This window comes from Eumetopias jubatus, unplaced genomic scaffold (genome assembly GCF_037043125.1).
Source record: "Eumetopias jubatus isolate StellerSeaLion01/CBP00866 unplaced genomic scaffold, mEumJub1_p1.0 scaffold_7, whole genome shotgun sequence".
NCBI lineage: Eukaryota > Metazoa > Chordata > Mammalia > Carnivora > Otariidae > Eumetopias > Eumetopias jubatus.
Window position 1 is genome coordinate 3,579,302 of NW_028274813.1, and position 286,382 is coordinate 3,865,683.

General features: G+C 48.8%; 3 protein-coding genes across 11 annotated transcripts; 1 reads left to right on the forward strand and 2 right to left on the reverse strand.

Annotated features, from left to right (window-relative positions):
* Positions 1-6,633: 6,633 nt before the first annotated feature.
* Positions 6,634-10,851, forward strand: LOC148163848 (uncharacterized). Its single transcript, XM_088024986.1, has 3 exons — positions 6,634-6,744; positions 7,448-7,498; positions 10,128-10,851. The coding sequence occupies exons 1-3, from the start codon at positions 6,634-6,636 to the stop codon at positions 10,659-10,661; spliced, it is 696 nt and encodes a 231-aa protein (XP_087881112.1). The 3' UTR covers positions 10,662-10,851.
* Positions 10,852-12,790: 1,939 nt separating this feature from the next.
* DYNC1H1 (dynein cytoplasmic 1 heavy chain 1) lies at positions 12,791-82,245 on the reverse strand. Of its 2 annotated transcripts, none has more exons than XM_028099764.2 (78): positions 81,877-82,245; positions 73,715-73,802; positions 71,577-71,750; positions 71,090-71,345; positions 70,562-70,748; positions 68,965-69,236; positions 68,646-68,873; positions 62,263-63,339; positions 61,401-61,580; positions 59,812-59,961; positions 57,639-57,785; positions 54,087-54,227; positions 53,351-53,527; positions 53,112-53,222; positions 52,901-53,020; positions 52,128-52,367; positions 50,171-50,326; positions 49,923-50,036; positions 49,382-49,492; positions 49,094-49,303; positions 48,773-48,919; positions 48,399-48,565; positions 48,127-48,300; positions 47,347-47,512; positions 47,077-47,265; positions 46,790-46,984; positions 45,888-46,170; positions 45,559-45,659; positions 44,878-45,037; positions 43,611-43,854; positions 43,261-43,444; positions 42,567-42,779; positions 41,598-41,836; positions 41,257-41,413; positions 38,861-39,088; positions 38,115-38,345; positions 37,719-37,859; positions 37,226-37,459; positions 36,928-37,134; positions 36,728-36,849; positions 36,078-36,243; positions 35,312-35,475; positions 32,476-32,605; positions 30,770-30,903; positions 29,949-30,063; positions 29,687-29,848; positions 29,388-29,602; positions 29,081-29,285; positions 27,929-28,102; positions 27,701-27,820; positions 27,404-27,524; positions 26,150-26,345; positions 25,570-25,687; positions 25,267-25,482; positions 24,429-24,641; positions 24,168-24,295; positions 22,534-22,687; positions 21,943-22,089; positions 21,697-21,847; positions 21,287-21,540; positions 21,068-21,202; positions 20,884-20,978; positions 20,542-20,716; positions 20,306-20,378; positions 19,468-19,628; positions 19,124-19,235; positions 18,961-19,021; positions 18,746-18,869; positions 18,488-18,601; positions 17,488-17,658; positions 17,077-17,294; positions 16,875-16,978; positions 15,107-15,318; positions 14,651-14,804; positions 13,954-14,096; positions 13,619-13,787; positions 13,276-13,403; positions 12,791-13,143 (listed from the first exon to the last, which is right to left on the reverse strand). In XM_028099764.2, the coding sequence occupies exons 1-78, from the start codon at positions 82,130-82,132 to the stop codon at positions 13,015-13,017; spliced, it is 13,938 nt and encodes a 4,645-aa protein (XP_027955565.1). In that variant the 5' UTR covers positions 82,133-82,245; the 3' UTR covers positions 12,791-13,014. The 2 variants fall into 2 exon arrangements, with proteins under 2 accessions (XP_027955565.1, XP_027955554.1); XM_028099753.2 differs by having other exon boundaries at positions 20,306-20,381.
* Positions 82,246-111,771: 29,526 nt separating this feature from the next.
* On the reverse strand, positions 111,772-230,935 carry PPP2R5C (protein phosphatase 2 regulatory subunit B'gamma). 8 transcript variants are annotated; one of them, XM_028099679.2, is made up of 17 exons: positions 230,840-230,935; positions 229,864-229,929; positions 217,499-217,661; positions 156,686-156,885; positions 142,508-142,618; positions 141,369-141,461; positions 141,152-141,282; positions 135,963-136,022; positions 134,098-134,206; positions 133,207-133,260; positions 128,203-128,373; positions 127,063-127,190; positions 125,276-125,377; positions 123,759-123,831; positions 119,814-119,930; positions 116,632-116,704; positions 114,364-114,450 (listed from the first exon to the last, which is right to left on the reverse strand). In XM_028099679.2, the coding sequence occupies exons 1-16, from the start codon at positions 230,864-230,866 to the stop codon at positions 116,657-116,659; spliced, it is 1,653 nt and encodes a 550-aa protein (XP_027955480.1). In that variant the 5' UTR covers positions 230,867-230,935; the 3' UTR covers positions 114,364-114,450; positions 116,632-116,656. The 8 variants fall into 8 exon arrangements, with proteins under 8 accessions (XP_027955479.1, XP_027955482.1, XP_027955498.1 ...); XM_088024447.1 differs by lacking the exon at positions 114,364-114,450 and adding an exon at positions 116,933-116,970 and having other exon boundaries at positions 116,645-116,704; XM_028099678.2 differs by lacking the exon at positions 116,632-116,704 and having other exon boundaries at positions 111,772-114,450.
* Between the last annotated feature and the right edge of the window lie 55,447 nt (positions 230,936-286,382).

The window sequence follows — 286,382 nt, forward strand, 5'->3', positions numbered from 1 at the left end:
AAAGTTAACACTGGGGGAGAAAAAGAAAAACACTTTTGTGATTTGTGCACCAGAGTACAGACCCTAATTACCCCCCAAGAACTTTATCATATAAAGGGTGGAACCCATTTATTTGGAGCCATCCATTCTTGTTCTACCTACGGGTAGGAAAAGGGGATAATTTTCAGTCTCTGACTTCACTTTAGACTATTACACTTGAATGAGTATTTCCTGGGCACTGACCCTGGCCCAGGGACTCGGGTATGAGTTGATGAAGCTGTCCCTAAAAGGAGTGTGTCTAAAGGACATAGAGTGTGTGCATGTTGGTACAGGGGTGTTTATCCTCGGAAGTGTGACCCTCAACGGCTTCCTGCTCTCCCAGGCTCCTGGGCCAGGAAAGGAGTTCAGATATTTGAAGTCTGGACCAGATCTTAGTTTCTTTCAAGGTAGAGCATCCCGTGAGATGACAGACCATGTTGCCACCGCCTATCTCCACTCAAATAAAGCCAATCCTCTTAGAAACCACTTTTGGGGATGAGGAGTTTGAGAACTCTTTCAGAACAAATTTTATTGCGAGGAAAGTGTGCCTGTTCTTGAACTAGAACAGTTGAGATTGATGAATATTAAGAGAGAGCTTTTTTTAAATTATTTATTTATTTGACAGAGAGAGAGAGGGAGAGCGTGCGCAAGCAGGGGGAACGGCAGAGGGAGAAGCAGACTCCCCCGGAGCAGGGAGCCTGATGCGGGGCTCGATCCCAGGACCCTGGGATCATGACCTGAGCTGAAGGCAGCCGCTTAACTGACTGAGCCCCCCGGGCACCCCTAAGAGAGAACTTTTTTTTTATTGAGAACATTCTTTTAAAGGATTTTGTTAGAGCACACAAGAGCCGGGGGGAGGGGCAGAGGGAGAAGGAGAAGCAGACTCCCCGCTGAGCTCAGTTCCCAGGACCCCAGGATCATGACCTGAGCCGAAGGCATACATTTAACTGACTGAACCACCCAGGCGCCCCAAGAGAGAACTTTTTAAACATGTTTTTCCTTTAAAGCAGAAATGCAAAATTGACTTAAGTACGGAGATCAGTTAACTTAGAGCAAACCCGTTCTGAATTCTGATGTCCGTGGGGGGAAGGGGGCAAGGCAGCTCACCATATTTTTCTCCCTTTTTTTTTTTTAAAGATTTTATTTATTTATTTGAGAGAGAGAATGAGAGATAGAGAGCACGAGAGGGAAGAGGGTCAGAGGGAGAAGCAGACTCCCCGCTGAGCAGGGAGCCCGATGCGGGACTCGATCCCGGGACTCCAGGATCATGACCTGAGCCGAAGGCAGTCGCCTAACCAACTGAGCCACCCAGGCGCCCCAATTTTTCTCCCTTTTGTCTAGATCTTGAGAGTAGACTTGCTAAGATCCTCTTTGTCAAAAGATCTTTTTGCTTGTGCTCTGTTCCTCCTTCCTGCTGAACAGCGTCTCTCACCAAGGCTCCCCTCTTGGAAGCTGGCTTTCGGGACTTCACCTTCACTTTCCATTGGCAGCCCCCCACTCCTGGATGCTCCCGGATTCCAGGTAGGCACCTTCAGATGCACCTCCATTCAGCTGGGGAGCTGGCTTGTTCCCCCCCCCGCCCCAGGGCGACTCTTCCTGGGCATGGTTCCAGGGCTAGAATGACAGAGGGCTGGGGCAGGTCCCAGGGAGCTGGAAACTAAGGGTAAGGAGTCTTGGGCCTGGAGAAGAGAGAAAGTCACCCCGGTCTCTGTGGCTCTGGACCGTTTGGGGAAGGAATTGGCCCATCATCTTTTTCCTCTTCTTCCCCTGTTGGCAGGGATTTCACTTTATGATCTGGAAAAAAAAAAAAAAGTGTTGCTATTTCTTATCCAGTGTTTTCTTTTTTTTTTAAAGATTTTATTTAGGGACGCCTGGGTGGCTCAGTCAGTTAAGCGGCTGCCTTCGGCTCAGGTCATGATCCCAGGGTCCTGGGATCGAGCCCCTCATCGGGCTCCCTGCTCAGCGGGAAGCCTGCTTCTCCCTCTGCCTCTGCCCCTCTGCCCACTTGTGTGCTCTCTCTCTTTCAAATAAATAAATAAATAAATCTTTAAAAGAAAGATTTTATTTATTCATTTGCGAGAGAGACAGAGAGAGCACAAGCATGGGGAGAGGGAGAAGCAGACTCCCTGCTGAGCAGGGAGCCCGATGCAGGGCTCAATCCCAGGACCCCGGGATCATGACCTGAGCCGAAGGCAGACGCTTAACCATCTGAGCCACCCAGGCGCCCTTATCCAGTGTTTCCTTAAAGCACCCAAACAATCTATTTACAAAGGGAAAATGTTAAAGCTTTGTTAGGGAAATTGGTCAGATGTTCAACTTGTAACAAATGTCAAATTACCACATTGGCTCTTTGCCCGTCTGGCAGTTGGCCCCTGGAATCTGGTTTCTGGCTTGGGGTAGGGAGGAAGGCCTTAGTGCGCAGTGGAGATGAGGTGGAAGATGCAAACACAAGGGCACATCTCAGGGTGGGGGATGCATTTGGCTTGGGATGTAGTGGGTGAGGGGGTCTGTGGAATGCACACGTGCATCCTGGAAAAAGCTATTGAGCATCGACTTCGTGCTCAGTGCTGGGCCAGGCTTTGGGGACACAGCTGTGGATAGAGAAGCCAAAAGCCCAGGCGATGGAGTGAGTCCCTTGAAAGGGGCTGCGGATCCCAGAGATAGAGCAGTTAGGACCCAGAGATCACTGGAGCGTGCTGAGGACCAGGGAGAAAAATGCAGCGGGCGGGGTACTGTGCACCTGTGTGGGAAACGGCAGTATGAGGTGGGAGGGTGGCCTTAGTGTAAAGACAGGTTTGATGTGAGTAACAGACCGGCCATGGTGGGCAAGGGAGGCTCCGCCCTTGAGGTGGGGCCCCCAGCTCTGGAGGGGTGGGTGGGCAGAGGAGGGACGACGACAGGGAGGCAGGGTGCTGATGGGGTACAGTACGGCGCCAGCTAAGCTCTAACCGCATTGCTCTGGGTAGCGGAAGTGGGGCGAGGCGGCGGGATTCTGGGCTCCCCTGGAAGGTAGGGTCAACAGTGGCTGATCAACTGGATGTGGAGTTTGGAAGAAGGGGAGTTGGGGTGATGTGAAGACTTTTTTTAGCTTGAGCAACAAGATTCGTGGGATGGCCCTGCGCCGGCCCTGGAGGGCTGTAGTGGGCAGGTCTGGGGAAGATCAGCCGTCTGACCTTGGACAAGTCAAGTTGGAAGAACCTGTTAGAGACCCCAGGGGAGGTCAGGAAGCAGGACGCAGAGGTGTGGAGCTGGGAGCTGGAAACCAGAGTCACCAGAGGCCGGGGGGGGGGGGGCGGCGGCGGTCTTGGGGCCAGGTGATGTGGGTACAGGGCGCGTGCTTGTGTGTGCATGTGGTGTGAGTGTGTAGCTGGGCAGATGCTGGGTGGGCTGTGCACTCAGGGTAAGAGCTTAACAGACTGGACCCGCTTGAAGGAGAGATCTGGTGGCTCTCAGGGCAGAGGTGGTGACTTCTAAGCTCTTCATTAGGAAAATTTCAAACATGCAGCGTGAGGGGATGGGCTAACATTCTCCCAGCTTCGTGGCAAGAAGGCCTTTTCGGACCGAGCCCAGCACCCTCCCCTGGAATCCTGAGCTTCTGTCCTGGAGCTGGGGAGGGGGGCAAGCAGGTGCAGCCTGAGCTGGCGGGGAGGGGGGAGGTTCTATGCCTTGCATCTTGGGTGCAAATAGTTGACGAGATAGAGCCCTGCCGCTCCAGGTGTAAATGTTTGTGGACAGGAAGTAGGAAGAAGTCTGTGTGTGGATCCGCCCAGCAGGTCCTGGGGCCCCACAGGGTGGCCCATGGTGGGGTCTGGGGAACCTCGTGTTTACTGTATTTTGTTTAATAGTTTTTTATTTTATCTATCTATCTATCTATCTATCTATCTATCTATCTATCTATTTATTTGACAGACACAGTGAGAGAGGGAACACAAGCAGGGGGAGTGGGAGAGGGAAAGGAAGTTTCCCATGGAGCAGGGAGCCCGATGCGGGGCTCGATCCCAGGACCCTGGGATCATGACCTGAGCCGAAGGCAGACACTTAACGACTGAGCCACCCAGGTGCCCCTAAGAGTTGTTTTTTAACCACATGCATAAAATACCTTTTTATTAAAAAGTATATAAGAGGGGCACCTGAGTGGCTCAGTTAAATGTCTGACTCTTGATTTTGGCTCAGGTCATGATCTCAGGGTCACGGGATCCCATGCTCAGCGGGGAGTCTGCTTCTCCCTCTGACCCTCTTCCCTCTCGTGCTGTCTCTCATTCTCTCTTTCTCAAATAAATAAATAAAATCTTTAAAAAAAAAAAGTATTTAAGGGGCTCCTGGGTGGCTCAGATGGTTAAGCATCTGCCTTCGGCTCAGGTCATGATCGCAGGGTCCTGGGATCGAGCCCCGCATCGGGCTCCCTGCTCACGGGGAGCCTGCTTCTCCCTCTCCCTCTGCAGCTCCCCCTGCTCATGCACTCCTTCTCTCTCTCTCTGTGTGTCAAATAAATAAATAAAAGAAATAATAAAATAAAAAAAGAAAAGAAACCTTTAACCTGTGCCAACCACCTGCTCTAGAAAATGTGGGGTTGGCCCTGGCCCTGACCCGGGCCCATACGTCCGGCAGGGAAAGTGAGGAGAATATAGGGGTCAGATTCCTCTCCTTGTTATAATTTCACTTTTGGGGGACTTTTATCTGAACTTGGCCTAGAGAGATTACTAAGAAACTCACAGGATGTATTCCTTTGGAGATCAAAATTAAGTTGGTTTGGACATGTCATGGAGCATAGGAGCCGGCCGAACAAGTTCCAGCCGAAAGTGGAACAAAATAATGTAGTATATATTTATTAATATTTTATTTTTTAAACTACTCTCTACACCCAGCACGGTGCTTGAACACACAACCCCGAGATCAAGAGTCTCACGCCCTACTGGCCGAGCCAGCCAGGAGCCCCCCCCACAAATCATATATTTATTATAACTCAAGTATAAAATAGATGTGAGTCCACCCTGATACAAGTGAATGATTGGCTAAATCAGTAAATAGGGAGAAAAGTCTCCCAGGCCGAGGGATTGCCGAACACGCTCCCTGTCCGGGCGCTCAGTGTAAACCTCCCCCCTTGAGTGTGGGCCGCACCGCAAGACGGCTTCCAAGGAGGAGCGGGTGGGCCGGGCAGGGAAAAGGTCACCTGTGACCCTTCACGGCGATCCCCTTGTGTTGAGAAGGGCACGTCCCCTGTGTGGGCGTGCTCCCCAAATCCATCGCCCTAGTGTGTTCATAAGAAAATCATCAGACCAATCCCGATGGTCCTCAGGACTGTCAAGGTCAGTGAAAGCCGGGAAAGCCTGGGAAACTGTTATAGCCCAGAGGAGCCTGAGCAGACTTGGCAGCTACATGGAAGGTGGGGTCTTGGATAGGATCCTGGGGCAGAAAAAGACCCTTGGTGAAAACTAATGAAATCTGAATGAAGTCAATACTGAAAAAAATGTTTTGGTTTTTGCTGGGAACCTTTCTAGCCTTTAAAATGCTGATGTGTATTGTGCTTTGGGGTCTGGTTTATACCCTTTCGTATTTCTCTGCCCTTTGCCTGGAACCGGTGTTCCACGGAGCCCAGTTTGGGAAAGCGGGGTTGACAGCAGTGGGGAGGTGGGCAGTGTTTATGACTGACGTCTCCCCTCGGGGCCTGGCGCATTCCTTCCCACAAGGATTCTTGAGGAAAGCAGGTGACATGAAAGTCCACAGAGGTAGGTTCACGGTCTCACGTTCTGGGTGTTTTTGTTTTGTTTTTTAAGAGTGGATGGTCTCTCTCCTTTGGGTGCATATTTTTTTTGGGGGGGAAGGGGTGCATATTTTAAATTTTTTTTTTTTTTAAAGATTCTATTTAGTTATTTGACAGCGAGAGACACAACGAGAGAGGGAACACAAGCAGGGGGAGTGGGAGAGGGGGAAGCAGGCTTCCCGTGGAGCAGGGAGCCCGATGCGGGGCTCGATCCCAGGACCCTGGGACCATGACCCGAGCCGAAGGCAGACGCTTAACCAACTGAGCCGCCCAGGCGCCCTGCATGTTGCTTTTTTTTTTTTAAACCTCATACTTGGTGGGGGGGGCGGGGAAGCCTCCTGTGTTTCTGTCCCTTTGGGGGAGTGAGTCAGTCCCCATCCTGGGCTCACATGCTTCATCTGTTAGAATAAAGGGAGAGGACACTTGAGCTGGGTGGGTGGGTTCCAGTCTGGAACTTTCAGGCTCAATGAATGTGTGACCTTCCCACTGAGCTGGTGTACGACGGAGCTTCTGGATGTACAGGGCTTTTCCCACGCTGACGTAATGCTCGCGGGCTGGACTCCCACGCTGCCCGGGGGGGTAACGAAAACATTTTTTGAGAACCCCGGAGATTGGTGTAGGTGAGGTAGAACCCGCAAGACAAGCCTGGGGCACGTAGCTCTGACTTGGACAAACGCATCCCGCGGGCCGGTGGCCAGCCAGCTCCCAGAGACGCCCTCCCCCCCCCGCCCCCCGCCCCCCGCCCTGGGGGGCTGCCCCTCCCCCACCCCAGCCACCCACGACCTGTGCTTTGTCCCCGTGAACTTGATGTTTTTCAGTGAAGTGAAAAGTTCATCATACCCGGCCCCCCAGCCATGGCAGGCCTGAGGCACGGCCGACCCGCCTGCATCCGGGCAGCGTTCAGCTCTGCCAGCGCCGGGGCTGGCTTCCGGAAGAGGCAGAGAACCACACTCCATTGCTTCAAGGTGCTCCCCCCGGGCCGCCCCTTGCCCTCCTGGTGGCGCCGGGGCGGGCAGGGCAGGGAGACCCTGAGAGTCCCAGACCAGGCATCCTGGCTCTGGGCCCGCACCCCTCCCTGGAAATAGTAATCTCAGTAGTTCTTGGCAAAATCTTTATGGGGCTTTCTTCCCGTCAAGTAGACATGTTCAAATTCCTGTCTTTTGATCAAGAAAAAAGAGCTGCTTTCCCCCAGCAGCCTGGGATTGGTGGGGAGGGTTCTAGGACATCTGATACCAGCTCCGGGTTCTTGGAGGGCCCCCTAGCAAGGCCTGGCCGTTGTCTGGCCTCAGCCGCTGTAAAGGAAGGGGTTAGGATGGATGATCTAGGATCTTCCGTGATCTTCTGGCTTTGGGTTTAGAACGAGTGCAGGGTTCCCCATCCCCGATGTGAAGGGGATCACATCCAGCTGCCAAATCTGCCTCCTTGCCGCATTCCTGGTTCTACTTTTCCTAATCATGGTGGCCAGGTTTGCATTTTAGTCCCTCAAACCAAGGAGGTGCTTCTTGCCCACCCCCAAGGGCTGCCATCCTCTGAGGGTCCCGCTGCGTGGCGGGAACTGCTAGAGTGGGTTCCCTCGGTCCCTGGCCTTTGGACACGGAGCGGCTGTCTGCCTGCCTGCCTTTCTAGAAAGGATTATTTAGCCTTTTTTTTTTTTTTTAACTTTCCCAGGCCAATCACAAAAAGAACCACATGGACTTAATTGAAGGTATCTGGAGAGAGGTACGTGACAAAATGAACCAGCCACCACTCTCCTCCTTTAGGGGTGGCGGATTCATCCCCGAATCCAAGTCCCCAGAACCAGCCAGGGGCCAACCTTGGAAGCAGGGCCTTTCCAAGGAGAGTGGTTTGGGGCCTGCTGTCTTTGCTCTTTTCTGCGGGGAAAGACTGGAGTTACTGTATTTTAGAAGAGGCTTCACTTTGATATTTAAATTGATTTTTCCTCTTTCAGAAAACATTTTTTTAAAGATTTTATTTGGGAGAGAGAGAGAAAGCACGCGCTGGGGAAGTGGGAGAGGGAGAAGCAGACTCCCCGCTGAGCTGGGAGCCCAATGAGGGGCACGATCCCTGGACCCTGGGACCATGACCTGAACCCAAGGCAGCCACTTAACCGACTGAGCCACCCAGGCGCCTCTCAGATTTTTAATTTTTATGTATTTATTTATTTATTTTAAACATTTTTTAAAAAAGATTTTATTTATTTATTTGAGAGAGAGAGTGCACGAGAGGGGGGAGGGTCAGAGGGAGAAGCAGACTCCCCGCTGAGCAGGGAGCCCGACACGGGACTCGATCCCGGGACTCCGGGATCATGACCTGAGCCGAAGGCAGTCGCTTAACCGACTGAGCCACCCAGGCGCCCCGCAGATTTTTTTAAATAAGAAAAAGACTCAAAGTTGTTTGCCTGGAAGACTGACAAGACCATAAGTTTGCAATCATTTAATCTCAAAATTAATTTATTATTTTTTAAAGAATCCATTTTATTTTTTAAAAAGACTTACTCATTTTTAGAGAGAGAGTGTGTGTGCGCGCGCACACAAGCGGGTGGGGGGGCAGGGAGAGAGTCTCAAGCAGACTCCCCGCTGAGCACAGAGCTCGCATGAGGCTCGATCTCACGACCCTGAGATCATGATCTGAGCTGAAATCAAGAGTCAGATGCTCACCTAACTGAGCCTCCCAGGCGCCCCAAAAGATTTTATTTTTAAGTCATCTCTACACCCAGTGTGGGGCTTGAACTCCCGACCCCAAGATCAAGAGCCTAGGCTCCCCACAGTGAGCTGGCCAGTGGCTCCTCAACATTAACTGCAGTCCAAATTGAAATCAAGAACCCGGGTGTAGTTAACACCTGGTCTCGCGGAGTTTTGAGACCCTGGGTAAGGTTCTAACCCCAACCATTGTGGCGGGTGAACGCCTGTCCTGCCGGGCCTCTCTCGGTCTACAAAGACTGACACTTGGTTTATTTGCAGGGTGAGCCCCTTGCCCTCCCCTACACGCACCCCTAGTCTGGGCCTCGAGGCCTCGTGGGGCTGCTGACTGCTGTGCAGTGGGGTCACACGGTCCTGGCTCCGTGAATTCCAACAATTCTGCCGGTTTCTGAATCTGAAATATTAGAGTTGCCTTCAGATTATGGTGTGAAACTATTTTTCATTTTTACCTTTTTTTGGGGGGCCATACGTAACTGTGTTGTCTGCCCACGGAAGGAATGAGCACCCCCGGCAGGTTTTCACTGCCCACGTGAGGTGCGCTGGGCTCCCTGCACTGGCTCAGCCCTGGGCCCTTTCGGCCTGTGGCTGTATGAGGCGTGAAGCCCGGTCATCCCTGCCCGCTGGGGCCCCCACATCCCTGGAGGCCAACCCGACAGGTTCCCGGTCTTCTCGGGGCCCTTAGCGAATCTGGGAGGAGGTCTGAACCTGGGACTGGAAGTTGGTGGGGTGCAGCTCCCCGCAGTTAGCACAGGAAGGGACAGCGGTCGTTTGCGGGGACTCAGACGTCCCTGGAGACCTTTGCTGCCAGAGCCGCTCAGTCAAGAGCACCAACGCAGGAAGGGGAAAAGCTGAAGTAAGAGCTAGGAAATCCGGGTACAAGGTCAGGGGCGAGGGGCCACGGGACTCGAGGTCCAGAAAGCTCCACGGGCCCCTCGGCCAGTGGTCACAGAGGTAAGAGGCTGCCGTGGAGGATGGGCTGTACCACCTGCGCCTGGTGCTCAGACAAGGGGCACAGCCCACGGGCACCTTTGAAAACCGTGAACCCTGCACCTAAAAGCTCAGTTCAGCCTCTGCGGGCCGCTGGGGCAGCTGTGTGTGGGGGTGGCGTGCAGTGAGGGGCACGTTTGTGCACAGCCGGTCAGGGAGGGGTGGGGCGAGCCAGGAGCCGGATGTTGGGAGGAAGTGAGCTCAGCCTCCGCAGTGGTGGGCCGGGCGGTGTGGACCCAGCTCTGGGACGAGGGCTTTAAGTGATGGGACCCAGATTGGGCCCCCAGTGATGGCAGACCCTTGGGCTTTTTGGTTGTGAGGGGGTATTTGTCTAATGCATTTTAAAAAATATTTATTTATTGGGGGGTTAGGGTTAGGGAGGTTAGGGAAGGGAGAGGGAGACAAGCCGACTCTGCTCTGAGTGCGGAGCCCGTCGCGGGGCTCGATCCCATGACCCTGAGATCACAACTGGAACTGAAACCACGAGTGGGGCGCTCAACTGACTGTGCCCCCAGATGCCACCTGTCTGAGGCATTTGCAAGGCAGGTCCGCGGAGTTTGCCAACATCAGTGATGGAAGAAGTAATTTGCTCGTGTGAGGAGTGTGTTGTACTTTATCCTGGTAGAAATTGCTAACTGGCTCAGGAATGGTTTTGCGCTCAGTTTTTAGATCCTTTCGATGGCGATTCAGAAGATCCCCCCGGTTGTCCAGTCTCCAGCTTCAGCGACTGTTCTCCTCCGGGTGCCGCCAACGGTACTGTGCCTTCCCACGCCCTCAGGTGCGGGAGTCCGGGAGAAGTTGGCTTAGAAGACCCTCTGTCATCAAAAGCCCCAGACCCCCTCCTGAAAGCTGCCAGCTGGGGCCCCACATCCCCAGAGGCCAGCGACGTGGATATGCAGCCCGCCGAGGCCAGCAGCCCTGAGGCCCGAGGGCGGGCAGCCAGGCGCTCTGGGTCGCCGGAGGACTGGAGGATGACGGAGGACCGGTGGCCCAGGGCAGCCGGCCCCGTCGTCCCGGCCGCGGGGCCCCCGGAGCCTGGCAGACACGCGCAGGGCCGAGCCAGAGCGGCACGGCCGCCCGCCAGACTCGGGAGTGAGAAGGACAAGGGCCCCAAGCTCACCCTCTCCAAGAGGAAACTGGAACTTTTACTTGCAGAGCCTGAGAAAAACAAGAGAAAGAAGCAGTATGTGGCCTAGACCAAGGTGAGCAGTTAGCTCAGGAGGGGGCGCTAACGCCCCGAGAGGAGCCCCTTGGCCAAAGCTAACGCTGATGGACTTGGTTCCATGAAACACTTGCCCTTTTCGGGTCTTAAATAATGAACACCTGGGGGCCCACCAGCATTACTTAAAAATGGGTTTCCGGGCGCCTGGGTGGCTCAGGTGGTTAAGCGACTGCCTTCGGCTCAGGTCATGATCCTGGGGTCCCGGGATCGAGTCCCGCATCGGGCTCCCTGCTCGGCGGGGAGTCTGCTTCTCCCTCTGACCCTCCCCCCTCTCATGTGCTCTCTCTCTCTCTCAAGTAAATAAATAAAATCTAAAAAAAGAAAAAAGGGGTTTCCAGCTGAGGAAAGGTCCTGTGTGGCTCTCATGGAGCCCACCTCCCCTGAATCCGAGAATTTACTTTTACTGAATATTTATGTTTCCATAGAATTAGTGTTTTTTTTTTTTTAAATCTTGACTCCTGGTGCCCATTGTTGTCCACCCTACCTGGATGTTTGCTCTGGGGGTGGGAGTGGGGTAGCGGGGCAGCGGGGGGCGGCGGGGGGGGGGGCGTGTCCGATTCTCGGTGAATTGCTCTGTCCCCCGCCCCCGCATCTTGAGAAGCCACCCTGCACGATGTCCCTATTTCCATTCCTCTGTCACTGTCCGTACAAGGTGAGGATTTTCTGAGGAGTTGGTTTTGGCTCTGTTGACAGGATCATGGTCTTGATGTGCTGATAGTTAAAAACAATGGGGTGGTGGTGGTGGCTCTTACCCTTTTCCCAGTTGCCGGGGGTTTGCTCACTGGGCCTTTTGCTCCCTAGCAGGCATGAACTGAGCACAAGTCTGGTGCCAGCGCTGGGTGACCGCTGCCCCCTCGCCCCACGACCGCGCTGTTCCCAAGTGCCAATAAAGGGGAAGCCTGCCGGAGGACAAGAGCTGCTCCTTCCTCCTGGTGGGCGGGGCGCGGGGGTGGGGTGGGGAGCGGGCCCGGGTGCCGGTGTTCTCTTCACGCCCTGGGGGCCCCCTGGCCCGTCTGCTGGCTCTGCCCACTGAGGATGAGGACGACTATGGCCACTGTCCGGCCTGCCCCCACAACAGCATGGTGAATGGGTGGCCCCAGAGGTGGGGGGTCCCTTAGGCCCCATGGGCTGAGCTTCATGTGGGGGCGAGGCTCCCTGGAGCCAGGCACTGATTCACGTGGGGCTTTAGGAGGTAGCAAGTAGGTGACTCAGGCGTGCCTGTGGGGTGGACGTGGAAGCCCTTGACCGGGGGAGCTTCCCTCCCAGACCTGGGGGGGGCGGCCTGCCCCCACCCCCCTGGCAAGGTGCTGGATGTCCAGTAGCTGCAGCGGCTTCTGCTCACTCCCCCGTTCAGGAACCTGCTCTGCATTCTCCCCCCTCCCCCATGGCATCCTTCCTCCTGTGCTCGGGAACCCTCACCTGTACTTGGGCACGGCAAGCAGGCGGGACAGATGCCCATGGCGGCCTTCTGTGGGTTCTCCTCCTCCTCCTTCCTCAGGCCTGGTCCCAGCTCTCAGAGCCTACAGCCCCATTTAGGAATCTCGCTGCAGAAAAGCTAAGAATCCTTATTGGCTCTGAGAAAAACATTTAGATTACTGACAGAACATTCCAGAACTGCGTGCGGAGGCGGCGGACTCTGGCTCCCAGGCCTTGGGGACGTTTGGAACCTCGTGGCTCCTCAGAAGTGGTTGGGGTGTGGGCAGGGGCGGGGGCTTAAGCCCCCCCCCCCAGGCCTAGATCATCACTTGGCTGGGGGGCGGGGCGCAGCTGCAGGAAGAACGGGTTTTCACCACGGGGTCTATGCTAAGGCCGGGCCGGCGGCTGATTAACCACAGGGGCTGCTGCCACAAGGCAAAGACCAGACACCTGTTTTCTCAGGGAGACCACACGCATCACGTCGAGTGTGAACAGCCGGCGGTCAGCAGCTGCCACCCTGGGATGTGGGGGACATGGGACGGGCGGCCACCGGGGCCAGGCCCTCCGCGCAAAGGTGCACGCGCTGCCCGGTCAGGGCCCGGGGCTCGTTTCCGTGGGGGTAGCGCCCCCGGGCCCAGAGTTTCGGCGCCGGGAGGGGAGCGGAGACAGAAGAGGCAGGAGGCCGGGTCGTGCTTAGTGTTTTATTCCCCGAACACGCTGTGCTACGGACGCTCCTGAGGCACCTCGCGGAGTCCTTCCAGCTTTCACCACCCCGGCCGGCAGCCTGCCTTCCGCTTCCTCCGACCGCACACCGACAACTCTGACAAGTCCGCTTCTTCCCACCAGTTGAACGATGAAGAGACATTAAATAGAGTTACGACTAGAGACAGGGGAGTCAGGGGAGTCGAGCTTCACTCCGTGCAGAGGACGGCGACGCCGCGCTCGTAGAAGCTGCGCGGGTCCTCCTTGGTGGCGATCTCGAAGTCGACCGTGAAGATGAGGTCTGCCCGGGTGAAGTTCAGGTAGACGGGCAAGGTCACCTAGAGGAGAGGACAGGGGCTCGCCGCTGGCTCAGGCAGAGACGGACAGTGGCCCTGGCGCCAGGCTGCACGCAGGGAAGGGGGCGGGCCCACGGCACCCGCCGACCCCAGACGGCGGAAGGGGCCACTTACCACGTTAGCCTTTCTCTCGGCGTTGGTCTGCTTGACCCAGCGCAGCTGCGTCAGAGGAAGAACCGTGGAGATGGCGTGGGACAGCGATAGCTTGTTGTTACTGCACGTGGCCCCCTGAAGCTTCAGCCCTGCCGGAAGAAGTCAGGCCCCGTCACTAGTGGCAACGGCTGTGCGACTGTGCCGCAGTGCACGGCTCTGGCGTGCTGCCACCCGTCACCTCAGACACACCTGACCGGGAGTGCCGCTGGAAGGGCCACCAGGACCACCCGTGAGAAGGCCCGGGTGCAGGGACCGGGAGCCTTAGGGAGCAGCCCAGACAGAGTGGCTGAGGACCCTAACTCACCCGTGACCCCAAAGCTGCAGGCATCGAGAGTGGCGCTCTGGGAGGTGGTGACGTTGACTTCCAGGCAGAGCTCCTCCAGGGACCAGCTGTTGGCCTGGGCCACATACTGCCTGGTGGCGGTGATGTACGCCTCGGGGACAAACAGGCCGCCCAGACACACGTGGATGTTCTGTGGGAAGCAGCGCCCCCCCCGCCACGGTGAGGAGCGAGCACCACCCCTTCTCTTGGGTCATGCTGGGGTCTGGGCTAGTCCCCTGAGCTCCCGGGTGCTGCCCCTCCCCTGCCCAGACAGCTGCGACCCCTCCTCCAGGCTCCCGAGGAGCGGCCTACACCACCTTCAGCTCCTTAGCACCACCGGCCGCAGCCGCCTGGGAGATGTTCTGTAGCTGCTTGACCCTCTCGCTGAAGTCGGACACCCACTGGATGACGGTCATGCCCGCGGGCACGGTGTAGTGGGACCAGCTCCGAGGCAAGATGCCTGCAAGCAAGGTGACCCCAGGCAGCGTCAGTTCTGACCACTCCCAGGCGCACACGGGTCAGTGTGCGGCGCTCGCGGCTTCTCTGCTCCGCCCGCCTCCCTCCCTGACCACACCTCGCAGGTCCCGGATGGGCCGCCTCCAGCTCTGCATCTGCTCCGTCCAGCGTAACTGGGGGCGGGGTGGGATGTCTGGAGGACCACACTCACCCCCAAAGGAACGCCTCAGCGGCTAACTCCCCTCACACAACAGCTGTGCCTCACCCCAATTCAGGCTCTTGGGGTGGATCGGAGGCCCCTGGGGGCTCTCTCTACTTTTAGACTCAAGCACCCCCCTTTTTAATGTGCTGCCCGCTCCCCTAAAAATTGTAAAGATTTAATAAACGTTCAGGGAATCGGCAAATAAAACTTCTCGGGCCCTTCTGGGCCCGGTCCCCGGGGAAGGGCCCACGGCTGCTCTCAGAGGGACGTGGGCGCAGAAGGGATGGGCTGACCCCGCAGAGCAGCGGCCACGTGCCCCCCGCGCAGTAAGGGGGCGCACATGGGAGGGCCAGTACCTTTCACCAGCTCATTTATAAGGGTACGCAGGTAGTTGGTCTGTTTCTTCTTCCCTTCACACACTTGGACGACATCTGCCAGGTCCTGGCGAACGTCCTGAAGTAACTTAGCTCCCATCTTCACTTCTCTCTCAAAGAACCTGAACAGAGGATCCTACGATCGTCCAAGAGACGAGAAGGCCCGAGTCAAGAGGAGGCTTTAGAAAGAGCCCCTCCTCCAGCGGGACCTCACAGCCCCCCGGCCTGAGGCTCCCGGCTTTCTCCCGCGCTCGCTCTGGGAACCCTGCCCGAAGAGGAGGAATGGTGGCTGCCGCCGCTTCCTTGGAGACCCCCCCGCCCCCCGCGAGGGGCCTGCCCTCGTGCCGGAGCCCGGGCACAGACGCCCGCCGGCTGGGACTGCCCCGAGCCCGCCAGGACCGTGCACACCCGGGGGCCGCCCGGCCTGCTCCCGGCCACCTTGATGTTCTCCACCGTCCGCTTGAGGTGGCTCAGCGTGTGTGGGATGAGATGCAGCCAGTTGGACGCGGTGGTGTGCAGGGTCCGCATCCAGGCGGGGCGCCCATCCGACGTGGAGTCGGCCCTGGCCTTCTTCTCGGCCTCGGCGTAGGCCAGGTCGTCCTCGTCCTCCAGCAGCTGCATCTTCAGCATCTTGCTGATCATGTCCCCGCCTGCAGCCAAGCCCACCAGCAGCGCGGGGAGGGGCGGGGCAGGAGGGCAGAGGAGAGAGGACGTGAGTGTACAGGCCACGTAATGTGGCACTTGCATGGTTCCACGGGGTGGGGGTGGGGGTGGGGGCGGGACGTGTTTCTGCGGCACAGCAAACACCAGGCCAGAGAGTGAGGTGGCAAATACAGAGGAAGACCATGACCCGATGGGGGCGGCTGGGACTGAGCCAGCAGCCTGCGCGCAGAGACGAGCGCGAGGCTGCCCGGAGACTCCACACTCCCGCGCCTGTGCGGCGGTTATCGGGCTGGGCTCTGGGGTGGGCCAGGCTCCCGCCAGGGAGACCACGGCGCTGTTAACTCCCTGGGTCCTGGGCCAGCCCACCGCTCTGCCTCAAACACCGACCCCTGCCTTGTGCAAGCCTGACCTCATCCTGGCCCTCGCCCGGTCCGGGAGTGCTGGAGGTCCAGTCCCCGAGCAGCACTGGAGGCTGGACCGGCGAGGACAGGCCCGTGTTGTCTCAAATGTCAGGGCCTCCCGAGGCGGGGCAGCCATCAGCCCAGGCCTTCACGGATGCTCTAAGAGGGGAGGGGGGCGTGACGTCTGGGGGCTCATCGGTATCGAGCGGCCCGATGCAGGCAGCTAGCTGCTATTAGAACAGAGCGAGGGACAAATCCTACACACCATTCCCCTGTCGTGGGGGCCAACTTGGGGTCACAGCAGGTGCCACCACTGTTAAGACGCTACAGGATCTCAGTACAGGCTTTTGTACAAGAGCGCGCTCCCGCCCAGCCCCGGACCCGCCGGAGCCTGCCCTGCATCTAGACCTCAAACACAACGGCCGGTAGCCCAGCCTCTTGTTTTGGTGGCCTAGGGGACGATGGCCACCTCACAGAGGGGGCTGGTCTGGCATGCGGTCCAGGTTGTCCTCAGAGAGCAAGCGCCGTAACCAGGGCTTCTCATGCAGAGCTGAAGGGAGGGCCTGAAGGGAACTGTCCTATCAAGCAGCTGCGTGATTTTGGGCGAATCTGGCTCCCATAACGAAGAGCCTGGGTCAGATGAGTGGTGTGCAAGTTCGCGGACGCAGCCGCCACCACGAGCGCCTGTTGGCCCCGGCCTTGGACTCAGGAGGTCTGAGGCCGAATCTGCGTTTATAGGAAGTTCCAAGAAGGCTGATGCCGCTGGGCTGGGGACCACACTCTGAAAACCACTGCATTAGATAGTTCTTGAATAGTCTTAAAAAAAAAAGCATGAGGAAAAACAAAAATTCTAAGAAATATTCTAATAAAAACTAACAGTTTTAAAACCTCATGTAATACCAGGTACCTTTCACTTCTTTAAGGAGAAAGAAATGATATCTGAATGTACGCTGAAAACCGACTTGTAATTTTCAGACCTCAATGACCTGAGCCTAGACTGTGGAAGAGATGCCAACCGGAACCAACTGTTTTCTTTTCCTGACTCCACCCCACCCTGAGGAGAGGCAGAGTCAGGAGCGGAAGAGCCAGCGGGGGGCGGGGGGAGGGGGGGCTCCCAGGGGCTGGGTGCGCGGAGTACCCACCCTGGGTGGTGAGCAGGACTCTTTCGGCGTTGTTGGGCAGGCCCAGCCAGGAGGGCGTCTGGGTGTCGGGGAGCAGCTCCACCCACTGGACAAACTCCTCTCTCCTGGAAAACCAGCACATTTGGAAATGCCATTCTGCCCGACACGGTTAAGTGCCTGGTGTGGCAAAGGTCTAGGTCACGGGAGGCAAGCTCATTCGTACCTGATGCCATCCGGCATCTGAATGTCTTTGTGCCCATCGACCTTGCAGGCCAGCTTAAATTCACTATCAAAACTCTTTGTTGTGAACAGACGCTCCAGGAAAGTGTTGAGCAGACGCTGGTCGAACTCATTGTCCACTCGTCCGCCATAGATGGACTGGGCCATCAAGGTCTTCAGTGCAGACCACGGGATCTTATCTGGCGAGATGTTCTGCCTCCCCTGTGTGAGGAAGGCTGGGTTTTGTGGCGGCAGGTCGGGGGGGGGGGCACTTGCACAGCCTGGCTCTCCATCTTGGGGAGGGGGCAGGTTTCTTTCTTACCCCCACATCAAACAGGACTCACCCCTGTCTGCCACACCCATGAACGCTTCTGAGTGCTCCCCTCCCATCTCTGACACGGCAGCCCGCACTTGCCTTTGCCGTGTCATCCAGCCACGTGTCCACCGTGTCACAGGCCGAGCGCAGGTCAGATTCCCCAAATTCATACTTCTTCGACCAGCCCAGGGGTGCGTATCGTAAGCGTTCTTGGATGATCGCGTGGAACCAGGCCAGCAGGAAGTACAAGCGAGCGCGCTCGTTGGGAGACTGGTGAGGAAAGTTATCAAGGATGGCGTCCCCAGAAAGCAGCACCCTTTCTAGCTAAGACAATAGTGTGACTCCTCTGCCAAAGTTTTATGAAGAGCCTCCAGGGGCGCCCAGGTGGCTCAGTTGGCTAAGCATCTGCCTTCGGCTCGGATGGAGCCCCGCATCAGGCTCCCTGCTTCTCCCTCTGCTCCCCACCCCCTGCTCGTGTGCACACGTGCTCTCTCTCAATAAATAAAATCTTTAAAAAACAAAACAAAACAAAAAAAGCTTTCCACCCTGAACCACGAACATCAGCACTTCTGATGTGGCACATTAAGACCAGTGCTACTGCCAGAAATTAAGTGCCAGTTTTCCTATTAATAAAGATATATTACAACGACACCATGGAGATCAATTATTCAGCCACAAAGAATGAAACAGAAAACAGATTTTCTGAACTTGTCAGCAAAGGTGGATAATGGCACAAAATAAAATTGTACTTAAGGATCCCTCTCTTCCTGCCCATGAGCCTTGGGGGACCATGCTTGGGAGCACGGGACTGCCAGACATCTCCCCAGATACAAATCCGGGCTCTGGCTAGAGAGAGATGCGGGTGGTGTCTGCTGACCTGGGAGCCTGCCTGTCACACCCCTGCAACCAAACACCGTGTGCGTATGTCTTCCAACTATTCTCACAAAGGGAATTTTGGCTACAGTTAAGTAAAATTTCCAGTGCAATTAGCCATTCCGGTGTTTCTGGGAAGGGTGGAGACCTGCTTCTGAATTCAGTGATGGGACTGGGTGTCTTGGACTTGTCCAGATAAAGTGTGCCAGGAGAAAGCAATGTGTACCTTGCATATCCGCGACACAGGGATGCTGCTGAACGTCCTCAGCATGTTGGCCTTCACCCCCGGGGGCGGCTCAAACACGAAGATGCGGCCCGCTCGGAGCAGATTCACGGGCACCTGAGGAGAACAGGGCTCCTGTCACTGCTCTGGTTCGCTGTGTGCTTCAGCTCAACTACACACGCACGCACGCACGCGCACACAGAATTTTAGGACAGAGAGGCCACACGAGCCCTCCCAGCAGCACGCCCACCAGGCGCGCACCTTGGGGTTAATCTCCATGGTCAGAAAGAGCCGAAAGCAGGCGTGCGGCTGCAGGGAGTGCAGCTTCTTCTCCAGCTGCATCAGCCACCCGGGGGCCAGGTGGACGTTCTTCAGCATCACCCACCTGCATGGGCAAAGCGAGAGCCACAGCCACACTTCAGGTTTCTGGTCGGAATTCTTGGGAACTAAGGCGTTCTGAAACAAAACTGGCCTACCTGCCCGACTTCACGGCTGTATTTATTGCTTTATCTGCTTGGTTGAAGCCTTCTGCAGAGCCTGGTGCCAGAAAACTCAGTGTCAGAAGGGCAGGCCTGGACCTCAGGGTCCACCATGATTTCCAAGGGGCTTCAGCCCGTAAAACTGATCAAGCACACTTACCGATTGCAATCGAAGTGATCTGCGTGTTCTGTTCAGCAGCAAGGTCTTCGACGTGCCCACTGGCATCATACCCAGGCACAGAGCACATTAGGACAGGCGTATTAGGCTTGACCTACAGAGGCAGAGGTCGGAACTGAGAGAGCACCCCGTCAGACGGCGTACATCTGTCGCGGGGAGAGCCCCGTGCCAGGCCTCGGGAAGGCTCGCCCTGGCCCTGAGGTGTGGGCGCTGTGGGCCTGACCAGGTTGGGAGTCCGTGGCGGGCACATGGCCTCATGAGGAGACAGTGGCGAGGCACTGGAGTAGGCGAGGCGTACCTGAGCCTGCAGGGGGCTAGAGCCGTACCTCAGTGTCCACAATGTGGGTCAGGTCGAGCGGCTGCTCCATGATGGACATGAAGGACTCGCCGAGGTTTGTGGAAACAAACATGTGGGCCATGGCTAGCAGGCGGTCGGGGCGGAAAGCCTGAATCAAGAGCAGCCGGTGGATGGCCTGCCCGATGGGTGCTGAAAGAAGGCACATGAAGGGTTGGGGGTGGGCACAGCACAGGCTCCAAGCTGCCCCCGCTGGGACTGGTCTCGCTACAAGCCCCTGCTTGACAAATGCTCAGTGTGCAAGACTCAGCTCAAATGACACCTCAGAAATCATGCTGCCGCTCCTGGCCCTCTCCACCCCAAGGAGAACTGCAACCACCTCCTGTCTTCAGTGAACCCTCTGGACACACTCGTGACAGTGCCGACCGCGTGGGCCTCTTCGTGGACACCGTGGCGGTTACCAGTTTTCAATGACTCCACGGACACCCACTCGTCGCAGGCACCTAAAGGTTCTCAGCAGTGTCTAGGGAAGAAGCTAGCAATTGCCAGCCCCACCCCTGCTGAGCTGCAGCCGCGCTGGAGCGCCGCCCCTCCCCACCTGAGCTGGCCAGCACAGGGCCTCGCGGGGCTACTCGCCCAACGAGCCGATCTCTCCCTTGACGCTGGGCCAGGGCCTTCCTATCTAGGCCTCTTTTGGTCTTCAAGCCTGAGTGGAACAGGAATGAGGACCTCAAGTTTAACACGGAGACACTTATTTCAGGAACTGGTGACTTTTTTGGAAGCATCCCTTCACTCAAGCAGCAAAACCCAATTTTACATTTGGGTCCAGAATGAAAACACAGGGGAGGCCCTGGCGCACGCAGGCTTACTGGAGGGGGCTTCTTCACTCCAGAGGTACGGGACCGTCTGCTCCGGGGAACTGCTGTCCAACCAGATGCCAAACTGCTGTGGAGACAAGAGAGAAAGCGTTGCCGTGGAGCAAAGCCCGTTTTTGTAGGCGGAGAAATTGAGATGAATGGATCAGATGGCGGACGTGAGTGCGACACACACAATCCCTCACCGCCAATTTCCTGGGAAGAGGCGGTGAAGTGTTCAGAACACTCACCTCGTCGGCCTGAACCTTTGCAATCAGGTCTTTGAATGCAGGGAGACAGCTCAACCTCACAACCGCCTCGGCCTGCTCCACAGTCAGGCCCTGGATCTTGGGCGTCGAGCCAGCACTCAGGACGATCTCCTTCCCTCTCAAGAAGTGCTGGAATTCGGCATCGTAGGTGGGCTCCCTGGGAAGGGGGTAACGGGTTAGCATGGGTCTCTGATTCACTTCTGCTGTCACTAAAAGAGCAGTAATAGGAAAGATTTTATTGCCTTTCTTTAAGCCCCCATTCCATGCTACCAGGTGAGCCCCATGCTCTGTCGGGGCAAGTGCAGCAGGGCGGGCCGACCTTACCCAATGGTGCCCTTCAGTTTGATTCTGGCCAGCAGCATGGCAAAGGTGATGTGGTCCTGGTGCAGCATGCCCCTGGCCACCCGGTTAAATGCCACCTGGAGACGAGAGTGGGCAACCTTGCTGTCCCCCGACAATGACCTCCCATCTTCCCTCCCCGGAGACAGCCAAGCGCTGGGCACTCTACCTGGAAGAGATCCTTCGTTATAATGGAGAGGCGCTGCGTGTGGTCGGTGATGCCCTTGAGGTTCGGGTTCTCATACAGGACGTTGTGATAAATGTCCAGGAAAAACTGGAGGGAGTACTGGTACAGGAAGTGGATCTAGAAGCGAGTGGGTGACGGCAGTTAGGCAGGAGGGCGCAGAACACGGCGCACCGTCCCACAGCGGGGAGCTCCCACGGTCACCTGCTTCAGGGACTCCATGGTGAAGTAGATGCTGCTGCAGGCGGTGGACAGCGGCAGGTACTGCTGGGACACAGTCTCCACCTCCTGCATGACGATGTCTGTCTCCTCCACCTTCCTCGTCACCTCGGCGGCCTCTCTCTTGAGGTTCTCCAGAGTTGTGATGATGGTGTCGTCGTCCAGGATGCGCCCCTTCACCTCGTTCAGAGCTTGCAGCAGGGACTTCTCCAGCTGACGCAGCCGGAGCTGGAATTCCCCTGAAACGATCGGAACACCCTGAGTGCACCAGTACCTATGCTCTTCCAGAAGGAAAGTTCTCCCGAGTGTCTGAATACACCTGACGTGTTCCAGGCCCTTCCAAGTTCACCCCCAACCTGCTCCAAAACTCCCGAAGCAGAGACCCAGAAACACACCTTGAAGTTTAAGAAGGTCCGAGCGCTTTTCATCCACATCCGGCCTTTCCGCTTTCAGGACTTCATTCAGACACTGGCTCTGTAAACTGCTACGGGTGACCGTGAAGTTGACAAATGTGACCCGGGAACACAAGTCTGGTGGGAACTCCACCTGCCAAAAGGAGTAACAGAACCGTCTGCTTTGTCACCTGAGCTGTGACACCGAGTGCCGCCACAGCCACCTATCTGAGGTGCTTTGTTCCTTACAGTTGGATCTCGGGTGGACAGGAAGATGACAAATGACGGTGATAAGTCTATGTCCTGGTCGCCAAGGGTGATCAGCACTCTCCCCCCCGTTCGCCGAACTTCGCGGTTCAGTACCGGATTCAACACGGGATCGTAGCTCTCTACATCCTATGGATTACACAGCAACTTTAATGGTCAGGGTTCCACAGGATTTATTTTCACCCGAATAATGGTGCATTGACATTGACCTCCTGCTCCAGATAAATACACCTCAGAAACCACCTAGCCACGGAGACCTACACTGTCCAGTACGACGGTAGCCATGAGCCACCTGTGGCCACTTCATTAACAGATTCACTTCCTCAGTCACCCTGGCCACACACCCGTCCACCACACTGGGTAGCACAAATCAGAGAATATTTCCATCAGTGCAGAAAGTTCCAGTGGATCGTGAAGATCGAGACAAAACACTGTTTTGTTGGACTTACTTTTCATAGAACAATCGCAAATCTTTATCTCCTTTGACATCAAACGAGTATGAAGTTCAAAAACTACCACTGTTTGGATCACAGACTTCAGTTTTATATCGCATCAACTGTTTGCTGCACACACCTGCACCAGAAGGGGGTTCCCAAACCTCAGCGCGCTCTCCAGGTTCTTCCGGAAGGCGTCATCCAGGAAGCTGGTGCGCGTGATCTTGCGGTCCTTGTACTCATTCATGATGAATTCTGTGGCCTGGCCAGAGGGGTCGATGATCAGCGGGTACCTGAAGGTGAGGGGACATTAGAGCAAGTTCAGGGAGCCCCGGCAAAGACAATGGGAAGGCTGTCCCCACCATTTCAGCACAGTCTCCAGAGTCTCCCACAAAGACAAATGGGACAAAGGCTTGATGCTAAAAGCCGTCTTTTTGAAGCGCTTCTGAAGGAGCTAACAAAGTCACAGACTCCCTGGAGCAGGCAGAGAGGGTTTAAACCACCAGGGACCCTGACGAATGGCAGACACAACTTCGTCCTTACAAGGAGCCTGGGAGAAGGTACCGTTAGCATGTCTGTTTTACGAATGAGGAAGATGGGGCACTAAGAGGCTACAGCAATGGGTCCAGGATCATGTGGCCAATTAAAAAATGTTTTAAAAACATGTACTGCACATACATGTTTGCACAAAATTCAGAAGCTATGAAAGGGCATCCGGTGGGAAGAACGGCCCCCTTCCCCTATTTCTGGTCACCAGTTTCTGGTGTGTCTACTCGGAGAAGGTCCAGGCGTTTATACACACACATGTGGGCGTGGGTACGTGTGTCTGTGGGCAGTACACCTGCACTCATGTGGGCCTGCCCGCCTTGTTCACTGCCTGCTGGAGCTGCCCTTTGCATGCACACTGCAGGAGTAGCCTGGCTGGCAAAGGCCCCAGCCTCCCACTATGGAGATGCACAGCGCCCGAGGTGCTGTCAGTCTGTTAGTCATGCTCTGTCCTTACATTTGTCATTTGTCACGTGTGCCACGCTACTGTTGGATCAGCACCTAGGAGTGTGCGTACTTCTCATTTAGAGGAATCCAGCCCAGCACAGACCATACGGGTGGATCAATATTCTCACCAGTACCATCTAGCAAGACACGGAGCCACTGGTGGGGCCTGAGGGGTTGCTCACAAAATCAAATGACACCTGCAAAAGTCTTCATCCTCTATTGTCCGTGGGACAGTGACACACTTCAAGGGCTCAAGGATTTCAAGATACTGAGATAAAGTCAGAAACACCCAGGATGTCTGGGTTTGAGAGCTGCCGCGTAGAGGGCCAGGGGCCCTGTACGTGGGGTGGGCCCCGAGGACCCCCACCCCAAGCCAGTGTCGAGCCTGCCCTCCCTGCAGTCATTCCTCACTTCTTACTCTGGCTTCTTAAGCCACAAACCAGGTACCAGTTTCCCTTTCAACTCTTTTTAACTAAGTATTTTCAGTCATTATAATATTTTGAGAGAATCTGTTCTATTGTTCACCCCAATACACGGCCCTGCCAATCTGCCCTGAAAGGTTACACAAGGAAGGCTCACAGCACAACAGTTCAGATGGTCAGGAAGTGAGGCTGAGGACCGTGTGTACCCCACCATCAGAGATGGGCGCCCAGCCTACCTGCGCTGCTTGCTCACTGCCACATTTCTATTCAGCTCCTCAAAGATGTGTTTTCAAAAAACAAAAACGGGCCCACCGCACGTAAGAACTTCCAAGCCGCTCTCTCTCCGCTTAGTATGTACCTGTTGAACCGCTTCAGCATGATGGCGTTCTCTGTGCACAGGTCATCCGCAGGTAAGGAGCTGGCTTGCCAGCGAAGACGCTCGTCGGCGTTGGAGAGGTACTCGGTCCGCGCGATGTCTGTGCGGAACTAAAAGGGGAGCGCAGTTACCCCCCTCTTCAAAATGACAGGTGCCCGGTTTGCAAGCCAGGATGGAACAGGTGACTGGACACCAGTTTGGCTCACACGTTTAACGCCCGTGGAACCTGCTCTGGCCCGTTACCTGGATGTTGGCTTGCTGTAAGTGGTGGGACCAGGTGGTGAACAAGTTCTGGCGCATCTGCTGGTCAAAGTAACCCGCGTAGGCAATGAATGCTGCCGACAAGAGGCAGTCCCCAGCGATGGTGGACATCTGGTTTTTGAAAGTCTCACTTGTTTTTTCCCATCGTTCACGTTCAGCAGACAAACTCTTCAGAAGAGCAGTGCTCCGGTTTACCTAAAGGGAAGATCAAACAGGATTTATACTGACAAGTGAAAATCTGTCCCCCCACAGGGCTCTGGGCGGGCTAGAGACAGAAATACGCTCCAGTTGTTCACAGTCTCGGAGGAGAGGGGAGCCAGCTCCTCCATGACGGAGGACAACACAGGTCTCAGAACCTCAGCAGGGCACGAGGGGGTGTAGAGAAGCAGGAGTCAGCCTTGAGATGTACATGGGAGTGGAGACTGGGCAGGAAGAGTGCCCGAGGTAGAGGGTTGGCCAGAGGAAAGAAACACTGCTGGTGGGAGAGGAGAATATTCTGGGAATTCAGGAGTATGGGCACGGTGATGCACACAGCAGTGCATGTGAGACAGAGAGACAACCAGGCCTTCGGTGGCCCCGCTGAAATTGAGGTGGGCGAGGACACAGGCTGGGGGCTGGCGTGGGGAGGGGGCTCCCTAGCCTCAGATCACCCCCTGGTATCCACCTGTCTTAGTTAATGCCGGTCAGTAACTACCCAGGGAAGCCGGCAGGACCTCTCAGACACCCCAGAGCTAGCTGGCCGAGATGAACGTGGGGCGTGCACACGGGCAGAGCGAGCTAAGGGAGTCGGCAGAAAGGCATGGCCTGGCGACAGTCTTACTTTCGCTTCCACAGCGGCCAGGTCCGCCTTGATGGCCTGGGCCTCCGAGATGAGGACAGCGTACTCCTCCTTGTAACGGGCGATGCTGGCCTCCAGGTCCCGGATCATCTGCTCCACCTCGTTGGCCTTCTGCTGGTTGTCCTTGGCATCGTCCTCCAGCTTCTGCAGCTCATTGCGCAGGGGCTCCACCCGCTTTAACATGTCGGCGTAGTTAAGCTGAGGGGGACAAATGGTAGTTACTCTTCACAAGCGACCGGACGGGCTGTGGCTTTCCGCACAGGAGCCCGGGGCCACACCGGCTACCTGTGCGATCGCCCACTTCACCATGGGCCCACAGGCCAGGGACGCCCGGTTCACGATCTCGTAGTTGTAGCTTGGGTTGGACATGTAGTTTTTCTTCATCTTCTCCCTGATGGCATCGCTGCAAAAGAGGAAACGTAGCTCTAAGTTCGTGTAGGGTGAATGTAGCGTTTTTAGGAAACCGAAACGTAAAGGCCAGTTCCCATCTGCTGCCCCTGTGACCAGACCCGCCTGTGTTCTGGGTGACAGTGGCGCTGCCGCCAGGAAGGCCTCGGACCCTCCTGCCCTGACCCTCCCCTGATGGGAGGCAGTGTCCAGCACCAGCTCTGCGGGGGAGGTGCTCGCTACGTGGCGATGGCGCAGGACTTGGCTCACAGGGGCTAAGGAATCGGAAAGCTAGTGCCGGGAATGGGAGGAAGAAATCGGACTACTCCTTTGAGGGAAACGGCTTGGAAGGTATGTGTGCCCTAACGTAACAGACGCCACCTTCTGGCATACGCCCAGCCACAGTGACACGGCCACGCCATAGCAGGGCCACCTCCCAACACCTGGGCACGGTCTTCTGCTTCCTGGCAACACTTACCTGATCTCCTCCGCAGAGAAGTTGACGATGGTGGGGATGAAGTTCTCCCTCATGATGATGGAGCGGATCTGCTTCCAGTCCGTGGTGCTCTCCCCCAGCAGCAGGCAGATGGACTCGAGTGCCAGCTTCACGGCCGCAGGAGGGTTGGCCATGGACCGCACCTCCACCAGGTGCTGCTTCTTTATCGACTTCACGGCTGAGCACAGCGGCAGCAGAAGAGGTGGGGGTGGGAGGGGGACAGAGGAAGCGCAGTGAGGGGCCGCCGCACACCAGAGCCGTGGCTCTGACGAGGTGGGGGGCGGTCACTGCTTGGAAGGTCCCAGCAAACGAGACTTCGTCTTTAAACTTAAACTAGAATAGTAGGAGTAACCGACCTTTTAAGTAAATACGAAGACCTCACTTTACTAACAAGCCCACACTGAACATTCCATAAACAGCAGAATGCTGCCTTCTGCAATCTCACAGGCCCCCATTAACTCCTTCACCTCCAGAAAGACTTAAAACGATTCAGGTATTTTAATCATGTACGTGTCTTCCACAATTTAAACAAAAATGTTTTCAGTCTGCCTGGAAACTGTCTGCCTGGCTGGGTGAATACAGTTCTAAAGGGATGGCCGATGCCTTCTACAAGCTAAAACACAGTTATCTGGCCTGAACTTTTATGAAAACAGTTTTTCAGTGGTTACTTGGCAGTGAGAACTACATGAAGTTCTCATTTAATCTGACTCTCAAGGAAAATCTATAGTTCGGACGGTGTCTGTCAATTCCCCCTATGGTGTAATAGGAAGACTTCATGTGTGGAACAAACACCGTGGGGCCGGGAGGGAGCACAGGGGAGGGGCGGGCCCGGGGCGGGGGCGGGGAGCGCCTGCTACAGCATCTAAGTCAGTAGTCACTGGCCCGGCCGGAGCACGCTCGGACAACCACGAGACCACAAACACTGCACGCTTTATGGCACTTCTGCTGATGTTCAAATCAGGGATTCCTAAGAGCATGTTCATGTAATTATCACCAGATTTTTTTTAAAAACCCATGTATTCACATAAACTTTATTTTGTCAATTGTCTCTCACGAGAAGGGTTCTACTCTGGTGAAAACAGTGTAGCGTTGTAAGAACTTTGCTTTATGAGACAAAGACAGTCTTCAGTGTTTAGGAAAGCCTTGAGATATCGACCAGGCTCAGTCCCCACCTTCCACAGCACCGTGGATGGAGGGCACCCTTTCTAGAAAGCCAGATCGGACAGGACCGCGTACCGTTCTGGGCCTCGATGACAGCAGGCTCCACTTTGTCCAAATCTTCTTTGACACTCATTTGTTTGTCTGCGATCACTTCCTGCTGCTTATGCAGCTGTTCCTGAATTTCTTGGCTCATCACCTAGAAAGGAAGAAGGGCTCGGCTGTGAGTACTGGTTACTTTGCTGAGTGACTCCTGAACACTCCCTACCCCACCCAGACACCCCCATCCCAACCTGTCAAACCCCGAAGCCCACCAGACTAGACTTCCTACGCTCCCGAGACTGCCCAGCAGGCCAGGGCTCCTGAGACACGTACCTTCTTCTTCTCCGCCTCCTGCTGGTCTTTTACCATCTTCTTCAGCTTGTCATTGGCGGCCGCGTTCTTCACCTCCAGCTCTTGGCTCTTGATCCTCAAGTCACGCCGCAGCTCCTCCACCTGAGGGACAGACGCCACGTTAGGAAAACAGAATCACGCAGAAATCACCTGGAAAGGGTCCTCACGTCAGCCCCCTGCCTGTAAGGGAAGCGAAGCCCTGGGATGTACCTGGTCAACCGTTTCTTTGATCTTTCTGAGTCCGACATTCAAATGCATCTGCTGTTCCTCCAGCTCGCTCCGCTTCTCGTGGAACAGGTTGGCGTAATGGTTAATGAAGTCCAAGTAGTGGCGAGGCGTGATGGCCATCGTTCTGCCCCCGCGCTTTGCTAGCCGAGCATTAGCCTTTTAGAAAATAGTTCAATCTTTTCACTCTCCAGAACATTCTCTGTGACTTCACCTCAAAAAGCTACTGCTCTGCCATGTGACACGGTGGCATGGACTCAGCCCCCAGGAGTCACACTTGAGCTGGGGTCTCAGCTCAGCCTCCTGTAAGATCCCAGGGAGCCCCTGAGACCCCTAAGCTCTCTCCTTAAACATCTCTACGACACAGAGGTGACCTCGGCGACTGCACCCGTGTACTCCGTGTGAATCGGCTCCACAACTGGGGGTACTGTGCGCCGTGCCTCCTCTGCTTCTGCTTATTTTCCACGGACACTGAAGTAAGAGACAACAGCAGGAAGAGGGCGCGAGGGCACAGCTCTGTGTGACCGGCTGCTCTGGGCCCTCAGACTAAAGCAGGGCAACGGGACACGAGACCAGTGAGGGAAGCCAGCGCCGGGCCACACTCCGGAGGAAACGGGGGCAGCCTGCAGGTGCGGCAGGGGTGGCAGGGCAGGGGTCAATGGGACACCCACAAAGGTTCAGAGTGATTTTCACAAAGCCTTTCAGATAGGAGCCGACTGGACTCTTCCATGACAAGGAGTCTAAAGCAAGGGTCAGCAACCCTGGCCGCCACTGATGTTCCTGCAAATGAAGCGCTAGCGGCACACGGCCCTACCGACCCTCCTGGTCCACAAAGCCCAAGGCATTAGCTAACTGGCCTTCTACAGTAAAAGCACGCTGACCCCTGGTGCAGAATGGAGAACCAGGGCCCACACACCCACACGGGCAGGGAGATAAGAAAAGCAGAGAAGAACGCTTTACAGAGGCAGACACCAGAGAGAAGCGAAGGTCAGTGACCCCACAAGGTGCAGGCTGGTAACGAGGAGGATGTGCCCCCGACAGAGGTAAAAACGGGCCATGGCGTCACGTCTACTACCACGTCCCCCCAGCTCTCGTCTTCATCGGTTTACTCTTCTGCGGCCTGGACACCGAACCCACCTGGTGGAGAGTCTGATGAACAAACACACAGCTGTTTACGATAGCTTCGCGGTGTGACGGCGGCTGTGGCAGTTTGTCATACACGACAGGCATGTAATCGGGCACGATGTAGTTGGGCTTCTCCAGGTCCATTTTACTTGTGAATTCTTTGCCCACTTGATACAGTGCTTCCGTGGACCAGTCCCCAAACCAGTTCAACACACACCTGAGAAAGACACCCACGTCTCACACAGCCCCCAAGAGCAGGGCCTGCCCCTTGGGGAGAAACCGGCTCCCATGACCCGGAGCTGAGCAGACCCCGGCGTACCTGTTGAAAAGTGCTGGGGAAGTGGCTGCGCGGTCCTTGAGCCCCTCTGACGACGGGTTCATGGTGAAGACCACGTGGAGGTTGCGGATGACCTGGCTGGTGAACCATTTGTACAGCTCCTCATGTGAGTCCAGCATCAAGCCCTCCTTCTGGGCCCCCTCTTTACACTGGGTCATCAGGGTGGCATACTCGTCCCCTTCGAAGAGGCCAGGAACCTAGTGAATGAGAGAGCACGACTACTGGCTGGTTCTGGTGACCTGCCGCCACGCATACGCAACAGCATGCCATGTGGCACTTACCTCCCCGTTGGCCAGAAGCGTATTCATTCGCTCCAGGAATCCAGAATCCAATACGTTGGATTCATCCATGATAAATGCAATCTTTTCATTCTTACAGCCAGAACGCCTCAACACGGTCCGAAGGTCTTCATCAAAGTCTTCCCCGGTGTACTTCCTGTGCACCTACAGAAGGAGTTGACAGGTTAGGTCCGTTCTCACTCAAGGAGCCGCGTGCATGCATCAGGAATCCACTGCTGGGTTTAAAAGTGTCGACCAGACCCACCTTAATCTGGTACACGCTCAAACCATTCATCCAGGCCACAAAACGGGACAGGGTGGTTTTTCCCGCTCCACTGACACCAATCAGAAGCAAGTGGCCCTGAGGCTGGCGGAATATTCTGAAACATTATCAGAAAAAGATACAATTCAAGACTTTTATGATCTGTTCCCCTTTCAACACTCAGGTCCTAAACTTTCTCAGGAGTTAATCTACAACATTTTTAATGTGTTTTAACTTCAATCTGTAGGTTAAACAGTTGTTGAGCAATCGCTATTTGCCAGGTCTAGGGGGATGCAAATATCAGTAGGATGCGGTCCCGTCCTCCAGAAGCTCAGATGGCAGGAGGCAGACAGACCCAATTCTTTTTTTTTTTTTTTAAAGATTTTATTTTTTTATTTGACAGAGAAAGACACAGCGAGAGAGCGAACACAAGCAGGGGGAGTGGGGGAGGGAGAAGCAGGCTTCTCCTGAGTAGGGAGCCCGATGCAGGACTCCCTCCCAGGACCCTGGGACCATGACCTGAGCCGAAGGCAGATGCTTAACGACTGAGCCACCCCGGCGCCCCAGACAGACCCAATTCTAATAGAGCTTTCAATCGTGGTAGGAACAGACTGCTAGCAGGACCTGAGTAAGTGCCGAGCAGCAGGCAAGTATGGGACAGAGAAGCTGGACTGAGAAGGACGGGGGGGCGGGGAGGGGAAAGGGGGGTTGTTTGGTGGAGAGGCGGGGTGGAGGTGAGGTGGGGGAAGGTGGGGAGGCCTGGCAGGATCCTACATTAACAGTAGCTTAGGCCAGTGGTGAGGCTGTAACAACAAAAAGCCCACCGGTCGATCCTGAGCACGTGGTCTAACACTTCATTAAACAGGACCAGAGGGACATCAAGTTCTTCTTCATAGAAGACTTTCAGCCGAGCTTTGACGTAATCTCTCAATTCTTCCTGGTCTACAGGGATGTAATCCTGTAGAAAAAAAGGTAAGACCCAAATTACTAAGAAATCATCTTTGTTATTACGCCAGTTATATTTCCATATACTCAGGGGCGCCTGGCTGGCTCAGCCGGTAGAGCATGAGACTCTCGATCTTAGGGTTGTGAGTTCATTCAAGCCCCATGTTGGGTGTATAGATTGTTTAAAAAATAAAATCTTAAAAAAAAATGCAACAAAAGAAGGTATTTACAACATAGCAACAAAAATATACGTTAACTAGGACTGGATCTAAAACCATGGAAAATTTTTGTAGAGAAAACTGAACTTCACTAAAAAGACCTTACAGAAGGACCTAAAAAAAATGAAGACAAAGACCATGACCATGCAGAGAAAAGCAAACTACTGTAAAAATGTCAGTTCCATCCAAACTGACAGGGAAAGCCAATGTAATCCTGGCCTCAATCTCAAGGGTGGACAGGGGTGGTGGTTTTAGTATAACTGGACAAGCCAATTCTAATTTCATTTGGAAGAGGAGAGGGCCAAGGATGGTCAGAGTCCCTAAAGAAGCAGCAGGTGTGAAGGCCTACTCATCAGACTTTACCATCGCTCTCAGGGCCCTGCAATCTGAGCTCAGGAAGGGACAAATAATCAACAGAACAGGACAGAGCCTCTGAAACAGACCCTTGCATGCGGGGAGCCCATGACGACAGAGAGACGCTGCCCAGTAAGGGATTATCCAACCAACAGTGCTGGGTCCTATGTTGGGACAATGGACATCCCTCAGGAAAAACTGGAAACGGACCTGTAGCTCACTCCACATACACACACAATTATAAATGGATTATGGGTTAAATGACAGAGCTTTAACAATATTGGTTCTTCAAAAGACACAACAGAGACAGTGACAGATGAACCACTGGAAGAAGATGGTGCCTATAAATGAGCAGAAAATTCTAGCAGCACCAAACAAACCTATCTTGCTATTTCTTGCTTCCGTGAGGCCCTCTTTAAGACCCAACGCCAGGGTCTGCTCCACCAAGATCTCTCCCCAGACGGAGCCGTTTCCACCTGTCTCCCCTGTTGGACTGTGAGCTCCCTACAGGAAGACTTTACTCATCCCTGTGTCTGCACTTCCTACTGAATGAAATGCATACTGAAACTACAACTTACTAAAACATCCTACTTCTCTGGAAAAAGGACAGCTCATAGCTATTCTGGGAACGTCAACTTTGTTTAGTACAAAGTATATGAAACGTTTTCATGCAAGTTATTCATAATTAGCTCATTTTTATAGCGTGAGGAAAGTGAAAGCAAAGGGAAAGTCTCCTTTCACTGCAAACGTGTGGAAGCCGTGACCCCTGCTGGCTGGAGCGGCACGGCTCTTGTAGCGGCCACTTCACGGGAGTAGGAAACACACGGCAGGCAACCAGCCCCAGCCGCATTCCTGGGACTGTTTGCCCCACATTATCAGCAAATGTGTAGTGCATCATGCCTATACCCAAATCTCCACTCACAGGGTGCTTCAGGAAAAAGCTATTTTTGATTAGAAGAGAATTCTAACTAAAAGGACAAAAAGAAGTATTTCTGAAATGACGTATCTGTTACCTTTGACAACCAGTTGCTGTACAAGATGGGCCGGCTCATCGCCTTCTCTTTGTCTATGTTGGGGAAGTGCTTCAGAGCAACCATATCGATGTTCTCGTCCGTCCAGCGCCTCTCCTCGTCCTCCACGAGTCTGTTGGAAGAAGAGTGGCATGCCTATCAGTCCAGAGGCCGTGGTGTGAAAACACCAGGTTTTATTGGTGCTGTGGGCCACTCCAAGGGCTAGAATTAGCCCTTACCAGAAATTTTCATTTTCTACAAATGGAAAAACTTAAGAATCTGAACTCCAGACAGCTTAAACAATCCAAAATTTTGACATTAAATATAAAACCCCTCAAAACTATGGAACCACTACATTTAAAAAAATTCCTCTAGGAGTGCCGGGCTGGCTCAGTTGGTAGAGCGTGCGACTCGATCTCGGGGTCTTAAGTGCAAGCCCCATGCTGGGTATACAGATTACTTAAAAAACAAAAGCAGAAACAAATAGAAGTAAAAAAAAATTCCTCCTCTAAGAATGACTGATCACACTGATTTTTAAAATAACAACAGGAGGGACGCCTGAGTGGTGGTCGGTTGGGCGTCTGCCTTTGGCTCAGGTCATGATCCCAAGGTCCTGGGATCGAGTCCCTCGTCAGGCTCCTTGCTCAGCAGGGAGTCTGCTTCTCCCTCTGCCTCTCCCACCAGCTCGTGCTGTCTCTCTCTCAAATAAATAAAATCTTAAAAAAATAAGATAAAACATGACTAGTTTCTCAGCTTGCTTAGTATAAAGTTCCCAATATCACGGGGGCAGTAAGAGAACAAAAGAATGGGAACTGTGACAAGCACAGCGTTGGAGACACAGGGCTTATAAAGAAAACCATGAAGCAAGCAGGTGAGACCGGACCTGTCCTTGTGGATTATTAGGGGGGAGGGCAGGCACAGGCCCCTCCTGAGAAGCTGACTCCGTGATACAGTTAGCAGGCCACCAGGTGCAGGTCTAGTGAAGGCAGGGCATATGGTTACTGCAGCCAGTCAGAATTTACAAGCAACACTGCCATTGCTACATTTTAACGAAAACAAAATTTTGTCTCTGGTATTTTGGGAAATCTGCGAAAATCATAGCTCAAACTTTTTCATTATTAAAAAAGAGAGTATTAGAGGTTTTTTCGTTTTTGTTTTAACAAAAAAACCTAGGGGTGCCTGGGTGGCTCAGCCGTGAAGCGTCTGCCTTCGGCTCGGGTCATGGTCCCAGGGTCCTGGGATCGAGCCCCGTATCAGGCTCCCTGCTCAGCGGGAAGTCTGCTTCTCCCTCTCCCACGCCCCCGCTTGTGTTCCCTCTCTCGCTGTGTCTCTCTCTGTCAAATAAAAGAAACAAAATCTAAATAAATAAATAAATAAACCTAGCATGTTCCTTGCTCCACCTTGCTTTGCTCATCTGGGACACTGGGCTCTTGGTCAGGGCAGCTGTGTGGAACTCAAGGACTCCAGGAGCCTGATTTGAAAGCCAGAGATCTATATAACAAAGCAAAATTCTGAGACTCCTTGAAAGCATGGATGAGAAAAGCTGCCTGGAGGCCGGACTCACTGGTCTAGAGGTGTAGCTGCCAAACACCTAAGTACTTCTCAGTCTAGAGGGAATCATCCACCTTGGGTTCTCCTCGGGGAGTAACCATTAACTAATTGCTACCAATCACGTATATCTAGGACGGTGAGTGGTCAGAGGGACTGTGTCCTCTGCATACGGCCACCTCACACCCCGGGAGTGAGGGGACCTGCCCTGCCATTAAAGGCCTGCCCTCCTGCACTGTTCTGAGTAACCCAGGTCACAGGCAGATCATTCCCCCTAATAATTTGGGTGGGAAACTGTGGTGGTAAATCAATTAAGATTTACTGCTTAGAATAGAGTCAAAGCAACACAAATTTAACTTTTCCTCACACCAGCCTAAAATGAGCCTAAAAGTCTATGCAGGCTAAAATACATAAAATTAAAAATACAAGAAAAAAATGACAGGGCAGGAGCTAGGAAAATTAAGAATTTATTGTCAAACAAAGATCGTACTGAACCATAAAGAATGCAAGAAGTTGGTTCTGGCTAATAAAATGTCAGTAACTTTCAAGATTCCTCAAGAGGTAAAGATCCAACTTTTCACTCTGGCATTTCCTGTGACTCGAACCACAAAACTTTCCACGATCCACACTGATCACTCCGGTCATGAGCAGCTTTCCCTAAGTACTGGTGACTTCACCAGAAAAACTCAGAAGCTAGAAGGCAACTCCTGAGACAAGTGGCCAACAGGTAAAGAGAAAACTGAAATCCCAAGGACGGAGCTGCAAACCCTCCGATGAGAGTAAAGATCGAGGGTGAGGAGCGGGGGTTACGGAAACGCTATGCCACGTAGTTGTTAGAAGGCATTCAATCATGGTGTTTTGTTTTGTTTTGTTTTAAGTACTTTCCATACCCAACATGGGGCTCGAAGTCATGACCCTGAGGTCAAGAGTCGAATGCTCCACCAACTAAGCCAGCCAACGGCCCCCAGAAGGCATTCAAATTCTCGAGACCTCTAGCTTTGACAAGGTTATGCGGTACCCACTTGACGGTTGTAGAGGTTATTGGAAGTGCCCTGTCCCATGCCACTCAGTAAGCAGCAGAGGGCAGTCCCTGCACCCTGAGACCCATCAACGCTTGGGGGTGGCTGTGCTCAGTGCCCAGACACAAGTCCACTCTCACCCCCTCCACCCCCTTTCACCACCAGCAGAGCCTGGCTCAAACTGGGCAGGGCAGCCTTGCATACACCCTAACTTGGAGGGTGGTAAGCATCTGAGTAGGGGACTATGAAGCTAACCGCAGCCTCGGCTTTACCTGTCTTGGAAGAGACGGAGGGCTTCATGTGCCCAAATCCGAATAAGGCCTTCCACGGGCAGAGTCTCCAGAGGTCTCAGGGCCTCGAAGATCCCTCGTACCCACCTTGTCATCTCACGGGGTGAGTAGATATAGTGGGGTTGTGTGTCCTGAGTGAATCTCTCCTGCGGGTTCAGAAAAGTGGAGGTATGTGTAAATATCTTAAGACATGAAAAGTCAGTAAAAGGTCAAATGCTGTATAACGTTTTTATATTGAAAATGAACTACCTAGGCCCTGAAATATTTAAGGATGAATTAGTAATGTTGGAACAACTGGACAACTACCCAGAACAAAGTTTGATCGAAGTTGCTCATTTTTACATTGAAATTAATTATATTTAAAAGAAAGTACAAAAAATTCTTCCAAAAATACTTTAAAAAAGGTAATTCCTAAGTTCAGGGAAAGCATGATTTCAAAAGCAGAAATAAAGAGAAAAAAAGACACTCGACATTAAAAATTCTGCAGAGAAAGTTGCAGTTCTACAAAATTAAAAGCCAACTAAATACTAGGAAAAACATTTGCAACATGGGACAGGCAAGTGCTCATAAAGCACTAGGAGCATGATGCTGTCCCCACAGGCAGATGGGCAGCTCTCTCATGCGCCCTCGGGAAGGCTTCCCCAAGACTGGCAAGTCACAATCGTGAGAACCACGTCTCTTTTTCACTAAAGCTCAATCTTTTAACAGTGTTCTTCAGTTACTAGAGGAGCAGAGAAGCCCTGAGTACCTGAGACATGGTGTAGAACTCCACCATCGCGGCCGTGAGCGGCTCCGCGTACGTGCGCAGGGATGGGATGAGCCTCAGCATGGCCCGGTTGAAGGTGCCGTAGATCTGTGTCAGGGAGGCGGGTCCCGGGTAATCCACATACACAACAGGCACGTGACGCAAGAATCTGTGTGAGGACAGCTGGCTCAGCCACTCAAGGGAAGGAGCGGTGCGCCTGAGTGGTCAGTGGCCCCGTCTCGGGCCCACCCCCGGGGCTGCTTCCCCATCTATCCATGCAGGCTTCATGTCACAGTTAACACAGAGATTACACACAAACCGCTCAGGCCTGGCTCTGACACATAACAGCAGATGCAAAAAAACTTGAAAAAGAGCCAAGCAAAGATGGGAAATGGGAAAATGATTCAGGCGTATTCTACCCCATCTTGGCCCTAGGCGGTGGTTAGCTCATTACTACTCAAGAGTCAGTGCTTTTATTTTCAAGTGTGTTTTCCTAGGACTGCAGCACAGCGAAAGGAGCCCAGGGGCCACCCTATGATAAGCAGGATTTTGTTACTTTTTTATAATTACAATCAGATTTTCATTGTGCTACATCTAAAACAATCCTGGAACAGGTGTGTGTGAGGCCAGCGCAGTCTACAAAGCTGTGTTACCTGTGAGAGAGGGGCTTTCTTCCAGGATCGGTGGGTGGATTACAAGCCCCAACAAACTGGATTCTCTCCAGCTTCACCCATGTTTGATCTGAGGTTCGGTAAAAGCCTCCGTGCTCCACCATCTGAGGGCAAGTAGGAGCGTTAGCACATCAGGAGCAAATGTGAACAAGGGCAGTGGGGACTTGTGGATATACACAAACCTGTCTGATGAAGGATATCACCCTCTGTGTCCCATATTTATCCATGTCCGGCAAGTTGATCTCATCACAGAATAGTACCAGCCACTTTCCAAGTTGAACAGGAGCCAAAACAACCCCATTAGGTGTGCGTCTGTACTCACAGTAGTGGTCAAAAGTCTTCAGCAGGAGCTCTGGGGTAGTAGCACTTGAGAAGTTAAGACCCACAACCTTCAGACAGGGAGAAACAAACGAAGGACTGTAAGGCCCATCCCGCATTCGAGCACTGAAAGGCCTGCTGCCCACATCCCAGCCTCTTTACCTCCATGTCAGGCAAGGCCCGGAGGGCGCTGAAGAGTGTCATGGTCTTGCCAGACCCCGGGGGGCCGCACAAGACCAGTGGCTTGTGCTCGGCCAGCCAGGTGTACAAGAGGGCTTCGTGGCGGACAGTGTCCAGAGTCGGCACGACAACATCGGGGGCTGCCACCTTGTGTGTCTCCACTTCAATCTGAGGCACCTTGGCCTGCCACGGCGACCACTCTCCGCTGATGGACACCTACATCCAGAGAAGGGGCGCAGCTCACTCGAGGACCCCCACACCTCCTCACTTAGAGACTTGCTTGCTTTCACACAAATCACAACTAGCACCTTCACATCTACTTTCCTTTTATACCACATAAAACAAAGGTCAGAATCCCTTTATGAAACAGAAGGAGTAAGCCAAGCACATGGTGAGGTGGCTCCAGGAGGGGTTAAACCAACGTGGCAAGATCAAGGGGAAGAAGGCCACGCCCCCCCCCACCCCCCGCACTTACTTCGTAATCGATGATGGGTATGTTGGGTGCAGCGGGCAGTGGCACTGTTGTGATTCTTCGGATGTATTCACCCAGCTCTGCTCTCATTTTCAGCCGACTGTCTCCAGACAAGGACCAGAGTATGGCATAAACCAGATACCGCTATTGAATGAGGAAACAAAATAAAATTTCAACAATAAAGACATTTATGGCGATGTTAACCTTGAAGAGAGTGGTTCTCAGCGTTCTTGGATCATGGACTCTCCCGCATCTTTCTTGGCCCCCATGAAAGCCTGACCCCGTGCCCAGGAAAGAGAACACACCCAAGCGGGCATACAGTTTCGGGAGGCTCACAGAGGTCATGCGTGCACGGCCCTGGTGGAGCCCTGCTCTCCCGTGATGCATGCAACCCCTGACCTGAATGTAGCGCTCCAGCTGCTCGATCTGCATGGGGAAGTCGGGGTGGTTGGCGTTGTACTGGGCCACGTTCCGGCAGGCCTGGTGCAGCATGGAGAAGAGCGAGCCCAGGCAGCGGAGGCGGGTCAGGTCCATGATGTGCTCCAGCTTGAAGGCATGCTCCAGGGCCTTGGTGACCAGGCCGTTGGAGGTGAAATACGGCTGCATGATTGTGGCTGCATCCCTCTGGATCTGCAAGAGGCAGTAAATGATACTTAACTATTATTTCAGAAAGCCCAGAGACTTTCATGTATTCTCACTTAAGCCCAGCAGAGGTTCATGTGACCTGCAAAGAAAATATTTTTTGGATAAGCTTCAGTGACCAATCGTTATTCCTTTATCTTGGTAGTTCCCAAAAATCAAACTCCTGGGAACACTGGCTTTCACTGTTGAAATGGAAAAAGGCAGTGTTTCATCAATTCACAGAGAAAAGTCAGATAACTGAAAGAATTCTCTACATTTTCCCCCAACATGTCTTCACTTGGGCAGCTGAGACCGCTTCCTGAGGAGCGGTTTAAGACAGCACTGATGACGCACAGCTCCCTTGAGTGCCCTGCTTCCACAGCGACCAGCCGGGAAGGAGGACGTGGCTCCCTTGGCTTCCAGAGCCTCGGGGGCGGCACGCTCCGTGCCAGCGCACGTGAAGCCCTGGCCCTCCCGCAGGTCGACCTGTGGCCGCACCGGGCAGGGCGCCGACGGCCTCGCACCTGCAGCATCGGGGACGCGGCCTCCTCCCCCTCGTCCTCCTTGCCCTTGCGCCGGCGCTGGGCCTCGTCCTCTCCCTCGTCCAGGGGGATGCTGCGCAGCCTGGCCAGGAAGTTGTTGAAGATCATGTCTGTGCTGAGCACATCCTCACTAAACCAGACCATGCCGCAGCGTGACACCGTGGCCAGCGTGGCGTATTTCAAGTCCTGCACTTCGAACATTATTCGCACCTTGAAAGAAAATACAGAGCATATTTAATGGCGCGGGTTTGGCAGAAACACAGATGTTAAAATAATTTTACCTACACACATGTTGAAAGGTCAATTAAAATTTTCTGCACTTAGTTTAAAAGTGAAAACGTCTATGACTGTCTTCACTACAACATCCACCAGCTGCTCTCCACAAAAATCTGGGTAGGAGGGGCGCCTGGGGGGGCTCGGTCAGTCGAGCGTACGACCCTTGGTCTCGGCTCAGGCCATGAGCTCAGGGTCGTGAGATCAAGCCCCACATCCAGCTCCACGCTCAGCCGGGAGTCTGCTTCAGATTATCTCTCCCTCTGCCTCTGCCCTCCGTTTGCACGCATGAGTTCATGTACGCTCTCTAAAATAAATCTTTTTTTTTTTTTTTTTAAGATTTTATTTATTTGACAGAGAGAGACACAGCGAGTGGGAGAGGGAGCGGAGTTCCCTCACAAGCACGCGGAGTGGGAGAGGGAGAAGCAGACTCCCTGTGGAGCAGGGAGCCCGGTGAGGGGCTCGATCCTAGGACCCTGGGATCATGACCTGAGCCACCCAGGCACCCCTACAATAAATAAACCTTAAAAAAAAAAAAAGAATCTGGGTAGGAAACGTGTGTGCTGGGAGAAAAGCAGGTGAGCCCTCGAGATAAGCTCTCGGTGGAGAGAAGAAACAGCTCCCTCGGAGGGGGCGTCCTCAGCAGATGTGCACCAGCCTTACCCCAGGCCGGGTGTGGCTGCCATACCCCCTGCCTGAACCCACGAACCCTCACACGGATCCCCTGAGGCAGGCACGTCAGTGACTCTTGTTTCACAAACGGGGCTGGGTACCTGGCTCGGGTCCCACTGCTGGTAAATGGGGCCGAGATTCAAACCAGGTGGTCTGATTCCCGAGCCTTAACCTCAGGGCTAGCCTACCTCACAGGAGAGCAATCTCTTTCCAACAATGGTTAGGATCTACTGGATAACAAGCCATAACAGAAAGACCCGACAAGTCAATCAAGACACAAGTCCAAGTGCACATTTCCTGAGCGGCACTAGGCATCCCTGGCTTGGTTTCTGACGTGATGACAACCACCACTGCTGGCCCAAAGGTTCACATTCACCAGCTGCTCATGCAAAATGATTCCTCCTTTGTCTCACGCCCACCTCTGGCCCCTCGGCGATTCCCACCAGCACGAACTTTAAATTACCGAAACTCAGCAGCCCCTGTGCTGCCGACTGCTCTGGCGCACACCCTGGGCTACCGCTCAGCTCCCACTCTGCTCTCTGCGATTACTCTGCACCCAACAGCAAGAGGGATCTGATCCAGACACTCCCATGGCTCCTGACTCACCCAGTGGGCGAGTGCCAGTCCTCACAGTGACCCCAGCCCAACCTGACTGGCCCCCTTCCTCCCTGGTCTCACCTGCCTTTTCTCCCCTTGCTCCTTGCACCTCTGACCAAGCCCCCTGTTCTCTGCCCCTTCACCTGGAACTGGAATGCCTGGAGGCCCACAGACTGGCTCCCTCACTGCCTCAATCACTACAAACACTTCTCGGTGATGCCTCCACATCGCCCTTCCTGACTGTGCGTCCTCCAGATCTCGCCAACACCCACCACTCACTTCCAGCTCATCTTTTCCTTACCACTTAACACTGTTTCCCTTGTTTTTCTGTCGTCCGTATCAGACTGCGTGCCCCAGGACAGCAGGGGTTTGATCTGGGTTTTTTCCCGCTGGACCTTCAGTAGACTGCAAATCCTTGCCAGGCCCACCCATGTTTCCTTATCTATCTGGTGGTGTGTCCAGGACCTGCACCAAAAGCTCATTTCTAAGGGATAGCCTTGAAAGCTTCCATATCTAAAATACTAATTTTGCCACTTCCCAGATATTCAATAACTTCAGAAATCCTAACAACAACCCCATAATGTTCAGTTAAAAGTGTTAATTAGGAATTTTGGAGCATGCTTAACATTCAGCAAATAGCAGAAAGTTATTAGTCCTATGGAAATACTTCTCACTTGCCACAGCAATAGAAAAATCTAGTACAAGGAACTCCCCATCAACTCTGAAAACTAGTTACACAGCTGACTGCTACTACAGAACCTGGAGCCTCATCTCCAGAGCGGCACTCTGCTAGCACACAGAATATCCGGTTTGACACCCCAAAGAAGGACACTTACATTGGGTGGAAGGCTGAGGCGCTCGCCATTTGGCAGAGTCAGAAGCTTGTTGTCGTCCAGCACCGAGTTCAAGTTCTCCACCCACTCGGGGTCCACGTCACCGTCAAACACAATCCACTGGCGCTTCTGTAGCTCACCCCTCACGTTGTCTATGATCCTGGTTTCGAAAGGTTTTGAAATAGCTATTGACCAACTTGAGATTCTAACATTAGAAATGCTTACCCTACACAGTTCTGCAGTGACATTTTAACTCATTTAGTTTTGGCTAAAAAAGTAACATGCACCATTAATATAAGGACAGAGCACCCAGGTCCCACTTGCTGGAATCGAGGTGAACTCACTTTCTGAGGACATGTGTGAACAGCCCATCTGTCCATTCCCTGGTGTTGGGGTCCAGGGTTCCATAAAGGTGGTCTTTGCTGATGGCCTTGGGGTCAATGATGTGGGCCACGCCCTCCACGCCCTCGAGCCTCTCCAAAGCCTTTAGGAGCACGCGCCAAGCCATGCTCTTCCCGCTTCCCGAGGGCCCCACCATCATCAGGCCATGGTTGATCTGGGTGATCTGATAGAGCTGGAGGACCTGCCGGGCCAAAGAGACCACATCATAACCAGTCCAGAGAAAGAACAAGAAGGTTCTCCAGCCCCTCCTCATGGCAGCAGACACAAGAGAGGTGCTCTGAATTCCTAAAGGCAAGTACTACCTAGAACTTTTAAAGTTACATGGGCCACATCTACAAAAAATATTTCAGGAAGAGTTTTAACTAAGCCATGGGGAGTTCTTTGGCTGGGAGCCAGCAGAACAGGGGATGCCTACCAAGCTGCCTCAAAAGAGGCACATAAGATCCCCTTTAAAGAGGTGGAGACTCCATGGATGAGCCATTTATGCGACCCGGTCCAGTACTGCTCAGGCTCAGCATGCAGCCATGTGACAGTACGCTTCTTAGTCTCCCAGAGAAAGGAAAGGAAAGAAGCCAACACAGAATATAAACCACGCGCTGATTAGCAGGTTTATGTTGTTAACCTATGATACTGGAAAGACCTGTAGTAGAACTTGTACTGGCATAAATACTTTCCATAACAATCATGTGTCAGTCAGCATTTTCAGAGAATGAACTACACCAGATAGAGGAAATTTTCAAGTAAAATGTTATGTCTTTAAGTTAAGAAGAAAGCCTTGGGTCGAATTTCCATACAGCAGATGCCGTGCCTCCCTGGCCCTCATGGTCCGAGTTCTCTCCGACATGGCTCCTTCCCGGGGCCCACGGCTGCCGTGACCGCACAGAGCAGCTAGCAGGGCCAACCCTGGTTACCTTCTCAACCCACATCCCGCCGACTTCTTCTCCGTCTCCGTACGTCAGGTACATCTCCTGGCACACTTTCTTCAGCTCTTCTCGAAGCGCAGTCATTTCGCCCCGGTGGTACTGGACCCCGGGGAACACATCTGACAGGAGGCTGAAGAGCAGCGGGATGTCTTCTGCCACCAGCTTGGGCACCATAGTCTCACAGACGCTCTGGATCAGAATCTAAAGGTGAGAAGAGAGACTAGCTCTGGGCAGGGGTTGGAGGTTGGTGGAGGGAGCCCGCCTCGCACGGCTACTGCCGTATCCCCAGAAGGTACGTAAGAAAGACGCGGCTGTTAGTGACTCAGTTCACTGTGCAAATATAGCGTCTTCTACCCATCCATCCCAGGACGTGTGAATCGCAACGGGGACTTTCAAGCCATGGTTTAGATGTTAAAAACGCCAATTTAAATATTAGTGTTTAGGGGTCTCTGGATCACTCAGTCAGTTAAGCCTCTGACTCTTGGTTTTGGCTCAGATCATGATCTGGACCCTGGGACCAAGCCCCACGTCAGGCTCCACGCTCAGTGGGGAGTCTGCTTCTCTGCCCCCCTCTCTCCTCTGCCCCTCCCCCTGCTCACGTGCACTCTTTCTCAAATAAATAAATCTTTAAAAAAAAATTAGTGTTTAAGGTGTGAGTGATTAAAAGAACATGTGTACAAACCTCTTGTTCAGGTAAATTTTCTGCAATTTCTCCTTCATCAACTGCTTCCCCTCGTTCTTCTTTCTCCCTCTTTATCTTCTGAATTCTCTCTCTCTTCACATTTCCTGCACTTACCAACACACTCTTCAAAGCTCGGAGACCAAAGTCATAATGGCTTTGAGAAGAGAGCTGCTCATCACATAGTCTGAAAGAGAAAGGGTTTGCCTTACAACAGTACACTCCAAGCAGCCAGAGAGTCAAGAAATCAGACACAGACACTTGGCAAGCTGTGCCATGATTAGAGATGAACCTTAGGTGGCACATCTCACACATGCTAGGCACACGGTCAGGGATAACTCTGGGGCACTCACTTGAAGAATGGGACGATTTTGTTGGCGAGGACCTCAGCAGTGCGGAAGCCCTGCGAGTATAGCATGACCTGGGCGATGAGCTGCCGGTCAGGCTTGGTCATGGCCAAGCTCCGGAATAGCTTCTTGAGGTTGTCGGGAAGGTTGGACCTGCCTGCATAGCCAGGGTTCATGGTGATGAAGATGGCCATGTCTGGGCTCACCTTCACTTGCTTGTTGAGCAGCTCACAAGTAATAGGGGCGGAGGCTGGAAATCAGAGACTGGTGTTAAGATTCGAAATGTTCAAAACCAGGGTAAAATCTCCCTAAAATCACAAAGCACCCGTTTTCCCACTAGCCTCTAAAGCCCAAAGTCCAGGGCTGCAGGGGAGCCGCTCTCTGGCCCTCCTACTGGCATGTCACCCTGCCTGGGCAGACCTAGCTGTGCACACCTCACCTACATGAAAGCCACCTGAACATGGAACAAAGTCACGAGAGGCAGGAAGCGCATACTCTGCGCATTATTGTGTGTCACAAGGTCAATGTAAGGATAGAAATGCAGGCCAACAGTAGTTGCAGAGATAAAAAATCAATCCACGTGACACAACTGAGTGGCTCAGACCCTGAGGACTGCCTTTTCCTGGGATCAACCACCACCACCCACACTTGACCCCTTTACTCAGTACAGAACCCCGAGCACACAGTGCTTTCTCTGACACCCCTTTTGTTTCACCGAGAGCTCTGCCAGTCCTTCGGTAAGACAAGTTCCTATTATTGCAGAACGAAAGCAACACCAAAAGTTAACTGTGCGTGTGAACAGTCAGCCACCAGTGCCTTACTTCCTCCAGCACCCGCCCTGCCCCCACTAGGTGCACCTGGCCTTGTACGGAACAAAGCAGGGGAAGGCGCCCTTGGAGGCTCTCAGAACAGGTCCTCCTATAGTGACAGAGGGGGCATCCCCAACGCCCCCTGGAAGAAGGCTGGCTCTGTGGGCATGCAGGGAGGAGGGGGGCCCACAATGGCCCGACACTTGCTGTAGGCAGATGCCGTGGGAGGGAGCAGAGGGACTCTTGTCCCCCCGGGGAAGGACAGCCAGGGTGTGGACTGCTCTGGCCTGAGCAGCACTGACTGCCCACACTGTAACATCCCAGGTCTCACCACCCTGTCTGTAGCAAGTCAGTCCTGGGATCGATATTCAGTTCTAATTTAAGGTGGCAAAACGGAACCCAGCCCACATGGGCTTTCCCTCCATAGTTGCTAAGTAACTCGCAAAGAAAAAGGGAAGTCTCACTCTTGTCACAGTTGGGGTTGGAGTGCTCGCGCAGGGCTTCCTGAATGCACTGCACCTGCTGCGACACGGCCGATAGCATCCGCTCCTCCAGGCGGTTGAACTCGTCAAAGCAGCCCCACGCGCCCACCTGGCAGAGCCCCACAAAGATCCGTCCCATCGCCTGAAACCAGAGCAAAGAAAGTGTCTCAGGGCTGCCTCTGTGGCCTTGATGCTGGCCCGGGCCCTCCATCTGCTGCCCCCGTCAGCTGGCTATGGAGGAGACACGAGGCTGACACGGGAGGCACGGGGCCCAGAGCCCGCACAGGGCAGGTCCATCCCGGACCACAGTGACTGTCAGCGTACGCTTGCACCTCTCCCCTTCCTGTGCCAAAAAAATCCCAATGAGAAAGCTGTTCTTTCTACTCTATCACCTTTTGTTGACTAAGAGAATGTTGTTTGTTACGGTTGTTTATTCCCAGACACAGGCAGTAACCATTTCTTCCAGGAACATGCAGCTCAAGTCAATGCCAGAGCACATACACTGGATCCCTCACTCAGAGTCACACCGCCCCCAGTCCTCAGCAGGGTGGATGGGTCACGCCGAGCTGGGAGGCCAGCAGCCTAGAGAGTGGCCCGGGCGTGGCCCTCCCCAGCTGTCCTCTCAGGCCATTAGGTTTTAGGTGGATTCAGAAAGCTTCTCACCTGGAAATCAAAGGTTTCGTCGCAGTTGAAAACTAAAACAAAGCGTCCAAGTTGATGGCCAAGAGCTTTGACCGACTCTGTCTTCCCAGTCCCGGCCGGCCCTGTCATTTGAAGAAACATGACTGAGTACTTGAGTCCATGGGGAAGGATCTTCAGCTTTATACAATTCATTTACAAATTCAAAGGAGATGTAATAACTGCAAACATATCTAAGATTCTAAAATGTACCGGCTATGTAATTAAAAAATATGTTTAAAATCACTAGTCTAATCCTTACAAATTATGCTTACTCTTGGACTCCATCTGTCCAGGTCTGTGGAGTAACTTACCAAATGGGGACCCCCCCAGCCTGGCCTCTAAGGCTTGAGTCATGGTCAGATAGCAGCGGTCGGTGAGGGGGGTCTGCACCAGCTTGTCCTGGACGCCCAGGTACTCAAAGCCATAGTTAAATTTGGCATTTGCCATTTGGATTGACAGCTGCTGTAGCACATCAGTTTGCTTAGGATCAAAGTAAAAGCGCATCTGGCTGAGCCATTCGAAAGATTTGGCATTGTCAATCTTGCTTTTGATCAAGGACCGTGTCACATCCCTCTGGTGAACCAGCTCTGTAATCTGAACAAAGAGTTAGTTTAAGAGTTTATCATAAACTGGAGAAGTACAGTGCCTTTCCTGGGGATGGGATCATTTAGTAGACTTTTGAGATGCAAGATCCAGTTACAGTGACATTCAAAATGCCAATTCATTTTTAAAACAACAGAACTCTTATTCACATAATGAAATTACACAGAATCAAGAGCTGCAGCAAAACCAAACAACCGACAAACAAAACTAACTTTAAGTGAAAACTCTGCAACTAGCAGGACACGCGTCTCCGTCCTCACAGCCTGGGCCCTGCAGGCTGGGCGCAGCACAGGCACTGGCTCACCCAGGCCTCCCAGCGCCACCCCCTGGGCGCTGCTTTGGGAAGGGATGAGGAGCAAGAGCGGAAAACCCTGATCTAAGTTTAACACTTTATTTACTAGGATGTGTACATGAAGCTCCCTGCTCTGGCACGGTCCCCTGTCAACAGGAACAGAGAGCAAATACCCTCCACCCCCCCCAGACTACATCAATTCGCCACCTCCTTTTCTCCCTAACACCAGAGTATATTCCAAGCACGATTTCCTTTAACTGCTTGACCTGAAGGCACAAGAGCCTGACCGTTGAGGAATGAGTCAGGCACGGCACTAACCAAGTGCTCCAGCTTCCGTCTCCGCAGTGGCGGCTGCTCCATGAGGACGGAGTCGGCCAACACGTTGAGGGTGACCTCCACGTTGCTCAGCACAGAGTGCAGGGGCGCCGCATCACCGCTTCCCCCGATGCTGCTCAGAGCGGTCTCCACATTTTCAGACCAGGCGATCTGGGCTGAGAGAACCACAAGCTGGGCCTGAACGACACAAGACACAAGAGCCAAAGGATCGTTTCGGACACCAGCTGGTGCATCCACCTTCATGCTGGCCCACTTCTGCTACACATTACCTGGTACTTATCAATCCAAGTGATGTACGTATTTGGGTCAATTGAAGTTGCTTTACCAAAAATCTCAACTTCTGTAACAGACTCAGCAAGAAGTTTAGCCAGTGTGACTCTCATCTCCTTTTCTACCAGCGTGAGCCACTCGTTGATTTTGGGATGTTCGGTAATTGACACGGGAGTTTTAAACATAACCTGAAATAAATACAATTTAAGAATGAAGATGTGCTAAGATAGGAGAGAAGCATTCTTAGTTACAATCATACATTCAACTACCTCCTCTCCTTCACGGGATGAAATGCCCAAGACAACAGAGTTATCCTCGTTCAGGATGATGCTCGAAACTCCAGCAAACATTTTCTTGAAATGCTTCTGTAACTTAGCTACATTCTTACTGTTTCCAATAATTTCAAGCAAATCTTCATCACCCACAAAATAGAACCTAAAATTAAAAGAGCATCCAAGTTGCTAAAATGTTATACATACGTAAGTAGTCAATTAACACATAACTTCAAATTGTGGGAAGGGAAGCTGGATTTGGATGGTGGTGGACAATCTCCAGTCTGAACAGAAATCACATCCAAATTTCTTCCAGCCCTCAGCAGAAGATACACTGTTTATCTAACAAGCTACTGAAAAGGAATTCCATGGGTTTCATGTCATTCACCTTACTTCATGGACTTATTATTTATTTATTTTTTTTTTTTTCATGGACTTATTTTTTAAAAGCCTGTTCGATTTACAGTAAGCTAACTATTCAGAAAGGAAGAAATGCCACTTGGAAAATAATCAGAGCTAAATTTTTAAGAGGTGTGAGCTGCCTGGAAGGGTGGATACTAGTTTCAGTGAAGCTTCATAAACAAATGCAAGGAAGAAAATGAAGCTTATTCATTATAATTAGGAATAAACGCACGAAAAGGGAATAACACTCATTAAATGGATTCTCGGTAACAAAACTCTTGATGTCAAAGTGACCAACATGCAGACCCAGAAGGGAGAGCAGAGGGCTCTTGAAATTGAACTTCACTTCTGTGCAAGTCAGAGCAAGCATATTACCTGGGGAAAGATGATCGCTCTCTTTCCAGGTATTCTCCCAATGCTTTCTGGATCTTTCCCAGCAGGTCTGCCAACCTCTCCAGAGACCTCTGTACCCCCTGGATGTTCAGAACATCCATAACAAGGGGAGACTTGGATACTTTCTTCATCAGAGCCAAAAACTCCGTGCTGATACTACAAATCAAATTGAAACCATTGTTAGCTTTTATGTGGAGAGTGGTTACCAGCACATCTACGACTCGGCACTCCTGTCCCCTGGCTAGAGGTCGTACCTCTGGAACCGCTGGGTTTCCACTGGCAGCAGGTGCTTGATATCTGCACTGCCCGTGAAGATGCCTTCCAGGTAGACCCACCGCCTCTGCACATCGATCCACACGTCAAAGAGAGCCATGATCCGATTCAGCTTGTCTTCCCAGCTCAGGGCATCTTCTTCGAAAACCTAGTGGATAGATGGAAAGCAGAGCCCAGCTGCTAAAGTTTTCACTCATAGATATGCCAAAGCTTACTAAAAAAATACAGATTATGTCAACTTATTTGACTCACACTTTAAAAAACAGGCTTTTGGTAACTGCCAGTCAAAAGATATTACAGAGAAAGTACAGAAGAACGCTCGATAAGAGAGGGAAGGCTTCCCCAACAATGGTACCTTGTAATACGGAGACAGCTTCATGGCCGAGACGCTGTTGATGTGCTCTTTGACCTTGTTGAAGAGGTCATCCCAGCCTCGGATCAAGCGACACTTGTTCTGATAGTTAACCAAGTCTAACTCGTAAGTATTCCATACCTCTCTTATCTGAAATAAAACCAAAAGGAGGGATGTTATCAATATGTGGGCCTTCACCAGCTGTACAAGCGAGCAAGTGTTATGGGGACAAATGGACCACAGATGCAGCTGCTTTTCACACAGCGCAAACCTACATCACAGCTGGAAATGTGACATAAAAAGGGCTATTGGTCTATTACTCACCTGCTTCAAAAATTCTTCCAAAGCCATCTCCCCTTGTGCTACAAGTAGCACATCCTTGACAATAGCTTCATTTTTCTGCAAGTCAACATCCCAGATCTGACCAAGGGTTAGCTCAGAAACAACCCAATTAACATGAAGCCTTTTCATCAACTGCTTCCAGTGGCGATCTTTCAGTGCCTCGGATTTCAGTTCAATCACCAGCATGTTTATCTGTGGAGAGAGTAAGCAATATTACCTGTGCAGCTGTGTCACTAACGGACACCCAGGACCCCAGCACTGGCTCACTACCTTCAGGTAACCTTTCAGAAGCCTCTGGACAAACTCATAGGACGCATACTGCCGCAATCGGGCAGGGAAGTTTTTCAGCTGGTTTAGGAGGCCGTCTAAATTTTGTCGAAGCTGTTGAGAGAAACACAAGGTGATATTTAGTTTGCCAGTACTTCCTTTAAATGGCAAAATATCTTTAAAAATGCTTTTAAGGGGTGAAGTAGTCAGTTAAGCGTCCAACTCTTGATTTCGGCTCAGGTCAGTGTCTCAGGGTCGTCAGATCGAGCCCCAAGTCAGGCTCCGTGCTGACCTGCGAGTCTGCTTCTCTCCTTCTCTCCTTCTCCCTTTCCCTCTGCCCCTCCCCCTGCTCCATCTTTCTCTCTCAAATAAGTAAATCTTTTTTAAAAAATGGTTCTAAAGCACGTTTTACATCAGTCCAAATACTGTAAATGACCATCCTGTGACATTCTGTGAACTCACAGCAGATTGCAAAGCTTCTAAGTGAAGTCTACAACTCTCAACATATGATGGTATACACAACATCTGCTTTAACTAGGTATACCTTTCGAGGCTGGACGGAAACCCACGGCTGCTCCTTCATCTGATCAATCTGCTCCCAGACCTTGGAAAGTTCTGACCAAACACCTTTAAGATCCTGTAGTTCTTCTAAGGCCACCTGTGATTACAACAGTGGAGCAGTGAGCCTCTGGATGCAGAAACCACTGCAGGTCTAGCAGGGCCCTTGAGATGGCCCTGGTCAAGGGCAGAACCAGGACGAGAAGCCACACCCATATCTCCTGCAGTCCGTACCTGGACGCGCTCTTCACTGCCGCTGAGAAGTCCTGTGTCTGTCAATTCCAGTGCCTCCTTGGCCTTCGCACACTTCTCTCGGTCATCCTTCAGCCTGCCAAACTTTCCTTCATATATGGTGAGAGCCTGAAGCGCCTCCTCTGGGCGAAGATTGCCCTGCAAGCAGTCAAAGTGCAGAATTGCAGAGCTAGGTCTCAGGACAGATGAATGCTTGGGCCCCGAAATGGTGGGGAGAGCCTGCGGGAAGTCTGGAAATTTGTGATTCCTTAAACATGTCTCCAAATACGTACATCTTCAGGAAGATGTACACTTATGATTCGTGTACATTACTGAATATAACTTTTACTTCTGTATTTGACATAAACAAAACACGAATAAGAAAAGTGGAGCACCGGGGTGCCCGGCTGGCTCAGTCAGAAGAACGTGCAACTCTTGATCTCAGGGTTGTGAATTCGGGCCCTAAAATGAGTGTAGAGATTACTTAAATAAGTATTTTAAAAAAGAAAGAAAAAAAGAAACAAAGAAAGGTAGAGCATCTTTCCATGTAGGCACTGTCTCACTAAGTGCCCTGGGAGGCTGGAAGAGAAGAGTCAGGACAGACGGGGGCCTGGAGCAGGCCACTCCTGATCCGAGGGCACATGGCTCTCGGGGGCTGCCAGCCATGCCCTTCCTGAGGTACACAGCTATTACATCAGTGACGGAGAGAAGGGTGAGAAATCAAGTAGTCCTCGGTGAACTGGCCTCTAGTTGAGCATTAAACTATGATTTGCTGACTCTTTAATAACCTGAGAATGACTACATAAAATATCATTGAGAATTTAACACATTACTAGCAAAAAATGGCAATAAAAAATATTCAAATTTTGGTGAACAGAATCTTGCCTACTGAGGAATACACACTCCCCTGCTACAGCTAGCATTCTGCAAAAGCTACAGTACTGGCATTTGTGAAAGCAAAGATCTTCTTAAAATAGGGGCCCTCGAACCAGAATTAAACATGAAGTAGGAACTTTAGGACCAACGGCACAGACAGGGCTGAGGCAGGACCCAGCTCTACAGAGCAGGTGGGAAGACAGATCTGCCGCCAGGCCTGCTATGGAACACTGACACCCCAAACCAGAAAACCAGGTCAACAGTCGGAGCACCCTAACCATCTGCCCCCCTTCTTTCCTGTCTATACTTGGTTTATATGTCTAAACAAATCAGACTGAATTCTGCCCCAGGAAACCAGGGATGCAGTTCCGTACGTGCTTGAGCCCTGCACGCACTGTCGCCTCTGCTTGAACGCACCCCCCCTTCCCCGCCATCTGCGTGACTTGCCACTCAGATGCCACCCTCCCTGCAAGGCAGCACCCACCGACACCCCTTGTCCACCTGGCCCTCACCCAACCCCACGGCACCGATCCCCATCCGACTCAAACACAGGTTTTCCTTGCTTGTTTTTCACCGGTTTCTCCCACTGGAGTGTCCCTCCTGTTCACTGCCCTATCCCCATGGCCCAGAACACAGTCGGTGCTCAATAAGTACCTGAATGAACTAAAAGGACTGAGGGTGGCAGGTGCTGGGTACAGAAGTAACTACCACTATCTACCACGACAGGGATGGCAGGGCCTGCCTCCCACAGCCGAGAGCAAGGCAGTGGCAATGTGAGGCTCGGTCTGTGTCTGAGAAATTAAATTCTAACTTTTCAGTATGCCTAAGTAAGAAGATAACTTAAGAACAGAAAAGCTGTAATTTTTAAAACCACCTGACTTAAATGATCGTCATGAGGGGTTCTGGGTAAAATGAGCTCTAAGTTGGTTTTTACTTTTCAAATATACGTCATGCAAGTGTTGTCTTAATTACAAAAAGGAAAGTCCTCATTATTGGAGTGCTAAGCCAGAGCAAAGCCTTCAGTGTGGGAGAAAGGACACCAAACGGCACTGTGGGTTCCGGAGAGGCTGTGGGCGCGGCTCACCGTGACGGGCTTGGTTTTCTCCCAGTCTGCCAGCAGGTCTGTGGTGCGGCTCTCCACCGCCCGGTCCTCCTGCACGATCTTCATCTGCAGGTTTGCCACCTGCTGCTGGATGGCAGAGTCCTTCCGCCGCATGATGTCGTTGAAGGCCCCCCACTCGCCCTCTATGTTGTCGATGTAGAGCCAGGAGGGCGGGAACTGGAACCTCTGCTTTTCCAGCAAGCGCTGACCATTGCGGTAGAGCTTTGAGAGTAAAAAACACAGGTTTGTTTTCTTTCACAATAGAAACTATTGTCAGATTCCCACATAAAAGGAAGACCCTCCGCGGCTCTAGAACACACAACATCGGTATGTTTGCTCTTCTCCAGAAGCCTTCCACCCGGAGAGCGCAGTGCCTGGGAGGCAGCAGGCCCTGAGCCGGCGACGGCTGGCGCGTCCCCAAACCCGACTGCGCCCGAGCGGCCTGGGGAGAATGGAGAGCGTGCTGCTGCTGCGCTTCACCCCCCTTCCAAGTCACAAAAACAAGTGCACGTGTGACTCACCAATCAACAGCTAACGTACAAGATTCAGAAGGTAAGACACAGCTGTTCTCAAACTTCGATGCACTTAGGAATCACCTGCAGAGCTGTTTAAAGGGCAGACCCCCAGGACGCCGGGTCTGCACTGGAACCAGCTCAGCAGGTGGGTACGAGTGAGACAGCGTGCAGACTGTACGGACCTAACTCGAAGTGCCCAGAGAGCTGATGATGAGAATCTCAACGATTCACGGAGCTCACCTCAACTTGTTTTTCAAACTGTTTTATCTTTCGTTTCAAAGACTGCACGTAGGTAATAAAGGTCACTGCATCGGAGGTGCTGGCCGTGTCCACCGAGTGCTGCTCCAACTCCTGGCGGGACTGTTCAGAGAGCACAGAATGTTAACACGGAGCCAAGGTTTACCTCGTTACCTACCAGACTCGTTAGGCCGCCAGGATCCTGCCTCCTCACCTTGGAGATCTGGGAATGGAATTCTGTCATGTTTGAGCCGAGCATCTGCCCAAACTTGCTGAGAACCTCCTTATGCCAAGAGTCGTACTTCAAGTTCACCTTAGACTGAACCTGCAGGTGAAGGAGCCCATGACAACAGGCCATCAGTTCCTTTGCGCTTCGGCCGCACCCTCATCCCACACAGATGCCGCCTGGAGAGCCAGCCACCTCCACCGCTTCGACAACACAGGAGAGCTCACCTTGCCGTAATCTATAACCACTGGCCCAAACTCTTTCTTGGTTTCTGCGTTATCAAAAGTGCCTCTGGCCTTCCTTATTTGAACCAGGAGAGCCTGCCATTTGTTGAGATCTTCCCCCAGTCTGTTGTAGATGTTTTCAGCTTGCATGTCCCACAGGCACTGATACTGAAGCCAGACCTGCAAATGAAGAGCGCAGTCAAGTAGCACAGCTGGACCTTTCACTCTGTAGAACATTCATACATATTAGGTTCATATTTCATTAAAAAGACTCACTTTCTTTCAATGTTGTTAGAAAAATTCACTTCAAATCCTCAGAATTTTCGTATTAAAAAAGAATAAAATTTACTGCTCTCTGAAATGAGTTAATATCCCATAAGATTTTTTCTACTGTTCACCATTCGTTTTAATTAACAAGTGTTGGGCGCCTGGGTGGCTCAGTCATTAAGCATCTGCCTTCAGCTCAGGTTGTGATCCCAGGGTCCTGGGATCGAGCCTCGCATCGGGCTCCCCGCTCTGTGGGAAGCCTGCTTCTCCCTCTCCCACTGCCCCTGCTTGTGTCTCTCTTTGTCAAATAAATAAATAAATAAAATCTTAAAAAAAAAAATTAAGTGTTATCTAGCGTATCATATTATATAGGTATTACATAGATTTTAGCACCCATGTTCATCAGACCACATACTCACTACATCTAAAATAGACTCTATAGCATATCTGAATGACACACGGAGCTTCTCACCTTGACGTACTGCTCGACCTCAGTCACGATGCCCATGACCGCAGAGTAGGACTCTTCCAGGGCAACAGGGCCATCAGGCATCCGAGTTAAAGCATTCCGGTAGAATTTCTCTTCCTCAGTTAGTTCGTAATGCACGCCCACCTAAGGAAGCAGAGCCGAAAGGAACACAAATAGTGTGTATAAAAATGTTCACCTCTTGGGGTGCCTAGGTGGCTCAGGTGGTTAAGCGTCTGCCTTCGGCTCAGCTCAGGACATGATCTCCAGGTCCTGGGATCAAGCCCCATGTCAGGCTCCCAGCTCAGCAGGGCGTTTGCTTCTCCCTCTCCCTCTGCCTTTCCCCCTGCTTGTACTCTGTCTCTCTCTCAAATGAATAAATAAAATCTTAAAAAAAAAAAAAAAGTTCATCTCAGAGCCACCTTTCACTAAGGAAAAACTTGCCATAAAAATGGCATTGAAGGAATAACATCCACTTACCCCAGCCACAAAAAAATCAGAGGCCTACTCATACTTCACTCTTCAAACAATAAAGGGAACATCAGATCACCCACAAGCTAGAAAATGCAGCATCACTATGTAAAACAGTTATAGAGCCCCCAAGCCCTTGGAGCAGACAGCATGGCCCTCGGGAGCAGAGCCCCTGGAGACCTGAGCCTCTCCCATGGGAGCAGAACACCGAAGGCAGCATCTAAAGGACTAAGACTACCGTGATGACATAATTACACAAGCTTGGAAGACAGAAGTGATGACCAGTCATTGTTTCAATGATCTGAGTGCGGGCTACGTGCAAGGCACTGTTCTAGGCACAAGAAACAGCCAGACAAAAATCTCCGCTCACATGGACTCACATCCTGTGGGAGGAGAGACAGGGAAAAGCAAACTATACAGAATGTCAGTGGGTGAGAAGTACTATGGAGACAAAATAGGAAAGAGGAAGGCTAGGGGATGGGGGAGGTCAGGGAAGGCCCCACTGAGCAGGATCAGGAGAGGGAGGGAGTGGGCCATGTCAGTATGTCGCCACCACAGGTTCCAAGCAGAGAAGTCAGCAAGTGCAAAGGCCCAGGGGCAAGAGCCTGCCTGCCATGTCTGAGCAGAGTGAGAGACCAGGATGGCCGGAGCAGAGTCAGTGAGTGGGATGCAGGCGCTCAAGTCAGGCCACAAACAGTGTATGATGTGGGGCCCAGCACTCTGCCTTGGGATGTGGGCTTTCATGGGGAGTGGCATGGGAAGCCATCAGTGAGCTCTGGGAAGAGCAGTGTCAGGACCGACAAGAAATCTAAATCTTACTCTGCTGCTGTGTTGAAAACAGATTTTAAGGGGCACCTGGGTGGCTCAGATGGTTGGGTATGTGCCTTTGGCTCGGGTCATGATCTCCAGGCCCTGGGATCAAGCCCTGCATCAGGCTCCTCGCTGGCTCAGTGGGGAGCCTGCTTCTCCCTCTCCCTCTGCCTCTCCCCCTGTTTGTGCTCTTTCTCCCTCAAGTGAATAAATGAAATCTTAAAAAAAAAAAAAAAAAAAATTTTAAGGGGGCAAAAGCAGACACAAAGACCTGTCAGGAGGAACTTAAGAATCCAGTGAGGGATGGTACCTTGGACCGGTGGTATCAATGGATATGGGCAAAAAAGATCAAGGTTAATTCTGAAGACAGAGACAGTGGGAGGCCAGGGTGACAGCTCAACTTAGTCCTGAGCAGGTTGAAGGTGAGGAAAGGAAAGACTGGGAATGGCAGCAAGTCTGAGGGAGGGGGCCGGAGGCGCGTTCAGTGTGATGGGCAAATCAGTCTGGTAGAGATGCCCAGGAGCCAGCAGGAGAGAGAGGTCTGGAGGTCAAGATAAAGGCTGTGCTGACATATGAGCACAGTACGGCTGGCATTTAGTAAACGGACTGGGTGGGACAGAGTTCTGGGGCAGAGAGCACATGGAGACACGTAGAGGCTGGACGAAGGAGAGCCAAAGCGGAGCCAGCAGAGGAGACTGGCCAGTGAGGTGGGAGGAAAACCAGGAGAGCCAAGTGGAACAGGTGTATCCAGCATGAGGGGGTGCGCACCCGTTCCATCCTGCCACTGCCACTTCTCAAGGGCTGAGAAGCCCGCCACAGCGACAGGGAAAGGCCGGTGACCCCGACACCTGAGGGGACCTAGAGCAGGTGTGCAGACAGTCCTCCATGTTTTTACCAAAGGGAGCCAAGAAGTAAGATGGCTAGAGGGTGACAGGGGTCAGGTTTATTGGCTGACAGGAGCCTCAGAGCAAGGGCATGGGGCCCAGCACAAGAGGGGCTGGCTTCAGTTCCATCAGATATGGAGACAAAGAGGACAGCCACGCAAACAGAAACATGGCTGGTTACAAACAGAACGTGACAAGAAATACCCTGCAGTCTGCACAGACTCTGCCCAGAGCGGAAGGAACCAGGATTCACAGCTCGGTTCTGATTAGCTGGTCATTGCCAAGTTTTGGGCTAATCACTGTCAAGATTGTGAGTCTATAGGTGGCTGCTTCTACAAAAAAAATCTGAGGACTCAGCCCATGCTGCATATATTCAAAACTAAGACTTTCTAGAAGAGCCTGTCATAACAGAGATTGTGGAGATCGGCTTATTTGAACTAATATTCCTTAGAGGCCAGGAAGTAAACAGTCTTTTGAGTTTTCCTTTTGCTCCAGAAGCACATTATTAAGAGTATATCTGGGATTTGTTTTAAAATAATCTGGTGGTGGTGGGGGGGCAGAAATAGAAATTTAAATTGGCTACATGATAATAAACAAGGCAGGTTGGTGTGAGCTCATGGGATTCCCTCCAGTTTCATGTATATTTGCAAACTAATATAATAAAGTGGGGGCAGGGAGGAACAGGAATTAAAATTCCCAGCGAAGTTCATGGAGGGAATTTCTAAGAGACTATTGAGATCAGAACTGCAGAGGCAACTATTTGGAAAGATAGCCATAGGAGAACCGTCAGGTCACACAAGGCTTCTTCTAGCTTTCCCTTAAAATGCTGGGCCATGGAGCGCCTGGGTGCCTCAGTCGGTTAAGCATCTGCCTTCAGCTCAGGTCATGATCCCAGGGTCCTGGGATCAAGTCCCGCATCGGACTCCCTGCTCAGCAAGGAGTCTGCTTCTTTCTCTGCCTGCTGCTTCACCCTGCTCGTGATCTCTCCCTCTCTTTCTGACAAATAAATCAATAAAATTAAAAAAAGAATGCTGAGCCACAAATCTGCAGTTTGAGAAGACATACAAGAGCTCACTTAAAGAAGTGTGATGGAGGGCCACCTGGGTGGCTCAGTTGGTTAAGAGTCTGCCTTCGGCTCAGGTCATGATCCCAGAGTCCTGGGATCGAGCCCCGCATAGGGCTCCCTGCTCGGCCAGAAGCCTGCTTCTCCCCCTCCCACTCCCCCTGCTTGTGTTCCCTCTCACGCTCTCTCTCTCTCTCTCTCTCTCTCTGTCAATTAAATAAATAAAATCTTTAAAAAAAAAAAAAAAGAAGCATGATGGAGAGGTGGTGCCACAGAACCCCGGGGAGGCCTGGTCCGAGGGTCCATGGTGCAAGTGCCTGGAAGGCTCACCTGGTACCTCTGACTCTGGATCCTAGGAAGAGACAGCACAACCATCTTCCAGGCAAACATTTCCTGATACAGCTTGTACCTGCACTCTTCAATTGGCGGATTCAAATAGATGACCTGATTGGTTATTCTTAGCTCATGAACAATATTCTGTAAAAGAAAGATTTCACTTCTTACTCAGCAATCAGTTTCAATAAAATGACTTTTATGTATTTGTGATGTCAGAATCAGTATTCATGAGAAGTGTGATCATTTCTAACACCTAAGTATGACTCTAATGTACTAATAAGTTGGTGAATGCCCACAGGAGCCATTTTCAATTAAATGGTACTGAACATACGTGTACATGACGTGTATTGCTCAGTAATCATCTCGAATAAAATGAGGTGCTATGAATGCTGAAATTTGCAAGTGGGTAAAAAGTATACAAATCATAGCTTTTTTTTTTTTTCTGGTAGTACAAAGCATTAGAATCATTTCAGAGAAATGTTCTTGATATAAAAGCTTTTTCCAAAGTAAAAAAAAAAATGGTTTTGATGCATAACACTTTCTTCCTCTAAATTTTATTAACCTACTTGAGTCTGAACCATGAATTTGTTACTTTATTAGAGAACGTGCTCTTCTTTATTTCATGCGTTTGGCCTGCCCTCTCTAAAGGGTTCTAAAAAGTCAGAGGGTAGGCACTGCTTAGGTTCCTCCTGGGTCCCCCGTGCCTCAGTGAACACACAACAGGTGCTCAACGGAGCACCATCTGATTTAATGTGCATGGTGATCTCTGGACACAATGACCTCGGGACCCGAGAACCCTGTGCCACTGATGCAGGGACTGAGGCTGGCGTTAGCCATCAGACACGTGCCACAAGGAGGCACGTGTGCCAAGTCGAGGAGAGGTTCTGCCACCTGTCAGTGCTTGCTTTAAGCTAAGCAAGAATTCTGACTCCATCTCCACCAGATAACTGCTTTAGCTTAGACATACTCATTTGCTTTTCTGCATCTCTGTATTTTTAAAAAGTACCCTCTAGGGATAAATATATGTAATATTCAAAAGTGAAAACATTTTTCAAGCATTAAAAGAAAAAAATGAGAAGGTAACACTTGGGGAGACAAAAAACAGCCAATTGTTTCTCCCACATAAAAGTTTTTACCTTTCGTTCTTTTAGGCTTCTGTTTTGTAAGACATTTTTATTGGTAAATTTAACACAAACCATGTAACGCAAATGCATGGCTTACTAAACTACTATATGGTAGACACCTTGTAACCAACACCCACACTAGTAGACACGACCTATTTGCACAGCCTGAACTAACACAATTTTCTAGAAGGCTTGCTGGGCTCCAGCTGGCCACTCCTTCACTCAAATGGGAAATCGGTGGCTTAGCGACAAAGACTGCTGTCCAGTGTGGTGACCACTGTGCTAGTCGTTCATCCACGAGACTCTGAGATTTTGTGAGAACAGTGACATTTTAGTGTCAAAGTCTACACTTTTCCTTGTACAGATTACATTTAGTTCTTGAAATGATTTCTTGCACGTATGCTTAGAAGGCAGAGTATTTTTTTCAGTGTAGAATTTTTCTAAAATTTCCCACTTTTAAAAAAACGTCTGTTTTTGAAGTTATTTTAGACTTACAGGAGAGTTGCAAAGAAAGTATGAAGAGGTTTCCCATACCCTTCACCAGCGCCCTCTAGTGTTACCATCTAACGTGGTACAATTACCAAAATGAAGAAATCAACACTGAGGGCAACACTAGTAACTTAAGTACTGACTTCAGTCAGATTTCCCAGGCCCCCACAGCACACACAGTCGTCACATCTCCTTAATCCCTTCCAACCTGGATATTTTCTCAGTTTTTCCTTGTCTTTCATGACTTTGACACTCTTGAAGAGTACCGGTCAGGTGTTCTGTGGGGAATGTCTGATCTTTTCTCATGGTTAGAATGAGTCTGGGAGATGTGGGGACAAAGACCAAGGGGAAAGCGGTCCTGTCACCACATCGCACACATTGCCCCGGTAAAACAATGTGCATAAGACAGCACTGGTGGATGCTGACTGGTCACCTGGGTGAGGTGCTGTCTGTCAGGTTTCTTCACTGTTAAGTGGCTTTCTCATTGGTACTTTTCAAGGGGAGAATCCTTTGTTTGATTTACTAGCAAATTGGATGCCATAGGAAATACTCACTTTAATCTTTGGCTCTCCACCAGGCTTGTGACTAACTTGAGGTGCGTCTGTATCCATGTCAACTTCTGCTTTATCTTCTGCTTGTCCAAGAAGCACCTGGGTCCAAGCTCTCAGGCCAGCTTGTAGGCGAACGCCCAATATTCTTTCAATCTACAGAGAAGTAGGATCAAAGAACAGTGTTCCTTCCAAAAGTTAGCTTAACAAGCACGTCAGATAGGAAGTCAACGCTTCAGGTCAAGGACGACAGTTGCTACCACAGCCTTCAGCCTACCCTGGTTCCCTACCTCACTCCGTCGCTCTCCCAGACTCAGAGAACCTGACCTCCATCTGGGTGCTAACCCAATCACCAACCCTCCGACTTGTAAGGGACAAGGAGACGGACCCAGACACAGTCACGGTCTCGCTGTTTGGCCAACATACTAGAAAATTTACAAAACAGAAGCATTTTCCTGGCAGCCTCAGAGATAGTCTAACAATCTACAATTTGGGGGATAAACCATTATCTTTTTGGTAAAACTGAGATATAAGTGACATATAACATATTAACTTGAGGTATATGACATAGTGATTCCGTATTTGTAGGTACTACAGAACAATCGCCAGGTAAGACTAGTTAACACCTGTCAGCACACACAGGTGCCCACTTTAACAAGAAGAGTCTTCTCTCTGATATGGAATGAGACAAGTGAATGTCTCACGAATAGGACATCTGTATGTCTTTGTGCAGTCTGTCCATCCTGGGAATGCTGTAAAGGCAGCTGTGGCAAACCCCGAGACTTTCAGTAGATTCGGAAGAGCGGGGTTTGTTAACTTTCCCTGGTAGTGTCCCATGTGTGGATACACTGCACCTTTGTGGGTCACAGGCTTTCTCTTCCTTTCTCCCTAAATGGGTAGCTAAGGTGCTTCAGAGCTCCCCACTGAGCCGCTCTGCCATGAAATATCCCACTTCCTGGGGCTCTCCACGAATGCTGACATCCATCACCGAGAAAGCCACGTGGGTGGTAAGTATGTTTTAAACAGAAGCACAGGTGCACACACATACTTCCCCTCCCCGCACACCTCTAAAGGGGTGAGCCCCAATCCTCTACACCAGGAGCAAGACGTATTTGGTTGCCAAGCATTGCTTTTAATTATTATTATTACTTTTAAGGAAGCTCTTGGCCCAACATGGGGCTTGAACTCACAACCTGGAGGTCAAGAGTCCTGTGCTCTACTGACTGAGCCAGCCAGGTGCCCCAAGCATTTCTTTTTCAACTGGGTGGTAGAGAGGGGGCAGTGTGTCAGAGAAGGAGGCCAGGGAGAACCTCCTACGTTACTGGGTGAGCAGCGAGGGCAGGCAGGAGGTTGTCGGATATTCTGGAAATAAAAAGAATCCCCCCACCTCACCACCTGCAACTCGGAACAGACAGGAGCGTTGCTAGTACCACACAGCTCAGCTCCACCGTTAGCTAAATGGGGTTTCTCGAGAGGAAACTGGACTATTGCTGATAACGTCTATGGGAAAATGCTTTCCAGTGACAAACTAATAAGCTTCTAAAATAGGATCAACAGTAGAAAACTGAAAAGCACCGTAACCACCCATCCCTCACCTCCATGTCAAGCTTGTTGACCCAGATGGGCAGGTTGGAGTAAGAGTGCAGATTCAAGTCATCCACGGCCTTCTGGACTCTGTTCAAGATCTCGGAGAAGGTCTTGTGGTCATACATGCAAGTCTCCAGGGAACGGACCTCCAGGTCTATTTTTTCTTCAATGATTAGCAGGTCATCCACCTAAAGGAAAGCGTATTTAATATTTAAAACACCACTCACTAGTATCCTTTATTTTTATGTATATTCTTCTCGATTAATGTATGTTTAAGGTAAAGGAGTTCTTCCATGAGTAGCCAGTTAACACTTAGCCCCACGCCTGTGTTCTCACAGAGGGAAGGGAAACCTCTGATTGAGAAGTCTGGGAGCAGGAAACGGATGTGCCTTGTCTGTGGGATGTGCCTTCTCTGTCGCTGAGCGCCAGACGTACACCCTCACTCGGACCCGCTCCCAGCAGCAGGCTCGGGGCCAGGAGGCTTACCACTGTCCAGCTGCGCTAGGGTCTGAGGGGGCGGCCAACAGCAAGGGCCAGGGCCAGGGCCACGGCTACAGATCTAGAGCTCTGTTGTCCGTGCAGCTCTATCAGTAATAAAGCTCTCATTTCACTTGGTCAGACTACTGTGTCCTTCACCTCTCCATTAAACTCAGGCTGTTACTTAACGGTCTTCCCAGAGCCCCACCACCATCCAACAGCCCAGTAAGTAGAAGGGCTTCTCCCCTTCGGCTCACACGGCCCAATGCTCTACCTGTCAGGAACTCCTCCTATGGGAGAACTACCGTGTTAACTGAGTGAGCTATTGCCGCATTTAGTTCATTCCCATGACCCTGTGGGGGTGGGGGTGGGGGGTAGTAAATTACAACACACCTTTTCTTGGAAGTTGAAGACGGTCTCCGCCAAGCGCTGCACGTATGGGTCGAGTTTGTAGGATTCCCATACCAGTGCAATGCCCTCTGCGATCAGAGCCTGCACTTCCTTTTTCAAGCCGGCCACCAAGAGGGAAATGGTGTTCCGCTCCTCCACCTTCTCACAGGTCCGTTCGTAGGTGCGCACGCTCTCGATCAGCGAGATGGCAAATGGGTACAGCTGGTTTGCTTGGTGAGCCTTGTTCACGATCGCCAGTGGGACTCGGAAACCAAGCCACTTGAGGTTTCGAACTTCTTTGGAAAGTGTGATGATCTCTGGAAGGAAGTTAACTTTCAGCTTCAGGACGTTTCCGGTTCGGCCCCGGACGCGAGTGCTCTCGATGGTGAAGATGCGCCCCGAGACACCGAGGTTGCGCTGCTGCACCTTCCGGGCCCAGTCGTCGAAGATCTCCTGAGTGTTGAGCTTCATGCGGAAGCTGTCCCCATCCTGCTTCAGCTTCTGGCCCTCCACGTGGTTCTCCCAGCCCTTGCCCAGCACGTCCTCCACACGTTTCATGTACGCACTCAGCTGGCGGTCGATCTGCTTCGCCCAGATGATGGAGCCTGACACTGGGGGCAGGTCGCGCACGTGGCTCATCTTACACGCCTGACTCTGTGGGTACTGGACCTTGAACTTGTCATGCAGAGACTCGATGTCATCTTTCACACGCTGGATCAGCTGGGTCTGGTACTCACGGATGGCCCCACGGATGTGAGGCCTCACGAACAGTGCGTTGAACCGGGAGAAGATTCTGAACATCTCGTTAGCGTTCTTGGCAGTGCCAAGCTGGTCCCTAAGGCGAGCGGTGATCCGGGTCTCCACCCTGTCGATTCGCTCGTCGTATCTCTTCATGGCGGCCTCCCAAGCTTCCGTGCCTTCCTTGGAGACGTCTAGCCCATCCACTTCCTTGACGTTCTCGTACGCAAGGTTGACCTCCTCAATAGCATTAGCGTCCGCGGCATCAAAGAGAACCTCCGCTACTTTCATGTCCTGAGGCTCGGGGACCTCTCCTTGATTCTGCTGGGCGACCGCTGTGACCTGAAAGAGGAGCATTAGTGACCAAAACGGTGACTGCACGAAGACTGTTGTTCCGTCGGACACCAGGAGCACACAACCGCACAACACAGTCCGAGCTGTAGGTTTTCAACTCTTAGCCAAACATTTTATAACCACAACGCAACAAAGCTGTGAGAAATACGAAAGAGTATATTCTAACTCTGCATGCAAAGATCTTCTGACGATGTAGTTTTAGTTCTTAAGCTAAAATAACATGTTAAAACCTGGGTTTTGGGTACTTGCCTCTTCAAAGTTTTGTCTACAATTAAAACTGCATTGGAAAGCTCAGTAATTCACAGGAGCACTACATATAAACTCAGCATCCAATGTAAACAGCCTTCCTTTTTGACTTATAAAACTTTAATTAATTATAATCCCTGGGTAAATGCCATGGCAGAGGGACAGAGAAAGGCTAGAAGAATTCCCCCGTTCAGTTCCCTGAAGCTCCCAGAGAGCAGAGCAGAGCCTGAGCTTTACCTCAGGAACTGTCAGACTTCCACACACATCTCCTGCCCACCCTCCCGCAGAATTATAAAGCCGGGGGCGGGGCTTCATCTGGGTCCACAGATGTCTTGGATGAAATTCAGATGGTCTGGGAACTTGCTTGGAGATCATCATCATTATTTTCACTAACTCCTAACTAAAATTCAGCATTTCCTACAACTATGAATGCACACAACAGTTACCAATAGTTGTTTGAGGTTCCACAGCTTTGTCACCAAAAAATACTTCATCGAATTACATTTGTACATACCTTTTTTTTTAAAAAAAGATTTGAGAGAGAAAGCGAGCACAAGCACGAGTGAGTTCGTAAGTTGGGGGAGGGAGAGAGGGAGAGAGAGACAAGCAGACTCCCACTGAGTGGGGAGCCCGAGGTGGGGCTCAATCCCAGGATCTTGAGATCATGACCTGAGCCGGAGTGAAGAGTCACTCGGCTCAGCCAACCTAGCCACCCAGGTGCCCCACATTGGAACAAATCTTAAGATCTTGCTTATGCTCATTATTACTTCAAAATTATGGTATTAATATGGCCCATCACTAGATCTTGCTATTTTATGTGTTCACGGAGAAGCACATAGATTACTAGATCACAATTTAGATAAATGTTTCTTTGTAAAAATTGTTTCTTTTATGCACTAAAAACATTCGGAGTACTCCTGGTGCTGGTAGTATGAGGGCAAAAACTGAACAAAATGATTAAAAATAGCTTTTTCAGGACAATGGAAAACAACCAAAGGCAGCCAACAACCTCCGATGTGTTTTCTCATGACAAAGTGCTACCAAATCATGTCTCTAAAAAAAAAATAAAACACGGCGCCTGGATGGCTCAGTTGGTTGAGCGGCTGCCTTCGGCTCAGGTCATGATCCCAGGGTTCTGGGATCTAGTCCCGCGTCGGGCTCCCTGCTCAGCGGGGAGTCTTCTTCTCCCTCTCCCTCTCCCCCCTGCTCATTCTCTCTCAAGTAAATAAAATAAAATAAAAATAAATTTAAAAAAACAAAAGAGGGGCGCCTGGGTGGCTCAGTCAGTTAAGTGTCTTGATTTCAGCTCAGGTCATGATCTCAGGGTTGTGAGATCAAGCCCTGTGTTGGCCTCCATGCTGGCCATGGAGCCTGCTTAAGATCCTCCCTTCTCCCTCTTCCTCTGTCCCCCCACCTAGCCTCCTCTTCCTCTCTTAAAAAAAAAAAAAAGTGCTACCAAATCAGTTAAATAAACAGTTAGTTGTTGGCCTTCTTGCCTGGAGGTGCTCCCATCCCCCAGCTCAGGCAGTGAAAACCTACGGCTTTGCTGGCAGGAGCATTCTGAAAATGGGAGAGCCCGAGAAGGGCTGAGGTAATAAACTACACATACACACACACACACACACACACACACAGGAGGCCCCAGGGAGCCCTACAGGAATGAAAAGTCTGGGCAGATTTACAACTTACTGTCAAGTGAGAGTTTTATATCCAGTGAAACTATCATTCCGATACGAAAGTGAAATTATTTTTCCTGATAAACACAAAATGGGGGCATGTGTTGCTGGCAGGCCTATGAAACAAGAAATACTATAGAAATTCCTTTAAACTACAGGGAAGAGACACCAGACAGTAGGTCAGATCCACAGGAAGGGATGAAGAGAACCGGGCAATGTTAATATGTGGACAAACGTAAAAGATTATATATACTATTTTTCTTTCTTCTCCTAATTTTTCTAAAATGAATGTGACCATTTAAAACAAAATTCACAACCCTGTATTGTTGGGTTTGCAGCATGTAAAGATGTAATACACGTGACAGAGAGGTAACAGAGCTATGTGGCAGGAGGTCCCTGCAGTTTACTGGATTTAGTATCGAGTCCACCGTGATAAATTGAAGATGCATACTGTACTCCCTAGAGTATCGCTAGGAAAGAAAATTCAGAGAAACACAGCTACAAGTGTACAGAGGGATTAAGATGATGTGACGAAGTAAGACGAGCGGAGGCAGCAGAGAACTAGTGGAGCAACGAGTGAGATGAGCAGGAAACAGTTGAAGGACAGTCTGAATCCAACCACCTCGACAGTTACGTTCCGTGGGAATGAATACTCCAACAAACACCTTCTGAGAACGTACGCATGCACGCGTAAGTGCATCATAAAGTTTACTGATATAAAGGGTATGTACTGCAAGATTTACAAATAAAAAGAAACTATACAATAATTTTTTAAAAATACGGATTAGGAGGGGCGCCTGGGTGGCTCAGTTGGTTGAGCGACTGCCTTCGGCTCAGGTCATGATCCTGGAGTCCCGGGATCGAGTCCCACATCGGGTTCCCTGCTCAGCAGGGAGTCTGCTTCTCCCTCTGACCCTCTTCCCTCTCGTGCTCTCTCTCTCTCATTCTCTCTCTCTCAAATAAATAAAATCTTTAAAAAAATAAAAAAATAAAAATAAAAATAAAAATACAGATTAGGAGAAGAGGTCCGTGGGAAAAAAGGGTTAAGAAACCCGAGGCTGGAAGGAATCCGCACTGGACTCCGACCTCCCACAGATCAAGGGCTAACATTTGAAGCCAGCACACACACATGCATGCCTGCATGCATCCATCAGTGAGCACAGCGCAAAGAGAGGCTGAGGATTCATTACTAACAATCTACTACAAACAGTGGGCACTCCTACGCAGTGAATGAAGCTTCCCTGCACGGCATGATTTCTAGACTGGACACCCCCCAACATTTTACTACAAAAATTTTTAAACTATAGGAATGTGGAAAGGATTACAGACTGAACACCCATATGTCCCCACCTAGAGTCTATATTTAACACTTGCTATATATTGGCTTTGTCATAGATCTATTCATTTATAGATCCCCCATTCATATACAGTTGACCCTTGAATAATGTTTGAACTACGCATTCACTTATACACAGGTTTTTTTTTATCCAGTACAGTAAATGTATTTTCTTTTTGTTATGACCTTCTCGGTAACATTTTTTTCCTCTAGCTTACTTCACTGTAAGAATAGAGTGTCTAACATATATAACATACAAAATATGTTAATCAACTCTTTATGTTATCAGTAAGGCTTCTGCTGAATAGTAGGCTATTGTTTTTTTTTTTTTTTAAAGATTTTATTTATTTATTTGAGAGAGAGGGAGAGAGCATGAGAGCAGGGTGAGGAGCAGAGGGAGGTGTCTTTTTTTTTTTTTTAAGATTTTATTTTTAAGTAATCTCTATACCTAAGGTGGGGCTTGGACTCACAACCCCGAGATCAAGAGTCACATGCTCCACTGACTGAGCCAGGTGCCCCAGTAGTTAAGTTTTTAGAGTCAAAAGTTACATACAGATTTCCAACTATGCAGGGAGCCGGCACCCTTAACCCCCATGTTGTTCAAGGGTCAACTGTATATCAGTCCACCTGTTTTTTCTGGACTGGATTTTTTTTTTTTTTAAGGATTTTATTTATTTATTTGACAGAGACACAGCGAGAGAGGGAACACAAGCAGGGGGAGTGGGAGAGGGAGAAGCAGGCTTCCCGCAGAGCAGGGAGCCTGATGCGGGGCTCGATCCCAGGACCCTGGGATCATGACCTGAGCCGAAGGCAGACGTTTAACCGACTGAGCCACCCAGGCGCCACTGGACTGGATTTTTTTTTTTTTTTAAGATTTTATTTAGTTGACACAGAGAGAGATAGTGAGAGAGAGAGAGAGAGAGCGCACAAGTAGGGTGAGCAGCAGGCAGAGGGAGAGGGAGAAGCAGGCTCTCTGCTAAGCAGGGAGCCCGATGCGGGACTTGATCCTGAGTCGAAGGCAGCCACTTAACCAACTGAGCCACCCAGGCGCCCCTGGACTGGATTTTTTAAAGGAAAAAAAATCACTGGTGGAGAAAAAAAGACAGGTAAATTAAGAAGAAAAAAATCATGTACAAAGAAAAGGAATCATTTAATTCTTTTAATAAATCTCAGATATATGCAATTATGAATGAGGAATCTGGGAAAAAGGTTAAAAACATGTCCAAGTTACACAGCTCGTTAAACAATGAAATTAGGATTTAAAACCCAGGAAGTTTGGGGGCGCCCGGGTGGCTCAGTCGGTTAAGCGGCTGCCTTTGGCTCAGGTCATGATCCCAGGGTCCTGGGATCGAGCCCTACATCAGACTCCCTGCTCGGTGGTAAGTCTGCTTCTCCCTCTCCCTCTGCTGCTCCCCCTGCTTGTACTCTGTCTCTCAAATAAGTAAATAAAATCTTAAAAAAAATTTAAAAAGATAGATAAATAAATAAAACCCAGGAAGTCTGGCTCTAGGGTCCATGCACTTTTGGGGGAGGGATGAATGGATGGAGATTTGGATTGAAAATACAGAATCACGGGGCGCCTGGGTGGCTCAGTCGTTAAGCGTCTGCCTTCGGCTCAGGTCATGGTCCCAGGGTCCTGGGATCGAGCCCCACATCGGGCTCCCTGCTCCGCGGGAAGCCTGCTTCTCCCTCTCCCACTCCCCCTGCTTGTGTTTCCTCTCTCACTGTGTCTCTCTCTGTCAAATAAATAAAAAAATAAAATAAAATAAAATAAAATAAAATAATAAAATAAAATAAAATAAAAAAATAAAATAAAATAAAATAAATAAAATAAAATAAAAAATAAAATAAAATAAAATAAAATAAAATAAAATAAATACAGAATCTATATCGTAGAAAGGACAGTGAAAGGATGCAAATGGAACTCAAGAGTCATTCAGTGCAAAACAGAAGTAAGTAGTTCACGTGCATTCTAAGAAAAAGAGAGCAGGGTATAAAAACAACCCATGTACGTATTTTAAAAATGTGATGCATACCTGTGGCCTCAGGACCCTGACAATGACCGCTCTCAGCTGTTCGTGCTGGCGTCGAAATTTTCTCATCTGATCAAGGCGGGCCTGGAGCTTCCTGTGAGCAGGATTGATTCGCCACACCATCTTCAGATTTTCTTCCCTTTTTCTTTTGACAATGTCTCTCAATAACACCTGAAGCTTCTCATATTCATCATCCCAAGTCTGAAAGACTTCAAAGCATGCGACCATAACCTAGGATATAATTTATGAAAGGAAGCTTATTATTACAGCATGTTTACATCTCCGTGCCCTGAGATTGGTTTTCTGATATATTAAAACTTACTTTTTCAAATTCTTCATAAGCAACATGCATCAATTTTCTGGTGCCCAATACTTTGAGTAACTGAGAACTCAAGTCTCTTGAAATTGCCTCCACCAAACGCAGTGCCCTCTGAATGGGATATTTTGTGTTTCGGATCTTTCTCAAATGGGTGAAAATTGCAACAAGTGCCTGCCTTATTTTGTCCAGCTCAGTGGCAGACAGCAAATCATTCAGAGGAAAATCTTTCATTAGAGGATTGTAGTCATTCACAGTTTCCAAAGCCTGTTTTAGACCTAAATTAACAGAGAAACAGTTAATGGTTTTCATATAAAGTAATACAGGTATAATGTTATAGGCCAACCATACCTTCATTAGGAAAAAGTAATACAACTAAGAGGATACTGCTTATAGCCTAACACTGGGTAAATAAACTGAAATACAGCTTCAAACGGAACATTCTGTTGTTGCAGAAGAGTCAGTGACACAGAAACTATTTATGATATTTGAAAAAAAGGAACATGTTATTAACAGGATGATCCTCTGTTAATTAACGGACAGTCTCGTTGCTTTTTTAAGAATATCAGTCAACTCACACATGCTCTAAAGGCTGTGGGTGACGGACCCATGGATTTCACTGCTTTCTATACCATCTAAATGTTCTACGAATAACATTAAATTTAGAAAAACTACAATGTTATCATCTTTAGGAACACTAAAATATAAATGGTACACCCGTGGCTCATGTGAGCTGAGTGTGTTATGGACACAGAATCCCAGAAGCACCTGGGTCTCGTCTACTTTCTGACTCCTCTAGCAGAAGATTAAAAAAAAAGAAGAAGAAGAAAGAAAAAAGAAGTATTAGGAAAGAAATAAAAAGTCTCAGAGGTATTTAAAAAGAAAATTTCAAGGCATGCCTTTCAGCATTAGTGAATGCCCAGGTAACATGTGCAATGTGATCCATGTAACTAGAAGATTTCTACCTGGGACTTCCGCTAACATTTAAAATGTGGGTAGCATGCTTTTTTTTTGGAGGGGTAGGAAAAGAACATGACCAGTATTGCAGCCCCGATTCCTTGCTCTAATATTCTCTGGTGGGCAGAGCTGTAGAGAAATGCCTGACCATGCCTGGTCATCCAAACCCTGGAGTGCCCAGCGTGTGCTAATACAACATCACTCACACTGCTGTGCATACAGAAAACTAAATTTATCTTGACCACTTTCAGAACAGGGAGAAAGGCAGAGAATGGGGAAACGGGGACAGGTAAAAGAGGAAGAGAAAGCACTGTCCAGCTCTCCTTCCACAGTCCTGTGGGCAAATAACTTCTGCTTAATGTCAACTGTCTTCCTGCTTGGATTGTCAAAAGCACACTTGACTTTATACTAAAAAAGTATTGTCTACTCAAGGAACCAAATAACTGAGAAACAGGAGGGAAACTCCCAGGACTCTCTACTCAGGCCTAGAAACTGGCTTATGTTCTCAAAACTCCAGAAGGAGAAGCAAGGTATGTGGGAAAATCATGTGATGGTCCATCTACCGACTTTCACTGAAATTATCTGTAAGATCTCACAAAAGTCAGATCCATAACTTACTGATCACATTATTAGTTCCAGTTTTTACCTGTGTCTGTGTCAAAACTGACAGTGGCATGGAAACGCTTGCCATGTTTCAAGATATCCAGAGTAAGGAGAACTTCTGGGCTCTCTCGTTTCTCCTGTATACGGTATAGCGCACGTTCCAAGTTTAACCAAAAACTAATTTCCTGCAAGGCTGTTCCTGAGGCAGGGTCTCGATCAAGTTTGGTCACCTTTAAGGATAGATAATATTCAAGAGTATTCACTATTTAAATAAAGGTAGAAAAGTATCATTAACTAAGCACATGCATTACAACCTAATTTTTATATTTCAGGTAGATTTCCTTCCCTGTCAACTATAATTGGTTTAATAAGTGAAAGCAAAGGTATAAGACAGCTGGGATCAACACTCTCTCAGGGTTAAAATTTGAACAACCGCACGCTGTCCCAGGACCCACAGAGAGTTGCTAACATCATCGGACACGTCACCTCATTGACAAAAACTTAGACCAGTTTCTCAGAGACACTGAAGAGCAAAGTACTTTATACAACACATTCAATACCATGCTCTTACTTTTTGAATTTCTCGGATCCAGCGGTTAACTCCTGATTGTAACTGATTGAGAAAAGTTGGGTCTTCAACCTTATCTCCAAAGTCTGTAACTTTTGGCTTTTCTCCACGTTCGTAACACTGTTTTGCAACATTTGTAATAATGGGATGAATTGGCAGGCTGATCTCTGGAATTTCAATATTCTGCTGCAAGTGAAGGAGCCCCATTTCAAGTTCTGCAATCTTTTTTTCAACTGAAGGAGCCATTTTATCACCATCCCTAAAAAGGTTAACAAACACTTCAAACTTTAGTGTGCTGCTGGTCTCCAAAAGATCCTATTATTTTACATCTGTCAAACAATAATAATATACATCCTATTGATGCAACAGATTTATATGGTTTACTAGCTTTGCCCTCCCGATTCCCAAATTTCACATTATCTTTCATGGTGTCTTGTGAACACTAAGTGAAATAGGACATTCAAACCAACAAAGGAAAAATGGTTTTTACCTGTCTGCCTTGCCAGACTCTCTGATATAGGACTTAAAAAAAGGAGCCACCGCATTGCTAATGAAAGAATGCAAGGTTTCATATGGTGAGTCTTCACTGAGCGTGAGGACTCGGAGCTGAGAAGACACTGGTTTGTCTGCATCAATTACTGGAGTGCGTTTAATGAATGCCAAGCTAAAAGAAAGCAAAAGAACAAATTAGAACAAAGAGCCTCATTCCTAATCAGTTTTAGTAACTGTTGCCCTGTGTGTTGCCCACAAATTAAAAATTCATTTGAATGAATTAATTTAAAAGTCATACTAAGAACACGTTAAAGAGTTGCTTTTCTAATAGGGAAACACACTGCTTACCTTTCTTTACTCAGGTGAGAACTGAATCAAGGTTAAGGTTTTGGCATGTGACCATGAAACCAGGCAAGTTAATTTGTCTAATATATGGGTTAAGTTCACAATCTTGGCCTCACTCAAACAAACCTCCCTAGGAACTGCAAGTTACAAGCCATGATGTACTTAAATCTGATCTTATGCTAGTTTGTACCATTCCTTAATGGCCCTAAGTCACACACCGGCTTTAATAAACAACAGTCACCCCCAGGTTAAAGTGGCAAGAGGATATTCCAGCCGCGCCCCCCCCCCCAAGCCTGGCTTGAATCAACTCTTCCAGTTTTATCTCCTGCTATGTACCCGTTTCCCCACCCAAGACACAACTTAAAATGATGTCCCATTCTCTAAATGTGATGTGCCATTGTGTCTTTGTTTAAGAAATCTACATCTGCTGAAATTCCAAGTAACCTTCAAAACCCAATTCTGGCATAATCTCTTCCATGGGGCCTTCCCTAACCAGAATCACTCTCTCCAATCTCTATGCTTCATGCTATTCTGCGCCTCTAAGATTTTGCCAAGTATACACAGTTAGTTGTGTATCTGCAGAGCTTTCTCCCCAAAGACCACAAACTTCTTGGGAACCAAGTTTTATTTCTCTGCATACCTACTGCCATATCTTACACATAACAGGTGCTCAAAGATGATTGAATTAATAGTTCAAAAAAATTAGTATTTTAATTTTCCATTCCCAGGCCAGTACTTTACACATAATACTTTGTTACTCTAAAAAGTCACTGAAGCCTCCTGATGTGACACACTGAGAAGGAAAAGTCGTAATAGCATCCCTGCCAAAAATGCAGACAATCTAATCACCACTGGTGTGTACTTCTCAAACATGTCAATGTCATGAAAGACACAGAATTAGATTCTGGATCAAGGGAGAATTACTGTAAGGGACATTACTAAGACAATCTGAGTGTGCACACAGTACATAAAGAGTAGAGTTGTACCAGTATTTCCTGGATTTAAAAATTGTATCAAGGCTATGAATAGAAGTGTCCTTGTTCTTAGGAAATACATGGAAGTATTTAGGGGTAAAGGGGCAGGTTGCCTATAACTAACTCTCAAATGGTTCAAGAAAAAAAGCGATAATGCAAATGTGGCTATGTTAACAACAGCTATCTGATATCAACTGTATAGAATTCATGCAACTCTTTTGTAGGACTGAAATTATTTAAAATAAAAAGTTTTAAAAAGCCAATGCAGTATACAATAAACATTTACATATTTAAATTTGGATATGTCTACTGGAGTGTAAACTGACACCACTTTTCTAGAAGGTGGGAAAAATCTGGTAACATGCGTTAAAGACTTTAACGACACATTGCATCTGAACCAGTAATGCTTTCTTTACGGATTTATACTAAAAAGAATGAGATCTCTACCTAAGAATCTTTGCTAGGTTTTTAATAATTATTTACAATAAAGAAAATTCAGATATAATCTGAGAATTACTATTATACATGTTAAGTACATTTTGGCTCAAACCTAAAATGGATGCCATGACATAGCAATTAAAATAAATAATATTTTAGAATTTATACTGACTTGGAAATCCTCTGAATTTCAACACATGAAATCAAAGGTGATTCAATACATGAATTTAATATATGAATTAATTTAATTTAAATTCAATTCATGAATTTAAACAGCAGAAATCTTGAGTTTTCTTAATGTCTGTCTGAGTCAATTAAGATCTACATTCAATTCTCACAAACTTATAATCTGAGGTAACATTATATTCACACTACTCACCTATTGGACTTAACTCCGTAATGAATGTCTATGTTGATATTATAGGAAATGAATTCTTTTTCCTCTTCTCCTTCATCACCAACATCCTCTACAAATTGTAATGAATATGGTATCAAATTCATGTCAATATCAGCTGCTCACCCTACCCCCAACCTGACATTTAAACCCACACATGACTTGGCTCTACCTATTTTTCCCTTCCTACCCATTTTTTTTCTGACTCCTGGCCCAGGCACTTTGCTGTGTGATCCTGGGCAAGGCAGTTAACTTCTCTGCACCTCTATTTCTTTTTCTGTAAGTCGGGAGGCACTGGCCTGCCGGGGGTGTTGGAAGCACTAGAGCAGGGTCTGGCCCTGCGAGGAGGTGTTCCCTACACCAGTGCTCACCACCCGCTCTGGGCAGTCTCATCCCTCGTACTCCCAACACAGAAGGCACTTTCCACTTCCCACTCTGGGTATTCTGCTCAGGTGTTTATTCAACTCTCACTATGGACAGGCATTTTACTAAGTACTTTAGGTCTATCACACATCTAACACTCACAACACCACTCTGGGGGTTGGCATGACTATTTTTACCCATGTTTCCCAAGTAAGAAATCTAAGTAAACTGCCCCCAAACATGGGTCTGGAAAGAGACAAAGTGAGAATTCAGAAGTCTATGATTCCAAACCCAGGGTCCGCCCCAGCCCTTATCAAGCGCCCCTGCCAAGTGCAAACACCCATCAAGAAAATCGTCATCAACAAACATCCACAGGGTCACCGAGAGGCATTCACCTAGCCTTCCCCTCTGCTCTCATACCACTTTTCAGGGCCTGCTCTGGGGTCGATTTATGAATGCATCTTCCTCCCCAAAGGTGAGCTCCTGCAAGGCAGGGACCATGCTGGATTCCACACAGCAGCAAACACCATGCAGAGTAGTCATTTTAAAAAGCTGACTGGAATTCAATAATAAGATAGCTCAAGATGCATGTGAACAAAATTTCTTCTTCTTTTTTTTTAAGTAGGCTCCAGGCTAAGCATGGAGCCCAATGCAGGGCTTGAATTCATGACCCTGAGCTCAAGACCAGAGCTGAGATCAAGAGTCAGATGCTTAACTGACTGAGCCACCCAGAGGCCCCTGAACAAAATTTCTAAATCATTAAAAAAACCACAATTGAGAAATTTAAAATTTGTAAGAAGGGGAAATAATCCAAACCTGTAGATCAGTACTGATCCACCAGATGCATAAATGCTCCAGCTGAATTATCTTTGCAATGATGTATCGTTATGGAATATCTGCACTGACAAAAATTTCTACCCAAGGATTAACATGGTATGTGTGGTTCGCCTTCACTTTTAAATCATGATGTAGGAGCGACGGCTGCAGATTTGGTGAAGTAATCTTGGGAAAGTCATTTTTCTTCCTCTGGATTTCAAATTCATGAATGGAAAATGGGCAGCAGAGTCGGGGGATTGGTGGAAGAGGTGAAAGAGATTAAGAGTACATTCACGATAAACAGTAATGTACAGAAGAGCTGACTCACTGTATTGTATACCTGAAACTAGTGTAACACTGTATGTTAACTATACTAGAATTAAAATTTAAAAAAAAAGTAAATACAAGGGGCAGCAGAGGAAGGGGTAGGATATTAAATTAGGTGGTCTATAAAGTTTCTTTAAGCACCAACTATGAAAATCTGGGTATACAGAGTCTGAGCAAAAGCTATTTACTTCACTAGCTTTAAGATGAGACAAATACAAAGTTTACATTAAAAGATAAAAAGTATTAGTATATCTGTCAAGACAATAACTCTTCCAAAATACTGTTTTTAGTAATAATTTTAGGAAATGAGAGGAGGTGGCCAAGTATTCTAGTGTGCCAGGTACTTCCTAGATGTTTTTTAAAAATGACTAACTTAAAACAAACAAACAAAAAACAACTAAACAAATCAATTGGGTTTTCTAACTACCAAAATGTGGATAAACCACAAGACAGATCACAATGCCTGAAACCAACCACACATAGGACTGCAATCTCTAAAATGCAAGCACATGAACAGAACATAAAGAAATACTCCCAAACTAAAATAGTTGTCAGGTTGGTAGGATTATGAAGTATTTTCTCCCTCAACTTTCCAAACTCTGTTCTATGAATTATATAAAATATGTGTCATCAAAATAGCATCCAAACAGTATTTTAAAAAGTAACATTTTATAATCATTAAAGGAAATTACTGACAAAACTAAAAGCATGGTATGTTAACTTCGAATCATTTCTTCCTCTGAGACAAAATTCACCATCTATATAAATAAAATCACATAGAAAACATGCCAACTGGATGCAGCATCCAGCCATGCTGCCTGCACTTCTTCATGCAAACAGGGTTAAAGGAACCGGGCACCAGGCCATGAGATGAGTCAGGGCTCTGCTCTGTCTCAGCCCTGCTGGGAACGCCCAGCTCCCAGCTCCGCACCAGGAATACTGCAATGCAGCAGAACGCTGCCTGAGCTCGGGAAACACCCAAAGACACAATCCTCAGACAAGGATATCCAATAGGTATCCTCTACCACTTTGTTAAAACCCTAATTTCTTTTGATGATAGTATTTATGGAAGTTACAGAATACATTTCCCATTAGTTTTTTAATGCTTATTCTCCATAAAAAGAGATCAAATGAAATCTGAGTATGTCTGATTCCTAGTAGAAAGAACTTGTCATTGTTTTATAAACTGCCATCAAATAATTTAACCTTTTTGCCCCCCTATAAATTATTACATCTTCCAAATAATAATAGTGTGACATTTTACTTCTGCAGAACCATTTTTTTAACTGTTCAGAGGAGGCAAGACACTTGATAGTTAATTCTTAATAACAAAGAAGCTATTAATCCTGCTATATTTAGAAGCTTATAGCTAACACAATCTGCATATTTTATCAGGCAATGCGGTTTTCAGTCAAGTCTGAATCCCTTTCCTTCTGCTGCTGACATTACTGGGTTACTGGTTAATACATAACGGCCCACTAGTGCACTGCCCGTTAATACCTTCCGAGAATCAAAGTACCGGTAGAGAAAGTGTGGAGCCGCCTCGCCAGGTCCTCTGCTGCGAGCCACACTGATACACATTTAGTGACCTGGGGACATTTCTTTGGTTAACTTCTGAGAGTTGATTGAATTTCTAGAGATGTTTAAAATGTCACTTAGTACCAATCTGTGTAAATTTCTATTTAAAGACCAGCTGAATGTATTTCAAACCCAGAGTGATTTGCATCACTACACCGTGAATTAGGTGAGCATTACATCTCACTTAGTGAAACAAAACAGATGTGCATCCAATTACCTTAAGACCCGGACTTCCTCCCCCAGGGAGGCCGGGGGGCTTTCACCAAGTGTGGTGAACATGAACGGGAAGAGGGGGCCAGCAAACTGGTAAAGGAGGCCACCCAGCACCAGCTCCCCGCCTCCTTGGTCTTTCCCTCACTGCCCCCCCGCCGCCCCATTCTTTCCCAGCCTCACGGCAAGTGTCTTCTCCATCCAGCAAAGGCAGCCAGCGGCTCTCTCTGGCCCACACAAACTACCACAGTCCTTGTTACACGTTCCTGGTTCTCCTCTTTGATCCTCTTTTCCTCTTAAAATCCAAAACACATGAGCGCCACGCTATCTCGGTTGATCACTATCATAGATGTTCTCCCCCTTTTCTCTCACATGTTTGCATCTGGTGCTTTTTCCTGTCACCCCGACGCCCATCACCCCTTTGTCCTCTTTCTGGGGGGCTGTGACTTCTTTGCCACAACCACTCCCTGCTCTGGCACGAGGCTCAGGGCATGGTGAGAAAGTCTGAGTTTTCTCGTCAACCTGAAGACTTCCATTCATAATACCGTTAGCAACGGGAAGGGAGGGTTAAAGCCCCCATAATACGCTACAACGCTGGCAAGCAATTTCCCTCCATCTTTACTTTGTTAAAAACAGTGATGACGGTTTTCCCTTTGCTGCCCATAAATGTCACTTGTTATGCTACACTGCATATTCAAACCCAGCGAGCTGCAGACTGGTCTGTCCTACGAAGGGTGCAGGGCCCTGCCTACGGTGTGACAGCATAGCACAGTAGGAACCCAGGCTGAGGGACTGCTGGCCTAAGGCGTCCAGGCAGTGCGGTGTCACGGAGAAGTCTTCCTGTGAATTTATTAACCATTTTACTAACCATTTTGGGGAAAAAGCAAAGGCCAGAAATGTGTACTTTTTAGTCATCATTTCTTCATCCTTTAGGGAAATTAAGTCCTCAGAAAAATAATTTTTAAAATCCCCATTAAACCTTCCACACGGCTGTATCTCTAAGAAGTTAAGGACTGTAAAAAGTTCTAACTTTCTTTCACATTCTAGTCCCTAGCCATCTCTGCACTAATGAAGAGGAGGTAAAACCCCCTAAATTATATATTTTAGGAAAAACTAGAATCCCAAGCTTAGAATAAGTATTGACTAAAGGCAGCCATTATTTTCAGTCTTAAAGACTAAGTACTAGGGCTAAGACACCCAAATGTAAACAAAAACAAAAACCCACAGCACCCGATCCCAGCCTGGTCACTAATAAGCTAGAGCCCTCCTGGAACCTCCAGTTTCACCAGCTGCAAGCTGGAGCATCTCTTACCTGCTCCTACCTTTACCACCCAACCAAAAATGCACCTCAGGTAAAAACTGCTACAGGACGTCATTAAAACTGTAAAATGCCTAATGAGCAATGAGCACCTATCTGGCTGTAATTTTATTTTATTTTTTAAAGAGTTTATTTATTTATTTGACAGAGAGAGACAAAGCGAGAGAGGGAACACAAGCAGGTGGAGTGGGAGAGGGAGAAGCAGGCTTCCCGAGGAGCAGGGAGCCCGACGCGAGGCTTGATCCCAGGACCCTGGGATCATGACCTGAGCCGAAGGCAGACACTTAACAACTGAGCCACCCAGGCGCCCCTGGTTGTAATTTTAGAAGAACACTATGAAGAAAACAATTTTCTACAGGCCAGAAATTACAGGAAAGAGATTTCTCTTTTTCAGATCAGAGGAGCTAACATTCCTCTGCCCACCAACTCTCCAATCCTTTAGTATCAAAATAAACCACTAAATTCACAATCTTTATTCTACACTTTAAGGAATACTGTACTTTAACAGAAAGTTTACAGTTAGCTGGAGTGGTTAAAAAAATATATATCTTCAGGGGCGCCTGGGTGGTTCAGTCGTTCTTCGCATCTGCCTTTGGCTCGGGTCATGATCCCAGGGTCCTGGGATCGAGCCCCACATTGGGCTCCTGCTCAGCAGAAAGCCTGCTTCTCCCTCTCCCACTTCCCCTGCTTGTGTTCCTGCTCTCAAACTCTTTGTGTGTGTGTGTGTGTGTGTGTGTGTATGTATGTATGTATGTATGTGTGTGTGTGTGTGTGTGTGTGTACACATATATATATCTTCAGGTAAAAATGCTTCTATATTCAATTACAAGTGTTTGGAAAATTCTTTCCATAGAAAGTGGGGGAGGATAAAATAAAAGCAATCTCCTTTGTTCACGAAATTATGACTTCTTTCTTGTTAACAATCTTTACTCAGTTTAAACAATTTAGATTTGTTTTCCACATTATACGGCAAGTCTACCTTCTTACTGTAACTAGCTACTGGATGTTCACATTTGATTAAATGTGCAAAAGCCAAAGTTAACTCAAAAATCACCCAGAAGAAAACCCTCCTATCAAGTGACCTGGGTCTGTACTTAGGTCTAATTAAATTATGCTAGTTTAGTCAGGATGCTAATAAGACTGATGGAACCATACAGTCTTTCTTTAAATTTTTTAAGTGAAAAATAAATTACAGACAGGCTGAATTGCTAGAAATACTTTTTTATTTTTTAAATACAGAATGAGGTAGGATTTCAATTTTAGACACTCTCATTCCTTCGTCAATGTTCAAAAGTGCAAGTCATTATGGAGCCAAGACCTGGATGCTTGGACATTTGCTTTGCTGAAATAAGAAAACGTACCATCAAGAAAACAGATGATTTGCACTAAAAAGCATACTACAGAAATAGGGCTTCCCCCTAATAATTTTAGCTAAGTTCAGTTCTAATGTTTGAGAAAAGTCAATTATTGATGAGCAGTCTAAAAGCAAAAACAAAACTTACAATTTTTTTTCCATAAAAAGAAACGGAGATCCAAGGTAGAAATCACCGATTTTAATACATAAACTGTGCAATGAAAATATGATCAAGAATTAGCCAAGTTCAAACTACTCAAAATACAGTAACAGAGATTAAGATATATTTTAACAAAATAATGCACACTCATTGAAAAATAACTAGAAAGACAGATTCCAAAATGCTGACACTGGTTATAGCTAGGTCAAAGGATTCCACGTGATTTTTTTCTTTACCTGTATACTTTTAAATTTTCTATCATGACTAAATACATTCTCTTTCTGAAAGAGTAGGTGGGTTAAAAAAAATTTTTTTAACACTAATGGTTTCCATGCTGGAAAACATAACCCCAAACATAACAGAAAACCCTAAGCAACATTAATAGCCTAAATATGTCTGAATGGCTCATTTGCTTTGAACATTCCGTGTGAGTCTAAGAAAAATATTCTTTCGCACACTCTGACCTTCTCACCCTCTCACAGAAAGAGGCTACAATGAAGCATCTCCTGAAATGGCCTTTGAAAGAAACAAACTATCAGAAAGAAACAAACTATCAGAAAGAAACGTGGGAGGGGAGGGTTGAGACAGACAGTATAAATCCCCTTATTGACAGAACCGCACAGCTTTTTTGTGATTATAAGAAGCTCGATGGCAAATATTTTCAGACAATGACCAATCCCTTAGTTCTAAGGTTAAAATGTCCTTGGACATCACCCCTGGGTTTCCAGATGGACGGTGCCACACCCATTCTGTGCTGTCAGATACGCTCACCATCAACTACCAAGTGGTCCTAGAGTCCAGAAACTCTCCCTGAAGACAAGCTCAGTTCTCAAGATGAATCTAGCCTTGCTTTGGGAAGGTCACTATTTGAGGAGACTGCTAGAATATGCAAACCTTTTGCTCGCTCTCCCCAAGTAGATGCCTAACCCGAGTCTCTCTCTCTTTTTTATTTTTATTTATTTAAAAAAATTCTGTCAACTAGGGAGGTCTGGGTGGCTCAGTCGGTTAAGCGTCTGCCTTCGGCTCAGGTCATGATTCCAGGGTCCTGGGATTGAGCCCCACATCGGGCTCCCTGGTCAGTGGGGAGCCTGCTTCTCCCTCTGCCTGCTGCTCCCCCAGCTTGTGCGTGCGCTCTCTCTCCCTGACAAATAAATAAAATCTTAAAAAACTAATCTGTAAACTAGATTCAAATATCACAGGGTCACCATTAGGATCATCTAAGTATTACACAAATATAAGGGTATGATTAGTGAAACCCAGCAGTGTACTGGACACTGAGATGCTGAGTCTGGTCCAGGAAGCAGGATTAGCCGGTGACTTTGGGCGAGTCCTTTCACCTCAGCCTGTTTGCTCGCGCGTGAAATACGGCAATACACCCAGACAGCAAGGACGCTGTGAGGACCAAGAGGCAGACCGGGGAGCGCACATCCACCTAGAACAGGGATGCTCTGCTCGCGGCCCGGGCCGGCCCTTGTCATTCTCTGAGCCTCAGCTTCTGGGTCTGCACAGGGCAGGACCAGGACGCCCGTCCGCCAGGGCTCCCCCCCAGCTCGGACCCCTACACCCAGGCTGCGCACAGCTCCGCGGGTCTGCCCCTGACACATCCCTCCCGAGGACGGCCCGGCCTGGCCACAAATCGAAACCGAAAAGCTCATGTGACATTGGAGGCCGGAATGCAGCCTCCGCCCGCGCTCAGCCCGGGAGACGCTGTCTCCACCCAACTCGGCCATCTTGAGGCCCGAGCAAACAAAGCGATCCCATTGTTTTGGGTGACGGCAAGACAGGGACACCCGCTCTTCGTTCCCCGAGACCCGGAAGGGGGCACCCCCGGGGCTCTGGCCTGGCAGGGGGTGTGGCGCCGGCGTCGCCGGGCGGCCCCGGGGACCCATACCGCAGGGCATCTGCAGCCCGGAGGCCGCTCCGGTCCTAGCGTCCTAGCGTCCGGGCCCCCCGCGCCCCCGGCCCCCAGCCCTCCGAACCCGGCCGCCCGGAGCCCCAACGCCCGGCCCCCGGCCCCGCACCTTTGAGCGTGGAGCGCTCCACCAGGACCGTGTGGACCTGGGGGTCCGACAGGAACTTGCGCATCTGCTCCAGGGCGCTCTTCTCCTCCAGCGCCGCCTCAAGCGCAGCCGGCGCCTCGCCGCCATCCTCCAGCAGCAGCGGCACCAGCTTGCGCAGGTGCTTCTGCAGTACCGACACGTCGGCCACGTTCTGTACGGCCGACACCTCCAGGCCGGCCGAGCCGTCCTCGCCGCCACCGCCGCCCGGCTCCGACATGGCGCTGCGCTGGGGACCCGCAGGGAGCCCTGGGCAGGCGGCCGCGGCTCCGCACGAGAGCGAGCGCCGAGCGGAGGAACGAGAGAAACGAGCACCTGAAGCTGACCGTCCGCTAACCGCGGCAGACTGAAGGGAGCGGGCGCCGGCTCCGCCCTAAAGGCCGCCGCCCGCCAGCCCGCCCCGCCCCGCCCCGCCCCGCCCGGCGCCCGGCGCCCGGCGCCCGCCGCTTCAGCCACTAGCGCCCGCTCGCCGCCGCGGCGTCACGACGTTGCGCATGCGCGCGTGCGGGCCCCCGGGGACGCCGCCGCGCTGCCTTCTGGGATCTGTAGTCCCAGCGCTGGGCGGGCCCCCGCGTTTCCCCGCGTTTCGCAGCGCAAACCCTAAAGGTGGGAACTTGACTGGGCGCGTGGGCGGTGTAGGGTGGTCGGGGACTACAGCTGTCTTGTTCGCTGCTGTGGCCGAACAGCACAGAGCCTGAGACACTCCATGAATATTGAATGAATGAATGAATGGTGTTAGTGAGGAGAGCTAACGTTTATTTTTTGGAGCAGTTAGCGCGTGACCGACATTGCTCTAAGCATTTAACCGGTATTATTGCGATGAACGAATGAATGACTACAGTGTGTTGAGTGCTAAAAGATAGTCGTGACATCTGTGTTATCAGATATACACGTGAAGAGTGAGAACGTTTTTCAGAGGGGCAGGACATGAGGGGCGTGCCACATTGCTAGTCTGGAAAGAGGGGAGGTTGGGAAGGGGACAGTCCCAGCAGAGGAACTAGCTTTTACAAAGACAGAGGGGCCTGAAAGTTGCGGCTGGAGCTCTGACTGCAGAGGCCGTGTCAGGTAAAGCCAGGAGATGACACCCAACTGAACGGTGGGATAAAGCCAAGTTGTTGTAGGTGCTGGCTGCTAATGACGAAGTAATTCCCCCTGGGATGCTATGATGACCTAGTGGGAGACCTAGGTGAGAGCATCTATCTAGAACAGTGATGCTCTGCTAGTAGCGGGGGTTGGCACTGTCATTCCATGGGCCTCAGCATCTGGGGCTGCACAAGGCAGGGGCTGAGATGCCTGCCGACTAAAGCTCCTCCCAGCTGCCATCCACCTGGATCTCCTCCCTTACGCTGAGACGACATAAGGGTGGGAGTCCAGGCTGTCCACATTCTTGGTTTAGAGGTGACAGTTTCTTTTAAGGAGCATGAATTGGCCTTTGAAAATTCAAACTCATAACTTGCTTCTTTAAATTGGGTGGAGGAATGGAAGCCAAAGGCGTTATTTTTATATCAAAGTGCACAGTCACAGAGCTGAGTCCTGATTGGTAGGATGGTGATGGGATGATTTGATTCTCCCAAATCATCTTTGGAAAACTGGGAAACATACAATATGCCTATCCTTGCTCAATTACCCAGTGCCAAGGCCCAGGGGCTGCTGGAACACGGAAACTAATCAGATGATTCTTGCCTTTAAGGAGGAGCTCATGGAAGAGGGGACAGATTAATACCCCATCCTCCTGCCCTCCATCAGTTCACCCTCATGTGATATGCCCAAAACAGATCTAAATAACCTTCCAGGAAAAAAAAAATAAAGCAACGGCAATGAGTTTGTGTTGTGATCACAATGGTAATGAATAATAACACCACCAACAGCTAACACTGAATGCTCACTCAGCGCTAAGCACTCTGCTGAGCACCCCCCACCTCCGTCATGTCCTTTGGTGTAGGAACAGGGATGAAGAGGGAAATCTTTTAGGTGCAGGTTAGTGAACTCTGAATTGACCACACACCATCTGAGACCCAGAAACCCAGCAGCGACCTGGCAGATGGAGAGAGGCCGCTTGTAGCCTGCACCATGAGTCAGCACCGTTCAGGACGGCCCAGGAGATGCAGCCACTTGGGCATCCAAGAGACTCTGCAACCTGGCCCTGAGCCACAGCAGCAGAGGGGCCGGCTTTGGTTTTGCAGCTCTGTATGATAGGCTCAAAATTAAAAGTGTTATTTCTAAGAGGATGGAAATCGAAAAAATCTGAACAATCTACAAGGATTCATACGTTGACCCAAAGTGCTTGCATTTCTGTCTTATAAAGATGTTTGCTGTGTTCAACACCTAAGAATGGTCAATGTTGATTGACTGCTCACTGTACCCAGGTGCTAAGCACTCTAAATTTCTTATTCCCTGGCTGGCTAGACTTCCCTGGGGCTGCAAGGGGAGATCTCCTGTGAGATGCCCCTTTGGGCTCCGGGCTCAGGACTCTGCCCACCCCCCCCATCGTCCTCCAAGCTGCCCCTGGGGGGAGTGGGGGGGCGGCCTTCACCCAAACCAGGCCTCTCCCACCCCTTGCTCCTTTAGGCATCTCAGCTTTCCCCTGTCCACAGTAGAAGGGGCTTCAATTGGCAGGGGGCAGCACGGGATGTGGGGGAGGTGCGTGTTGGAAAGAGAATTCGTTCCAAGGTAATGGGGGATGATAGTGGCTGCTAGGCGGCTTGTATTTTTATCAGATATCGGTGAACTGTCCACACAGAGGAGATCGCGTCCATTCCCCACCCCTCTCTTTAAGGTACTGCACTGGATGACTCTTCAAGTCCGAGCTGGGGGCTCAGTACCATCCCCACCCTGCCTCTCAGTCTCCAGACCCCGGGGTGGCACCGAGCCCCTGGACAGAAGCCTGGCTGGCCCTGCACCTTCAGGCTCTGCGCCTGGGATCGCCCCTCCTCTCCCTCCGTATACCATACTGGACTTGCCCATTCATTCATTCATTCATTCAATCAATCTTTAATCCCAAGGGCTCATTCCCTGAGGAATGCAGCGGGGCCCAGCCCAACGCTGGTGCTTGGTTAACTTAGGCTGTGGGACGAACGTCAGGGAACCGTGTGCTGGCGGTCGCAGCAGCCTCCGCCGGTCCACAGGGCACATTTTGGATTTTGACCTTCCAGCTGCTTCAAGCCAGGCGGGCCCCGCCGTTCGGCTGCCCGCGCGGACTGGCCCTGCTCTTCGCTCACGGGGGAGGGGTGCTTTCCGATGAGCTCGTCTCGGGACCCACCCCCTTTCCGTCCCGGTTCGGTCCAGGGGGCCTCAGGGTGAGGCTGGAGCCAGGTCGGGTTCCTGGAGGCTGCGAGTAGCGCTGGGCGTGGCCGGGGGGAGCGTAGGGGCAGCGCCCCAACTGAGCAGAACGGTCTCTTGGCGCCCCCTAGTGACACGGAGGAGGACACGCGCGAGCCCCGGGCCATCGCGCGCCAGGAGGCCCCTCCCCAGCCCGTGGCGCTCCCGTTCCCAAGGTCACCCAGATCCCTTGCCCGTGGCCCCAGGGCGAGTAATGGGAGTGACCAGAGGGGAATGCCAGCCTGTGGCCCGGCCTGCATCCCACCACTCACTGGGGAGGTTAGAGAAGTTTGTGTCTAAGGACAGACAATTACGGGTCACTCCTGCCCACAGGCCCTCGGAGAGCCCTGCTGCTGCCCTGGGTGCTCCTGTCTGGAGGTACCCTGCCCCTTCTCTCACCTAAGAACAACCTGTGTCCCGCACCAAGGCCACGGCTCCCTGCGCGCACTGGGCCCCATCCTTTCTCATGGACATCACCTCTGAATTCTCCCCTGCCTCCCAGATGTTTTCCTCTCCCTCCTGGATCCTTCCCTGCGGTGCCCAACCTGCTCGAATGCATCCCTTCTTTAAAAGGAAAGAAAACCCTGCCATATTGCCTGCCTGCTCCTCTCCATCTCTTTGCTGCCTTTTTCAGCAAAGTGTCTTGAAAATGATTGTGGGTGGGGACAGCCACGCACCCTATCTTGAACATAATGATCAGGCACTACCCCACATCCCTGGGCAAGTGCTCATGTCCAAGTCACCGTGGCCTCCACGTGGCCAAATCCAGTGATCAGTCCTCAGTTCTCATCTTGCTGGATTGCTGGGTGGCTTGACAGGGCAGGGCCCTATCCCCTTTCAGTGTTTCCTTCACCTGGCCCTCCTCAAGCCACCCCCCCACCTCCTTTGCTGGACCCCCCTCCTCTTCCCTACCCCTAAAGTTTGGCCCAATGCACAGTCTTCAGCCCGCTTTTGTGTTCTAACCACACTGCCCAGGTGACCTCCTCTGGCCCCATGATATTCAACACACATCTATATACACTGATATCTCCCGACCTTAGGGGCTACATTCTGCTGCTGTTGAGTGGAGTGTTCCAGGATATGCCAATTAGGCCAAGTTGGTTAAAAGTGTTATTCAGGTCTTCTAAATCCTTACTGATTTTCTATCTACTTGTTCTATGCTTTCTTTTTTTTTTTTTTTTTAAGATTTTGTTTATTCATTTGACAGAGAAAGAGAGTACGAGCAGAGTACAAGCAGGGGGAATGGCAGGCAGAGGGAAAGGAGGCAGAGGGAGAGGGGGAGGGAGAGGGGGAAGCAGGGCTCCCCGCTGAGCCAGGACCCTGAGATCATGACCTGAGCTGAAGGCAGGTTAACCGACTGAACCTTAACCGACTGAGCCACCCAGGTGCCCCTGTTCTATGAATTCTTTTTTTTTTAATTTTTTGTTTAAAGATTTTATTTATTTATTCATGAGAGACAGAGAGAGAGAGAGAGAGGCAGAGGGAGAAGCAGGCTCCCAAGGAGCAGGGAGCCCGATGCGGGACCTGATCCCAGGACCCTGGGATCATGACCCAAGCTGAAGGCAGACGCTTAACCATCTGAGCCACCCAGGCACCCCTGTTCTATGAATTCTTGAGAGAGGTGTTGAAATGCCGGATTACAATTGTGCACTTGTCTTGCTCCTGTGCTTCTGTCCATTTTTGCTTCATGAATTTGAAACTCTGCGATGACACGCATAAACATACGGCGTTATTGTGTCCTTTTCATGAATTGACCCCTTTATCATGTTGAAATGTCCCTCTATTCCTAGTGGTGTTATTTGCCCTACAATTTACTTTGATTTTGGCATAGCCACTCTGGCTTTCCTTGGATCAGTGTTGGAGCGGTCTATCGTTTCCCGCTCTTTATTTTTAACTTACTGGGGCCTTTGTATTTAAAGTGGATTTCTTACAGGCAGCGCATAGTTGGTTTTTGCTTTTTAAAAATTCTATCTGACAACCTACTGGCCCTCACCTGGGCTGCTTGAGAGCTGCCTGCAGGCCCAAGGGGAACGGTCTCTATAAACATAGGCCAGAGTGATCAGTTCTCTGTGGCTTCACATCCCTCTTAGACAGAGAATGGTCCTTGGCTTGCCCACTCGGACCCCGAGTGATCTGGTCCTTGGCTTGCCCACTCGGACCCTGAGTGGTCTGGTCCTTGGCTTGCCCACTCGGACCCTGAGTGGTCTGGTCCTTGGCTTGCCCACTCGGACCCTGAGTGGTCTGGTCCTTGGCTTGCCTCCAAACCCATTACTCCCTCTGTCCACCTTGACATGCTGACTTATTGTCCCTAGTGACAGCAAGATGCCTCAGCCCGAGGGTCTTTCCCTTGTTCTAGAATGCTCTCCCTCCAGAGTCCTAAAGGGTTCACTCCTTCTCTTCATCAGCCCTCTGCTCAAGTGTGACCCTCTAGAGGGGACCTCAACCAACTTCCCCACCATTCTCCCCTTTATTTATCACTTTATTGTCTTCAGAGCATGTTTCTCTGCACAATACATAATCTGTGCTTCTCACTCGTGGTCTGTGCCCCCGACTAGAACGTGACCCCATGAGATCAAGGACTTTCTCTTGGTAATGGCAAATCTTAGTGTGTCTGTGCTTGGAACTGCATCTTGCTTGCTATGGGTGTGGAATAAATCTTGGGGTGTGAGTAAATAAATAGAGGCCTTTTGTTTTCTCCAGGTGAATTACAAGGTGATTCTAAAAGACTAGAACTAAAAAAAAAAAAAGTATTACTCAGCAAGTAAGTTACAAACGCATCAAAGCATAATTGTAAAGAAATTGTCACAGCTTATTTCTGTAATATTATAAACATGCACTAACTGCCCAGTGTGTCACACCCACACGTCAATCCCTGGTCTAATTCAGTCCTTTGCAGTTTCTCTCCGTTCATGATCAAAACGGCAGCCATAATGCATTCCTTCATTTCCTCAAGACTGTGAGAAGAGGGGGCACAAATACAAAGTTTTCAGTGAATCCTCATGAAGAGTCCTTGCTGGGATATCTGGGGACTTGGGAGGTCTGTCCTCCAAAAGGCATGTTCAAGTCCTACCCCCTGGTACTTGTGAATGGGACGATGCCACAGAACCAGCCACTTGGAAGTGGTTAAGGTGGTAGATTTCAGCCTCGGGACATGGTCCTTCCAGATTCAGCCTCGCCAGGCTCCTCTGGCTGCTCGCATCCCCGCCCCTCTGCAGCCCTCTGGGCCCCCACTGCTGGTGCATCCGAGTGTGACCTCCAGGGTTAACACTTCCTGCTCCTCGCCGCTCTCACCTTGCTGGCCAAGTCCCGGCTTCACGGATGCACTTGTGCAAAATAGCAAATGTATTCATCACGGAAGGCGGTGCAGCTACCGACTGCTGGCTGCGTGGGAACTGAGTAACGTGCGTGGTGACCGGTGACACATGGATTTCGAGAGAAGCGCCAGATGGTCACTGATGATGACACATGGCTGTGATGTAGGTAGTGATTTGCAGGCTGGAGAGCTCACCGCAGTTTGTACCCGGTGCAGTTACTGTTAATACACAGGGTGACAGGTACTGGAACTGTGCAATTGGGGGACTGTTATTTTACTATACTGTGTTAATGAAAATTTGTGCATATTGGAACCGTGCAGAGCAGGGACTGCCTATATTGAAATCTGCTTCCCCACCCCATCTTGCTTTTCCTTCTCTTTATTCAAGGAGCAGCCGGATGTGGGGCCCGTTTCTCCAGGACCGAAGCAGAAGGTGCCTATGGGTCTTTTGGACTTTGTTTTTTTCCAAAAGCCCAAGCCCTTAGGAGAACAAAGGGGGAATGGAGGAGGGATGGCTGAAGTGATGTCTCCCTTGTGGGCAAGGTGTCCTGGAGAAGCAGGGTCGACAAAGCATCTTGGACCACAGGGAGATTCCCCTGGTCTGGGGCGAGGAGAGGCAGGTGAGGGGGTTCTGGGCCTGCTGCCTCCAGTCCCCAGAGAGCAAAGGAAGAGAGGTGTGGCACCCAGGTGACAGGACCCCAGGCAGGCTGGGCAAAGGGGCCCACAGCGGGGCTGGAGGGCTGGGACCAGGGGGCTGCCACGATCAGTGTGGACAGCTAACCCGGGGCAGCAGGCTCCCCCACAGGGCCCTATCCCTGAAGGAGTCCTGACTTAGGAAGGGGGCAGAACTCCAAAACTGGTGCCCATGCAATCGGGGAATGAGGTCTTGGGTCAGAAATGAGGCGGTTACAGAAAATGGAGTCAGTGGGCTTGCCCACACCCCCGAGTCTGTGGCTGGAGACTCAGGCCTGGGATGACTGCGCAGTGGCACCACTTCGAGGAGCTGGCTCGTCTGAACGGCTACATTCACAGCACTAGCGAGGCAGGTTATTACCACTGCAGTTTGAGGATGTGGAGGTAGCAGGTTCAGAGCAGAAGTAATTGCTTCCGGTCTCATCGGTAACAAGAGGTGGAGCAGGGGTTCAAACTCAGATACTGCCCGTGCCTAGAGACTTTTACCCACCAGAAGGGCGTGGGCTGGGTACTGGTCTGTCATTTTCCCAGTCCCCAGTGCAGCATGGTGCAAACCGTGATCTCAGAGGGTGCTCAGCGATCCCTGAAAAACAGGGGATGCTGTCACGCTGCTGGGACGGAGTACAAGCCAGAGGCGGCCTGACCCCTAGTGGCTAGTCGGTGTAATTGCGGGTCTCAGCCCGTGATGCTCCCAAAGGCGAGGGCTCCGGGTCCTGGTCCTCCTCTCAACGCCCCCCACCCCCGCCCCCCCGCCCAGGGTTCTGCAGCTGCCTGCTGCCCTAGCCAACTCTCCCCTCCCTGCCAGGCAGGGCAGTGCTGGGCCAGAAACTGAATAGGCTCTGGTGGATATTTATTCAATTTCATTTAATTCCATAAGATCTGGGGCGCCTGGGGGGCTCAGTTGGTTGAGTGTCTGCCTTCGGCTTCGGTCATGACCCCACAGTCCTGGGATTGAGCCCCGCATTAGGCTCTCTGCTCTCTCTCCCTCTCTCTCTCTCAAATAAACAAAATCTGTTTAAAAAGTTCCATAAGATATTTCATTCCAGGACTGCGGGATGGGCAGAGGCTGAATCTCCTTCCCTCTTGCTGAGGGAAGCCTATTGCTGGCCTAAAGCAACCACACGTCCATCCAAAAAAGCTGCTCAGGTTATGCATACAAGTGTTTACTTGGAAGAAAAAGAACCTCTTAGAATGTAAACATTTTACAGAGACAACCCAAAATTTCCAGCAGAGTGCCCTGGGTCGGGTGAGGTGCAAAGCACAGGACACAGCATCCTGTTAGGTTAGGACTTTGTTTGATTCAGTGAAATGGTCACTTTCACCATGGGGGTAGGGGAACACGTCTACGTTTTTATTGACAAGACAAAGCCCTTCTTCAGTCTCAAAGGGATAAGACATAAAATAAAATGGTTTATCAGAAAATGTTATAATTTTCTTTATTACGATCTCCTGGCACTGCCCGTCAAACCTTTACGTTTTTTTTTTAAAGATTTTATTTATTTGACAGAGAGAGAGAGAGAGAGAGAGAGAGAGAGTGCACAAGCAGGGGGAACAAGAGAGGGAGAAGCAGGCTCCCCGCTGAGCAGGGAGCCCGGCATGAGGCTGGATCCCAGGACCCCGGGATAATGACCCAAGCCGAAGGCAGATGCTTAACCAACCGAGTCACTCCCTCTTTTTAAGTTTGTTATCAGTTGGTGTTTCTCTATATTGAACACTCTAGTGTTTATTTTTTAAGATTTAATTTTTAAGTAAACTCTACACTCAATGTGAGGCTTGAACTCATGAAACTGAGATCAAGAGTCGCATGCTTTACTGACTGAGCCAGTCAGGCGTCCCTAGTATTTATTTTCTAAGTTGAGCGAGTAGAGGACCCCGCAGGTAAGACATCGAACCTCCTGCACTTCCATTCCTCACCTACAGTGAAGACAAAAAAAAAAAAAAAAAAAAAGCCAGACCCCGTGCTTAGAAGCACGCTGCCCAGCCTGGTATAGACAGCCGTGCACAGCCTGGGGCTGTCAGTGTTTTTTTGTTTTGTTTTGTTTTGTTTTTGTTTGCTTTTTAAAGTAGGCCCCTTGCCCAACGTGGGGCTTGAACTCACAACCGTAGGATCAAGAGTCACATGCTCTAGCGACTGAGCCACCAGGTGCCCCTATCAATGAGTCTTGTATTAAAAATGGGCGGCTGGGGTCAAATAAGTTCAGGAATCACTGGGTTAGACAAAGCTTAACCAGTTTCTTCATGACGGGGCTTTTCAGAGCCTCTTAAACGTCCTTCGAATCTTTGGAGGAAGGGGAAGGTGCGACATTTCCCAAGTTACTTGGCTATGGGGCTCTTTTAGGGGGGAACATCAAAGCTCGGCTCCTGGGGGGCTAGAGATCTATGGTGATACTTGGAGAACACTACCCTAGAACACAGAGCCGTGTGTTTAATAAACATGGCCATTACTGCGGGGGGGGGGGTGTTGTTTTTGTTTTTTTCTTAAGAAGGCGACTAGCTCCTCCTCTTGCTCATCCTCATTTTGACCAGGAGTATTCTGCATCCATACACCAGCCTCAACTCCTGGCCTGTCAAAGGACACATCTCTGTTACGAAGATGGTTTTGGAGGAGTTCGGGCTGCTTTGCTGGCCCTGCAGTGAGGGGTGAGCAAGGCCTGGCTCTGATAGGATCCTGGCACTGCCACCACCGGCTCGTGACCTTGGGTGAGTCCCTTAACCTCTCTGTGCTAAGTTCCCCTTCTTTAAATGAGGCTAATGAGCATACCGGCCCTGGGGCTGTGTGAGGAGCAAATGAGATCAAGTGGTAAAGCTACCAGCACAGTGAGTGATCAATCACAGGCAGCCCTACTAATGGTATTATTATTAATAACAGTAATGGTGACGGTGCTGATCCCAGGTCTGTGGAGGAAACTTACTAGAACATAAGAGCTCCAAGGGGCAGTTTCATTTTGTTTTGAAATAGACAGCTTTCCTTTGTTGAAGAGCAAAGAGCAGAAATCTTGTTTAGTATACATGCTGCCAAAGGGAGTACCAGAAATCTTGTTTAAATTGCATCTTAAGGGGCGCCTGGGTGGCTCGGCAGGTTAAGCATCTGCCTTTGGCTCGGGTCATGGTCCCAGGCTCCTGGGATGGAGTCCTACATCGGGCCCTCTGCTCAGCGGGGAGCCTGCTTCTCCCTCTCCCTCTGCCTGCAGCTCTGCCTGCTTGTGCTCTGTCAAATAAATAAATAAATCTTCAAAAAAAATTGCATCTTAATTTCTTTGCTTAAAAAAAAAAAGTGTGGTGAAAAATACATAAAACGCCCCGTGATTTTAGCCATGTTGAAGTGTGCAATTAGGGGCATTAAGGATATTTGTAAATCTGCAGCCACCACCACCGCCCATGTCCAGGATGTGTTCATCATCCCAAAGAGAAATTTGCTACCCATTAAACCGTAACTCCCCGCCACCCCCAACCCGAGGGGCGGTTCTGACAAAGGACACTCTGGAGGGTGAAGCTCCCCCCTCAGTGTCCTGCCTCATGCAAGGACCCTGCGCCCCACTCAGCTGTCACCTGTCGAGCAGAACTCCAAAACGCAGCCCCAAGCGGCAGCCCCATCCCCTGCGTTTACTCAGACTTAAAGCCAAGGCAAAGGTAAGCAGTTATGTGCTGCTTTAACCTCCTCTCTCAAAATGGCGCCTTCCGAAAAAAGTGAGGTGGACAACTACACGTGATGGGATCCTGGCCCAGGAAAATTAAGGAAAAAGTAAGAAAATCTGAACTATGGACTCTACTTAATAATAATGTATCAAGGGGCGTCTGGGTGGCTCAGTCAGTTGATTCTGACTCTTGATTTCAGCTCAAGTCGTGTTCTCAGGGTCATGAGATCGAGCCCCGGGTCGGGCTCTGTGCTCAGTGGGGAGTCCGCTTGGGGTTCTCTAAATAAATAAATCTTTAAAAAAAAACGTATCGGGGCGCCTGGGTGGCTCAGTCGTTAAGCCTCTGCCTTCCGCTCAGGTCATGTTCCCAGGGTCCTGGGGTCGAGTCCCGCATCAGGCTCCCTGCTCCGTGGGAGGCCTGCTTCTCCCTCTCCCACTCCCCCTGCTTGTGTTCCTGCTCTTGCTATCTCTGTCAAATAAATAAAATCCTAAAAATAAATAAATAAATAAAAATGTATCAAGGGGCACCTGGTGGTCAGTTGGTTAAGCGCTGCCTTCAGCTCAGGTTGTGATCCCAGCATCCTGGGATTGAGCCCCACGTTGGGCTCTTTGCTTGGCAAGGAGCCTACTTCTCCCTCTCTCATTGCCCCTGCCCTGCTTGTGCTCTCTCTCCCTCTCTCTAATGAATAAATAATCTTTAAAAAAAACTTAAAACTTAAAAAAATAAAAATAAAAAATGTATCAATATTGTTTCCCCAATTGTAGCAAATGTACCAGACCAATGTGTTACTAGTAAGGCAAACTGTGTGTGTGTGTCTGTGTGAGAGGGGGCATAAGAGCACCCTGTACTCTCAATTTTTCTGTAAATCTAACATTGTTTCAAAAAAAAAAAAAAGTCTATTAAAACAGAGAAAGTGACGGAGTGCCTGGATGGCTCAGTCAGTTAAGTGTCTTGGCTCAGGTCATGATCTGAAGCCCGCTTCTCCCTCTCCCACTCCCCCTACCTGTGTTCCCTCTCTCTGTGTCTCTGTCAAATAAATAAAATCTTAAAGAACAAAAACAGAGAAAGTGAGGCAAAGGATGTTGTGATGACCGCCCTGCCAGTGAGCCCCGCTTCTTGAGGACCAGATGTCCTAATGGGGCTGGCGGGCGACTCTGGGACTGGGGAAAGGCGGTGAGGTGGCCATGCTCAGTCTGTCCAGCTGCAGGCCCCTCCCTGTGCTGTGAAAATCGCATCTCCAGGCCTGTGGCTCCAGCACCCTAATCATGCTCCCAGACCACAAGCCTTTTGAGACCTGGAGTGCCAGACTTTCCAGATACGGGGGTTGATGCTGGAAAGAGAGTCCTATTTCAGGGCTGGGGACATGAGTGACAGGTGGGGCCCTCAGGACAGGGCCTGAGTCCCTTCTGGAGGGTCAGCATAGGCCTCCTGCAACCTCTGGCCTGAACCGTCACCAGGGAGCCTCTGAGAGCACAGGTCTGGGCACTGTTAGAGCGCACTACATAGAGATTTCACTCTCACTGGCCACCCTACGTGGCAGCCTCAGAACTCAAGAGACCTGGGCCATACACCATATGGAGGAAGATGGGACCACTGCACAGCCTCGAGTGGGGATCAGGGATGGGAGACTCAAGGGGAAGAGAGCTGCTGCCCCGTCCTGGGCAAAGACAGAGATGCCAGTGTGGTTGGGAACAGAGCGCATACTGCCCTCTGACCTCTGGGCGGGACCGGGAGGGGGGGGCGCTAGTAGCCAGCTTGGTAAGGACAGCAAAGCAGCTCCTGCCGGGGGTGGGGGCTGTCTTAAAACCCCACAATAGCCGTATTTCACTAGGTTACAATTCCAAGTCCTTTTCGTAGCCACCTGTTACCTCTTTGACCATCACCTACCCTCAAACCCCCACTCACTCCGCTGAGGAGCCCACCCACCTCAGGTCCCTTGCACGTGCTGTGCCCTCTGCCAGGATGCTCTTCCCTGACTTCTTTCCAAGTCCCCTTCTCAGTAAGGCCTTCCCTGCCCCTTATACACATGTTCTCACCTCCTAGATGCTTCGACGGTTTTGTTTTTTCCCCCCCAGTAGATCGCATCACTTCTAACACAGTATGAATGTTATCTTGTTTATGGGTCTCTCTCCTGCACTAGAAGGTAAGTTCTGGAAGGGCAAGGATTTCTACTTTTTTTTTTTTTTAAGATTTTATTTATCTATTTGACAGAGAGAGACACAGTGAAAGAGGGAACACAAGCAGAGGGAGTGGGGGAGGGAGAAGCATGCTCCCCGCCGAGCAGGGAGCCTGACGCGGGGCTCGATCCCAGGACCCTGGGATCATGACCTGAACTGAAGGCAGACGCTTAACGACTGAGCCACCCAGGTGCCCTCTACCTCTTTTGCTTCTCTACCTCTTTTGCTTAATGCTAGATCCCTAGCACCTAGAGAAGTGCCTGGGAGCAGCAGATGTTTTGATAGGTACTTGCTGAATTGAATGAATTAAGCTGCAGGTGATTCTCTTGGGGCCTTGCGTATTCTCCCCGCCCCCCCCCCCCCCTTCGACTTCGGGCTTCTAGGCTCCTCACTCCCACTGCTTCTCCTCTTTTCCCGGCTCTGCCCGAGCCCCTCCTGTCCCTCGTATACTGGGCTCAAGACACCAGGCAGTTCTGCCCCAATCAGGAAGGGAGCCTGGGAAGCAGCTGGCTCCAACCTCCAGGGTCACCAGTACCTTGAGCAAAAAGCAGTGGGTAAAGGGAGTGTCGTAAGGGTTTGGGTGACTCCAAATGGCATGGAGGGGGGTGCTCCTCTTGGCTCACCCACCCTCGCTTCTCAGGGTGCAAGAGCTACCTGGCTGACGGTCGGCAGGTTGGTTAGGCTGATGCCTGGGTTCAACCCTGGCTCCCCCACTTCCAGGCTGGGACGCCTCAGTAAAGTCTCTCCCCGTCTATGGGCCTCAGGAGCACTACTGCCCACTCACTGCTGCCGTAAAGACTTAGTAACGTTAAGGGGCGCCTGGGTGGCTCAGTGGGTTAAGCGTCTGCCTTCGGCTCAGGTCATGATCGCAGGGTCCTGGGCTCGAGCCCCGCATCGGGCTCCTGGGACGTGACCCGATTTAACCAACCTGGAACTACCTGGTCAGCGTTTAGTGAAGTAGTCTGCCGCACAGATCCCTGTCTTTCCCCAGAGGAGGGGGACGTCGCCTGGAACAATCCACTCTTTGCTAGGAACTTCCTTTTTTTGGCCCACTTCAGTCGACAGAAGCCTTCCATTTCCTACAGCCCCCTCAGAGCTCCTTCCTACTTGCTGGATGGGAGGCTGCCCGGTTCAGGAATTGTTGAATAAAGCGCATCCCGTTTTCAAACGCACTCAGACGTGTCTTGACAGTACGACAAGGCAAGCCGAGCGGTCCGCCACACCGCCCTGGGCTGAAGCGGGCCACGGCCACGGCTCCGCTCTGCTCCACACCCTGACGCGCGGTCAGCCTTCTGAGACCGGCGGCTCCGGCCTCCCGGCCCTCGCCCTGCTTCACACGGCGGCGCGCGTCCACGCCGCCCCACGCAGGCCCAGTAGACGGGCTCTTCATTTAGCAAGTGGCCGACCGGCCTACCTAGGCCCGGTGCAGTGGCCGGCTCCGGCGGGAGGCGCCCTAGCTCCGCCGTCCCCAATTCCGGGGCCGGGGCCGCGGCTCCAGCCCCGCTCCCGCCGCGGACCAGCCAAGAACGCCGCCGCCGCGCTCAGGTGCCCGAGAGGCGGCGCGATCACGTGCCCCAGAAGCCCGCCCGGGTCACGTGATCTCAGGGCCCAATCCCTGCGGCCGGAACGGGGAGGCCTTGGGATTGGCCCATCCCAGCCAGGGGGCGGGGAAGCCTTGCGGCCGCTCCCCGCCCACATGTTACCCGCGTGAATCTCGCTCGCTCGCGAGATCTGGCGTCGGGCTGCGGCCTGCAACGCCCCCGGCTCCGCGGGCGGTAGCGGGGTGTAGCGTTGTAGGGTGGCCCTCGCGTGCCGCTTGCGTCACTTTTCTGAGGCGGCGTTGAGATTAGACCACTTCTCGCCCCGGAACCTTTGCTCGCCTCCGCACTCTGTCCCGTTTCTGGAGAATGGGACAAATGTCTTAACGTGGACCCAGGGGCCGCCCGCCGCTCTCCCTTCCCTGCCTCCGACACCTTGTCTCCGCGGCCCACCGTGAAGCCCGGGCTCCTTGCTCACGTCCGTCGTGGCCGGGCTTGCGCTCCGAGCACGCATGCGATTTTTATCGTTCCAGCTGGACTAGGGACACTTAAGCCACGGTCCTTGCTGGGGCTCCTGGGCGCTAGGGCCTCGGGCTGTGAGCCCCTGCAGACTACGTGCAGGATAGGCCGTGTTGGTGCTCCGGTCGCTTGGGGGTGGGGTGGCTTGCGTCGGACTGCGATGCCGAGAACCCTCGGAGGAATGGCTCCGCACGGCACCAACTGCGTCTGCCGCAGATACTGGAAGGTGCTTGAGATCGGAGAGGACATCCCGACCCTATTTCTCCCGATAACCCTCTGCAAACACCCCAATCTAGTCCCCCAGGAATGCTTGCTATCACCTGCACACAATTTTGACGGCACTCCTCGCCGCTCGGGTCACGTTCTTTCCTCTGCCGGAACGTTTGTTCTTTCATTTGTCCGTCAAACACTGAGCCGATGACCTGGCTGGGGCAGGTGTGGAACACAGCACCAGACGCGGGAGACACAGGGGGGAATGAGACAGGCCCAGGCACCGTTATTATGGAGCTCATGGTCTGTTCGGGGAGGCGGTGGAGTTGGAGATGAGGGAGGTGCTGTGAGCGCCTGACTGAGCGAGCACCAGAAAGATCTGAGACTGAGGGATGAAATAGCTAATAATCGAGTCAGGGTGAGAGCAGGGAATAGGGTCAGAAGGCTCATCATGGGTAAGATTCGGCTTGTCATTGGAGGAGAGTTGAGAAGGTAGCAAAACCAGCGTTTTGATCCTTGGAGGCTTGTTAAGCAGAGTGCAAACTGATCAGGTTGATGGGGTTTTAGAACATGGGTGAGGTTCGGTGGGGTGGAGTCCGGAGCCGACGACCAAGAAAGAATTCTTGAGATGACTTTGGTGCAAAATGGTGGTTTATTAAAGCAGGGGGACAGGGCCCATGGGCAGAAAGGCGCTGCCCCGGGGTCTTGAGGAGTGGCTGATTATATACTTGGGGATTGGGGGAGGTACGGAAAAGGGAGGTTTCAAAAGGATTTTTGTATGTTAAAGACTCACAGAGGATACCAGAGCCCTTGCCATTGTCAAGTGAAGGTTGCCCTTCCTTCTAGTAAGGCCTTAACAGTAAGATAGTTGGGAGCTTCCTAGAGGAACATTACACTTGGCCCGCTTCAGGTATCTGTCAATGGGCTGTAGATTATAAGGACATTTATTGTTATCTACATTTCCCTTCTGGAAGCTAGACAATTGATTGAAATGCTTTGTTCTTGTAAATTGCTAAGGCTTTTGTAAACTGAGGGAGACTCCTATCTTGCAGGATTGTGATCTCTGTAAGTTAACTATTTGTTTTTTTTCCTTTAGGGCAGCCAGGAGAGCCTGAGGAATGTCACAGAGATCCCAAGGCCGGGGGGGGGGGGGGGGGGGGGCGGAGGGGGTTGTGGGGTGTCAGCTTCTGCCTGTCCTCAGCTAGCCTCCTGCCCCCTCATCAAGGTGAGTGTTTTTGGAAGATCCCTCTGACTGCAGCCAGAGCCAGATGGCTGTTCATGTGAGGCATGTGAGGGCAGGAGGGAGTTGGGCAGGCAGGAAAGGAAACAGCAAAAGCTGGAGTAGAAATCTGAACCCTTTGGGGAAACTTTCTGGGCCTCAGTTTGTCCATTTGTAATGTGTGGGAGTTGTACTCCATCTCTAAGTTGTACTCCACCTCTGACTCAAATTCAGCACTCCAGGTAGATGAGAATTTATACGTGATTAGAGCGGGGAGAGAGAGATAATGTGAAGGAAGGGAGATGGGAGAGAGTGAGACAGAGAGAGCAAAGGGGACATGGCAGAGCAGGGTTTCAAGGGCAGAGCAGGACCCAGAGGCCTGCCCAGGTCAGAGAGCCATCCCTAGATGCAGACCCTCAGTTGTACTGCTGTGTGACCTTGGGCAGTTCACCCAGCTCCCTAGGCCTCAGGTTCTGCCTAATTCGGGGACACCAGTAGTACTAAAGCTAGGTGACACTGTCTTTGGGCCTTAGGGGGTCCCACAGGATGCTGTAACTCTGAAAAAAATATGCATTGACTTCTATACATATAAAATAATTTCTGGAAAGATACACAAGTTGGTGACATGGTTTGCCTCATGGGAGTTGAAATGGGTGGCTGGCTGGTGTTGTGGGGCGAGGGCGCAGAGCTTTGGAAGCGAACTTTCTTTAACTGTTGTTCTTTTTTGAACAATATGGCAAGTCAGAGAGAGATGTCAGAACTTCATGTCTCTGCACTGGTCATAACTGGGTACACACCAGACTTGAAGGCAGAGGGAGGATTAGGAAGGGCATGCTCTGCATTCCAGGACACCTAAGTTCTAACTGCCACCAACACACACTGGGTTTTAGTTGCTTTGCCATAAATCTGGGGACCAGTGAGGGCTTTATAGAGGGCAAAGCAAGATCTTAGGACCCCACTGGCCTGCATTTGGATTCTGATTCTATCTTTGACTAGTGAGTTTGGGTGAATCACATAATCTCTCAGAACCTCAGTGTTCTCATCTGAAAAATGAGGATTGATTAACAACACCAGCTGTGTGCAAAGGGACAGCCCAGCGTGTTGTCAGTGCTCCCGAAGTGCTGTTTCCATGTTTCCCCTCTCTCAGCTCTGAAGAGCCCATGACTGGCAGGCTGGAGGAATGTAACCAACTAGTTAGTGTTTGTTCTTCTCATCCCACAGAGTTTAATTTCATTAAAAGTCCTTTAGAATATGTGATGCTGGGAGCGCATGTCAAGGAGCACAGAGCTTCAGTTTACAGAACAATCAGAGAAGGGATTATGTAAAAATAGCTGAGCAGGTGGAGGCTCAAAGCAGGCATTCCATATGCTGGGAGAGTGGCGGTGAGATCGCTGGTGGCGGGTCTCCTGTCCCTGGTGGTGAGAAGGGCGATTACAAGCCAGCATCACAGCCTAGTAGTAGTCTGGACCTGGCTGTTTATGGATGCTGCACTGAGGCATTAGACACGATTTTTTAAAAAGGTAATGTATGTTTGTAAAATCAGTGCAAATATTCCAGAAGACTCCAGAAAGACAGAAGTCCTTGGAATACTCATCTGGTTTCTTCACATACTAGCGTTATATATATATATAGTCTAGGATATTTGGTATATATTACATTTTAAGATATTATGGGTATATATGTGTATGCACATAATCTGATTCTATGCACACTGTTTTGGAACTTTCTTGTTTCATCCAAACATATATCTTGGATAATTGTTACGTGAGAACATTTCATGCTCAAATTATTCTCGATTTGAACACCGAGAGCCCCTACAAACTGGCTCCTGTGCACGTTTAACATTCTTCTTTAACAAATTCCTTCCTTGAGCACATCCTAGTTCTGGCAGGGCATTTGCAGGATAGTTGTATCATGTGTGGAATTACGGTCTTGTTTTTGTTCTTGTTTGGAGATTAAGTATGGATTAAGGAGAAGCATGTGGGTGCCGTGTGGACATGGGGTGGACTTGTGATGGTTAATTTTCTGTGTGAACTTGGCTGGGCCATGGTGCCCAGATGTATGGTCAAAACTTCTTCTGGATGTTTCAGTGAGGGTGTTTTTAGACGAGATTAACATTTAAATTGGTGGACTTTGAGTTAAGCAGATTGCCTTCCGCGATGTGGGTGGGCCTCATCCAATCAGTTGAAGGCCTAAACAGACCAAAGTCTGACCTTTCCCCCAAAAAGAGGGAATTCTGCCAGCAGATGGCCTTCAGACTTAAACTGCAGCACTGGCTCTTCCCTGGATCTCTAGCATGCCAACCTACCCTGCAGATTTTGGATTTGCCGCCCTGCATAATCACATGAGCCAATTCCTTAAAATCTGTCCATCCATCCATCCCTCCCTCCCTCCCTCCCTCCATCCATCCTATTGGTTCTGTATCTCTGGAAAACCTTGATTAATACAGCACTGTTCTTTTCTTAAGGGGAGGTTGTTCAAAAACTTTTTTTCAGTAACTGCTGGTTTAGACTTTCTATCTTGTCTGGGGTCAGTTTGGGTTATATTTTCCTTGAAAATTATCCATTTCAAATGGGTTTCAAATTTATTTACAACTGTTGTGCAAAGTAGTCTCATGATTTTTAAAAATGTCTTCTGTATTAATGGTTTTTTTCTTTTGTCATTATTTATTTTGTATATTTAGGGGTTGACCCATGCCATAAAAAAAAAAAAAAACAAAAAAAAACTGGCTAGGGCGCCTGGGTGGCTCAGTTGGTTAAGCGACTGCCTTCGGCTCAGGTCATGATCCCGGAGTCCCGGGATCGAGTCCCACATCAGGCTCCCTGCTCAGCAAAGGAGCCTGCTTCTCCCTCTGACCCTACCCCCTCTCATGTACTCTCTCTCTCTCATTCTCGCTCTCTCAAATAAATGAATAAATCTTAAAAAAAAAAACTGGCTAGTGATTCGTTTATTTGTTGATTTTTTTTTTAAGTAATTTATCAGTTTTAGTTTTTTCTGGTTTCAAACTTATTTCACTAAATTTCTACCTTTTTTCTTTCTTAATTCCTAGTTTTTGTTTTTTAAAAATTCTTTTCAAAATTAATTTCTTTTTTTAACAGACTTTATTTATTTGAGATAGAGAGAGGGAACACAAGCAGGGGGAGGGGCAGAGGGAAAAGCAGGCTCCCCGCTGAGCAGGGAGCCCAATGTGGGGCTCAATCCCAGGACACCAGGATCATGACCTGAGCTGAAGGCAGATGCTTAACTGACTGAGCCACCCAGGTGTCCCTCAAAATTAATTTCTTTTTCTGAATGAATTCTTGCTTTTGGAATGATCAGAATATTTTAGTTGTACACTCTACTTTCTTTTCAGACCAACCTTTGGTGTGCCATTAGGTCACTGGACACAATATTAGTTTTTATTATTAAAAAAAAATTTTTTTTTTTTTTTTACTTATTTGACAGAGAGAGACACAGTGAGAGAAGGAACACAAGCAGGGGGAGTGGGAGAGGGAGAAGCAGGCTGAAGGCAGGTTTATTGGGACATAGTTTAAATATGGCAAGATCTGCACCTTAAAGTATACTGTTCTGTGAGTTGTGACAAACATAGACAGCTGCGTAGTCACCACTACAATTCAGATGCTGAGTTTCCCCATCACCCCAAAAAAGCTGCCTTGTGCCCTCCTGTGGTGGCTCCTCCCCTGCCCCAGCTCCCGGCACCCACTCAACAGATTTCTAGAGCTCCCCTGGCCCTAAAGATCATATGAAAAGGAATCAAACGTCATGTAGCCTTTTGTATCTAAATTGTTTCACTTAGAATAAAGTTTTTGAGAATCATCCATACTGAATGTATCAGTGCTTCATTCAATTTTTGTAATTGCTGAGGAGTATTCCATTGTATGGATATCATCAACCTGTTTATCCAAGAAATGGATAAACATTGTTTATCCATCCACAGTTGACGGGTACTTTGTGTTTCAATTTTTGGCAATTAAAACTAAATGTGCGAGGCGCCTGGGTGGCTCAGTTGGTTGAGCGTCCGACTCGTGGGTCTCAGCTCAGGTCTTGATCTCAGGGTTGTGAGTTCAAGCTCCACTTTGAGCTCCACGCTGGGCATGGAGCCTACTTAAAAGAAAAAAAGAAAAAAAGCAAAGCTGCTAATAAACATTCTAAGACTTAAAGAAATACGTTTTCAACTCTATTGGGTAAACACTTTTTTTCCTGGCATTTAGGAAGGCTTGGAAGCGGAATAACTGGGTCATATGGTGAGTGGAAGGTGTATGTTTAATTCTGAAAGAAACTAGCAGATTGATTTCCAAAGTGGCCACACCATTCTGCATTCCCACCAGCAATGAAGGAGAGCTCCTGTTGCACCACCCTCTTAACATTTGATGTTGTCAGGTTTTTAATTATAGTCATTCACGTTGCTGTGTAGCAGTAGGTTATAATGATTTTAATTTACATTTCCCTAATAACTAATGATGTTGGACACCCTTTTAGTTTCTGCTTTTAAAAATATTGCCTTGTTCTTTTGCAGTTTTAAAAAAAATTTTTTTTTTAAGATTTTATTTGAGAGAGACAGTGAGAGAGAGCACAAGCAGGGGGAGCGTCAGAGGGAGAGGGAGAAGCAGGCTCCCCGTTGAGTAGGGAGCCCAATGCGAGGCTCAATCCCAGTACCCTGGGATAATGACCTGAGCTGAAGGCAGACGCTTTAACTGAACCACCCAGGTGCCCCGCTTTAAATTTTTAAAAAAGATTTATTTATTTTAGGGGCACCTGGGTGGCTCAGTCGTTAAGTGTCTGCCTTTGGCTCGGGTCGTGATCCCGGGGTCCTAGGATCGAGCCCTGCATCGGGCTCCCTGCTCAGTGGGAAGCCTGCTTCTCCCTCTCCCACTCCCCCTGCTTGTGTTCCCTGTCTCGCTGTCTCTGTCTGTCAAATAAATAAATGAAATCTTAAAACAAAAGATTTATTTCTTTTAGAGAGAGCAGGGGGAGGGGCAGAGGGAGAGGGAGAGAAGCAGACTTCCCGATGAATGCAGAGCCCAACATGGGGCTTGATCTCATGACCCTGAGGTCACGATCTGAGCTGATATCAAGAGTCAAACCCTTAACCAACTGAGCCACCCAGGTTCCCCTTTTTGCAGCTTTTTATGTTGGACATTTAAGTTATTTAAAAATTTTTGATATGGATTTTGAATGCTATGAATTTACTTCTGAGTACAATGTTGGCTGCATCCCATAGATTCTGATATGCCATGGCTTTGTTACTATTATTTTTAGAAATGCTCCATCTTGGGGCGCCTGGGTGGCTCAGTCATTGGGCATCTGCCTTTGGCTCAGGTCGTGATCCTGGGGTCCTGGGATCGAGCCCCATGTCGGGCTCTCTGCTTGGCGGGAAGCCTGCTTCTCCCTCTCCTGCTCCCCTGCTTGTGTTCCTTCTCTCACTGTCTCTCTCTCTGTCAAATAAATAAATAAAATCTAAAAAAAGAAATGCTGCATCAGATTTATATTTCTCTCTTAGAGTTATTTAGTCGCTTAAAAATATCTAGGTGTAAAGACTTTTGAGGAAATTTTGTTCTTAATTTCCAGTTTTGTCACATGGTAATCAGAGTGGTGTATTATTCTGTTTGGAATTTCAGATTTTTGTGGCTTAGTATGTGATCAGTTTTCATAAACGTTGCAGGTGAACTTGAAAAGCAGTGTTTTCTGGTTTAAGGACTACAGTTTAGGGGCGCCTAAACTTTTTTTAAAAAATATTTATTTGATAGAGAGAGCACACAAGCAGGGGGAAGGGCAGAGGGAGAGGGAGAAGCAGGCTCCCCACTGAGGAGGGAGCCTGATGCGGGGCTCAATCCCAGCACCCTGGGATCATGATCTGAGCCGGAGGCAGATGCTTAACCGACTGAGCCACGCAGATACCCCTCAATAAATAAAATCTTTTTAAAAAGTTAATAAAACTAGAGTTTAATGTCCATCTGCACTATCCACCTTGTTATTATTTAGATCTACTTTGCTTCTTTTTTTGCCTCACTTGGTCTTGGGAATGCTCAGCACATGTCCAGACACCCCAGTCCAAGCAGCAGTGGGGACTTTACACCCATAGGGGGTTCTGTGCCTTTGAGCCACTCCTCGTTCTCCTGCCTGAGACCCCCACCCCCAGCCCACATTCCACTTGAGGGACTTAAGTGTCACGTGCCACCTCGAATCTTATCGACCCCCCTGCGCAGAATTCTTTCATACCTTCTCGCTGCCTATAGGCTGAAGTCCAAATTCCTTAAAAGAAATGGTGAGCTTCAGTGACCCAGCCCTGCAGAAAGCTGCAGCCTCATTTCATGGCCAATCTCCCTGGCCACTCTGGTGACAGCCTAGCTCCAGCAAAACTTCATGCCTCCCCCATCCACGGATCTTTGTATGTGTCCCTTTGCTTGGAACATCCCTCACTTTCATGGGGGGAACCCATGGGAAGGCCCTGTAGCCCTGTCCGCTCCCTGTTGTGATACTCACGGCTGAGCCTGATTTGTTGGGCTGCCCTGGTTACGCAGAAGTAAGGATGTCTGTGTTGCTCATCAGCACCATCATGTTGAGCATGCAAATGTTGCAATGAGCAAGTATCCTTTCCCCCATGGCTCTTCCTGCTGCACGCACATGGTCAGTCCCTGGTGTGTGTCCCAGCCCTGTGCCCCCTCACCCATTTAACCCAGTGAGTAAAGGACCTTGTTAAGCAGGGATGAAGCTGAGCACTGGGGACACAATGAAAAAGCCCCCGACGTCCCGGTCTACTGGCAGAGGCCTTTAACTAAGGAACAAATGTAATTACAGATTGTATCAGGGCTCGGAAGGAAATGGGGAGTTCCCCATTTTGACAGGGTGGTCAGAGAAGGCGTCTCTCAAGAGAAAACACTAATGTTTACACATGCAGGATAGAAAGAAGACAGCCAAGCTTCTCTGGGGGTGGGGTGGGCAATGATGGCCTTGTGCAAAGGCCCTGAGGTGGGAAAGAGGTGAGAAAGGCCAGTGATGGAACACGTGAGACGTGGGCCAGAGGTGGCTCAGATCAGAGAGATCCTGGAGCCCGCAGGAAGGAGTTCAGGCTTCATTTGAGTGCCATGTGAAGCCACTCAAGGGTTTTAAACAAGAGGGTGACGTGATCGCTGTTTTGAGGTGCTCCGGAGAGCGGGCTCTCACGCTGGCAAGGGAAGGGCGGGAGCCAAGCTGGGGCGGGGAAGGTAGAGAGATGTGTCCTGGCGGAGGGAAGACTCCAGGCCGGGTTTCTGGCATGGCCGCAGGTGTGGGACTGTGCCACCACCAGATGAAGACGGCTGCAGGGCAGGGCTGGCGAGGGCAGGGCTGGCGGGGGCAGGCAGGTGTGGCCGGTCCTGCCGGCTCTGACTCTGGGTGCCACGGGTGTCAAGACTGTCCCAGGCACCCTGATGCCCCAGTGTCCACAGGCCCAGACATCTGTTGATTGGAATTCTTCTGTCCTCATTTAGGTCCAATCTTCACTCTGGGAGGCTGGATTTGATTTTGATTTTTTTTTTTTTTTTTGTACTCAAGTTTTATAAGGTCAACTGGTGGAAAATATGGGCACTTTTTTTTTTTTTAAAGATAGAAAATGTGTGGCTATAGATGACAGAGCATTTCTGGTCCATCCTGCACAACAGATTGAAGGTGATTCCAAAGGCTTTTTCCAAGTGTTCTGAGAAACTCAGGTTTGGATAATGGGAAAATTTTTCTATTCAGGAAATATCTGAATTTTTACTTAGTAAAGTAAAAATGTTCCCATAAGAGGCTCACTATCTATCTCAAATAAATCTCTTGAATATGCAATTCCTAGAGACATTAAAAAAAAAATCCACAACCTAGAAAGAATGCAGTGGCAGGGAGCATAAAGGACTGCCCATAAATACACAACTCTGAGGTCCTATTAAACACGTCCAACCCGGGGCACCTGGGTGGCTCAGGCAGTTGAGCATCCACCTCTTGATTTCGGCTCAGGTCACGATCTCAGGGTCGTGAGATCGAGCCCCGAGCCCCACATCGAGCTCCGTACTCAGCAGGGAGTCTGCTTGAGATTCTCTCTCCCTCTGCCTCTGCCCCTCTCCCTGTTCGTGCTCTCACTCTCTCTCAAATAAAATCTTAAAAAAGACCCTCAAAAACCCCCATGTCCAACCTGCTGGGTTGTAGCACTCACTAGTTAGGGGCTTTTCTTTCTCTGAGTCTACTTCATTTTCTGTGGAACAAGGCCTTCGAAGTAGACCAGGGTTTCTAGAATTCCGGATGTCATAGGTCAGGAGGCAGATCACTACTGTCATATTCTTTACACTTTCTCAGGGGAGGGGGACACAGTATTGCCAACTGCTTTCAAGCATGGAATTACAAAAAACACTCCTATTTACGTTTGCCACTTCATGAGGATATAGTTTAGTGCCCAAAGTGGAGGAAAAGCATGTCTGATAAAGGATAATGCTTTGATACCATCCATTTTCTGAAGGGCCGGCCTCCGTTGGCCATTTCTCAGACCTTGGTGAGAACGTGGAGGCACTTTGTCGTGCTCAGCACTGGTGTGCAGACTGGTGGTGGGGACCCGAGACTGGTCCACAGAGATCTGAAACCGGTCCCAGCGTCACTTAGCTGGAGACCGGGTCTCAGCTCGGTGCCATGTCGGCCCCAGGAGCTGGGAGATGCGGGTTCTGTCCGGGCTCTGCTCTACGCTGCCTGAGCCTCTGGGGCCCTGGGGCCCCTCACCGATGACGTGCTTACTGGGACCTGAAGTCGTGCCAATCTCCAGGCCGGAGAAAACGCTAGTAGAGAGGATGTCAGTGACTGTTAGTTGACTGCATTTTAGTTGGGGGCGGCGGGGGGGGGCCCATGGTGTTCATTATGCTGTGAACGAACGAATGAATGAATGAATGGGGTTTCTTTTGCTTGGGGTTCCTGCCTTCTGCAGACCTTGCCTGGGCTCTGACTTTGCTAGGTACTCGGAGCCAGAGGAGCAACGAACGTGCCTGAAACCGAGGTATGCTTCACGGGAAGCATACCGTATTTATTTGACTTTGATGTTGAATACGAGTCACCTCCGAGCCACTTCAAGGTGCGGAGTGGTTTTCCCCCAGAGCCGCTGAGAGCGGCCCTTATATTTCCGGGTCTGTTCTTTTTCTACCAGGGGGTTGGCAGCCCTGTCTCCGAATCCTCTCCCTTCTCCCACGGGTTAACTGGTCCGTCCTCTGGCTGTCCGCCCGTGGCTGCGCCGTGGGGAGAGCGGAGTCCGAGGCCCCAGGGGGCCGGCCGGCTCCTGGCTGCGCCCTGTCCCCACTTCTAGCTGCCTGTTTGCCGAGGACCGCCGTGCGGCCAAGGGCTCCTGGCAGGCCGCCCCGAAGCCCTGGGAAGGTCCTGCCAGATGAGGATCTTTGTCTCGCTGGGGCCCTGTCGGGATCCGGGGTGCGGTTGTGGGCTGCAAGGTGGCAGCCCAGCGTTTGGAATCCCATGTAAGTGTGACTGGCCCCCCTGAAGCCCCGGACAGCCGGGCGCAGGCACGCGGAGCTGCTAGCAGGACGAGCGGCCTCCGGGCCTAGCCTCTCCTGCCGGCCCTGCCCGACGCGGCTTTTCCTCTTGCTGACTTGAACCTGCGTCCTTGGTGGTCATAAAGGGTGACCAAGAGTACAGCAGTTTTGCTTCCTTCTGGGCCCTTCTGGAGAGTTACTGCACCCGTGGTGGTCGCAGGGATGTCCCCCGTGGGAGAGCAGCCCTTCGGCCGTCACTCTCTGCACCACCAGGCCCCCCGCAGCCTCTGCCTTTCATGCTGGTTGACCCAGACCCCGCTCGCTCGCGTGCTTGGGCTTCACTCCCGTGTCACTCCACGTGGCAGGCTTTTTATTCTGGTCTTTTTGAAACTCGCGAGGACACAGTTCTGGAAGAAGCAACCTCTGGCTCTCCTAGCAAAACCTTTCACCACAGACTCATCTGGATCTTGACGACATCGAACACAAGAAAACAATTCATCGAATGGTAGGACTTTAATTAGAGACGTTATTTACTTTTCAGCTCAAGCGCAGCCCGTGAATGTGGCCTTGGGGGGTCAGCCGGATTTTGCGGGCTCAGCGGCGCCTAACGTCCTGGCTTGCGAGAGGCCCCAGCCTCAGGATCCATTCTTGCTCAGGAGGTGACCCTGCCCTGGTCTCCAAGCCTCGGGCAGCACGCTTACTCTGGGCCAACTTCATGATCCAGGAGCCCATTTTCAGTGCGGTCTAAACACACTCTCCTTAAGTGTGTGGGGAACGGGATCCCCGATGCCCTCTGTTCCTCTGCCTTGTGTTGGCAGTGGCACGTGGGGCTCGAAGGAAAGGGGCAGTCCCTGGCCACGAGGTGCCCTTAAATCTACACGATGCATTCTGGAGACAGCGATGAAGGCGCTGATGAGCTGACCGCACCTGAGTGAGGTGGACAGGGAACCTTAGGCCGACCCCTCAGTGCTACGCTGTAGTGCCTGGGTCCACCCAGCGCCTCCGGGAATCCAAACCCCGACTCTGTGCGTGGTGCCGGCGTGAGCAGGCCAGCGGGTGTGTGTGCGCGTGTGGGAGAGAGACAGGCAGAGACCGAGCACCTCTCTTAGATGCTGCACAGAAGCGATTTCCTGAACGTGCCCGACTCCGGGGGTTGCTTGAAGCTCCATGGGCTTCCCGCGGCTGAGAGGCCCACTCCTCCACCGCCCGCTCTTCCTCCCCCGGCACATCGGAGTGTTCACCCAAGTGTCTCTCACCGGCTGTTCTTCCTACAGGAACCGAGGAGGCTTTCTTTGGGGTCACTAAGCGAGGAGGTGGAGGTTAACTAAACTTACTGCGCTCATTTCACAAGACCGTACGTGAGTCATTACACGGTGCCCCTGGGACTGACACAGAGCTGCGTGCCAGTTGCATCTCAGTAAAACTGGAAAAAAAAAGATGGGTCAGAAAACTCTTGTGATTGACTAGTCATCAGTTATGCATCATCCTATAAAAGGAACCACAGAGCTGCGATCAGCTCCAGCTTAAATTTACTGAGCTGTTTCTAAATGCCCCACAGGAGTAAACCAGGCCACATTTTCCCTGAACCGGGTGTGACCAGAAGAGAGATGAATTAGAGGGCGTCTGGGTGGCTCAGGTGGTTAAGTGTCTGCCTTTAGCTCAGGTCATGACCTTGGGGTCCTGAGATCGAGCCCCAGGTCAGGTTCCCTGCTTAGCGGGGAGCCTGCTTCTCTCTCTCTCTCTTTCCCTCTGCCCCTCCCCCCTGCTCATGAGCTCTCTCTCTCAAATAAAAATCTTAAAAAAAAGATGAATTTAGAGATTCTTTCCTCCACTACCGCAAAGTGGTGTGGAATCTACGTAATGCTTTTGTGAAGAGCACAGAGACACGAGACTGCAGGCCAGAGTGGGGAAACGCTCAGCCCTGAGCCGTCTGGGGGCACCGCTCTGCCTCTACCCCTCCCATTTCCTTCTCTAAAAAAGTTAATCTTAGTGGATTTCAAATTTTTGGATCGTGGAATCTACTTCCCTCACACCCCCGAAATGAAATTTTATGTAAAACCACGTATATTAAACAAAGAGGAGCTGAGGTTCTGATACATTTGCGGGTTCACACAGTAACATGATGAAGGTACGGAGGGCAGAAGCTAACGAGCTGGTGGTCTCCAGGGGGCTGAAAGCTGGTAGAACGTGCCTGAGTTGGCGTAAACTATCACAAACCTTAAGCTTATGTAAGAACGGTGGCTTCTAAGTGCGTGTGAAGGCCGCGGGACTGGATGGTCGCCGGGTTCCTCCAGCTCTAGAAGTGAAGTGCACGGTCAGAAGCGCTCCCGTGTGTGCAGCACCCCCCCCACCCCTGTGCCCCCGGCCCCGCAGGACCCAGGTGTTCCTCCGGTGTGACGTCGTGGTGAGGGGAGGGACTCTGGGGCCACACTGCCTGGGCTGAAACCTGGCGCCACTCAGTACTTATGTGCCCTTGGGCAAGTGACTTGACCTCTGCGTGCCCCTGTCCTCCCGTCAACGAGGGTAAGAGCGGCAGACGCTTCGGCGGGTCGTGAGCCTCCCGCAGCCCCTGGCCTGCGGCGCTGGTTCTCACGGAAGGCGACACACAGCGGGTTCCGCCTGCCAGCCTGAACTGGGAGCAGCGCGAAGCTGGGCTCTGGGCTCGTGGCGTGCGTCCATCCCGAGTTCTCTCCGGGGTTCCCGAGCCACGGATGCGACCGGACACGGCAGCTTCCCCGATTCCAAGACGGGAGGCAAGGGACGGCTGGTCCGAGGACCCGGCCAGTTCCTAGCTGCCCCACATTTAGGGTGTCCTCTGACCAGCGCACCTGCCCCTGCGTGAACGGGGGTGCGTGCGGCTCTGCAAACTTCCCCACGGAGTTACCACGGGCGCGGCCTCCGCCACAAGCCCCAGCTCCAGAGCGATGTCTCCTGCACTCTTGTCCAGAAGGGCGTCACGAGGCCATCGGACAGAGGGGAACGGAGGTGCACAGGTGACCCCCCGCCTGCTGGAATGTTGATCCAGCGCGGCCAAGGAGATGGGTGGTTTGTGGAAATGACTCGAGGAGGAGATGCCTTGATTCTCGGCCTACTCTGCGGACTTTTCACTCACAGCATCAGGCTGAGGTTCCCCATGAAGAAGCGGGGAGGGGTCAGCTGAGACCCCGGATTCAGATTCCCACTGATTCTACTCTGTTGGCAAGACATTAATTGCTTTTCAAGAATCATTTCAAGCATCACGATTCGGGCTCAGATAATTCCATTTCTATAATTGTGCTCTGACTCACATTTGCCTCCTCAAAGACGAGAGGGGGTGGAGAAAGGCACCTCTACTTTTCTCCCCGAGGGAGGTGAACCACGAGCTCACGGAACAAGCTGGGGAAGCTGGGCGGAGGCCTCCGCTCCCCACCTCCCGGCCGTGTCCCTGGCGTGGCTGCCCTCGCCCGAAGGGAAGCCTGCTAACCACCAGGCCCAGCTGGCCTGACACCATGGCTAAATTTAGTTTCATGATGAGCAGTAAAATTCACATGTTCTTTATTTAGTCCATATAATACACCATTTTTAGAGTTTTTTTTTTAAAATTGGATAAAAGAGCATATTAAATGGCACGTGTATGAAGTTTTCTCTTCATAAACAATGTCAGAACAAAAAGTTTTGAGAATTACAAAATGTTAAAAAATATGTAGGTACTTAACATTTCACTAAAGCGTAAAGTTACAGATATCTTCTAAAGAAAAATAATTGTGCCACTTACCTATTTTTGCTGTTTCTATGAACTTTTTTTATTCTGTACATAGGACATTTTGTACAAAATATGAAGTCTACATTTTTATTACTTATTACCATAAAACAAAGATACAATGTATGTACAATATTAAAAGGAAGCCATACTAAAGCCACACTAAAAAGACACTCGGAATAGTGACATTTCTGATGTACAGATACATTTTGGAAAGAGTGAAGATGCAGAACGCAGAACTTTATGAAGAAAAACAGTCACCGGTTTATTTTCAATGTAGTACTTTTGAAATCAGTTTGGTACAGAATAAACAGTGTATCTATATAATAATATATAAGTTGAACAATTAGCACAGGGAATCTGAGTACTAACTAGGAAAACTTTAATAGGCCAAAATATTAAATAATAGTCTTGTCAAAGAAAATTAGTCTCTCTCAAAACTCCCCCCCCCCTTTTTGGTGAATGTTTGTCTTCAATAAAGAGCGGAAATAAAACCTAGACAAGAAGGTGTTCTTACAGGTTGAGCTTTATACAATCACCCAAATCATGGATATTTTGCTTTTTACCTAGGGCAGAAGAGAGTCTTCCCAGAACCCTCTCTCACACACATACTGAACATCCAAAATCAAGGATATTTGAGAATCTATCAGCTAAAGACGGAAGTTCAAACAATGGTATATCAAAATACATAAGACGCTGCTTTATACAATAAAAAGCACCCTTTTTCCCTCAAAAGGAGAAGGCATCTAAACTTTTTTTAAATTATAAATTTCATAATGGTAAAATGGATAGATAACTTGTCAAGTTTCTCAGGAAGTGTTTCTTCTTGCAAAGTGGCCTTTCCCACTTTTAGCTGGGGCAAGCTTTTCAGTTAGTACTTGGCTCCTAACCCAGAACCCCTCCCCCCCTTCCATGATCTTCCTCTAGGGACAGAAGGAAATCAACATCACGGGTGGGCTAAGTGACACCGGGGGCAGCAGGTACCACGGCCACGCAGGGAACCAGGTCTGCTTCCCAGTGTTTCCGTGGACACCCAAGACCTCGATTAAAATACAGATCCTAAAAGAAGCCACGTTTTATCTTTTTATGCATCAAGACGTTTAACATGAACTGAATAAAATCTTATGCCAGAGACAAAAGAAACCAGAGTCACTTGTTTAGAAGAGCAGGACGCATCTCAAACGGCTCTCAAGCGGGGTAAAGAAGTCAAAACACGGGCCACCCTGAGAGAAATACGGAGCAGACCAAGCACTAAGTGTAAAGGTGTTTCTCCTCGTGCTATTCCATTCCTAACAAAAAGCTCAACACATGCAAGGAAGTCCGTGAAATCTAATAGCAGCATTTGAAGACCGAGGGGAACTTAGACGCTGTATTTTCCTCATGAGGTGTTTGTAATGTGTGCTCTGTTGACCTGGACGCGGTTCCCGGTAAGCCCTCGCGCCACTGCCGCCCGCTGAGGCCTGGGGACCATGTCCCGGCAGTGAGGGGACGTCAGGGTGGCGCCCCGCACGCACCGTGGCATTTTTGTTACTTTACGCCCAGAGGCAGCTGCAGCTCGCGTCCGGCCAAGATGTGGCCTGACTCAAGATGATCTCGTTCTAACCTTCTATAAAATGTAGAAAATGGATTCTCAGAGATGATAACTTTATTAGTTCAAGAGCCTTGTGAAAGGGCAACAATGTTTAGAGAAAATAAAAGTCTGCAAACAAACAAAACATGGGACACATCATTTGAAAATTCCAATTGCGGCCAAGGTAGACAGACAGAGCTCTGTTTTAAAATAAGTTTCTCCTATGAGCTTAACTCCTGGGGTCGCTGGTGCTGGACCCCCGGCTTAGAAATATGGCTTTAACTATACACAGAAGAAGTGACACATCATAGATGTCACTAATCAAAGGAAAGAGATACCATCAGCAAACACAGCGGCTGAGGATTGTCATGTCACTTTTCCCAGTAAGTTATGTTAGAACGGGGACAGCAAAGAACCATCTCAATGAGATAAAAAGAAAGGAAAAAGAGAAAGAGAGGAGGGGGGGCGGAGAGAGAGAGAGAGAGAGAGAGAGAGAGAGAGGGAAGCTACTGGCATAACAATCACGGAGAAACAATGGAAAAGGTTTGTAAAGTCTTCAAAAATATGTAATAAACTTTTTTGAAAGTGTTCCTTTGATTTGAAGAACATTGATAGTATCATAGAACCACTTATTTTTAAATGATCACGAATTCCGGTTGGGCAGGACATGAAGATGATGACCAGGGTGCTCTCCTTAGCTCTGATTTTGGGAAGTAGTCTTACGGGGGCTGTGCCGGGGCTGAGCCCACCGGCTGGGGACGTGGCCAGTGGCCCTCGGCTCTGCCAACCCATCTGAGAGGCCACCATTGTTTGAACTCCTAATCTCGCGCTGAGGCAGACGTGCATTATTGCCTACGGGACGGGGTTGAAGAAAGCTCTGACTCTGAGTGTAACTGATTTGTATGGCACAAAAAGGATGTATTTTCTACAGAATCCAGGAAAGAACAGGCATCCCCAGCCCGACGCGGTCCTCCGAGGTGGGGTCGGGGAGGGGGCTAGCGCCCGTCCTGGGAGACCAGCTCATCAGCTCGGCAGTGAGCCTCCAAGGCGTTCTTGGTGTGGAGGTCCTGAGGCAGCTCGGACTTGCGGCGCACGACAGGCCGGTCCTTCTTCAGATCTTTCTGTGCCTGGAATTAAAAAGGCAGCGGCGTTGGCTACAAACGAAGCCACCGGAGCAGTGAGCTCACGTCTGCATGCTAAGTCAAAGGGCAGCCGTGAGCTGGGTGCCCAGCATCCACATTCTAAGGCTGCCCGAGGAACTCGGCGGCGCGCGCAGGGGCAAGTGCCCCCACATGGTCTCGGTCATTGGCAATGATCTAATGGCTAGTGTGAAGGGCTGTGTGTGCCACACTGCATGCAGTTCGGGCTCCTGAAAAGTGTAGTTCTGTACCGAGTACTCGGTACCTCTATTTTTGCAGTACCTCTAAATTCGCCCATTTTAGGAAATGTCGCCAATAGCAGAACCCCACTGCATAAGATGTTACCAAAGGCATCTTTATGGCTATAGACATTACAGAAGCCTTTCAGAAAGTGGAAACTTCCTCTGGAGGCAAATAAAAAGAATGAATGAAAACCACATTGAAACTGGATTTAAAGTCAAGAAAAGGTCTGAAACTTCTAGTGAATTTGAAAAAAGGTCTTTAAGGTTAAGAGACATTAAATGGGTCACTCTGCGGGAACAAACCCGCTAGAACTTAGAAAACCTGTACTTAATGATTTACATAAAATTTCCTAATATTAAGAATAAGAAAGAAAAGACTCCCTTTTCTACACTATTCTCTTCCTGAAGTTTAGGACCAGTGTGGTTTTACTTAAAATTTTTTCAAAATTTTTCAAAAAATGAAGGATGAGGATTTAGAGAATTGTGTCTGCAAAGAAAGCAGGGTGCGGGGGTGCTCATATGGGGAGTTTATACCAAAGGCACCCATTTCCATAAATAACAGTTAAATGAGTCACTCAGTTTTGAGGTAGGGTCACTGCATTAATACCAGGATCTCTGAAACAAAACAAGCCACTGATATCACCTAAACACAACATATACACCAGAAGACTGCCAATTCGTTATAAACTTTAGCCAGAACCAAACCTTTCTGCTTGGCGTCTCCATTAAAAAGGCGGCAGACTTTAAAGAGAACATAATGACTTTTGTGGTGGTGAACAAATGTCTTATCAGAGAAAATTCGTTTTAAGTCAATCATCTGACAACAAAAAGGACAAAACCACAGCCACCTCTCATAGTTTCTGGATATCTAACCTCAGCATAAAGTATACGTTTCCTGGCTTTTAAAAATGATTCCAGAGCCCGCAGAAGTCAGGCGTGAAAAGTTCACATTTTTGCAGAGCTAGTATTTCTTAGGGTTCTTGGCAAATTTATCTGTGGAAACGGCAGTAACATCAAGGTTTAGAAAGAGCCTTGTGTGACGTTTTAGGAGTATTTCTAGAAATGTGATATGAATCTTAACATTCATTTATGGGAAAGGTGGGAGTTTGGCTTTTTCCCCCTGAAAATTAGTGGAAGGCGGCTTTGGAAGAACCACCCCCGTCGGGGGGACTGTGAAGGACACGGCGCTGAGGCGTGTTTGCTTTTGGCCCACAGGGAACTCAAGGGGGAAAATTCTACCCTGAAAACAAAGCAAAGCGAAGCCAAACAAAACCAAGACTTTTACAGACTCGGAATATTTCATCCTTGCTGAAACAGGCATTCCAAAGAGAAGAAGCATTTTAGCACAAAAAGGCCACAGTCGAAACCGTGGACCTGGAACCAGGGAGAGAACACACATGACCCCGGGAGCTTCTGGAAGGACAGAGAGCGTGCCGGACATGTCTGGGCCTTCCTGCGTAGGCATCTTAGATCGGTGTGTAAAGCAGGGCGTGAGTTTCACAAACCACAAGAGGAGAAAGATCAGCAACAGAGCAGGTGGGGAAAGATGGGAGGGCGTGCAGACGGTCACCCCGAATGGACAGCCTGGGTGGAGGGGGCGTGCGGGCAACGGCAGACACGCGAGCAGGGGGAGCGTGAGGCACGGCCTCTGTCTGCCGCGTGTCGGTGGATCTAAGAGGCTTAAGCTTACGCGGTAAGTGGGAGCAGAACACGAGGGCTTGGGCAAACATAACTGTGCGCGTTTTCACTAAGCAGCTGAGGACACAGCTAACCAGAATGTCTAGAGGGACCAGATTTGTCTTTACCATCACCAGCTGGAATGGCAGGGAGGAAAGGGAAAATACTTCATGTACACGGCATTAATTTGTCAAGTCTTGTCCTAAGCATACGAGCCTTAAACACACTCTACGTATGGAGTAAGGAGTACCTTCACTTCACACCTCTCCGTCTCTCTACACCTTCCTTATCTGCATGGTTGACACTGCTTTTCTCCCGACCGACTGTTAAAAATGAGAATCGTAAACATTTTAAACGTCTCTGGTATAAATGTCATTCACATGAAATTTACTACTTTTCTTTAGATGGTCTACGTAGGGTTAGACACGTTTCTCCCCCACCCCCAAAAAAAGGCAAATTATGGTTCTGACAGGTCAATACATAATTTCTCCACAGAATTCCAACCAACTGCATCCCACTTCCCTCCTCCAGTGCACACCGTCGCCATTTACCTCTCACGTGCCTCCCGTCCTGGCCAACATTCGAGTCACTTTAAAGAAATGTGTGGAATTATTTCAGAAAAATAAAATTAGGCAAAGATAAAATTAAAAGGAAACCGAAAACATTCAGACTTCTAATTTTTAGCTGTAACTTATGCAATTTGGTCTCCAAATTGTGCACATAAAGCTCTCCTGCATCTAGGTATTTTTCTCTTTGCTTTAACAAGTGTTTTTGAAAATTTCAGGAATACAGGACCCCAACATTTTTCAAATTCAGGAGAGTCTATTATATCAAATATTATACTGAAAAGACTGCACTATAAATATCTTCACCTAGTTGGGTTGAAATGGGGGGGGTGTACAATTGATCCATAGAAATCTATAACAAGTCCTAAAATTGGGTAGTATTAGTCTAGTTTTATTCTTTTTCGAAGTTGTTTGGCTATTCTGGGTCCTTTGTGCTGCCCTATGAATTTTAGAATCCGTATGTCATTAAAAAAAAAAAGTATGCTGGGATTCTGAGATTGCATTAACTTGGGAAGAATTGGTATTTTAACGCCAGGTCTGCGTGATCATAGAGATCTAAGAGGTAAGAGTGGGGGCATAATTATGCAGAAAAGTTAGTTACCCCTTTTGCGAGAGTCATGCAAACAAACGGGCTACAGGAGTTCTGCAGGAAATGCCCTGTCTGCCTCCCGTTACTCAGAACCAAGTGAGTGGATGAGTAGAGACTGACCGCTTCACGTTATAGCGAAGGACATACGCCCTGCGCTAAGGGCAGCGGATAGATAAACCAGGGGGGCGTTTTCTAGGGACCGGCTATCACCTAAATCCTCGGGCCGACTTTCAGAGGCAGTTTTCCGCTCAAGATGAGAATGCTATTTTGGTTTGCCTTCTTGATCAAATATCTGAGTCCTCGCAGAGTCACCCTAAATCATAAACAGGACAATAATTTGTGTGTTCATTCCATTTTGGACTTGGGTTACTCTTTTCCTAGTGTTCATTATGACCTGCACTGGATCCAAGAATGGGCCAAACCCCCCCCCCAAAACTCCAAACCCCAAATATTTAATGCGTATGAACTGGCTTGTAAACCATCAGTTTCCTATCCATCGCTGAAGGGTCTACGTGACTTAAAAGCTGATGTGGTCCCAGGTTCCCGGGCAGGCCTTCTGGTACGAGGGGTGCTGATTTGATATCCTGTGTGTCTGTACGGCCTGGGCGAGCTCTCACGGCTTTAGTGCGCTTGAAGCCGTAAAAATCACAAAATGGCAACTTAAAAAATGACCTCAAATTCCTGTCCCAGTTAAAAAAAAAAATGAAGTAGGGAAATTAAAGCCACTTCCCCCTGCCCCCCGGCCAGGACAGGGAAAAATAGAAGGATTTTTGGGTTTTTTATTAAATCTGTTCACTGCTAACAATTATGGAATTCAAGTGAACTAAGTAAAAATAAGTTACTGACATTCACTAGGAGCATGACACAGTCACACAGTCTCTTCACTGTATTTTTGGTATTTTCAAGTTTTGATCTTACGCTAAGGCTGGGAGCTGGCCGGGCAAGAAGGGGCACGCACGTGGTCAGCGCAGCTGCCCTCTTCGGGCAGCTCTGTGAAAAAGGAGTCTGGACCAGTGCTGTCCAATCGAAAAATAACATGTTCCAAGCATGGGACTCCAAATGCCCTGGTAGCCACATTAAAAGAGTAAAAAGCAATAGGTGAAATTAATTTTAATAGCGTTTTTAAATTTAACCCAATATATCCAAAATGCTAACATTTCAGCATACAATCGATAGTAAAAAGTTACGAATGAGATAGTTTTGCATTCGCTTCTTCCCGTCGAGCCCAGGGATTCCCGTGCTGTAGACGGTTAGCACAGCACAGCTCAGTGAGGATGGCCACACTGAGTGCTCAGCAGCCCTGTGGGGCTTGGGGCCGCAGTGGGGCCAGTGCAGTCTGGGTGGTGGAGGCCCCGAGCCCGTCTGATCAGGTGGGGAGTGAAATTTACTTGAATTAAAACCTCTGCTTAAGCGAGTTCCAAATGACAAGAGCATTGGTAAACCACCTGCATCCAGCACACAGCAGAGTCTAGCCACTGACCTTTCGCACTTCAGCATCTCGGCGCTGGGTGTTGTTAGCTCTCAAGCAGGCCGCAGGGGCTTAAGGTGTCAAGTCAGGAAGGCCCCTGGCCGCCCCCCCCGCCCCAATCCGGTCAAGCCTGCACCAGTTTGCATGGACTGAAGAGTGGCAGGCACGCTCGCAGAAACACAGCCTGCGAAAGGCTCCTCAGCGCACAGGCAGGACATCTCCCTCTTTAAAGCCTAAATTGTATATATTCCCAATTTAGTAATGAGAGTCTGTCTCTGGATCAGCGGGGATCTGAAAATGTACCTCCACCACCGTGGGGACAAACCACCTGAGCACAGGTATTAACCCGACAAAGGCCCCAGCCTTCGGGGGTCCCCAGCTCCTGACCCTTCCTGCAAGCCAGTGTGGTTCTGCTGTCAGGGGGAAGACCGGGGCCCGGGGACTGCTGTGGGCGGTGGGCAGGGGACTCTCTGTGCCAGAGCACGAGTGGGAGACGCCACTTTCCACTCTTCGAAGTGTTTGGTTTTTTTGGTCAGGTTAATAACATTCAAGGGACGGTCAGGAGCTGAGATTGTTACTGTTAATATAAATGAAGAAAATACTTAAATCTCAGATTTAAAATGATTTCTAGTAGTTTACTCACTGAAATGCGTGGACAAAGTACCTCCCGTGAGCTTACCCAAACTTAGTTTTTAGCTTGAGCTTGCACAGAAGGCACTGATGTAGATCACATCACCTCCTAAAATTCTACGCGTTTCTTATGCAAATCTACCACGGGCGCGTCCCGGCTTAGCTCTGTGCACTTTTACCTGGCGAGCCTCTTCGTTCCGGGCCTTTCTCAGCGTCTGCACATCTTCAAGTAGAGGCCCATCCGTCTCCACTGCAACTGGAATGGCCACGGCGCTCACCTGACTATGCACTGCGTACTGCAATGCAAAGTGCGGAATCACTCTCTGTTGGTGCTCAGGTTCTGAGCTGCAAGGGTCTCTCAACCTGGCCAGGGGCACGTTTTCCCACTGGCGCCCTCCCCAGGGCCCTCTCCTGAATGAAGCCCGTTGGGTGGCAATTAAACCAGCCTATACCTGCAGCGCCTCTCAGAAACCAGAACACTTCTACTCTTCTAGGCCCTTCGAGGCCCAGTGGCACCAGGTGGGAGCGTGACGCAGGCTCCAGCATCCCCTCCAAGGCCTCCCTGGTCCCTGGGGCCCGAGGGACGGTGCGGCGGCACCCCGCCTGGCAGCCTTGGCACCTGAGTCCACGTGCTCACCTGGAGTGCTTCACACTCACAGCCTCCCCTCGCCTCCCAGGCTGCGCACAGCTGCCGACCTCACTCCTTCGCCCCTCGCTCTAACTCGCTGAAACCCTGTTATCAATCCCACCCCTTCGTCCACACCCTTGGCATCTCGGCCCTCTAGCCAAACGCTGCGACCTGGTTCGGTCCAACAGCTCGGTTGCCAGCTACAAGCCCGTGGCCGTGGAGCCTCGGCCCGGCCGGCTCCTTCCTTCCCATGCCACTGGGCGCCCAGGTGCCTCAGGGCCCTCTGCCCACCACTCTGACCAACGCCACCACCGCCACACACCCCGAGAGCCCCTTCCAGGACACCAAACGTATCGCTGCCAGAAGGAACTTTCTGGGATGCAGGCCTGACTGGGCCACTTGGCCCTTCAGGACACTGACACCTGCACCCGTTCTTGGGGTTGAAAACCCACACTCGTCCTCTCTCCAGCTGCGTCCCAGGTACGGACCCCACCCAGCCCCTCCTCCATGGCTAACAGTCCACCTGTGCTCAACAACTCCGTCTCCTTCCTCGAGGACCTTCCCCAGATTCAGACTGGGGAGCTCAGACTTCCCCTCCAAGTCTCGTGCGGGGGACACCTCGACGGCGGCCATCGCACAGCGTGGCTTTCTGCGTCCCGGGTGTGCTATAATCTCACCGTCTGAAATGAATTCTCTTTGCCTCCGTCTAGCTCCGCTCATGGATCCCTAAGCTCCTTGGAGCTGTGTCCTGTTCTCATCTTTGTATCTCGGGGAAGTTCCATGATTCGGGACACCCAGCTGGTGCCCATCCGCCAAGTGGAGCGGCTGCCTGCTCCGCCCTGCGCCCCCAGGGGCTCACAGATGCTCAAGTGACCGCACGACTCATCAGGCCCATGCCAAGAGCAGCGTGGGGCTCACAGCTGTCCCCGGGACTCAGGCCAAAGGGAAGAGCGAACAAGAATGCTACAAAACGGTCCGGTGGGGTGTGAGCCGCACCACAGGCAGCGGCGGGAGCGGATTCTTGCTAGGGATAAAACCCTCTGCCGAGGCTGGAGTCCACAGCAGGGTAAAGGCACACACATGTCACCCAGAGGAGCCCACCTCTCAAAGGAAAGCGGCCAGCTGGGCCCTGTGTCCCGGGCCTCCCCCGAGCCCAAGGTTCACAGAAGGGCCTGTCTTCATGTCCCACAATTCCGACCCAAGTCAGGGAGAAGTAAGCAGCGAAATGCTCCCTGGCCTCTTTGGTGGACTAGGAAAACACATTTATGTTAGAAATCCTCAATATTCCATGACTTAAACAAATTAAACCCTGCGTGACCTTAAAAAATGCCAATGGAGCCGCCACAACCGTTACGACAAACACTACTGAAAATTCTGGAGGCGCCGCCGACTCCCCAAGCCCAGCGCAACAGATGGCACACGCCCAAGGCTGAGCAGGGGCCTCGGGGAGACTTCCAGATACAGGTCAGGGGGCAGATCTGAGACGGAGAGCCACGCTCGAAAGACCCCACTGTTTTCATGATGGAGACAAGAAACAGGCTGTACTGTCCACACAATTATTTACTTTCTGGTGTCGTTGTTATAAATGGCAAGCAGTGACTGGAATTTAGAAAAGATTCCCTCTCTCTCAGGTGAAAACCAAGTCCCGAGTCCTTGCTTTTCAGCTCTGAGACATTATTAGCCCATGAAGTATTTTCCTTTGGGAGACACTGCACCGGGGACCACGCATGCAGACAGGACTCACGGGGGTTGACTCACACACGGTTCAACAGGGAGGCGGTCAGCCCAGCGCCCAGTGAGTGCAGGCAGAGCCCGGGTGTGTTTGCTGTCGCCCGCCTGGGACACCACAGAGAGCAGCCCAGAGGAGTAAAAACGTTGTGTAGGAAAACTCAGGAGAAGCTCAGAAAAAGGGAAATGAGAACAGTGTCTATTTCAGAAGGGACACCTGTTACCGCACAGCAGTGAAACCAGGCCACGCTTGTTACACAACCAACCAGCTCTTTCCCGTCTGTAACAGGAAAGCTTTGTGCGGGTTTTCATGAGACGGTTTCTATATTCTTGGCAAAACAGATACAAGCAGGCTCTCTGAGTTGTGTGTATTTCCCGTGATTTTGCGTGCACGTGGGGCAGGGTCTCCGCCAGCCTCTCCCGCGGCCGTCAGGCAGGGCCCCTCTGCCCCCACCTGCCCCAGATTTCTGCTGTTCCTGTGTCTTAAAAACAAATGTCAGTATTTTCACCTCACATTCTGTTCATTAAAGCAGGTCCTGGGAGTTGTCTACCTGCACAGAGCACTCACGGGGTCACGGTCACCTTACAACGGCGTTTCTGTGAAGAGCACAGAACAGACGCTGTAAGGGGGACGCTGCCGGGTTGTTCCACGTGGGGACCGAGACCTCACTTAGGAGAGTCATTCCATTTTCCGAAGGTTTAAGTTTCCTGAATGTGGTTTTATCCAGGGGAATGCAATCAATACATTACACAGATCAAACACATGCGTCTAAATCTTGTGTTCATGTGTCACTTTTTAGGAAATGTCAGACTGAAAAACCAGCATAATACACTTAGTGAACGATTTATGCACGCCTCTCACCCAAGAAAACAGACTGCTTGTAATCCAGTTCATCTGAACGAACCCTTTAGGATTTTAAGGGTAGCTCTGTGGTTCTCATAAAGTACTGTCTTGTCTTTTCTGGGAGGCTGAGGACAGCCTGGGGACAGTGCCTGTGGCGAAGACACACCCCAGGGATTCTCAGGCCCCGAACCAGGAGGAGCACCTGCCCGGACAGCGCTCCGGTCCATCTGGACCAGCGGACAGAACACCAAAGACCACCCAGCTCAGAACCCTTGGATGCCGGTTGCCCCGGGAGCCGGCCCCATGGTGGGCGCTATGCAGGATGCCGCTTCACCTGCAGGTGGCTGTGGGAGACACGGCACGTGCGCCTGCATGCCCGAGCACACTGGAGCCTTCTAGCGAAGACGGGAGAAAGGCTCAGTGGCCAACATGACAGAAGTCGGGCAATTTTTTAACAATTGAAGGCTCAGCCTACAGGACCCTGGTTTTAGGAAAAAGGATACCCAACTTCGTACTTCATCTATTTCAAATCTCACTGTTTTTCTTTTCGAATGATTTTGATAATTAAAAAGAAAGGAACGTATCGTTTGAGCGACAGCGTCTGTGACATTTGCGGGGAGAAAGCAAACTGCAATCTTGGCCCCCAAATAGAGGCTGTACCCTGGTTTTCTTTTTACCACAGTCTATTGATAAGATTTAGATCTTATTGAAAAAGCGGAGGGGAAAAAAAGGTCAATTCTGTGGTAAAAACTTTGCGGGGCAAAAATCAGTTGTACAAAAGTCGAGAAGTACTTTTATTGCAGACATTTCCATATACAAGGTAGTGAGACCGCCCCCCGCCCATCCCGTGAGGAAGCCACATTTCTAGCTCATAAAAACATTCAAGTAACACCCTGGACGTTTTCATGTTACTCTTTTTAGTACCTGGGGGTTTGCTTTGGCTAGATTTTCTATTTTAACCCACGCTTCTTCTCGTTCTTTCATTTTTAGCTTCTCTCTGAAAAATAGTAAAATGTCATAGGTATTAGAGACATGGATCACACACAAGGGAAGGAGAGAGGCAAAACTGACATGGCCAGCAACAGTCACCTACTCTCCCCTGTCACTTCTGGTCTTACTCCGCAAGCTTCACAGTGGCGAGCACAACAGGATGTGACACGGAAAACGAAATAAGAAAAACAAGCCAGACTTAAAGGAAAAGATTTAACAAATACGCTACAATAAGAACATGCCGAAGACTGCAGGTTCCTAGGAGCACTTATACGAGTTATCTCAGGTCTGCATCCTTCCTGCTTTAGCTGCTTCTTCGGAGAACCTGGGTAACTCTGAAGACAAGCTTATGGAGCCGTGAAAAGTGAGACCATTCCATGGCATATGGGAACTGAGATTAAGGGCTGACATCCCAACAAGGACGGCTTTAAAAAGGAAGTCTTCAGACCTGGTTCTCATCAGATCCCACTGCTAGTGAGTCAGGCGACCTTCTGTAAATCCCTTCACCGGGACCCAACTTTTTTTTTTTTTTAAATCCGGAGAATGTGCCGCATGATCTTTAAGATCCTTTTCAGAAAGCTAAGCTATTCACCACGTGAAAGGCGGAAGGCACAGGTGAACCTGGTGCTCAGCTCTGAGGGAGCCCGGGCCTGAGATCGGGAGCCCAGGAGGCTCCACACGCATGTGACCCTGGGCCCCTTCCCTGCCTTGCAGCCCACACCTCGAACACGGTGTGTCTCCCTCACGTGTACGTCTGTCTTTCCTTTCCACACCACCCGTGAGGGCAGGGATTTTTGTTATATTCACTGCTGTGCGGTCAGAACCTACAACAGGGCCTGACGTACGGGTCAATGCATACGTGCTGTTTAAAGTGTGCACAGGACAGCCGGTTATGTATGTCCCATAATTCGAATTACCCTCGTTCAAAGTTTATCTCTCTTAGCCAGCTTCAAGTGACAAGCAAACAAGTAAATCTGCCCAGAGCCCAGACTTGACTGTGACACCTTCCTTGAGCGTGAGAGCAGGGCCCTGATTTTGTGAAGGACACTGGCTAGGCTCCTGGGAAGGCCCGCGTTAAATGGGCTAAAACTATGTTGAGGTGAAGATGCTTGCCCCTTCACGTAAACCTCATGGGACAGAATTCAAATTCCTGCCTTATAAACCTGAGAAGTTCCTGTACCTTCAAACTCTCGGTGTTCCTCGGGGAAGTTAAATTCTTGACTGCACACCGTTCTGCAGAAGTGATTAAACTAGTAGCTTAATGGAGAGAACAGCGATGTTCTCTGAAAACAAGTTAATGTCACAAACATTTTCATTTGTTTTTCGAGTATGACAGAACTGATTTTGCTTTAAAGTGAAGAATGTTTTAGGACACACCCATGCAAGAGGTTTATTCAGGACTGAGGATGACAAAATCCTTGGAAGAGTAGCTTTTGAGAGGAGCAACTTACTTCAGTTTCTCTGCTTTAAACTGCTGGGTGCAGTCGTCAAACAGTTTCTGGTTCATCTCCATGAAGAGCTTCAGCGCGTTGTAGATCAAGCCGTGTATTGTCCTGTAAGTAGACCTTGGTGTTCAGGTTCTGAACCCTCCATCTTTCTGTCCACCCCCCTGCCCTCCTCAGCCACAGCCCCTGCCCCCTAGCCCTCCAGCTACTGTGGCGGCCCTACGTCTCACACCCCTGGGCTTTCCAACCAAAGCCTGGTACTCTGGATGCATCCGCGTCCACGCAGCCTGCGAGGCGCACCTGACTGGCCCTTGCTTTCTGTCCTGGCTGACAGCAGCCAAAAGCCACCTTCCGTGGAAATGGAATAAAAAACGTTGACACTTGAAAAAATAGAATTCAGACAAACAGCAATGTGTAGGGGACAATAATGGAAACATTTTACTTCCTATAAACGTCAGTTTCCTTTTCATCTTTTTAATTAAGGGCGGGAAAGTTTTTAATAATGCCAAAACAGAGCCTTGGAAGGCAGAAAATAAAATCACCACGGAATGACTTAATGAAACCCCGCTTCCTGGCTCTGACATCCATGAGCGGGGAGGCACAGCTGCTCCAGGGCCCAGCGGAGCCTGAAGAGGATGCCAGTCCCACCTGCCATCAGGCGACAGCCACACGGGACCCCCAGTGAGACAGGCGGCAGGACCGCACCGCAGAGCCCGGGCAGCCCACGGCCTTGCCAGCAGCCGCAGAAAAACTCCACTCTCACCCCGAAACTGCTCTCATGGCTGCCAGGACTACTGCTGTTTTTGCTGACGTAGATTCACAGCGACTTCTTAACTCACTTCATGACAGAACCCAACTCGTATTTGGAAACACTTGGAGTAACACTTCTCTCTGCAACAGGGAGCAGTCACGGCTGTTCTTGCCCCGTACTGTATGACACACGGGACGGTGGCTGAGCTCTGAGGCCTTTGTTACCACCTGCTGCGCATAATAAAAAATGAATGTGCCCAAGAAAAGGCTGCTGACAGTCGATACACTGATGAGGTCTGCTGGGCGGTGCCAGGAGCGCCCCAGTGACCCCCACAGCCGCGTGCTGATGGCGAACACTCGCCAGATGCCTGTCAGGGGCCAGGGACTTTCTGTACCTTGACTGCACCTGCATTCACCTTCTCAACAAGGTGAAGGTCACTGCAGAGTGCTTCTGTATGTTAATGTTCATTTTCTTGGTTGAGGGTGCAGGGCCCCCGAGAACGGGGTGGCCACCATGCTCCTGCAGGGACTGAGCTCCGCGAGCTCTGCAGCGACCTTCAGCCCGTCTGGAGGGGATCTGAGATGAGGCCTGGAAGGCACTGCTGCTGCTGCGGCCAGGCAGAGTGGGCGCCAACCAACGTACCTCCGCGTTGGCTTGAAATGGGGGTGAGGAGGCAAATAAAAGGCCACAGATACAACCCACACTTCCTCCTAATTGTAAGCCCACGAAGAAGTCAACATTTCCTTTTTAAACTGATATTCTGGACTTGGATTTCAATCCTAATTAAGTTTCACTGAGATACAGGAAATTTCAAATGCCCCAGTGGACAGCCAGGTCTTTCTTTTTTTTTTTTTAAATTTTTTAAAAATTTTATTTGACAGAGAGAGCACAAGCAGGGGGAGCAGCAGAGGGAGAGGGAGAAGCAGGCTTCCCGCCGAGCAGGGAGCCTGGTGCGGGGCTCGATCCCAGAACCCTGGGATCATGACCTGAGCCGAAGGCAGACACTTAACCGACTGAGCCACCCAGGAGCCCCCTTTCTTACTTGTTCCAGTGGGTCTTGGAGTTGCGGTACAAGGAAGGAAACATGATGGGTAGGATCTTTGCTGCATTGTCGCTGATCAGGCTCATGATGTACTCATTGTTCCAGTAATACAGTGCTCGCTCCGCCACCTGGAAGAGAGAGGGCACAATCTTGTGACCGTGATGACAAATACTCAGCAGGACCCTCTCCACGACTGCCTGTGGAGGTGATGAATTATACTGGGTCAGCCAATCAGCTCCATAGATCCAGCACACTCGAAACCGTCATCCCGAAGAGCCCTCGACAAAAGGGCAGATGCTTTCTTGCCCATCATGAACACACTCCTCATTTCCCCACTCATTCAAGAAATATTTAGGTGCGCCCTGGGCTCCATGCAGAGGACACAGGCCAAACATGCTCTTTCCGCCCACCCCCTCCATCGTGGGTCCAGGAGGTGCCGAGGTGTCAAGAGTGGACGAGGTGAGGCAGAACTCCTGCCTTCGTGGAGCTTATGTTTTAGCGGGGGAGACAAATGATAGGAGAATTAATTCCCCAGAAGTGAAAGTCCATGTGGCAGACAGCAGCACGGAAGGGGGCCAAGAGAGGGGTCACCTTGCTCGGGGTGAGCTCACGGTACACGCCAGCACGTCCAAGGGAGGCAGACGGGCTGAACCAAGGTCCTGGGGACGACCCCTGAACGAGGCTGAATGAGAAGCCCAGGAGAGGAGCGTGGCATGTGACTGAGGCCCCCCTCACACAGGATTTGGGTGGGGGGGATAAAAGTTGGAATGTGTATGTATCAGGAACAAGTGCTTGTGGATGGGGAGTTTCAGGGCTGAGCAGTTTGTCTACAAGTGTCCGTCACTCAGTTGCGGAAAGCGAGGTTTTATGCATTTGGGGCACACCGAACAAAAATACAAAGAAGGCTTTACAGGGGAGCCAGTTCTAATTACTCTTAGTGAGAAACAGGTGTTCAGTGATGCGCTCGAGATGCTCAACTGTTTCACAGAATTAGCATCTTAGCATCTTATTTTGAAGTACGACTAAACTGGCCATCTCCTTTCAAACCACACGACAAGCGCAGTGTGACAGCGACGCACTGAAGCTGGTCACCTCCGACGGGGACTCCAAACGAGGCCATTCTCTCTCTGCCCTCCGTACCTGGAAGTGTGGGCTGGACACACATTTGGCCAGCTGCCGGAAGAGCGGCTCCATGATCTTCACAAATTCCGACGGTTCAATCACGTCTAAGATCTCTTCTAATTCATTTAAGAACATGACTTCTTTTGGACTGTGAGTCTTTGGCCAGTATTTGAGAAGCGCCATCACCACCTGCCAGAGAAAAAACACACAGCGTGACGCCCGTCTGTGTTTCATTGACGTGTCCCCCAAGCAAAGCAACAGAATCAGGGTGCTTCCTTCCTTGTAGAAAGAAGAGACACGCCGTAAATCAGCATGTGGGCTTTTTAGAATCAGAGAAACGGATCTAATTTTATATACTTAAGAATCACCACTTTAACGTGACCCACTCCCTCTGATTAACCACCACTGCAGTCAGTCCCTTTAGAAAAAAAAGAAGATAAAAAATAAGCAGTTAGGAGGGTTGAGAGAGAAAAAGAATAATGGAGAAACATGGGGCGTATGAATTCGTATTCGTTTCTGTGCAGGAGCGGTCTGCTCTGAGGCTGCAAGTCGCATATATGCACAATCTGTTTCTATCTCAAACTAACGGTTGTTCATACATATTTCTACACAAAAGTGCATACTGTGTGCGTACACGTGGTGTTTTCGATTGTGCTAAAATAAATCAGAAGAGGGAGACATGAAATAAGCTGATGTTGTTGGCTCACGCCGAGCGGGGCTGCAGAGGGACCTGGGGTCGGGCCCTGCTGCCTTCTGTGCACATGACCTGTGACCCTGGGCTGGTAACTGCCTCGGAGGCTGGGAGGACCTTGCCTCTGAGGGGTGCTGGCCCGTGGGACCCCGCCACAGAGCATCTGTGCCACCCGCGCCCGCGAGGCATGTTCGGCCGGTCGGCGGCGCCTTCCTCCTTCCTGGCGACTGGACGCTACCTTCCTTGCCCAAGTCAGACAGGTAGAAAGAGCTTCTGCGGGGCAACCTTTCTTTATCTCACCCCTATAGTTTCCAAATTTCCTACCACAACCACACCAGGAAAGATCGTTCCCAGAGTATCAGATTCAGCTCGGTGAGGGTTAGTAACCTTTCTAGAGTTTAGCTGACTTCATTCTAAAAGAGTACAAGGACCCACAACATCTGCATGCAAGCCCACGTGCACGCCTGCACACGCACGGCCGAGGCCCATCGCGGCCATTTCAGGAACCACTGTCCCAGCCCCTAGCCATCACGGCAAGCGCCAGCTTTTCTGGGCTGGCGGGGGGCCTCCACAGCCCTGCAGACAGCGCCCGACCGCCCGGCAGGCCAGGTGACATCCCGACTGTGGTTAAAAACACCGCAGGTTTTTGAACAACATCTGTTCCGAACAAACAACTCTGCTCAATGCTTTCGGCCTTCAGGCTCCGGGATGATCTTTCATGATATTACGCTTTATAAAACTCCAACATTTATAAAAAAGACAGTGCTCCTAGTTTTGGAGTCTGACGTAAAACTTTACAACATGATTATCTCTAAAAGGATTTCCCTAAAAAATCTAGCATTTAATGATTTTTGTCCTACTTTTCGATCAAAACCACTGAACAGACATTTAGTGAGCACCTACTATACTCCCCAGTGTGGGGATGCAGCAGACGCCAATCACTTCACAAACGCACTCTTCCTTGCCATTTTGGCAAATGGTACTTTATTAGGAAAAATACATTAGCATGTGAGATACAAAACACAACTGGTTTAGCTATTCAATGTCTCTGGAAGAGGTTTTATTTCTGGAATCGGAGCCCCACGCCGGACCAAGGTATCACACTATTTGGAGCGAGCTATGGTCAATACCATGGGCTCAGAGTGCGGCAGCATTTTGCAAAACAGGGGGCTGCCTGGTAAAGCTAATCTAGGCAAAAGTGGCTGTGTGCTGCTGGGCACGGGTCACACGCTGAGCTCTCCTCCACACGAGAGCTGCCGCTCTCTGGACAGGGCTGGGGAGGACAGGCGAGCCCCTCCCCGACACACCAGGGAAAAAGAGGGTTCCCACCGGGCCCTGTAGTAAAAGTCGATTATCCTAAAGAAACAGGCAAGTGACAACTTGATTTTACTTCCCATCCGCAATCTGATGAGCTCCTATTCTTCGTACAACAGTAGCGTTACGTGTTCAAGAAAGTTTCTGAGCACTGTACACAGTTTACAAGTAAAAATATTAATTGCAGACCTTGAACAGGAGGGACGCAGGTCTTTTGAACGGATCGTACTTTAAACATTCCTGACCTTGGCCACACTGACTTCAGGAGAGCCTTGGGTCCAGGACCCGGAGACCCCCGCAGGTGCCGTGTTCTTCTCAGTGCTGCCGAGTGGACGCACGCCTTCACAAGCCTTTACCCCATTCATCTTATTGTCGACAAGCTTTCAGTGCTGAAATATTACGGGAATTTCAAAGAAAGGAGTTCACCGAGGTGAGGGTCTGCACGTTTTTGAAGTGCAGAAAACAAAATCTGCTCCCTGTGGTCCAGAGAGTACTAGTATGTTGTCTGTGCTGCAGGAGATTAGGGAACAAAGCGGATCTGGGTGGCAATTCTGGGGCCTGGGTGTGTGGGGGCCTGAAGCTTCTCTGTGCCAACTCCGAGCTTCTGATCTACGACGGAGGGACCCAGCGGAAGCCAGTGGCCGCCCCTCTCCTTCCGTCATACAACCGCAGCCAAGGGCTCCCGCTCCCGCCAACCACTGTCAGCTTTCACGTCCGTCTCAGGGGAAGGAGAGAACAGAGGTGCGCTGGGGCAGGATTAGGAAGGACTCGGGCTGTGGCAGACCTGGCTGGGGACCGGGGCACTACGGCGGGGGCCTGGCCCGTGGTGAACGCGGTGCAACGATTCGTGGATTCTTTAGCCCCTGGAGAGTGTGAGAAATACACACAGAGAAAAGTCATAAAAGAAGAGTGCATGCTTTTTCTCTCATGTTTTTCTTTCCCTTCTTATTTTTGAGGTAGAAAAGGCAAGGTGTGTGTCAGAATTTGTTCCCATACTATGTCTTTGGTAACGGTCACCAGCCGTTAGTGGGGAGCCGCCCCTCAACACAGAGGGACTGAGGACGTGGCACCTCTGGAGAAGAGGCTTGATCCCTGGGGCCACCTCACGTGTCCTTCCCCCCAGAGACACGTCTTCGGTTTAGTCAAGGGGGATAAAAATAACCCTACCCTGATCGGGAGTCAACACTCGGGGTTTGATACTAAAGTCTGGTAAGTTTGGCGTCTTTCCCTGGGGGCTTCCAGAATCTCAGACGGAGCTGAGGCAGAGGCGTGCAGGGGCCCCGGGGACGTGCTGGAGGGCTTTCCCTGAGTTGGTGGGTGACTATGCGCGGGGCTCAGAAGCTCTGAAGAAGGCAGAGATCAGGAGCCGGTGTAGCCAAGAAACAGAGCACTGAGGATTTCCCACGTATTTCCACTGTAACACTCATGACCTCACGGGACTGCCGTGGAGGAGGCCACGGGGACAGAGAAGATGCCGCAACGATGACATTTGCCTTTTCTACTCCAACAGTCACTGAACAGAATACTCAAACACTGCAACTGGCACTCAGTACTTCTTACTTTGCTACCGAACAGTAAAAAACAACCCACTTGATAAAGAATGGGCAGTGGATTTGAAGACGTTTGTCCACAGACAGGTGGCCAACAGGTGTTTGAAGAGATGCCCAACATCTTCAGCTGTGAGGGAAATGCAAACCAAAAAGCCACCGAAACACGCCACTGCACACTCACGAGATGGCTGGGGTAAAAAAAAAAAAGGGACAACACCGAGTGTCGGCGAGGCTGCAGAGAGAGCGGACAACAGTGGGGCAGCTCCCCCCAAAGCTAAACACAGGATCACCGGCTGACCCAGCATTTTCGCCCCAAGCTGAACAATCAATGGGACCGAGGGCGGGGACTTGCGCAGAGCGCTGCACACCCACGTTCACAGCGACCCCAGCGTCCACCGACAGAGGAGCGGAGGAACAAAACACAAGGGGCTCTATCCAGCCACACCGGGGATGGAGTTCTGACATGGGCACGGCGTGTCGGAGCCCTGACGACAACTGCCACGATCCCACCCACGTGAGGCGCCCGGATGAGGCCAACTCGTGGAGACAGAAAGCAGGTGAGAGGTCATGGGGAACCGGTGGGGGGGGGAGGGGAAGCGGGAGTCGGTGTTTTGGGGGGCAGAGCTTCTGCTGGGGCGACAACAAAGTTCTGGGGACAGTGGCAGCCAGCTGCACTGGGATGTAATTAATGCCACTCGCTTGTACAGTGAAAACGGCAAATTCTATGCTGCATGTACTGTAGCACAATTAAAAAAATCAATGACGTAATATACCAAAAAGCCACTGAATTGTACATTTTAAATGGGTGAAGTGTATGGTATGTGAATTATATCTCAATAAAGCTATTTAAAAAAGTGTGTTCAAACGCTTAAACCGCCCCTGACAGGCTCATCTTGGGTAGTCCAGGCTATGGCAGTCCTTCATTTGTGGTCAAGATAACCGGCCAAGAAATCTGGAAATCTACACGCTCAAGGGCGGCCACCTGGCGCTGGTGATGCAGTGATCACGGAGCAGCTACCCCCGAACCTGGAAGGAACGTCGCAGCTCACAGAACCTCTCCAGCCCAAGCATTTCGAGAACTCACTACAACCGGTAGGACCGAAGGCAGCTGTGCATCCTTAAACCAAGATGGGGAAGTGCTCAACGGCGCACAATCCAGCGGCCTTGCCCACGCCAGCACCTCATGTTCAGAGGACTAAGGTCCAGCTCAGATTAGACGGCAATCTAAGCACATGAAATCATCCTCACCGCAGTAAAGGAACTCGTAACAAAGTCACCACACTCTGAAAACACACAACACGGCAGGGAAATCAGCGTGTTTAGCAGTGTGACTTCCGGGGAAAAAGTGGTCCGAGCAGCTACCTGGCCAGCAGAGCCATGGTGACACTGACATTTGGGGATGCCCCCACGCCACATCACGGGCGCGCCGGCACCCGGACCAAGGCCCCAGCCAGAGAGCATACTTACTGGCTCAGTGAGGGTGCTGTCCTTTTCTAAAAACTGGACTACACAGTACGCCAGCTGCAAAGTACAGGAGGGGACGTATTAGTGTCTTGCTTCAACACAGCAACGCTGCCCCCACCCCCTTGGTGTGGCCCCCCGGGGCGGGCAGGGGCTCCCCTGCACGGGCCTGCCGGCTCTCGGGGCGGGGGGCGGGTAACTCTCAGGGACAGGGTGCGGCAGAGAGCCAAAAAAAAAAAAAAAAATCAGGAAACAGTCTTTCGGACTAACATCGACAAGTCAGCCCAGGTTTGATGGGGATTCTTCTCACGCTCTTTTTGGAGACTGTAATCAACAAGGACTCTAACAGCTCAAAAAAACCAAATTAAAATCTGGTTCCACCTTAAAACACTGAACTATTAATCTCTTCTGTAGAACGATCAACAGGGTAACAATCTGGCTGGAGGTAAAGCAACAGCAGGAGGAAGAAAAAACAAACAAACAAAAAAACCTCGAAGTAAAATACTTCCCAGGAAGCCAAAGTGCTTAGAATCATGTAAAGAATACACTTCCTGGGATTGATCCCGCACCACCACTCCTGATAGGAGGACCTGCAGGACGGGGGTGACTTCCTCTGAGAAGTTCCCTTGACGCCTGTCACCCACTCCCTTCTCTGTGCTTAGAATGAATTCTGAAATTCTCCATTCCTGAGATGTTTCTGATTTTCTTAAAAGGGAATCTCTTGACCCATGTGTCCTTTCAGTCATCACCAGAACCAATACTGGCAATGCGACGTAACAAAGAGCGCACTCCCAGGTAACAGGCTGGATTTCTGTGTCTCGGGCGCAGCAACGTTCACGCAGGGACCCCGTGCCGGTGTGCACCCCCACCTACGCGTCACTGTTGGGCACCCCTTACCTGTGGATGGTAGACACTCAGAGATTTCACTTTGTGCAAAGGTAGCAACACCTTCAGTAAGAAAATCTTGTGCTCTTCTTTTAGTGGTAAGGCAAATCCATTAATTATACTGTGAAAACAGAATTTATTCAAAGTTTGAATATTTACAATTTCCAGGTTAAAAAAAATATCTTGCCGGTTTTTTCTCGTTTTCAGCATAAAAAAACTGGTAAGCAAAATATATGTTGCACCAGAGGATATTAGCAGAAATTAAAAAACTAAGTACCTTCCAAGAAGCATAGTCATTTTTATCTTTGTTACATATGAGATAATTCTAAAATTCTGGGTTTGCAGGGCAATACCCAGGACAACACAAGTCCCTGGGGGCAAAGCCTCCTTCTTTAGACAGGCTGCAGGGGCCGGGCAGCTCAGGTGGGACCCCCTCTCTGGGTCTGCCCACCCCTGGCACCTTCCCTTGCCCTTCACCCATTTTTAGGAATTTGCACTTCTCTGGAGAAATCTGGGTTCGTTATTCTAATGCTAGTGGGAGGGAGTCCAAGTATGCAGAATGGGAGCTGGCTGACACTCAGCCAGGAGGCTGCTCCCTTCTACAAGGAAAGGGGGTCTTACTCCTGCCTCCAAACTGAAGTTTTGTGTCTAACATCAAGTAGTTTCTCCACTGGTTTTCAGTTGGATGAGGGGGCTTCCTTATTCACTATTTGTTTGGGTTTGATTTTTGGCAAGCACAGACACGTGTTGGAGCTACAGGGCAGTTACAGTGATTTCCAGACTGTTCCGCACCATGCAGGGGTCCTGGGCACGTGTGTGCTGCAGGCGGCGCCCGTCTGAAGTGGGCATTAGGGATGACCTGCTCATTCGCATCGGGGCAGACCCTCAAGGTCAAACACCTCTTCTGGAAGGATAAAATTATCGATCCCAGCAGTGGGGAGCAGAGAGTCCTCTCTGTGACATGCCGGGCTGTGCAGACACTTCACAACACATAGGAGGTGAGTGGAGTTCCCACACCTTACTAAGAAAACAGCGGTCAGGACTAGTTAAGGAAGGTCAACTAGTAAGGGCCCCTCGACTGCTCACCACACTCTACTGAGAGAAATCGACTGACTGTGCTGAAACAGGTCAAAGTAGTCTTTTCCACAAGGACTAGTGGTTTTTTCAGATTATATCTAAAACAGCAAGGACGATTTTCTCATTGACCAGATGACACCAGTGTTCCCAGAGAGAGGCTTCCTGTGTTCCCAAAGCTTTGGGGGTGGACAGAGCTTCCCTCCCTGCAGGGTCCCTTGGAATCTTTAGCTGCCAATGCAGCTGAATCCCCAAGGAAGGTGCTGGGGAGAGCACTTCCAAGCTTATTCGGCTGGGGAACCCCGAGGAACTCCATTTGGGAAACAGTGGGTTTGGAGGTCTGATATAAAATCTACAGGTCACTGATTTAAAAAAAAAAAAAAATGACAGCAGGCAAGAACTCCACTTGGCTTAAGATGGTAAAATTTTTGAAATGTTAATTACTTTTAAGGACACATATGAAAAATTTATAAAATCAAAGCAATGTGAAATATTAGCATTTACTCAATACCCCCAGTGTACAATAAATGATTCATTCTCCTACGTGTCACACATAAACCTTCTTAAGGTAACGGTCTTCGATGAGCTGTGTGAAACGGCATCTGCGCGCTGAGCCAGGCACGCAGGAGGGTTTCTCATCGGTGGCTTCTAGCCCCAGACCTCACCAACCCCTTCCATCAAGGGAGATCTCAGTTCCTTTGGGAATGGTTTCATCGTCTCGCTCTGGGGAGGGCTGCTGGACTCAGTGAACTGGATCATTCTGGAATCAATTCCACTGGCTGCCAGGAACAGAGACGACTCACCTCCCCAGGATTTCCAGTAATTCTGCTATGCCGTTGTGATGCTCTGTTTCATAAATAAACCTAGGAGAAGCAACGTGCCATTTAGACGCTGAAGTAACAGGTGAAAAGACTAAAATCCTCTGAAAAAGGAAACAAATGCACTTTCGGGGTGGTGGCATGCAAAGACCTGGAGGGCAGAGCGCACAGGCCTGCTCAAATGTCCCCCCAACATTTTATCTTGGATGTTTTCAAACACAGAGAATGGCTGTAGGGTCTGCACTGTGAGCCCCCCTACTTCAACCGCCCAGATGTGACAATGAGTAATTTGCCGTCTGTCTTACCACACATACATCCCGCGACCCATCCCTCAGGCCTCATTTTTTGCTCCATGTCAACCTAACTTGACGCCTTAACTCAGTTTTAAAGCCTCCGACAGTTGGCCGGGTCTGTGCAAGGGCAGAAGTCCTTTCCTGCCCGCTCGGGCTGTCTGGTCTGTTTCCACGGCGCCCATGTGGAATTCAAGCACCACCTCCCAGAACCCCAATGTGAGCAGCTGATTTGTGCCCTCTGAGAAGTCTCTTGCGCTGTGCCCGCCTGGTAGGCTCCTGGGGGCCCCTGCAGCAACTGGCCACACCTGAGGTCGGCCTGAGGTCAGGGCGAGGACTTTCTGTCATTGTGTCCCCAGTGCTAGGACGGGGCCTGGCATCTGTCCCACGCTTGGAACACATGTGTTGACAGGCTGGGGATGCTGAGAGAGAACAGGGACACCAAGCAGGGCGACGTCTCCCCACCCCCTGAGGACTTCCTGAGAAGCCAGGAGCCCACTCCCGCCCACACCTCTCTCGCCTGGAGTCTGCCTCAGCCAAGGCACGGGCGCCTGCCCGACGTGAGTGGGGTCTGAAAAAGGTTTCTGCCTCTCCATCAACAAGGAACAGTTTAGAGACAGCTCTAAGCCAAAAATAAGAGTTTGTGATGATTAAAAAAAAATGTGACTCTTAAATTTTGTTGTCCTTGTTTGCAACAAACGGACATGGGACCTCAAGGTAAAGAACAGGTCAAATACCCACAGGACGTGAAATATTCCTGAAGGGTGGGCCTTAAGATTGCTACATTGTCGAATGGGCGGAATTCTCGGATGGTCTGGTGCTTGAACCAGGCCGTGAAGGAGGGTCTGACAGATGTTTGGACGGCATGGAGTGGGAGGGAGAAGGCAGGGCTAGAGCGAAGGTCTGTGAAATGGAGCAGGGAGTGGGCCGCAGGCAGGAGATGAGCAAGGCAGACATGCAGGGGGGCCCCCCCCGAGCACCTCACATGGGTCGGCTGCAGCCACTGAGCAGAGAACCACAGTGCCACGGAAATGAGTGTGGCCACAGCGCAAAGGGGAGGTGGGGAGTTAACCAGATGGCACAGGGCACCTGGGTGGTGAGAAGTGGGCAGTACGGCCCTACTGCAGGGATGCAGCCCCCGACTTCCCGGCGCCCTCCTCACTGCACCTGCCGGAGATGGGAGCCGGCCCCCAGGAGTCCTGTCGTCCATGGTGCGTCTGCACTCAGAAGCGCTTCAATTTACGAAACTCAACCTGAGGGCTATCTCGTGCATCACTTGTTTTCTCAGTTTCAATGTGCAAAGTTAGAGCTTTATATAAAGTGCAGCCACGTGCCCTGAGTCACCGCTCCCCTCGACGACCCAGAGAGCTGGGAAGGCAGGAGGGCTGCACAAGGCGCCCGGAGACCTCGGGGCTCGGCTCTGGGCCTCCGCCTCGCTAGGGACCGAGACCTCCAGCTGTCGCATTTGAACAAGGACCGCCTTCAGCTGTAAGCCATTTTGTTTTCCTAAATCAGCATCACTATATTCTTCTTGATAAATTCTTTGTCTCCTTTTTTCTTTTTGTCAGGGCTAGTTTTTTTTTTTTTTAATTTAAATTCAAGTTAGTTAACATATAGTGTAGCATCGGTGTCAGGGGTAGAATCCAGTGATTCATCAGCTGCATGTAACACCCAGTGCTCATTACATCACGTGCCCATCACCCAGTTACCCCATCCCCCCACCACCACCCCTCCAGCCACCCTCAGTTTCCTACGATTAAGAGTCTCTTATGGTTTGTCCCTCTCTCTGTTTTCATCTTATTTCATTTTTCCTTTGTTCATCTGTTTTGTTTCTTAAATTCCACTCAATTCCATGAGTGAAATCATATGGTATTTGTCTTTCTCTTATTTTGCTTAGCATAATACCCTCCAGTTCCATCTATGTCATTGCAAACAGCAAGATTTCATTTTTTGATGGCTGAGTAGTATTCCATTGTAAACACACACACACACACACACACACACACACACCCCACATCTTCTTTATCCATTCATCTGCTGATGGACATCTGGCCTCTTTCCACAGTTTGGTTATTGTGGACATTGTTGCTATAAACATTGGGGTACAGGTGCCTTTAAACAGCATGATAAATTCTTTGTTTCCAATTATTTTGACGTGATCTGAAGTATATTTAAGAGAAAACAGGTATAGTTCTCCTTCTTACTTTCCCTGAGAGAAGCAGGAGAGGAAGGTGCAGAATGGGAAGAAAACCATAAAGACGCACGTGGAGTAGGCTAGTGTTTCTCACTCTTCCAGCAAAAAAGGAATCAGGACTCTCTAAAAACTGAGCCAGAACCTGCTTATTGGAGGCAGTCTCCAAAATGGAAACCATCAGTACCTCTCCTCCCTGTAGGCTGTCTGTGCCCTGAGCCTCACAGAAGAGGTGGAGTCTGTCTCCCTCCCCATGGATCTGTCGTCCTGTGAGTCACTTTTCTCGGCACCGAAGGTAGAAGAGTCTGCTCCAGTTATGGGCCAGCCTCGCCGAAGCCCAGCGGCTCCTGCTTCTTTCCTGCTGGAGGCCAGCTGAGGTCCTGCCCTGAGCCACCCTGCACAGGCCGGCACCTGCAGACCACGGGCCACGGCAGAACTGCCCGCGGAGTCCAGTTCCGATTACAGATTTGTGAGACGTAATTGACTGTGGGTGAGTCCAGCCGCTAGGCTGCAGGGCCGTCTGTTATGCACACAGAACCGGAGCCCTGGGCTGCCCCGCCCACGACCAGGTTCCAGCTCGCCGTGGCTGGGCCGTGCATGGCGCAGATCCCTGTGTCGCTCACATCTCGAACACGCTCATTAGAAGGAGAAACTACATGAACAGGGACTTTATGTTAACATTTTCAGTGAGATGAACCCAACAGGTTGCAGAGATCTTTTCTTACAAGATGGGGTCGTGCTGCGAACTTCTCTCACGGTTTTTCTCCTTACTCCCTTTCTGCATGAAATCAGTGGTGTGGAAGGCGGAGACCAGACCAACGACAGATTCCACATAACATGCTTGCTTTCGATCGCATCAATCGTGAATGACAGTTACAGAAAAGATCGTTAAAACACAAGAGCGCCACACTCCAGCACTGAGCACTCAGTGAGAACAAACTAAATCATGTGCAATAACTTTCTAAAAATTTAAATATTTTAGTTATTATATTGAGGTTCTGCATGATTTGTGATTCTGCTATCTGAACAAAACCTACATTTTAACGAAAAAACCCAACACCACCTCATTTTAGGTAGAGCTTTTAGGCCTAAAAAATAGGATTTAAATCGTACCTGTTCTTTGCTGTTTAAATAACATATAAAATGTTTTGACAGAAAAGTGCCTCAGCCACATAACGATCCTGTTCAGAAGGAAGCATGAGGCCAAGAAGCATGAAGTAGGAACGTGACATCTAGGAAGCCTGACGTCCTTCTCTGATCACAGTCAGCGGGACGGGTTCCAGAAGCCCTAGAGGCTGCTGGTCTCCACGGTGGGATCTGCATCTGTCTCTGCCCCCCTCTCCCCTGCTGGGTCTGGTGTGTAAGAAGGGATCCACCTAGCCTCTGTGGTGCTCCTGGCGACGGCCTGCACGTCACCCTCACTCCGGGAACAGAGCTGGATGGTGTGAAACCCGCCTTTCTCATCTCACAGGGGGACCTGCACACGCGGCTGTCACTGCTAGGATCTGTCACTACCTTAAGCCGGCCTGGAGTCAGGGGCCCTCCAGGCAAGCTGACCCGGGAAGCCCAAATTCTTAGAATAAACTGCTCACAGGAAGCTTTCCAGGGACAAATGAGACACATTAACTCTTTCATGCATCAACGTTCATTTGGTGTCATCACACGGCAGGCGCGAGGCTGACGCTGGAGGTGTGTGATAAAGCCTCTGGCACAAGGCCTGCCCTGCAGGGAGACCTGTCTGCCAAGCCAGGGGGGCTTTCTGGCGGGGGGATGCGTCTGGAAGCCTGCGAGGTTGAGGAGAAGGGCAGGTGGAAAGAATGTTCCAGGAGGCGCTAGTGCAGAAGGAGCCTAGAGGTGAGCAGAGACACGAATGATGAGGGCCGGCCTAGACTGGCACACGGCCACACCCAGGACTTAGGCTCATCCACCCCAGTGTGGCCAGTTACCTGTGTGACTCAGGCGGCAGCAGAACGATGGGGGTGGCAGTGGGAGGGTCGCTCCAAGAGTCAATGAGAGGCGGTGGCCAGGACACGGAGGAAGGGAGTGGGGGAGGGCGGGGTTAAGCTGAATACTGCACTTGGAATGTCATGGAACATTCTTTCAGGAGCCACGGGGCTGTGCCCTCCTCCACCTAAACCCAGACAGGCCAGCTTCTGCACCCAGCTCCCCAGACCGACCAGTCTCCGTGGTCCCGCAGGCCTAGGGATGGCCGTGCCTGCCTGCACCTGCCGCTTCCGGCAGGCCCTCCTCTGCCCCGGGCTGGGCAGGGTTTCCAGAGCTCCAGCACAGTTCTCCAGCTTGTGAGAGCTGCTAAGGATCCCTGCTTTGCTCCTCACTCCCGCCTGCTCTCTGGGATGCGTCGGGGAGGATGGAGGAATGCGCACGTGGGAGGCCTGACAGCCGGCTTTGGACAGGTTCTGGGCGGACCCACACCCAGAGTACCGGACAGCGGGGTGAAAATGCAAACAAAGGAAGGCCGTGAGGTGAGATGCTGGAGGTGGGTGAGGGAGGGGAGCAGGAAGAGAGGGAGGGGCGGGGGTAGGAAGAAAGGGGCCACTGCGGCCCAGCACGCCATGGGCAGGCAGGCCCACTCCCCAGTCACCTGCCAAAGGGAACGATGGTGGGGGGGGCACTGAGTGTGAACACGAACATCATCATGCAAAAAGAGACACGTCACCCACACACCAACTTACCTATAAAATATATTATTTATCTGTTTTCTGATGTAAGCTCTTAAGCCTAAGAATTTTCCATAGATTCTGTGAAGGGTAGTTTTAAGAAAATCTCTCTCTCGAGGATCTTCACTGTCAAAGAGCTCTAAAAGCTTCAAGAAGAAAAAGACACTTAGTGAACCAGTATTCCTGCTCTGTAGATTAGGGCTTTTGTAGCTTCAGCTAATTTGTACCTTACCTGCAATACAAACTTCTGATCAATATATTTCTTCGCTATATTAGGTTGGAAATCTGGAGACTCTAAAAATCTTAAGAAAAATTCATAAACAAGCTAGGAGGAAAAAAACAATGAGTCAAATAACATGGTATTTTATTAGACGGCGATTAAAGATACACAAGTTGAATCTCTGTCCGAAAATATTAAGCCTTTAAAAAAAAAAAGCCACGTATCTACAGAATTAATGCCAAATACCATGGCTTCATTTAATTATAACTGATGCTGGCAATTGTTTTATTTAGCTCAGAACCACAGACTATACCCTGAAATGGCATTTAAACAAAATGATACCCACGGCGGGTGTCACTACGCTTAGCTGACGCTGCTGGGAGATCCCAGTGCACGGCAGCCCCAAGCAGGGCGGGACCTGCAGCCCGCCGCGAGCACGTGTCCTGGCAGAGCCGGGGGATAGGAAGCTGGGACGGCTCGGTGAGCAGGTCACGGATGCAGTCACCCGGGGTTGGGACGCTCCTCCCTTTCACGAGTGGACTGCAGGCTGTCATGGTTACACAGCAATCCCACATGCCTGGGGGTCATGTCCTGCCCCCGGGACAGCGCCCTTTTGTGATCTCTTCCCCATATTGCTTGTTCCCGGCTTCCACCTCTCCATCTCCCCTCCTGCAGATGACCCAGGCCCCGGTGAGGCGCGTGGCTTGCCCGCACTCTGCTCACACTGGGCTCAGTGTCTTCTCAGGCGTCCAGCTTGATCTATGATCACCTTTTTGCCTTACAAATCTGTGAGTCAGGAGGTGAGCTTTGGGGTGCGTTAAATCTACGTCCTGAAAACAGGGGGAGCATCTATCTGCAAAAGGCCTCGATCTAATGGCTATCAACGAAGAGGTTACTTCCATTACAAACATATTGACAATTCTGTATCTTCGTAGTTTGTGTCAAGGGTCCAAACAGACAGAAAAACCATTCAATGTTATCACTTCTGCTAAAATACCTTTCTTGTATGCACCGGTTTGCAAGGTCAGAGGTCCATTTGTAATCAGCCGGAGTGAGGCCCTATCGACCAGCGCACTTGCTTTAGAGACAAACCCCGTGAACACACACACTTAATTTGCGCCCGTTTCCGAGACACTCCCAGAGTTCAGTACCTGTAGATGAGGCCAGGCTGCTTCTAACGTGGGCTCGTCTTCCTCGGGGTCAAATTCTGCTCCCGTAGGATTGGAGGAAGGTGGTAATGTTCGAAACATGTTAACTGCAAACTAAAATCCACATATTCTCGAGTTATAACCAAGACATTCAAGGTATTTACAGAAAACATTTAAAAAAACATTTACAGAAAACATTAAAAAGAGTTACAGAAAACATTTTAATTCTAATGGTAGCTGCTTCTAGTGGTGATGGGGCTTGCCCTTATTCTTTTTCAGAAGCAGTGTGGATCCCTAACGAGATCTTGAGTCAAAAGTGCAGAAGGAGACCTGGCCCGCAGACGGATGGCCGCTGAGACGCCTGCTTGACTCAGCTGCCAGACTCACGGACAACCAGCCTCAACCAGTGCTGGTGGGCAGCAGTGAGCCCACGGTCCCCACCGTGCACAGTAAGCACCAAGCAAGGAGGCGGGTGTGGTGCTGGGAAGTAAAGGATGAGATTACGTGAGATTACGCAGGCAGCAGCAGACTGAGGACCTGACCTCTACGCAGGCAGCAGCAGACTGAGGACCTGACCTCTACGCAGGCAGCAGCAGACTGAGGACCTGACCTCTACGCAGGCAGCAGCAGACTGAGGACCTGACCTCTACGCAGGCAGCAGCAGACTGAGGACCTGACCTCTACGCAGGCAGCAGCAGACTGAGGACCTGACCTCTACGCAGGCAGCAGCAGACTGAGGACCTGACCTCTACGCAGGCAGCAGCAGAGACTGAGGACCTGACCTCCTGCCCCAGAGGGGCCTGCGATCGGCACCGAGAGAACCATCAGAGGGCAGCAGGCTGTGTGCCCGGGGCTGGACAGTCACAGTCTTGGTCTGTCTGGACTCAGGAAGAAATGACTTAGGAAGAGGTTTCTCTGGAGTGTGAATGAATTTGCTACCTGTTTTTCTTTACATTGTCCTTCACCACAGACTTCCACCCCAGGCTCTGTTTATTTCCAACTTCATAAAAGTCAAGTGTTTTACAGATGCTTCTACATAAAATCTAGAGTTCTCTGGAGCACAAGTACACTTTAATGCCCATATGGTGCAAGCACAACATACACAGATAAATTTGTGATATAAATGTTGTTTTTCTATATCAACTTATAACTTCTTCTTCTTTTATGAATATGATAAGTTACCTTACAGAAGCTGTGAGCCTGCCATACGTGGGTTACAGGACTGGGCTCCGGTGACGGGCACTCACATGACCACAGCAAGGCCTCTGTCCCTCCACCCCCCACAGCACACAATCCAAACACCTGCCGCACAAGGTAAGACCCGGCTCCATGACAACGGGCGGGAGGTATCTGTGGACAGTCAAGGGCAAACCTGATGCTCAGGTGTCCAGTCTCACAGAGACAGAGCTAAAACTCAAGGTCATCCGCTGTGTTTCTTCTCGTCTTTACTGTTACTGACACTGAACTCTGAGCCCTACCATTGTGTTCCGTGAAGGAACATGCCCCCACTTCAAGCCGTCAGCTATAAAAGCCCTGAGCCTCAAACATTTGTTGTCTGAGAGGAGGCGCGGGTGCAAGGAATCATAGCAACGGCGCTGAGATAGTACAGGAACAGAAGGAACAAAAAAATGGTTGGAAATCCAGAAACAAAAAAATCCTTTAGTAAAAATAAGATAATACTCCTAAAACCTAAGTAGAAAGTAAAAAAGGTTTGGAACCTGTGAACAGGGTCCTGGAGGAGGCCTCCCAAGTTACAGACAGAGGCTGTGACAGGTGCTGCCAGGTGCACGGGGCACGTCCTGTCACCGGCCCCCAGGGGAGGGGCTCTCCTGGCACCCCGATCCCCAGGCCCACAGAAGAGAGCAAGCAGACAGCAAGATCTCTCACACCAAGAAAAGGCCACACTCAGGTGCCCCCCCCGCCCCCGGGGCTTGCCGAGGGGCAACAGACCAGCCCTGTCACTGCGGGCCTTCACCCCTTCCTTCCCAGGCTGGGAAAATGCGGAGAGTGGGGTCAGATGGAGTCTGAGGCTGAGCCCCAAACCGCTGGGGGCTCCAGGACAGTCACCCAGGGACTGCAGGTGCCTTGAAGAGAGTGAGGCGCAGGAGAGCTGCAGGCCCAGCGTGGGAGGGCAGAGCCCACATGGCGTCCTTGGGTGGCGGAGGCTTCTGTGGACACACGCTAGGCCTGCCTCTCTTGGAGACTCGCGTGAGCAGCCCGTGACATCTGGGTCCCACGCAGGAAGGGAGCAAGCACGTGGGTGGCGGCTGCCCTCCTGCTCTGCTCTAGGCCAGGCCCCCCACCCCCGCCCCCCAGGTCCCTCACTGGCCAGGCTGCCCGCGGGGACTGAAGCGTTACACCGGTGGGGCAGCTGTCCCCAGAGAGACTAACCAGGGGCAGGAAAGCAAGACTGGGCCGATCGTGGCTCGTCTGAGAGCACTCCGGTTTCAGACACTAGCAGGAGCTGCACTCTTAGAGGCATCTGCAGCCGGGGTCGACATCGGCTGTCAGCTGACTTTACGCACAGGAGATGCCCCCTGAGGACGTGGGTGGGCCTCAGCTACTCAGCAGCAAAGTCGGAAGAGCAGAACTGTGGTTTTTCCTGAGGAAGGAAAAAATCCCCCTGTGGGGGTGGCCGAAAATCGATCGTGGGCTCTGTCTGTTTCTCTCTCTCTCTCACCAGTTGTTCCTCTGGTAGAACTCTGACACACCTGCTTAGTTAAGATTCTTAGTAAACTGGTTAGAGTCTACCAGTAGTGAAGTTGAAGTTTCAAGTTGAAGCCCAGTGTGGGGTGTCTGGTCACCTATGGCCCGAATCCCAGATGTGGAGTCGGGAGTCTGCAGGGGTGGTAGACCACCTTGCTTTTCCCGCTTCAGTATCCTCAAAGGACTAAGGACGACCAGCCCAGATCCAGGAAGTTTTACTACTGGCCAACTCTCATTGATACAAAGTTATTTCTTTCACAAGACAAAAAAAAAAAAAAAAATCTCACACTGTGACTTCTACCCACCTTTCCTACCACATCATGTTGCAGTTGCATTCATTCGTTGCATTCATTCGATGCTCGGCTCTAGAAAAGACTAAATGTATAAAACTAACATTTGGAAGAAAAGAACAGAAGGCACACGGTTTGCCACCTCAAATTATTCTTGGGTTTCAGTAATTCTGAGCACAAAAGCTTCAGGGTCAAGTGAGCTGAGCACCGTGGTGCTGACATCTGGGTGTTAGGAGGGAGGACCAAGCTGTCTAGACACGTGGAGTTTAGTCTGAGCACCACAGAAGGCTGGTCTTCGTCATCCTCATGCCACAGAAATGGAAGGGAATCTTGTTTGTACTGTAGGTCGGATGTGGACCAGATGGATTCATTTTAACCTCTCAGCTCAACTGAGTGAGAGTGCACCCAGAGGTGTGGACCCAGCCAGGATCAGGCCACAAAGAAAGGGCAGCAGGGCCTGGTGGGGACAGCCTCCCGGCCCTCTTCTACCCAGAAGCAGGGACTGTGCCCTGAAAAATCTGCCCACGCTTTGGTTTTCTCACGTGTAGGAAGAGGGTGAATCTTCTCTCTGCACTGGGCCCGCGTGCAGTGGGACAGGGGCGCACACGTGCGGTTCCCATGCACGCGGGTGTGCACGTAGGTCATGTGCGCGTCGGCCGGGTGGGGTGTGGATGGACTCTGTAATATTAGGAAGCACCTGCTTTCACAGCTTTCTTGACACTCCTACTTTCAGTACTTAAAATCAGCCCTGCAGATGCTCTTCTCCAGAGTGCTAAATTTACTGAATTAGATGCAAACCACGCTGGTTTGAGAGGCAACCTTGTGGGAAATTCCTGCGATTCAGCAATATCATGAAGCCTTTCTGTATCTGTGATATTCACGACCAGTGGGTGAAGTAATAAAACATTCGTGCCAAGACATAACTGCAGTATGGCAGAATATACAGAGGTTTAAGATAATGAAGAGATGCTCCAAAGAACACCAATAATCTAATTTCAGAGACAATGGGTCAAGGAAGGTTGATTATTCAGTTCTTCCTTCTAAACACAAAGGTTATTCCATTACTTCATGTATATTCTGTTTTACGCACACGAACAGGACTTATAGAGGTGAGTCTGCTAAAGGCCAAATCTCAGTTCTTCCAGATGCTCATCCTCCCACAAACAGGAACACTAGGTTCTGAGAGTCATGAAATACATTCTGGGGGCAGGTGGGCTGGGGGGAAGTGGGGGGGGAGCCCATCGACATTACTGCTATTTTTTAATAGAAAACTGTATTTGTAAATGTTACAGTGTATCTAGAGAAACCAACAGAGGCAGCAGAACAGACCATCATCGCAGCTGGGCTAGGGTACAAAAGCCCAAAATACAAAACCAACAACAGCAACGTAATTAGGGAACAGAATTAGTGGGAGGGGCCCAAGAACACAGTTCCAGAAGTGACCGAGGGCCTGGGAACTCGACGCCCAGCTACAAGGCCCCAGTGGAGAGAGCAAAAAAACCCTAATAAAGGGCATGTTAGAGTATCTGAATGAACAGAGGAAACTTCGGGCCCCAGTGTGGGGTGACAGCTTATTACAAAGGTAACTTTGCCGCAAAGCAATCTGCACACTGAATGCAATCTTAAACATAATTCTAACTGGATTTTTGATGAACTCAATAAATGTAATATAAAATTTAGGGGAATAGTAAAAATCCTAGTGGCAATCGTAGGAGAAAATCTGGGCCTTTCCTCGTTTATGAGGTTGGTTCAAGCCTGCTTTCACAGAAGAGTCCAGGTGTCGTCCTGGGGAATGCACGCACACAGAAGGACAGCCGACTTCAATGAAACAACACCAATACTCACATTGAAAGTAAGTGGTTTGCAAACCCTCATCAGTCAAAAAGCAGAGACCTTCTGACTGAAGAGAAAAGTAACACTCCATGCTGTCTGCAACAAGCCCCCTTTAAATACAAGGATACAAATTGGTCAAAAGTAAAAGGAAGGAAAAAGACATACCAGGCTCACACTAGTCAAGAGAGAGCTGGAAGTGTCCATATGAACATCAGACAAAGTAGTTTTTGGAGCAAAGACCACCAGGGATAAAGATGGCCACTCTATAATGATAAAGGTGTCAACTAACAAACACTACTATTTATGCACTGAATAACACGATGTAAAACTTGACAGAACCACGAGAAAAATGAGACAATAAACAATTAGAAAAGAGAAAATGAACAGCCCTAATTACAAGAGCACCAAAAGATGAAATATTTATGAGCCTGAAAAAATACATGTAGGATCCGAATGCTGAAAGCCACAATACATACATGTTAATGTATGTTCAAGACATACTACATTCATGGACTAAAAGGTTCAGCACGGTTAAGGTATCAGCTCTCCCCAAATCTACACAGTAATGCAATTCCAATCCGAAGGATATTTTGTAGATAACAAACTGATTCTAAAATTTATATGGAAAAGTACAATAACTAGATACTCAAACAACTTTGAGAAAGAAAAACAAGATCAAAGCATTCACACTACTTGACCTCAGAATTTGCTATGAAGTGATAGGAATGAAGACCATATGGTATTGGCAAGCAGATCCCTAATCGATGGAACAGAACGGAGTCTAGAAAAAGACTCACAAATATGGTCAAATAATTTTGACAAAGGTGCAAAAGCACTTCAAAGAATGATCAGTCTTTTCAACAAATGGAATACTTGGACATCCATATGCCAAAAAATGAACCTCAGCCAAAATGAATCACAGACCTAAATGTGAAATGTAAAACTATAAAACCATAAACTCTTAGGAGAAAAATCTTTGTGAGCTCAGGTTAGGCAAAGACTTCTCAGTATGACACCAAAAAAAACATGGTCCACAAAAACAAATCATTAAGTTAGACTTCACCTGCACTAAAACTCTGTAAAAGACACTCTCAAAATAAAAAGACAAGCCGCAGACTGAGAGAAAACATTTGCAAATCACATAACTGGCAAAGGTTTGTATCTAGAACATGTAAAGGAGTCTCAAGCTCAATTATAAGAAAACAAAACACCCAATGAAAACATGGGCAAATGATTTGAATAGACACATCACCAAGGAAGACCTACAAATGACAAGCAAAGGAAAAAGAGCTCAGCATCATTAGTCATTAGGGAAATGCAAATTAAAGCCAAAATGAGAGAGGCACTTGGCTGGCTCAGTCAGTGGAACATGAGACTCTTGATCCCAGGGTTGTGGGTTCGAGCCCCATGCTGGGTATAGAGAGTAGTTAAAAATAAAATCTTTTTTTTTTTTAAAAAAAAAGATTTATTTATTTATTTGAGAGCGAGAGAGAGAAGAAGGGGGAGGGGCAGAGGGAGAGGGAAAGAGAGTCTTAACCAGACTCAGCGCTGAGCACAGAGTCTAAAGCCGGGTTTGATCTCATGACCTGAACTGAAACCAAGAGTTGGACGCTCAACCGACTGCGCCACGCAGGCGCCCCCAAAATAAAATCTTTAAAAGAAAGAAAGCCAAACCGAGATAAAAGAGCTGACGACCCCAACTACTGGCAAGGGCACATCATACCCTGCTGGTGGGGGTGCAAAAATGGCACAGCTGCTTCAGAAAGCGGTTTAGAAAGCGGTTTATGACGTGACCCAGGAGTCCTGCCTATTTCCCCAAGGTAAATGAAAACCTATGTCCAAAACTTGCACATGAAGATTTACAGTAGTTTTATTGGCCCAGATGGCAACCCACCCAAATACCCCTCCAGTGGGGAACGGGTGAACTGGGAAATGTCAGTGTCGTCAGGGACTAGCGGGTGGTTCACAGGGACAGACCGCTGGGGCGGATCTCAAACCCACCGTGAAGAACAAAGGAAGCTGGACTCAAAAGGCTACATACCGTGGGAGCCCATTGACATGACCCTCTGGAAAGGACCACATGGTAGAGCTGCGGACAGGTCAGTGGTGGCCGGGGACAACGGGGTAGGAGGAGAAGCCTTGACTACAGGGGGTAGCAAAAGCAGTCTTTTTGGAGGGTAACAAAACTGTTCTCTATTTTGATTGTGGTGGTGAGTCCATGATTCTACGTATTTATCAAACCTCAGAGAACTGTTCACTAAAAAGAGTGAATTCTGCTGTATGTAAATTAAGATTTAATTTTAAAACATGCTATGAAAGGGCACTTCTTGGCCATAAGTTCCCAAACATCGGTTCACAACGCCCTTAGCATCTCAGTAATTTCTCCACTGTGCCCCTAGATCAAAAGACAAACCCTTCCACTTCGGAGCTTAAAAAACCCTGGCTTTGCTGAGGTGTAACTGACATACCATTACTGTGTGTTTAGAGTGTAGGTGTTTAAAGTGTACAATCTGATATGTGTATGATATGCAAACATCTGTGAAATCATCACACAAGCAAGATAATGAACATATTCGCCACCCCCCCCCCAAAAAACTCTTAGAAGCCTTTTGAAAAAACAGTACATATAAATCAGTTGGCTGCAAGTGGGGATGGGCATAGGCAGAATTGGGGAGGGGTGGAGGAAGGAGAAAAATTAACTTTTACTTCCTACGCTTTTATATTTATTTCACTTATTAGAAAACAACATGCCTTTCTTCTATAATTTAAAAGCATCAAACAAAACAAAGGCAAATTCTCCCAAGATAATAAGAACAAATCTCCAAGAAATGGCTTACTGATATTTAAAGTAGAAAAATCATTCTCTGGGTTTCAAAAAACACCGTATGTTTTCATCTTCCTCTAGCTCTTTGCTGATGTGTGTCTCTAACCCATGTGTCAATGACTTCGGCTAAACAAAAACAATGAAGCACAAAAGGGGAATGTACAATTTAAATCCTCACTTGAGAGAAATCTGTACACTATTTGAAGCTTTACTGGTTAATATACTATCTCCTTTATTCACTACATGCTTTCCTCTCCCATTTCCAAAATATCTTCACCCTTACAGCAAGCAGTGCTTTCCAGAACACACTGTAAATATCAGATGTAAAAATAGACGAAGGAGCGCATCCAACGTCAACCCTGAAGTGAGCACAAGACAATTACCCTGGGGCTGTGGGCAGGACACCTCTCCCAAGGACCCAAGAAACATTGCTTTGCCATTAATAGAAAATGCTGACTTGAACCCTAAGCATAAAAGTACAAACTTGTAAGGCACTATCTGGTCATTTACAAGCAGTACAGATGAAAATGACGGGATGGACTCGTCTTCCCTAGAAACCCAGCATGCGTCCTGGTAAGAACAGCATTACTTTTCACTACATATACAAGGCTTGGTAGCGGTGGTGTTTGAAGAAAACATATTTATTGATTTTTCATGATGACAATGTGGTATGTCATCATTATTAAAAGTTGTAAAAAATACAAAAATATGGTAAAATGGAAAAATCTGCGTCACCACAGCATCCAAAAGTGGCTGCTATTAACAGCTTGCATTATACTCCTCTGGAATATACGTAGTCTCCTGGGTGAGTAAGGGTGATGGTGTCAGGGAAGACAGTGTGTCTCATTCACGGTCCTCACCCGAAACAGCAGATGTGGGCCATTCTAGAGCGGTCCGTTTGATGCAAAGTGCCTGGAGCCTCCCAGCTCATCCTGCCTCCAATCTAACCTTCTCTGATCTGCAGGTGGCATTACCACTAAAGTCTAGTTTTAATGCTTTCGTCTTTGCAGAAAGCTCTACGCTGAATGAGCATCTACTGAGCTTACAAAAAGCACCAGCCATACTCAGAAGAAGAAATGGGAAAGCAACACCAGTCTTTCTCTTCTGTGATTTACAGCCTAGGGGAGGTCAGAGTTGTCACTGGGGCTCAGTGGGCAGTGCGGGAAGGCTATTCGGAAGTTATTCTGAAACTTCTGGTATGCTGAAGAATGACCTGGGGAACGCGTGGGAACAGGGCCGAGAAGTGGCATTTCTAACAGGCACCCAGGTGGTGCTCATGCTGCGGCCCCTGAGCAGTGCCCTTCTGGAAGAGTGGTTCTCAAACTCTTTGGTCTCGGAACCCCTTCAAAACTCCTAAAAATTACTGAGGACCCCAAAGAGCTTTCGTTTAGGAGTAATTTCTGTTGATGTTGACTGTATTAGAAATTAAACCAGAACTGCCCCCCCCCAGGAATCTGTTAAAAAATAACAAGCCCACTGTCTCAATATAAATACACATTTATATTGATATAAATATATACTATATATTATATATAAATATAAAATGGTTTTTCATAACAATTAATGTTAGTTATTTCACAAAATCTCACATCACATAGAATACAGGTGACTCTCCTGAACAACACACAGGTTAGAGGTGTCAACCCACTGCACGTAACTCCTGACTTCCCGAAGACTTAACTACTAATTAGGCCTACTGGTGACCGGAAGCCTTACTGATAACATAAATATTAGTATGCATTTTGTGGGCTATACGTGGCATATGCTGCGTTCTTACAATAAGGTAATCTAGAGAAAAGAAAATGTTAAGAAAATCTTAAGGAGGAGAAAATACATTTATGGTACAGTACTGTATTTATATATAAAAAAAATCTGGGGCACCCAGGTGGCTCAGTTGGTTAAGCATCTGCCTTCGGCTCAGGTCATGATCCCAGGGTCCTGGGATCGAGCCCCGCATCGGGCTCCCTGCTCGGCAGGGAGTCTGCTTCTCCCTCTCCCTCTGCCTGACGCTCTGCCTACTTGTGCTCTCCATCTCACTGTCAAATAAATAAATAATCTTAAAAAAAAAAAATCCATGTATAGCTGGACCTTCCCGGTTCAAACCTGTGTCGTTCAGAGGTCAACCGCATTTCCCAAAACAAACAACAATTTAGGAAGAGTGGCATTTTTTCCATTTTTGCTAATCTCTTTACTGTCTGGCTTAATAGAAAAGAACTGGATTCTCATGTCTGCTCCTACATTCTGAATGTTGGTTTGGCTGAAGTACAGGAAGAAAATGTGTCTTACAGTTTGCAGTTGGGAGAAGGGAGGAGTATTCAACAGCCCTTTTGGATAACCGTGGGCTTCTGTGGTACTGCAAACGGTGGTGCTCCTTATCAAGGAGGGGTCTCTGCACCAAGATCCAATGCTGTGTCTTGCACTTTGAATGGGTCTCTGGCCCACGAATGATTATGGAACATCATTTATTGCACATGTGGAAAACACTGGTTCCCTGGATTAGGCAGACCTTCTGGTGGGGATTCATTTCGTCCGCTGGTTCCTACCACCACTGACCTCAGCAGGAGAGCCTGCGGCCCCTGGAAGCTCATGGACATGAACTTTCCAAAATTCATTTCTGGCCCCAAAACTCAAACTTTGTCACTGACAACAAACACCGTCAGCTGTTTCCCTTTAAGTGGGCTTCTCATTTTATGTTTTGAGAAGACGCTCACTAACGTTTGTTTGAATAACCAGGCTGGCTGAGGGTGACGACATGTCAACATGGTGTCTGCAGAAACAGTGGTTTTGCTATCGGTGTGTTGACTCTAAGAAAAATGCCAAGGCCTGAAAAGCAGATTAACTAGAGACTTTAATTGAAACGAACAAACAGATGGCTGATTATATTTAAAATATGACTGAAATGAAGAGATAATGGAGTTCATGTGATTTCGGCCTGCGACTCTCCATGCCTGGGGCTCCCCCGTGGCTAGCGATCGTTTTAAGTCTCATCTCTTCGAAGTTGTTTTTTAATCTGAAAACAAATGGGCTGGCTGATCTGTAACATTCTCTTACACTCTAGGACCGAAGGCTATGCACACGTGAACAAGATGCTCACCATCATCGCTCCCTGGGGAAATGCAAACCAAAGGTATAGCGAGATCCCGCTTCGCCCCCCACCCCAGGGTGGCTGCATCCAGAAAACAGACAACGGCAAGTGTTGACAAGGTGCACAAACTGGACTCAGGCCCTGTGGGTGGGCGCGCCTAAGGGTGCAGCCCCTACAGAAAACAGTCTGGCCGTTCTTCAAAACCTTAGACACACACGGTTAATATGGGATGCAGCAGCCCCACTCCGAGGTAAATACTCAAGAGAAAGGAATACAAGCGTGCCCGTGGCAGCCTGCACACGAATGCTCACAGCGGCATTACTCCTAACTGCCACGTAGCTGAAGTGACCCAGATGCCCATCGACGATGAATGGATAAACAAACACGTGGTACGTATCCATATAAGGAAATATTATGTAGCAATAAAATGAACCAGTGACACAGGCTACAATATGGATGAACCTTGAAAGCATTATGCTGAGTGAAAGAAGACCACATATCCTATCATTCCAGTTATGCGACATGTCCAGGTTTGGCACTTCTACAGAGACAGTAAGGCAGTAAGTGAGTGATTGCCAGAGGCTGGGGGTCACAGGTTAGAGAGCAATGGCAGGGACCGTTAACGGGTATGGGGCTTTTTAGGGGGATGAAAGTGTTCTAAAAAAAAAAAGATGTGATGACAACTGTACAATACTCGGAATACACTAAATACCATGGAATTATATATTTTAAATGGGTGAAATGCATGGTATATGAATTATCTCTTAAAACATTTGTTAAGAAAAACCATATAGCAGTCCAGTCTAACAGGCAATGTATTTAAAAGAAGTAGCATAATAACATCTAGAGGGCTTTGGATTCTTCAAAGTAAGCGGAAATGAATGTCTTTAAAAACACCCTGAACACACACACACACACACACACACACACACACACACACACACACACACACGGCAATGCTCACGGAAGCTGGCTAAGGGCTGCCTCCGGGGTCAGCAAAGCACGGGGCATCCGGATGGAACCGCGAAGTGGTCCCCATTTCTTCCACCTGCCACACGGGGTCCAGGCACTGCTTGGGGTGGAGGCCTTCTCTGGGTCACTCAAGTTCTGCACCCACTCTCTACCTCTGACAGGGACAGAAACCACTGCCAACTATCATTCTCACCATACTCCTTCTTCTTTATGCCTGTCCCCATGAAAAGGAAAGCTTTGGGAGGGCAGGAATACTGTCCACTACTCTATTTCCTCCCCTAAAAAAGTTCCTGGCCCACAGTGGATGCTCAGTAAGGGTCTGTAAGTGTTTTAGAGGGCCCACTGTCCAATACTCCAGAGACCAACTTGAACTTTTGGGGATAGGCACAAAGCGAAGACAGCAGAAAGAGAACCCAGTAAGGACACGACTGTAATAGGGAGACAACTTCACGACTAGTTAATCTAAAAAAGAGTTCCAGGGCTTTAAGTATCCTGGGTAGTTCTGGTAATATGCACCTGCTATGTGAACGCAAGGGACCAGGACCTGAGCAGGAGGGCGGGGCTCCAGTTCAGGGATGGCATCTGACCCAAACCAGGCCAACCATAGCCTCATGCTCTGCAGACTCTCCCCTCTTCCCTCCTTAAAAATGGAAAAACCTTCCAACCATGTGATTTAAAATATAACAAATTGATGTGCTTATAAATTAAAATATATTAATAAATGGATTTAATTTAAAGATAAAATAAATTCAATATGCAATAAAGAAGCATTTAAAATGAGTGGGGAAGGGGCTTCTGGGTGGCTCAGTCAGTTAAATGGCTGCCTTTGGCTCAGGCCATGATCCCAGGGTCCTGGGATCGAGCCCCGCGCCCTCTGCCCCCAACTCTTCGTGCTCTCTCTCTAACAAGTAAATAAAATCTTTTAAAAAAATTAACGGGGATGAGGGAATACATGATGTAGAGATGAGTGATTTTTTAATTACCTTACAAGAAAATAAAGTTATATCCCTCCTCTGTACCATAAAAAAAAGAACAACGTTCCAGGAGGATTATAAAATGTATTTTGAACAACAAAATTATGAAGGTATTAGGAGAAATATTAGATTGTTCTTTGAGAGTCTGGCATTTGGGAAACCTTCCAAAGTAAATGAGATTTGAAATTAAGGAATGAAAAAAAGAGACTCTCCCATTTTTCCTAGTCTGAACAGGAAAAAAGTCAGGACACTCATCAAGCGGAGTCTGGGGTGGGGACCCACGTGGCCCTTGCAGCCTTGGGCTGGCCACATGCTGGTAAATTTTCAACTCTGAGTTAACAAGTTAAAATAATCAAGTTGATCTCAACTTCTGACACAACAGATTGTGAAAACTACAAAAAGGATCATTACTTTCAAATTCTTTTCCCAAAGCAACATACGAAAGTGAGAAATAAACATATTTTAGCTCATGAGATTAGTCAATTCTGAAATATATAGCTTTGGGGGAAAAATCAGTAACTTAAGAAGTTCAACGAAAATCAGGATATAAAATTCTACTTCAAGCAACAAGGACTCCCTTATAACCAAAGAGTACTAATTTCAAAGGTGGATAAAACACCAAAAATTCCAAAAAAATCTCAACAGAAAACGAGTTCAGGGTCAAACAGTATGAGTTCGAAATGGGATCCTGCAGAGGGCCTGGAAACAGGCTGCAAAGTAGAAGACGGCAGAGGACTGAGATTTGGGGGCTGAACGAAACCAACAATGAACTGACCGCGGGATGACAGAGGCCATCAGCCAATCGGGGTGGCCCGTCCCAACACTGGCATCGACAGTGGAGGCTGCTGACCAATCAGGGTGGCCTGTCCTGACACTGGCATCGACAGCGGAGGCTGCTGGCCAGTCAGGGCGGCCTGTCCCGACACTGGCATCGACAGCAGAGGATGCTGGCCAGTCAGGGCGGCCTGTCCTTACACTGGCATTGACAGTGGAGGCTGCTGGCCAATCAGGGCAGCCCATCCTGACACTGGCATCGACAGCGGAGGATGCCGGCCAATCAGGGCGGCCTGTCCCGATGCCAGCTTGGTCCCACCACTATTTTAACTCTGCCCCATCATTAGAATTTTCCTGCAAATGTATGGACAACATGTTTACTTTTAAATTATAATCGGCACTATTACATTAAAGAGGGTAAGGAAATAAATACAAGTGAGAACTCTAACATATCTGGCCATAGGGTACTCGTGGGAGTTAAATGAGTTCACACACACAGAACACTGTGACTGGACCCAGAAGGTACCAATTTCCCTCACTGTTACCGCTATAACACTGGACACATTACAAAGATTTTCATTCTTCAAGTACACACTTTGCAACAGGAGGGTTTTTTGAGGGAAGTGTTGGGTTAGGCTCCATCGGCTCAGCTTACGCTAAGGATATCAGAGCCCTGTTTATAAGTCAGGGCTGGGACACACCGGTCAAACTGTAATCACTTACCATATGGACTACTTCTGGGTAAATAGGCTCTGTGATCACATTCCGATTATGGGTGATATATTCTACCATTTCACTTAAAGCAGCTCGTTTTACTTCCTTCCACTTTAGGTCACTTAGTGGATCGGAAACAAAGTCAAAGAGGACACAACACTGACGTAACTTCTGGATAAAAAGCTTCTCTTGATCAGCAGGAGGAACATCTGAAAAGCAGAAAGCAAAGGATATTGATCGCAAAGATGCTTAACCCAAAATGACTGTGAAGCACTTTTAAGCCTTCTACTATTTTTATTTTGAATTAATAGAGATTCAAGATGAGAGACAGGGTAGGGATGAAGAGAGGTCAAACATTCCCCAAACAGAAAAACAACTAGCAGCTAGTTAATGCTCAGCTCATATGCTTCTTAGGATAAAATTTCTATACTATTTGCTCTCTGAAACCACATCGAGAGTCCGGTTCAAAATAAACCCTCTAAATGCATTCGTGCACTCAACAAATATCATCTGAGTGCCAGTTATCACACGTTAGCGCTGTGCTGGGCAACGGGATGAGCCAAACCACAGGCCCCAGTCTGGGGTGGGGGGCAGACCTTCCCACCAGCAGCACCTGTGGACGTAGGTACAGGAAAGGGGAGGAGAGTGACAGGGAAGGGCACATGGATGTCCCCTGGCTGGCTGGCAAGCACAGAGCTAGTGGCATCAGTCTGAGGCTTGTCAGATGAGTGGCTGCAAACACACAGAGTCACCACCCTGGCGCTCCACAAAACACGTTTCATTCCTCATTCTGGGCCACAGTCAACACATACCACATAGGACACCTGGTGATCTTCATGAGGACAGCAGTATAAAAGCAGTGCAAATAGTAAGGACCAACACTCACTTTACTTAGTGAGTGCTTGTCTGGGCCAGGGACCATACTAAAAGCTTTATCCATATTTATACTTTTTTTCCCCCATGATCTTTACCATGATACAAGAGAGATAAGAAATAAGTCTGGAGGGTCATCTTGGGGCTGGACAGTGAAGGAGCTCTGCACGATCTTCCAGTATTCTGGGAAGTCTGGAAAACTACATGCCAGCGTTGAGTCTGACAGCTTCCCTGGGGTGAAGAGCTCGGTGGTGACACAAAGGAATGGGATTTATCGATCGATTATATATATATACTGAAATGTGTCCAACATTTGCAAAATGTCTCAGAAGATTTGCACAACTCAGTGAACCAGAATTTTCAAAGTAATCAATAAATCGTGTTATAGTATCATTCAAGGGCAAGTGAACCACTCAGAGTGAAAGTCAGTCTACTGGATTTTTAATGGAATAAAATGTATGGACAGCTCATTACACGACTTGAGACTCTACACTGCAGATTACTTCAAGAAGCTGCCCGTTTAAGTTTTGGTGTAATATCGAGAAAATGTCCATAGCCATCTGAAAAGGCTATTAAGATACTCCTCCTTTCCCCAAACATGTGTCTTCATACACTTCAACCGAAACATACGGCAACAGAGTGAATGCAGAAGCAGACGGGAGAATCCAGACCTTAGGGAGATTTGCACAAATATAAAACAATGTCTCTCTCTCACTAAATTTGTCTTTGTTTCATAAAATATGGCTCTTTTCATAAAAACTGTTATTTCTGTTAACATGTAAGTGGCTTATTATTTTTGATTTTAGCATACGTGCTGCCAAAGGAGCACATAGGCTTATTAGGTTTAAATGGATGAATAAATATACACTTTATTTTTCTGCTTTAATTTGGAATACGGTCAATATTGGTAGCTAAGCCCGCATACACAAAAGTTCCTCAGGATCCTACATAATTTTTAGGAGTGTGACGGGGTCCTGAGCCCAAAGCTGAGACCCACTGCACCCCCCCCGCACCCCAGTGCGTGCCCCTGGGCCTTGGGCTTTCCTGCCTTCAGCAGCTCATGTCGTCACCCCCTTCACACTGAGGGTCCCCTTCCTGCTCCTCCTTCCCTTTCCTGCCCTAACTGCCCACTTCCTGTTCAGAGTCCTTCTACAAGGCCTTTCCTTACTTCCTGGCTGGATGAGGTGCCGTGCGTGCTCTGAGCCAGTCGCTGAGCACCTGCTATTGTTTTCAACAGTCAGCTATCCTGCATGGTATTTCTTGCTTCCCCACACATGCTCCTTGAAGGCGCGGGCCAGGTGACTATGTTCCCTAGTTCTCCGTACCCCCTAATGCAAACAGCAGGCACACAGGCGTTGCCATCTGAACGGACGCATTTGGTGGGAAACTGCGGTTCCCACGGAAGCAGCACAGGGCAGGACAGGGGATTAGGAGATACTGCCTAAGGGATACTCAGGAGACCATGGGAACCCAAACCTGGTTCACAACCATTCTGAGTGCTCAGTGACTGCTGAATCATTTTAAATGAGTGACCATCACGACAGTGTTTGGGTCCAACCTTTTCCAATGAGAAGGTTTCCTTTTCCGAATTACCTCTTCGCTTGACTTCCTTCCTCTCCACACTACCCTTTGTTCACCCTCCCGTTTGCTAGAATCATCTTAATGCGTTCAGTTTGTCGTCACGGCTTGTATGTTTGGACCCTATCTGGCGTTCTCGTGTTCTTGACCCTAGAAAGCAAAGGAGCCTGTGTTTACCCCCCAAGAGACACCTGATGAGGACCCAGACAGACGCCGAGAGCTCAGACAGCGTGCCCAAGGCCACCATGCCATTAAGTGGCAGAGCACAGATATGACGCTGTGGTGTACTCTCAGCAAGGGCATGCGAGGGTCACATGGGGTGCTACCAAGTGTTACATACCTCAGAAGCATCCGGAAGCATCATTCACTCCTTTAACACAGTATAAAAACTGACATTCAGACTAAAGACAAACTTGTCACCAAAAACACTAAAATCTATTCCGATTAAGAAGAGCAGAGGGCGCCTGGGTGGCTCAGTCGTTATGCGTCTGCCTTCGGCTCAGGTCACGATCCCAGGGTCCTGGGATAGAGCCCCAGGGAGCCTGCTTCTCCCTCTCCCTCTGCCCTTCCCCCTGCTTGTGCACTCTCTCTCTCTCAAATAAATAAAATCTTTAAAAAAAAAGGAGACTAAAATAGTTTTAAAGCTTTCTATCTAAAATTCTAAAAGGCAATAAAATTTCAACTTTCTGGAAATTATGTCAATTCTTCCAGGGTACCAAGCAGCTAAGGTGTTACTGTACTATTTTCATTTATAGTTTACCAAGAAGCCTGTGATTATAATCTCATGAACTCTATTTTTTAGAACCTCATTTGGCTATTTTTACAACTTCACGGTTTAAGTTTTAAACACCTTTTAAATTAGTATTGTTAATCTTGAAAGAAGAAAGAGGCATGAGTGGCATGAGCTGGACCTGTACTTGACTCTACTCCTCTGATTATCCATGTAACGTGAACCGAATGTTATAAAACCAACCGGGCCCGGCAGTGCTGTACATTACGCTTGGGTATTCAAGACTGCCCAGCTCTTGAGTAATGAGCCACCACCCTGCATTTGACCCAAACCTTACAATTACTTTCATGAAGCAGAATAAAAAACAAAAATGGGCTCTGGATTTTGCCCACGAGTGACAGTGGCTTCCTGTCCTTTTAAATTGCAGACAGACTAACAACACGGACAAACTTGCTTCAGAACGTGTCGATGAAGTCCTGATCCTAACAGGGACTAACAGCTAAGAGGCACCAGGAGACAAAACTCAGTCTCAGCCTGTGGGTGTTGCCAGGAACCCCAGTGACAGGCTCTTTAACTGGGGGCGGGGGGTGGTAAGAAGTACGCCTGCCCGAGACAAGCCCAACACTACACTGAAACTGCTAAGATCAAGAGGGAAATAAAAGATGATCACAGTTTTGGCTAGAGAACACTCTTCATTATTTTTTTTTTTAAGATTTTATTTATTTATTTGACAGAGAGAGTCACAGTGAGAGAGGGAACACAAGCAGGGGGAGTGGGAGAGGGAGAAGCAGGCTTCCCATGGAGCAGGGAGCCCAACGACGGGGCCTCCCAGGCGCCCCTTCGTTATTAAGTTAAGAGCTATTACATTCTGCACACATAATATCACAAACACCTTGGGTCTGTATAAATCTTTCAGGTTCCCCCCTTCCCTGTCCTCATGACTCTGTTATTGTGAACTTGGGACACTTCCCAATTGTTTCAAGGTAAAGCCTCAAAGATACCCAGGAGCAAAATGTAGGGACACACTCACGCCAAACCGGGAGGGAGACAGGAGCAGGGAGGACACTAGCCCACGGGAAACAGCACAAAGAAGACAGAGAGGAGACTGCGTCATTCTTTTAAAAACGTACTTGCTAAGAGGACGCCAGTCATTTGTAACTGACAGAGCTGCTCCATGAAGGTGACCATCAGCGTAGGGTGAGAGCGCCCCGTTCTTAACCTCATGCATGCTCCTGGTCCTCACCGTTAGGGAGGGCAGCATGTCTACGTCCACGGCCCCAGAGGAGCTACGGGGAATGCGCTCATCATGGCAGAACTTCTAGGTACCTAAACTTCCTTCTTCGTAATCTACAGGGGGACACACACTGGAGGTGCGTGCTTGAGCCTGCTTGGCTGCCAGCACATGGGGTCGAGCCTGGAGACCATGGCAGGCTTTCCTAAGGGAGCCTTCAGTGGCTAAACACATCACAGCTAGCTTCATCAGCGTGTGCCTCAGTCACAGGAGGGGCAGGGTCCTGGCATGACACACTTTAACCACCAAATCGTAGGCTATGATCTGGTAAGGCTGAATGACTAAATTGTAGCTACACAGGAGGAGGAATCATGTGAACTGTTTGTGGGTAGAAAAAGGATTCAAATAAAAAAGCCAACCAAGCCCACTTCCACCTGACAAATCTTGGTGGTGAAAAGGAACACTGCAAGATACACCAGAGAACCGGCTTTCAGCACGAGAGCTGCAACAAAGACAGCAGAACCGGCACTGGCGGGACCCAGGTGATGGCTTTTCCCAAATAACCCTGACCCCGGTGAAATAGAGGACGGACCTGCCCAAGCCGTCAGCCTAGAGGATGCCACCTCAAAAGATGCTCCCCCCACAGGCACACACTCATGAGTTGTGAGCCACTTCGTGGTCACTCACAGAATATTTGCTAAGCAGCTGACGTGGCTTGATTTCCAAGGAGAGCGACCACCGTGTAACCACAGCACCTCTGTGAGCTCTCGTGCTGCGCTCTCAAAGGCCTGGCGCACGGGTCCCATGGGGGTCTGTGAACATTCACATGTCATGAGCCCACAGACAGGAGACAGCTCATATAAAACGGAGACAAACAAGCAATCTCTCCAAAAGGAAAGCACCAAACCACCAGCTATGGTGTCATCTTGTCTTTCCAATACATCTATTTTTAGTCCCAGGTGCGTGGGAATAAAGTTGGATTCAATGACTAACAATATGGAGTGAATCTGGGATTCTTTATTAATATGTGCTGAGTTCCACTTAGCTCTAGTTCTTATATGAGGAAGCAAGGCAGACGGCAAATTTCTCCCGCTAGAAAATAAAAGTTTAGCAATACTATTTTGTTTTTGAAGAAGGAAATTTATGTGCCATTTCTGAAATGGCCCTTCTTACCCACTGCTGCCTGCGTCCCCCTGTCCTAGATCAAGTGTCTGCAGAGGCATGGACTGTTCCACTGTTGTGCGGATGCCCCTCCCCAGCACCAACACCAGCCTCAGCGTCTAGAGCCTCAAGACTCCGTATCTGTTAGACTAAGTTCTTTCATCTTGTTCTGTTCATACCCTGACTACTCATGGCCCTTTAAATTCCCTTTATCAATTTGGGAAGAATGGAAGTCTCTGCAATATTGAGTCTTCCAATCCATGGACATGGAATATTTCTCCTTAAACTCAAGTTTTCCTTAAATGTCTTTTTTTTAAAGATTTTATTTATTTGAGAGAGAGAGAGAGAGGGAGAAAGGGGAGGGGCAGAGGGAGAAGCAGGCTCCCCGCTGAGCAGGGAGCCCGACGTGGGGCTCGATCCCAGGGCCCCAGGATCACGAACTGAGCTGAAACCAAGAGTCAGACGCTTGACCAACTGAGCCGCCCGGGCGCCCCCTTAAATGTCTTTCAATAAAGTTTTATAATTTTCTCTTAAAATGTGTTACATGTTTTTTAGTGGAATTTGTTATGTTCTGATGCCACTGTAAATGGCATCTTTAAAAAGGTTTAATTTTCTAACTGCTGCTGTGACGCACACAAACTGATTCTGGGGATTACTTCTGCATGTAGCGACCCTGCTCAACTCTCATGAATTCTAACATGGCTCTCTGTAAATCTTTTCTGTGAATACCATCTTTTCATCTGCCGAGACTGACGGCGTTCCTTCTCTTGCCTGAGCGATGTGGCAGGATGTGGTGGGAGCAGTCCCCTTTGCCTCTCCCAGCTCACAGGGAAGCTCCCACCAGATCCCACTGGGCCTGACAGATGCGCTAGGACTCTGGATAACATTCACCCGATGAAGAGACGGACCTACAGATCCGGTGCTGCCCCATCCATATTCCATCAGAGACTTTTACGGAACCGGGTATGTGGATTCTAAAATGCATAGGAAATGTAAGGGGTCAACGCTAACCAAGACCCTCTTGGAGAAGAACAACGGGGTGGGTGGGTGGGGGGCAACTTGCTGTTCCAGAAATAAGTAGGTAGACTTACTTAAAGCTTTATTAACGAAAACAGCCAAGCCACAGAGAACAGAGGCCAGAAACTGGCATGTGCATATATGGATTCTCAAGTTATGACAGAACTGTATTCCAGAATAGCGAAGAAAAATGTGTTTTAGAATATAAGACACTGGGACAACTAGGTACCCACGGGTGGAAAGGAAGGGAGGAAGGTAGGGAGGGAGGGAGGGAGGGAGGGAGGAAGAAAGAAGAAATTGGATCCCGTTACATATAAAAATAAACAATAAGCTCCTGGTGGATTATGACTTAAATTTGAAAGATAAAACTCTAATCCTTTAAGAAAATAATACAGAAGAGTATCTTCTGTCAAGAAAGAAGTGGAGAAGGACTTTCTTAATTTGAGTACAGTTGACACACAATGTGACATTAGTTTCAGGTGTGCAACAGTGATTCAACAACTCGACAGTCCACATTATGCTGTGCTCACCACAGTGTGGCCGCCATTTGTCTACCATACGACACTGTTCAGCTATTCACTCTATTCCCTATGCTCAAGCTTTGATTCCCATGGCATATTCATTCCATGGCTGGGAGCCTGTATCTCCCATCCCCCTTCACCCATTTTTTTTTTAAAGATTTTATTTATTTTATTTTAGAGAGAGAGAGAGAGAGAGCGTGCATGTGTGCAAGGGTGAGCAGGGAGAGGGGCAGAGGGAGAGGGCGAGAGAATCCCAAGCAGACTCTGTGCTGCGCGTGGAGCCCGACGTGGGGCTCCATCCCACGACCCTGAGATCATGACCTGAGCTGAAACCTAAGTGACTGAGCCGCCCAGGTGCCCCCATCCCCTTCACCAATTTTGTCCATCTTCCCACCCCTCTCCCCTCTGGAAACCGTCAGTTTGCTCTATTCACAGATCTCAGTCTGCTTTTTGTTATGTTTTTGAGATTCCACATGAGTGAAATCGTACGGTATTTGTCTTTCTCTGACTCATTTCACTCAGCATTGTACTCTCTAGTGCCATCTATGTTGTCACAACTGGCAAGATCACATCCCCTTTTATGTCTGAGTACCATTCTACTGCATGTATATGGACCACATCTTTTGTATCCACTCGTCAATCAATAGATACTTCCGTTGCTTCCACATCCTGGTTATTGTAAATAATGCTGCAATAAACACAGGAATGCATGTATCTTTTTGAATTACTATTTTCATTTTTTTGGGCAAATACTCCCTAGTGGGACACTGGATCTTACTGTATTTTTTTTTTTTTTTTTAGGAACCTCCATACTGTTTTTCACAGTGACTGTACCAATTTACATTCCCACCAACAGTGCACAAGGGTTCCTTTTTCTCCACATTTGCCAACACTTGTTATTTCTTGTTTTTTTGATTCTAGCCATTCTGATAGATGTAAGGTGATCTCTCATCATGGTTTTGATTTGCATTTCCCTGATGATGACTAATGTTGAGCATCTTTTCATGTGTCTGTTGGCCATCTGTATGTCTTTGAAAAAATGTCTATTCAGGTCTTCTGCCCATTTTGTAATCTGATTATTTGTGGCTTTTTTGATGTTGAGTTGTATAAACTCTTTATATATTTTGTATATGAACCCCTTATAGGACATATAATTTGCAAATACCTTTTTCCATTCAGTAGGCTGCTTTTTTGTTTTGTTGATTGTCTCCTTTGCTGTGCAAAAGTTTTTTACTTGGATGAAGTCCCAATAGTTTATTTTTGCTTTTGTTTCCCTTGCTTTAGGAGACATATCTAGAAAAAAGTTGCTATGGCCAATAACAAAACTACTGCCTGTTCTCTTCTAGCAGTTTCATGGTTTCAGGTCTCACATGTAGGTCTTTAATCCATCTGAGTTTTATTTTTCTGTTTTTGCACGTAGCTGTCCAACTTTTCCAGCACCATTTATTGAAGAGACTGTCTTTTCCCCACTGTATATTCCTGCCTCATCATAGATTGACCATATAAGCATGGGTTTATTTATGGGCTCTCCGTGCTCCTCTACTGATCTATGCGTCTATATTGTCTATACTGTTTTGATTACTACATCTTTGTACTATAGCTTGAAATCTGGAACTGTGATACCTCCAGCTTTGTTCTTCTTTCTCAAGATTGCTTTAGCTATTCAGGGTCTTTGTGGTGCCATCCAAATTTTAGTATTATTTGTACTAGTTCTGTGAAAAATGCTGTTGGTATTTTGACAGATACTGCACTGAATCTGTAGATCGCTTTGGGTAGTATGGACGTTTTAACAATATTAATACTTCCAATCCATGAGCATGGTATATCTTTCCATTTATTTGGTCATTTTCAATTTCTTTCACCCATGTTTTACAGTTTTCAGAATATAGGTCTTTCACTTCCTTGGTTAAGTTTACTCCTAGGTATTTTATTCTTTTTGGTGCATTTTTGAATGAAATTTTTCTCAATTTCTTTTACTTCACTATTAGTGTATAGAAATGCAACCAATTTCCAGGTATTACTTTTGTATCCTGCAACTTTACTGAATTCATTGATTACCTCTAATAGTTTTTTTGGTGAGGTCTTTCCTATGGATAGTATCATGTCGTCTGCAAATGACATTTCATTTCTTCTAGAGGCATCTTGTCTGACTGCTGTAGCTAGGACTTCCAGTACTATGTTGAATAAAAGTGGCAAGAGTGGATATCCATGTCTTTAGAGGAAAAGCTCTCAGTTTTTCACCATTGAGTATGATGTTACCTGGGGGTTTTTTACATATGGCTTTTGTTATGTTGAGGTATGTTCCCTCTAAACCCACTTTGTTGAGAGTTCTTATCACGAACAGATGCTGAATTTTGTCAAAGGCCTTTTCTGCATCTACTGAGAAAATCATATGATTTTCATCCTTCCTTTTGTTAATGTGGTTTATCGCACTGATTTGGAAATGTTGAGCCATGACTGCATCCCTGGAATAAATCCCACTTGATCATGGTAATGATCATTTTAATGTGTTGTTGTATGCGGTTTGCTAATATTTTGCTAAAGATTTTTGCATCTATATTCATCAGGGATATTGGTCTGTAGTTTTCTTATTTTGTGGTGTCCTTGTCTGGTTTTGGTATCAGGGTACTGCTGGCCTGGTAGAATGTATTTGGAAGCTTTCCTTCCTCTTCAGTGTTTTGGAATAATTTGAGAACAGACATTAACCTTTAAACATTTGGAGAATTCACTTGTGAATCCATGTGGTCCTGGACTATTATTTTTTTGGTAGGGTTTTTGTTTGTTTGTTTGGTTGGTTTTTTTTGGAGCTGGTTTTTTTGATTAGTGATTCACTTTCATTACTAGTAATTGGTCTGTTCAGATTTTCTATTTCTTTTATATTCAGCTTTGGAAGATTGCATGTTTTTAGGAATTTATTTCTTCCAGGCTGGCTAATTTGTTGGCATACAATTTTTTGTAGCAAGTCTCTTATCTTTTGTTATTCTGTGGTGTCAGTTGTTACTTCTCTTTCATTTCTGATTTTATTTATTTGGTTCTGAGAAGAACTTCTTAACACATAAAAATAATAATCATTAAAAGACTGATAAATTTATCAGTATTCATCCTTTCTGAATTTAAATTAAAAAAAGATTGATAAAATTGCATATATAAGATCAAATATTTTTCTTCATCATGACGCCACCAAGAATGAAAAGGCAGGGCACAGAGTAAGGAGCTATTTGAATACATAAAGCCAATAAACTCCTGCCCTGTGAGCCAGGAACTGCATTCCTGGGCATAATCTATGAATCTCATGCACGTGCAACACAATATACGTAAGAGAATGCTCACATCAGCACTAATAGCCCAAACTGTAAACAACCTGAATGTGCATCAGCAGTGGATATTCTAGAACATTCCAAAACTATAGAGGTGAATGAGCCCTACACAATATGAATGAATCTTACAAGAACACTGTTGAGGGAAGAAGCTGAGATAAAAAGGATTTATTCAGTATGATTTTGTGCTTATAAAGTACAGAAATAGGCATCCCTCAACCTATTCAGGACCCACAGGGGGCTATGGGGCGCCTGGCTTGGGTGGTGGTTATGTGAGTATTTGCTTTATAATTATTCATTACACTTTGTTTCATGTGCTCTGTATATGAGTTGTAGTTCAAACTAAAAAGGCTGCAGAATAAGTGCATAGAGCAAAGCCACAAAAACACAACACCCCTCAAAGGCACATAAGAACACAGAGAAGTGAGTCTCTTTCCTCCATACCCATCCTCTGCCTCCATCTCCCCTACCAAAGGCAGCCACTGTCCCCAAGGTGGGAGTCCCGCAGAGCCATCCTGCATGAGTCTTCCTGGTGTGCACAAACACCTAAGTCTCTTCCACAATGGCTTTAGATGAACCAACACTGACAACCTCTAAATCAACCTTGATCTACTTGGGACTAGAATACATAACACAGACGCACACAAAATCCCAACACATTCTCTATTGTACATAGTATTTATGGTCGAGAATTTAAGCTTGGATATCTTTTTTTTTTTTTTACATTGAACAAATTTTCTAATCAAAATGAAGTTCTAAGTGACCTCTATTTTTTCCTATTTATATAAAGTTCCTTCCTTTCCTTCTCTCTTGAAGATCAGCAATTATGATCCCAAATGTATAACAGAGAAATGGTAGTATGACTTGTTTATCAGATCTAAAACATCTGAGATGAAGCCACCAGGAGGTAGAAACTAAGGTCTCAGAGTAGGCCCCAACCTTCACTATGTAGCCTGTACCATAAGGAATTAATTTTAAAGATTCATCCAACACATACCTGCCAGGCACTGTACTAGGCTTTGACAACACAAAAGTAAATTAAAACATGATACTGATCTACAAGAAAAACAACTATAACATGTGAGAAGCCCCATGACAGAGATGTGTGAGGTGCTAGGGGACCCGGGGCAATGGATGACAGGCAACCAGGTTCAGGAAAGGTCTTCCTGGGGACTACCTGAGTTTGGTCTTAGGAGCAGAGCAGGAGCCAAGTCAGCTCTGCTGTGGAGGGACTAAGGCCATGCTCAGTGGGGAAGAGTGTATCTCTGGGTGCCCACTTCTCACATCAGAGTGACTTGAAGTTATAGGCCAAATTAAACAGGAAAATCAATCTTCCTCAAAAAGACAGAATCTTGAATGAGCACAACACTGCTTACATTTTACAAACCCCGAATTAATCACACTGGGTCCTTAATCCTAAGTTCTCACAGAGGAGGGACTCTGTCTTGTTCACCTTGTTCTCCTCATGATCTACAACTGGACCAGCACATATGTCACGTCAAATATTTGTGGAACAAACAAAGCAGGGAAACACACTCAGGTAATGTAACCGAGATGTACCATAATTCACGACCTATTTGTGTACCAGAATAGAATGCAAAGTCTCCATAAACTCTTCAGATAACAACCAGGTCTTCAAAGACCCTGCCTGTGCAGGCATCTGAGCACTCTGGATTCGCAGAGGTACCCTGCTGCGAGCACACAGATTGAATCACAGAGGGCTGTCACAGAGGAGCAACGCCGCCTGATCTGGGAATGAGAACACTCTCTTCAGAAGCGACAGCAGGACTGGAATGAAGGTGCCAGAAGCAGAAAGCCCCACGTCACGAGAGAAGGGCTGAGTACAGTCTAGATCCCATCTGTCTCTTGGGAGGCAACCATTCCTCAGGGTGCTGGCTTGGCAGGGACCATTTCTGGTAGCGGCTTATCTCTTACTCCAGAAAATCCAAACTTTCACAACTTGAAAGCAATGACAAACAAACACAACTGGAGGAGACGCCCACTTCCATGGAGACTTGACTTCAAACTCTGACCCTCTGTACCTGCCTAATTTCAAGACTGAGTCAATCCTCTCAATCTGTTCCTAACTTGATCATTTTCAAAAGTGTAATAAATCTTTCCCAATGTCAAAATGGGTCTCACTGTCTATCCATTCTGTTTTTTTTTTAAGATTTTATTTATTTATTTGAGAGAGAGAGAGAGCGCGCACAAGCAGGGGGAGTGGGAGAGGGAGAGGCAGGCTTCCTGCCGAGCAGGGAGCCCCACGTGGGGCTCAGTCCCAGGACCCCAAGATCACGACCTGAGCCGAAGGCAGACGCTTAATGACAGAGCCACCCGGGCGCCCCACCATCTACCCATTCTAATGTATACATTTTCCATATCAATGTCCCCAAATCAGGTGATGTCTCTCACTTGATGGTTCTCCCTTTCTTTCTTGGTAATCCTTAAAACATGCTGGCCCTACAATCAGTGGTGTCTTAGACTGGATGAGATACAGTGGCTTGGCTTCACCACATGCACTGTGCCCGTGGCCAGGCTTCTCAGTGGGTGTCACTTCATTCAAATACAGCCCAGGTGCACCTGTCCACGTTCTGTCCACACCACCTATCATGGGAAGTAGACAGGACTTTGAAGAGCCAGGTCTCTAAGCTGAGAGCGCTCATGTGCTTGAGAATGCAGAGTGCTCCCTGCCTGCACCTGTCCTGTGTTTGGTGGGGTTCCAAGAGAATCCCCCGAGAGGCACTGAGCATTCTTGCCCACTGTGAGTATACCGAGACCATCCTTTCCCAGTCCCTCCGGGTGAAATTCCAGGGCTCAGACAGAATGAAAGCACTGCCTGCCAAGCTAATTTGGATATAGATTTGGTAATGGAAGACTGGCCAGCAGCTTCTACAGTTACACTTTTGCTTTTAAACATGTTTTATTAGAGAAAATCTGTGGCTCAAAATTCATCATGAATGTTCCCTTTCAAATCCCAGTTTGCAGCTCTTTCAGCTTTGTTACTCACAGTCACCAAGTGTATATTCCTCCTTTCCAGAGAATAGACCTGTGGACCCCAGGGCCACGTCTGGGGTGGCTGTCTGCTCAGGATGGCAGGTCTTGGCTCAACCCCACAGCCCAGCGTCTCACCACAAGCCTGACGTGCTCCTCCTCAGACATTTGAGATCCTCTCTCTCCCTTTTGGTTTTTCTACATTTGCCGACAGAGAAAAGGGCTCCCCCACTGGCCCGCAGCCTGTCATCCCTTCTCATGAAATTACAGCACAACTTAATGAGGCAGATATTTTCATTTCAAACAGCAGTGGCTGGAGCCAGTCTGTAGTCCATTCATGCTCCCAGCCTCCCCGGGAATTGGCAGCCTCCACCAAGTGAGTGGGTGGGGAAGGCGCTGGGGCGAGGGCAGCCCAAAGCAGTAGGTTGGGCTGAGATAAGACAGAGGCCAGGGGAGACTGGTTTCCTCAGGAAAGCTCCTCATTAAGGCAAGTGAATTTTTCAGTGAAGGAAGTCACAAGAGAGAAACAAACTGACTTCTTGTCTAGACTTCACCATAATAAGAACGTGGTGAAGTCATGACATTATTCTCAGCCTCGGGATCCCGAAGCTATAAAATCCCCTGTCGACACGCATGTGTCGTCAGGAACGGGTCCCCACCTCCTGGTAATACATATGAGGAATTCAAGAGATATCGGCTGAATCTGAAGCCTTGTTTTTGGTTTTGTTTTTATAGGGAAGGATGAAGACAATGTCAAACTCCTAGGGATAAAGATATAAATCCAAAACTGTGATTTGTGGACACAAGGCCATATCGCCTGCTTAAGAGCTCAGTTCTAAAGGGCCTTGTGGGGACTGAAGTTAGACAGCTATACCATTAATACAAATTAGTAAACGTTTAACACCTCTGGTTATATCATTTCATCTGCCACTAAGACCAGCATCTCTGATGGAATATTGAATGACATTATTGCATCTGGCGACCAATAGCTCCAGCAACACAGTAGCTCATTTATCGAAAGCACAAGGGCAGGCAGCCTTTCAGGAAGTCACTGCTTTTATGACATTTGACATAGAAGATCCCAGAACTTGTCATACGCTTGCTGGCAGAACAGGGCTGAGCTGTGGGAAGGATATACTGAGGACATGTACATATTTTTTTCAGCTTTGATTTTATATCCTCTACTTCTTTTCTCTGTATCTCAAATAGATGAGAGAGGTTCTTTCTGGACGCGAGCACTCTTAATGATGATTCCTGGGCTCTTCGCACATCTGTCTGGCCCAGAGCTGCAGCGCGAACGGTCAACGAAGGACACAGTGAGTCTGGTGGGCGTGTGTGCTGGGACCCACTGAGAACGAGCCCTGGGGATCACAGAGCCCTGGGAAACCGTGAAGCAGGGACCCTGTGCGTGCATGCGTGCGTGTGCTTGCCTGCCCTCCAGGGAGGTGACCCAGATAAAAAGAGGTGCCGGACCCCTCCAGTGCCCCTCCCTGGAGCTGCCGACCTCTCCTGGCAACACCCAGCGCCCCACCCCTCCAGGATGAGTACATACTAATTAGTGTTACTATTTTCCTGCTCTAGGTTCCGGTCTTCATCTCACCGGGCCATCAACTAACACCTGCCAAGAGGCCAACAGTGTCAGGGCCACCAGCCAGCAAAGGCGGATGACAGCTCTTCTGTCCCCAAGGGCCAGCGGCACCCTGATGGCGGGGCAGTGGCCAACGCCCTCCTGGGGACCAGACAGGCCTTCCCTGGGGGCCTTCTGACTGGCTCCAGCACAGACCTCAGCCTCATCGTTGTAATCAGGCGCTGTTCGGGGAGGAACACAGAGGGCGCAGCCTCCCCCACCTCCGCCGTACCCCCAGGAACGGGCGCCCCATGAATGGGCTACATAAGCTAACAATGCTGACGGGATCAAACCCTAGGTGTTCTTAACCCAGAATTTGCACACTTCTGTGCAGGGGGAGCCAGGGGCCGGGCTGGGTGGGATATCCGGTATGCGGGGCCAGAGAGCACTCTGAGGTGTAAACGGAAACCTTATACATTGCTTACACCTGTCGTGTTACTGTCTCAAGTCATACGCAAATTCTAAAGGACGGATTTTCATTCAGAGCTTGAAGACAACAAGACAGAAAAACCGGAAGGCTGCTGGGGTGGGAAGTCAGACCTGTACACCTGTGCCCGCCAGGTGTTATGGGCCGCAGATCCGTGACCCTGGAGGGTGACCTGGAGGACGCGCAGCGCCACATGCCCGCCCACGCCCGCGCCTCCTCAGATGTGGGCCCCCTGATGGCGAGGTGGCAGGGGTAATTAGCAGTGACCCACGGCTCCACAACACAGCCCTCCCCCTCTTCCCTGGCACAAGGGATGCCGCGGCTGGGCCAGAGTCTAGATGGGTCCTTGGACGAAACACACACAGCCCGAGGGCAAAAGCCAGGCTCACAGCTCTCCCATTTCTCCAGGAGACGCTCCTGCAGGGGTCCCCCAACCACACAGGCCCACTGTGAAGCACGGCAACCCGCCTGGAGTGCTTCACGCCCTTGCTGTTCTCCTTCTTTTATTTTTTTTAGTCATCTCTATACCCGATGTGGGGCTTGAGCTCACGGCCCTGAGATCAAGAGTTGCACGCTCTCCTGAGCCGGCCAGGTGCCCCCACTCTCCCTTTTTAGGGGAGGCCTGTGTGTGCTGAGACCCTGGCTGTGGGCTGCACGCACGGCCTGCTGCTTTATCAAAGGGCCCAACGACATCACGTTCCCCAAGTCACACACAATCTAAATACACTGAGTGCATTATCCAAAGAGTCAACCAAAAGGCTCATTTCTCCCCTGGAGAAGACCATGCCACCTAAATATCTGATATTTTTATTACTAGTTCCAACGGGAAACACTCCAGTGTTGGTATGTGTTGAAGGCATTCAGTGGATCCTTTTCTACGTATTTGATCCCACGCTGCATGGGAAGCTGAGATGATGCTTCATATCATGTGTACATGCTTCCATCCATGGGTCAAAACCTGCTGGGGAAAATCTGCCTGGCTGTTCCCAGGCCTGGGAAGAAGAACCTTTGCAGCCTACCAGCGGTCCCTGCAGGACGCTGGGGTGATGCCCCGAGTCGGCCGCAGAGGGTCCCTGATTGGCAGGCACTTCCTGCCCATCTCCCAGGGACCTTGACTCTCAACTGCTCTGTTTGCGGTTCCAAGATTTTATTCCAAAGGGACCACCACATGGGTGTCACCACCTTTGGAAATGCTTGTCTGGACACCCAGAGTATGGGTGGGACCTAGATGGGATGTGACCCCTGGGCGAGCTGGGGCCTCGGACAGACTTGGTGATCTGGGCAGGAGCCATTTGGGGAAATGTCCTCACCCAGTCGACATTTCCGTACAAAGTCCTTCCGAAGACGTGTTCTTTATGGTCCTGTTCTACAGTTAGATCAGAACAACTTCTGCTCCTGGCACTTTGAGGTTGTCACCAGGTACAGCTATCCCTTGCTTCTCACTTTGAGTCCTTCGCTTGGCAGAAAGCAAGCGGGAATGCCCGGGTTGGAGTCCCAGCTCCACCTGTTACTACCTTAGTGACTTTAGGGCAGAACACACCACCTCTTCGGGCCTCAGTTTCCTCAACTGTACCCCAATGCTGTAGACGAACCCACGTCATGTGTTCAGAGCAATGCCTGAAACAGAGCACAGCCCCGATCGGTGTTACCGGTTTTTGTTTTTGCTAATCAGGTGCAGTTAGCTACTATCACTCAACCTTGTTTACACTCTTCTTAAAAAATGTCTGTAATGGAAGCAACGTTTCTCATCCTCTGCAGGCATTTCCAAGCAGGCCACTAATGCACTGCACTCAGCAGCTACATCTGTACCTAACAAAAGGCGGAATCTGACGGTGTCTGGCTGTGCGTAATTCAATTACGCAGGTGTCCTGGCAAAAACTGAGCCCAGCGACGGTGCTTTGCTGTGCTGGTTCTTAGAACAGTGCAGCTCGAGAGTAGCCACTTAAATGTCGTCTGCAAGAGGCCGGGCGAACCTCAAATCCAATTACTACAGTTGTGCCTGCCAGGTCATGGAGGAGCCAAGCTCGGGTGAGCGTGGGGGACATCTTCATACTATCAATTGGTGGCATAATTAGATTTGAATGGAAAAAATATCCTTGGAGTTCGATAGATTTATGAAGGATTATGGTGGAACTAGATTTTTGGGTGGTGGGTGCTGAAAGCTCACATGGGTAAGAAGATAAAAAAGTGGAAGGTAGCAACAAGACGAGGGTGGTGGGCGGCACGGCTGTGAAACAGTTGTGACACCTGCTTGATATTTCTGGGCCTCAGTCTCTATATCTGAACAATAAGGTTCTTTCTGGCTCCCTGAGACTCTCAAAGACTAGAGTGCCAGCAGCAGTTCCTAGAGACAGGAAAAGGGGACAAACGACAGGGTCTCTAGACACAAACGGGGGTCTACACAGAACAGCCTGATTTTTTTTTTTTTTAATCCCAGAAGAGTAACTTATAAGTGAGTACCATGGGGAGGAACATATAAAAAGCCAAGGGCTTGACCCTATACGTGACATCATTTTCTCTGCACACAGTTGACCGCTGGTCTTTAAACGAAATCTGAACTTAGTATTCAGTTGCTAACATCTGATGTAATACATATTTTTAAAGGATTTTGTTTTCAGTAAATGATACAGGATTTTGTTTTCAGAAAAATGATGCTCACCATAAAATTAAAAAAAAAAACAACAAAAAAACAAAAAACAAACCAAACAATGCTCCAAACATAAGAAAGGAAAATTCAGAGCTCAGCACTACTGGCATCTTGATGTGCGTCTCCCTAGGGGGTCTCCCCGTGGGCGCAGATGGGCTGCATCATACGCATGCCCTATCAAGAACCATGCTTCGTACACTCCTCGGTTTTTTACTGCGCTCAACCCTATGTCAAGAACGTCCTGTAGATCAACAAATAGACCAAAAACATTTTTTAATTGTTTGGAATTTCACTCATGTGTGCTATAATTTCATAAACGGAGCCAGTCTTCTCATGGTTTTCTTTTAAAAAAATATTACAAATAATGCTTTGATTTATGATTACAGATGGAAGACGGAACACCCTGATCTAGCTTTGCTCCCTTCTAAGACCTCACTAAAAAGATGGTGAATTTTGTGAAGGACTTACACCCTCAAGGCAATGCGGCTGCTGGGCTGGAGGAGGGGAGCTGGCCGGACACCCAGGAGGAGAGGGATGGCCGGACAGCGGTGTGGCCGTGGGATGGCGGAGAAGCAAGCTGACACACGCTGGCAAAGCCCCAGGGACCTCGGTAAGGACGGCCACAAGCGCCACGAAGCAGGGGTGCAGATGGGCCCCGAACAGGAGGGCCGTGGAAAGGTACCTCACTGTCCTCCACAGACCCCTTTGCCCACGGCCAGGTCTCTCCTCTGGACAGTCAAACGCTGGCTCCTGTCCCTTCAGGGACTTTGCTTCTGGGAACGGCAGAGTAGGTAACAGCCGACCTCCCACTGGAGCCGCAAGAAAAGCTTGAGAAAAAAAAATATATACAAAGAATCTGTTTAAAAGGCGACTGTGAGCAGGAAAAATAGAAGTTATAGGACTAAGAAGAAAAGATGACAGAAACCCAAAGGGATGGATGGCCCTGCATCTGGGGTCTGTCTTCCCTCCATGAAGGCAGGACCAGCCTCTGGGGGGAAAGGGGCAGAAAGGAGCCCTGGGCCCTGAACATAAATACACGTGTGTGAGACCTGACAGAGCAGAAATGGGGAAAGCAGGCAACGCAGTGAAACCTGATAAAGGAAATTAATTAATTAATTGAAGTAGGCTCCACACCCAGCATGGAGCCCAACGCAGGGCTTGAACTCTCAACCCTGAGATCGAGATCTGAGCTGAGATCAAGGGTCAGACGCTCAGCCGACGGAGCCACCCAGGAGCCCTGATAAAGGAAATTCTTTACACCGTCCTTCAACTTGCTATACATTTGGGTTTATTTCAAAAAGTTTCAATGAACAAGCCACTGAGAATAGAAGTTGAGTCTCCCCGGATGCTGCCCTCGAGTGCACAGCAACGAGCCCGTGTCCTCCCTGGGAGCCAGTCCTGCTGCGGACTCTGGTGTCGCTCCTTCGGCAGGCTATCCCCGGCTCTCCTGTGCCCTCCCTCCCCGCATGCCGCTCCTGGTGGCCTCCTGCTCTCCAGTGTCTTGGATTGCTCGCTTCTGCTCTCGTCTTTAGGGAAGACAGCTCTTCTTTCACTCGTTTTGGTCCTTTCCCTGCTCTCCAGTGTTTCCACAATCTCCCCTCATCTCAGGGAATGAGCACATTTGCACGTGGACTCAGCACCCACTGGAAGCGAGGGGCTGCCACACATGAGCACTCAGACCCACACACTCAAGCCCGGCTCTCCTTCTGCCAGTTCTGGACATGTTCGCTTGCCCGACGGCACACTGGGGACCACAACAGTCCCCTCTCGAGGGTGAGCACTGTGGCTGAACTAACAGAGGTAAGGTGCCGAGAACAGTCCTTGCAGCACGGTCACCGTGATCACTGGAACTTTTTTAAAAAATTTTTTATTGTTATGTTAATCACCATACATTACATCATTAGTTTTTGATGTAGTGCTCCATGCTTCATTGTTTGCGTGTAACACCCAGTGCTCCATGCAGAGCATGCCTTCTGTAATACCCATCACCAGGCTAACCCATCCCCCCAACCCCCTCCCCTCTAGAACCCTCAGTTTGTTTTTCAGAGTCCATCGTCTCTCATGGTTCATCTCCCCCTCCGATTTCCCCCCTTCATTCTTCCCCTCCTGCTATCTTTTTTTTTTTAACGTATATTGTATTATTTGTTTCAGAGGCACAGATCTGTGATTCAACAGTCTTGCACAATTCACAGCGCTCACCATAGCACATACCCTCCCCAATGTCTATCACCCAGCCACCCCGTCCCTCCCACCCCCCACCACTCCAGCAACCCTCAGTTTGTTTCCTGAGATTAAGAATTCCTCATATCAGTGAGGTCATAGGATACATGTCTTTCTCTTATTTCACTCAGCATAACACCCTCCAGTTCCATCCACGTCGTTGCAAATGGCAAGATTTTGTTCCTTTTGATGGCTGCATAATATTCCGTTGTGTGTGTGTGTGTGTGTGTGTGTGTGTGTGTGTGTGTACGTGTACACACACATCTTCTTTATCCATTCATCTGTCGATAGACATCTTGGCTCTTTCCACAGTTTGGCTATTGTGGACATTGCTGCTATAAACATTGGGGTGCACATACCCCTTTGGATCCCTACATTTGTATCTTTGGGGTAAATACCCAGTAGTGCAATTGCTGGATCGTATGAAAATTCTATTTTCAACTGTTTGAGGAACCTCCATACTGTTTTCCAGAGGGGTTGCACGAGCTTGGATTCCCACCAACAGTGTAGGAGGGCTCCCCTTTCTCCACATCCCCGCCAACATCTGTCATTTCCTGACTTGTTAATTTTAGCCATTCTGACTGGTGTGAGGTGGTATCTCATTGAGGTTTTGATTTGGATTTCCCTGATGCCGAGTGATGTTGAGCACTTTTTCACGTGTCTGTTGGCCATTTGGATGTCTTCTTTGGAAAAATGTCTGTTCATATCTTCTGCCCATTTCTTGATTGGATCATTTGTTCTTTGGGTGTTGAGTTTGATAAGTTCTTTATAGATTTTGGATACTAGCCCTTTATCTGATGTGTCATTTGCAAATATCTTCTCCCATTCTGTTGGTTGTCTTTTGGTTTTGTAGACTGTTTCTTTTGCTGTGCAAAAGCTTTTTATCTTGATGAAGTCCCAAGAGTTCATTTTTGCCCTTGCTTCCCTTGCCTTTGGCGATGTTTCTAGGAAGAAGTTGCTGTGGCTGAGGTCAAAGAGGTTTGCTGCTTGTGTTCTCCTTTAGGATTTTGATGGACTCTTGTCTCACGTTTAGGTCTTTCAACCATTTTGAGTCTATTTCTGTGTGTGGTGTAAGGAAATGGTCCAGTTTCATTCTTCTGCATGTGGCTGTCCAATTTTCCCAACACCATTTGTTGAAGAGACTGTCTTTTTTCCATTGGACATTCTTTCCTGCTTTGTCAAAGATGAGTTGACCATAGAGTTGAGGGTCCATTTCTGGGCTTTCTATTCTGTTCCACTGATCTATGTGTCTGTTTTTGTGCCAGTACCATACTGTCTTGATGATGACAGTTTTGTCATAGAGCTGGATGTCTGGAACTGTGATGCCGCCAGCTTTGCTTTTCTTTTTCAACATTCCTCTGGCTATTCAGGGTCTTTTCTGGTTCCACACAAATTTTAGGATTATTTGTTCCATTTCTTTAAAAAAAGTGGTATTTTGGTGGGGATTGCCTTAAATGTGCAGATTGCTCTAGGTAGCATTGACATCTTCACAATATTTGTTCTTCCAATCCATCAGCATGGAACGTTTTTCCATTTCTTTGTGTCTTCCTCAATTTCTTTCATGAGTATTGTATAGTTTTCTGGGTACAGATCCTTTACCTCTTTGGTTAGATTTATTCCTAGGTATCTTATGGTTTTGGGTGCAATTGTAAATGGGATCGACTCCTTAATTTCTCTTTCTTCTGTCTTGTTGCTGGTGTATAGGAATGCCACTGATTTCTGTGCATTGATTTTAAATCCTGCCACTTTGCTGAATTCCTGTATGAGTTCTAGCAGTTTTGGGGTGGAGTCTTTTGGGCTTTCCACATAAAATATCATATCATCTGCAAACAGTGAGAGTTTGACTTCTTCTTTGCCGATTTGGATGCCTTTTATTTCTTTTTGTTGTCTGATTGCTGTGGCTAGGACTTCTAGTACTGTGTTGGATAGCAGGATCACTGGGCCTTTTGTTCATTGGACGACACCGTTCAAAGTCTGAGTGTGGGCTGCGCTCTGGACACGGACCATAAGGCTTTCCACGAGACAGGTAAGCTCCTTGCCCTCACGGAGCTGCCCCTTGAGCGGGGGAGACAGCAAGGAAATCCCCAACTCCAAAAGCCAACAAACAAGACAATCTTAGGAAAGAAGAACCCCCAGGCGTGGGTTCGATGGGGCCAGAGAGGCCTGTCCACGGAGGGAACTGCGGGCTGAGACCTGAATGCTAAGGAGGAACCAGCTGCGCCAAAACCCGCGCAGCGGCGCCAGCTGGGACCCCGCCAGGAGCAACGCCCCCTCTGCCCTGAGGACGTCTCCCTGGGACGACTGGTTTCTACCTCTGTATTTATTCCTATTTTTATTGCATTATGATACCAGTCAATGGTTTCTACTTATTTCAACTTTTTGGAAACCACAGAGCTTTTCTCTGTGAACTACGATATGTTAAACTCACAACTTTGTGTCCACCTGTCTCCTGAAGCCTCTCCTGGCCCCTCGCTGCCGCATGTAGTCACCGCCTGACCCTCGATGGGCTGTGGGGTCTGGGTGTGTCTCCCACCACCCCTTGCCTTGCCCATTCTGCCTTCTAGTCCCTGCAGCTCCTGCAGTTATGCCATCTAGGCCACATACGTCCATGGTGGCTCTGCCATCCGTGGGCCCTACACTCCAGCGTGGCGTGGTAAAGCAATTCTGTCTCAATGACGCTTTTTCGCCTTGAATTGAGATTTACTCACTATTAATGACATGCTCTCTGCTTTTCTTTTGTGTCTGCCTAACATATCCCTTACCCTCTGCTTCTTTTTAATACTCAATTTTATTTTATCCATCTCATTTCAGGATTTAAAGCCAAAGTTAGAGAAACCACATTTGTTTAATTTGTTATATACAGTAACATATATATATATATATATATAAAATGCAATATATAAAGGTAAATGTAACTTTTAAAATTATGGCAATACAAAAAATTATGGAAATAATCTTTAAATTTTGCTAACCTAGAAAAATATATGCCATACCTCAGCCAGATGTTTAGCACTGAGATATATTTAAATAAATTTATTCAGTTTAAATAGCATTTTGGGGAGAAAAAACTGTCTTCAGGTACTTGAGACGTAAATTTCCAAAACAACAAAATGACTCATTTGCAGTAACAACGGAACACTGTTAACAAACACTAGCTACAAGGGTGTGTGTGATCCGAGGTCTAGAGGGGAGAAGGGAGACGGGGGCAGGGAAGTCCCTGCCTGCAGGCCCGGGCTCTCTGCGGCAGCTGCACGGCAAGGGAGTCCCTGCCCTCAGCTCTCCGTCCAGTTCAGCTGACACCCTGTCCAGCTTGGTGGCCTCAAAAGCACAGAGCATTTTAGTTGCTTTTTACTGGAAGTCTCAGCTTCTTATTTTTGCTCCAGGACTGAAGAACTTGCTTCAAACCATTCTGAAAATCTGATTTCCCCACTGTATTTTATCTTACTTTCCACACTATTTTCACTTTTAGTTGTTTTTTTTTTTTTAGTATATATATTATATATATATATTTTTAAAGATTTTATTTATTTGACTTTGACAGAAAAAGACACAGAGAGAGAGGGAACATAAGCAGGGGGAGTGTCAGAGGGAGAAGCAGGCTCCTGGCTGAGCAGGGAGCCCGATGAGGGGCTCGATCCCAGGACCCTGGGATCATGACCCAAGCCGAAGGCAGACGCTTAACGACTGAGCCACTCAGGCGCCCTCACTTTTAGTTGTTTTGAGGAACACTGCTAGCTCGCCACTCCTGAGTACGGCCTGTGTGCTGGGTTTCCTTCTGTGGCATGTGCCTGTGGCACCACACAAACACCACGCAAGACGATCTGCACAGAGCTCAGAGGGACGGGGCTGGCGTCTGAGCCAAGGGACTGTGCTTTCAGAGCCTCTCGAAGGCATCTGGGAAACCAGCAGCACCCGAGTGAGGGGCCGCTCTGGCTTCCACACTGGCATTGCCCAGCTGGGCGGCAGCCCCCCCAGACCTCCCGGGGTGGTCGCCCCCATGCTGCTTACTCTGTACCGGGGCAAGTGTGGTCTCATGGCCCCTGTTCCAGATAAGGACTGTGTCTGTGCCTCAGGAGACTTCAGAAACCTTCACAAAAACATCCTAAGGACTTACAGTTCCTTGATGAAAAAGAAAAAAAAGATCCGTGAATTAAAATCACTGGGGCCTAGCATACATAACTTTGACATGGGCCAAGTTCCCCATTAGACGGCAGCATAGATGAGAAGGTTGGGCATACAAAGGAGCCCTTTACACAAACTGAAACGTCGGGGATTTTGCCTTCACGCCAAGTCTGACTTGGTAACATTATTACCCACCAAAATCTGAATCATCAATTTTTCCTTCTCCGGAATACTCAGCGGAGTGCAAGATGTGCCCCAAGCTGGAAGTCTGTGTGCAGTTCAGACAGTTCAGTTCCTTGGTGTAATTCACCTACAAGCGCTCAGCCCGTGCCCAGACCTCAGGCTCCGCCCCCCTGAGCCTCCTCGGCCACGGAACACAGTCGTCTGCTGCATCCTCCATACAGTCTTCCTTGGAAGGCCTGGGCCCGGGAGCTGTGCTCTCTGCACTATAAGGTACGGTTTCCGAGGCCACCAGCCAGGCTGGAGTCAAAAGACAGGGGCTGCATTTTTCCTTACCATGCACGTGCTTTGAATGCACGCCTAAAAGTAAAATGCTTCTCCAGGAATCTGGCATGGAGGGAAAGCGCAACAGAAGATCCTGCCAGACCAACCCATTCTCTGAGGCTTTCTCTGTCATGTGCTCGCAGGCGAGCTGAAGTGAAGAAAGTCAATCTCCAAGATTTCAGGACTTTTTCTCAGAGCTTTTTGGCAGCTGTCTTGGGAGAGGAAAGGGTACTCGTAGTCAATTAGGGCTAATTTCTGGTTTTCCCAGTGTGATACAGATTCACTGCTCCAATCCCATCCAGACGCCCGACAGGAACACAGTGGCATCTTAACGCATACATTCCTTACACCAATGCCCCCAAGCACCCAAACAGTCCTCGAGTATCAAGCACACATTATGGGACCTCACGCTTTTACGAGACTCGCACACCAGGACTGGCGACGGGCCTCTGAGGTTTCACCTACAAGACGCCAAGTCTGGGAAGAACACTCTCCTCTGGAACAGCCGCCTGAGCCGGACAGGAACACATGGGCTCAGACTCAGGGGTGGCCTGTGGGGTGTCAGCAGCCACACTCCGAGGCCTAAGCCAGGGGCCACTTAATGTCGTGATCTTTCACCTCTTTTGGGGAGAACTGTTTCTCGTCTCGACTGTAAAGACCACTTCGTCCTGAAACGAGGCTCAGCATCACTGTCACTGCTTCTGCCCTCACCACGGCCTCGGCAGCTGGAGCGTGCACACCAGGCCCGGGCCAGGCAGGAGCTTTTGCTCCCCAGACAGGCTCTGGGGCCAGGTGCCCACGCAGCCCACTGCTCCGACTCTCACAGGGACCCTTCCCGGGCGCTATAACCGCCCTGACCGGACCACATTTGGGCAAGCAGAGGAAGGGGCCATGTTCAAACTTGGGATGCCACGAAGACGGGAAGTCAAAACCAAAGCACTTCCAGCCATATTAGAGTGAAATTTAAAACAAAACTGTGTTTACAGTACTTTGATGTTTTAGACCGTGTATTTACAAACATTACGCTGCCTGATTCTTAGAACAATCCCATGAGAAAATTCTGTCTTGGAACGATTAACAGACTTGACAATTAGTTGAGAGAGACGGAACCCAAACTCAGGTCCTTGTCCTTCCTCGCACTACTGTGTGCTCTCCAGAAGAAACCGAAGGGAACACAAGGGAGGGCTCTTTGGGGCCAGATGATTGGAGTCAGGAAGGGATGCAAAATTAAGAACGGTGGGCTACCTAGGACGTAGTTCCTGAAGAATGTTCAAACCATGTAATTAAATTAATCTTTTAGGTAACTTTGTCATCCCTATACCGTCTAGAAATCTCCCAGCTGACCTGCTGTGACCCCATCTTCTTCAAACACCTGCTGCCTCGTCAGAACAAGCTGGCTACGACTCTGTACCACCAGAGGGCTGACAGCTGTTCTGAGCAGGAGCTCACCTCCTTGCTCATGCTGAGGAACACCCCAACTCCGGCCAGTATTAGTGGTGCCTGCTAGCCCCCCATCAGCCACAGAGGCTACTCAGGCTGCAGGTTTTTCTGACACTAGGGCCTCACTCCCAGGCAGCTTGGGTCACGAATAAATATCTTGACCCCATGACGATGCTTTGGCCAAGTCAAAGCTTTTCTCCCGAACACTGAAGCTACCATCACTCAGTTTTCACCAACTGGAATCTGGATTTGCAAACATGGGGAAGAGCGGGCAGATCTAATCACCATCCTCCGGACATGTCTCATGTCACTTTGCTCCAGACTCGGTGCCAAGTACTCTTACCCCTCCTGTCACTGAATGCCCACAAGGCTTTGTGAGGGAGATTTCTTATTCCCATTTTGCAAGTGAAAAAACAGTAACTCAGCAGGTTACGTAACTTGCTGGAGCTGCACCACTGAGCAAAAGTTGAGACAGGCAGAGCAATTACCTGTGAGTGAGGGCACCAGGGGCTGTGACAGCGGAGGCTCGGAGGCAGGGGAAGACCAGAGGGAGACCCGAGTCAGGATGGAGGCCACCCTTCAGCTCCATGGTCCAGCTCCTCCTTGGTCACTGTGCTTGGAACCAAACAGAAGAGACTGGGGGGCTCCGCGGAACAGTCTTGTTGGAACGAACTCGGAGGGGGCCCACCCCAGGGTTTCCCCAGCTCTGGGCACTCACGGACACCTTCCTGACTTCACTACATCTGTGCAGAGTTGTGCTATTAGTTGGTGCTTTTCTTTAAACAGACATAATTTTGACTAAGCTCTGTCCTGAGTAATAATAACCCAAGAAATCATGGATTTGACATGCTAATTATGTATCTTTACACCTGTTAACATATAATTATTGAAATGATGTCCAACACCACATCACTTGAAATCATCTCTTGTGCCACTAGCAGGAGGTACCTGCCACACTTGGAGGGATCGGGGCTGTCCCACAGCATAAAGGAAAGAACAAAACCAGAACTCCCCCATTTCGTCTTTATTTATGGATTTCCAAGTGCACTCTTACTGCTCAACAAAGTGCAGGCTTTGAGGCCTCGTACCTACTATCCTGAGTGGGGGACAACAAAGTCATTCTACATGTTGTTGCTGCACAGAGACCAGTCGGATGCCTCCCGGCCTCTGCGGACCCCCTGCCAGTCTCTGGTTCTATGACCAGAAACTACTTAGCACCCCGTGTGAGGGCCTCTCCATCCTCCCCAGCTACCAAGTAGTTCTTTTTTTTAAAAATTTTATTTTTAAAGATTTATTTAAAGAGAGAGAGAGAAAGCATGTGCCCGCGTGTGCATGACTGCATGCATGGGGGCGGGGGGAACGTGGGGAGGGGCAGAGGGAGAGGGAGAGAGAGAATCCTGAAGCAGACTCCACGCTGAGTGTGGAGCCCAACCCAGGGCTCAATTCCACGACCCTGCGATCGTGACCTGAGCCATAATCACGAGTCAGATGCTCAACCGACTGAGCCCCCAGGAACCCAAGTAGTTACTTCTTTGGAGGTTTGCCTTCAAATTTCCGTCATAATACTGCTGCGAAAATAAGACTGCCTTTGGACAAATTAAACTCAACTTGAACCAGTGTGAACAGCTAACGTACTGCAATCTGGAGGCGTGTCCTGTCTTACAAGTGGACAGGAAGAGAAGCATCTTCCTTGGTGCTCCTGCAACGGTTTCAGCATCACGAACCAGAAGGAAGCTTAAAAAGAGGCTAAGCTAATGGGTCATATACAATTTTTCTGAAACCGTGTTCAAGAACTCCACCAAGAAGGGGAACCGGCCCTTTGCAGTGGCTTCTAGTTCCTTTCTTTCCTTCAATAGATTGTTGCATATTTTCTAATATTTTAGGCCATATCATATTCTTTTTTGGAAGTAGCCAAAGTATAAATAACACCCTAAAAATATGCAAGCACATCTTATACATTAAGAGATCACAGATACCAACAAGAACAACGCTATTTCTTTGGTGGTAAAATGAACAAACACCACACCTTTCTTGCCCAGAGCTGAGCGAGGCGTGTGCCCTGCGTGTGTGCATGGCACTGTTATTTGCACACAGATTGCTGGCCTTTACACACTTCACTGGTGTGCAGCAGGTGTGGACGTGGAAGTGCTCAGAAGCGTGTGCAGGATGAACACATCAACAGTAAAATGGCCATGCACCCAACTGCCGCCCCTATGACAGCCACCCCTGCCAGTTCTCACCCCCGTGCGGTCTGCTCTGCCAGGTCCCCCACACCCCAAAGCCCACCTGCATCACAGTGGCTCTCGCCTGCCCCCTCGCCCCACGGCACCTGTGGCTTGAGTGCCACTTTCGTGTGACTTTCCAACCCAGAGATTTATGCTCTCTTCCCCACCTTCCTTCACTGCAAACTCCCTGAGGGCAGGCTTCCATATCTTTGTGCCCCTGCTTTATGGACTTGAATTTTCCACCTACACCTGTAAACACAAGCATCTGATACGGTCGCTAATACTCTAACCCAACTTAGTAGAAATCGTGTTCCTTTTCAATAGAATAACACGGTGATGTCGTATTTCGGCTACATACCTTTGCTAGGTATTGGCTAGGATGCACACTGCGCGCACAAAGCCTGCTGCCCGTGTCCCTCTCGGATGCATCCCCGCGGGAGCCCCAGCGCGGGCAGATTTTCTGCTGCTCTGGGTTAATGCTGATCTGGGCCAGCCCTCGGCTGTCGTTGGCCGCCACGCGGGACCAAATCAGGTCAGAACTTTCAAAGCCACAATTGAGGCTCTGTTTACAGTTCTGGGGTAGATCATCCCTCGTTAGCATCATCCCTGGTCCCGCATCGAGACAGCAGTGTGGGGCTCGTCCCACGCAGTTCTGCCAGTGATAACGGGGGGTTTCGTGGAAATAAAATGGGATGGGGTGGCAAAATGTCAACGGATGGGTTTGGAAACCCCCTCTCCCGTGGACTGGCGCGTACTGAAGTCCTGAAGGCGTGGGAGAACAACCGGACACGTTTAGGTATTACACTTCGGTTTTTCTCTGGGCCAGAAAGCCAGTAAACAAGACCTTCTGCATCGACGACCGGCAGGAAGCAGGTGCCTTCCTGACGCACACGGCACTCATGGCTTCTGAGGCCCCAAGAGAAGCACGCGGGTCCCAGTAGGAGCACCCAGCGAGCCACCGTGCTGGCCGGGGGGCAAACCCCAACAGCTGCTGAGAACTTTCCCCTTCTGTCACCGTGGGCACGGAGCCAGCACTGGGTTTCTAGGAGCACCGTGTCAACACCGCAAACAAGGAAATGATAAGGACAACAAGCATCCCGTAGAGAAATGCAATTGGAAAGCGCCTCCAAGGATGCTGGGGGGGTGTAGGGGAGGAACCGCCAGGTGGAGCTGCGGTCCCTTCCTCCCCCTGCAGGACCCAAGTGCCCGGCCCAGCCCTCGGCCACCAGGGGCGATGCGCAGAAACCCATCGAAACGTAGACGAAGCACAGACATTCACAAAGTTCAGTGGCAAAATCAACTTCCTTGAAAAGCTCCAACTTTATGGAATATTAAAAGAGATCATCTGTTCTGTTACAAGTAAAGCACAGTCTGTATTTTAACAGAGGTGAAGGCGACAAGCTTTCTTTCAGGAAACTAAGAAACCTGGACAGCAGTGAGTGTTCAGGTCGCCCCAGATCCCCAAAGGCAGGCAGGGCCCTGGCCCAGCATTTCCTGGCTGTGGGTTTCCTTCTGGAAGCGACAAGAAGAGAAAGTCTTAAAAAAAAATACTGTACTCAGAATTCATAAGAATTCTTGCTCACTTAAAAATAATGTAGGGCCTTTCCTTTTCTGGTCCTTTCTTTTTAGGGGTGGGAGGAGGGGAGGCCAGATGTCATGCTCCCCCTCCCAGGGTTTATAGGACAGAGAACGGACTGCCTTCAGCGTGATGGCCGGCGTCGCAGTCGGCACAAATAACACGGCCACTAAACAGAGCAACACGAGAAACTTCATTTGGACTTCTCCCGAAGATGATTTCAAAACTTTAACTTTCGGTGTGAAAGGCTGTAAAAAGGTGGGGAAGACACACTGTTTCTGAGGTGAGAATAAAGGCTATCTCTGAGTCTCAGGGCAGTGTCAGAACACACCTTTCTGCTGTCCCAAAGCAGAAAGTCTGTCTACCTTGTCAGCTTCTGATGACGCCTGGGAGCACAAAAACACGGCATATCACGCGTGTGTGGGCGTGTCCCACGCTCACCTGGACTCGTGTAACCTGATAAGACACACCCCCACCCACCCTCTGGCCTTCCACATAATGACACCACTGAGTGGAGTTTTTAAATGGAGGTGCAATCACAGGACATCCAATTAGCCATTTTAATGTGTACAACTATACTCGGAGGCACGTGGTGCTCACACAGTGCAGCCCCCAACTCGTTTCCACACCCTTTCATCCCTTTCCCGTAATCACACCTCACTCCCCTCCCCCGGGCCCTGGCAACCTCTAACCGGCTTTCTGTCTCTACGGATGTGTCTAGTCCGGACATTTCATATAAAAGAAATAAAACAATGAGCATTTAAGTTACATTAACTGCCTAATATTAGGTGGTAATTCCAAATGTAAACAAGGTAAAAACCTGAGGTTTGTGGCTTAAAATAATGTTCTGGAGTTAGGATTTCACAAACCAGTAAAATTTCACAAAGAATCTTGAAGATGGACATTGGTTTACCTCCCTGACAAATAAGAACATTAAAAAAAAAAAAAAAAAAACTCAACCAGAAAAGATATTTTAATAGCACAAAGGACAATCTGAGAATGAAGGAGAGTCCTGCAAATTGAATAAATTTAGCTTTACAAAAACCCATGATTTTTGCTCTTGGCAGAGGCCTTTGGAAATGACTGATCCTGGACCACCATCCTTGGTCCATCTGAATGTAGGTAAACTAAGTATGCATGCTCCCTGGCCAAAGGGACCTCCCCCACAAAGACAGCCTAGGGCACGAAGTGGATTTCCTCCTCTAGGAATGAAATCTTTTTGATGGTTAGGAATGACAAGATCTAAATCTAAGCTCAAGAATCAAAGAGGACCGCAGTTTTGCAAGAGACACCAACATGCTGTAAGTCAGGGAATGCCCCTTCACCCAGTGTGGACGGATGCCAGCCTGTGGTCTGGAGAGCTTACACAGCACGCAGCCAAAGCAACAACCTTGACAAATAAACACGGGACCTCTGACGGGCAGGTTCTCCCCAGCTTGGACTTTTAAACTGGGGTATGCATCCTGGGGGGTGGTGCATAAAGCCACAGGATGAACATGACACTTCCTGGAGCATTGGTTTGACAATGCAGCTAAACCATGCTAAACGCTTTTAGACTAACTATAGTAATTATCAAACAGGATACAAAATTCAAATAGCTTTTTAGGACAAAACCTGAGACTTCAGAAACTTCAACACCTTGGGGGTTCTCGGTGGATCGAGTCATGAGTCAGGTCAAGGCCCCAGACTCGGACAACAGTGGGCTCGCCTCCCTCAGAGTCAGAGGGGCTGCTGGGGAGAGTCTGAACGGTACTATTCTGATCTAACCGACTCTAGCCCACACAGGGAGGCCAGGAGGGCGAACAAACCGGTTCTAAAATTTACGTGGAAACACAGGGGACCCTGACTACAAAACAATTCTGAAAAAGAAGAACAAAGCTGGAGGACTCCCATTTCCTGATTTTAAAAAGCTCTGACAAACCTAGAGCAATCCAAGCTATAGACATATAGGCCAACGGAACAGAACAGAGTCCAGAAATAAGCCTGCACACTATGGTCCAATGATTTTTAACAAGTGTGCCAAGCCCATTCAGTGGGGGAAAGGATAGTCTTTTCAACAAACGGTGCTGGGAAAAATTGGATGTCCGCTTGCAAAAGGATGAGGTTGGACCCTTGCCTAAGACCATATACAAAAATTAACTCAAAATGGATCAAAGACCAACTAAGATTACAAAACTCTTAGAAGAAAACATAGGAGCAAATCTTTGGATTAGGCAGTGGTTTCTTAGATCTTAGCACCAAAACCACAAGCAGCAAGAGACAAATCAGATAAACTGGACTTCACCCAAATTAGAAACTCCTGAGCGAGAAATGAGATCATCAAGAAAGTGAAAAGATGCCCTACAGATGGGGAGAAAATAGTTGCAAAGCGCATCTGTGATAAGGGGCCACGAAGACTGCAGTGAGTCATGACTGTCACCCTGGCCTGCGCCCTTCAGGCCCTTCCACACGCCACGGATGGAAGTGTTTGGTCAGCTCCTCTTCATTCCTCATGCTCCCCTCCTCACTGGTTCCCCCTGGATTCTTGCAGAGGCCCCCCCTCGCCCCCCCCCCCACTGTCACCGGGAAAACCAAAGCCACTGGGCCCTACCTTCCCCAACTTCCCCACCCACCCCAGAAACTTCTGAAAGCCCTGTGTGCTGAAGAGGACACCGCACATCTGGTTCTCAGCAGATATGGTTTTGACAGCTTTGCCATTTCACACATAAGAAGGGAACAGGGCTGACTGCATGCTGACAAGGTCTGAAATACAGCAAAACTGGTTCACTCACCTAATGAGACGTGATAATGAACGGTCAGTACAACCAGCAAGACAGGATGTGAGTGAGGCCCTGGCGGGGAAGTCTAGGGGTGACTGACCTGCCCCATCCACCCGCACCCTCGTGCTCTGCCATCCTCACGAATGAGGGGGTATGCTCAAACAGGCTGGACCAGGGCGGAGAGTGTGCACGCAGGGAGAGGGACTAACAGATTCAATTTTGGTCAAGTCTCAACACAAATCCATGATCTTGGCTTTCAGGTGAACGGACTAAGAGCACGGCAGTGACTGCCAAAGCACAGAAAAACCACAGCCTCAGTTTCCGACTGTGAAGATCAGTAATCAGTATCCGGCCCCCACTTTTTTTTAAAATTAATTTATTTATTTGACAGAGAGAGCGCACAAGTAGGCAGAGCGGCAGGCAGAGGGAGAGGGAGAAGCAGGCCTCTCACCAAGCAGGGAGCCCGATGTGGGGCTCGATCCCAGGACCCCGGGATCATGACCCGAGCCGAAGGCAGACGCTTAACGACTGAGCCACCCAGGCGCCCCATCCAGCCCCCACTTTTAATGCTACGCCTTTTTTTAACTTTCTGAATAGGTAATAGGTAATACCTTTGCATGGTTCAAATACACACACACACACTCTCTCTCTCTCTCTCTCTCTCTCTCATGGTGAAAACCCTGATTTCCTCACCAAAGTATCGCTTTTAGTTTGCCTACCCTTTGAGCTTCGCTGCGGAACCACAGGAATGCCCCCAGAGCCCTCCCTCCGTCGTGGGCTGACAAGAGGGGTGGGCCACACCACTGTGCTGTGTCCTGCCTTTCCCCGGCGTCACTCCGAGGCCCTCCACTAACCAGTCCATAAAGAGACGCTACGTGAGAGAAGCCCCCTTCTCAGATTTCTCTCACCACATAGCCACACCCCAGCCCAACACACTCTCTGGCGCGCGAGCAGCGTCCGGGGACCACCACGGGGCTTACGGAGTGTCGCTTCTCCGGGGAGGCCCTGCCCTGCCCACAGGGCTGGCTCAGCCTCCTGGGTGCCTGGCTGAAGCAGGTGCAGACACGCACCTCCAGCACCCAGCATACCGCCAACCACCTGGGGAGAGATTTCTAAATATTTGCCAAAGGAGCAAAACAAAGCTTTAGGCGGCCATGAGGCAGAAGGTCAAAACGAAATTTTGTTCTTTCTGTGTTAGGTACAGTCCATCAAGGTTTCCTCTCTTTTGAAATGAGCTCATTTAACGAAACATTTTTCGTCTTACTTTTAACCTCATTCGGCACAACAAAGGATGTAGGGTTGCACACTACCAATGCTTAAATCAACAAGAGCGCACACACAGAGTACTTGAAAGCCAAGAATGAGGAAGGAAACATTTGCAGAGCTTTATGAAAATGAGGAACTTGAGTTCATAGACTGTTTTTCTACTACAATGTAAACATCCCCTCAATTGTATACATCATCAATAAATAGTTGTCTTTACTACTGCTTCCCCCTTGGACAAATGCCTATACTAAGTTTTCAGCTAAGTTGCAGATAAAAGATGCCTCTGCCCATCCAGACCTACATGCTATACTTACTACCAGGAGAACGATGTAGCTAATTTCGTACTAAATTTTAAGAATTACTCATGAGGAATCTTCACGAGTAGTGAGTTTCTGTTCAGCACTAAAAGTACCCCTGTCAGCTTTGTTGAAAATGCAACAAAACACATCAGTCTCTGAGGATGCGCCAGGTCCTTAAGTCAAGTGGAAACCAGTCAGTCCGAGGTCCTCCAATAGGAGCTCCGGGCTCGGCCGAGGCGCGAGTGGGCGAGGGGACATGAGCACCACTGGAGGCTCCCCGGGGTAAATTTCATGCATGCCCACAAACTCCCGAGGTACGGCCTTACTTTCAGGACCCAGAGTCTGCGTCTCTTTTCTAGATGACGCCAGAATATCAACCGAGCTGGTTTCTGCAGCCCTGCACGCTCCACCACGATACAAACCCGAGAGCAGAAAGTACCGTGTAGGTGGTTCTCGGCAGCAGAGGAACCTGCAAGAGCAGCCCCGGTGCGCATTCGGAGGGGTGTGAGAGCCCAAACGGTGAGTCAGAAGACCTGAGTGCTCATCTGGTCTGCCACCAGCTACTTGTGGGACCTCAGGCAAGTCGGGCAGCCTTTCTACTTGGGATTCCACAGCTCTAAAGGTGGGACTAATGATACCTCTGCCGCCGCATAGGAAAGAGGAAGGTTAATGAACACATGCAGGGTGCTTTGAAGATTAAAGTTTCCTGGGCGCTAATGACCAACAATAACAGTCTGTGTGTCCTCTTCTGATATCTACTCTGCTGCAGCCCGCCGCCCGGAACTGCTCCTAGCAAACTCGTCTCCCCCAACCATTTGTTCTCATGGCTCCACCGTTTTGGAAGACCCTGGCACGACGGTAATGCTCGGTGCCCTGGACGACAGGCAAAAAAGCATGCACAGATGGCGGCCGCCGGACCCGCTCTGGGGCCGCCGTGCCTCTCGGCTCGGCACGCTCCTAACTGGCATAAATCGTGACACAGGCAGCATGTCTCACTGTGTCTGGGTGCCAGGGTGAAGCCTGGCCACTGGCTGAGGAGTCCCCGTTTTCTGCCAAAGAATGTTTGCCTGAACATGCTTCTTAAACTTCCCTTTGTCATTACTGTTTTTGATACTCAGAAGTGAAGTCTGGTGTGGAAAACTATCTGGGGGGCTCCAGGTCTCGCTTCTGTTTCACTCAAGAGGAGGCTCTCCTTTTGTTAAAATAGAGAAAAGGCTCACACAGGCAAATGATCAAGCCCACGTACTAAAGAACAAGACTGTCAACTGCACTGGTTTTTACAGGTTGATATTTGGCTTTAAATAAACACGAGTGAGTGCACACACATGCATTCAAACACACACACCCATCAAAAGGTATTTTTCCAACCTATGTAGGCAGGACAATCTGTTCAGTTAACTGAATACAGAGAATTACAACTCACATCAAAATTAAATGCAAAAAAATTTTCAAGACGAGTATTTTGATATATGTTTACATGTAACTGATGCACAACATTTAGAAGTAAAAAGTGCAGGGTCTGAGCTACTGGAGCTACTGATATTGTATTGTTTCAATTAGAAAAGTCCACCCAAAGGAAGTGAGGCCTTAGGAGGTCAGTTTGTGAAGGCCTCATCTGGAAAACAAAGGACACACAGGAGAAAGGAGTGCTTTAGGGGAGGAAGCAGGGGGCTGGGACAAGGAGGTAAGAATTTCACGGCATCCTAAACGTGGCTTCAAGTACAAATTTCAGTTAACCTTTAAGATTAATACTTTTTCAATGTAATGCCATTTGTAACTGACTTTACTGCAAAGAGGAAAAGTGTCTGGAATTATTAGTTTTAAAAAACCCTTAGTCACTGGACAGCCACGTAAGTTTTCTAAGGCAAAGCATTTCTCCTAAGAATAAAGTAAAAGGAGGCACTTGCTCATTCTCATGACATGCTTTTGTCCTCAGGGATACGAGACGAACACGAATCTAAGCACCTTTCTTTCAATTCCTTTGAAAATAAGTAATTTAATCAAATGCATATCTTATCTATCTATCCATCATCTATCTTTAAGGAATCTACATCCAACATGGGGCTCGAACTCAAGATCAAGATCAAGATCAAGAGTCGCACGCTCCCCCTGACAGCCGGCCAGGCGCCCCTCTACTGCATCTTTAAACTAAGGCATTTGCAGACTCAGGAAGGTATGGAGATTTGCCCTCTACTGCATCTTTAAACTAAGGCATTTGCAGACTCAGAAAGGTATGGAGACTTGGTCAAGGACGCCAGCAAATGACCATCAGGTCCTGACCGTGGATCTGAAAGCTCTGGGTTCTGGTAGGAAGGGGCAGGTCACTAAACTAACAAGACCGCCATGTTTCCAACCTCTACTGAAAGATTTTTAAGAGCGAGCACAGGAGGGTCAGCGATACTTTCTGAAGTAAAATGTCTCCCTGGGACCAGGTCTCAAGCGTGGAGAAGGAAAAAGCCACATTTCTGGCAGCCTGGCGTGGCAGGAGTGGCTTAAGTTCTAGGCAGATGGTTCGAGGTTCCTTCCGGCCTTGCACTCAGTGGTCAGGTGCGCTCGGGGGATGGTTTCTGACGCCCGTAAAACAAGCACAGAGCTTCTCTCCCGCCAGCCTGTGGGCGTTAAGGGCCTCTGACAGCCCCTGGGACAGTCCCAGGCATGTGGCAGGTGCTCCACAGGTGCTCCTCCCAGGGGCCCACCTGGTCCAAGAGTTTAAGCCCAATTAGCAGGAAGACGTGGAAGAGCACACTTAGTTTATGTCACATCCGTGTACACGGTTCAATACAGGACAATACAACGTAACGATGTCACCTCGGGGCATCACAGCACCACAGACAGAGATCAGATACTCAAAACCTGTAAAAAGTGTACATTTCTAAAACTGCTCTCATGTCAATCTTTTTCTTAAGTAAACAAAAAATACTTTATGCTTTCTGTGAATACGAACATATATTATGTATGTGAACAGGCACGCACGTCTGGAATGATACACAGTGAACCCGAACAATTCACTTTGAGATCATAGGAAAGCTAGGAGGCTGATTTGGGGGAGTCAGGCCAGAGAGAATTTTAGATTTGTAAGTAAAACAAATTTTCAAAGTGGCTGTATTCACATATGGATTTTTTTTTTTTTATGATTTTAAAAAAGACACCAGGAAGCAGACTAAGGTAGAAAGGGAGGCTGTGTGTCCTGGGGTGACTTTACCCCCTGCGGTGCAGGCTCGGGGCACAGGCAGCACCCTGTCACTGTGGCCTGAGAGACCCGTTACCGCTACCAGCTGCCTGACTTTAATTTGGATTTTTTTTTTTTTTTTTTGAGGTGACGGGAAAGAGAAAAAAATACAGAGGCTTGGTAAAAATAGGGCCAGGGTCACATCCAGCCCAAGGTAGAGAGATTTCTTAGGCCAGTGGCTTCTAAGTTTTTTGGTGTCAGGACCCACGTACACTCTAAAAAAGTCCACAGAGCCCTAGAGAGCTTGGATTATGTGGGTTACAGCTGCTGATACTGACCAGATTAGAAGATGCTTAAAAAATATAAATATATACAAAAATATATATGAATACATTTTTTTAAAAAAGAGAGAGAGAAAGAGACAGGAGGGGGCAGAGGGAGAGAAGGAATCCCAAGCAGGTTCCACGTCCACCATGGAGCCTGTTGTGGGACTCGATCTCACAACCCTGAGATCATGACCTGCATTGAACTCAAGAGTCGCACACTTAACCGACTGAGCCACCCAGGTGCCCTTAGAATGTTTAGAACATTTACTAATTCATTTAAAGCAATAAGAATAGGCTCATTTTGTGTGAACCTAAATATCATGAAAATAACCTCTCCCCCAAATTAGCAAAAAGAATAGCACAATTTTATATTTCTGCATATCTCTTTAATGTCTAACTTAACAGAGAACAGAAAGAGTTGCATTTCTGCTTCTGTAATTACATTTGTTTGATATGCTGTTTTGGTTGAAGTATATGAAAAAAAAAAAAAAAGCCCAGCCTCACAGAGACATGTTTATTTGAAGGGAGGCATTTCGATGAGTTTTTCAAAAAACTGTGGATATTGTTCCTTGATTCTACGCTAACATTCAACAAGTGGTAGTTACTCAAAAATCAGTTGCAACACAGAAGCTGAAACTACACTGATGGATATTTTACACCCAGACCCCATGGTGTGTCCTACACGTTGAATGTCTCTTCTGCCTATACTTGTTGGTAGCATCATTTCTGCTCATTTGGAACATGCTGGTGTGTGGGGTTGTGCAGATCTTCCACAGAACACACTGAGAAGCTCCATTTGTTAATATTACCAGGATCGTCAGCATGAGGAGCAATCAAGCTCACGTTGGCAGATACAAGATTTCCGAAATTCAAATTTTTGCCTGCAAGCTTGAATTTTATCATGGGCAACAAAGAGTGTCACTCCTGTTCCCTTTGAATTGGCTGACTCACATCATTACTTTTCAAGACAGTGTGTCTGCCTTTTGTTCTTTCAAATAAGAATGTCGATCCTGGAAAAAAAGGGCTAGTTCAGCTTGTAACTCGCACAACCATTCGGTTTTGGAGACAAGCCCCCACACTCCAGCATGCCAGAGGGCTCCGCGTTCCGTCACACAGAACATCGAAAGGTGGGTGGCCAGGGTTGAAATGGAATAAAATGAACCACCTCCAGCTTCCCCAAGGATATTCCCAGGTCAGGCTGGTGGGCACGTGGTGGAACACAGCATCACCTGCTCTGGGGAAGGAGGGTGTCACCCACCACTGCCTTCGCACGATTAGGGCAGATGGCCACACCGTGACAGAGGTACGAGGCCTTGGCACTCTTGTGAAGACAGTTTTGGCTTTGCACATCCCTTGAAAGCATCTCTGGGACCCCAGGGGCCCCAGGACCACACTTGTGAACTCTGTCCTGTGCAGAGAGACTGAGGACACCTTCACAGCCTCAGAGTTCTGAAAACACAGTCATCAAATGGGTCTACCACATGAAGGTGAGAAAAACCAATTCCTAGTTGTGTACGTACCCAAACTGGCTGCAAATGCAAACCCACCTGCATGCACACACCCTCCCCGTCTCCTCCTCCTTGAGGCCTACCAAGAATAAGGGACCCGAGATGAGGGAGATTGGGCTTGTTCCCTCCAGTGAAACATTACTATTCTCATAACTTTGTAAGTCAGAAGACCGAAATTAGAAAGCATTGCTCATGAATGACACAACCAGCAAACAAAAATCCTAAAGGAGTACAGAAGCGCATGTGCAGCAGTGACAAAAGACAGATCAGCCGATGTTCAACAGGGCAAGCTCTATTGTCAACACCACAGCATTAACACTTAAAACAGTAAGACTGAGTCCCACATCGGGCTCTGTGCTCAGTGAGGAGTCTGCTTCTCCCCCTCCCTCTGCTGCTTCCCCTGCTTGCGCGCCTTCTCTCTCTCAGATAAATAAAATCTTTAGGAAAAAAATAAACACAACTAACGGGGAACGACGAGGGAAGTTACCCTGTTTGGGACTAATCACAGATCATGTACCTCTGACTCTGAAAACAGCATTCTTCCTGAACGTTATCGAAAGACCTTCTTCAAAAGCGTTAACAACAGAGCGAGGGGAGGAACGTAAGCAAACGCTCATCTCCTGTTTCATGCAGCCAACTGAGCAGACCAGACCCAAGAGAGCTGCAGGACTGAGCACAGGGACTAGTGAGGCCACCAAGGTGGTGCTTGCCATCGCCTTACTGGGTACTTTTATACACCGTCTCTAAGCGGGACACAGTCCACATGCCAGGATTACCAATGACGCTTGTTTCTTCAGGGCGGCGAAATGGCAAACCAACCGCGAGAGGAGAAAAGGCTTGGTGAGTGGGGGAGGGAGAGAGAAACAGATATGCTTCAAGATGAACCAACAGAGGTAACACAGCGGAAGAGTAAAAAAGTGTGGTTAAGATGCTGGGCTCCGAAGTCCACATAGCAAAGGGGTGACAAGTTGTGGGGAGCCTCGCAAGGCTTCAGGCACCATTTTAAGCACTTCAGATGCATCTGTTCTTTTTACCCTCCTAAAACCCAGAGAGGCAGGGCAACTTATGCCCATTTCCAGGCACGGAGCGGGTCAGCTTGCCCAGGATGGCTCTGCCAGCCAGTGCAGGGATGGGGATGCGGAGCCTGGAGCACCCCTGCCTCTCCCGTTCAGAGGGAACCCTGGTTTTATCTGCGTGTGTGCCTGAAAGGCTGCTACACTTTAGAAGACCAGTAAAAATGCCAATAAACGTCCAAAAAGGTGTACACCCCCGAAATACTGTTTGGTGACACGGTACTGCTGTCCAGGCGGCATGTGCTTAGCAGCTGTGCCCACCGGCCCCTCAACGCTGCCCGCCCAGGACAGCCGAACCCTCACCTCATTATTTCAGCAACAGCCACTGATTTGGCAAGTGGAATAAAGGCAGAAAGAGGAAAAGCCAAAACTTGAACATAAAGACCACCGCTCACTGTTTAGGAAACAATTTCTGAATAATTAAATTTCCTCTGTACATTTTTTTCTAAAGCAGAACATTTTCAGGATACTTCTAACATTACGAAACAGTTGAAACCTATGTAGAAGCTGAATGAACACTTGGATACCCACTTCCCTAGATTCAACAGTTGTTCATATTTTAGCGTATTTGCTTTACGGTAATTTTTCTGTGTTATTTCAAGAAAGCTGAAGAGCTCATCGTACTGCACTGCTAAATCCTCCATCTCCAGTCCCTAAGAAGAAGGACTGTGTCTATGACACCCCCACCCCTTTGCTGCACCCAGAAAACTAACAGTTGATTCCACAGCACCCCATATCATTCTGCACTCAACTTTCTCCAATCGCCCCCAAAATGTCTTCTACATAGGGCTTTTGTTTTGTTTTTTAGAACAAAGGTCTGATATAGATTCACTTACTGTATTTGTTATGTCTCTTTATTTTTTAATAGACGGGCTTTTGATTTATGAACAATTCAAGGGCCAAAACCAGACGTCACCTGCTCTAACTCTCTGTCTTCACGGACTCCAGTGTCCTTCCAAGATGAAAATAAGACTTTCCTTTCAGTACGTTAGTGAGAGAAACTAATCACCCCCTGTTTTAGAGCTCTCCACATCTCCACATGCTTGGTGGTCCTATTTCCATCTGCTAGGGAAGAGGTTTAGTCTGAAGCCAGGCCGAGCACAGAGTGGTTACCTGTGTCCACCTTTTTAACTAGTTCCCTTGGACAGCTTCTCATGAGGCTGACAAGTACTGTTTGATTGATCAAGTAATCAGCTAGAAAATACACCAAATCAACAGTATCTGAATGGTCCTTCAGAGAAACAGCTTTTTCTGTTCAATCCACCAACACTGACTGAGTGTTTACACTCTAGGGATGATGCTAGAGGTCATGGGAAATATCCAGCTGACCGTGACCTTCCTCAGGCTGCTTACGATTCGTGGAGGAGGCCAGAAAAGGAAGCCCGTAATCAACACCTGGCAGATGAGGTGGTGAAACAGGACAGTGGGGAAGGGGAAGGTCGCGCCAAGGACGGGTGTGGTACAGCAAGCTCTCTAGTTGTCAACCTCGTGTCTTTATTTTTCTCTCATTCGTATTTTAGTGAAAAATTCTGGGAGTTTAGCTTTTGCTGCCAGGCAGGAGTCGTGATCGGAAAACCCTTGGAAGACATTATACCCAAGTTCAAGGGAAGACTGATGAACAAAAAGAGTGCGAACTTGACCCAAACACCCCCCACCCCGAGGGAGATCCGTTACTTTGGTTACCTTCCATACACCCTCAGGAATACGAAAGAAACGCCGTTGCATACAGGATCACTCCAGGTAAGCTTTAGAGGTGTATTTCTAAAAAGCTGCTTCAGAGAGAAGGACAGGTGCACAACATCCAGATGTTTGTGAGGTAGAACTCCTGAGCTGATCTGAGGCACTAGGCAGAAAGAGGTTCATCGGTCTGAGCTTTCGAGAGGTCTTTTATTTTTGGTCAACACTGAAACGTTGGGGGAATGTGGATACCATCAGGCACCGTCCTCACTGTGATCACAACACGCAGGAGGGTGGGACCTCTAGCCAGCCACCTGCATCGTGCACAGGTGTTAGGAGCTGTGCTGGCTGAGCCACTGGATCCGGTCTGACTTCCACACTGCCTCTGGCCCGTTTTACTCGTGAGAAAACAAACTTCTGCAGTTAGACCTCAACATCCCAGGGAAAATGGGTTCCCACAAAAGGAATAGTTTGCTCTTGAGCTCCCCATGGGGCCACGGCTAGATCTCAGTCCTTCAAAGACAGACTCATCAACTGAGTGAGTTTTTGAACAACTAGAACAAGATGGAGTTGACTCTCTGGAGGCTGGAATCACACAGCTGGAAAAGGGTCAAGAGCTCTCTCCTCTCCGGCCATTAACATCTTTTTGGTCTTAAACCTGGTTCTGGAAGTGACACGTTGTACTACACCAACAGGCCACTCCAAAACTCACAGAATGGTCTAGAACGGGGCTTGGAAAACTGGGTCCCATGGGCCAGATCTGGCTTGTCACCTGCTTTTGTAAATAAAGCTTTATTGGAACACAGGTGTGCCTATTCATTTACTTACTGCCTATGTCTGCTTTCACGGCCAAAAATATTTATTTACAGGCACACCTCATTTTACTGCGCCTCACAGATACTGTGTGTTTTTTTTTTTTTTTTACAAATTGAAGGTCTGCAGCAACCTTGCGTTAGGCAGGTCTGTGGACGCCATTTTTCCCACAGCATTTTGCTCACTTAGCGTCTCTGTGTCCCAGTTTGATCATTCTCTCAGTGTACCAAACCTTCTCATTATTATTTTATCTGTTACGATGACCGGTGACCAGTGATGACGGCTTGCTGAGAGCTCAGGCAATGGTCAGCATTTCTCAGCAATGAAGTATTTTTAAATCAAGGTATGTGCACTGTTTCTGTCACTTAATGGAGTAGAGCAGAGTGTAAACGTGACTTCTACAGGTGCTGGGAAACCAAAAAATTCGTCAGACTTGATTTGCAGTGACATGAGCTTTCCTGCGGGATCTGGAACAGAACCTGCGACATCTCCGAGGTATGCCGGCCCTTTTCTGAAAAAGTGTTGACCCCGGTCTAAACCCGCGCTGTCACGACAGAAGCCACAGACACAAGTGTCCACTTAAATTTGAATAACTCTCATGAAATAAAATCCCAGATCCAGTTTCTGAGGTGCACTGGCCACATTTTAAGTGCTCCCTGGTCAGATGTGGCCAGGGCCACCGCCGTGGTCAGCACGGAGAACGTCGTCACCAACACAGGCAGTTCTCTTGGACAGCGCTGGGAGACCAGGATTTAAGTCATCGAGCTAAATTTACAGCCGTCAAGTTCAGGTGACGCGCTCTCCTTCTACAGACAGAAAAGTTTATGTAGATTTCAACAGTGTGTTCCTCTCACGCTTGAACTTTTTTAGGATATGCCAATTCACCATATTAATTGCAAACTCTAGATTATTTAACAGAAGAGAACTGTCCAAACCACTGGGACTACTAATCAGTTCAGTGATCGGATTGATTTATATGTTTACTTGCGCCACCCACCCCGCAGGGGGCTGTAAACTCCCAAAGCTGGGCCAAGGTGCTCACTTCCTGTGGTGAGTTAGGGACCTGCTTGGCACAGCGTGGTAGGGGAACTGACAGACAGATGTAAAATAAAGAAAGAAATGGAACCCTGGGCTCAAACTGTCACACGCAAGAGGCCAATAAAATAGATAAATGTTGATAAGGCACTGGGAAAAACTGCGAGTATAATCCTGTGGCAAAACGTTCTACAAACTGCCCAAATTTCTATTTTAAAATAAGTTTGGTTTTTTTTTTTGAGAAAAAAAAAAAAAAGCCAAACAAAACAACACAAACGCCTGGGTTTAGATTCTGGCCCGACCGTGTGCGGGCTGTGTGTGTGACCTTGGAAGGTCATTTTCCCTTCTGTGTGGAAGACCCCCTCCTCCCTAAATGGGAACCGGGGTGCACCCTGAGAGGGAGGCAGCCCTCAGCGTCGCCCCCTCCTGGCTGCCGCCTCTCCCCAGCATCATTACATCAGCTCCTGCTCTCCCAGCACCTGCGTACCCCCTGCACGGAGGCAGGACCCCTGTGGGTCTGTCCACAAAACCACTGGCTCTGGGGTGGGGCTGCGCCTCTCAGTCACGGTTACTGACCCACAGCACTGGACATACACAGGAGAGCAGCTGACTGGGTGTTTAGTTGGTCGAGAATTTAAAAACCAATATAAGTAAAACCAATCTTGCTAAACTGCACACTAACATGTTTGCTCTAAAAACTGCTTATGAGTAAACACAATGTTCTCCAAGTTTTGAAATTAGAAATTATTCCCCTGTTTGAATTAAAAGTTAGTTTTAGGTCCCTACCGGTTACCCCCTCTTAAAAACTCAAGTGTCTTTTGGGTTAATACACTCCACTACTTTTTCCCTCCATAGTTAGACAGCAAACAACCAATGACTCAACCAAAGGTAAAAAACCCAACCTGGCTATAATAAAGTCTTGGAATAAAATTAAAAAAAAAAAATCAGTGTGGTATAATAGGACATAAAACCAAATAATTCCATTTCAGAATAAACTCTTAGTTCAAAAAATGATGGGGGCCTTAAGTGTTTACTAAAATCAGAAAAACTCACAAACCAAAATAACCTATGTTATTTGTAAGGTATCTTAAAACTATAAGAATATATTTTATATGTAACAAAATTATCTGATTGCTAACTAGTCAGTATTTAAGAACTAACTTAAACCTAAACACAGTTACATTTTGCTTTTACCCGTTTGGTTCCTGCCATTAAAATAACTACATGCTGTCTGTGGTCAACACTGGCTCTTTTCTGGGCACACACCATAAAACAATGAATGCATAGCCCAACCTAAAGGTTGGTCACTGTGGGTATTAATTTTCACCAGCTTTATTAAAGAGGGTTTGGAGAGAAAAGCAACACCCATTTTATTCCAACAGATTGAGTATTCGTGTGGTTTATCTTCCCTGGATACACCCTAGGATCTGAAAAATCTTGTCCGGCATTTTAGTCATAAGGACTATTAGTCACCTAGAAATATTGCCCCCACCCTTCCTTAACACGGGTCCTTAGAGGAGATTCTAACAGTGACAACTGTTTTGTCAGGGCGTAGCTGTGACATTATACATTTTAAAGTGATCTGATAATGCTTAACGTCCATTTTCTGTCTCTCTCAATTATGAACAAAAAAATTTTATATAACACGTGCTTTAAAATGCCAACTAAGAACAAGTATACTACTACCGGGATACTTATATTTTAATATAATAATTATTAATTACTATGGTAATTGTGTTTTTCAGCTCAATTCTGAACCCAAATTTTGTATAAACTACAAGAAGCGAGACCCATGTAACACATTGGAAACTTGTTGCCATTTTAAATTTTAAAGTCAAACGCCAATACGGAGCCTATTTGAATGCCAAATATTTCCTACTACTCCATGAACCCGCTAACATCTCAGACATTATGACCCACAATAGATTTCTGTAGCTCAAAGCTTGAGCATATGTCTCTCTGAGGCTCCACGGCAGGAATGAAAACAACCCCTTTAAAGGAAGTTCTCTTCCGAGCATTTCTGCATTATTTCCTGACGGTTCATCTTCATTACGGAGATGTGCCCCCAATGAAACGTTTGCAGCGTCGAGCGACCCAGATGTAACAGAAACTCTGCGGACAGACAACTTGGCCCGGCGCTGCCGCCCGCCTCTCCTTCCCACCTCCACCCAATACCTTCCCCGGGCAGTGACTTCACATCCTTTGACATCAGCACGGCTCGGAAAGGGGGATGGGAGAGCGAGCAGAAAGCAGAAAAACCAGCTTTGAACTATGCGTGCAAGGCCTCTCTCAAGACTCTGATTCCGCGAGTCTTCGTAAAATGCCAGACCGTGGTGACACAGCCCACCTCCGCGGGCTAAGTGTGCAGCGCGGCGCAATGGTTCTGCTAGCGGGGACTTCCTGCTCCTCTTATCTGAAGCACAATAGCCATTTATTAACTAACCACAGAAGGTTCCGATTCGGCGACACACAATAACTCACCTCGAATATGGAGAAGGGCCACGGGCTGGAAAGGCCCGTTGGAGTTCGCCGCGTCCACCACCATCCTGCTGCCCGCTTTATTACATGTCCACATCTAGACTCCAGCGGGAAAGGCAATGTACTCCTTAAGGCAAGAAACCAGCCTCCATTTTAGTTTAAAAAAAAAGACAAACTGAAGCTCTCTGCAGCTGGAGGGAACTGGCTGCCCCGTGATGTCAGCAGGCATGGAGCTCGCTGATTGGCCCGAAGCTGCAACTTAAAATGACACTAAAAAAACTGCAAATGGAGAGAGCGCCCTGCTCGGCTGTCAGTGTGCACGGCCGACCGGCTCCCGGCTCCCACAGGCTTCGCTCCCTGCTAACTTCCAGCCCGAGAGCCCCTCTCCGAGGGTGCAGGACTGGGCCGGCCCCCACACCCCCCTCTGCCGGACGGGGAGCGGCCTCGAGTGCGAGTCATGGAAGGCAAGTGTGTGCGAGCCGCAGGAACTCCACCGCCGGCGCCCCGGGGCTGGCCCCCCAAAGTCAGAGGCGCCTCATTCCCGCCTGGCCACCGGCAGCTCCGGGTTCCAGGCGCTCCAACATCTGAACTGGAGTTAGCACGTGGGCAACCCGGGTTTCGCGGTGTTTAGGCAAATGGCTATTCAAAATTATGCAATCCCAAGCCGCTAGTGTGGACTCGGGCTCAGCCTCCCCTATTGCCGAGTTATGAGCTGATCCTCAAACACTTTTTTCCCCCCCTCGGGATCTACTGTTTTTATTGGAAAAATTCAGTTAAAAAATTACACAGGAAATGAAAGCTTCCTTAAACTGAATAGCTAGAAAGCGCTACAGACTAAAGGCAGTTAAAAGAAAGTGATAAAATGAAATGCAGTGTTCGTTTTTTATCTTAAAGATGGCAACACGTTAGATACTTTGAAGTTTATAGAAATTTTATTTAAGTTTAAAATCTCTAAAAAAGGATATTTCCTTTGTTATGGGGCTAATTTTGAAAGCTCTTATTTAGATCTTTGTTTCTTATCTTAAAAAGGAGTTAATGTGAAAAGCTGTGCCAAGGAGACAGACCTTTCTGGAGTATGAGGAGGGGATCAAAGAGATGATCCCCTAACAAAAAGAAGTATCACTGCTACCTCCAACTAAAAACAAACTGCAGGGAAAGTCACTGGCAGGTACAACGGAAAACAGATTCCTCACTTCTTGACACACACACACAACTAAGTCTGTCCAAACCACACATCCCTTTTCATGCATTCTCCTGCAACTCCCCTGCGTGAACAAGAACGCCAAAGCCCTCTGCTTCCCAGACCTCCTTCAATAGTAAGAAACACCTGAGATGCAAGAGGGGTTAGCGGTTGCACCAGTGGGCTGGCACGCCCTGTAATTCGAGGAATGAGTGAACCGCTACAATTGTCCAGGGGTGTTTAGCAAGGCCCCCTCACTAGCAAGAAGGCAGTTTTTACAATATGCATCAATATCGACCACAAAAATAAATTAAGTGAAAGCAAACCAAATCCCACCTGGGCCTCCCTCCTTCCCAGAGCTGAAGGATGCCGCTGGATTCCAGGGCTGGCCATGCAGTTATTTACAACAAGCGATGGGGACCCGTCCTTAGCCACCTGTGCATACTTGGCCTTTCACCTGCCTGGCTCCTCCTCTAGCTGAACAAAAACTGCCCGTGCTTTCGGTCAGCTAATGTGAATTTAAATTCTGGCTGCTGACCCGCTGGGCTGTCAGATCGTGGGAAGGATGGCTCTCCCAGGACCAGCACCACCTTCTCAGCCAGGGAGTGATGTCAGATGAACTCAGACGTGTGTGCAATGAGGAACGAGAGGTGCGCAGGGGGCTTTGTAGGGGGTCCGGAGCAGATGCTTCCCACGGATCCGTACTTTAAAGAGACAGAGACCCGGCCTCAAATGATTTGATGTTTCATAGGATATGAGAAGGGGAAAGGTGCCTGTCCCAAGACTGTGCTGATGAGCTAAAATCAAGAGATGAGGGGGAAAGACTTCTAGGATCTTTACATAAAATATGCAGATTAGAAGTCAAGGAACAAGTGAAGAGGTTTCTTGATGTATTTTTCCTAATGATCTCAGATCAAAGGATCTCAACTTTATTAGTGATTTCCCCCCATGCTCTTCTGAAGCCTTGTACATATAAAGTAGTTCTTTAAAGAACCTAAGGACTGTGATCTGGAAATCACTGACGAAACACACCCTAAACATAAATAAGCAAAGAAACAAATGAGTAATATGGAGAGAGGAAAAAAACACTTGAATGAATACACAGAAGGCAGGCTCCTGGACAGGAAGGGTAAATACTATAAATATGCTCTTCATTCCCCGTCCCCCCCCCAAATTGATTTACAGGTGTAAAGCAATTCCAGTCAAAATTTGGTTGGGTCTCTTTATTTTTCTGACACATTTTTTTTCCTTGACAAAACAGTTCTAAAGTTCCCCTGGAAAAATAAAAAAGCAAGAGAATGAGATTACTTGTGAGGAAGGTTGGTCCTACCCACTGGAAAGCTTGTGAATTCACGCCCGTGTAATGAGAGCCTAAGAGGCAGGTCCGGACCATGGGACGAAGCTACAGCCCCCAGAACGGGAAGCACATGCGTCCAAGTGTATTATTACGACAGACAATGACTCTCGAATCAGTGGAAAGGGTAAGATTAGTTAGATAACCGGTTGGTGATGTGGGGATAAACCAATTTAAGTCTTCACACCAAAATAAAATCTGAGATAAGTAAAAAACCAAACCAAAATCGCCCCCTTACTCCCCACATTTCCTACAGCTTTCAGAAGGGAAGTCGAGTATCAAGAGAATAGGGCATTTAAAAACAACGGACAAACCCTTATTGGATATTGCTCACATTAAAAAATTTACAAATTTCTGGATGTTCCCTCCAAAAAACCAGAGGAAACACAGAGGCTGTAAATACAAGGAGTTAAATATACACCAGAGTTGATTATAAAAAACGGGGCCTAGATGTTGAAATGATTCAGTTCACAAATGAACAAGTGATCAACACTTGCATAAAAAGTATTTCTCTGCCCATCAAATCAGCAATAATTTCAACAAATGACAGTTACTCAACACCGGTAAAGGCATGCCGTGACCCTGCCAACAAATCTCTAAGTTGTTTGGATCATTCCGGAATTAAAATCATCTGGCAATATGGATCAAGATTCTTTAAGTAATTTTACTCCTGGGAATCTATTCTAGAAATGTTTCTATTCTAGAAACATAGTAGTAGAGTGAGCATCACATTTTAATATTTTAAAAATTGTGCTAAAATACCCATTACATAAAATTCACCGTCTTAACCACTTTGAAGCGCACAGCTCAGTGGTATTAAGTACATTTACATTATTGTGCAGCTGCTGCCACCGTCCATCCACAGAACTCTCTTCACCCTGCAAAACTGACACTCTGTCCCCATTAAACAAGAACTCCCCCTCCCCCCCGCCCCCCCAGTCTCCAACACCCCCCTCCGCCCCCTTCTACTTCTGTCTCTGTGGACCTGACCACCCCAGGGACCCCATCCAAGTGGAATCAGGCAGGCTTTGTCCTGGGACTGGCTTGCTTCCCTCGGTGTAACGTCCTCGAGGTCTGCCCCTGTCATAGCAGGTGGCAACATCTCCTTCCTTTGTAAGGCTGAAGAATATTCGGTGGTGCGAACAGACCCCGTGCTGTCCCATTGAACCACAGATGGCCGTTCGGGCTGCCTCTGCCTCCGGGCTACTGTGAATAAAGCCCCGATAACAGGGTGTGCCGTGTCTATCTTAAGTCCCTCCTTCCAACTCCTTGGGGTGTACCCCCAGAAGCGGAATTGCTGGGACATAGGGCATTCCTATGTTTAACTCTCAGAGGAGCTGCCGTGCTTTTTCCCATAGCAGAAGGAGCATTTCACATTCCCACCAACTGCACAGGCCTCCAATTTCTCCACATTCTCACCAACACTGGTTGTTGTTTTTGTTTTTTTTTAAGATTTTATTTATTTATTCATGAGAGACAGAGAGAGAGAGAGAGAGAGAGAGAGAGGCAGAGGGAGACGTCGGCCTCCTGTGGAGCAGGGAGCCCAATGCGGGGCTCAATCCCAGGACCCTGGGACCATGACCTGAGCCAAAGGCAGATACTTAATGACTGAGCCACCCAGGTGCCCCAAAAATCTAAGTTTTGATGTCATCCAGCTTAACTATTTTTACTTTTGTTGCCTGTGCTTTTGGTGTCATTTTGAAGAAATCAGTAGCAAATTCAGTGTCATGAAGCTTTTCCTCTAATGGCTTGTAATCTTAGGTCCTACATTTAGGTCTTTGATCCACTTTGAATTACTTTAAAAAAAAAGATTTTATGTATTTGAGAGACAGATAGTGTGAGTGGTGGGGAGGGGGAGAAGAAGGAGAGAGAATCTTAAGCAGGCTCTGCACTGAGCACAGAGCCTGATGCAGGGCTCCATCTCACAACCCTGAGATCATGACCTGAGCCAAAACCAAGAGTCCCATGTTCAACCAACTGAGCCACCCAGGCGCCCCTGAGTTACTCTCTGTGTATGGTGTGAGGTAGGGGTCCAACTCCATTCTTCTGCATGTGGACATCCGATTCTTCTAGGGCCATTTGTTCAAAAGGCTGTCCTTCCCCCATCGAGTGGGTGGCACCCTTGTTGAAAACCATGGGATGGGTTTATTTTTGGGCTCTCCAGTCTGCTCTATACTGGTGTATATGTCCATCTTTACGCTGGTACCACACAGTTTTTGACTACTGCAGCTTTGCAGGAAGTTTTAAAATCAGGAAATTTAAGACCTCCAAGTGTGGTGTCCTTTTCCAAGACTGCTTTGGCCATCTGGGGTCCCTGAAGATTCCATGTGAATTTTAGGATGGATTTTTCTGTTTCTGGAAAAAAAACTGTTAGGATTTTGATAAGGATTGCACTGAATGTGTAGATCTCTTTGGGCAGCACTGACATCCTGGAGGTATTGTCTTCCAGTCCGTGAACACAGATGTCCGTCCCGTGACTGGCATTGTCTTCAGTGTCTTGAAGCAGTGTTTTGTATATCAGTGTATAAGTCTTTTATCTCCTTGGTTAATTCCTAGTAAGTTTTCTTCTAGAGCATCACATTTTTATTTATGATTCTAAAATACTAGAAACCACCTAAATGTCAAAGGGATTATCCCACACAATGAAATATTACACACCCATCAAAAATCTTTACAAGTATATAAAATGAAAATAACTGGAAAGGGCAGTGTGTAAGTTTTCAGAAATATGATCATAAGAAGAAATACTCCCCAAATATCAACTGTTGAGTGTTATGGCAATGGGTGGCTTTTCTTCCTGAAACTTCTGTATGTTTTTCAGTACTGCTAAAATAAGCATATAATATTTTGATAAAAATGACAAGTAACAGTTTTTAGAAAGACATATAGATGAAGTTAACGGGGACGAACCCTCAACGAACGCAGCCTCTTGGGTGCAGGTGATGAACTGAGAATCGGCTGTGATGGGAAGTATGATCCCCAAGGTTTGTTCGTTGTGATGCATCCATGAGCTCATGTAGGTAAAAACACACCAACAAAAACTGGCCTAAATCAGGCAAGACAAACTGAACCAAGAAACTAGAGGATGTGGACTCCCCGTCTCAAAGAATCAGCCACGGACTAGTTTTTACCACCATATCTGCCACCTTTGCTGTGAATCTGACCCTCACTTAAGCTAAGAGGGTTCCACTGGTCCCCAGAGCCTCGTCTTCACTGATGGAACAAGCCCTCAAGTGATGTTCCCAGAAGAGGCTCCTACCACGGCCACACCCTGTCGCTGGGCTGCCAGTTCCTGCCACCTCCGATTACCCTCGGGATGGTTCTTCTCACCTGGGGAAGGGGGTGTATGTGATCTTCCACCTCCTCGGCTGTGAGGAGGAGCACTGTCATGGATGGAGGCTACTACCCTTCTGGGCTGAAGTGCAGGCTTGGGAGGGAGTGGCTCCAGTCGTTACAGGTGTCATGCTGAGAACTGTGGACGCCACCGCACTCCAAGAACATGGCCTCTAGCAACAGTGCTTCAGAAAGATCCCCAGGCTGCAGTGGGATCCCTGCTTAGGCTGCCTACCCCCACCCCAGAAGCCTTCCTACTCCCTCTTTGGGCCACAGGCTCTCTCCCCAGGCCAGCCCCCCAGACGGTGCCTGGCACACAGCAGGTGCACCCTCCAATATATTGAATGATGGACGAGTCAAGCAGTAACACCTATCTGGTTCTCCAAAACCCCCTTAATACTCTTTAAAGCTCTTCTTCGCTGTAGCACATAACTAAGAGAGACAGGCCACCTAGTTGCCTGGGCAGTAACATGTCCCATCCCCTGGCACATAACCCCTGTCTGGCCTCCCGCTGCGCCCTCCATTACCACCTGTGATGGGCTGACCTGCCTTCCAGGACGGCCTCATAATTGGGCTCCTGCTCTCTCGGGACAACCCTACCCCTTTCCCTGCCCTCTTGCCACTGCAGCCACATCAGTCCAGCTCACAAAGGGCCTGAGCTAATGCCAAGGGAGGAAAGGCACCTTTCTGGGCTCAGGAGGGTCTGCCTTCCAGAACAGAAGGCAGGCGAACAGGGGCCTCCCCCGCCCACTCTCAGCACGCTCTCCCATCAAAGATGCAAATGCAAGCATGTCCGTGCTGTACCAAAGCGAAGGCTTAAAAAGGAATTACTCTTTATTCTCTGGTCCCTCTGTCACTTTGTTTTGGTCTTTATTTAAAAGCAAACTGCCTGTAAATACACCCCACTGATTTTATTTCTGATTTAGCATTTCTGAATAAAACTTTCCAGTTTTCGTTTCTAAATTTAGCTCAAGGTTTTATTTTTCTTCTCCCAGGCAATTTTGTCTGCAAATTGAATATGCTCGTATTTTAGTGAAGAAGTTTTAGAGTTCCCTTCATGAAAAGAAAGTTGTTTTTTGAACCTAGAGAGCCAGGGTGTCGTCACAGCAAAGCACGGCCGTCGTGCGGGCCGGCACTGTCTTTTTCGAACCGGAAACTACAGGAGCTGAATGACGTCCGTTCTGTCAGGTAAGAGAGCTAACCCAAAATGTCTGGCTTCCCCTGGAGCTTAAAACAGACTTTTTCCTGAGGCAGATCAAAGACACCCAGCATTCAGCCGTGTTCAAAGGTTGCCAGGGAACGTCTGCTTGCCAAGAGCAAGGACAAAGGGACGGGCGCTCGTTGCCCGTTGACCGGAGCGCATCCTGCGAGTAGAAAGCGCGGTCGGGCTGGTCCCCAGGGAAGGCCAGCGGGGCTAAGTGGGGTAGACCGGGGAGACTTAGCCCAGGGGCTTGCTGTCGTTCTCCCCACAGCTGGGCTGGAAAGTAGAGCAAGTGCTCACAGCAGCCCCTAGTTGCGGGGGGGCAGGGTGCCCACGCGAGGTGTATCTCGTACACATGACATAGCCGGTGCTCTCACGTCAGCTGCTGAGAACAAACCTCCTGCTACACAGCAGAACCTGAGGTGGACGGAGCGGTGAGCCTGGACCGGTTCCTCACGGGAGGGGACGCCAGGGCAGTTCTCGGGAACTGAAGGAGTGTGGAGGGAGCGGGCAGAGGGCCCGAAGTGCGTCTCCTGCATCCTTGGCAGATGCTGGACTGGGCACCAAAACAGACAAGCAAACAGCTCCGCCCCCGGTGACGCCTCCCGCAAGAGTCACGCGTGCGGTGTGTTCCGCACCCTGAGTGTCCATCGATGCACGAATGGACACTCACACTGGGGTCTAGTCACACACTGGAATATTCTTCAGCCTTAAAAAGGAAGAAATCCTGTCACCGGCTACAACACGGATGATCCTTGAGGACACGATGCTGAGAGAGAGAAGCCAGAGCCAGCAGGACACATTCCGGATGATTCCGCTTCCTGGAGGAGTTGAAATCCCAGAGATAGAAAGGCGAATGGCAGTCGCGGGGCAGGGGGAGGACGAGGGGAGGCACTGTGCACCAGAGGCAGGGTTTAGTTGGGGACGATGAACAGACAGTGGTGATGGGCGCACAGCGCTGTTAACGTACTTAATGGACACTGATACGTGGTTAGAATGGTAAATACTATGCGATGTATATTTTACCACAATTAGAAAAAGCGATGAGGCAGAGCGCAGAGCAAAGCTGGGCGTCCAGGGCCGCGAGGGGCTGGACAGAGGATGGGCCCGCCGCGTGTGTGCAGGCACGAGCAGGAGGTGAGGTGCAGTGAGAAATCAGAGGGAGGTGTTGGGAGGGCCTGAGCCGAACAGTAACTGTGAGGCTACAGCTAGTTGGAAGCCAACTCCCAGGTTCTGCCCCGAGGCGGCTGACAGAGGCCTGAGACCGACTGTCCCTTGTAGTAAAAGCCACGTCTGTGGCCCCAGGAGAGCAGACAGGACAGTGTCCCAGAAGGGCCGGGCTGGCTGACATGGCACCGGCTCCTGGTCATGCACCCCGGAGGCCCTGGGGGCACCTCTGCTGCCCAGCTGCTGAGGGAATGGAGCCAAGAGGAGCCTGAGTTGGAAAAGCGTGGTGGATCGGGGTCTGCTGGCTCCTGGAGCGCAGGGGCCACCTCTGGTCATTGTCACTGTCCCGGCCACCTCCCCATGCTCCGGACAACCCAGACGGTCAGTAAGTACTCGCTGTGAACTGGCACTTGCCTCACAAGGCCTGAGGCCATTTCCTCTGTTACCCTGGGCAGCCAGGAGCAAATGCAGAAATCCAAGCCCGGGGCAGAAGACAGGACTGAGGAGAGCAGTTTCTTGGCCCGCCAGAATTAGGGCAGGCGTTCTGCAACTTCTCATGCTGCACTGTTCTAATCCCGCAACTAATGGCCAAAGAGGCAAAGCTCCCCTAAATACATGCACAGTTCATTTTTAGGCAGTAAAAATGATCCACTTGTATGGCCAAACTTTCAATGGTATCAGAAAATGAATTGCTTTGAAAAAGGCTGAAGTATTGTATTTTCACAAAACCAGGGCCACGTAAATTCTCCCAACAATAATGTAACAACTTCTTTCCCAAAAGCCCAAGTGCTTAGCAACTCCAACTGTCTGTCCCAAGGTCTCCAGTTAATTGCTAAGTCCTAGTTGCTCCTTTATGACCTGACTTCTCCCAGGCTCTTCTTTCCCACAAGAACAACTGCAAGAGACAAACTGCATGCCACACATCACCCAAAACATCTCCCTTCACTTAGCATTGAACACTTCTACCTTCCATACCAAAAATGGTAAACGAAGGGACTAATTCAGGGAAATCTTTGAATGAAAAGGGCCTGAAGACTATATTCAGCCTCACTGTTAAATGAATAAAAATAGGAAATGCTACTTTCCACTTAACAGATGACTCAGATTTTAAATGGCCCCAGTATGGAAACGGTGCAATGGGCCAGGCTTCTCATCTGCTCGGGGCAGGGCGTGCCTAGTGCCACCTCCCCGGACAGCGTCTGGGTGGTCCCTATAAAGGGATTTAGAAAACACACAGGCTTTAGTCCCTTCTCTGAGACCAGCTTAAGAAAAGGTTCAAAGATGGGAACGACAAAAGATTTACATTACAGCATGATCTATAATGGCTGAAAACCAAGGATCACCACAGAATGGAATACTACGGTTGTTTAAAAAATTCTGCTTCTCTTTCCATTCAGGTTAGGAACAAGATACACATGCCCACTTGCACCACCACCTGTAACATCTTACTGGAATTTTCAGTCAATTTAGGGGGAAGACACTAATAGGACTTTCAGAACAAAGACGTGAGGTTATCTTTATGTGCAGATCTAATTAGATACCTGGGACATCCGAAAGAATCAACTGAAAACTACTGGGAACAATAAGATAATTCAGTAAGAAAGCAGGATGTGAAAGCAAGACACAGACATCGACAGCCTTCATATAAATAATTGACTAGAAGGCACAATAGCAACAATAATAGAATATCTAGGCATAAAACTTAAGAACTGTGCAAAACCCACACGATGGATACTTTAAAAACACCCCAAAGGAAATGAAAGTAGCCTTCGCATAGCACACTCCTAGGCCAGAGGATGCAAATATTCTAAAGATGCCAATTCTTCCTGGACATTTAAAAAATGTGATGGGATCCTGATAAAAAAACAACCACTTTTTCTGCAATGAAACGAGCCAATTCAAAGTTCCTACTGTTTGTAATAATATCAGTATTATTGTTGTGAATTATTTTAATAGGATATAGCAATAATTATGCCAATGGTGTTCGAAACCAAGATTTTCAGTGTAAAAGAGAGAAAACTGAAGATTCAAGAAACATGTGAAAACATAATGTTAAGGTTCAACTGAAAACGTCAATATGAATGCATAACTAATACGTACATGTACTCATATTCCACTTTCCTACATTGACAGCACCTAAAAGCAACATCAGTCCAATAGCAACAAGCACCCCTAGTGCCCAGATTTTGGTCTCTAAAATAAACACCCACTGAAAGGAATCAGGGCTCTTTGAAAGTGGCCAGTTCCAAGTCTGGGGCAAAGAAGGTACAAAATGAGGCTGGGAGAAAATCTTAACTGTGCCAGAAATCAAGGAATCAAAAACAAATGTGTCCATGTCAAAAAATACACAGGAGTTGGCCCAAAGAATATCCAGTGGTTAATTTTATGTATCTGTACATCAGAAAGAATAACGATTTTAGTAGGTTGAAGCACACTGAAATCAAATCAGAATACCTAAGTCCATAATGATATTCAAAAAAAAAAAAAAGAAAACCAGAAAAAAAAATCTTTAGTTTTCACCATTTGTGGGAAAGTGTAACTAAAAGGCAGAGCATTAAGCTCATCCTGACTTTCAGTAGGAGCTACAGGTCAAGACAACCAAATATCTCCAGCTGGTGAGAAACAGCTCTGCTGTCGGAAGAATGCCAGATTAAATGTTAACCCTCTAGTGACGCTGCTGACTCCAGCAAGGGTCGTCACGTGGCGTGCACGCACAGCGCTGGTGGGGAACAGACCAGCAGGATGCCACAACGTACCTTGCAGATCACCACCAGTACTTCTGGACAGCACGGTTGCAGGGGGAAGTGTCATAGTCCGACAGAGAGATCCATCCATCATCACCCTAACACACTGCAGAGTCTGGCATCGCTTATGACAGTACCCAGACCGAATGAATGTCCCGCCCTAACTAATATCTCCTGGGTCATACAGCACCACGTCTGATGTATCCCACCCAAAAAATAGTTTCTATTTACCGGAACTACAGGGAATAAGCGGGATATTTTATAAGATAACCGGCCCGACTAATTTAACAAGTCGTAATAAACTTGTGCTGTAATTTACAACACCCCCAGACTGCTAGTGACCCAGGTATCTGGCAGAAGCAGCAACAATAAATCCCCACAGAAGAAGATACTTTCGTTTTAGGTTTTAACTTCTTTGAAATAGTTGAGTACAATGACCAGCATACACTAGAAAATAGTGAGGTACTCAAGGAAAGAAGACTTCACGAACAGACTGCAACAAGGATGATAACGTCGTCTGACACACAGATTGCAAAGCAGCTGTGTTTACTGCACCCACAGAGACGGCAAGTGTGATCGGTCAGAGGACAGGAAAATATGAAAAAGTCATCTTGCAAATTAAAAATGTAACTTCTGTAAATGAGAAAGGATACCTGAGATTAAAAGCTCAACAAAGGGAGTTCAGCACATACCAGACAGACCTGTAGATTCTCAGCAAGATAACAGAGGTTAAGCATGGTGTTTAGAGATTCTGATAGCAATTCAGCAAGGTAATTTTATGTCTGTTATAACACCACAAAAAGGCTGCATTTTATATTTCATTTGTACAGTTATTTATTTTCACTATATTTTATGAAGGGTTGAAAATTAAGAAAAAACTGATCCTCTATTAGACATAATGTGAGACCCTCTCATCGAGAATATTGTATGGGAAGTCATAAAAAGTTTGAAAAATACAGGTGAGGCTTAAAAAGACAGACAGTAAGTGAAAAAGTCCAACACATGTTTGTTCAAAGCCAAAGAAAAAAGAGAGACGGACGTAGAAGACATAATGGCTGGGAACTCTCCAGCCCTGAGGAAGTATAATAATCTATGGATGCACAATGAATCCCCAAAAAGACCGATAATATAGAAACCCATGTTTGGACACCCAGCAGTGGAACGACTGAAAATCAATGTTACAGACAAAAATCAGAAAAGTGGCCAGAATCACAATCCCTTCAGAGATTGACTTTGGTTTCTCAATCCTAATGGAAGCCAAAGGCGATGAAATGCTTATCTCCGTTGTTCAGAAGGAAGATAACTCCACTTGCAATTCAATCCTCAGGGAACATCTTTCAAGAATGAGGGCAGAATAAAGATATTCTCTAGATAAATAAACAAAGAATTTGCCACCACCAGACTCTCATTAAAGAAAATTCTACATGACGTATTCAAACAGAAGGAAAGTGATCCCAGGAGGAAAGTTGGAGATGCAGGCAGGGATGAAGAATAAAGTGACAAATAAGTGGATGAACCCAAATCACCGACAGAATACAACAATAATACTGGTGCGGAGGATTTTTAAGGGCTGAAAGAAAAATTCAAAGATCCAACAGTGGAGGGTCTCAGAAGCTAGCAATAGTAGCCCTTTTTTTTTTTTTTTTTTATTACTGGACTTTAAGGCTTACAGAAAAATTGAATGTGAAGTATAGAGTTTTTTTTTTTAAGATTTTATTTATTTATTCATGAGAGACAGAGAGAGAGAGAGAGAGAGAGAGAGAGAGAGAGAGAGGCAGAGGGAGAAGCAGGCTCCCAAGGAGCAGGGAGCCTAATGAGGGACTCGATCCCAGGACCCTGGGATCATGACCCGAGCCGAAGGCAGACACTTAACCATCTGAGCCACCCAGTACAGAGTTTCCATGTTACCGGCCACCTGTTTCCCATTATTAACATTTTGCATTCGTGTGGGTGCATTTGTTACAACCGATAGCCAATCCTGACCCATCATTATTAACTAAATACCATAGTGTCCAAGAGGGTTTGTTCTTCCTGTTGTATACTCTACAAATTTTAACAAATGCAGAATTCCATGTATTCACTATCCCGGCATCGTAGAGAATAGGCCCACTGTCTTGAAAATCTCCTGTGCTCCCTCTATTCATCCCTCCCCAAGATAAGTTAGCATGTGTATTATCTACGAGGATGAAGCCAAACCAAAGATAAGCCAGATTCACGCTCTGTAAGCTGCAGGGACAGCCTGGGTTCTGAGGAAGTGAGGGGCAGGAAGTGCATCTGTGAATCCCTAAATTGCTCCTTCCCTCCAACCCTCCTTCCTCTGTCCTTCCCTTCACCCCTCCCCTTGCCTGGCAGGTCTGCACTGAGCCCTTGCTATCCGCCCTGCAGTGTGGAAGGCACTGGAACACGCCTGTAAAGATGATGCACCTCCTGCTCCGGGTTCATACATCTTGCAGAAGACCCAGTGTTACGGACTGGAGATATGAAGGATGTCTGATGTTTCATTTATTACGCTAGTCTTATATTTTAGTAATATAGAGGTTTTCAGAGGCTCATGTTTGACTCTGGGGTCCTTACCCTATGTTCCTTGATTTTATGTACCTCAACCTCAACATCTCCTAGGGGAGTACTTTTAGGGATTGAACACCCTCAGATGGAAAGAGGCAACCGTGCCATTTTGGGGGAAATTCAAAGCGAAGGGCACCCTTCCCTGACTAATCTCAAATAGGAAACCCCTGGGCAGTGTAAGCCCCAAATGAGTCATAAGCAGAAAGTCCACAAAGGACTATGGTTACAGTTTTCACTTATCCAATACCAGGAAAGCGAAGAGGCTCTACTGGAGTTTGAAAACGGGGCTCCTTTCTGAATCGCTAGAGCTCAGGTGACAAAGGCAGAGAATTACTTGAAGGAAACAACCAGCTAGCCTGGTTAGGATTCACACGAAGAGACTGAAAGTCTCTCTTCTGGCTTTTCTAGTGTGTTATACCTACAACACATTCACGATTACGTTTTTATCTCAAACAGCTCTGGAATTTGAAATATCAGTTGGGTAAATCAGTTAGTGGCATTTAACAACAACAACAAAAAAACCCAGAACCAAACAAACCTCAATAAAGAGACCAGAACAGAAACATAAACACAGCAGGGGCAGAACAAGCTGGCAAACTAGCCAAACGTGACTCCTTCTCCCTAAACGGGCACACTCTGACTTTTAAAAGACAAGTAAGAGAAATTACCTTTTAAAGATGGTAGTTTTTGAAGTTCTCTGTTATTGCTGGCATTAAACCTGGAAGAATTTTGCCGCTTCTCTTTCTTCACTATGGGCTGAGGGATTGGCACTTTTATTTTGCTAGACACTGTCGACGGCGTCGCAGCTAGGCTGTTTTTCCTGCTGGAAATCTGTTTCCAAAATAAAAACAGAAAGAAACACATGCGTACCTCAAACGGTTATATTTTACAGCACATCTAGAATCTGGAAAGCATACACGAGGCTTGCGCAGGGACAGTCCCCTCCACTCTGCCGTAAACACCATTCCTTAAAGGGGCTGGAGTCTGAGTGACATCCCACCTCCAGTAATGCTGGGTTTCCAGGGATTCACAGAGATCCTCATTTTTCACATCTTCCTCCCAACTTTTTACTTCTAAACATTTCTCCCATAGGCTGATGTACATACAGGCTGATGACAATGACCCTCCAAAGACATTCACGTCCGAGTCCCTGGAACCTGTGAATATGTTTCCTTACTTGGCCAGAGGGACTTTGGAACGGTGATGACTGTCAGGGTGGGCCCCGTGTAATCACACAGGTCTCGCCAAGAAAAGACGAGGCAACACAGAAGGAGACGACAAAGCGGAGGTGAGATCCTCAGAGAGACTGCAAGAAGCCAAGCTGCTGGCTCGGAAGGCAGAGGAAGGGGCCACGAGCCGAGAAGCACAGGAGGCCTCTAGAAGCTGGAAGAGGCCCAGACACGAAGTCTCCTCCAGGGCTTCCAGAAAGAACTAGCCATGCGGACATCCTGATGTCGGCCCCATTTCAGACTTCTGACCTCTGCGACTGTAAGACAGTAAGTTTGTGGTCATTTGCAAGACAGCTACAGGGATCTCATGAGCAGACAGCTCATGGCTCCTTTGCCTATACACCACTCAGCCCTCGGTGATCAGCAGGAGTGACAGAAAAGTGCTCGCCCCTTGAGCCTCAGGAAATGCTCTTCTTTCTAGGCAACCCCCCGTGCCGAGTCCATCCCCAGGCTCCAGGTTTAGTGCTCAACTCTGCACTGCACTGTCCTCGGACACCTGGGTTGTCCGAGGACACATGACCGACTCTCGAGGGGAGAAGGAGCTGTGTAAACACCCAAGCAGAGATGGGTGGGCATCGAGGGCACATGCAGCAGACACCCGGCCAGGCCCATGGGGGCGAGGGTGCCCAGGGAGCTCAGGTGGGCATGGCCCCCAGCGAGTGTCAACTAAGCATCAGCAAGATTTTTTGTGCCAACCGTTCACTCCTCCCACACCTCCAGCCCGCCCAAAGGAATGGAGTTCGTATGAGCACATGTGTGCTTTTGAAAAGCCTACCAAGCTCATCCTAGAAACACAAGCCCACCAAGCCTCTTCCAATCACACTGAGCTAGGAGAGCAGACGCACCAACTTAAGCCCCCAACCACTTGCTCTCCTCCACGAGTGGAATTTTTACTAAGAAGTCAGAGCAGCTTTATTTTGAAGTAAGGTGCTTAGGAATACTTGGGAAGAGTTTTCCAAGAGGCAGGACGCCTGCCTGCAGACGGGACCCTGAACCGGGAGCGAGGGCCTGCGCTCCCCTCCCTCCCCCAGTCAGCAGTTTCTTCCTTGAAAGGGCCTTTATGGATGTTGTCCTTGACACCTGTCATTCTTTCCACCTGATCGTGAAAGCTGGGTTTTCTTCCTTAAAAACACTGTCCATACCTCTCCTGTTCTCCAGAATTCCCCAGAACCCGAGTTTTCACTCCCCAGGCAAAAACGTCGCCTCCTAGGCCAAGTACTTGTTTTAAAATGTTAATTGACATACAGGTATCTAGTAAAGCTGACACGTCCTTTCCGCCTTTCCACCAGCCCCACACACACTAACCCTGAGGACAACGGGGCACCGGCCAGCTCCTGCAACAAAGCTTGGAACACCAGCCCTGGCTGAGGTGGCTAACTCATAAAACAGAATTAACTCCATGCATATTCACAGCCCATGCAGGACACACGCTGAGATGAGGCTTCGAATGTCTGACAGAGCAAAAAGTTATCCCTAAGACCTGCTGATTCGGAGCCACCGGCCCTTCTGCGTGGGCCCTGCTGGCCTCCCTCCCCTGGAGCACTGTCCTCGGGGAAGGCAGAGTGAGCTTCTAGAAAGAAGATCTGGTTCCATCACCCAGGCGAACTCACTGTAGCCACTTCCCAGGGCTCTGAGCCCATTGGCTTAACAGTGGTCTACAGAGCCCCATGCTCGGGTCACCAGCTCCTGATCCGGCCAGCCCCGTGCCTCAGCCCCGTGCCTCGGCCCCGCTGCCCCACTGCCGACCCCGAGTGCGGCTCCTTGAGGCCTCCGTGCAGCGTGCTCAGCTCCGTGGGCTGGGGCCCGCCCAGGCGGGCTCTGCTAGGAGGTGGCCATCTTGTCTTCCCCCCGATGGGATGTCAGCTCCAGGAGGGCTTGGATGCCACTCTGGCCTGTTCTGCGAGAGCGGGGAACTGCCCCGCACCGGCCAGGTCAGGGAGGCCCCTCTGAGGGCACATGTGTGTGTGCTGGAGGGACAGCATTCAGGCAGGGCCACCGAGAGTGGCGGCTCAGTGCGACCACCCTCAAGGCAGACAGGTAGGCAGGCACCGGGGAGCCTGGGGGCCGCAGGTGCCTACAGAGCCCACCAGCCCAGGTCAGAGTCTGACCTTCACCTGACAGGCCCCCAGAAGCCATGCAGGGGGCTCTGAGCAGGGTGAGGGTGCGAATCCATCTTCCTGTTCGAAAGGCGCGTTGGGCTGCAGTGTGGACTGCGGACGGGAGGGGAGGCGGCAGACTCGGCTAGTGGTCCAGACTGCACACGGTGGTGGCTGCACCGGACCCAGTGGCCAGCAGGTGCACGGGTGACGTGGAGCGCCGACGGGGGCACAGGGAACCTGCAGACGGGTAGCGGGCGGCACCAGTCACTGTGATGGGAAGGCGAAAGCGGCCGAGAAGCCGGGAAGTGAGCCCCCTGGGTCTGAGCAAAAGACAGAGTGACGCCCCTCCTCGTTCCCTTCTGCGGACAAGGGCTGGGGTGCTGTCCTTGGTGTCCTTGGCCACCACCTGGCCGCCCTCGGTTGCCTCCTCCGCCCGCCCAGGGGCTGGCAGTGTGGTGTGCGGCTGGCCCTCGGACACCTCGTGCAAGCCGGACGTGAACTTGGAAGTTACCGAATGAGTGAGACCGCCCAGCGGAGGAGCGCAGAGTGCAAGAGGCGGAGGAAGGAGGAGGCCAACCCATCAAGCGGCACTCAAAGCCACAGTCTGCGGACTCGCACTTGGCATCTTGGGGCTGGTGGAGGCTGCTGAGGGCAGGGGGCAGCGGGGAGAGGCCGCTGGGCTGAGGCCAAGGCGGCGAGGCTTCGGGAAGGTGGCCGGGAGGAAGAGCGTCAGGGCAAGCAGCAGCCGCCACAGCACGGACCTCGGACTGTCTGGAAGGCAAGGGGCTTAACTGCGCTGCGAGCTGATGGGGGAGGCCACTGAGGGGAGGCCTGGCTGAGGGACAACTGAGCGAGGAGTGGGATCTGGGTCCCCACGTGCAGTGACAACAGAACAGAGGACGGACAGGACGGCTGTCAGTCTGATGGCCTCTCTGTGTGCACAGACATACGAGGTCACCTGCAAGAAGCACTCTGAAGGGAGGCGAGGCCCGAGGAGGTGAGGATGGCCTGAATAGCAGAGCAAGGCAGGGGCCTGAAGAAACAGAGACGCTCTGAACACATCTTTCTCCTCAGCGCCAAGTACGAGCAGCCAACTGGACCTGTAGCGGTCAGCGCCCAGAGGGAGCACTGCCCACACGGAACTCCCGCTGCATCCCCCCGACAGTCCCTGGGACCCCCCAACCCACTTGCGCCAGCCGCTGACCTGAGCCTGAAGCAGGGCTGGCGCCTGGAGCAGCTCTTACACCAGGACGCCGCAAGGCCCTTCCCCGGAGTGCAGGGCGATCTCCTGGGATCGTGCAAGGAGCCATGGAGCCAGACTTGGGACCTTGCTCGGTCCCCGGACTTCAGACACCACCTCCCTTGTGTCCCACATCCAAACAGTTCTACGACATCTTCTAAAATTCTCCCCTTCTGCAATTGTTATGATGAACTACCACCACTATGTGCCAGAGACCACGAGACACAGAGCTTGAGAAGCCTGTACCTGCACGCCTTGTAAGGTCTTTTAAAAGAACATTCGCCTGGAGCATACAGTACTGGCATAAAGACAGCCACAGGGATCAACGGAACAGAATTACGAGCCAAGACCGCTCGACGGGAGAAGACTCTCTTCAACAGGTGGTTCCAGGACAACCCTGCACGTTGGTGGTATAGTGGTGAGCACAGCTGCCTTCCAGGACAACCCTGCGGTTGGTGACAGTCAGCCTCAGGTGTTTATGAGGGCGAGAAAGGTGGTCTGCAAAGAAACCAAGCTGGCTAGGAAACACCAAGGCCACCATGCCGGAGCCGGCCCCTCAGAGCAAAGCTCTCCGCACTCTGGTTTTTCAGGGCTGGAAGCCACCACAGCTAGCTCTCAGCTCAGGCCCGGAAAGCGAGCAGCCAGCCGACGAGCCCACCCGCCTCCAGTGCCCATGGTCCACTGTGCTGGGGCCTCAGCTCCGGGTATGTGGAACCCGGGGTCCCCTGGTTTCATTTCTTGCCCCTCTACTCCCTACACAGCAGCGGCAGAGATCTTTTTAAATACTTGTCAGATCATCCCCCCTCCCTGCTCAAACCACCTCAGTGGCTTCCCATCACCTTAAGAATAAAAACGCCAAATCCTGCCAAGGGCTGCTGACAAGATCCTACTGGACCTTCCTTGCCTGTGCCCCTCTCTGACTTTATCTCGTCTGCTCTGGCCACCCTTATTTGTCATCAGCCAGACTGGTTTTCTTTCCAGCGGACATACCAGCTCACGGCCACCTTCGGGCCTCTGCCCCAGCTACTTCCTCTGGCTGGAATGCCCTCCTCCCCCAGATCTTGGCACCACGGGCTCCTGCTTCACACCTGCATGTCACCTTTAACACCCTCTCCTTGGCGAGACCACCCGGACCTCTAGAAGCGTGTGGGCAGCTTTGATACCACAGTGACCGGAGGGCGCTCCTGATGCGGACAGCCTCAGGCTGCTGCTCTGCAGGGTGAGAAACCAGATGCCACCAGCGCCCCCTTCACCCACCAGCGCCCTCGGCGCCCGCTGAAAGCAAAAAGACCCTGCTGCGCGTCCCGTGCCGCGCCCCCAGCACCCATGAGGGTCTCAGAGTGCCTGCGGGGTCACTGTGAATGAGTCACCTGGAGGGACGCGCACGGCCTACGGAGAGGAAAATGACTTGGGGAGAGAGGAAGGTCACCCCCGTGACGGACAGGGCCTGGCCTTGGCCATGCAATACTTCTTCCTGTAAGCTCTGGACCACGGAGCTAATCGGCAGAGCAGGTGAGACAGCTCTGCTCCCGAAAGTGTGCATTAGGTGAAATGAGAGAGTAGCGATTTTTGTACTATTTTAGTTTTTAACCCTGTGTGTTTTGACCACCAAAACAAATAAAGGTAAAATGTCGAAAAAGGAAGATGGGAGGGATGTTGTGTCCCTGGGTGTCCCCAGGCCCAGTCCCTCGGGAGACCGCGTGGCCTCGCCCACGTATCAGCTGCAGCTCTTTACAAATCGGGCAGTCCCGGGCCTGTGGTGAGCGGGGCCGCCCCCTTCTCGCCCCTGAATTCCCTTCTCTTCCACTGCCCCCTTTCCCCTCATTGCCTCCCACTTCCTTCTAAATTTGGCATTTCGTATTAAGAGTGATAGCTGACGGACTTAAAATAAGTTACTCACACTCGAATTGGAGTTATTTTGGAAGATCCTGCCCGGGTCTTAGGCCACTCTGTCCATCTGAGCTTTCTGTGAAGGCCATGTTCTCTAGCTGCTGTCCAGTGGCTACCAGCCCCGTGCAGCTCCCAAGCACTTGAAACGTGGCTCGTATGACTGAGGAGCTGAATTTTTACATTTAATTTGATTTTCATCCATTTCAAGAGCCCCATGTGGCTAATGGCTAGCATCCTCCAGGCATTCTGGTGTTTCCACTGGGCAAGAACAGCACGAGCTCAGAGCTACCACCCCTTTAGAGCCATGCTAAATTTCATCTTAAGAAAATATTTAAAATGAAGAAAATCCAGTGTCCTCAAACTAATCCCCCCCCCCCCGCCCCACTGGATTCTGGGCTTGTCCTCACTCCCCCAGGTGGAGGAAACAAAGATGACAGCATGGCTTGGACTCGGATCGGGACAGCAGGGCTTCCCTGCAGTGGTCCTTCCCAAACCTAACCAGAAGTAGGGCCCCGGGGAAGTCTTCACTGAACATGACACACCGACAGGAAGCTGCGAGATCATTACCTATAACACTGTGTCAAACCAGACACCGTCGAGCCCTGACCCTGGTGGGCACCCGATGTTTTAAGGAAACGCTGGGGACTTTTTATAGTTGAAATTTTTCACATGAATTTTCCCTGTGACTTGGGGAAATATCACCGTGATTCATGTTGGTGGCAGGCTGACTCACGTGGCAGATGCAGGTGGAAAGCTCCCCACCCTGACATGCAGGCCTAGAGGCTTGCACTCACTCCACAACTGCTCTAACAGCCGGGGCTGTTAGATGGTGGTACATCTTACCACTGACCTCCGGTGCAAAGCAAAAGCAAAACCAAAAACCCTCTTCTTAAAAGTTTCACAGGACATTAGACAAAGACCCAAGTACCATAATCTTCTTTTAGTCCACTGCTATTTATTTAAAACAGATTATACTGAAAGAAAACCCTGCATCAAAATTTCCTTAGAGGATCAAAAGATATAGAAACAAGAGAGATTCCCCCCCCTTCTAATTTACCATATCAGAAAACCTAGCAAGCTAATTGATTTGAAGCTGTCCTTCTTCCTGAGCACTTTTAAAATCCACCAACAAACACTTCTGGCCTCCACGTCTTCACATACATGGCAAGGGGCAAAGAAAAATCAAGTTAAATTGCTGTCCTCGAGTACTTAATCTAGTTAGGGAGGCGAATCGAGGTAAATAAAAGTCGTCCAAAGCAGTATAAATGATAAGCAACCGCTGGAGCCAATAACTGCTATGCAAATTTAAAAGATGGAAAAAAATAGGAGCCAAGATAGTGAGAAAAGCTTCCCTTAAATTTCAGAAGGAACCTGCATCGGAGCTAAGAAGATGAAGGGACTAAGATGGGACAGTGAAGAGCATGGGGAGGGTACTCCTCAAAGCCAGGTCTGGGGGCCCCTAAGGGTCCTGTAGACACTTTCCGGGGTCCGTGCTTTTATGAGAACACAAAGCCATGATTTGCCTTTGTAACCATCATTAGGTCAATTTTTCACAGGCTACAAGGCACAGGATATCAAAACAGACTGAATGCATGAGCAGACTCAAGGAGCCAACTAGCTTCTATTAAGCCAGACATTAAAGAAATTTGCAAAAACATGGTGCAATGCCATATTTCTCAGTGAATTTTTGTGACTAGTTATTTCTCGTAAAAACATGCTACTTATATTGGGTAGTGTTACTATTAAATGAATTAATGAATATTTTAAAAATTTCACTTTTAATTTCTAGTAAGAAAACTTATCAGCTAAAACTGACCTAAATAAAAGCTCTTCGGGATTCTAATTTTTAAGAGCATAAAGGGGTGCTGATGCTCCTTTGGTTTGAAAACTGCTAAAGGAGAATGGGTGTTAGGCATGATTTGCAAGCAGATGTACATACTTTGTGGGGGGGTCTTTCTAGAGCAGTGGTCTCACTGGAGGCCATTTTGCTCTGCAGGAGACATTTGGCAATGTCTGCAGACATTTTTGGTTGTCAGAACTGGAGGGGGTGTGGAGCCACTGGCATCTAGTGGGGAGGGCCAGGTGCACAGACCACAGGGCAGCACCGTGGAGAAGCATCTGGTCCACCCATCAACGGCCCTGAAGGTGGGGTGCCTGCTCAGGGCAGCGGGTCTCACTTGGGAGGCACTCAGGGTCTGCCAAGCGCCCAGCTAGTCACACGGTCACACGGAGGAGGAGCGAGCGCTGGGAAGGGACGGGAAGCTCATAGAACCTGCTCCTAACTCACATGTCCTCCAACTCACAGCTGATTATCCCCTCCGCAGAGCCTCCGTCCTTCCTGAACACCAGGGCTTTAAGCAAAGACGATGCAGAGTGGCTGGGAAAGTGGGCCAAGACATGGTGATCAAAAGCAGGGAATTCGCCCCTATGTGATAGTCACTTATGAATTTCGAAAAAAAAAAATTTAAAGTACTGGTCCTCTGGGTCCCGAGTTTCACTGGAGTCCAGTTTAGGGTTGTGTGCAAAAAAAGTGGGGAGTGGCAGGGGAGACCCCCAGGGGTAGCTCGAGCTCAGAATTCAGCCTGCAAGACAGTGGCTTTGGTGTTTTGGGGGAGGGGAGTTGGGGACTCTCATCTCAGGAGGTGATAATCACAGCCGCCTCCCCAGGAAACACACCTACCAACAAACCACTTCCACTGTCCTCCAACACTCAGGTTAAAATTCCTGCTACACAGCCGAGTGACTAGAATGTCGAATTTTCTTAAAAAGATACTTTTCACAAAAATGTTATTTCTGTTACCATGTAACGGGTTATTTTTAAATGAACTAACATTTTTGAAATTTCAGGTTTAATTTCTCAAACATGACTCCACCAGCTACACCTGTGGGACCTCAGCAAGCCTGGCTCCCTGTCTCTGCAACACCAAGGCGGGCTGGAGGGGATGTAAAGGGACAGATTATAGAGAGAAAAATGTTATGACTAAGGGCAAAGGCGTCAAAATAAGCTAACAAGTTGGAGAGGACCTTTCAGCTTTCTTTTCAGCAACAGATATTATGTCAGAGTTGCCGTAGAGATTTCAAACAAAACTAAGCTGAAGCAGGATATGTAATATACGTGACCAGAGAACAGCGCTCAAAACAACCTTTAATGTGCTTAAAACAAATCACTTTACAGAGAGCATTAACACTTTTAAAAACATAACTTTGGACACAATATACATATTAAAACAGCTCCTATAAAAAAACACCATGGCATGGTCTCATCTTCCAAAATGGACTTTAGCAATCTCTGAGCAATTGATGAAGATTCTAAATATTCATCAAGTGGGCCTAGTTATGTTTGCACAGCTGTGAAGGTGACACTGAGGACAGCTGCTCACACTGGAGTTCCCTCTGTCAGTCTCCCGAGTACCCAGGAGCCCACCTGCGGCCTCGCTCCTTAAAAGTGTGCCACGAAATAAACCCATAAGTACTGGGCAGAAACTTTTGTTTCCAGGACACATGTGGGTAAGTCAAATGTAAACTTCCTACTTGAAAGAGAATAAAACAAACAAAAAAATGTACCAGTACACATCATTCAAGGAGCAGAAATTTCTAGAAAAATGTGCACAGCAGCAGTTATGACCTTTAATGGTATATTTGGTTACATTGGAAGATATATTCTGCCGTACATCTCGCAGGGAAAACTTCTTTCAAGAGGGGTCATGCCAGGGGCGCCTGGGTGGCTCAGTTGGTTAAGCGACTGCCTTCGGCTCAGGTCATGATCCTGGAGTCCCGGGATCGAGTCCCACATCGGGCTCCCTGCTCAGCAGGGAGTCTGCTGCTCCCTCTGACCCTCCTCCCTCTCGTGCTCTCTCTCATTCTCTCTCTCTCAATTAAATAAATAAAATCTTTAAAAAAAAAAAAAGAGGGGTCATGCCTAATCTATCACACAGAGTTAAAAATGGTCAAATCTGAAACTCCCCATGTTTTTAGAGGTGAGGAAACAGGGCCCTGGAAGTTAGGTGACATCACTTAGGGCACTCAGGAGTCAGAATCTTTACTATCTACTCCCCAGGTTAAAATACTTTCCTTTCTACGGCTCTCTCCTTTACTGCAGGACTTCATCTTCCTTACTAAAAACCCCGCGCCGTCAAATGTTCCTTTGTTTTAACCAAAAACTGTTCTGCGATATAAGCCACTGCTCCTTTGTTTTCCATGAGGCTAGTTTATAGCCAGCCAGGATTTTAGTATAAGGACCTTTTCTGGTGTTGAAGTGGTGTGTAAAATCAACCAACCACAGGCCAAGTTCTTTTTACGTGTTCTCTGTTGAGATGATTTCCCAAGCCTGGCCACTCTGCCCTGGACAAACACCTGTTCTGCATGCCCCTCAGGCTGGGAAGTCCCGGAGAAGGGTAGCTGCCCCAACACAGGTGAGTTCACAGGCTGACCCCAGCGAGAGCCGGCTGTGAAGGTGACATGACATTGAACAGGTCTGAAAAGCAGCACGGGCATAGCAGTCCTATTTCAACGGTTCAGGTTAGAAACATTCAAGTTCAGAGGAACGTTGACAGGAGAGGAAAAGAGTGCACAATGAGGGTTTCGTGCACCTGGGCGGGTCAACCGTATTTGGTAACTGGGTGGAACCAGAGGTGAAGCAGCAAGATGAAGACTGAGGAGGGAACCGACAATGAACGAAGGGAGGCTCAACCCAAAGTTCAGATGAACTGAAGTGCCTCAATTTGTACTCCTGCAAAATAATTTACACAGTGATCTGCCAACTGTCATGCTTAATATGCCATGTTGCTCTGGTATCCTTATGAGGAAGTAGTGAAGGGCCCACCATTTCAGTATTTTTCGGTGGTAATTTCAAGCTCTGTAGCTCCAGCTCTTAGACAGTAGCACTAGAAAAAATACAAAAGGACACGTGGGGCATCACACTCAGGCACTCCAGGCCCCACCACAAGAATCTTAAGCAACTGACAGTCTAGGAACCCAAACCACCTTAAAAACACGCACTTTACATACTAACGGCTTTGTTATGTTTAAGTTAACGGATGGACACTGCAGGTTCAAACTTAACATTATCCATCCTTATAGTCAGGTTCTTTCTGCTAAAACGGGAATAAATGAACCATACACATGGATATTCTTTGTCACACTAATGGTAAGAGGAGACTGGTGTGTGAGCAAGAAAGGTTTGGGGGAGCACTGAAAGCCTTAGCAGTTTTAATGAAACATCAGTAAACAAAAGGAAAGAAAATGCATACACCCTTGCAGAGTGACTAAATTTCATTTAAATCAATTTAGTCAAGAAAATGACATGGAAGGAAGCAAGTCAAAAGCAAGAATACCACAGCAAAACGTGATTATCCGCTATAAAAACAGGGCAGAGGCAGACTGGTACCAATAACCCCCAACTACTGATATTTAAGGAACCTTTTGGATATCTGCTTTTTGCTTTGGGGAGGGCAACATATTTGCTGGAACAAACCACCTGCTGAAGAGGAAGGAGGCTTAGAATGCACCAAATGATAAGGAAAAGGTACCCCCACCATGGCTAAAAAAAAAAAAAAAAAAAAAAAAAGGCTACTGCCTATAATCACCAGTTAACTGTGTTTCCCCTGACAACACTGAATTCATTCTAATTTGACTTTACAGGAAGGGGTCTGACACTTGCAAATTAATGTTTATTTGTGATAAGACTGGGGACCTGGATGATCCAGCTCTGGAGAACGGGACACTACAATCAAGTTGCTTCTCGGCTACCAATGATCCAAAAGGGCCTACTATTAGCTCAGCCTGGGTCCAGACAGCTCCTGAATCCTTAGCCTGCGGGGCTCTAGTTCAACTACTCACAAGGAAGAAAAGGCAAAGGCAAAGTGCTGGCAACTGCAAACATCCTCAAAGCACAACTGTGCCAAGGAATGCCATCAACCCCACCAGGTAGACCCCGTCCTCACGGAGCCTTCCGGCTGTTCTTCAAGAGCCCAAAGCTGAGAAGCAAAAGTCGTCAGAACTGGCCATCGCAGAGAGAAAAAACAAGTGAACGATGATATAAGACTGTATAAAAATACCCAAACTAGCTAAACTGAGAGGTACCAACACCCCTGGGGAAAGAGGCTGTGGGAATCAGACATCAGCAAAGGAACTAGTGTGAGACCCAAGCAGCAAAGGGGGCACCAGGCAAGTAGAGGTGACAGAAGGAGGAGCCGCTGAGAGGGAGGCACCTGACCTGGCCGCTGGCTTGCCAAGGAAGGAAGGGGAGGGTCTGAAAGCTAAAAGGAGCATGAACAACTGTGGTGAAACCAGTCTCTGCAGGAGGGTGGCTAGATTTGAGATGGGGGGGGGTTATGAACTTAAAATTACCAGCTGCACAGACACAACTTCCATAAACCCATCTGTATTTTCCCAGACTGAAATAATAAAAACCTACAGAACTAAAATTTCAGGTTGTGAAGGAGACTCGGAGAAAATCTCATGCAGGGAAACATTCTAGAAGAGCCTGGTTTTCACCACGCCGTTTTTCTGCCCTTAGTTAAAAGGTGTTCATGAAAAAAAAAAAAAACGGAAAGGGAATATTTGAGAGCAGTTACCTCTGATTCTATTATGTCTTGTCCTTCTTTTGAACCTTTTCCACTTTTCCCTGCTTTTGGTGATTCCTGGGAAACATCAAGCAAATCAGTTAGGCTTCTCAATTTTTAGACTACTAAACATCAGATAAACCAAAATGCGGTTTTAAAACGGATTTACACAATTTAACTAGAACTTCTGATAATTTTAATCAGTAACATCCAGAAATTCTGCCTCACATTATTTAGAGATACAAAACTGCGAGGCGACACCCCTACCCCCAAATTCAGATCCTCTTTGTTTTCTTGATCTGTATTTAGCGTTGAAAACTTCAAGCAGAAACGGATAAACCCACATTTACGGTACTCTCGGCGTTTTGATGGATCCACATCGCATCCCTTTCTGGTCTCCCACCGTAAATCCCGCGAGCCGGGATTTCTGGGGTGATTCTGAGATGCTACAGAGCTCCACCTGGAGCAGAAACGTACCGCTCCCCCCGCCCCGCCAAATGCAACGCAGCACACTCACAGCCATCACCGCCGCCACCCAGGATAATAATAGTATTTCAGAGCCCCAGAGCGTTCCCCAGGAAAGCTGACAATTCTCCACCAGCGTGAAGCGGGGTCCATTCGCTCCCCTTCCCCCGGCCGGGGTCCCTCCAGGTGCCTGCAGCCCCCCACCCCTCAAGCCCGTGCCCAGGCTTCGGCGAGGCTGGGTCAACTACCTCCGCGACCGCACCTGCCCCCTCACGCCCACCGCGCGCGCTGCCCTGGGGCGGGCGCCCACGCCGCCCCCACCGCGGCCGCGCCCCCGCACGCCGGCCCGGGCCGTCCGGACCCCAGCCCGGCCTGGGCCCCGGCGCCCCCGGCCGGCGCTCCTGCGCCCTCGGGATCCCGGAGCCCGCCGCACCCCGCTCCCGAGCAGTTCCCCGCCCGCCCTCCGCGCGGCCCCTGCCCCTTCCCCTCCCCGCCCCGGCCCGCGGCCCGGGCCCGGACTCACTTTCTCCTTCTTGTTTTTATTCGGCATGGCTGGTGCGGACCGCCACCGCCTGCCCCCCGCAGCAGCAGCAGCGCCCCCGCCCCGGCCGTCGCGACCCCCGGCCGCCGCCGCCGCCGCCGCCGCCGCCGCCGCCGCCGCCGCCGCCGCCGCCGCCGCCGCCGGGACTGAGTCGCTCGCTCGCTCGCACTTCCCCTTTTCCAGGCTCCCACAGGCTGCGGCAGCCGCGGCGCCCGCGGCGGCGGCGGCGGCGGCGGCAGCGGCGGCGGCGGCGGCGGCAGCGGCGGCGGCGTCTCTCCGCCCCTCCCCCGCCCCGCCCCGCCCCGCCCCGCCCGTCCCCCAGGCCCCCAGCCCGGCCCGCCCCGGCCCGCCCCGCCCCGCCCCGCCCCGGCCCGCCTCGCCCCGCCTCGCCCCGCCTCGCCCCGCCTCGCCCCGCCTCGCCTCGCCGGCTCCGCTCCGCCCCGCCCCGGCCCCGCCCCGCTGGCTTCCCGGCACCCTGCCATTGGCCGAAGCGCCCTCACGTGCCCTAACGCGCTCCGCCGCGGCCCCGCCCCTGCACGCGGCCCCAGGCCCACCTCCCTCCCACGCAGAGCTCCGGCTCCCCGGGCCTCCTCAGCGGCCCCGGGGCGCGGCGGCGAGGGGCCGGCCGGGAGAGCCGAGCTCAGTCTCGGAAGGCGGCGTGGGGTTGCAATGACGGCTGCTTGCCGGCACACGCGGCGCAGGTGCGGGACGGAGAGAGCAGGAGACAAGTCAGGCGTGGAAAAGGCACGTCTGAAACGGATAGCAACAACTTCTACAGCTGGCGGGACGTGGGCCCAGCGCGACCCGCAGCCTCCCGGCCTCGCCCCCTCGCCGGCGGCGCTCGCCAGGCTCAAAGGCGACCGCGCGCCGGCGCACAGTACCGGCTGAGGGGGCCCGGGGCCGCGCGAGCGGCGGTTTCGCCGGGCCGCACTGGGCCCCGCCCCCGAGGTCCCCGCCCCCGAGGTCCCCGCATTTGGCCCTGCCCCCGAGGCCCCGCCCCGCGGGTCGCGCTGCAGCTGCGCCAATGGGATTTTATTTTATTCTTCAATTTGGCTTGATCATAAACCACGTGAGGAAACCTCTGCATTGTGACCAGGGGGTCACGTGATTTATTTCACCTTGCTAACAGCTCAGGGGAAATGAGTTTTCCAAGGGAAGAAGGGTAACTTTTTGATCTGCTACTTCCGCAGTCTGTCTGAAGGCAGAAACTATGGGAGACCATTAATGACGGGCATGGAGACTGCAGAAATGCGTTAGGTGATAAGACTGGAGGAGTGGACGGGTTTCACGTGTGACAAGCGTTGGTGCCTCACCCGTGATGATGGAGGGGCTGGATCTTAAGCGGGCACTTAGAAATCATTGCCTTCTCTTGGGCACCCGGTTTTCGCTCTTGAAAGTTGCGAGGCAAAGCATTTTCGGTTATTCTGTTCTGCTCTGCGACGGGAAAGCTAAAAGAAGAAGAAAAGATCTAAAGTGAGGATTGCCGTGGGAGGTCCTGAAAGTTCTGCCTGCAGGTGTCTGCATGCACGCCTTCAGGCGAGTATCAGCAGGTAAACTGCACGGCCTCCAACAGCTATTTGTGCAGAAGAAACGGTTTTAAGTGGGTTAATAGTTTATACGAAAGAAATAGTTAAGAAAAAGGGGGGGTGAAAATGCCCTCCCCCCATTAATTACGTTTCATTTTTAAAATAAAATATATGCTATCAATTTAACAAACCCAGTATACATCCATATCAAAAAGGAGTCGTTCTGGAACTGTGACTTTATGACCATGAAGCTCTAAAGGGATAGAGGGACTTTTCTAAGACAAGTCTATGCCGCTGATACCCTTGTTACATAGACCCTGATGCAGTGTTGTTGCAGATCATTCATTCAACGGACTTTTGTCTGATGCCCACTGTGTGCAAGGCACAGGGCAAGGGATTCCACTGTGGACAAGGCACTGCCTTTGTCCACTAACACCACACATCCTTGAGGTGGAAACAGAAGAAAGCCAGCAATCAGAAGGATATGACATTCAACAAGTCCATGGGGACTGGGATGAGAGTGTCTGGCTCAGAAGCGCACAAGAGCCCTACACAGGAGTGTTTTGCTATGGCTAGAGATGAGAGCAAAGGGTCAGAGGCTCCCGACTCAGACTCTGGCTGGCCTTGCCAAGGAATTGACTTCTTTTTGAATGTGATTTGGGGTCCCTGAAGGATATTAAACTGGGGAGAGACATACATGTGCACGTGGAAGACATCTGTGGCAGGAATGTTGGGGATGGGGTAAAAGCAGGAGGTCAGGCGAGCAACGGGGATGGAGTTGTGGTCCAGGTGTGTGCCAGTGAGGTGTCTCTATGGCAGCAATAGGAGGAAGGGTCACAAATACCCAGGAGGTAGACTTGCTCAGTCTAATTGCTTAGTCTAAAGGCTAATGCCAATGTGTGTAGCTCAGGGAACACAGTGACACCTACCCTCCTCCCCTTTCCTCACCTCATTTCCACTGAAATGTCATTAACTAATTTCTTACCGAAGTTGGATCTATTTATTCATGCACTACACGTTTGCCTGCAGATTTGGCGTGGAGGCGTAGAGAGTAAATTTAAGGCAGCTTACATTGAAATGAAATACCCGTGTAGAGTGCTGACCACAGCAGCAAGTTTACCTGCCACCAAGTGGACAATGGTTTGATGAGTGGTGCTATTCAGTTCCAAGGACCCAAGGACGCTCTCGAAATCACCACCTCAAGGCCCACGGGCCCACGGGCGCCCAGAGAGCTCTGTTAGATGAAGAAAAAGCTCTTGCTTGGCTCTTGAAGAAGAGCTTTGACAAATGCCACGAGCCGGTCGATCCCACTAGCTAGGACTAAACCCCTCCCAGTCCTTCGGCACCATGTCTGGAGTCCTTCCCCTAAGAAACTAAAAGGTGAGCAATCTAGGAAGGTTCTGAAAACTTAAAGTTTCATAGGTTCTAAAATAATCTATGAAAGTCCTAAAAAATGTTCTAAATATTTCAATATATTTCATATCCAAGTATTAAAGGAAAAAGGAAACAACCCAAAATATAATTTCATTTTCATGTAAATGGGGGTGAAATACAGTCCCTTTCTTTTTCCCTCCCCAAACCCCAAGTCCAATGGAAGCAAAAAGGACGGAAATAACCCAAGGTGGAGAGAGAAGAATACCCTAAGAGCATTAGAGATGCTGGATTAGGAGGTTTTGGAGAGAGGAGGGCATGTTCAGAGGCTGGCAGGCAGCAGGAAGCCTGCTGTAAGGCAAGTTGTTGCTAAGTAGGCACAGTGTGCTCAAGTGTCCAGTTTGAGTTCTTGTCCTAGGTTTTGGGTTATTGGTTCGAACAGGCAGGAAACAGATGGCTCAGCCAAGAAGGTCTAAGTGGAAATAAATTAATGAAAGATCTCTGTATAGAGGCATGCAGGTCTCAAGCAAATGGGAGACAGCAAAGCATGCTGGGGCTGACAGTCTGGGAGCTGTCCCCATTCCCACGCCTCACTCAAACCCTCTAAACCGATGGTTCTTAAATAGGGGTGATTTTGTTCCCCAGGAGACAGCTGGCAATGTCTAGACATATTTTTGGTTGTCACAACTGGGTGGAGGGGTGCTACTAGCCTCTAGTGGTTAGAAGCCAGGGATGCTGCGAAACATCTTATAGTGCACAGGGAAGCCCTCACAACAAAATCCTCCCGCCCCAAATGTCAACAGTGCCAAGGTGGAGAAACCCTGGTCGAAACCCACGTAAAACGGATATGATACAATCCACCCTTTCCCCTTTGTGGTTACTGTGAGTGCCTCAGAAGGTAATGGGTGTGAAAGCCAGAACTGTGTTTCATTTAAGAAGAAATTGTCCTTCTGGATGGAACTCTACAATTTGCTGAATGCACCACACACACACACACACACACACACACACACACACACACACACACCCATCATCTTTCTGTCCTTCACAGAAAACCTGGAGAAAAAGAAAAGCTCAGCTGTGTCTTAGAAAGATGAGAGGGGCACTTGGGTGGCTCAGTCGGTTAAGCATTCTGCCTTCAGCTCAGGTCATGATCCCAGGGTTCTAGGATCGAGTCCCGCATCGCACTCCCTGCTCAGCGGGGAGTCTGCTCCCTCTTCTTCTGCTCCTCCCCCTGCTTGTATGCACTCTTTCTCTCAAATAAATAAATTAAATTAAATAAAAAAAGATGAGAGCAACAGTCGGCTGTCATGAGCAGAATTCCAGGTAATGACCCTATCCTGGCACAACAGCGTGAACCGCCATTGGTGTTAGAGCTGAACGGTGGTAAGACAACCTTTCCAAAAGTAATTCTGAATTGTGGTAAAGTACACATAATTTAAAATGTACCATGTGAACCATTAAAATGTACAGTTCAGGGCTGTTAAGTATATTCACATAGTCACATCCAATTTTTTTTTTCATCTTGCAAAACTGAAACAACCCCTCATTTCCGGCTTCACCCAGCCCTGGAACCCACCCTTCTATTTTCCGACTCTATGGATGTGACAACTCTAAGTACCTCGTATAAGTGGAATCATACAGTATTTGTCCTTCTGCGTCTGGCTTATATCACTCGGCATAATATCCTCAAGGTTCATCCACATTGTAGCATGTGATAGAATTTCTTCCTTTTTAAGGCTGAATAATATTGTGTCGTGTGGATAGACTACATTTTTATTTATCCCTCATCCTTTGATGAACATTTGGGTTGCTTCCACGTCTTCACTGTTGTGGATAATGTTGCTGTGAACATGGGTTTGCAAATATCTCTTTGAGATCCTGCTTTCAGTTCATTGGTATACAGCGAGAAGCAGTTGCTGGGTCATACGGTGATTCTATTTTTAATTTTTTACGTAACCATCCTGCTGTTCACCATAGTGGCTGCACCATTTTACGTTCCCATCAATAGCACACAAGGGTTCCAATTTCTCCAAATCCTCATCAACACTTGTTTTTTTTTGATAGCAGTCAACCTAAGTGGTAGGAGGTGATATCTCATTGTGGTTTTGATTTGCATTTCTCTAATTATTTGTGACATGGAGCATCTTTTTATATGTTTCTAGGCTATTTTTATATCCTCCTTGGAGAAATATCTAGTCGAATCCTTGGTCCATTTTTAAATTGGGTTGATTTTTTGTTGTTGTTGAATTGTAGGAGTTCCTTACATATTCTGGATATGAACCCCAAAATGATTCATAAGTATTTTCTCCCATTCTGTAGGTTGCCTTTCTACTCTGTTGATTGTGTTCTTTAATGCATGGAAGTTTTAAATTTTTCTGTCATCCATTTTTTTCTTTTGTTGCCTGTGTTTTTGGTGCTATGTCCAAGGAATCATTGACAATTCCAATGTCAGGAAGATTTTCTTCTATGTTTTTTTTTTTTTCCTGAGAGTTTTATAGCTTTAATTCATGTTTAGATCTTTGATCCATTTTGAGTTCTCATATGTGGTGTAAGATAAGGGTCCAATTTCATTATTTTGCATGTGGGTATCCAGTTTTCCCAAAACCATTTCTTGTAGAGACTGTCCTTTCCCCATGAATGGTCTTGGCACCCTTGTTGAAGACCATTTGACTGTCTGTGTGAGGGTTTATTTCAGGGCTTTCTATTCTATTCCACTGTCCTTTATGCCTGTCTTTATGCCAGCCTGCTGTTTTGATTCCTGCAGCTTTGCATAATGTTTTGGAACCAGGAAGTGTGAGGTCTCCAGCTTTGTTCCTCTTTTTCAAGATCACTTTGGCTATTCAGGATCTCTTGAGCTTCCACATGAATTTTAAGATGAATTTTTCTATTAAAAAAATTCCATTGGGGTTCTGATAGGGATTGCGTTAAATCTGTATATTGCTTTGGGTAGTTTTGATATCCTAAGAACATTAAGCTTCCCAATCCATGAACACAGGATGTCTTTCAATTTATTTGTGTTGCCTTTAATTTCTTTCAGCAATGTTTTGCAGTTTCTAGTGTATAAATCTTTTACCTCCTTGGTTAAGTTTTCGCTAAAGTATTTTATTCTTCTTGATGCTATTGCAAATGGAATTGTTTTCTTAATTTCCTTTCATGGATTGTTTGATTTTAGCCCATGTAAACACAACTGATTTTTATATGTTGATTTTTGTATCCTGCAACTTCACTGAATTCATTGATTAGTTTTTTTTTAAGATTTTATTTATTTGACAGAGAGAGAGAGAGAAGGAACACAAGCAGGGAGAGGGAGAAGCAGGCTTCCCGCTGAGCAGAGAGCCCAATGTGGGGCTCGATCCCTGGACCCTGGGATCATGACCTGAGCCGAAGGCAGACGCTTAATGACCGAGCCACCCAGGCGTCCCCTCACTGATTAGTTTTAATGGTTTAAAAAAATGGAATCGTTAGGGTTTTCTACATATAAGATCATGTTGTCTGCAGAGATAATTTTACTTTTTCCTTTCCAATTTGGATGCCCTTGTTTTCTTTTTCTTGCTTAGTTGTTCTGATTGGAACAAGTGCTGGGTTGAATAGAAGTGGCAAAAGCCATCATTCTTGTCTTCTTCCTGATCTTAAAGGGAAAACTTTCGGTTCACCATTGAGTATGAAGTGAAATATTTTATATACAGCCATTAGTATAATGAAGTAGTTTCCTTCTATTCTTAGTTTATTGAGTGTTTTTATCAAGAAGTATTAAATTTTGTCAAATGCTTTTTCTGTATCAATTGAGATGATCATGTGCTTTTCTCCTTCTATATTCTGTTAAGTGGTGTATTACATCAATTGATTTTTATACATTGAACCAGCTTTGCATTCCAGAAATAAATTCCAGTGGGTCATGGTGTATAGTCTCTTTAATGTGCTGCTGAAATCTTTTTGCTAGTATTTTGTTGAAAATTGTTGCATTGATATTCATCAGGGATATTGGTCTATAATTTTCTTTATTATAGTGAATTTGTCAGGCTTTGGTATCATGCTAGTTTCATAGGATGAGTTGGGAAGTGTTCTTTCCTCTTCAGTTTTTTTGGAAGAGTTCGAGGACTGGTGTTAATTCTTCTTTAAATGTTTGCAGGGCTTGCCAGTGAAGACATCTGGTCCTGGGCTTTCCTTTGTTGAGAGGTTTTTGGTTATTGACTCAATGAGACTGTCTTTTTAGAATGAATGTTTTAACTTTTGCAACAAATTTCCCCTCCAGAGGACTAGTCCTTCGCTTTCAAAGATTATGTACCTCCTATAACCATGCACTTTCCTCGGAAGATTGTTAGAACATGTTTTTGGAAGAGTAAACTCTGAAGTCATTACTTTATTGCTATATATGTTTTCTTCTTAAACAGGAAAAAACAAGCAAGCCTCAACAATATTCTCAACTTAACTTGGCATACAATGACTTTTGGCTTTTCTAGATATCAGATTTACTCAGAAGATAAAGAAGAGTTGCCACCATTTCAGGTGTGTAATAGGATGTAGAATGTGCAGCAGGCTTATAAAACCATGAGTTCTGACTCACAGTAGATGGATCTAGGACTAAGGACAGAGGGGTCTTTCATATGGTAAGTTCCTAGGTGGGAAGGTCTACAGGCCCTGGCAGCTGTGAATTCATGGGAACAACAGAGAATTGGTACAGAGGATCCCGAGTCTTACCACTTGCTGTTTGTACATCTTGTGCAAGTTTGCAGGGCTGAGTTTCTGGGGTCTCTTAGAGATGTGATAATCTGCGTACAAAGTCAGGTCAGAAAAAAAACCGACCCAGGATTCCGCTAACTGGGCTCAAGAAGCTCCTGGAGTCCTCAAGGGGGTTCCTCAGTGAACCTGTGGTGTGCCAAAACAGCACTAGCTTTGAAGTCAGAGCCATCTGCTTCCTTCCTTCCTTCCTTCCTTCCTTCCTTCCTTCCTTCCTTCCTTCCTTCCTTCCTTCCTTCCTTCATTCTTTCCTGAGCCCTACTAGCTATGTCTTGTTCACTTAACCACGTGGGGCTCAGCTTCCTCATCAACTCAGTGGAGATTACAAATGCCTCCTTGAAGGGTGGGGGTGGGGGGGGGGTGGGGGAAACAGGTGATGGGGATTAAGGAGAGGCCTTGTGATGAGCACTGGGTCGTGTATGGAAGTGCTGAATCACTATATTGTACACCTGAAACTAATATAACACCGTATGTCAACTAACTGGAATTAAAATAAAATTTATTTATTTATTTTTTGAAGATTTTATTTATTTGTTTGAGAGAGAGAGCACATGAGAGGGGGGCAGGGGCAGAGGGAGAAGCAGACTCCCCCGCTGATCATCGGAGCCTGATGTGGGACTCGATCCTGACACTCTAGGATCATGACCTGAGCCGAAGGCAGTCACTTAACCAACTGAGCCACCCAGGCGCCCCTAAAATAAAAATTTTTAAAAATGCCCCCTTGGTACGTGCACCCCAATGTTTATAGCAGCAATGTCCACAATAGCCAAACTGTGGAAAGAGCCAAGATGTCCATCGACAGATGAATGGATAAAGAAGATGTGGTATATATACACAATGGAATATTATGCAGCCATCAAAAGGAATGAGATCTTGCCATTTGCAACGACATGGATGGAACTGGAGGGTGTTATGCCGAGTGAAATAAGTCAATCAGAGAAAGACATGTATCATATGACCTCACTGATATGAGGAAGTCTTAATCTCAGGAACAAACTGAGTGTTGCTGGAGTGGTGGGGGGTGGGAGGGATGGGGTGGCTGGGTGATAGACATTGGGGAAGATATGTGCTACGGTGAGCGCTGTGAATTGTGTAAGACTGTTGAATCACAGATCTGTACTTCTGAAACAAATAATGCAACATATGTTAAGAAAAAAAGAAAAAGAAGAAGATAGCAGGAGAGGAAGAATGAAGGGGAGTAAGTCAGAGGGGGAGACGAACCAGGAGAGATGATGGACTCTGAAAAACAAACTGAGGGTTCTAGAGGGGAGGAGGGTGGGGGGATGGGTTAGCCTGGTGATGGGTATTGAGGAGGGCACGTTCTGCATGGAGCACTGGGTGTTATGAACAAACAATGAATCATGGAACAGTACACCAAAACAAATTATGTAATATATGGTGATTAACATAACAATAAAAAATTTTTAAAAAATGCCCCCTTGAAGATCTTTGTAAGAGATGAGAAAAAATTTATATAAAGTTCCCAGCACGAGGTCTGGTCAGAACTGGCTTCATGGGTCTGTGACCTGTGTGGTCACCCCGGGCCACGTGCAGAAGGCCCCATGTTTGTTTGACGCTCAGACATTATCATCTGGACATTATTAATATTTTTGGACAAGGGGCCCCACATGCCCATTTTGCACTGGGCTACCCGAGTCATGTCCTTGTCCTGTGCCTGGTGTGTATTAGAAGCCAGGGTGGTGGCAGGGGCGCTGTTGTCAGGCTTCTGTGATATGTGAATATGTCTGACGTGGTTAGTGGTTGCTTAAAGAACACTGTGATGATGTCAGTACGATTGGCTGCCATTTAACCAACTGTGTCTGCGTGTGTGCGGGTGCCCACCAGTGACTTGCACTGAAAACAGGATACAAATATTAAAAGCTAGCTATATTTTGTTCCATCTATTCTATAACCATCTCATCACCTTTTTTCCTCTTAAATATATATTTGGAAATTCCTTCCAATTTACAAAAAGCTACAAAAATAAAATCAGTGTAGAGAACACTCATATACCCTTTACTCAGATTCACCTATTTTTAATGTTTTTCCCCATTTGCTTTGTCTGTCTGTCTGCCATCGTCTTCTTTTTTTCTGATCCATTTGAGAATAAACCACTTGTATTATGGCCCTTTCTCCCCAAATACTTGCCTTTGTATTTCCTAAGAATAGGGACATTCTCTTTCATAAGTACAATGCATAAATTTATGTTGACATTTTAGTTTTGCCAGTTGACTGAAGTAGACTTTTCACCACACTGTTTTCCTCTAGCGTAGACTCCAACCCGGGGTCAGGTGTTGCATTGAATGCCCATGTCTCTTTAGCCTCCTTCAATCTGGAATTTTTCTACAGCCTTTCTTTGTCTTTATTGATATTGGCATTTTTATTTATTTTTTATTTTTTAAAAACTTTAAATAATTTTTTTTAAGCAGGCTCCATGCCCACCGTGGAGCCCAACACGAGGCTTGAACTCACTACCCAGAGATTGAGACCTGAACTGAGATCAAGAGTCAGACACTTAACTGACTACTGGGCCACCCAGGTGCCCCTCGATATTGACATCTTTAAAAAATACAGCTCCTCCTTCCATTTTAAAATTGAATATTCCTAATTTTTGTTGTCTGATGTTTCCTTTGATTTGTTTGAGGTTGTTGTGTCTTTCTCAAGGTAACGCTTCTGGAGACAGTAATGCCCTCAGCTTTTAATGATGACTCTGGATGCTGGTCTGAGTCAACATTCTGAAGCAAGAGCAAGTTTTCTTTGGGTGACCCTAATGTCCCTTTCCTGCCTACGTAGCCCTAATGCAAACCTGATCTCTGAGAAAAGTGTACAACTCATTCGTGCTGAGATAGAAATATGACCGTGTAGACAGTCTTTCTGTGCATTAGCTCTCTTGATCTTAAATAAAAACTGGGGGCACTGGAATGGCTCAATCAGTTATTGTCCCACTCCATCTCGGCTCAGGTCTTGATCTCATGGTCGTGAGCAGCCCGGGCCGCTACAACACTAACACAGGGAGATGGTGTTAATGGCCCCAGGTCTTCCCACCTCTCGGGGTCCACACATTTCACTACGTGCTTTTTCAGGGCACTCCCACTGTGGGCACAGCATGTGCCCCTTTGGGTCCAGCACGGATTGGCGTCGGCCGGTAGGATGGGGCAGAAGTGAAGGTGTTTCTGTTCCCAGGCCTTGGCTTCAACAGGCTTGCATTCTTCTCTTTGCTCTGGGTGCGTCTGCCAGGGTCATGGGAAGAGTGTGCCCAGGCCAACCTCTGGTCCTTGGAGGAGGATGCTTTTTGGAGCAGCGCCATCCCTGCTGATTCAGTGTACGTTAGCCATCCCTAGGCAGCCACAGATGTGAGAGTGATCTCCACCAAGCCCAGCCTGGATCGGCTGACCATTCCGTAACCCACAGGTCTGTGAGATGAAAGAGGGTTTAAGTCACTGCGTTTTTTGGTGTTTTTGTTATACAGCACTTTTGGCAATAGTAATATGGTACAAGATTGAGCCAAACCATCAAAATAAAGGCAATAACTTAAAAGTCCGCCTTTTCTCTTATTATTTGCTCGTCATTTGCTGTACTACTGTGCGTATCTGGGGTTGGATTATAGCGGTGAAGAAGACAGACAAGCCCTTTCCCTCACAGAACTTACGTTCTAATGGGGAAGACAGACAATGAATTTGTAAGCAAACACACGAGTGAGATCATTTCAGATGCGGACATGCTACCAGAAAAGCAGAAACAAAACAAGGCGGGTAATGGGTTAGTGCATGCTGTCCAATATAGCAGCCCCTCTCCATGTGGACAGTTAGGTTTAAATTCATCAAAATGAAACAAAATTTAAAAGTCATGCGAACCACATTTCTAGCGGTCAGTAGCCAGTGTCTTAGTGGCTACTGACTGGACAGTGTTAGATATGGAACATTCCCATCATCACAGAAAATTCTGGGGACAGTGTGAGGTTAGACTCTATAGGGTGTCTGCTGGGGGATGGTAGCTACTTTACCTACAATGATCAGGGGAGGCTTCTCTGAGAAGGTAGAGTTTGAACCGAGATCAGATGAGGGAGTCAGCCATGTCAGATACCAGGAAAGAGCACTGCAGCCTAAGGACCCACCAGTGCAAAGGCCCTGAGCCATAAACTGACATCGGCAATGAGGTCTGACTTAGACTATGAAAGCATCGCTCTGGCTGAAGAACAAGGGCTGATGTGTACAGGGGTGGGTGGAAGAAGCTGGAATGCTAGTTGGTAGCTTTCACAGCGATCGTGGCTGGACATAAAGTTGACTTGGGCTATTTTTTTCCATCACAAATTGCTGCTGGTACTGACGGGCTAATTTCATGTCCTCATTATTTTCAGGCTCCTTCTGCTCCTGAGACGACACCGACCAGCACGGTAATACTGTAAGCATTTTACAGACTGCCTCTTGAATTGGCTTTGACGTGATGGGGAAGGCCCGCTTACAGCTGTGTACCTCTTCCTTTTCCAAACTCTAACTCATGCCCAAAGAAAAGTACCAACTACACAGATTTTGGCAAGCACAGGTAAATGAGAGAAGGAAAAGTTCACAATTTTCATAGCCCCATCTTCTAAAGACCGCTGTCCACGTTTTGTGTATACGTTTCCAGTTTTTTTTCTGGTGCATATATGTGTATTTTTTCCCCTGGCACAAACGCGATCACGCTAAACCTGCAGTTTCACAGCTGAACTTCCCTAACATTGTTCTGTGAACGTCTGACCTTGTTCTGGCCCGTGGGGCCTGACCCCAGTCTCCTCGGTCAGCGTCCTAGTTTGGACAATTGCTCCCCGTAAGAGAGAGTTGGAGTATCAGGAGTCTTTGGCCCCTGGACGTCCATCGATTTCTCATCGATCAATTCTGCCCGCCGTTGTCACTGACCTGCCCCCAACACAGATGGATCGGGTCACATCCCTCTTCAGAGCCTCCAATGGCACCAGCAAGGCAAATGTAACCCTGTGGCCTGCCAGCAGGGCCCTGTGAGCTCTGCCCCTGCCCGCGCTCCATCCACATCCCCCCACCCCCGCTCCTCCCCAGCACGCCCCCACCCCCACCCCCGTGGTCTGCTCCGGCCTCCGCCTGCCCTGGGCTTCCCTGGCCTCCTGACCTGTTGAAATCCTCCTTGGTCTTCAAACTCAGCTCAAAGTCCACCCCATCCCTGCTGCCTCTCCCCTCCTCCCCTCTCGTCTCGTCTGCTGGGGCCGCCACGTCAGCCCAGTGCACGGAGCCAGGCTAGGTCCACACGCCACCTCTCTTACTGCCTACCCCCCACCATGGGCTGGACTTCTAGGCCACAGTGGCCACATCTGTAATATGGGTGTAACACTTGCGCCTCCTTTAGACAGTGCTACAGAAGGAAAAGGTAATATATGACTCTTTATGAATCTCTCTCCCTCATGAATCTGTAACTCTGTTGGGGGCAGGAATCACAGCACATTCGTCTTGGTCTCCCCACCACCCGACCGCACCGCACTTGGTATGCAGAAGTCACTCAATAAGTGATCGTGGAACTGGGCTGTCATGTGCTCCTTGCATGAAGGACCCTTCCCGTATTCCCATGGGACCTGGCATATTTTAGCCACTCAGTAAATGTGTTTTGGATTGAGCATGGTGGCGCATTCCCCAGGAACTTGAAAACATGTCCTCACTTATTTTTCATGTGTCGGTGCGCTGTGGCCAGCTGCTGACTCACGCTGGTCTCCTTGCACACTGGAGGAGCAAAGAAAAGTGGCGTCAAGGGAAAGAGGGGCCATATGCCCAGCAGATCTTCCCTGAGACACTCGGCATCTATAATTGTTCACTGTTTGCAGGGGAAAGATGGCATTCTAATTTATGTGCTTAGCATTCTCGTTCTTGTCGTGCCCAAAACCCTTCTGCCCAGCGTCACTTGACGTCCACATGCTGCGGGGGCTGCTTTTGCCCCGAATATGTTGCCCTTTCCCTCCCTCCCTCCCTCCCCCCTTCTTCCTTCCTTCCTTCCTTCCTTCCTTCCTTCCTTCCTTTCTTTTCTTTCTTTTTCTTTTTCTTTTTCTTTCTCTCTCTCTCTTTCTTTCTTTCTTTCTTTCTTTCTTTCTTTCTTTCTCTCTCTCTTTCTCTCTCTCTCTCTCTTTCTTTCTCTTTCTCTCTCTCTTTCTTTCTTTATTTCTTATTGAAGAATAAAGTAGAGCTCTCAAAAGGGCATTTTAAAATGACTTCCAGGGGTATTAGAATTATTGAGATTCTGCACGAAGCATTGCATAAAATGCCTTTTATCTACAGTCAGCTACACCAAGAAAACTTAACCTCACTTCGAAACACTCTCCAAAGCCATGATCTGCACCCGTGCAAGGTGGGGTGAAGCCGTGAGAGCAAACGAGATGCTGTTACTTGGGGCCCAATATCCTACGCCCCCCAAAACAAGGCTGGCCTGTTGTAGCACAAAAAGAAACAAGGCTATTTTGGACCTAAACTATGATTCATTTTTCTGGATGTTGCTGAAGACTATAAAATACTCAGCACACCCACATACAGACTTGTATGTTGAATAACCCGCAGCTATTACAAATCCATACACTTTTATGGGCATTTATTCAGTACTTACTCTGTGCTTAGTGATGAACCAGGAGCTGTGAGGACTGAGAGGGGCTCCACTTCACAGGGGGTTGGGAGAGGGACTCACATCAGGGGAGCAAATAAAGGACCTCATGAAGTTGGTCCTGCAGACCCAGGCACCCAGACTCGGGCCCTGGCACACAGTAGGCACTCCTTGGTTGCTCTTGCAATGAATGGATTGATAGCACTCACTGTGCACAGCACCTCTGCATGGTTCTCTCCTTCTGGGACGTTAACAGGGCAGGTGCATTAGCATCCTGGCGCTGCCGTAGCAAAGTACCGCAAAACGGGGTCCTTAACAAACAGTAATGTGGGGCGCCTGGGTGGCTCAGTCAGTTAGGCGACTGCCTTCGTCTCAGGTCATGATCCTGGAGTCCCGGGATCGAGTCCCGCACCGGGCTCCCTGCTCGGCGGGGAGTCTGCTTCTCCCTCTGACCCTCCCCCCATCTCATATGCGCGCTCTCTCTCATTCTCTCTCTCTCTCTCAAATAAATAAATAAATAAAAATCTTAAAAAAAACCCAAACAAACAGTAATGTGTTGGCTCACAGTTCTGGAGCCGAGGGGTCTGAAATCAAGGCGTTGGTAGGCTTGCCTCCTTCGGAGGGCCTCGACGGGAGGTTCTGTCCCAGGCCTCCTCCCTGGGCTTGCACATGGCCATCTCCTCTCTGTGTTCCCACTGTCCATGGGTGTCTGTGTCCCAGCCTCTCTTTCTTAGGAGGACACCAGTCCTATTGGATTAGGGCCCACCTCAATGACCTCATTTTAACTTGATCATCTCTGTAAAGACCCTATCTCCACATAAGGTCGTGTTCTGAGGTCCTCGATGTCAGGACTCAAGCATGTCTTTTTTGGCGGGGGGGGGGAAACACAATTTGATCCATAACAGCAGGCGAGGTGACCTGGTGGCTGTGGGGTCAGAGAGAGTTAACAGGTTGTCCGGGTCCCATGACTTGGATGAGCCCCCATCAGGGACCCCACACTTTCCCACTGCCCATGAGGCCCCTCCCCGCCGATGAGGCTGAGGGACAGTCCGTGCTGTGGAAATGCAGAGCAGAGAGAACGCTGTGCCCCGACGGAGCACATGAGCCCTGGGGAGGGGAGGCCCCAGCAGTGGGGTGGCAGGACATGCCCAGCATCGCTTGCGGGTGGGCTCATGTTGTAATTGAGATTGCAGGAACTGTTTCTTTCAGGTATGAAATCCTTTGCAGTCAGGTTCTAAATTCTGAGTCGGGGGAGAAGACCCAGGCAGTTCACATAAGGTGCGGGAAAGGTGGGGAGGGATTGATGAGGAGTCCAAAGGTGAAAGGGAGGGGTATAGCTTATGAGAAGATAGGTCACGCCCTGAACCTCAAGCAGGGCGGGAGTTCAAAGTCACAAATTGGGCTGAGAGAGGTTTTCTGGAGCTGATAAAGAGGAGCCAGAAAGATTTCCCCTGTGTAGATGAGCACTGGGGAGGGAGGAATCAGGAGACTTCCCTCTAGGTAAGGCATTTGTAGCTTAAGAGAGAGCGTGCCCAGGGTCGTCCAGAGAAGCATCCAGAGCAGGAGACGCCTCCTGCCCTCCACCGCCCAGAAGTCCCAGGCAGGAACCCCAGGAGCCCTGCCTCCCTGTCTCCACCCACCAGCAGGCGGGCACTGCAAACAGAAGATGATTTCATCTTCTCTGCAAAGTGCTTGTGACCGATTAGGAAAGCCACCAGCGTGTAGAGGCAGGCAGGGTTCTGAGCACCATTTGGTGAAACCCTAGCGTGGCTGGCTCAGCTCCCGCTGCTCGCCCTCCCCAGGATTACAGCATCAGCCTCCCAGCTGGTGTCCCAGCCAGGCCACCGCAACGTTAGAGACCTAGGGTTTCAGAGGCCTCCGAGCCCTGAAAGTCGGGGACCAAGAAATACCTATAGGCTATGTGGATATTATGTCAATTTCATGAATGGATTTTATTGAGTCCTAACATAAAGCTACGTTGAAAATGGTTGCTGGGTTAGGTTGTCCTACTTTGTAAGGATTCCCCTGGATACACTACCACCCTGAAACCTGGGGGCATTTGGGGGCCCATACTCAGGGCCCTGTGCTTTTGAGGGCTCCACACTGACCCAGCAGCTCCAGCAGAGCTGCCTGGCTGGGAGGACCAGGGGCACAAGGCCACCGCCAGCCCACACCCCATGCCCTTCTAGACCACACTTGGGGCATCTGGATCCTGCAATTCCTTGTCCTCAAACCCTATGTCTCTTTTCAGGGTCCTCCTAAAGGCCATCACACTGCGAGGTACACAAGTCTAGGCCAGAGGGTCAGGGGAATGCTGTTTAAGGGGCAGCCAGAACCACCCATCAAAAACCCAAATCTTTTTTAAGATCTTATTTATTTGAGAGAAAGGGTGAGCTCGTGCAAGAGAGACAGAGAGCTAGTGAGAGCATGAGCAAGGGGAGAGGGAGAGGCAGGCTCTCCATTGAGCAGGGAGCCCGACATGGGGCTCGATCCCAGGACCCTGAGATCATGACCTGAGCCGAAGGCAGACACTTAACGACTGAGCCACCCAGGCCACCCCCCCCACCCCGCCCTGGCAAAACCCAAATCTGATCATGTCACTTCCTGACTGAAACCAGGTAGCCTCGGGATGAAGTCAGCCCCCGGGCTGGGCTTCCAAGGCCCTTGGCCACCTGGCTTCTGCCGGCTTTTTTAGCCTCATCTCTTACCCCCACCCCACCCCGTGCCCTACTCCAGTCTTAATGAAATGAGGGATGGTTTTCCCCTGGAGTTCTACAAGTTCCTGCCTTCCCAACCAGGAGCACCCCCAGCTGAGACCTTAGCCGACAGGCGGCACCAACAGGATCAGCTGCGTGCGTGAAGGAGGCTTCTGGCAGTTCTAACCCGGCCCCAGACCTCAACTGCCCCGAGAGGCCCCAAGGGATCGAGAACCGCCTAGCTGAGCCCAGTCGCCCCCACTGCGCTGGAGAGCTGATAACACAATACTTATTGTAAGGTGCTTATTGTTGTCTTCAGTTGCTAAGTTTTGGGGTGATTCTTTAGGCAGCAATAAGTAACTGGAATCGATGGAAATGGGGCTAACAGAATGCAAGCCGGCCAAGCGAATGCAGCTGATTCTGTTCTGTTGTTTATCACACGTGATGTTGCAAGTTAGATGCATGATTGCATCTGCCCCACGTCATTATCAGTGGCGCTCTGTGATGGGTGGGTGTGGGGTGCCATGGGGATACAGTGCATTGCGGAGCCGAGGCCCCAGAGACAATGTGGATGTAGTGTTCATTAGTTATGCAGATATAATTAGGTATGTTTACCTGAGAGGAACAATCTGTGAAATAATAAATTTGCTGATTTCTATTCTTCTCCCTTTGCAAACTGATCCCAGCACCCATCAGGAGACTGCAGTGGCTAAATATTGAAATGCTTTGCCTCCCAGAGCTGCTGAGACGTACTGGCAAAGGTAGCCCTGTGACATGATTTTCTCTCCAGAGCCCCAAGTTTTAGAGAGAAACCCAAATGGCACGGGTCCTTGTGGTCAAGGGTAATGCAGTGCACTCTGGTGATGAGACCGGGCACCAGCACCCAGGCCCTCTGGTGAATCCCTGGGACAACCCTCCAAGATGGTCATTATTATCCCCATGCTGTACACCTGGGCACCTCCTAGGGGTGGACCCAGATTTGTGGGTCCGAAAGCTTTTCAGTTAGGGAGGGTCTTGGAAGGGAGAGAATGCATATTACAAAGTGAGGTCCAGGGCCTTGGGAAGGTTGGTGTAGGGCAGAGGCCCCACGGTAAGCTTATTTAGCTTCCCAGGAAAGGCACCTTTGAGCCTGTAAATGATAACGCTGGAATTTGAGCCCAAGACTGTCAGATGTAAAGTCCGAGGTCTTTCTGCGACACGAAGATCTTCCTGTATAACAGGCAAGAGCAGGCTGTTGGGTCCAAACGGTGGATGCATCACTTTCCGAGGAGGTGGGTCTGCGGGATGGGCAGTGGAGGGTGTCCTGTGCTCTCCCTACTTCCACTGCAGGGGGCCGGCTGCTGTCAGCACTGCAGCATCTCTGGGGCACCTGCCCCGTGGTGAGACCCCATTGGCGGTCTGCGGCCGCTAGGGGACGGCTCCATCCTCCTGCTTTCTTGTCTCTGCCAGGCTGCCCCTCTTCTGCTTTCACAGGTGGGCAAAGTGTATGTTCCAGCCTATAGCTCCCTCCTGTCACCTCTCAAAAGCATTTAAACAAGGAAGGCGGGGAGAATGATGTTCTGCTAGCGATAGGTAGCCTTCTCTTCCATCTGAAAGGTAAAAACTGGCTCCGTCGGGCCAGGTCGAGGCTGTCTGGTCCCTGCTGGGCACTGAGGCGCCCGGAGGCCCGTCTTTCTCCCATGCCCTCCACGCCCCTGGCCCGTGACTCATGTCTTAAACGCTTCCACTGAAGCAATTCTTCCTTTTATTGTTGAACATTGACCTCCTCTGGCTCCTCCTCTGGGCCTCCACATGGGGGAGAATTCAGGGAAAAGTAGACTATTTCCACTTGTACTTAGGGGCACAGCTGTGATCACTGTTTTGGTCACCCAGGTCCCAAGCGAGGGGTTTGCAAACAGAATCTCTTGGGGGGAGCAGGGGCAGTTTGTTCAAACACAAATTCCTGCGTCCACTGCGGAGCTTTTATTCAACAGCCCCCCTACCCACCTCCCCAGCTCTGATGCCGATGGGCACCCAAGTTTGACAAGCCCTGGTCCCAGTTGCTAAGAGCTTCAAAGACCAGGTGGGGGTTCTTTTGGAGTTATGCCAAAATCACTGTCTCTGGGAGGAGGGGCAAAGCCACTGAGAGTTCTAGAAGAAAAATTATAAAGCGTAAGGAGAAAAGAGTTTGGCCCTAACCACAGGCAGCCTCAGGCTTAGGGCCTCTTAGAAATAAGTAACTCTGGCTTTTAATTTATTTTTATTTTTTTATTCATTTATTTTGAGAGAGAGAGAGCGAGCACAAGTGGGGGGGTGGGGAGAGCAGAGGCAGAAGGAGAAGCCGACTCCCCGCTGAGCAGGGAGCCCAACATGGGGCTCAGTCCCAGGACCCCAAGATCATGACCTGAGCTGAAGACTGACTGAGCCACCCAGGCACCCCTCTTTTTTAAAAAAAAATTCTTCTTCTTCTTCTTCTTCTTCTTCTTCTTCTTCTTCTTCTTCTTCTTCTTCTTCTTCTTCTTCTTCTTCTTCTTCTTCTTCTTCTTCTTCTTCTTCTTCTTCTTCTTCTTCTTCTTCTTCTTCTTCTTCTTCTTCTTCTTCTTCTTCTTCTTCTTCTTCTTCTTCTTCTTCTTCTTCTTCTTCTTCTTCTTCTTCTTCTTCTTCTTCTCCTGCTCCTGCTCCTTCTCCTTCTTCTTCTTCTTCTCCTTCCTCTTCTTCTCCTCCTTCTTCTCCTTCTTCTTCTCCTTCTTCTTCTTCTTCTTCAACTCTGGCTTTTTAAACCCCACATTGCAGCTGGGCCCCAAGTGCCCCCTGCCCCATCCCAGTCCCTTGGAACTTGTGGAGGGCAGGCATCCCGGGGTGGGGGGCTGTTAGTATCAGCCTGCCCAGCGATTCAACATTCAAGAGCAGATATCTGGGGAGGCAGGTTTTGGACAGGAGAAAGCGTTCTCATGTGGGAGTCTTCATTTTATGTTTACAAATAGCTTTATTGAGTTTTAATCCACTGATTCACAAGAAACTGCACATATTTAAAGTGCACCATTTACTGAGGTTTTTTTTTTTTTTTTAAGTAATCCCTACACCCAGGTGGGGCTGGAACTCATGACCCTGAGATCAAAAGTCTCAGCCTCTACCGACTGAGCCAGCCAGGCACCCTGGATTCACTAAGTTTTGACATCGACAGATGCCTGGGAAGCCTTCACCATTATCAAGATAACAAACAGATGTGGCTACGTAGAGTTTCTTCATGTTTGGGGTCCTCCTTGTCCTTCTCCGGGCCCCCCTACCCCAGGCAACCATTGATCTGCCTTCTGTTCTATACGTTACATAGAATTTCCTAGCATTTTACATACATGGAATGTGTACTCATATTATGCCTGCTTCCTCTCCCTCAGCATCATGATTTTGAGACTCATTTCTGAGGTAGCAGGTATCACTAACCCTGTATCCTGGGATGAGCCCCACCTGGCCATGAGGTGCTGTCTTCTTCTGCAGGGGGCTGGACTCTATCTGCTACAATTGTGTTTGTGTTTCTGTGTCCATGTGTAGGAGGAATATTGGTCTCCTTTTCTTTCTTTTTTTGGGGGGGTAATACCTTTCATTTTCGTATCGAGGTCATACTGGTTTCATATAATTTGGGAAATACTCACTCTTTTTCAGTTTTCTGGAGGAATTTTCATAGAATGAGTATCATCTCCTCCTTTGTAGAATTCACTGGTTTTCCCTCAGGGAAGGTCTTTCACTGTCAGTGCTATTTCTTTAATTGATAAAGATGATGAATGGAGAATAGGTAGATAAACAGATGACAGAGGAAGCTATTCAGGCTATCAATTTCTTTTTTTAGAGAACTTGGATGGTTTGTGTCAATGAGGTATTTGTGCATTTCATCTGAATTGTCTAATTTGCAGGTATAAAGTCGTTCATAATATTGCCTTACTATCTTTTTAATATTGCAGAGTCTTTTGTGATATCCCCTGTCTTGTTACTGAGTTTGGTAATTTGTGTCTTTTTTTTTTTTTTCTCCTGATCAGTCCGGTGAGAGATTTATTCATTTCCCCGATCTTCTCAAAAAATCCGCTTTTGGTTTTAAATGATTTTAATCTATTGTTCTTTTCTGTTTTCTATTTCGATGATTTCCACTTTAATCATGATTATTTCCTTTCTTCTGGGTTAAATTTGCTCTTCTTTCTTTGGTTTCTTAAAGTGGATGCTTAGGTCATCAATTTGAGATTGTTCTTTTTTTTTTCTAGTATAGGCGTTTAATGTTATAAATTTCCACCCAGGTACTGTTTTAATGATGTATTCGTCAGCTCACTGTCATAACAAGATACCACAGACTGGGTGGCTTAAAAACAGAATTAATTTTCTCACAGTTCTGGAGGCTAGACAACTGAGATCAAGGTGACTTTAGGGTTGGTTTCTGAGGAGAGCTTTGTTCCTGGTTTTCCGGCAACCAGTGACCTGCTGGGTCCTCACATGGCCTTTTCTCCACATGTGTGGCGAGAGAGAAACCTGTGGTGTTTCTCTCCCTTCTCAGAAGGACACCACCCTGTCAGGTTAGGGCTCCACACTTATGACCTTGTTTAACCTTGATCGTCTCCCTAAAGGCCCCATCTCTAAATACAGTCACTTTCGGGGTCAAGCCTTCAACATATGAATTTTGGAGGAACACAGTTCAGTGCATAACAGATGGCACCCCCCACCCCCAAATTCCCATACAGAATGTATTCATTTTCCTTCAATTCAGAAAACTTTCTACTTTCCTCTTTGATTTCTTCTTTGATCCATGGTTATTTAGAAGGGTATTTAGTTTCCAAATAACAGGAGATTTTCCAGATTATCTTTCTGTTATTGGCTTGTCATTTAATTCCACTGTAGCCAGAGAGCATGCTCTGAATTATATGAATCCTTTAAAACTTATTGATACTTGTTTTCTGGCCAAGAATATGATTTATCCTGATAAATGTTCCCTGTGCACTTGCAAAGAATGTGTACTTTTCTGGTTGTTGGGTGAAACGTTCAATAAATGCCAGTTAGGTCAAGTTGGTTGATAATGTTGCTCAAGTCTTTTTTTTTTTTTTTTTTCTTTGCGGACTCCCCACTCAGCAGGGAGCCCTATGCGGGGCTCGATCCCAGGAGCCTGGGATCATGACCTGAGCTGAAGGCAGACACTTAACAGATTGAGCCACCCAGGCGCCCCAATGTTGCTCAAGTCTGATGTGTTCTTGTTGATTTTCTGTACACTTATTCTATCAAATATTGAAAAAGAGTCATTGAAATCTCCAACCATAATTGTGGATTTGTCTATTTCTCCTTGCTATTCTAACAGTTTTTGCTTCTTGTACTTTCAAGCTCTGTTATTAAGTTCAACAGTGCTTAGGATTCTTACGTTCTTTTAATGAACTAGCACCTTCATCTTTACAAAATGATTTACTTCATCACTGGAAATAGTTTTTTCTCTGAAATTTACTTTGATATTAATATAGCCACTTGAGCTTTCTTTTGACCAGTGTTGGCATGGAATGTGTATTTCCTTCCTTTTACCTTTAGCCTATGAATTTCTTTGTATTTAAACTGCATTTCTTGTAGGCAGCAAATAGTTGGGTGTTTCTTTTTAATCCAATCCGACAGTCTCTGCCTTTAAATTAGGGTGTTTAGACCGTTTACGTATAGTGTGATTATCGATATGGTTCGGTTTAAGTCTATAATCTTGCTATGTTTTTCTTTTTCTTTTTAATTTAAATTCAATTAGCCAACATATAGTACCTCATTAGTCTCAGATGTAGTGTTCAACACTATCAGTTGCTTAAAAACACCCAGGGCTCTTGCTGTGTTTTTCTATTTGTCTACCTGTTCTTTGGGTATTTTTCCTCCTCTTTTTCTGCCTTCTACTGTATTAACTGAGTAATTCTTATGTTTCCATTTTAACTCCTTTGTTGAATTTTTATTTATTTACTTACTTATTTTTCAAGATTTTATTTCTCTGAGAGAGTATGAGTGGGGGGAAGGGCAGAGGGACAAGCAGACTCCTTCCTAAGTGCAAGATCATGACTTGTGCTGATGTCAGGCACTTCACAAATTGAGCTCCTAGGCGCCCCTCCTTTGTTGAATTTTTAGCCGTAAGCCTTTGTTATTTTAGTGGTTGCTTTAGGTTTTACAGTATACATATTTAACTTATCACAGTTTACCTCCATGTGATGTTATGTCATGTATATTCACATATGGAATAGGAACCTTATAATAATAACAATAGCTCTCCTCATGGCCTTTATGTTGTTGTCATACATTTTATTCATACATATGTTATAAATCCCACAACACATCTTTTTTGTTTTGTTTAGATAATAAATTACATTTTAAAGAATTGTAAATAAGAAAAAAATCTTAGCTATTAATTCATGTAGTTAACCTTTCCAGTGCTCTTCATTCCTTTGTATAGATCCACATTTTTACCTGAAATCATTTTCCTTCTATATAAATAGCATCCTTTAACATGTCCTATAGTGCAAATCTGTTAGTAAATTCTTTAAGCTTGTGTATGTCTAAAATTATCTTTATTTTGCTTTCATTAAAAAATTATTTTTGCTCAGCATAGACTTCTAGGTTGGCAGATTCTTTCTTTCAGTAATTTAAAGATGTTGCACTATTGCTTTCTTGCATGCATTTGTTCTGGTGAGAAATCTGCTGCCATTCTATCTTTGTTCCTCTGTACATGATGTGTTTGTTTTCCTCTGGTTACTTTTAAGATTTTCTCTTTATTACTGGTTTTGAGCAATTTGATTATGATGTGCCTTGATGGAGTTTTTATCCTGTTCTTGGACTTTGGATTTGTTGAGATTCCTGGATCTTTGGGTTTATAGTTATCATCAAATTGGCAGATTTGGGGCTATTATTTCTTTAAAGTTTTCTGAGCCCTTCTCTCCTCTCATTTGGGGATTCTAATTATATGTATGTTAAGCCATTTGTTGCCCCACACCTTCTGATGTTCTTTTCATTAATGTTTTTTTTTTCTTTGTGTTTTATTTTGGATAGTTTCTATTGCTGTCTTTGAATTAACTAATCTTTTTTCTTTAATGTCAATTTGCCATTAATTTCATCCAGTGTTCTTTTCATTTCACACATTTTAGTTTTTATCTCTAAAAAGTTGATTTGAGTTTTTTTATGTCTGTGTCTCTATGTAACATTAGAATGTATGGAATATGGTTTTAGCAACTGTTTTAATATCTTTGAGTACTAATTCTCTCATCTATCTCAGTTCTGAGTTGATTTTGATTGAGTAGTCTTCTTCTTCTTCCTCTTCTCCTTCTTGTTCTTCTTCAGAGGGAGAGAGGGGGGTGGTGTGCAGAGGGAAAGGGAGAGAGAGAATTTCCAGCGGTTTCCATGCAGAGCCTGACATGGGGTTCAATCTAACAACTCTGAGAAGAGAACCCGAGCTGAAATCAAGAGTTGGATGCTTAATTGATTGAGTCATCCAGGCACCCCGAATATTCTCCTTCTTATGTGTTCTAGCTTTTTTGCATGTCTGGAAATTTTTGATTGGATGCCAGATATTATCCTTTTTATTTGTTGGGTGCTAGATATTTTGTATTGTTATAAGTGTTCTTGAACTTTGTTTTGGAATCCAGTTAAGTTACTTAGACACAGTTTGATCTTCTCCGGGCTTGCTTTATGATATGTTAGGTGGGCACATAATAGCTTCTATTCTAGGACTAATTATTTCTCACTACCAAGGCAAGGCCTTTTTGCATATTTTACCCGATGCCTTGTGAATTATGAGTTTTCCAGTCTGGTTAGTCGGAACAGATACCATTCCCAGCCTTATGTGAATACCAGGCACTGTCACCCCTAATCCTTTCTGATGGTCCTCCCCCCTTTTGGATTGTTTTCTCAGGGGCATGTGCTAATCAGTTCTCTGCTGAATGCTTGAGGGGGACTCGGCAGATCTCTGGGTTCTGTCTCTGTTCAGCTCTCTCTTCTCTGATATTCCACCCTAAGAGTTCTAGCTATCTTGTTCTCCCTAGACTCTCTACTCTGTCTCCTCAACTCAAGAAGTCTGCCAAATTCTACCGGGTACCCCTTTCCTTGCTGTGGCTTGGAAGTCCTCTCAAGGAAGTAAGATTAGGTAATTGTGGGGTTCATGTCATTTATTCCCACATTCTCAAAGATTATTGTGTTTTTTTCCCTGATATCCAATGAGTTGAGAACTTTTATTTCACATGTTTGGTCCAGTTTATTTTGGTTGTTTCAGGAAAGAGGGTAAATCTAGTCTCTATTACTTCATCTTGTTTGTGAGTGAAAGTTTCTATCTTCTTTTAAAATTGAAAATACTCTTCTAATTATAAAATTAGTTCACAGTCATTGTAAACAAATCAGAAAATAACAAAAATATAAAGAAGAACATAAAATCCACTCATCCATAACCCCTGTTAACATTTTGGTCTATATTTTGTCATCTTTTTTTTCTTGTGCATATGTGTGCATGTAGCAGGGTCACAAAATCACTCAAATACATCAGATGTGCAAGGAAAACAGAGCTTCTTTATTTTCCTACTTAATATGATCTTTCTTGAGAGGTACCATCTGCTGGGTAATAAGGAGGGGAGAAAAAGAGAGTCCAGTGTAGTAACCTTTGTCTAATACAATAATCCAAACAGTTCTTTGAGAAATTCCTGGTTCTTAGACTGAAATGCATGGTCAGTTAGATTTTTTACAGCCCCCTGTCCTCCATTCCTCTGCTGGAGATTGTGGGGGTGTGTGGAGTGGGATGTAGGATTTCTGAGTCCTCTTGGTAGCTGGAAAGAAGGGGTCCTCTGGTCCACACATGTTTTCCAGTTTCCCTCTGACATTGGCTGCAAAATAGTTGGCCTCGTTGCTCCATAGAATGGTGGCTGCTGAGGGCTGATGATAATGGGAGACCAGATCATGTAGGGATCATATAGGGCTTATGGGCCATTGTAAGGACTTTAGCTTTTGTCCCAAGTGAAATAGAGGAGCCACTGAAGAGTTTCATTGCACTGGTAAGAGGCAGAAGCCTGACTGAAATGGGTTCAGGAGAAAATGGGAAGAGAGGAATTGGAGAGAGCAAGAATTGACACTTTCAAAGACCCTTCCTGAAAAGAGGAGGGAAATGGAATGAGAAATCAAGAGGTTTTTTTTTTAAAAGGGAAATAATGGGAATTATCCAATAGAGAGGGAAAATGAGGGGTGATGGAAAGTTGCTGAAGAGGGGGGAGCTAGTTCATAAATAGGACATTTATTAATAGGTCATTAATATCATTAATAGGTCATTGTTTAGGGCACAGCCAGGGTATGATGGGGCATGGTGGCTGGGGAGATGTGGTGGGGAGCCTGTCATTGTTCTCCCTGGCTCACTTCCCTTTCTCAGTGAAATAGGAAATAAGTCATCAGTTATGACTAATGTGATGTCTTGAAACGGGGAAGGAAATGTTGGGATTTTGAGGAGAAAGGAGTGTCAATGTAGTAGGATGGCCAGTCTGCATTAAGGGAGTACTTGAGTTCAGCACAGGAGATTTAAAAATGAGACCAGTCAACATGTTTGCAAGTTTTCTTGCAGCCTTGTTCAACCTAACAGATGCTGGCATAGAGTTATAATTGACCAGGTTAGAGGTTTTCCCAGGTGCATGCAGTATAGTGAGAGAGAGATGAGGAAGCTAAAGATACACAAGAGACAGGGCTATGATGACAGACCATGGAATTCCAGCTGGGAAGAAGGGGAGCGAAGACAGAAGGTAGAGTAACAGTGGCAGTAACAAGTGCAAAGGCTAACTGATGACTTGTAGATCTCAGCCAACTTGAAAGTTGTTGGCATAAGGGAACTAGTGGCATGAGTCGGAAAGATAAGAGGTGGCTGTCCAGAGGTGGCATACTTGAAACTGAGGTTATGGAAGTAGCAACAGTTTGGGTAAATGACAAGGTCCAGAGCAGTGTGGTCTGACAGAGATACTACGGGAAGAGCAAAGGTGAGCCACACAGGCAGCTAGAAGTTCTCTAGTAGCCACATTCAAAAAATAAAAAGAAATATTTAAGTAATTTAAAAACACATTTTATTTGACTCCATACATCCTGGAGATAATCATTCTAACATGCAATTTAATTTTAAGAATTATTAGTGAAGAAGACACAGGGAAAAAGCTTCTTGACATTAGTTTGGGCAATGGTTCTTTTAACCCTAAAAGCACAAACAACAAAAGCAAAAATAGATAAATGGGATTGCATCAAACTAAAAAGCTTCTGCACAGCAAAGAAAGCCATCAACAGGATGCAGAGACAACCTACGGCATGGGAGGAAGTCTTTGTAAGCCATACATCTGATAGGGGTTCATATCCAAAATGTATAAGGAATTTAAACAGCTCAATGAAAAAATGGTCAAAGGACCTGAATAGATATTTCTCAAAACAGAAAGACATGCAAATGGACAGTAGGCATATAAGAAAATGCTCAACATCACTCATCATCAGGGAAATGCAGATTAAAACCATAATGAGATCCCGCCTCACCTAGTTAGAATTACCAAAAAGACAAAAGATCACCAGGTTTGGCGAGGATGTGGAGATAAGGCAGCCCTTGTACCCTGCTGGCGAGGGTGTGAACTGGGGCAGCCACTGTGGGAACAGTACAGAGGTTCCACAAAAAATTGAACATAGAGCCCCCATACCATCCAGCGATCCCACTCTGGGTATATATCCAAAGTTGATGAATTCAATATCTCAAAGAGAGATCTGCACTTCCATGTTCACAATAGCCAATGTATGGAATCAACTAGTGTCCATCCAAGGAGTAATGGATAAAGAAAATGGGATATATGTACACAATGGAAAATTATTCAGCCATAGAAAAGAAGGAGATTCTCTCATTTGTGACAACATGAATGAACCTGGAGGACATTATGCTATGTGAAATAAGCCAAGCACAAAAACGAATACTGCATGCTCTCGCCTGTATGCGGAATCTGAAAAAGTTGAAGTCCTAGGAGCAGAGAGTAGAATGGTAGTTACCAGGGACTGGGGGGGTGGTGGAGGAAATATGGGTTTGTCAAAGGGTACAAAGTTTCGGTTATGCAGGAGGAATATGTCCTGGAGCTCTGATGTACAGCTTGACTATAGTTAAGAATCCTATATCGTGTACTTGAAATTTCTTAAGAGTCGATCTTTTTTTTTTTTTTTTTTTTTTAGAATAGGGGAGAGGCAGAGGGAGTGGGAGAGAGAATCTTAAGCAGGCTCCACTCTGTGCGTGGACAGATCTGGGGCTTGGTCTCACGACCCTGAGATCATGACCTAAGCCACAACCAAGAGTCAGCTGCTTAACTGACTGAGCCCCCCCGCCCCAAGAGGTCCCTTAAAGAGTAGATCTTAAATGTTCTCATTCATCACACACACATACACACACGAAGCTATGTGAGGTGATGGATATGTTAATTAGCTTGATTGCAGTAATCCCTTCACAATGTACGCATATACTAAAACAGCCCGTCGTACGCTGTGAATATATACAGTTCTTGTCAATTATACCTCAGTAAAGCTGGAAAAAAGTTTAAAAATCTTAAGAGTAATTGAGACCTCAAAAAATGATTAATGAGATATTTAAAAAATTTTTTCTATGCTAAATCTTTGAAATCTGTATTTTACACTGACAGCACATCTCATTTTGGACCAATTTCAAGTGGCTTGTGACCACTGTACTAAACAGCGCACAGCTAGAGAATGATCATAGGGAGGGTGGCTGAGGAGACGTGGAGGACAAGACCATTGGAGGGGTGGAGGTCAAAGAATGGAGAGGTCATCTCTGCGGATGGTCAAATCACCAAGATTTAGGACAGGAGTGGTTTAGGGTGAGTGACAAAGAGCCAGGAGTGGAAATCTTTTAGGAACAAGTAAGAGGGACTAGGGATTAGCAGACAGTGGCAACCAGGAGCTGGACGGTTTGGGGAAGGTGGGATGGTAATCTGGAAGTAAAACTGAGGAGCAAGGGGGGCGCCATAGAGGGCTAGGCTCTAGCCAGAGCAAGACCGTGGAGAGAACTTGTAGGAGAGAGATGCGCTTGCTCGTGGTGCATCTTAAGTTCTCGAGGGCACAGTGAAGACCTTTGGGGAGTGGAGGAGGGATGGAGGATGGGGCTGGATTCGGAGATGGGCAGAGCCTTATCGGGGTTAGGGTCCCAAGGGATGGCCCAGCGGTCAGGGCTAGAGTTAATGACACTTTTTTGGCCTGACTTGTAGCATTTGCCCATTTCCATGGTATAAATACTCCCATGATGGCTCATTTTAAGCTACAGAGAGTTTAATAAACAGCTTGCAGAATGCCTGAAAATGGAACAATCGGCTCTTGCAACAGTACACGCTGTTCCCAATGGCAGAGCACTGGGTACAGGGCACCACGGGAGAGGCCCTGGTGGTCTCCAGAGAAGACATGGTGGGAAATGGGAGCAAGGGGCAGAGGTTGGGGAGGGAGGCAGGCGGGTCATACAAGGATGAGAAGTCTAGCCCCCTTTTGACTCTGTCATGGAGCACAGAGAAATGGGTTGCAAATTTAAAGGACTTGTAATGTACATTTTTCTGTATTTTGTGGCATCACCCAGGTTCCTCTTCCAGGAAAGAAAGACCTGTCACCCCAGCTGCTGGGAGTGCCTTCAGCGGTCAGCCCCTGCAGGGATTTGCTCAGCTGCCAAGAGCCACCTCGCCCAAAGTCGTGACCGTTCCCGGGACAGCCTCCTCCAGTGACATATCAATGTGGGGGTATAAAGATCAGCCAACTCCACCCAACCGAGGACAACGCTCACGGGATCATTCCAGCTCAGGCACTCCCTGTGGGGGTGATCACTGTGTCTGTGTCAAAGTTTGCCTTCTGCCTCTGACCTGCCCTCCCCTTGCCTCCCTTCCACAGGTACTGATCCAAAGGCCATGCCCTGGGATTTCTGGGTGGCTCAGTCGGTTAAGCGGCTGCCTTCGACTCAGGTCATGATCCTAGACACCTGGGATCGAGTCCTGCATCAGGCTTCTTGCTCAGCAGGGAGCCTGTTTCTCCCTCTGCCCGCCTCTCTGCCTACTTGTGATCTCTCTGTCAAATAAATAAATAAAATCTTAAAAAACAAAACAAAACAAAGGCCAGTTCCTAATAAATACCCTATTGCTCACTAACTCCATTGCAGACTCTGCTTCTGGAAGAAGCCAACTTGCAATGCTCTCTGCCAGGGAGACAAATTCTTTAGAATCTCACCCAGTTTGATAGAGCAGAAAGTTGCCTTGTTTAAATTTGCCTCTCTTTGTTAACTGGGGGGGGGGGGGGGGGGCTGACTTTTTCTTTCTTTCTTTTTTTTTTTTTTTTTACAGGCATTGACTGAATTACTTCCTGTGTGGATTGCCTTCTTATGTTACTTCCTTTGCCTGTTTTTCTATTGAGGTGTTTGTCTTTTTCTTATTGGTAAGAGAGCATATATGTATTACCGTCATAAAGATATTAATCTTTGCTTTTTGTATATGGTTCAAGAAATGTTCTCAAGCTTTCCAGTCTGTGGTGTGTGTTTCTTTTGTGGTTGAGAGCGCACATGGGGTCACACTGCTGTATCACTTGCTAACTTTGGGCACATTCCTTCACCTGCAAGAGCCTTTGTTTTTCATCTGTAATTGGAGGAAGTGTTAACACTTCTTATGGGGATTGGATGATTTAATAAAGTGCTTGGGATACAGTGAATACAAGATAATTATCTGCTGTGTCTGTATTATTTTTTCTTATTGGCCGTACAGAGATTACATTTTAGGTACTCAAAGCCAGCTGTCGTGGGTTTTCCCTTTGGAGTGGTGTTCAGGAGAAACTTCTTTATTTTAAGATTACGTAAATATTGACCACCATTTTCATTTAGTACTTTCATAGAATATATATATTTGGAATCCTACATCTATCTAGAATCCAGAATTTATTTTGATGTGAGGTTTAGACGTTTCTTGAATGCCCAACATTACTTTAAGGAACTGTATCAGTCTGCGTTCTCCAGTGGAGTCGAACCAAAAGGATATTTAATTATGAAGAATTGGTTCACACAAATTTGGAGGCTGAGAAATCCCACGGTCTTCTGTCTGCAAGCTGGAGACCCAGGGGAGCTGATGGTGCAGTTCTGAAGGCTTGAGAACCAGGGACCCAGTGGTCTGAATCCCAGTCCAAGCACAGGAGATGAGGTGAGATGTCCTAGCTGAAAGAGGCAGGAGACAAGGGAGAAATTCCTCTTTCTTCCACCTTTCATAGGCCCTCAGTGGATTGGATGGTGGGCAGCCACATAATGGAGAGAAATTTCCTATACTGAGTCCACCGATTCAAATACTAATCTTACCCAGAAACACCCTCTCAGACACACTCAGAGATAATGTTTAATCTGGGCACCCCATAGCCAGTCAAGGTGACACATAAAATTAACCTTCACCAGTTTCTACCCTTTGTCAAATTGGCACCCATCGGAGTCTCCTAAACCATACTTATCTCTGAACAAACACGACCGAGGTGATAATTCTGTCGACACAATACAGCTAGCTGTGTATGATAGAGAACACGCCAACTCCTTCCCCAGACGAGGAGGTAATGTCCTTGAGTGGTGTTTGCTCTTCCCCTTGATTTTTTAATTAATTAATTTATTTTTATTAACATATAATGTATTATTTGTTTCAGAGGTACAGGTCTGTGATTCATCAGTCTTACACAATTCACAGCACTCACCGTAGCACATACCCTCCCCAACGTCCTTCAGCCAGCCACCCCCTCCCTCCCACCCCCCTCCCCTCCAGCAACCCTCAGTTTGTTTTCCTGAGATTAAGAGTCTCTTATGGTTTGTCTCCCTCTCTGGTTTCATCTTATTTCATTTTTTCCTCCCTTCCCCTATAAATTTCTGTAACATAAATACCATGATGTAAAATTAACAATACTTAAAAATATGATATAGAGTCAATACATCTTATGTTACATGATAAGGGAATAAGAGAGGAAAGAAAACACACACGTGTTTGCTGATCTAACTTCTGGTTCAATGGAGTCATTGTGTCTCCTGGTGGAAATGTTCTTCCCTTCAGAAGTAAGACGTCTGGGCCAGCAGAACATAAAGTTGAGGCAACAGGAAGCAAACATCTTGCTCATGGGTCACTAGGGATAATAGTGAGTGGTGCCACTCCCATTTGCACACCTGGACTCCTGGACCTTTGAATCCTGGCAATCGGAGAAATAGCACCATATATTGGATGTTGTACAGGGCATGTTCAACCGTCTGGAGAACCTTGCTCCAGCCCTGCAAGGTACTGCCACCTAGCTGCACTGTAACTAAGGCTTCAAAGGGCTGACCCCACCCTCAAGCCAACTGCCTCAGGACAGTGGGGAACATGGGAAGACCAGCGGATTCCATGAACACAGGCCCATTGCTGCACTTCTTTTGTCATGAAGCGAGCTCCTTGACCAGAGGCAACGATGCATGGAGTACCATGACAGTGGTACTGTCCACGGATGGTAGTTTTGGCAGAAGCAGTGTGTGCGAAGAAGGAAAATCCATACCCACGGTAAACATCTTTTCCAGTAAGAATAAAACTGCCTCTTCCACAGTGAAAATGGTCCAATGTAATCAATCTGCCACCAAGTAGCAGCTGGTTGATCAGCCCAGGAAATGGTGCCATATCAGGGTCCTGGCGTTGGTCTCTGCTGCTGGCGGATCGGGCACTCTGCCAGACTGTGGCCAGGTCAGCTTTGGTGTGGGGAAGTCTGTGCTGCTAAGCCCATGCATAACCTCCATCCCTGCCCCTGCGGTCACTTTGGTCACAAGTCCATTGGGTGACAACAGGGGTGGCCTGAGAAAGCAGCCACTGTGTCATGATTAAAATCTGTCTATTGATTATTAAAATTCTCCTTTGCTGAGGCCATCCTTCAGTGAACCTTCATAGGAAACTCGAAAATCCAAGTCCCTGACCATCCAGCTAAACCATTGGCCACAGCCCACGAACTGGTATATAATCATATGTCTGGACATTTCTATGTCCAAGCAAAGTGAACGATCAGGTGTACTTCTCCAAGTACTGCCCCCTGGAGGATTTCCCTTCCCCCTGGTCCTTGAGGGATGTCCCAGAGGGAGGCTGGGAGTAGTTCTGCAGCTGATCACTTCCTGGTGGTGCCTGCATACCTTGCAGAAACATCTGTAAACCACCCCCGAGGCTTCTCTTCCCCTGAGAACTGATTGTCTGGAACTCCAAGTAAGGTCAGGGGTACAGGTTGGGAGATAGGAGGCAGTGTGGCAGGGTGGGGACCATGGGTAATTGGCCATTCCTTCATGTGACTTACTGTGGCTTCAGGCTCTGCTCTGACCCACTCACAGGCATATTATTTCCATCTGAGGATGGAGTGCTGCAGTGCGTGCCCAGCTTTGTGGCTCGATGGGTCAGACAACATCCAGCTCACGGAGGACGACTCAGGGCATGTGGTAACTTGGGGACCCCTGGGCAAGCGTCTCAACTAAGACCCAATAGCAGGCCAAGAACTGTTGCTCCAAAGGAGAATACTTATCTGTGGATGATGGCACATTGATTGCTCCAAAATCCTAAGGGTCTGTGCTTTGATTTTTGTATGGGCGCCCGCCAAGGGCCCCAAAGAGCCTCCCTATCTGTCACTGATGCATCGGGCACGGTTGGATTTGCTGGATCACGTGGCCTAAATGGGTCTCTTGCAGAGCCTCCTCTTGTTCTGGGTACCCCTCAAAACTAGCAACTTTTTGGGTGACTGTGTGAATGGGCCAGAGTAACACACCCCCAAGAGGACTCTGTGGCCTCTAAAATTCAAAGCAGCCCATTGGGCATTGCACCTCTTTCTTGGTTGTAGGAGAGGTCAGATTGCAACAACTTACCCTTCACCTTAGAAAGGATATCACAACATGCTCTACACCACTGAGCCCCTAGAAATTTCACCTAGGTAGAAGACTCTTGAATTTTAGTTGGATTACCCACCCTCTGACATGCAAATATCTTACCAATGACTCTAGAGGAGTTGCTGCTGTTTTGCTCAATAGGTCCAATCAGTAAATGTCATCAATATAATGGAATAGTGTGATACCCTGTGGAAGTGAAAAGCATTCAGGATCCCTGTGAACTAATTTTATGACATAGGGCAAGGGAGTCAGCACACTCCTGAGGGAGGGGCAGTCAAGGCGCATTGCTGGCTTTGCTAGCCAAAAGCAACAGAACCCTGCTGGATCTTGTGCACAGGGCTGGAGAAAAATGCATTTGCCAGACCACTAGCTGTATAACCAGGTACCAGTGGACGTGTTAATTTGCTCGAGCAATGAAACCACATCTGGTACAGTGGCCACAACAGGAGTCACGAACTGGTTAAGTGAATGATAATTCACGGTCGTTCTCGAGATCCATCCGTCTTGGGGCGCCAGGGTGGCTCAGTTGGTTAAGTGTCTGACTGTTGATTTCGGCTCAGGTCGTGATCTCAGGGTCTTGGGATCACGCCCCACGTTGGGCTCCACACTTAGTGGGGAGTCCGCTTGAAATTCTCTCTCTCCCTCTCCTGCTGCCCGTCTCCCCCCTGCCCCAAATAAGTAAATAAGTCTTAAAAAAAACAAAAGATCCATCTGTCTTCACAACACACCGAATAGGTGAACTGAATGAGGATGTGGTGGGGGTCACCACCCTGCATCTTTCAAGGCTTTGTTGGTGGTACTAGTTTTTGCATCCCTCCAGAGATGTGACACTGCTTTTGGTGTACTATTTTTCCAGGTAGCGGCAGCTCTGGTGGCTTCTCCTTGGCCTTTCCCACCATGCTAGCCCTCATGGACAGATCAGGGGTCGATGTGGGGGTTCTGCCTGTTGCCCAGTGTTATCAATTCCAATGGTGCCTCCTGGAAATGGGAAAAGAAACATGAGGTGGGCCTGGGGCCCCTGTGGACCCACTGAGGGATACACTTGAGAGAGACTTTCTGCTTATCCAGACCAAGTAAGAATCTAGTAGGCTCCCTATGTCACTTCTAGGAACATCCTGATGTTGTAGCGAACACCACAGGCCTGCGAGAGTCAGACTGTTCTCACTGCTGCTTTGATGCTGTGTCCGTTCCGGTAAGCACACCCACCTTGTCTCTGGCAGTGGAGTGCCACCACGTGGTCCCCACCAACCCGGGTTCCGATCACTCACTCCCACTGGAGTTATGGTTCCTTAATCAGTGACCAAAGTTCCCACGGGGAGGTCTGGCCCACAGAGAAGGACAATCACAGAGCTCTCTAAGGATGCAGGGGCACCCCTAACAAATGGAGTCCTCACAGTATGAGTGAAAAGGCATGACTTCTGGGCCCTCCCAGTGCGGGTGAGTAGGTCTTCAATGATCAATCCATTCCAGCTATCCAATCTCCCTAGGCCTTTGAACCCTTTCAGTTCACTAGAGCAAAGCATGGTCTAGTTAACTCACATTGGGCCACCTTTGGCCCGTGTGTCAGCCAATGAACCCACCAAGCCCTGGGAGCCCTTTCCAACATCCCCAGCGCAACGTTGAAGGTAGAAGCTCTGCTTAGTGAGAGCACATGTCAAAACGTTTGGCTTGGGCGCCTGGGTGGCTCAGTTGGTTAAGCGACTGCCTTCGGCTCAGGTCATGATCCTGGAGTCCCGGGTTCGAGTCCCGCATCGGGCTCCCTGCTCAGCAGGGAGTCTGCTTCTCCCTCTGACCCTCTTCCCTCTCGTGCTCTCTATCTCTCATTCTCTCTCTCTCAAATAAATAAATAAAATCTTTAAAAAAAAAAAACATTTGGCTTGACCAACTTCTTGTTCCTTTCACTGTATCCCACACCCTTAGGGTCCACTCCCACACGTGTTCCCTGGATTTCCATCTGTACAAATTAGAAAACTCAGGCAGTTCTCTTGGAATGTAACACACCTTGTGAATCACACTTTAGATCTCACCCTGAGGGAACGGCTGGGACCAGAGCTGAGTTGAAGGTCAAGAAGCCAAGACCGGGCGGGGGGTTGGGTCCTGAGGGGAATCAGCATCGTCCTGCCTGACACCTGCCTCAGGGGGATCATTACAGTCGTCTCAGACAATGCAGGGTCAACCCCCTCAGACAGAGGTGGAAAGTCTGATCTGTCTTTGGGCGGAGAGGCAACACCGCTGACAGGTGGGGAGATCTTTTCCACTGGTAAAGAAAAATCTGAATGTAGGGGCTCAACGTGCCCAGCTTCGCCAGTGCCCATCCACACCGGGACAGCAATCTGCTATACCGAGTCCACCGATTCGAGTGCTCATCTCATCCCAAAACACCCTCGCGGACGCACCCAGAAATAATGTCTCATGTGGCCAGTCAAGTTGGCATGAAAGTAACCATCCCAGGACCTGGTTCCAATTTTATTTAGTTTTACATAAACCTTTTATTTGAGGACACGCTGACAGCTACAGAATTATTATGAAGGTAGTACAGAGAGTTCCTATACACTTCACATGGCGTCCCCTGACTATTAATAATATGGTACAATTGTCACAATTACTGAACCTCTATTGCTACATTATTAACCAAATTCCATGCTTGATTCAGATTCCCTTAGTCGTTTCCCTATTTTGTCTTTTTCGTGTTCCAAGGGTCACATGACATTGAGTCTTCACGTCTCCTCAGGCTCTTCTTGGCTGCGACAGTTTCTTAGACCGTCCTTGTTTTTATGACCTTGACATTTTAAGAGCAACTGGGTGAATGTTTTGTAAGATGTCCCTCAGCTAGGTTTTGTCTGATGTCTTTCTTGTGATTATGCTGGGGTTATGGGATTTGGGGAGGAGAGCACAGAAATCAAGTTTTATTACCATCACGTCATTTTGAGGGACGTCCTATCAACAGGACACATGACTGTCGATGCTGACCTTGAGCACTTGGCCGAGATAATGCGTGTCAGATTTCTCCTGACAGAAGCGACATCACCTCCCTGCATCCACGCTGTCATCTCTGCAAGGAAGTCACTTGCAGCCCACACTTGACTGGGGACTTGTGCTCCCTCTCCTTGGAGCACAAGTCTGCATAAATTATGTGGAATTTTTCTGCATGGGAGATTTGTCTCTTTTCCCACATTTATTTATTCAATCATCTCTATCGATATGAACTCATGGATCTTTATTTTTTTTTTACTTTGGGTTATAAACCAATATGAGGTTAGCTATTTCGTTGCTCAGATTGACCCACCTTTGGCGTTGGGAGCTCTTTCTGTCACTCCAGGGTCTCTTGGTCAATACTGTTGGAATCTTTTTTGGGTGGGGGGCTCCGAATTTCACGGTCAGTCCCTGTGTTCTGGGGGGACCACTCTGCCCCTCCGCCGGGCTGTTGCCGTGGCCTCTAAGTCCCTCAGCACCTTGGGCCTGACCTTGGGCACTGCTCCTCCGCAAAGCTGCTGATGAGGAGACTTACCCCAGGACAAAACCACCATGAGGAGAGAGGAGCCAGGAGGGGCAGATGCAGAAGAGAAAGAGACAGAAAGAGCCTGAAGAAACCCTGGGTCCCGTGGCACCCGGATCTCGGACTGCTCAGTCATTGACCTAAGACATGTTCTTTTTGTTTAAGGTGATTTAATTTGAGTTTCTGTTACTTGCAACAAACGATTTGCTAGACAAGTCTCCATTACCGCTTATGTTTTAATCTGCCCAGGCTGCTGAAATACCACAGACTGGCTGACTTCAATGACAGAGTTCGATTTTCTCATCGTCTGAAGGCCAGATGTCCGAGACTAAGGTGCAGTCAGGGAGGGTTTCCGGAGAGAAGGCTCTTCCTGGCTTGTAGACACTGTCCTCTTGCTGTGTCCTCACCTTCCTCTCGGTGCGTACGTGGAGAAAGAGATCTCTGGTGTCTCTTCCTTTTTCTTTAAAAGGACACCAGCCCTCCCTGCTCTGTGGGGAGTCCGCTTCTCCCTCTCCCCCTCCCCCTGCTTGTGTTCCCTCTCTCGCTGTCTCTCTGTCAAATAAATAAATAAAATCTTTAAAAAAAAAAAGGGACACCAGCCCTATAGGATTAGGGCCCCACCCGTCTGACCTCATTTATCCTTAATTACCTACCTAAAGGCCCTAACTCCAAATATAGTCACCTTGGGGGTTTGGGATTCAACATACAAATTTTCAGGGGACACCAGTTAATCCATAACAGGCTGAGCTGTGTTTCCCCCAGATTCATGTGCTAAATCCTAACCCCCAGCATCTCAGGGGGTGATCTTATCGGAAATAAGTTCTTTACAGATATAATTAAGATGAGGTCATGAAGGTGGGCCCTACTCCAATAGGACTAGGGTCTTTATAAGATGGGGGCATCTGAACACAGAACACACTCAGGGAGAAGGCCACCTGTGGGTTGCAGGTGAGCTGCCATAAACCAAGCACCGGAATCTGGGAGAAGGCACCGAGTGTGGCCCTGCTCACGCCTGGATTTAGCAGCTCCCACCTCCAGACCTGCGAGGCAATACATCTTTATCTGAAGCCACTGTGCTAGGTTGCTGGTGCTGGCCTCACAAAATACTATTGACTCAGTGGCTTAAACAGCATTTATTTTCCCGCAGTTCTGGAGGCTCATGGTCCAAGATCGAGGTGCCGGCTCGGTTGGTTCCCCCCCAGGGCCTCTCTCCTTGGCTTACAGACTGGCTGTGTCTCTTCATGCGTCCGATCTCCTCTTGCTGAAAGGACACCAGTCCCATTGGACCAGGGCCCAGCCACATGACCTCATTCAAACTTGCTCCCCTCTTTATAGGCCCTATCTCCAAAAACAGTCACCATCTGAGGTCCTGGGGGCCCGAGGCGGGGGGGCACCGTTCACCCATAATGGCCGTCCATTTAGGGTGCTGGTCATGGCAGCGCTGGGAAACTAATCTAGCCTCTCACTTAACTTCTCTCTAGATGGCTGCTTGTCTCAGCTCCGCACGGCCCCAGCCACGTTGCCCTGGTCTTGCCTTCTACTCAGAGCCTGTCCCCCGGTTGCCACAGGTCCCTTCCCTCCGTCCCAGCTTCCCTCTGCACCCCGCCACACAGCAGCATTTCCCAGGCTGGCCCATCCAGGGGCGACTGTGTGGTCGCACTCCTGCTGTGTCACACTCTGGCCCTGTATGCTTCTGTTGTGGAAGGGGCATCACCAAGGGCCTGCAGAGGCAGCGGTGAGCACAGGGACCCATCTCTGCCACGGCAGAGCCCACGGTCTGAAAGGGGAGTCAGACACGTGAAGGACAGACGGCAAACAGTGTGGTGGGCTGTGTGCCGTGGGCACCGCATGGGGCTGACCCCCAGCCACGCTCCCTCTGTGTCCGAGCCCTGCAACCATCCAGGGGGCCTCTTCCTAATTGGCACAGTGACTCCTCATAGGCCCGCTGAGGAAGGGTCAGGGGCGGGCATTCTGGAAGCTAAGGGAGGCTCCCCAGGAATGGCCCCTGGGTGAAAGATGGGGAGGACCAAAATCTGACAGTAAATTTGCATGGAAAGGACAAATCATAGCCTGCATGTGTGCGGAGGTGTGGAGCCCCTGGTGGCAGGGTTGACCCTGGAAAGAACTTGATTATCTTCCTGCCAGGGGAGGCCCTCTGCCCACACTCTCTCCCCTGGACTCTGTCCCCAGCTAGTCTTGTTTTGCTGAGGTACCCCCAGGCACCTAGGTCCCCTGACTCCTGCACAGGGGGCAGCTGCATTTCCCAAAACCACTCTTGGGTTACTGTGATCTGCGGCCATGCATCTGTCAAGCTGAGCCACCAGCCTCCTTTGGCATGAATGAACCTTGGGGCTGAGAGGTCATGACCTCCAGCCCCTGTGAGGCTGGCACTGGCCAGGCTGTGGGTAGACAGGGCCCTGCTCTAGAACGTAAGGAAGGAAGTGACTTCCACGGGAAAAACTCTCTGGAAGGTTAAACCATTTGACTCTCCCGTGAGAAGAGTTGGGGGCTGTTGGGGACCAGAACTCCCCAGAACTGGATGCTTCTTTCTGCTCCAGCCTTTACTGGTATTCCCAGCCCCTCCCCTTACTTTCCCAGAGAGCTCTGGAAGACCCCAAGAGAGAAAGGCAAGTAAGTAGCGTCTCCCCTATCCTGTTTAAGCAAAAGCCCCCTGAAGCTTTGTTTACAGCCCTGCTGCCCCCAGACCGCCTGGCCCTTCCCACCATAATCTCACACTGACTTAACTCCTCAGACAACCCCAAACAAGATCAAGATTCTCCTCGCTCTGTGTGTGTGTGTGTGTGTGTGTGTGTGTGTGTGTGTGTGTGTGTCTATGGGGAAGTGTCAGGTCATACAGCACTCACACCAAAAGGCCTTAGAACTCTCTAGACCAGCACCATCCAACAGAAATAGAATGAGACCTGTACACCTGAAACAAATAATACATTATATGTTAATACAAAAATTAAAAAAAAGACATAGTTGATGTTCCATATGTAAGCTATAATGTTCAAATTTAAACAGCTCGGTGGTATAATGGGATTGTTGTCCATGTGAAAAATAGTACCTCACTGTTCTATCAACAAGAAATAAAATTTATGATAAACTAAAAAAAAAGAAATAGAATGAGAGCCACATATGTAGCTTAAAATGTTCTAGCTGCCACACTGAAAAAGTAAAAAGAAACAGGTGACATTAATTTTAATATATCTTTGACTTAGCCCAATACATCCCAAACATCATTTTAACATGCAAGGATATAAAATGTACTAAGAGATATTTTGCATTCATTGTTTTCCCTACTAAGTCTTTACATTCCATGGTGCCCGTTGCATCTGTGATGCCGCTCAGCTCAGAGGGGCTCAGCGGCAGCGGGAGGACAGTGCAGCTCCGGGCCGCCCTGGGAGATGAAGGGGCTTACTCACCTCACCCAGGAGGCAGTGGGCGGCTAACCTGAAACCACAACCCGCCTTCTCAGCCCCAAAAGTGGCACTGGGGCATCCCCGGCCCCTTCTCACGGGCTTGTTCAAAGAGGCGGGAAGGAAATGTGGTGGCGTGTGAGACTCCCTGTGGGGCCACCTGGCTGAGCCAACCTGCGCCCTCGGCCCGTCCCCTGGCCCGCACCTCCGGGGGCCAGGGCAGGAGGGGCCGTCCCGACACCAGGGAAGCGTCTGCTCCCCTGTGAGAGCCCCTGGCTGCCACAGCTCCCCGAACAGAGGAACGTCTCCCACCTGTGACCCTGACACCTTGCTCGGATTGGCTTTCCTTCTCCTGGGTTCCTTCATCCATCCGCCCCTCCCCCCTCCCTTACTCCTTTCCTTTCTCTCCTCTGGAAACATTAAGCGAGGGCCCGATGGCAAGGGGATGCAGTAGTGCAGGAGATGCTCAAAAGGGCTCGAAAGAACCCGGAATGGGACGGAGGCAACGAGGAGAGAAATGTGGTTTCACGTATCCTAGGGCAGGAAGGGGCCGTGGGGTGAAGCCTGGCAGGGGTGGTGGTGATGGGGGGTTCTCAAGGGCAAGGCCAGGGGAACCTCATGGGTAGGAACCTCGTAGTCAAAGACTCTTGCCCCACTCCTGCTGCAACACAGGTGGGCTGTCCCAGGTGACCAGACTGGGCACTGAGGCAGGCAGGGACCAGGCCCTTTCCTCTTCTGAGGGGTGGAGGGAGGGGACGGAATGCAGCCCCAGGGAACATGGTTTTTGGGATTCCAGGCCCATCAATCGGGAGAAGGGACGCTGGAGAGGTAAGAGCTTCTGGATCCCCCTTTGAGGCCGCTAATGAAGATGCCAACGAGAGCTAGTGGAGCACTTCCTAGGGGCCCGGACTCTGCTTTTCCTCCCTTTGTCCACAGAAATCCGGAGCACTGGGCTGGTGGGCAGCCATCCAGCTTCCTCGGAAGTGTGAGAGCCTGGCTTCCATTGAGTTGCTCGCATCTTTTTGGTTGGGTACATACACATTTTACCCGTTTTATTTTATACCCAATGTGGAGGCTCAAGGACAGGTCCTGATGATAGAAATCCAATGACTGAACGAGCCTTTAAGAGGTAGGCAGAGCTGACCACCTGGGGTTCCTATCCCGGCCCACCCCTGGTGCCCCAACGGGGGCAGTATCTGCAGGCAGGCAGGGGAAGTGGCTCCAGGCTCTTGGTGCTAAAAATAATACAATACAATAGAAACAACGGAAAATAAAATAAAGTAAAATAAAATAAAATAAAATAAAACAAATAATTGGATGAAACGAAGCATGAGTTTCCCAGGCGGACAGCCGGTGCCTGGGGAGGAGCACTCGGGAAAACCATGTAAAGAACGAGCCTGACATTGGAGATGCCACGTCTGCTACTCCTGGGCCCTGTGCCGCCGGGTTCAGGAGTTGCCCTTTCTGAACCTTGGTCTCCTTCTCTGTGCAGTGATGGTACCTCCTCGCTGCGTGGGTTTAAGGACTGAGTGGGCTCCAGCGTTGTCGCAGGCAGAGCACCCTTGATATTCCCAGAGAGCGGGCTCAGGACCTGGGTGCTGCCCCCCGCCCCCCCGCCAGCCTCTCAGCCCCAGCAGCTCGGTGTGTGCGGGGACCCCCCCTGCGCTGTTGGTTGGGGAAGAGGTCTTCTGGAGGCCTGCCCATCTTGAGCCTACACCGCCCCCCCCCCCGCCCCCGCCGTGCCTCCGGTGGGGGGACCAATGCTGGTTGGATTGGTGGCCCGGAGTCGCAGGTGGCGCCACCCTCGGCGGCGGGCGTGGTCAGCAGCGGGGTCTCTGCAGGAAGGTCCCCCTCTCCCCTCCGGGAGCCCTGAGCCGCTGCTGGGCGGGCGGGAAGGGCGGCCGGAAGCTGGCCTGGCCCCTCGCACATGTCCGCCCCACCCGGGCTGCTGTCCCTCCCAGGGCTACGGGCAGGTCCCCGGGTGGCGGGGCCGTTGCGCGCGCCGCACTGGGCAGGTCGCCCTTTCCCTTCCGGCACCCCGCTGCGCGGGCACAGCGGGGACAGTGGGTCGTGGCGGCCGGTGTTGGCCAGTCGGCCCCTGTCGGACTGCGGAGTCAGGGAGGCCTCATTTCAGTTAAGGCGGAGCTCAGGTGTGGGCTGCGCCTTGGTGAGCGCGACTTTCTGTCCCAGAGGCTTGTCTTTCTACCCCCACACCCGAGTGTCACCCGGGACTGCAGTCTATGGCACCCACGAACATAGAGGACAGACCTCCTCCACTGAAGCCCCCCGCTCTGTTGCGAGCACGTCTCCAGCCCCGGACCGAGCTTTTTTGAGGGGGTCCTCTGCTCCCACCAATGCCCCCCACACCTCTCAGCTCCTCATCCTCAGCCCTCAGTCCCTGACTTGATCCACACTCGCCCCTTGCGGGTCTCATCGTATGGCAAAGCGCACCCACGTTTACCTCTCCCCTCCACCTCCAGCTGTTTATTCCTTGTGGCTGATGAGGTCCCCAACTTCGCACCCCAGACCCAGCCCTGTCTTCTGCCCCTGCGAAACCCCCTTTTCTCCTGCAGTCTCGCCTCTCTGACAACGAAGGGCAATGGATAGCATCTCCACCCTTCCAGGGCTCAGCCCCAAACCCCAGCCCCTTCCTCTCCTCCCTCCCGACCCTTGTGGAAGCCACCAAGAAATCCCCTGGATCCTCTTTCAAAATATACCCGAATCTGACCACTTCTCACCACCTCTTCAGCTGCCATGTGGTCCTGCCACTGTGGTCTCTGGTCTGGATCCTGGCGGCATTGGCCCCTCCATACTCATTTCTTAATGGTTGGAGAGGTCCTGTTAAGTGACAGGTCAGATCATGTGCCTTTGTACTCAAAACCGTTCAATGGCTCCCCTCTTCACTCAAAGTAAAAGCCAAAATCCTTTAAATCCCCTGAAAATCTGTCACCCTGGGCTCCCGCCTTGCTGGCCGTCAGCCCCTCGCCTCCCTCTGAGGGCTCCCAAGGCAGGGCTCCCATTGCTGTTCCTGCCGGTACGGCTTCCTGCAAATCTGTGCTCCAACATCAGCTTTCCCACCAGCTCTGTGTGCGGGCCCCTGTGAACCCTCCCGAGTCCTGTTTTTGTAGCACTCACCTAGCACATCGGATAGTGTCCCGGTTGATTACGGTTGCTGTCTATTTTCTGTGCTTCCATGCAGGTGGGGTTCCTAATCTGCCTTGTCTGCAGAGGCAGCTCCAACACGGAGAGCTGTGCCTGGCACATAGTAGGCCCTTAATAAATATGTGTTGACTGAAGAGTCACTCGTCCTGGGTAAATTTCAGGGATGCGGGCTGAGGGTGCAGCCCCAGTGGGGTGCTGAGTGACTCATGACCCGGTAAAGGGAAAAGACAGGACTGACCCTTCGTTTGCTTGTTGGGCTGAGGCAGAGGACCATGTCAGGGAAGGCTAGCAAACCCAAAACAGGAGAAGAGAATTTAAAAGGCCTAAAGCTGGACCCATCCACTCCAGATCGGGAGTGCCAAGAGAGGCCAGGGGAAGGCCAAGCAAAAGTAGGGAGGACTTCAGAAGGTGGATCACGCACAAACTGTCGTCCGGTGACAGGGGAGGACACCAGCCTCTTAGGGGACACCTGGTCTAAGTTAAAAGCAGAAATTGGCCCTACAGGCAAAACAGAGATGGGGAACAGAGGGGCACGACTGTTCCCTCCAACCTGTTTGTCCACGTGGCAGGCACAGGAGCAGAAGGAGACGTCCTGAGCAGTGGGAGAAGCCCAGGTCCGTAGGAAGAAGAGAGGGCAGGAGGAGACTTCAGTTGCCCCTTGCTCCTGGGAATTTCAAGGAAAATTCAGGAGCCACGGATCAGCCAGGTTGGGGGGAGTAGTCAATACACAGAGGGTCACTTTCCAATAAGGATGAGTTTGGGCTGCTAGAGAACTCTGCCCTGGGGCAGCCTCATCTATGAAGGAATGTTCCAAAAGAGGAGAGGGCAGCAACTCCAGGCCCAGGGAAGAACAGAGGCACAGCAGGCCATTGACTCGGGGACTGTGAGGTCTAAAACTTTCCTTGTTGTGGGTATATATGTATGTGGCATGCTATGTGGGGGTGGGGGTGTGTCAAAGGGCAAATAAAGTTTTTAAATACCCAGGACTGTAAGAGGAGAATGACTTCTTTTGTTTCACGAGCCATAGAAAATCTGACTGAGCCTTGCTTAAGTGAAAAGTGAATCTATTCGTTCGCAAAAGCTGGAAAAGTCTAGATCCAGCTTCAGGTGCAGCTTGACTGGGGCTCCAGGGAGGTCAGCAGGGATCTCAGCTGGGCTTCTTTAGGCCACTTGAGAGTGGCCCTGTAGTTTCAGACTCTTATAAACTGAAGCCCAGGGTCCTGTGCCCCTTCCTGACCAGATAGAATGTTCCGGATTGTCGTCCCTGGGTCATCACCTCCTTTTAGTCCAGTGGCTTCACCACAGGCATTGTCGAGAGAGAGCGGGGTTCCTTAAGGGAAAGGGTGATCCATTTGCTGTGAGGACAGACACCAGGGCAGCAGACACCCCCACTCAGAGGACTTGAGGTGAAATCGGGCATGAGGTACCACCTACCATGGCAAAATCCCTAAGTTTAAAAGAAGGAGGGATGTTTTGGATCCTGTTTTCTGAGAGAAGCAGCCACACGAAGGTAGTTCACGGCTTGCTTCCTGGTGGGAGGTTTTTTCCTGAGTTTTAAGCTCACAAGGTATGAACTAAGAACAACTGGTGACGGTGCGGATGAGCTCAGGGGTTCCCTTCTCCTGGCTTCCTGTTTCCACAAAGGTGCCTTCCTGTTTCTGTCCAGGTGGACAGAACTTCCCTTGCTCTGTGCAGGGAAGAGGGGAGACCCTGGCTTCCCTTGGGCCGAATCTTGGGTGTGGGGGCCTGTCCCTACTGTCTTGGCCACTTTGGGGAACTGAGGTTGGATTAATTCCTCCTGCGGAATTCCTCCTGAAACCACCTGGTTAGTGAAAGATGACTCAGCCCCAGCCCCCGCTGGGCTTCACCCCACATGCGGATGCTGACAGATGAGTCTCTGTGCCAGATTGTGCAGAAGGCTTTCATTCCATTGGAACTTTAATTTTGGTGGGGCAACTTTTGAATTTTAACTCTTTATGATAAAGACTAGTGGGGACGGGCTTCCCAGGGGTTTGTATTTCATTGCTTTGGAATTGGGACAATTTGGGCTGGGCTGTCCCGTAAATCCCCCATGAGCTTGCCCGGTCCCAACATTGAGCTTCGTACAAATGGGAGATAAAAAGCAGGAGGGAAGATTGCTTTTGTTGTTGTTGTTGTTTTGTTTTGTTTTGCTTTTGGTGTGGTTTGGAGTTAAGATAATGGACGTCCTATTTTGATCCATTTCAGAGGCTTTTTGGGGATATCAGAATTGGAAATCTCCTCGGTTCCAGACAAATACCAAGGAATGTGGGTAAATATGGGTTGGGGGATGTGGATAAGAAGGTGGGAATGGATTCTTTTAGGAGAGGATTGACCACACCTCTAGTTGACTCCATGCTTATTTATGTTCCAATAAACACAAAGAGCAGCTGGAATGCCTTAAAAGTGGGTAAATGGTTCTGGTTTCTGGTCCAGCATATAAGTAACTTGATGTTGCCCCTTGTCCTAATATAAATAAATAGTTGAACCAACTGCAAAAGCAGCAACACTTAGATCTATAAGAGAAGGGAAGTCACAGGACAAACTGCTGCCCTCAAAGCTGAAGAGACTGACAGGTTGATACAGAGAATCATACCTTACTGGACAGGATCCCACAAGCAGAAACCTCTGTGGGACCCAGTGTTGAGGTAGGAAAACCCGAACTTTGGAATTGCTGGAGGCTCAGTGTGGATGACCTGAGTCAAAACTCCAAGGGGACCTGTCACAGAGGGCCCTCCCACTTCTGAGAGTTTTCACCTCTAGGTTCTTACAGGGAATATCGGAGAAAAAATCCCCTCATGTTTCTGGCAGGAGGAGGGGAAAAAGAACCACCTTGAAGTACATCAGAGCACTCTGTTCTTCTTAATAAGGGCTGACCTCAGGAGGAACCAGTTACCCCAGAGCCTACCCTGCTGGGGTTTTATCAGAGCCTAACTGACTTGGGGGCAGGGAAATATCCAGCTCCAGCCCACTCTAGCCAGCCTGTCCCACCCCAAGGAGAAGTGCTGAGAAGTCCAGAGGCACAGGCTCACTAAAAAACCAGGACACTCACAGGACTACAGAAGTCTTCTCTCCCGCCCACACCTCACCACCACATCACTAGAGCCTACGTACAGTGGTTCCTTTTACCCAGTACATTATGTCCTGTTAGCAAGAAAAATTTGCAAGACATACTAAAAGGCAAAAAAACAAAAAACACAGTTTGAAGAGATAGAGCAAATATCAGAACCAGACTCAGGTATGGCAGGGATGTTGGAATGATCAGACAGGGAATTTAAAACAATGATGAATATACTAAGGGCTCTCATGGATAAAGTAGACAGTGTGCAAATGCAGGTGTGCAATGGAAGCAGAGATGGAAATCCAAAGGAAGAACCAAAAAGAAATGTGAGAGCTCAAACACACTGTAAGAAAAATGAAGAATGCCTTTGATGGGCTTATTAGTAGACTGGACATGGCTGAGGAAAGAATCTCTGAGCTTGAGGATATCTCAAAAGAGACCTACAAAACTGAAAAGCAAACAGAACAAGGACCAAAAAACATAGAACAGAATATCCAAGGACTGTGGGACAACTACAAAGGTATGACATAGTGTAATGGGAAGTCCAGAAGGAGAAGAAAGAAGAAAGGAACAGAAGAAACATTTGAAGCAATAATTACTGAGAATTTCCCCCAAATTAGCACCAAACATCAAACCACAGATCCAGGAAGCTCAGAGAGTACTAAGCAGGATAAATGCCCAGAAAACTACACCTAGGCATTTCATTTCCAAAATACAGAAAATCGAAGATAAAGAAAAGAATCCTGAAAGAAGCCAAAGGATAAAATACCTTAACTACAGAGGAACAAAGATGAGGATTGCATCCTTAAAATGAATAAGACATGGGATGTAACGTATAGCATAGGGGTTAGAGTCCATAATTTTGTAACAGCTTTGTATGGTGACAGATGGTAACTAGACTTATTGCAGTGATCATTTTGTAATGTATATAAATATTGAATCACTATGTTGTACCTGAAACTAATATAATGTTGTATGTCAACTATTCTCTAATTTAAAAAAATTACATCCAACTTCTCTTCAGAAATCATGCAAGCAAGAACAGAGTGGAGTGACATATTTAAAGTTTGAGAGGGGCACCTGGGTGGCTCAGCTGGTTAAAGTTTGAGAGAAAAAGATTACCAATAAAATGGACCAGCCTTTACCCAGGCTAACCAAGAAAAAAAAGAGAAGACAAATTACTAATATCAGAAATGAAAAAGGGGACATCACTACAGATCCCACTGACATTAAAATGATAACAAAGGGGGGTACCTGGATGGCTTAGTCAGTTAAGTGTCTGACTCTTGATTTTGGCTTAGGTCATGATCTCAGGGTCATGTGATTGAGCTCCCCTTTGGCTCCACGCTCAGCAGGGAGTCTGCTTAAGATTCTCTCTCTCTCCCTCTCCCTCTGCCCCTCCCCCACGCTCTTGCGCTCTCTCTCTCTCTCTCAAAAAAAAAAAAAAAAAGGAAAACAAAGGAATGCTATAAACTCTGTGCTCACAACTTTGATAACCTTGATAAAATGGACCCATTTCTCAAAAGACACAATCTGCCAAAACTCACACACAAAGAAATAGGCAATCTGAATAAACCTGTATCTATTAGAGTGATTGAATCAATAATTAATAGCCTTCCAAAACAGCACCGAGTCCAGATAGGTTCACTGGTGAATCCTACCAAACACTTAAGGAAAAAACTGTAGCAATTCTCCACATTATCTTTCAGAATACAGAAACAGAAGGAATACTTCCTAACTCATTCTATGAGACCAGCATTACCCTAATACCAAAACCAAACAAAAACATTACAAGAAAAGAAAACTACAGACCAATATTTCACAATAACATAGATGACTTGCTCACTTTGGCAGCACATATACACAATAACATAGATGTAAAAATCCTCAAAAAATATTAGCAAATCAAATCCAACAATGTATAAAGAGAATTATAGACCCTGACCAAGTGGGATTTATCATAGGTATGCAAGGCTGTTTCAACACCTGAACATCAATTAATGTAATCCATCACACCAACAGGCTAAAGAAGAAAAATCACATGATCATTTCAATGTTTGCAGAAAAATTATTGGATCAAATCTGACATCCATTCTTTATAAAAACTCTCAGTAAACTAGGAAGAGAGAGAGAACTTCCTCACCTTGATAAAGAGTGTCTACAAAAAACCTAGAGCCAACACCATATTTGATGGTGAGAAGCTAAAGCTTTCCCACTAAGATCAGAAACAAGACAAGGATGCCCCTTCTCACCACTCCTTTTCAATATAGTACTGGAAGTCTTGGATAATTAGTAGGACAAGAAAAGGAAATAAAAGGTATACAGACCGGGAAGGAAGAAATAAAACTATCTTTGTTCACTGATGACATGGTTGTCTATGTAGAATATGTGAAAAAATTGACAAAAACTGGAACTAATAAACAATTATAACAAGGTTGTGGGACATAAGATTAATATACAAAAGTCAATTGCTTTCCTATATACCAGCAGTGAATAAGTGGAATTTGAGAGTAAAAGCATAATGCTATTTACATTAGCTCCTCCTCCAAAATTAAATACTTAGGTTTATAACTAACAAAATATATGTGAGATCTACATGAGGAAAACTACAAAACTCTGATGAAAGAAACAAAAAAAGAACTAAATAAATAGAGAGTTATCCCATGTTCATAAACAGGAAGATTAAATAGTGTTAAGATGTCAGTTCTTCTTAATTTGGTCTAGATTCAATGCAGTCCCAATAAAAATCCCAGCAAGTTATTTTGTGGATATTGAAAAACTGATTCTAGAGTTTCTACGGGAGCGGCAAAAGACTCCAGATAGTCAAACAATACTGGAAAAGAACAGAGTTAGAGGACATTATCTGATTTCAAGACTTTCTATAAAGCTACAGTGATTGAGACAATGTGGTATTGGCAAAAGAATGGACAAATAGATCAATAGAACAGAATAGAGAGCCCAGAAGTAGACCCTCATGAATATAGTCAACTGATCTTTGACAAAACAGCAAAGGCAATACAATGGAGCAAAGATAATTTCTTCAACAAATGGTGCTGGAACAATTTGACACCCACATGGGTAAAAATAAATCTAGACACAGACCTTATACCCTTCACAAAAATTAACTCAAAATGGATCACGAACTTAAATGTTAAATACAAAAAAACTAGAAGATAGCATAGGAGAAAATCTAGATGACCCTGGGCTTGATCACACTTTGGATATAACGTCAAAGGCTTGATCCATGAGAGAAATAATTATGAGCTGGACTTCATTTAAATTAAAAACTACTGCTCTGTGAAAGTGAAAGACACCGTCACGAGAATGAGAAGACAAGCCACAATCTGTGAGAAACTATTTGCAATTGGCACATCTGATAAAGGATTATCCAAAATATACAAAGAACTTTTAAAACTCAATGATAAGACAACAAACAATCCAATTTTTAAAAATGGGCCATGTTTCTTAACAGACACCTAATCAAAGAAGATATATGGATGGTAAATAAATTTATGAGAATTTGCTCCACATCCTATGTCATCAGAGAGATGCAAATTACAAAAACAGTGAGATACTACACACACCTATTAGAGTGGCTGCAATCTGGAACGTTAACAACCCTGGATGCCAGTGAGGATGTGGAGCAACAGGGACTCTCATTCATCGCCAGGGGGAATGGGAAACGGAGCAGCCACTGGGGAAGGCACTTGGGTGGTTTCTTATAGAACTAAACATCCTCGCACCTTGTGACCCAGCAATCGTGCGCCTTCATATTTACCCAAAGGAGTTGAAGACTTACGTCCACACAAAATCTGCACACAGATATTTACAGTAGCTTTATTTGTAACTGATCCAACTTGAAAGCAACCAAGATGTCCTTTAGTAGGTGAATGGATAAATTGTGGTCCATCCAGACAAGGGAATGTTATTCAGCACTAACAAGAAAATGAACTATCAAACCATGGAAGGACATGGAGGAGACTTAAATGCATATTGCTAAGTGAAAAAAGTCTGGAAAGGTTGCCTCCTGTATTGTTCCAACTGTGTGACATTCTGGAAAAGGCAAAACCATGAAGACAGTAAAAAGATCAGTAGCTTCCATGGGATGGTGGGGGGAGGGAGGGATGGACTGGCAGAGCACAGAGGATTTTTAAGGCAGTGAAACTACTCTGTATTATACTCTAATGAGGGATGCATGTCATTGTATATTTGTCCAAGCCCATGCAATGTACACAAACAAGAGGGAGCCCTAATGTAAACCAAGGGCTCTGGTGATGATGTCAGTGTAGATCAATTAATTGTAACAAATGTTCCACTCCAGTGGTCATGTTGATAATGGGGCAGGCTGTGCATGTGTGGGGACAGGGACTATATAGGACATTTCTTATCTTCCGCTCAGTGTTGCTGTGAATCTAAAACTGCTGTAAAAAATGGTCCAAAAAGAAATCTGACAGTAAGTCAGGAAGGTGCTACTCCTTCCCGCATCTCTGCTCTCCCTCTAAGGGGGGGGGGGGTCACATCTGGCCCTGCGTGGCCACCAACCGCCACAAGGCAGGTAGACAAGGGAATCCAATGAATGCCCCTGAGTGTCCTTGCCGTTCCTTCGGTTCCACACAGTAGCCGCCCCCAGATCGTAGGCCAGCTCGTGCTTGGCCAAAGCAGTGCCCTCCAGCTCAGCATCCCCAAAAGGCCCAGCCGGACACTGGCCACCAGGGACCAACAACTCTCTGTGTCCTGTTTGCTCCTGTTCCCAAGGACATCTTCCTGGGAAGGCCCAGGATGGTTGAGGGAGCAGGACCCAGGCGCTGTGGGGTCCCCCAGACACATACCACCAAGTGTCACCCAGTGTGTCTCAAAACTGATAACATGGGCAACAAAAAAAATTAGTAAATAAAAATCTAAAAACTACACTCTTCTCATTTTACAGGAGGAAGCAGGCTGAGTGAGGAGTCCCACCGTGGTCAAGAGGTGGACATGGAACTCAGAGCCCCACGGCACACGCTGGGGGCGGGGGAGGGAGGACGGAAGCCGTGCCTCCCACTTTGAGCTGCCCACCAGCACATCCGCCTCCATCTGGGCAGCAAAAGGAAGTGTTCACTGGCCTCTCAGTAGCTTTTCCCCCAGACATGGGAGCTGACACCCTGAGGAGGGGGGCGATGGCCCAGGGTACGTGTCTGAAAGTGGAGCCAGCTGTCAGAATGTCTTGGTGGCCGACAGTGGACCCGGTTGGAGGTGGCTTAGTCTCCCAGCTGCATGTCGGAGCACGCCCCCCTCCCACTGGCTGAACCCATCCTGCGTCCCCCGGCTCGGCTCCTTCACCTGAAAGTCTCCTCCTGACCCCTGTGTTCTCAAGACCTCTTTTAAAGTGCAAATCTGACCATATCGTACCCTACACACAGGCGGTGCTGTGCTTAGGGGTAAATGATTCAGTCTGGAAAAAAAGCCCCGACGTGCACCATTTGCCAGTCTCCCCGGTGTAAATCTGCCCACTGGGGCTGGTTTCAGAGGACAGACCCTGCGGTCCCTGAGGTTGGGGTGGGGAGGGCACTCAGCCAGATGCTGTTACTTAGTATTTCCACTCTAAGAAAAGCAGCTGGAAATAACCTCAAGGGCCAAAACCACAGTGAAGTGTAGTGAAACAAGGCGGTGATACATTTTGAGTATTTATTACCTCTCTTTTTATATAATTTAATCGTAAGTTTGCATAATTGAGTTTTTAATAATGGTTGTGCTGACCAACTGGTCTGTGAAATCCTGGAAATAATAGCTCTGTGAGCCGGGGCGGCACACCACTGCTGCAGGGCACCCCCAAACTCCTCCCCGTGGCTTCCTGGGGGGCCTTTTTCCGCCGCAGACTCACCCTCTTGGGCGCTGCTCACGCCCCATGCCGGCTCCCTGGACCCAGGCACAGGTCCCCAAACGGACCTTGCTGTCCTTGCTGCCGCGGCCCTGAGCCTGAGACTGTGTCTCCCGCGTCTCCCCTCCCCAGCTCACGCTCCCCCCGCCCCCCAGCACTGGCCGGAAGAGGGAGGTGGGCCTGCCTCTGGTGCACTGAGCTTGTCCCCAAGCATTTTAGGGCGAGAATTTGCTAGAACATGAACTTGAACGCTTGAGAAATCACAGAGAACAAATGGGGAGCAGTGCAGGGGGTGCAGAGTGCAGACTCTGGAGACAAGGTCTGGGTTGGACCCTGCTCCTGAGTCACTGCTGTGTGACCTCAGGCAGGTGTCTGAGGCTCTCTCAGCCTTACTTAGATTCTTCATCTGTCAGACGGCCACGCTAACATCTCGTAGGGTGTTTGTGAGGCCTGAGTTAATAAAGAAACACACTCGCACTAGTGTGTGGCACATGCGGAACAACCAGAGAGCAGAAATCCTTCTGTCCCCTCTTGGGCGACAACTTGGGCGACAACAATACTGGTCGGCGAGCCCAAAGCAAAGATGATCGTTGCCCGCCATCTGGTGGTGAAAACGTGGCATTACACCCGAAATTGCGCACAGGTGGTTAATTTTTCACCGGCAGCCTTGGCGCCGCCGTTTGTCTTCCTTCCCCCATTTCAGCCCCTTAGCCCCTGCAAGAGGCAGCCTCCTCAGGAAAGAGGAGGTTTGGCTGGGGAGGTTTCTTCTCTCCCACCCTGTCCTGGACTTTTCGTTACTAGCTCCTGCTCTGATGCCTTGGGATCTTCGTAGGACCAATCAACAAAGCTGGTCCTGGCAGCAGCTGGGCTGGGACAGCAGGTGGCTAAGGGGTCTGCTGTAAGGGTCCTGGATATTTCCCAGCCCCTGCTCCATGTGGCCGGTGAGTTTCCTTACAGGGGCCCTGGGAGGCCCTTGTGACTTACCCCCTATTCTATGGAGGAGGAGTTGGCCAGAGAGGTCAAGTGCATGGGCCAGGGCTCAGGCTCTGACCGTGAGGCCGTGGGGCCGGCAGATCCTTGCCCAGGGCCGTGGCTGCCTCCGGCGCTGTGAAGCTCTGAAGGTTGCATGACACCGATTCACGTGTCTGGGGGACGTGGCTCCTGTATGAAGGGCAGTTTCTATTGAGACCGAACTGAGACTCTGTAAAGTCAAAGGTAACGGAGCACAGACAAACCCTGCCTTTTCCTTTCCTTTTTTATTTGACAGAGAGAGAGACAGCAAGAGAGAGAACACAAGCAGGGGGAGTGAGAGAGGGAGCAGCAGGGAGCCCGATCCCAGGACCCTGGGATCATGACCTGAGCCGAAGGCAGATGCTTAACCGACTGAGCCACCCAGGCGCCCCCTGCCTTTCCTTTCTAACCTGACACTTCTTTTCCCCCTCGCCCGCGGGTAGCAGGAGTATTTTATCTCTGATGTTTACAGTGTGGAAGGACTTGTGTTCAGTTTTGTTACTGTTGCAAAGCTCTCCACAGACCACACAGCCCTTACTGCTTGCAGGGGGAAGGGGTGGATTGTTCTAGAAGCCGCTACCCTTTCAGGCTAGAGGCTCCCTCTCGCGCCGTAGCTCACCTCTATCCACACGCCACGTTGCCCTCCTTGGCAGATCAGGGCAGTGACGCTGTCCCCAAACTGTCGTCAGAGGGCCTTCGATAGCAACAGCGAGGAAGCCGTTTGCCTGGTGCTGGCGGACAACCTCGTCTGGCTGCGCTTTGCTCTATCGTGCTTTGCAGATGCTGACCAACCACGTTTGCTCACTATGTGTCTCTGTGTCACATTTTGTTAATTCTCAATATTTCAAATTTTTCTTATTGTTTTATCCATTACAGCGATCTGCGACCAGTGATCTCTGATGTTCCTGTTGTAACTGCTTCCGGCCGCCGCGAACCACGCCCACAGAAGACCGTGAACTTAGTCAATGTCCTGTGTGTCCTGACTGCCCCCCCCCGCGTTCCCTCCTCCCCCCACCCCCTCCTCGAGCGTCCCTGGTCCCTGAGACACAACAATATTGGAATTAGGCCAGTTAATAACCCCACGGTGGTCTCTAAGTGCTCGAGTGAAAGGAAGAGCCGCCTGGCTCTCACCTTAAATCAAAGCTAGAAATGAGTCAGCGGAGTGAGGAAGGCGCGTGGAAGGCGGGGAGGCCGAAAGGCTGGCCTCTTGCACCAGCCAGGGAGCCAAGCTGTGAATGCAAAGGCCAAGTTCTTGAAGGAAATGAAAAGTACCACTCCAGGGAGCACACGAACGATGAGACAGCGGAACAGCCTTCGCGCTGATCCGGAGAAAGTCGGAGTGGTCGGGATGGAAGGTCAAACCGGCCACCACCGCGTTCCCTGCAGCCCAAGCCTGGTCCAGAGCCAGGCCCCGACTCTTCAGTCCCGCGGAGGCTGAGAGGGCAGGAGCCGGCAGAAGAAAGTCCGGAGCCGGCGGAGGTGGGCTCAGGAGCCTTGAGGAAAGAAGCCGGCTCCCTAAGGTACGCGTGCGAGGTGAAGCAGCCGCGCCGATGGAGAAGCTGAGCGATGGAGAAGCTGAGCGCGTTCTCCCGAAGATGGCGCGAGGCTCGCCGGGGAAGGTGGCTGCGCTCAGCGGCCGACCTGCAGCGCGGACGCACCGGCCTTCTACCCGAAGAAGGGGCCGTCTAGGGCGTCGTCCAC

What these genes read in the sequence shown, in the direction of transcription:
- PPP2R5C (XM_028099678.2), bottom strand. Translation starts at nt 230,866, where the DNA reads ATGCCGAATAAAAACAAGAAGGAGAAA. An exon ending in ATAAATAATATATTTTATAG is followed by an intron (nt 136,023 to 141,151) that starts GTAAGTTGGTGT and finishes TGCTTCTCCTAG; the next exon opens with GTTTATTTATGAAACAGAGC. An exon ending in TTACTGGAAATCCTGGGGAG is followed by an intron (nt 134,207 to 135,962) that starts GTGAGTCGTCTC and finishes CTGTTTTCACAG; the next exon opens with TATAATTAATGGATTTGCCT.
- DYNC1H1 (XM_028099753.2), bottom strand. Translation starts at nt 82,132, where the DNA reads ATGTCGGAGCCGGGCGGCGGTGGCGGCGAGGACGGCTCGGCCGGCCTG. An exon ending in TACGGAGTTAAGTCCAATAG is followed by an intron (nt 71,751 to 73,714) that starts GTGAGTAGTGTG and finishes GCTTTCTTTTAG; the next exon opens with CTTGGCATTCATTAAACGCA. An exon ending in ATGCTGAAGCGGTTCAACAG is followed by an intron (nt 22,688 to 24,167) that starts GTACATACTAAG and finishes CCTCACCTTCAG; the next exon opens with GTACCCGCTGATCATCGACC.
- LOC148163848 (XM_088024986.1), top strand. Translation starts at nt 6,634, where the DNA reads ATGGCAGGCCTGAGGCACGGCCGACCCGCCTGCATCCGGGCAGCGTTC. An exon ending in CCACACTCCATTGCTTCAAG is followed by an intron (nt 6,745 to 7,447) that starts GTGCTCCCCCCG and finishes TAACTTTCCCAG; the next exon opens with GCCAATCACAAAAAGAACCA. An exon ending in TTGAAGGTATCTGGAGAGAG is followed by an intron (nt 7,499 to 10,127) that starts GTACGTGACAAA and finishes TTTTGCGCTCAG; the next exon opens with TTTTTAGATCCTTTCGATGG.